At 33.6% G+C, this 273123-nt stretch overlaps 46 protein-coding genes, 1 long non-coding RNA gene and 3 other non-coding genes across 96 annotated transcripts; 30 read left to right on the forward strand and 20 right to left on the reverse strand.

Moving 5' to 3' along the window:
• The first annotated feature begins 295 nt into the window (after nucleotides 1-295).
• LOC127258087 (ubiquitin carboxyl-terminal hydrolase 26) lies at nucleotides 296-11040 on the forward strand. 3 transcript variants are annotated; one of them, XM_051284728.1, is made up of 14 exons: nucleotides 296-600; nucleotides 1091-1687; nucleotides 2732-2987; nucleotides 3362-4062; nucleotides 4421-4529; nucleotides 5532-5713; nucleotides 6443-6727; nucleotides 6806-7010; nucleotides 7291-7362; nucleotides 7564-7776; nucleotides 8260-8523; nucleotides 9410-9551; nucleotides 10070-10245; nucleotides 10775-11040. In XM_051284728.1, the coding sequence occupies exons 1-13, from the start codon at nucleotides 515-517 to the stop codon at nucleotides 10180-10182; spliced, it is 3225 nt and encodes a 1074-aa protein (XP_051140685.1). In that variant the 5' UTR covers nucleotides 296-514; the 3' UTR covers nucleotides 10183-10245; nucleotides 10775-11040. The 3 variants fall into 3 exon arrangements, with proteins under 3 accessions (XP_051140685.1, XP_051140687.1, XP_051140688.1); XM_051284730.1 differs by having other exon boundaries at nucleotides 1095-1687; XM_051284731.1 differs by lacking the exons at nucleotides 9410-9551; nucleotides 10070-10245; nucleotides 10775-11040 and having other exon boundaries at nucleotides 7568-7776; nucleotides 8260-8441.
• A 1428-nt stretch (nucleotides 11041-12468) lies between these two features.
• Nucleotides 12469-15824, reverse strand: LOC127257945 (eukaryotic translation initiation factor 6-2). The gene is made up of 8 exons (XM_051284537.1): nucleotides 15612-15824; nucleotides 14884-14945; nucleotides 14688-14784; nucleotides 14507-14592; nucleotides 14366-14410; nucleotides 13581-13711; nucleotides 13048-13158; nucleotides 12469-12933 (listed from the first exon to the last, which is right to left on the reverse strand). The coding sequence occupies exons 2-8, from the start codon at nucleotides 14891-14893 to the stop codon at nucleotides 12676-12678; spliced, it is 738 nt and encodes a 245-aa protein (XP_051140494.1). The 5' UTR covers nucleotides 14894-14945; nucleotides 15612-15824; the 3' UTR covers nucleotides 12469-12675.
• Nucleotides 15825-16435: 611 nt separating this feature from the next.
• LOC127257944 (fibrillin-5, chloroplastic) lies at nucleotides 16436-18811 on the reverse strand. Its single transcript, XM_051284535.1, has 7 exons — nucleotides 18303-18811; nucleotides 18095-18210; nucleotides 17897-18019; nucleotides 17014-17112; nucleotides 16872-16916; nucleotides 16715-16788; nucleotides 16436-16642 (listed from the first exon to the last, which is right to left on the reverse strand). Exons 1-7 carry the CDS (start codon nucleotides 18592-18594, stop codon nucleotides 16546-16548), a joined length of 846 nt encoding a protein of 281 aa, XP_051140492.1. The 5' UTR covers nucleotides 18595-18811; the 3' UTR covers nucleotides 16436-16545.
• A 163-nt stretch (nucleotides 18812-18974) lies between these two features.
• On the reverse strand, nucleotides 18975-21004 carry LOC127257946 (protein BOLA2). The gene is made up of 3 exons (XM_051284538.1): nucleotides 20844-21004; nucleotides 19449-19471; nucleotides 18975-19351 (listed from the first exon to the last, which is right to left on the reverse strand). Exons 1-3 carry the CDS (start codon nucleotides 20910-20912, stop codon nucleotides 19156-19158), a joined length of 288 nt encoding a protein of 95 aa, XP_051140495.1. The 5' UTR covers nucleotides 20913-21004; the 3' UTR covers nucleotides 18975-19155.
• Nucleotides 21005-22228: 1224 nt separating this feature from the next.
• On the forward strand, nucleotides 22229-23009 carry LOC127258298 (uncharacterized). The gene has a single exon (XM_051285096.1). The coding sequence runs from the start codon at nucleotides 22401-22403 to the stop codon at nucleotides 22971-22973; it is 573 nt and encodes a 190-aa protein (XP_051141053.1). The 5' UTR covers nucleotides 22229-22400; the 3' UTR covers nucleotides 22974-23009.
• A 921-nt stretch (nucleotides 23010-23930) lies between these two features.
• On the forward strand, nucleotides 23931-28076 carry LOC127258367 (protein BASIC PENTACYSTEINE6-like). 6 transcript variants are annotated; one of them, XM_051285176.1, is made up of 4 exons: nucleotides 23931-24124; nucleotides 24225-24323; nucleotides 25568-25620; nucleotides 26816-28076. In XM_051285176.1, exons 3-4 carry the CDS (start codon nucleotides 25618-25620, stop codon nucleotides 27707-27709), a joined length of 897 nt encoding a protein of 298 aa, XP_051141133.1. In that variant the 5' UTR covers nucleotides 23931-24124; nucleotides 24225-24323; nucleotides 25568-25617; the 3' UTR covers nucleotides 27710-28076. The 6 variants fall into 6 exon arrangements, with proteins under 6 accessions (XP_051141133.1, XP_051141134.1, XP_051141135.1 ...); XM_051285177.1 differs by having other exon boundaries at nucleotides 24225-24319; XM_051285178.1 differs by lacking the exon at nucleotides 23931-24124 and adding an exon at nucleotides 24397-24463.
• A 500-nt stretch (nucleotides 28077-28576) lies between these two features.
• On the forward strand, nucleotides 28577-31823 carry LOC127257786 (uncharacterized). Its single transcript, XM_051284251.1, has 6 exons — nucleotides 28577-28742; nucleotides 28844-28927; nucleotides 29037-29121; nucleotides 29363-29451; nucleotides 30593-30704; nucleotides 31358-31823. Exons 1-6 carry the CDS (start codon nucleotides 28707-28709, stop codon nucleotides 31594-31596), a joined length of 645 nt encoding a protein of 214 aa, XP_051140208.1. The 5' UTR covers nucleotides 28577-28706; the 3' UTR covers nucleotides 31597-31823.
• Nucleotides 31824-37031: 5208 nt separating this feature from the next.
• Nucleotides 37032-39442, forward strand: LOC127258571 (uncharacterized). Its single transcript, XM_051285464.1, has 2 exons — nucleotides 37032-37146; nucleotides 39080-39442. Exons 1-2 carry the CDS (start codon nucleotides 37072-37074, stop codon nucleotides 39404-39406), a joined length of 402 nt encoding a protein of 133 aa, XP_051141421.1. The 5' UTR covers nucleotides 37032-37071; the 3' UTR covers nucleotides 39407-39442.
• Nucleotides 39443-46908: 7466 nt separating this feature from the next.
• LOC127257876 (peptidyl-prolyl cis-trans isomerase Pin1-like) lies at nucleotides 46909-49474 on the reverse strand. Its single transcript, XM_051284376.1, has 2 exons — nucleotides 49033-49474; nucleotides 46909-47289 (listed from the first exon to the last, which is right to left on the reverse strand). Exons 1-2 carry the CDS (start codon nucleotides 49412-49414, stop codon nucleotides 47165-47167), a joined length of 507 nt encoding a protein of 168 aa, XP_051140333.1. The 5' UTR covers nucleotides 49415-49474; the 3' UTR covers nucleotides 46909-47164.
• Nucleotides 49475-50945: 1471 nt separating this feature from the next.
• On the forward strand, nucleotides 50946-53254 carry LOC127257875 (ferredoxin--NADP reductase, leaf isozyme, chloroplastic). The gene is made up of 9 exons (XM_051284375.1): nucleotides 50946-51206; nucleotides 51321-51555; nucleotides 51843-51976; nucleotides 52061-52139; nucleotides 52260-52351; nucleotides 52450-52527; nucleotides 52606-52668; nucleotides 52754-52988; nucleotides 53115-53254. The coding sequence occupies exons 1-9, from the start codon at nucleotides 51087-51089 to the stop codon at nucleotides 53180-53182; spliced, it is 1104 nt and encodes a 367-aa protein (XP_051140332.1). The 5' UTR covers nucleotides 50946-51086; the 3' UTR covers nucleotides 53183-53254.
• Nucleotides 53255-53589: 335 nt separating this feature from the next.
• Nucleotides 53590-55363, reverse strand: LOC127257877 (thiosulfate sulfurtransferase 18). Of its 2 annotated transcripts, none has more exons than XM_051284377.1 (6): nucleotides 55205-55363; nucleotides 55003-55089; nucleotides 54856-54929; nucleotides 54657-54727; nucleotides 54526-54579; nucleotides 53590-53931 (listed from the first exon to the last, which is right to left on the reverse strand). In XM_051284377.1, the coding sequence occupies exons 1-6, from the start codon at nucleotides 55228-55230 to the stop codon at nucleotides 53806-53808; spliced, it is 438 nt and encodes a 145-aa protein (XP_051140334.1). In that variant the 5' UTR covers nucleotides 55231-55363; the 3' UTR covers nucleotides 53590-53805. The 2 variants fall into 2 exon arrangements, with proteins under 2 accessions (XP_051140334.1, XP_051140335.1); XM_051284378.1 differs by having other exon boundaries at nucleotides 55003-55086; nucleotides 55205-55357.
• Nucleotides 55364-59202: 3839 nt separating this feature from the next.
• On the reverse strand, nucleotides 59203-63411 carry LOC127257874 (MLO-like protein 4). Of its 2 annotated transcripts, XM_051284373.1 has the most exons (15): nucleotides 63017-63409; nucleotides 62891-62948; nucleotides 62610-62812; nucleotides 61473-61589; nucleotides 61310-61388; nucleotides 61134-61228; nucleotides 60981-61055; nucleotides 60771-60856; nucleotides 60440-60489; nucleotides 60309-60349; nucleotides 60019-60189; nucleotides 59898-59933; nucleotides 59758-59825; nucleotides 59626-59686; nucleotides 59203-59533 (listed from the first exon to the last, which is right to left on the reverse strand). In XM_051284373.1, exons 1-15 carry the CDS (start codon nucleotides 63134-63136, stop codon nucleotides 59318-59320), a joined length of 1476 nt encoding a protein of 491 aa, XP_051140330.1. In that variant the 5' UTR covers nucleotides 63137-63409; the 3' UTR covers nucleotides 59203-59317. The 2 variants fall into 2 exon arrangements, with proteins under 2 accessions (XP_051140330.1, XP_051140331.1); XM_051284374.1 differs by lacking the exon at nucleotides 59898-59933 and having other exon boundaries at nucleotides 63017-63411.
• A 645-nt stretch (nucleotides 63412-64056) lies between these two features.
• LOC127258151 (calcium-dependent protein kinase 28-like) lies at nucleotides 64057-69592 on the reverse strand. Of its 4 annotated transcripts, none has more exons than XM_051284859.1 (12): nucleotides 68841-69592; nucleotides 67845-67975; nucleotides 67714-67755; nucleotides 67504-67615; nucleotides 67355-67433; nucleotides 66776-66945; nucleotides 66410-66536; nucleotides 65365-65480; nucleotides 65165-65272; nucleotides 65023-65085; nucleotides 64639-64812; nucleotides 64057-64494 (listed from the first exon to the last, which is right to left on the reverse strand). In XM_051284859.1, exons 1-12 carry the CDS (start codon nucleotides 69216-69218, stop codon nucleotides 64342-64344), a joined length of 1653 nt encoding a protein of 550 aa, XP_051140816.1. In that variant the 5' UTR covers nucleotides 69219-69592; the 3' UTR covers nucleotides 64057-64341. The 4 variants fall into 4 exon arrangements, with proteins under 4 accessions (XP_051140816.1, XP_051140817.1, XP_051140818.1 ...); XM_051284860.1 differs by having other exon boundaries at nucleotides 67845-68074; nucleotides 68841-68989; XM_051284861.1 differs by having other exon boundaries at nucleotides 67845-68027; nucleotides 68841-68969.
• Nucleotides 69593-72275: 2683 nt separating this feature from the next.
• On the reverse strand, nucleotides 72276-74641 carry LOC127258356 (40S ribosomal protein SA-like). The gene is made up of 5 exons (XM_051285161.1): nucleotides 74416-74641; nucleotides 73386-73648; nucleotides 73103-73300; nucleotides 72785-72992; nucleotides 72276-72638 (listed from the first exon to the last, which is right to left on the reverse strand). Exons 1-5 carry the CDS (start codon nucleotides 74546-74548, stop codon nucleotides 72532-72534), a joined length of 909 nt encoding a protein of 302 aa, XP_051141118.1. The 5' UTR covers nucleotides 74549-74641; the 3' UTR covers nucleotides 72276-72531.
• Nucleotides 74642-75382: 741 nt separating this feature from the next.
• Nucleotides 75383-80490, forward strand: LOC127258439 (protein ANTHESIS POMOTING FACTOR 1). 3 transcript variants are annotated; one of them, XM_051285279.1, is made up of 12 exons: nucleotides 75383-75467; nucleotides 75651-75742; nucleotides 76275-76375; nucleotides 76858-76958; nucleotides 77031-77097; nucleotides 77180-77279; nucleotides 77357-77470; nucleotides 77552-77689; nucleotides 77788-77872; nucleotides 78365-78414; nucleotides 78636-79081; nucleotides 80072-80490. In XM_051285279.1, the coding sequence occupies exons 1-11, from the start codon at nucleotides 75461-75463 to the stop codon at nucleotides 78777-78779; spliced, it is 999 nt and encodes a 332-aa protein (XP_051141236.1). In that variant the 5' UTR covers nucleotides 75383-75460; the 3' UTR covers nucleotides 78780-79081; nucleotides 80072-80490. The 3 variants fall into 3 exon arrangements, with proteins under 3 accessions (XP_051141236.1, XP_051141234.1, XP_051141235.1); XM_051285277.1 differs by having other exon boundaries at nucleotides 80118-80490; XM_051285278.1 differs by having other exon boundaries at nucleotides 80185-80490.
• A 1939-nt stretch (nucleotides 80491-82429) lies between these two features.
• On the forward strand, nucleotides 82430-87421 carry LOC127258396 (RNA-binding protein involved in heterochromatin assembly dri1). 2 transcript variants are annotated; one of them, XM_051285221.1, is made up of 8 exons: nucleotides 82430-82692; nucleotides 83898-84313; nucleotides 84813-84879; nucleotides 85744-85817; nucleotides 85937-86112; nucleotides 86417-86497; nucleotides 86862-86895; nucleotides 87058-87421. In XM_051285221.1, the coding sequence occupies exons 1-8, from the start codon at nucleotides 82515-82517 to the stop codon at nucleotides 87070-87072; spliced, it is 1041 nt and encodes a 346-aa protein (XP_051141178.1). In that variant the 5' UTR covers nucleotides 82430-82514; the 3' UTR covers nucleotides 87073-87421. The 2 variants fall into 2 exon arrangements, with proteins under 2 accessions (XP_051141178.1, XP_051141177.1); XM_051285220.1 differs by lacking the exon at nucleotides 87058-87421 and having other exon boundaries at nucleotides 86862-87051.
• A 4473-nt stretch (nucleotides 87422-91894) lies between these two features.
• LOC127258397 (RNA demethylase ALKBH9B) lies at nucleotides 91895-95072 on the forward strand. Of its 2 annotated transcripts, XM_051285224.1 has the most exons (7): nucleotides 91895-92213; nucleotides 92750-92893; nucleotides 93050-93301; nucleotides 93673-93758; nucleotides 93873-94183; nucleotides 94267-94338; nucleotides 94411-95072. In XM_051285224.1, exons 1-7 carry the CDS (start codon nucleotides 92042-92044, stop codon nucleotides 94754-94756), a joined length of 1383 nt encoding a protein of 460 aa, XP_051141181.1. In that variant the 5' UTR covers nucleotides 91895-92041; the 3' UTR covers nucleotides 94757-95072. The 2 variants fall into 2 exon arrangements, with proteins under 2 accessions (XP_051141181.1, XP_051141180.1); XM_051285223.1 differs by having other exon boundaries at nucleotides 92750-93301.
• A 2986-nt stretch (nucleotides 95073-98058) lies between these two features.
• On the forward strand, nucleotides 98059-101159 carry LOC127258398 (endoglucanase 2-like). 2 transcript variants are annotated; one of them, XM_051285225.1, is made up of 7 exons: nucleotides 98060-98410; nucleotides 98481-98785; nucleotides 98871-99154; nucleotides 99395-99829; nucleotides 99899-100046; nucleotides 100131-100297; nucleotides 100651-101159. In XM_051285225.1, exons 2-7 carry the CDS (start codon nucleotides 98563-98565, stop codon nucleotides 100981-100983), a joined length of 1590 nt encoding a protein of 529 aa, XP_051141182.1. In that variant the 5' UTR covers nucleotides 98060-98410; nucleotides 98481-98562; the 3' UTR covers nucleotides 100984-101159. The 2 variants fall into 2 exon arrangements, with proteins under 2 accessions (XP_051141183.1, XP_051141182.1); XM_051285226.1 differs by having other exon boundaries at nucleotides 98059-98785; nucleotides 100667-100811.
• A 463-nt stretch (nucleotides 101160-101622) lies between these two features.
• On the reverse strand, nucleotides 101623-104673 carry LOC127258399 (uncharacterized). Its single transcript, XM_051285227.1, has 3 exons — nucleotides 104520-104673; nucleotides 102454-103320; nucleotides 101623-102029 (listed from the first exon to the last, which is right to left on the reverse strand). The coding sequence occupies exons 2-3, from the start codon at nucleotides 103314-103316 to the stop codon at nucleotides 101855-101857; spliced, it is 1038 nt and encodes a 345-aa protein (XP_051141184.1). The 5' UTR covers nucleotides 103317-103320; nucleotides 104520-104673; the 3' UTR covers nucleotides 101623-101854.
• Nucleotides 104674-105786: 1113 nt separating this feature from the next.
• Nucleotides 105787-111443, forward strand: LOC127258400 (transcription initiation factor TFIID subunit 14b-like). 2 transcript variants are annotated; one of them, XM_051285229.1, is made up of 7 exons: nucleotides 105787-105902; nucleotides 106617-106924; nucleotides 109273-109361; nucleotides 109494-109715; nucleotides 109801-109991; nucleotides 110069-110178; nucleotides 111093-111443. In XM_051285229.1, exons 2-7 carry the CDS (start codon nucleotides 106814-106816, stop codon nucleotides 111159-111161), a joined length of 792 nt encoding a protein of 263 aa, XP_051141186.1. In that variant the 5' UTR covers nucleotides 105787-105902; nucleotides 106617-106813; the 3' UTR covers nucleotides 111162-111443. The 2 variants fall into 2 exon arrangements, with proteins under 2 accessions (XP_051141186.1, XP_051141185.1); XM_051285228.1 differs by lacking the exon at nucleotides 105787-105902 and adding an exon at nucleotides 106027-106046.
• A 1546-nt stretch (nucleotides 111444-112989) lies between these two features.
• LOC127258407 (auxin-responsive protein SAUR50-like) lies at nucleotides 112990-113725 on the forward strand. Its single transcript, XM_051285237.1, has one exon. It carries the CDS (start codon nucleotides 113256-113258, stop codon nucleotides 113556-113558), a length of 303 nt encoding a protein of 100 aa, XP_051141194.1. The 5' UTR covers nucleotides 112990-113255; the 3' UTR covers nucleotides 113559-113725.
• Nucleotides 113726-116246: 2521 nt separating this feature from the next.
• On the forward strand, nucleotides 116247-118945 carry LOC127258373 (uncharacterized). Its single transcript, XM_051285187.1, has 3 exons — nucleotides 116247-116550; nucleotides 117226-117390; nucleotides 118688-118945. The coding sequence occupies exons 1-3, from the start codon at nucleotides 116316-116318 to the stop codon at nucleotides 118726-118728; spliced, it is 441 nt and encodes a 146-aa protein (XP_051141144.1). The 5' UTR covers nucleotides 116247-116315; the 3' UTR covers nucleotides 118729-118945.
• Nucleotides 118946-119503: 558 nt separating this feature from the next.
• On the reverse strand, nucleotides 119504-119576 carry TRNAE-CUC (transfer RNA glutamic acid (anticodon CUC)). Its single transcript has one exon. It is a non-coding gene; the product is annotated as a tRNA-Glu (tRNA).
• A 440-nt stretch (nucleotides 119577-120016) lies between these two features.
• Nucleotides 120017-125193, forward strand: LOC127258260 (26S proteasome non-ATPase regulatory subunit 4 homolog). Of its 2 annotated transcripts, none has more exons than XM_051285047.1 (10): nucleotides 120017-120161; nucleotides 120263-120376; nucleotides 120560-120665; nucleotides 120982-121096; nucleotides 121211-121420; nucleotides 121510-121816; nucleotides 122681-122804; nucleotides 123931-124043; nucleotides 124209-124277; nucleotides 124917-125193. In XM_051285047.1, exons 1-10 carry the CDS (start codon nucleotides 120150-120152, stop codon nucleotides 124959-124961), a joined length of 1215 nt encoding a protein of 404 aa, XP_051141004.1. In that variant the 5' UTR covers nucleotides 120017-120149; the 3' UTR covers nucleotides 124962-125193. The 2 variants fall into 2 exon arrangements, with proteins under 2 accessions (XP_051141004.1, XP_051141005.1); XM_051285048.1 differs by having other exon boundaries at nucleotides 120026-120152.
• Nucleotides 125194-125340: 147 nt separating this feature from the next.
• On the forward strand, nucleotides 125341-129101 carry LOC127258259 (protein EARLY-RESPONSIVE TO DEHYDRATION 7, chloroplastic-like). Its single transcript, XM_051285045.1, has 5 exons — nucleotides 125341-125476; nucleotides 126967-127911; nucleotides 127984-128150; nucleotides 128622-128706; nucleotides 128792-129101. The coding sequence occupies exons 2-5, from the start codon at nucleotides 126995-126997 to the stop codon at nucleotides 128979-128981; spliced, it is 1359 nt and encodes a 452-aa protein (XP_051141002.1). The 5' UTR covers nucleotides 125341-125476; nucleotides 126967-126994; the 3' UTR covers nucleotides 128982-129101.
• Nucleotides 129102-129792: 691 nt separating this feature from the next.
• On the reverse strand, nucleotides 129793-129866 carry TRNAI-AAU (transfer RNA isoleucine (anticodon AAU)). Its single transcript has one exon. It is a non-coding gene; the product is annotated as a tRNA-Ile (tRNA).
• Nucleotide 129867: 1 nt separating this feature from the next.
• On the forward strand, nucleotides 129868-132393 carry LOC127257986 (uncharacterized). Its single transcript, XM_051284601.1, has 3 exons — nucleotides 129868-129997; nucleotides 131275-131388; nucleotides 131956-132393. The coding sequence occupies exons 1-3, from the start codon at nucleotides 129983-129985 to the stop codon at nucleotides 132088-132090; spliced, it is 264 nt and encodes an 87-aa protein (XP_051140558.1). The 5' UTR covers nucleotides 129868-129982; the 3' UTR covers nucleotides 132091-132393.
• Nucleotides 132394-132538: 145 nt separating this feature from the next.
• On the forward strand, nucleotides 132539-134558 carry LOC127257980 (protein POLLENLESS 3-LIKE 2). The gene has a single exon (XM_051284592.1). The coding sequence runs from the start codon at nucleotides 132995-132997 to the stop codon at nucleotides 134375-134377; it is 1383 nt and encodes a 460-aa protein (XP_051140549.1). The 5' UTR covers nucleotides 132539-132994; the 3' UTR covers nucleotides 134378-134558.
• A 685-nt stretch (nucleotides 134559-135243) lies between these two features.
• Nucleotides 135244-138863, forward strand: LOC127257981 (3-dehydroquinate synthase, chloroplastic). Its single transcript, XM_051284593.1, has 8 exons — nucleotides 135244-135696; nucleotides 137004-137154; nucleotides 137245-137412; nucleotides 137505-137731; nucleotides 137991-138114; nucleotides 138219-138281; nucleotides 138355-138498; nucleotides 138577-138863. Exons 1-8 carry the CDS (start codon nucleotides 135371-135373, stop codon nucleotides 138706-138708), a joined length of 1335 nt encoding a protein of 444 aa, XP_051140550.1. The 5' UTR covers nucleotides 135244-135370; the 3' UTR covers nucleotides 138709-138863.
• A 704-nt stretch (nucleotides 138864-139567) lies between these two features.
• Nucleotides 139568-144364, forward strand: LOC127257984 (rac-like GTP-binding protein RHO1). Of its 2 annotated transcripts, none has more exons than XM_051284599.1 (8): nucleotides 139568-139704; nucleotides 139833-140072; nucleotides 140889-140976; nucleotides 141074-141183; nucleotides 141285-141348; nucleotides 143511-143575; nucleotides 143702-143767; nucleotides 143884-144364. In XM_051284599.1, the coding sequence occupies exons 2-8, from the start codon at nucleotides 139974-139976 to the stop codon at nucleotides 143983-143985; spliced, it is 594 nt and encodes a 197-aa protein (XP_051140556.1). In that variant the 5' UTR covers nucleotides 139568-139704; nucleotides 139833-139973; the 3' UTR covers nucleotides 143986-144364. The 2 variants fall into 2 exon arrangements, with proteins under 2 accessions (XP_051140556.1, XP_051140555.1); XM_051284598.1 differs by having other exon boundaries at nucleotides 139574-139704; nucleotides 139894-140072.
• Nucleotides 144365-144501: 137 nt separating this feature from the next.
• LOC127257985 (ubiquitin-conjugating enzyme E2 29-like) lies at nucleotides 144502-146094 on the forward strand. Its single transcript, XM_051284600.1, has 4 exons — nucleotides 144502-145316; nucleotides 145385-145515; nucleotides 145597-145701; nucleotides 145793-146094. The coding sequence occupies exons 1-4, from the start codon at nucleotides 145247-145249 to the stop codon at nucleotides 145934-145936; spliced, it is 450 nt and encodes a 149-aa protein (XP_051140557.1). The 5' UTR covers nucleotides 144502-145246; the 3' UTR covers nucleotides 145937-146094.
• A 65-nt stretch (nucleotides 146095-146159) lies between these two features.
• On the reverse strand, nucleotides 146160-156846 carry LOC127257978 (vacuolar protein sorting-associated protein 35A-like). Of its 4 annotated transcripts, none has more exons than XM_051284590.1 (22): nucleotides 156647-156844; nucleotides 156456-156552; nucleotides 156219-156342; nucleotides 155504-155689; nucleotides 154338-154425; nucleotides 154164-154220; nucleotides 153987-154076; nucleotides 153783-153905; nucleotides 153630-153704; nucleotides 153501-153560; nucleotides 152702-152818; nucleotides 151827-152066; nucleotides 151685-151750; nucleotides 151448-151534; nucleotides 151140-151229; nucleotides 150057-150146; nucleotides 147713-147781; nucleotides 147567-147647; nucleotides 147323-147430; nucleotides 147032-147159; nucleotides 146775-146888; nucleotides 146160-146669 (listed from the first exon to the last, which is right to left on the reverse strand). In XM_051284590.1, exons 1-22 carry the CDS (start codon nucleotides 156737-156739, stop codon nucleotides 146459-146461), a joined length of 2394 nt encoding a protein of 797 aa, XP_051140547.1. In that variant the 5' UTR covers nucleotides 156740-156844; the 3' UTR covers nucleotides 146160-146458. The 4 variants fall into 4 exon arrangements, 2 of the variants coding, with proteins under 2 accessions (XP_051140547.1, XP_051140548.1); XM_051284591.1 differs by having other exon boundaries at nucleotides 147056-147159; nucleotides 156647-156840; XR_007840202.1 differs by lacking the exon at nucleotides 146160-146669 and having other exon boundaries at nucleotides 147313-147430; nucleotides 156647-156846.
• Nucleotides 156847-157507: 661 nt separating this feature from the next.
• On the reverse strand, nucleotides 157508-162999 carry LOC127257983 (protein S-acyltransferase 10). The gene is made up of 11 exons (XM_051284597.1): nucleotides 162724-162999; nucleotides 162515-162629; nucleotides 161564-161638; nucleotides 161382-161453; nucleotides 161089-161214; nucleotides 160366-160399; nucleotides 159635-159744; nucleotides 158698-158784; nucleotides 158403-158486; nucleotides 158213-158278; nucleotides 157508-157859 (listed from the first exon to the last, which is right to left on the reverse strand). The coding sequence occupies exons 1-11, from the start codon at nucleotides 162803-162805 to the stop codon at nucleotides 157682-157684; spliced, it is 1029 nt and encodes a 342-aa protein (XP_051140554.1). The 5' UTR covers nucleotides 162806-162999; the 3' UTR covers nucleotides 157508-157681.
• A 19-nt stretch (nucleotides 163000-163018) lies between these two features.
• LOC127257982 (thiol-disulfide oxidoreductase LTO1-like) lies at nucleotides 163019-167832 on the forward strand. 2 transcript variants are annotated; one of them, XM_051284596.1, is made up of 8 exons: nucleotides 163019-164801; nucleotides 164915-165269; nucleotides 166014-166121; nucleotides 166230-166273; nucleotides 166369-166481; nucleotides 167073-167220; nucleotides 167377-167514; nucleotides 167653-167832. In XM_051284596.1, exons 1-8 carry the CDS (start codon nucleotides 164697-164699, stop codon nucleotides 167710-167712), a joined length of 1071 nt encoding a protein of 356 aa, XP_051140553.1. In that variant the 5' UTR covers nucleotides 163019-164696; the 3' UTR covers nucleotides 167713-167832. The 2 variants fall into 2 exon arrangements, with proteins under 2 accessions (XP_051140553.1, XP_051140551.1); XM_051284594.1 differs by having other exon boundaries at nucleotides 166014-166273.
• Nucleotides 167833-167862: 30 nt separating this feature from the next.
• Nucleotides 167863-169295, reverse strand: LOC127258037 (aspartic proteinase CDR1-like). The gene is made up of 2 exons (XM_051284676.1): nucleotides 168467-169295; nucleotides 167863-168368 (listed from the first exon to the last, which is right to left on the reverse strand). The coding sequence occupies exons 1-2, from the start codon at nucleotides 169293-169295 to the stop codon at nucleotides 167863-167865; spliced, it is 1335 nt and encodes a 444-aa protein (XP_051140633.1).
• Nucleotides 169296-186897: 17602 nt separating this feature from the next.
• On the forward strand, nucleotides 186898-197562 carry LOC127258116 (putative pentatricopeptide repeat-containing protein At3g01580). Of its 14 annotated transcripts, XM_051284788.1 has the most exons (9): nucleotides 186898-189463; nucleotides 189577-189999; nucleotides 190382-190440; nucleotides 191252-191353; nucleotides 191795-191885; nucleotides 192007-192130; nucleotides 192416-192583; nucleotides 192782-192939; nucleotides 197367-197562. In XM_051284788.1, the coding sequence occupies exons 1-2, from the start codon at nucleotides 186898-186900 to the stop codon at nucleotides 189912-189914; spliced, it is 2904 nt and encodes a 967-aa protein (XP_051140745.1). In that variant the 3' UTR covers nucleotides 189915-189999; nucleotides 190382-190440; nucleotides 191252-191353; nucleotides 191795-191885; nucleotides 192007-192130; nucleotides 192416-192583; nucleotides 192782-192939; nucleotides 197367-197562. The 14 variants fall into 14 exon arrangements, with proteins under 14 accessions (XP_051140745.1, XP_051140740.1, XP_051140738.1 ...); XM_051284783.1 differs by having other exon boundaries at nucleotides 191233-191353; nucleotides 191795-192130; XM_051284781.1 differs by having other exon boundaries at nucleotides 191795-192130; nucleotides 192771-192939.
• A 105-nt stretch (nucleotides 197563-197667) lies between these two features.
• Nucleotides 197668-198281, forward strand: LOC127258117 (uncharacterized). Of its 2 annotated transcripts, XR_007840212.1 has the most exons (3): nucleotides 197677-197748; nucleotides 197878-197982; nucleotides 198053-198281. It is a non-coding gene; the product is annotated as an uncharacterized LOC127258117 (long non-coding RNA). The 2 variants fall into 2 exon arrangements; XR_007840211.1 differs by lacking the exon at nucleotides 197878-197982 and having other exon boundaries at nucleotides 197668-197748.
• An 11350-nt stretch (nucleotides 198282-209631) lies between these two features.
• LOC127258111 (phospholipase D delta-like) lies at nucleotides 209632-217878 on the forward strand. Its single transcript, XM_051284768.1, has 10 exons — nucleotides 209632-210749; nucleotides 211291-211407; nucleotides 211954-212148; nucleotides 213640-213948; nucleotides 214017-214085; nucleotides 214252-214399; nucleotides 214632-214780; nucleotides 215348-215506; nucleotides 216361-216561; nucleotides 217329-217878. Exons 1-10 carry the CDS (start codon nucleotides 209799-209801, stop codon nucleotides 217623-217625), a joined length of 2595 nt encoding a protein of 864 aa, XP_051140725.1. The 5' UTR covers nucleotides 209632-209798; the 3' UTR covers nucleotides 217626-217878.
• Nucleotides 217879-220836: 2958 nt separating this feature from the next.
• Nucleotides 220837-222297, forward strand: LOC127258044 (bZIP transcription factor 27-like). Its single transcript, XM_051284684.1, has 3 exons — nucleotides 220837-221282; nucleotides 221376-221457; nucleotides 222045-222297. The coding sequence occupies exons 1-3, from the start codon at nucleotides 220837-220839 to the stop codon at nucleotides 222114-222116; spliced, it is 600 nt and encodes a 199-aa protein (XP_051140641.1). The 3' UTR covers nucleotides 222117-222297.
• Nucleotides 222298-226637: 4340 nt separating this feature from the next.
• LOC127258210 (F-box protein At4g35930) lies at nucleotides 226638-228696 on the forward strand. 6 transcript variants are annotated; one of them, XM_051284968.1, is made up of 5 exons: nucleotides 226638-226761; nucleotides 227153-227574; nucleotides 227737-227811; nucleotides 227920-228029; nucleotides 228118-228696. In XM_051284968.1, the coding sequence occupies exons 2-5, from the start codon at nucleotides 227173-227175 to the stop codon at nucleotides 228371-228373; spliced, it is 843 nt and encodes a 280-aa protein (XP_051140925.1). In that variant the 5' UTR covers nucleotides 226638-226761; nucleotides 227153-227172; the 3' UTR covers nucleotides 228374-228696. The 6 variants fall into 6 exon arrangements, with proteins under 6 accessions (XP_051140925.1, XP_051140926.1, XP_051140927.1 ...); XM_051284969.1 differs by having other exon boundaries at nucleotides 226651-226761; nucleotides 227150-227574; XM_051284970.1 differs by having other exon boundaries at nucleotides 226659-226756.
• Nucleotides 228697-228710: 14 nt separating this feature from the next.
• On the reverse strand, nucleotides 228711-234147 carry LOC127258209 (protein FREE1-like). Its single transcript, XM_051284967.1, has 10 exons — nucleotides 233244-234147; nucleotides 232760-232846; nucleotides 232543-232674; nucleotides 231536-231667; nucleotides 231329-231394; nucleotides 230219-230329; nucleotides 229983-230072; nucleotides 229353-229380; nucleotides 229132-229202; nucleotides 228711-229035 (listed from the first exon to the last, which is right to left on the reverse strand). Exons 1-10 carry the CDS (start codon nucleotides 234006-234008, stop codon nucleotides 228958-228960), a joined length of 1560 nt encoding a protein of 519 aa, XP_051140924.1. The 5' UTR covers nucleotides 234009-234147; the 3' UTR covers nucleotides 228711-228957.
• Nucleotides 234148-234894: 747 nt separating this feature from the next.
• LOC127258470 (protein IQ-DOMAIN 20) lies at nucleotides 234895-235691 on the reverse strand. The gene is made up of 2 exons (XM_051285319.1): nucleotides 235377-235691; nucleotides 234895-235196 (listed from the first exon to the last, which is right to left on the reverse strand). Exons 1-2 carry the CDS (start codon nucleotides 235593-235595, stop codon nucleotides 235035-235037), a joined length of 381 nt encoding a protein of 126 aa, XP_051141276.1. The 5' UTR covers nucleotides 235596-235691; the 3' UTR covers nucleotides 234895-235034.
• A 2884-nt stretch (nucleotides 235692-238575) lies between these two features.
• Nucleotides 238576-245998, forward strand: LOC127258338 (uncharacterized). 2 transcript variants are annotated; one of them, XM_051285138.1, is made up of 24 exons: nucleotides 238576-238886; nucleotides 239908-240038; nucleotides 240144-240228; nucleotides 240313-240366; nucleotides 240455-240546; nucleotides 240636-240739; nucleotides 240826-240898; nucleotides 241039-241414; nucleotides 241495-241818; nucleotides 241897-242088; nucleotides 242362-242457; nucleotides 242551-242614; nucleotides 242792-242916; nucleotides 243202-243448; nucleotides 243758-243843; nucleotides 243923-244041; nucleotides 244158-244281; nucleotides 244357-244415; nucleotides 244525-244612; nucleotides 244699-244894; nucleotides 245031-245129; nucleotides 245222-245340; nucleotides 245472-245531; nucleotides 245640-245998. In XM_051285138.1, exons 1-24 carry the CDS (start codon nucleotides 238833-238835, stop codon nucleotides 245745-245747), a joined length of 3075 nt encoding a protein of 1024 aa, XP_051141095.1. In that variant the 5' UTR covers nucleotides 238576-238832; the 3' UTR covers nucleotides 245748-245998. The 2 variants fall into 2 exon arrangements, with proteins under 2 accessions (XP_051141095.1, XP_051141094.1); XM_051285137.1 differs by having other exon boundaries at nucleotides 238577-238886; nucleotides 243755-243843.
• Nucleotides 245999-246017: 19 nt separating this feature from the next.
• On the reverse strand, nucleotides 246018-251612 carry LOC127258339 (phosphoinositide phosphatase SAC6-like). The gene is made up of 20 exons (XM_051285139.1): nucleotides 251165-251612; nucleotides 250951-251034; nucleotides 250284-250411; nucleotides 250114-250205; nucleotides 249944-250001; nucleotides 249757-249813; nucleotides 249633-249666; nucleotides 249440-249520; nucleotides 249273-249379; nucleotides 248716-248802; nucleotides 248541-248618; nucleotides 248302-248372; nucleotides 248029-248127; nucleotides 247669-247768; nucleotides 247403-247511; nucleotides 247228-247300; nucleotides 246888-246981; nucleotides 246629-246721; nucleotides 246469-246535; nucleotides 246018-246324 (listed from the first exon to the last, which is right to left on the reverse strand). The coding sequence occupies exons 1-20, from the start codon at nucleotides 251310-251312 to the stop codon at nucleotides 246194-246196; spliced, it is 1791 nt and encodes a 596-aa protein (XP_051141096.1). The 5' UTR covers nucleotides 251313-251612; the 3' UTR covers nucleotides 246018-246193.
• A 670-nt stretch (nucleotides 251613-252282) lies between these two features.
• On the reverse strand, nucleotides 252283-257632 carry LOC127258214 (ubiquitin domain-containing protein DSK2a-like). The gene is made up of 8 exons (XM_051284978.1): nucleotides 257260-257632; nucleotides 255876-256646; nucleotides 254714-254928; nucleotides 254496-254609; nucleotides 253659-253714; nucleotides 253484-253512; nucleotides 252792-252878; nucleotides 252283-252718 (listed from the first exon to the last, which is right to left on the reverse strand). Exons 1-8 carry the CDS (start codon nucleotides 257495-257497, stop codon nucleotides 252573-252575), a joined length of 1656 nt encoding a protein of 551 aa, XP_051140935.1. The 5' UTR covers nucleotides 257498-257632; the 3' UTR covers nucleotides 252283-252572.
• Nucleotides 257633-258963: 1331 nt separating this feature from the next.
• Nucleotides 258964-261352, forward strand: LOC127257871 (G2/mitotic-specific cyclin-2-like). Of its 3 annotated transcripts, none has more exons than XM_051284370.1 (8): nucleotides 258964-259174; nucleotides 259268-259379; nucleotides 259499-259561; nucleotides 259663-259705; nucleotides 259860-260000; nucleotides 260091-260219; nucleotides 260293-260703; nucleotides 260796-261352. In XM_051284370.1, the coding sequence occupies exons 1-8, from the start codon at nucleotides 259120-259122 to the stop codon at nucleotides 261129-261131; spliced, it is 1290 nt and encodes a 429-aa protein (XP_051140327.1). In that variant the 5' UTR covers nucleotides 258964-259119; the 3' UTR covers nucleotides 261132-261352. The 3 variants fall into 3 exon arrangements, with proteins under 3 accessions (XP_051140327.1, XP_051140326.1, XP_051140325.1); XM_051284369.1 differs by having other exon boundaries at nucleotides 258964-259011; nucleotides 259103-259174; nucleotides 259860-260219; XM_051284368.1 differs by having other exon boundaries at nucleotides 259860-260219.
• A 538-nt stretch (nucleotides 261353-261890) lies between these two features.
• On the reverse strand, nucleotides 261891-263438 carry LOC127258437 (uncharacterized). Its single transcript, XM_051285274.1, has 6 exons — nucleotides 263304-263438; nucleotides 262795-262870; nucleotides 262516-262589; nucleotides 262286-262420; nucleotides 262163-262204; nucleotides 261891-262051 (listed from the first exon to the last, which is right to left on the reverse strand). Exons 1-5 carry the CDS (start codon nucleotides 263379-263381, stop codon nucleotides 262163-262165), a joined length of 405 nt encoding a protein of 134 aa, XP_051141231.1. The 5' UTR covers nucleotides 263382-263438; the 3' UTR covers nucleotides 261891-262051.
• A 2800-nt stretch (nucleotides 263439-266238) lies between these two features.
• On the reverse strand, nucleotides 266239-267911 carry LOC127258438 (uncharacterized). The gene is made up of 6 exons (XM_051285276.1): nucleotides 267750-267911; nucleotides 267234-267309; nucleotides 266953-267026; nucleotides 266723-266857; nucleotides 266599-266640; nucleotides 266239-266487 (listed from the first exon to the last, which is right to left on the reverse strand). Exons 1-5 carry the CDS (start codon nucleotides 267825-267827, stop codon nucleotides 266599-266601), a joined length of 405 nt encoding a protein of 134 aa, XP_051141233.1. The 5' UTR covers nucleotides 267828-267911; the 3' UTR covers nucleotides 266239-266487.
• A 2160-nt stretch (nucleotides 267912-270071) lies between these two features.
• Nucleotides 270072-270144, forward strand: TRNAE-CUC (transfer RNA glutamic acid (anticodon CUC)). Its single transcript has one exon. It is a non-coding gene; the product is annotated as a tRNA-Glu (tRNA).
• Nucleotides 270145-270370: 226 nt separating this feature from the next.
• Nucleotides 270371-272944, forward strand: LOC127258045 (putative late blight resistance protein homolog R1A-10). Its single transcript, XM_051284685.1, has one exon. It carries the CDS (start codon nucleotides 270371-270373, stop codon nucleotides 272942-272944), a length of 2574 nt encoding a protein of 857 aa, XP_051140642.1.
• The last annotated feature ends 179 nt before the right edge of the window (nucleotides 272945-273123 follow it).

The following is a 273123-nucleotide window of genomic DNA, read 5'->3' on the forward strand; positions in this document are numbered from 1 at the left end:
CCTTAAATCCCAGAATCTCGCCAGAATAGGCGGCCAAGATTAAGAGGGAAAATCGAAAGCCTCCCCGCCCGTTCCAAATAATATCTCACCATTTTACTAGGTTTGTTTGTTTGTTTGTTTTTTTTTTTTTTTTTTTTACTAGTTAGCACTATTTTTTAATATTACAAAATTATTACCTGGCAAAATAAAAAACAATGTGATACGAAACTGCGTTTATATATAAAAAATATAAATAAATAAATAAATAAATATATATGTACATATATATGGTATATTGTAATTATAATGCCCTAAAATACAGCAAATAGTTCTTCCCCAAAACCCCTGCCTTTGCCTTTTGATTCTTCGTCTCTCGATTGCACGGATTCCGTTGCAATCTCACGGTGGATCGGCCGGGCGTCGTCTATGATCTGCGGAATTCGGAGGTTTTTGGTTTTCTGAGTATAGCTTCGTCAAGTTTGGGGCCTGCTTTGTGCGTGATTGTTTTTGTGTTACGGTGCTAAGGGGCTGTAAGATGGGGCATCATCGACCCGCGACGAGGAGTAAGAATAAGCGACCTAGGACTGAGGACAATGCGGAGGCTACCTCTGAGATTTTCAGGTATTCGCTGGCTGTTGGTTGGTTTTGTTTTTGTGTTGTATGCATAAATATTGTGCTCAATTGGTTGATATGTTGCTCTCGAGTTAATGTTTAGATTGCGATGGAAATTCACTCGGGTAATTTTGAATATTGCGGTGGAAATTCTTATTTAGGATTTGTTTGGGTGATTTGGTATTGGTGTTTTGAAGGTTCATTGAACTATTAGTTACTTTTAGTGATTATCGGCAGATATTAGGTCTATGTAATACCTTTTCCGTGATTATTTCTTGTATTTTGGATATTTTTTGCCTTGTATTCGAAGCTGCATTTACTTCAGATTCTGTATTGGGTGCGAGTTATGCATATATAAGAGCACGCACTGATTGAGAAAGGAAAGGAGAGTACACAATAATTGCCTTAGTATTAGTATTATTATTACTCTTTATTCTTTAACAGAAAATTTTCAATTGCATTACTTCCCATTTTGTATGAATTTTTATCTGGAATGTAGGAAGATTGTGTCAGAGGGAGATATTACCGAAGAGGATGTTAATCAGCTATACATGATATGGAAGCCTGCTTGTCAAGGTTGTCGTGTAAACACCAAGGACAATCCTAATTGTTTTTGTGGGTTGGTCCCACCTCTCAATGGCAGTCGGAAATCTGGTTTGTGGCAGAAGACTTCTGAGATTGTAAATTCACTAGGGCCTAATCCTTCCAATGATCTTCGTGCATCCTCCAGTACACCAGCAGGGCTCACAAATCTTGGTGCAACTTGCTATGCCAACAGCATACTACAATGTCTCTACATGAATAAATCATTCAGGAAAGGTGTTTTCTCTGTTGAACCTGAAATTCTAGATGCTGAGCCGGTATTGAATAACATTGCAAGACTTTTTGCTCAGCTGCATTCTAGTAAGATCGCCTATGTCGACTCAGCACCATTCATCCAGACCCTGGAACTAGATAATGGTGTTCAGCAGGACAGCCATGAATTTCTTACATTGCTCTTTTCTTTGCTCGAGCGATGCTTGAGCCAGTCCAAAGTTCCCAAGGCCAGAACAATTGTACAAGATCTTTTCCGTGGTGGTGTCTCACATGTCACTAGGTAAGTTGCTATGCTAATTTGCAGTCTCAGGTCTAGTAAAGGGTAAACTGCAAATAAAAACAATATTATTAATGCAAAGTCTTTCTGGAGGTTTTTGAATGTTTTAATATGCACCCATTACTCCCTTAAATTAGCAGTTTGACAGACATAGAATGACTACAACACATGAACTATAATCACATGGAATCAGTACTGAAACTTTAATTATCTCCAATTTTGAAGACTCAAAAGTCATTGTTTACATGGAAGTTTTATTGCTGTAGGTGCTGTCTTGCTGAACTGGGTTTGTCTAAATACTGCTGATATTCTAGACTACATACTCTTGAATGTAGATGATATCTTGTCATGAACAAAGAGAAGTGTTAAATCAATTATTTTCTAAATTAAAGCTCAATTGCAGGTTAACTAATAAACAATTTTATCCTTACTCTATTGGTTATAAAATTGCCAATGTCTAAATCAATATCTTTTTATTTTTTTTATTAACTAATAAACAATTTTATCCTTACTCTATTGGTTATAGAATTGCCAATGTCTAAATCAATATCTTTTTATTTTTTTTATTAACTAATAAACAATTTTATCCTTACTCTATTGGTTATAGAATTGCCAATGTCTAAATCAATATCTTTTTATTTTTTTTATTCTAAACTTGTAAAAAGCTAACTGCTCTATCCATTTAACTTTATTTGATGTGCTAGTGTTCTTGAGTTGTGTGGAGGTACATTCATATCCGCACATCCTTATAATCTTTCACCCTCTGTTTGGATGATTAAAGCAAGGCATCATAAAGTAAAAAAAAGTATTTTCTTTTTGATTGATTCACAGTTAGGAGATGTGTTCTTTCAGATCTACTGTAATGTTAGTCTTAATTATCTGTGGGGATTGCCAAGAGCCATAATGTACATTTGTTAGAATTATGAAGTTGTGAGCTTGAATTTCATATCGATGAGATGGAGTTGTTTAAGGTTCGGTTTTCATTCAGCAAAAGCATAACCGTAATACTGATCTTGTTTGCTTTTAATTTTTTTGTTTGCTATTAAGGTGTGCAAAATGCGGAAATGAGTCTCAAGCTTCCTCAAATATTGAAGATTTCTATGGCCTGGAATTGAATATCCAAGGTCTAAAGAGTCTATATGAGAGTTTGGATGATTACCTTGGCATAGAAGAGCTGCAAGGAGACAACCAATATTATTGTGATGCATGTTCTATGCGCGTTGATGCCACCCGCAGCATTAAGTTGCGCTCACTGCCTGCTGTCCTAAATTTTCAACTCAAGCGATGTGTTTTCCTTCCAAATGTAATTGATTATATCCTCATATTGAAACTCTATACTTTTTCTTATATCTTCCTTTTTATTTTTTAAATCTTTAATATAACTTAAAAGTGTTACATTTTTCTATAATATAATTTAGTATTAGGTAGATCATCCAGGCTTATGATTTTTCTCCTCAAGCTCATCTGGTTTCTCCTTGAATGCGTTCGACTTAAATTGCCTCTACTTAACTTTCATTATTGTTTTAAGCATCCATCCTTATGTCAGTACAGTATTGGGTGTGTATTAAATGTGAAACATTTTCATGGTGAATATAGCTTTGTAAAGTGAAATTGCATTCATATATCATGATATATGTAAGAATCAGTATTTATCTGTTACTTTGTTTCTATTTGCAGACAACCACAAAGAAAAAGATAACTTCTGCATTTTCTTTTCCTGCTGAAATCAACATGGCAAAATGGTTATCTGAGCAGTCCCAATCAAACCTGATATATGATTTAGCTGCCATCCTGATACACAAGGGCCCTGCTGTTAACAATGGCCACTATACAGCCCATATAAAGGATGAGAACACTGGTGAGTGGTGGGAATTTGATGACGAGCAAGTTTCAAACTTGGGCCGACAGCCATTTGGATCTACGAAACAGGTTGATGTTCTTGTGGATGGGAACAATGTTGATGACAACCAATTGCAATCTATGCATTCCAATGGTCTTAAGCGTGTACAGACATTTACATCAAGTGATGCATATATGCTGATGTATGTTCTTAGGAACTCAAAAATTGGTGTTGAAAATACTGATGCAGAGTCGGTCAATCACAAAATGGAAGTAGATGGTCCTGTAAGTTCACAGGATGAGAGTCCTCTGCCTCCACATCTATTGAAGGATGTCACTGTTATGAATTCAGAATATACTGTTTCTTGTGAAGAATATATTTCAAAAAAGGATTTCAAGCTAAGTAAGATTATGGAGAAGCGACAGGAAGTGCGCAGCATTCTTTCTAAAGCACCAGTTCCATCACTTGAGAGTTCGTACTTCTGGATTTCTACTGAGTGGCTTCGCCAATGGGCAGACAGTTTGACTTCGACTTCATTGTAAGTGGTTTCTTCCTTTTTACCTTACTTTAGCATACTGTTGTTAAACTTTCTTTGTTAATGTGTCATCTTTTACCCTCTCAAGAAATGCCCTACATAATTTTCAATTCTTAAATCTTCCACTTGGATACTTTCATAAGCAACACTTCATACAGAATTTTATATCCATGTGATACTAGCCAGAAAAATATGGACTCTAGAGACAGCAGTATATATACTCTTGTGAAGGTCAAGTGTCTCTCATGGTGTTGCATTTGATTTCCTGTCGTTACTACTCTGCATTAAAAATTTGTTGATGTAGTGGCAGAAGCTTTTCCACCTGAGACTTTATGATACCTTTTGTTTTGTCTGAGTGCAGAACTATTGACAACACACCTATAAAGTGCATGCATGGAAAAGTGCCAGTATCAAAGATCAATTACATGAAGCGTCTCACCCCCGAAGCTTGGACAATGCTGTTATCTAAGGTATCCTTCCGAATGGTTTCTCTGAAAACTATGACAAAAATTACAATATATCATATATTATTTTGATGTCCAATACTTCTGACTTCTCATCTCCCTTCATATTTTTCTCTTTCAGGATCTGTTTATGCCTAAACCGTTTATGTTGTTTCTTTTTAATTTACAGCCTTCTATAATATTCTGTTTCGCTGTTCTTTTTACTTTCTGCATCATGTCATCAAAATATAATTTTTGAAAGGTACCCATTGTGTTTACCGGGTGATGCAATTTGCACTGGCACTTTGAAAACCCCCAAATACTTATTGTTTTATTTTTATTTATTTGAATTACAATGAACACCAGTGTCGCTGGCTTGATGTACTTCTTTTTGTTTAAAATGCTTGGCAATCCTGTCAGTAGGGTTTATTGAATCCATTTGAGTCCAGAGCAGCAGTCTTTGTGACGTCTATTAATGATCCAGTTTGTATCATAATCATTTCCAACCAATTTCGGTTGATAGGTTTACATTTTGCTTCGATTTGACTAATTTACAAATGCTGGTGAGAATTGAGCTCCAAATGCTTGAAATTGTTTTGAAACTTTTCTCTGTTGCCTTTTGAGTTATGCGACCGTTTTACCTTATCTTCACATGTTTGGAATATCTTAACATCAGGGCACAGGGGTGATTTTCGTTTGTATGGTTACTTGCTGTCATGTTTGATTCTTCTAAAAGTTGTTCCAATGAGAATGAGTATAAAGCCTTTATTCTATCAAATGACCTCTAGTTATTTTTAGCATATTGCAATACAGAGGTTTGATGTTGCAATGCAAATATCTGGTTGTTGCTTGTGTTTCACGATACTTGTATTATAAGGCTGTTTTACCTATCTTACAAGTTGGGAATTCCATGATTTCTCTCTTTTAAACTATAGTATACCTGACTGACTAATCTGGGTTTTTAAGTATGCTTGACTTGTATCTATTGATGCATTCATTGTTCACTGATAATGTCATTCTCATGAAAAGTATGGAGGTGGCCCAACATTAGCAAAGAGTGAATACTGCGTGGATTGCATCTTTGATATGGGGCGCAACATGATGCGTGCAAATATATATAGAGATCAAAGGTCTGAGATGAGAGGACTTGCAGAAGCAGCACTTGCTGGGGGCCATTCAGACGGGAAGTTATACTATGTATCTAAGCCATGGTACAAATAGTTTAGAAAAGCTGATTGCCTTTCCATCTTAATTTTACTTTTTTGTGTTCTTGATTAATGTGTTCTTTTCAAAAATGCAGAACTGGTAGTTAAGGCATATTTGGTTTGTTCAGTGCTAAAGAAATCTATATGTTCAACCAACTTATGTAGCATACTCTTTTAATGTTAGACTTCAAATTGGCTTTTCAATGTTTATGTTTTCAGAAACGAGAAGCTTAAAACGAAGCATCATGGGGTTAAGAAAAATATTCATCCATTATCAGGCTTCATTGAGTATGGGTGAATAAAGTGGTTGCTGAAATTAGTGTTGCAGGTCAAAAAGAATTTTTTTTTATTAGACTGGTAAAACCTGAATTATTCTGTATGCCTATGTGAAACCCCCCAATGCTACTAAGAAAAAAGAAAGAATATAAATGATAAAAAATGTATTGCTCTTCTCATATAGTAGGCACTCATGTTGTGCTTTAATTTGTTTCTGAATATAAATGATAAAAAATGTATTGCTCTTCTCATATAGTAGGCACTCATGTTGTGCTTTAATTTGTTTCTGGTTCTGGCTTTCTGCGAATCATTTATTTACGCATTCTTACAATTTGGTTTTTCCTCTGGCCTGCATAGTCTTAAAGAAATATTGTTCCACATTTCAATATCAGAAATTATTTCATAATTGGTATGTTCTGATTATTATTTATATGATACTTCTATTGGTGTGCATTATAGGTTGCAGCAGTGGCTTCGCCGAAAAAATATTGATTTGCCATCTGATGCAGACTCTGGGCCGACTGCTTCGATCAGATGTCCTCATGGTGAACTCATGCCTGAATTAGCTCCGGGAGCAAAACGAGTACGGGTGCCTGAGAATCTTTGGGAGTTTATACATCAGACTGCTATGAATGTAAAACCCAATGACTCTGTGGGTTGTTCATCCTTCTCATCAGACTCTGAGCCATGTTCTATATGCAGTGTTGAACTTACAGAAGCTGCTTCCTCGGAAGATAATTTAAGGTTATTTAGAATATTTAACAAATATTGATGTAAAACTAACACTCTTTCATTAGGCTTATGAGAAGCTGTATACTGCAGGGAGTTCAAGTTGAAGCAGAAGCAGAACCATGAAAAGTTAGCCATGAACAAAAATGCTGCTCTTTATCCTGATACCAAATACTATTTATTGCCCACCTCTTGGCTGTCAACGTGGAGAAACTATATTAATGCTAGCGGGAAAAATGCTCCTTCTGTGGAAGTAGATACGATCGATACTGTTATTGATAAGCTTCTGTGTAAAGAGGTTTTCTGCAATCCTTTTTTCTTTCTTTTTTTTTTTTTTTTTTTTTCCCATCTTTATTTTGAAATCTATATTGAAATTTGTTCTTTTCATTTCTTCAATTCGTTGTGTGAACCTATGGGGTAGTAAATTTGCACAATGCTAGTCATGTCCCATGGTGTTAGGTGGTGGATACCTTATATATGGCACTCGTGTAAACTAAGAGTTGGCTATATTTCTTCTATTCTATGTCACTAGCATGTACATGATATATATGCTTCCTGACTTCCATAATTTGAATCAGCATTGTAGACTACTCGAGAGGCCCCCAGAACTTGTTTGGAAGAGGGATCTTATTTTCCAAAAGTCTGCTGCTGTAAGTGTTTTCTGAAATATCGACTTTCTTTTGCCTCAAGCTCCTTCACCCTTTCTCTAATATGTCATGTTGATCTTTTTTAAGAAAAATTTGTTGGTGGGACTTTATTTTCATATTTGATCAAATCCTTCAATACTTGTGAAGCCAAACTATGCTTGAGTAGTCTAATATCATGTTTCCATTTTTCACTTTGTATTCTAGGCAGATCAACTCACATTTGTTACGGAGGATGATTGGAAATTACTCTGTGAAGATTGGGGTGGCACATTGTCCAAATGTATTGCTGCCAGCATTGAGATTGATGATACTGTGCAAGATATCAAAAAGGAGATGCCAACTTCTGAGGAGCGTATTAACATATCTGAAGTCAATTCTAGTCAGTGTGGTAGGCCTATTGTTAAGACTTCTCCACAGGTAATTATGGATCTATCTTCCATAATTCTGCTCATGCATTATGGATTATTTGTTTGAGATTTATGGAATCCTAGTCTTCATAATTTCTTATACCTTCACTTACTCTGATTAAAGTTAAAGTAAATAAGTCAAACTGTGATCGGCTGAATCTAATCCTTGTCATGTTGTGCATGCTGTGTTACACATTCCCATGATAATGTCTTTGTGGGTTATCTATTGTGCTTTTGTTGGTAAGTTAAGCATCCTAAAGTAACTGCCACTGCCAAAATGTATAAGGTATATGAAAGGTGAAGTTAACCAAAAATAGCTGCAATGCAGTATGAGTGTACCTATTATTTAGATAATTTATTGAGTGAGTTTGTGGACAGGTAAAACAGTTGTATTTGTGTCTTGGCTTTGAACTGGTTGCTGAGCCAGTTGAGTTACCTTCTCTGATTTCAGATTTGTGCATGTCATCAAGTTTATTTTCTCCTCTATTTGTAGGTTTGTGAGGAGTGTATTGGTGAAAGGGAAAGCTCTGAATTGGTGATGAAACTTAATTATACCAATGAGGATATTTGTGTTTGTTTAATCCGCGGTAAGGAGCCTCCCAAATCAATCTTGGAAGCTTCAGGGGGCTTTTCTGATAATGGTCGTAGAACTTCCAAGCGCTCAAGGAAGGCAGCATATGGTAACTCTGTAAATTTAAATGTTTCTGGGTCTACATCCATTTACCAGCTGAAGATGATGATATGGGAATCATTTGGGGTATGATGTTCTCTAAATTTAATCTAAATTGCTCTTTATCTCTCTCTCTCTCTCTCTCTCGCCCTCCTAAAAATAAATGCTGCCAGTTTTTATTCATTAATTAGATTTCATATGTTGCCTTAAAAGATCAAAGATGTTGTGTAGGGTACTGAGCCTTCCTATGTAGGACTATCAATTTCATTCTGTGCATTGCATTAGCAAATTCCAACCATTAATTTTGATCAATCACATTTCTAGTTTTCATACACACCAGCAACTCACTTCGCTTCATGCAATTTAGGTGGATGGTGCTTTGTGTTCAAGTAGTTCTTAAGGATGAAAAAAAAAAAAAAAAGAAAATCCAGGTGCAGGTTTTGGTAGTGAAGAAAAGCAAATAAATATTTGATCTTGGCTATCTTGGCTTGCAATGTTGTATTGAAAGATCGAGAAGGGTGATGCATGGTACAAGGAGAACAATAAATCCTGTTGCAAACATAAATGGATTGATGACTCCTAAGGAGGAGTTTCTGGGAGCTTTTTGATACACAACCGGATAGATTGTGGAAATGAATAAATGAAGTTCAGGAGGTTGGAGTCCTTTTCCAATATATATAATTGGAGTTGAAGTTCCAGGAAGAGAAAATGCTGACTTAAGTTGAAATTAGGAATTTTCTTGCTGATCGCAATATACCACGTTATTGTTATTTTTTTTGAATATTTTAGGAGATGGAAATTAGGTTACTTTTTATATTTTAGCTGAGATAACTAAGGTGCATTAGTTTTAAAATACCAAGTTTATCTTATGCATTCAGCATGATTTAATTTTAAAAATTTACAAAATTCAAATATCTAGCAAAGTTTAACAAATGCACCTGAGCATATAAATGATGTTTGATCTATTCTGTAGGTTGTCAAGGAAAACCAGGTGCTCCATAAAGGGTATAATGTCATTGATGGTGAATCCACTTGTCTTGCTGATGTCAATATTTTTCCTGGGGATGTGCTGTGGGTGACTGACTCGAAGATCCATGAGAATCGTGACATTGCTGGTAATGCTTTGTAACACTATATGGCTTAAATACTGTGGCAATTCAATATCTGAATCTTCAAATTCTTTTTGCGCCTTAGTTCTCATTCATTTTATTTGGATGCTTGCTGTTTCCATATCAAGTACGGCTATGTTCATTCTGTTTTCTATATTCATCTCCATGGTGTTAGTCTAACCAAAGAAAGTGAGTTCTGACAATATATATTAAAGAATGTTGTGTCCAAGACAAGTTGTGGCAAAGATACATGAAGTAAATTAGACGATCTTTTACTTGATAAGAAAGCTTATCCAGATAAGTAGAAATGAAATTTAATTTCTTTGACCATGCAGTAGCTACTGTTGTAAGGACTTCTAAAAGGAAGTGATTGTATTAAGTAACATCAGTCTTTCTGATTAGTTTTCATATGTATGATTATTATGGTTTGTTAATTGATTACTAATATCTTCTAATTGGTAAGAGGACCTTATCCATCTAGTTAATTCTTGATTTACCATAGGTGTATTGTTTGAATATTGCAGATGAGCTTTCAGAGCCAAATTTGGATGCAAAAACAACAGAAGAAGGCTTTCGTGGCACACTTCTCACATCAACTGTTCCATCTCATCCTGTATCTGAACCATGTTTAAACTAGTACAGATATTGGCCTGATGTTTCTTTTGGATATAGAGAACTTTCTGCCGTCATCTTATTGAAGGTGAGTCTTCAGTTTACATAAGCCAATCTTTCATCTCTGGTATTTTTCCCTTTCTTGTCGATTGTTGGAATTACAGATGTATCCCAACACAGTTTATTTGTTATTTGCTAAGAGTGTAGTTCCCCAGGACTTTTAAAAGTCGAAGCTATCATTTGCCAGTGCTGACTGAAACTTATCAATCCTTTATTCATCATCATTTTTTTTCCCCCTAATTTCTGGCACCCGAAGAAACATGAGCATCATATTTAGGTTTCAATTCATTATTTTTATCACAATAATTTGTTTCATTCCTCATGATTTTCTGTATTTGAAGTTCCTAAATTGTTCAAAATGCTATCATAACACGTGCTGTTTGTTCCCACTAATATCCCCCTTTATGTATTACCTGCATTCATGTTTGCATTAACATCACTCATTATGCTATCATTGTTACTCACTCTAAGCAGCAGTTATCAATTTCTTTTAATTAATTGTATCATCATTAAGCAGATTATACCGTTCTTTAATTTGACATTGATGTTTCCTTCAGCTGCCTTTTTGAATTCAAGGAGATGGTCGAGCAGCTTTTGTGTAATGAAGAAGTGAGGTGTAGAGGTTATGGTTGCATGTACAAAGTTTGTACATGGAAGAACAAGACTGACTGACAATGTATCGTTCCTTCCTTCCTTCCCTCTTTGCCTTTTGCCTGGCTTGTAGATTTTATTGTGGATTTGGTGACACACACTATGTATTACTACCATACATAAACACCTGCCCCTCCTTTGTGATATAATCCAATGTTTTGTCACTTGTTTATGTTTGTTTTGATTGCCATGACATGCGGTATGGTATATTGGGGGTAGACATTTCATTTTTAACATAAGTCGATGACAAGTTTGGATTTTGTTGTGGAGATGAATTTGTTTTCTTCTGTTATGTGGGGTTGGTTTTTAGTGATTCTTTATGTGGAAGTGTAAGTAGATTATTATATGTGATTTAATTATCGTGCATTAGATGACAAGATTTGATTAATTCTATAGCACATGATAGTGTAGGTTGGAGATATATTACTGATTTGTAGGCGAGTGAGTGAATGCACCGCACCCACAACACATGTTTTGAAAGTATTTTGTAGTTTGTGTTTATTTTAAGAAGAGAATAGGCTGACAATTCTATTATCGGGACGACGTTTTCTTGCACCGTTTGTGTAGGTTTCCTGTGGGGATAAAGGAAGGCTAGAAAGAAAGTAGATTGGTTGGGATGTGAGATTATTTGATGTATGATTTTTATATTTGACAGTGATTTATTATTGTGGATGGAAGTCTCTATTGATTTTATTCGATTGTGATCAAACTGGTAATCATATCGTATGATTCGATTCTTGATATTCTAACGGTCACAATTTGTGTACCGGTAGCTTCTTCAATGTTCTGACTACTGAATCCAAATAAGTTTTTAAGTTTTAATTTTGAATATCATCTCTATTTATATTTTAAGATTTCTGAAAAAAATCACTTCACCGACCTTTTTTGCTCTCTGCACAACATTAAACGTAAAAAAATGACCTAATAATAATAAAATCGAAACTCCAATAGTAATAATAATATGAAAATTAAATAAAGAAGCAAATTTTTAAGATTTGAATTCTTATTAGTATTTTATTGTAATATTTTATTCAAAAATACTTGAATATTTTTTTTTTCTTTCAAAAACACACTTTCTTTGTTTAAGGGAAGATTTCCCCATGTATAATATTTCTGTCAATCCATACATACGAAAATGTCCGAGAGGCGGACAGTATATAAATACCTACTATGGTGCAATACAATAATCTTATTTATTATTATTATTATTTTTTAAAATTATTTTATTTTTTTATTTTTATTATACAATTACCACAAGGGCAAATAAGTATTTTATCTACTCATTTCATCCCATAACTAAATGGATAAATTGTCAAGGGACAGAGGGAGTATTATTTTATTATAGTATGTAGGATAATTTTGGTATTTTTGTTATTTGTATTTTATGTATAAAATTATAAATTAATATACTAATGACATATTTATAATTTATCAACTACCAATATAATAGTAATATTCTTTAAATTTCTAATCCGGTGCCTATTCGTATTATATATAAATTTTTATTTCCTATTTAAAAATCAAATATAATAATTACATTAATTAAAATTTTCTGTTTTCAAAAACACAAATTCACAATTTACTAATAGCACTCGAAAAGTAAATGGCAAAAACAAACTAAAAGAAGTCCCATACGTGGGTAACAAAGTGAAAACAATCTTGCCAAAGGATCAAACAAAATGTGTACAAAATTAAAGATCCAAAATTAACAGTAGATGAAGGGCAGAACTGTAGTTTCATTTCTCCACATTCATAAAGACGTATATCTGTAAATAATAAGAATATGAGCAACAGCCGAAGGTCGGGTTCAGACATACGTATCGATCAATGACTTCCTCATCTCATCGACCAGTGCGCTGGGTCGAGCTTCTCTTAACTTGAAAACACTCTCGATAACAGACAATTCAGTTGCAGTTGTGTCCGATCCGCAGAATGCTGTCCAGTCATTGACTGTCAAGCCGGCAGCTATAACTTCGCTACCTCGATTTACAGTCCCCGCCACCAGTGGAACCTGGAGAAGGGTCGACAGTTCATCTAGATCCTCAATGGAAGTATGCGGGTGGACCTGCTCAGAAAATTCCAACAATAAGGGGGTTTAAAATTTTTTGAAACTTCATCCCTTCTTACACTGAAATTTGGTTGAGGAATCAATTGCTTCGAGAAAGAATTAAACTCGTACCAAACCGCCTTGGTTGGAAAATGCGCAGAAACTTCCCACGAGTATATTACCAGCAATTGTCTGCCGGAAAACTTCAACCCCGAGAACGTCAGCAATCATTTCCTCAGTTTCCTGACAAATATTTTGTCCATTAGTAACATCAATACTTCTAGCTAAATGCATTTGTTGACCAAAACTATTCAATAAGTGTTCCTAAACTCACAACACGTCCAAAAATTAGACGCCCTTTTGCATATCCATAAAGTAAACAAGTGCATCTAAGGTGGGTAAGCGGAAGATGAGAAGAACTTCAGGAGGTGATGCTGTGGTGACATAAGTAGTTCGGTGTTGAATTTATTTCATGCTTTTTTTAAAAGTAGTTCATCATGAAATAGATCTTATTTGATTTATCTTCAAGCTTAAGGGTTTTAAGCAAAGGTAGATTGGGCTCAAATAAGTAGAGTATCGGTCGGAAATGATATATATAAGTGAACTAAATATAGATTGATATTATGTAGATACGGCTAGCAATTTGAACATATCCAAATGTTTACCCTGTCGAGATCAGGATGAGTAAGAGCAACATGATCATTGCATGCAATGCAGTTTCCTAAAGCAGACAATCTCTCCTCTATGCGCTGAACAACAACCGAGTCTGGTAGAGCATTCCTCAAATGCTGTAGTTCTATGACACAAGAATACATCAGGTCTAGAAATAGAATAAGAGTAAAGATACAAGAAAACCAACATTATATAGCAGCTTATGGCATATCAGGGACATTTTGGATTCAAAATTCTCATATCAAATTAAACACACTCAAAGGTGGAGATGAGTAAAAATCAAAAACTACAAAAATAATTTGAAAGAATGTACAAATAAGAGTTATGGCTAGAGCCACCACACCAAGAAGCATTACTAGTCCTGATACAGTTCAGCAATGCAAAATATGCAACGATGATGAGTTGACAATAACACCTTTATTTATTCACACTACAACGAACTAGTTGCTTATATGCCATCATAAATAACTCCTATTGCAAAAGTCAGCAATATTGGAAATCTGTGTTAGTAGTGATCTCAAAAGTTGCAAGAGATACTGTTTATTAGCAAGTAAAACTTCTAATTATTTAAATTGAGGTAAAGAAACAAAAGAGAATTAATAATCATAGCACGTAACTAGTCGAGAAAATTCTTGTTACTTAAACAACCCTAATAACACCAACAGCTTCAGATTGTGTTTTAAGTACACATTACATTACACTCAACAATTTAATAATTGGAAGTACACATATGGATGACTCTATGAAATAAGATACTACATATGATGCACAGAATCACCTTGATCAGTAGTAGTGTGAGGCAAAAGCAAACCATTTTTATTTCCTGCAACATAAGCATTTTGGGGTGTGTAGGGAAGGTCATTAGTCTTCAATACTTAGATGATGAATATTAAGACAATAGGATAATATTTAATTTTACCAGCACAGAGACGTCCAATGATTCTAGTGCCAGCAATAGAAGTTTTAACCACTGGAATTACATCAGCCAACTCGGCCTCAAATGTACTGCACAGAGTAGTAAACATATATAAATAGTGCATCTTTCATCTAGAGAAGAAGATTAACAACAAAGTGAAACTGCATAGCTATAATAATCATACCTATAAAAGTTCTCAGAACCCCCAATTGCAACTAAGCAATAAGCATTGGTTAGCTTCGAGAAAACCCCAATTTCGCAATTGTTCTCGTATTGCAATCCTGTCAAGCCAATAAAGATAAATTGTTGGTATCTTACATTTAAAACCAATACAGTGACCATACAACAATGGTGTGACCAAGTGTTGTAAAGATACTTACTTGTTGCCATGCTGGAAGGAAATTTCACTTGGTAACGAATAAGTTTGATGAGAGAGGCGAATCTACAGTAACAACAAGTAGATTCATAATATCAAATCGAATCACAACAGGAAAATAACTAGATTGATAATATAAAGCCAAATCACTATAAGCCCCTACCACCTATAGGGAGTTTTAGACAAGTTTCTTATAAAAGGAAGGTGAATATAAAAGGGAAATATGCTCATCTCCAGCTTTAATGAATTAATCATGACAAACAGAGAAGGCACCAAATGAACATATGAATTCCCGGAGAAGGAAAACAATTTCCGAGCATCGAACATTGGATGCAACATATTAAATTGCCCAACTATTGGACAAGAGTGAAGAAACAAATAAAAACAAACAACAAAATTAAGCGGAGAAACAGAAGATGCTACTGAACACACAACACTAAAGAAGAAAAACCCAAGAAGCAAAAAACAATAAGTGTCAAAGGGTTTCCTCCATGAAAAAACAAATCCTTACAGTATGATATTCAAATAACAATATATATATATATAGTGTTCAATACTATTCCCACAGCAGAACCAAACTACTGTGGAAGAAAACGTTCATAAATTCAACAGAGAAGATTGAACAGCTTGTAAGATATCAATCCGCAACAATAAAAAAAAAAAATATATATATATATATATAATCGACGCCATCTAGAGCAAAATAAAATGAAATTGAAGGCAGATAATAACCTTCAGGCGGTGCCTGGCCGGAGACGGCGGTTGCTACGACGCAGCTAGGGTTTGTAAGATTCTCCGCGAGTTTTTTTCTTTTTCTACCTCACGTTATGTTTTGTAGTATCCGTACAACGCTACTATATAGATTAAAATAATTATATATTTAGAAATTCAAACTTTTGGAATAAAAAATAAATAATAAAATTTAATTTAATTACTTAATTTATTTCTAAATAAATACTGTTGAATTATTCTATATAAAAAAAAACGTTTTGTACCACTAAAATTGATATCTTACAAGACTAACATACTCGAATTATATATTTAGCTCAATATTTTATTTATTTTTAAATAAAATTTATGACCCCTGCAATATAATGTATTATATATATATATTATGTAATAATATATTTTTATTTTTTAGCAATAGATATCAATTATCACAATTAAATTTATATAATAATTATTTCATTATTCATTTTATTATTAAAAAAATATGTAAGACTAATGAAGCTTTACTATGCATAGAAAATTCTAGTGATCCATGGGAAGAGAAAGAAAGAAAGAAAACAATAAAATTATTTGAATCAAAATAAACAAATAATAATAATAATAATAAAAAAAAAAAGATAGTAAATTTACATTGAGTGTTCAATTCGTGTTTTTGTATATTTTAATTTTTATTATTTTTTAGATGAAATTGTTAGACATAGCTCATAATGTAAAATTGATATATTTGACTCATTTAATTTGAATTCGGCAAAATGTGAACTGTTAGTCGAATCTAACTATTGCTCGAGCCCGAAGCTTGGTTTGTTTCTTTTTGAGTTTTATCCGAGTTTGATAGTTTAGTAATAATTTGACATAATATTTTTATGACATAAAGTAGCAAATTAGAACAATGAATAGTGAAAAAAAAAAACATAAAAAAAAAAGAAAAGAAAGAAAATTAGAAATTAATAATTGTGTTGTCGTCGACGACTCTCTCTAATATGAACAAGTTTCCTTGATCATCTCTGCCTATTCTCAAAGAATCATCAACATACCTGTCAAGATCATCCAAAAAATAAATACACAGCAAACATATAATGTAATGTAATCGGGATCGATGTTCTTACGTGATATCAAGCCATCCTTCCGGGTTGAAGATGCCGAGAAGAAGATCATAGTTCTTTCGGAAAACATTCATCAGCTGTATGTCGCCGTTCATCGAACAAAACCAACCCAAATCACGAACTTCATCATCAACAAAAACTGAAAAAACAAACAATTCACCTGACTGGGAGTGATCTCCGACTTGCTGTAGCTGATATCAACGCGCTGCGACAATTTCAAAGATAAATATCATCAGCCCTCTTGTCGTAGGAAGCTGCATTAGTATTATTAGTTCATTGATGAAAAATAAAATTGTACAGACCGTCTTTGATGCAACCTTGAATGTGGCTTCGATGATCAGCTGACCATTCAGCAGATTCAGACCCTTGGAGCTGAACTTGATTATGTTCACGGCTTTCCCCTCCATTTACCCGAAATATATTGAAGTTTCAAACAGTCAATAGATCCATCAGCAACACACAGTGAGTAGTTCTAATCATTGATAGACAATGCACAAAAACAGCTCCATGATAATTCAAATTACCATCATAGTCTATGCTATGATTTTCTTTTCTTTTTAATTGTAATCCAAACTTTTTGGAAAATGTATGTTTTAAATTGGTAAGAAGTAAAACTATGTTCTAAGATGAGAACTGTTTGAGGCAGAACTATTGTAGAATAAGATTGATTTCGATTTACAAGATGTAGGATGGATAAAGTTCTTAGATGGATTCATAGACAAGAATTGTGTGGTAGATATTGTGACCTTTCAAGTGAGGATGCACCTAGTGTTTACTCTATACAAGTTATAACTCTCTACCATCTATTCTATTGTGATCGGAAGGCTTTTCTAAACTTAATTCTTCCGTATCCAATTCCATTTCCCGCCACTAAGATCACAACATTTTCACATGGGCAATTTACTCATCAAATCGAAGAATCGCTCAATCAAGTAATTTGTGATATCAAGCCAGCAAGTGGAACATCCACACGAGTATATATAGAGCTTATGAGTATCTTTTCCTTTCTATTAATCAGAATGAAATATCCCAACTATTGAATTCAATTTCAAATATATTTCCTAACAACCAGTATACAATATTGGCAGAAATTCAATCGACGAATATTCCTAATAATTTCACCAAGTAAACTTTGCAGGCTGTCCTCCCATAATCAAGATAAAGGAAATACTCAAGAATGGGTACCTCAGCAACATTGATGGCCTGGATAAAGTCTCCCAGGGAAATGAAATCTCTCAATCCTAGCTTAGTTCTTTTTGGGCCCAGAATGGTAATGGTGCTGTAGACCAACCTCCAGGCTCCACCTACCTGAAGCAAACAAAAAAATTCAGTACAGAAATTAAGCACCAAATCCATAACATATAAAATTAGATTAAATGGCACCTTCTCTAAGCAGAGGGTTGGGTGAGGAGTGGGGTTCAGACCCTCCAATAGCTCCACCAGTTTTTCAATTTCAGCCTTCTTTGCTGATGGGGTCCCAAATATGCCTCTATTTGTTCCTGTGACAATATGCAAATGCAACCATCAATTTTCCTCTATTTGTACAGAAATCAACCAACAGATAAGAGAGAGAAAGACAGCTGCTGTGTACCTTGAAGTTTAGCAAAAAGATCCTCTTTAATCTGGGATAGAGAAGCATAGTCTGTTGGGAATATTACATCATCATCAGCAACATCAGCTGATTCAGACTCTACACTATCTGTTTCTGCAGCTTTGATAGAGAAAGAAGATGACAATGAAGAAGAAGAAGAAGAAGAAGAAGAAGAAAAGGAGCTAATGGGGTGAAATTTTGTCAGTCTAACAGAGGTGGGCTTTGGAGGAGACACGTGGCAAGATATTGGGATTGGGATTGGTGGTTGGATAAGCTGCTTTGTGGCCATCATTGCTTCTCTGATCCACCCTTACTGAAACCCCACTCTTATCTACTTAAGAACATCAATGGAAGCAGTCTATCTGCTCAGTTCTGATCAATCTTGGAATGCCCACAAGGTTACAAATGAATAAATAATGACAATGAGATTGGTTCTTGGAGTCTGTTCTCCTCTGACTTTGTAGAGAGAGAAGTATACAGGAGCACATGGGATGTGCCCAGAGTTCCAAGATATATAGCAGACAGGCAGATAATAGATATACACACATATACATATGTATGTATCTTTTCCACATTATTTACCTCTTCCTTTTATTGTTGGTGTGTGTGTTTACACGTAGATAATTAGTCAGCTATATCAACACCGTTTGGAAGGATCATTTAGACAACATATAAATAAAAAAGACTAGCATTATTCAGGATCAGGGAATTGTTCTCATGTTGGTAATTGATTGCTAGACAGTGTTGGCAAGGTTTAAGAGCATTATTACATGCATTACAGAGCCATGGAAGAAGATAAGCTAGAGGGATCAAGTTTATGAATATCAGACCTTAAGATATGCAGGTTTACATTTCAAGTAGATTTGGCATCAGATTTTTGAGCCTCTTGTTGTTTCCACTGCTCAGGTGTCAGGGCTTTTGTTATTGAGAGGGCGTGAATCTGCTTCATCTCTTCAGCTAATGCAGTATTCACCATGCGATGCCTGTCAAGCAACCGTTTCCCTTCAAATTTCTCGGACACGATCTCTATTGCAAAGCTTGCACCGCATCTGATCATAGGAGGAAGAATTTTTCGGTGAAATTATGAACTTGTGGCAGAGTTTGTTGGATATGCTCAAAGGGGAAGTGTTAGGGCTATGAGCTTACCCTCCAGAAGTGTCGACAACATCCTGTCGTTGACGTATGAAGCAATGAGACACATAAAAGACAATTAGTATCCGAACATAGCTGTGACATACGTTTTGCACGATACAAAAAACAAAGAGGAAAAGAACACACAAGAAGTTCACACCAAGGAGTATGATATATTGCTATATGCAAGACACATAATCCCTCTTACAAATTTTTCACTCTATAGATCTAAGGAGAAGATTCCTTCAATTCTTAAGCATGCATAAAGTTGATGAGATCCAATACTTGGTTATCCCTACATACACATTCAAACTAATTCAAACATAATGGGCAACAAATTAGCTTACAGAAAATCCCATTGCAATCCGCAGAAGAATCCAATTACGAATAGTGATTTCATGTTCACAGAATCAAGGATTGTAAAACTTTGGTAAACCCCTTTTTAGATCCAAATAGTCCCACCAGATCAATTTCTCTCTCTTGATCAGGACCACAAAGCTATTATGCACTCTGTTACGTTATATAAACACAAAAGGAAGAACAACCGATGATTCAAGTAAACTCCTGTTGCTAAGTGTAACTATTAGCAATTTTGTTGCATAACCATGGCTATTTTGACTTCGACTTTGGTTGTGCATGCAGAGTCTAAACACTACCCAGAGCCTTAATCGCGGCAGCAAAAGACTAAAGTGTAACCTCTCCTTAACATTAGAAGTTTGCAAAAAACCTAATCCATGCTTCAACAATTTTCTTGTGCATGTAAATGCTCTGCACAGACATGAATAGAAGAAAACGACTTGCAGATTCAGTCTATGCCTAAATAGATTACAAGAGCAAGAATCAAGCCTGATGCAGGAGGATTCTTCAAAAAGTCACACTGAATAAATAAAACCAAAAATGCAACTCCCTATCCAGACAAAGTGATCATATAGTCTACACTGCACACTACAAATCATCATGTAGAACATCTTTTACCATTTCCAAAGGCCGAAATTCACATTCCAGCAGGTAAAAAACTGTTGTTCAATCTCCTCAATCTATTTAGTTAAATTTGGATTATACAAACACGCATTCCTTTCCGATTAATTGACGATAGCATAAGAACACATCCCTAACTGAAGCTAACCACATCAGCCAGACAGACGAATACAGCGAAACGAACAGCTGTTTTTCCACTAAAGTTCAGCAAAAAACAAACAAAGCTTAAGCATATACAGAGCATAAGACTTGAGAATTACAAACATTACTCCAAAACAACTGCATCAATCCAACTCCCGCCCAAATCCCAATTAGAAATAAAAGCCAGAACAAATTTCACAAAGAGTGTCAAAGAACACGAAGACCCAATTCCGCTGGAACATCGTAACAATCATTAGGTAAAAAGAAGTTGGAAAGGGGAGATCAAATTACGAGATGAGAAGGGTCGAGCTGAAGCTTGAGAGTTGATTCAACCCGTTCCTTGGTCACTGCTGCTGCCATGTCTCTGCCCCAGTCCAACCCTACCCAGCGTGCTATTTAAGCTCTTTTTTATGCAGACCGAAAAAAGAGGAGAATCTTTTCATCTCATTTTCTGCCATAAGCATAAAAATATGTTCATAAAATATATATATATATATATATATATGTTACCTAAATGACATAAAAATATAAAAATTATTCTATCAAAAATATTTTTATAGTTTCTACTAATAAACAATAAAAAGTACATAAACTTTACATAAAAAAATATATAAATTACATAACTTTAAAATACTAAACTGGCCTGGTCTTAATATGAGCCCTATCCGTTACTCATTCATTAAAAATCAACTAAAAAATTAAAAAGAAATGAACATATCATCGATCTTATTGAACATATTATACGGTAAACTTATGCTTGCTTAGAGTTTGTCTCTTATGTCGAAAAATTTTCTTACATATTTTTTTAAAAAACTTAATATATTATATATATTTATTATTTTTATATTATTTACATAATTATCTCTGGTTTATATAAAATTTTCTTCTTTTAATTTAAAACACAAAACAAATGCACCTTGTAGCTTCATTTATGATTACAAAGGAAATGAACTTATTAATTGTTTTATTGTGCAAGAGAAATGATGAAAATTGATGAATCAATTCAAAGAATAGTAAGTAATAATATATTTTGGAATTATATATTTGTAATTTAAGTAAAAGTTAAATGATATTTTGATAGTAGTGTATGATTAGAAAAAATACTTGTTAAACAAAAAAAATATCCCTCTGTCCCGGTGCAAAGTTATCGTTTACTTTTTGCACATAAATTTTTGTAATATTAGTATTATAATGAGTTGTAGTGAAAAAGACGAAAATACTCCTATTAGTATTGTAGAATATAAACGTAACGACGATATTTATATAATATAGTGTAAGTTATAAGGTATTTATCATGTTAGGTAGGTAGTATGGTAATATTTTGGGACAAACGAAAATGAAAAATGATAACCTTTCAATGAAGTTGAGGGAGTAAGTTACTTTGAATTAAGACCGAGAAAGTAACGTATAAAAATAAATTTTCACTTATAAATTACACTAAACACCATATTTATTTATTAAAAATAAATTAAAATATAATATTTTATACAAATAAGAATAATTAGTTAGTAGTTATATTCTTATAAAAAAAAGTAAATAATTAAAAAAATAATAAAAATAGAACAAAAAAATTCTGACAATACAATCAACAGGGTGCAAATGCTATATATTAAATAGTGGCAGCAGGACCACGCCCACCTACTCCCCCACCCGTTGGAAACAAATAATGATGCAATTGCAATTGCAATTTACCCCTCCTAACATTTAAAAAAATCATTTCAAACCCACATATTTATTCAAATTCATCTTCCGCATTATATAATTATTAAAATAATAAAAATATCTCCTCATCTTCCCCATCCTCCTCTGTGACTGCAGCTTCCATCTCGAATCTCAGCACACTCTCCAATGGCGGACTACGAAGGCACCACCGTCCACCAGCAGCAGCAGCAGCGGAGCACGGTGTCGAAGGAGACGGCGCTGCAAGCTCTAAACACGATAATCCAGCTCCACTTCGAGAAAACCCTAGAGAAGAAGCGCGCAGTCGATCTCCAGAAGAAGCAGCTATACAAGCTCTTCCACGTGTTCTTCATCTTCCTGGCGCTGATCTTCGCCGGCGAGGCTCAGTCGTCGGCGCGGCTGCAGTGCCGCCACTGCTGGGTCCCCATCGGGCTGCTCTCCATGGGCCACCTCATCTTCTATGTCTCGGTGGCGCAGACCCTCCGGTGCATCAATGGGTTCAAGTACCAGCGGCGGTGCCATAAGCTGACCCTGGGGCTCGCGACGGAGCGGCTCCGCCACCTGAAGATGCGCGGCGGCGGCGGGGCGGAGGAGATGGGGGAGGAGCTGGAGATCCATTACCAGGAGCCGCCGGAGAGCTATTTGGGGAAGTTTAAGAGGAATTGGGCTCTGCATTTTGGGTTCCTCATTTTTGTCTACGCCTTCATGGTTTCGTCCTCTGTGGTGCTTCTCTGTTTTTAATTAATTAATTAATTAATTAATTACCTTTTAACATTCCTTCCATCGTCGCAATATTATTCATTCATTGATCCATCTATCTTATATGTCTATCTCATTTTCTTGCAAGGTCAAAAGGTAATGATTTTTTTTTTTTTTTTAATTAGACTAATTTTGATTAGTATATTTGAATTAATTAAAAGAAAAGGAATTGATTGGATCAATATTGATTTTTGTTCGTTAGACTAATTTTTGTTGACGTGAGATTTATCTGCATCATTTTTTTTTTTGTAATTTTTTTTAATAATAGATGAAAAAGAAAAAAAAAAAAAAAGAGTAAGAAATATAGAATTTTAATATTTTGTGAGTTAAATTAGTATAAATATAAATAATTTTACACTAAAAAAAATAATTAAAATTTGAGGGTTGAAAAATGCTATCATCAGTCCATCTGCAATCTTGTATAAATATAATTATAACGTTACAATTAATAATATATTGTATTATATCAAATTATATTATAGGTTATCATAACATGTCTTGCGATCAAATATGCATTATTGATACTAATTTGATTCAGTTAACATTGTTCTAAAATTATTTGACAAACGATCTGTTTGAATTGATAAAGTTCTATTATTATATAAATAAAAATATTTGATAGAAATAAGTGTATCATAAAAAAATAATTCTGTTTATATAAAATATTATTTAAATAAAAAATTAAATTAATATTTTATTCTAAATAAATTTTTAAGTACAATCAAACAATCGAAATCATTATCATTATAATAATAATAAATATCTTTAAACAAAAACAAAAACAAACAAAATCAAGTAGAGCGGAGCCCATCTGAAGGTCCAGCAAGGCAGTAACTGTGTCAGGTCCACAAATGACCCGAAACCGAGATGACCATTGAGAAACGATGTCGTTTTGTCTGTACGAAAACGACGCCGCTTAATGGGGATATTAGATAGAATTCCCAATTCAACCAGCAAGTCATCGACCTGACTCTCGCCTGCCTACAATTCAATACAAACTCTCTCCTTCTCCGCCGAGGAGCAGAAGGGGAGATTCCGGCGGCGTTCATTGCAGAATTTGTTGTCTCCGGCTCTCTGGTTTGCTCTGATTTGCTTTTATTTGAGCTTGATTCTGTCGATCTGCTTCCGCCACGGTAATTGCCTTATTTTTGAGCCGGCATTTCGAATCAGTTGAAGTATATCTCGATCTTTAGTTGGGAATGTTCGATTTGAAGTATGATCTCTATAATCCAGATTTCGGTGTGGTTGTGGATTATTTATGCCGAATGTGCTATGCTGACGGGGAGTAATGCAGATAGATATTGGACTCCTCGGCGTTAAAGATTGTTGTACGTGAGTCTTTCTTTTCTTTAACTTGTTCAACTGTTCAGTGTGTTAGTTCTGCGTGCTAATTGTTTCACTTCAGCTGAATGTGCTTCTAGGAATTTGGTTGACAAAGCCCTACGCTCAAACGTAGCTTCATTGGTTCGTAGGTGGCTTTTCCTCTTTGTGGACTTGCATTTTTGTTTTAGTTTCTGTATATTATGTGGGATAACCAGTTGGTATCTTCAATACAAGCAATGTGTTGTAGCTCCTTGTTATAACTTAGTTCCTTGTGCATCAATAAGATGCCGCAGGGAGACATTTCGTCACCGCATGAACGACTTAAACTGGCATATTAAATGATCTATAGTCACAGTTATCATGTTATAAGACTATGTTTGTCTAATGTTGATTAGAGTAGCAGGATTAATTTTTGGGTATGTATGCTTGACTGTATTTTTGGAGGTGTTCTGATGTTTTGGAAATAGTACAAATTTGAATTGGAAATGGGTGTAAGAGTGATTTTAAAAATGAAAAATAGTTGCTGGAGGTGATGTTTTGAGTGGAAAATGGGTTTCTTGATGGTATAATTATGACGGGAAAGTTTATTTTACTTTAGAATAAATGGTGAAAAAATGAATTTGAAAAGAAAAGTAAATGATATGCTATAGGTTGTCGCATGATTACACACTTCAAATGATTGGTTAATTGGGAAGCATTATTGGTCTTGTATTCTTCTGCAAAAGTTCTTGTGCTAATAAGTTTGAGTGAACTCTGAGTAATCAGAAATAAACAAGTTCTATAATGGACGTTCCTCTTAAGATTTCAGCTGCGCTTTAAGTATGCCATTACAGTACAATTCTTATCATAGTTTTTAGTTAATTATTATACTTAAGGGTTTTCTTGTTATTCATTTAAGCTTCAAGTGTTTTTTGTTAGTATTGTTTAGTTGAAGATCTTGTCTCGACTAAAAGGAGTTTCACTAATTCCACCACTTAATTGCTTTGATACATTTTTGACTGATTGTTTAGATTGGTAGGAATTACTTTGGCGTTTTCAAGTGAAACCTTATTTCAGTACACCAAATTGACAATTTTTGTGTTGTAAGAATTATCCACTATATATTATGACTCAACTTTATCCCACATCAAGGTCATCATTTAGAATGATTAGTGTTGATGTGATGCTCATCTCTGTTTAGTATCTGTACAGTTTGCTAGGTCTCTTTCATCACTATGATCTCATTTTTGCAGTATTTGGCTTTGTTTGTACAGGAAAGCATTCAAGGGAATGGATTTCTAGGCTAAATATTAATTTACTTTTAATGGTAAGATATTCTCCTTAGTTTGCATTTTGGGACTTAATTTTCTCTGTATTGCCATGTTCTTTAACTGAGCCTTTTATCATTATACTGCCTGAAAAAATTGCGTGGAACAAGTGTGCATGCCTTCAACATTGGAACAGAAACTGGATTACTCAATTTTGATCTTGAGTTGTGAAGAATCTAAAATCTGAAACTATAGCAGAGAAGAGCAATATGACAGGCTTAGATTGAATCGTGAAACTTAGTGTCATTTCTTCTTTTCAAGAATTGTGATGCACTAGAAAATATTGCAAGTTATGGAGTAGGTTTCAGACTTTATCTTCACATCAGACTTCGAATCGGAAAAATAAAGTTTTGGAATTGGATATTGAGATTATTTACCTTGAGCCAGTGCTTTTGCAGCTGGTGTGTGACTTGGTCTCTGGTTAGATCGGTTAAGTGCTATTCATATAATGATACATACGTATATATGTATATTATAATACATATATGTGCTTGACCATTAGAATAGTAAAATATCTTCCAGGAAATAAATTCAATCCTTGTTTTACAATCATTCATTAACTTTAGATTTTTGTAGTGTGGTATGGAATATTGTACCACTTTTTAAAAGAGAATTTTATACAGGTATAATAAACAAAAATAACCATCAATAGACACTATTATACAAGCTGTGCAATGAAAATAACTTATTAGTAAGTTTGAAATGTAATAGCTGAATTTGTAACAATTTAATTAGTTATTATATAACTAAGTAATGTAGGCTTTACATAATACTTCCTATGCAAGAGGTCTTTACTCTTTCACCAGTTTGACTGATTCTGAATTTTGAAAAAATCAAAATATGTATAGATTTTAAATACACATATTTCAATCTCTGATTCTAACAGTGGTAGTCTAACTCCCAACAATATTTTGAAATTCGTTCTAACCTCCCATTCCGATAGCTCATATCCAAAGCCATCTAAAACATGTTATACTGAATAAATTGATAGTATCCTCTGCATCCTGTATACATGAGAAATAGTGAAAAATGATAGTAACCAAATTCGATGATGTAGAAAAGTGCAGCTAAAACCAGTTATGAAGAACTATTATTTGAAGAATTATCTTCACTTCCATTTTATGAACTCATATCATCCTCTATTACAAATTGATATGTGATCACCATGTTGCTGATTTTGTGCTCTAATGAAAGGATAACAATCATTTGACAATCAAGACCTTTATGGCCATCACGGCTGAGAGGGATGCCGCCATCCGAGAAAGGAATATGGCACTTGAAGAGAGAAAGAGGGCTTTTGCCGAGCGAGATATGGCAATGTTGCAGAGAGACGCTGCGATTGCCGAGCGTAATGCTGCGATAAAAGACCGAGATGAGGCAATTGCTTCCCTCAGATACAGAGAGAGCTCGATGAATGACAACAGCACCACCCCCGACTCACTCGGAAATGAACTCTTAAGCGGAGATCGACACTTCCAGTACCAGCAGCAAATCCATATGTCGGAACCAGCATGTAGTCCAAGGGAAAGTTTCAGAGACACCAGCGGCGTCCGTATAGCCGAGCAATCCGAAACTCCCAAGCCCAGGAAAGAACGACAACTGAAAGACGGAAAGGTCACAAAGTCAGCCAGGTCTCAGAGCGCCGGGAAAAGAACATCCGAAGGACTCAACAAGGCGAATCCTGCAGCGCCGACTGGTTTTAATCCAGAGCAGAATGTGGATAGTGACGAAGACGACATAGCCAAAAAGGTATCATGGAAGGATAATCTGGGGTTGAACCAAATTAACTTCGACGAGTCGTCGATGCCGGTACCGATCTGCACGTGCACGGGCTCACCCCAGCCGTGCTACCGATGGGGAAACGGTGGGTGGCAGTCGGCGTGCTGTACAACGACGATATCGATGTACCCGCTGCCTCAGATGGCGAACAAACGCTACACTAGAGTTGGTGGCCGGAAAATGAGCGGCGGCGCTTTCAGCAAGCTGCTTAATCGACTTGCTGCCGAGGGGTATGATTTCTCGACCCCGCTTGATCTCAAGAACCATTGGGCTAAGCACGGGACGAACCGATACAGCACGCTGAAATAGCTGGGAAGAGTTATAAGTTATATTGTGGTTTGGATATTTCTGGGCCATTAGGTGTCTTGTTCTTAATTCGCCCTGGTTGGGTGGTTGTTGTTGTCGCCGCCGCCGTCGTCTGTCGTCGTCGCTTTCCGAACGTTGTTATGTGTGTATGTATGTATGTATGTGTTGCTGTATTTCTGGGGAACGGCTGTGTTTTGGGAGTCTTGGACATCTCTAATTTCTAGTGATTTTAGAACAGGAAAGAAATTGATGTTTATATAAGATTTAACGTTGATATTGCTAGGGGTGTGCAAAATGACGGATTTTCGATTTATCCATGGAAAAAATTCCGAAAAAATCGAATTCAAATATTAGTTACCAATTTCGTTTACGATGCACACTTGTGTTTGTTTAAAAGATTTTGGTGGATTTTTACTGTTTACAAAAAATTTCCTTTAAAAATATCAAATCGAACACTTATTTTTTATATTATATTAAAATTTAATTTTATATTTAAAACATCACATCAATCCATATTTATATTACGTACTGATCAAATCTCAATCCAAAATCTAAAGTCTCGAACAAACACATAAGTAAATGTTGGTGTTAGTTAAAGTCTTGGGGGCTGAATTTAATATAAAAATAATACTCAGTAATAAAATATTTACAGCTACCCTTATAATTTAAAATATATTATACAAATATTATTACATTTATATCATATGTACTAATAAAATTATTTTAGTTATTTCTACTTCCGAGACGGAGGGAGCAAATAATATATTTTAGTATATATATTTTATACTAATATTTGTGGAAATCGATAATAGAATAAGCTTTAAGTGAAGATAAAACCTTCCTTTAATATAAAGAATTTAATAAAAGCAGTGATAAAAAACATTGGCAACGAAGACCTGAACGAATTCATATGAACCCAATTCATCTGTGTATTTGTTCATTCTGCACTTCATAAATCAGCGATGAAATAAATAAGCTCATCAAGTGAATCCCTGTACACATGGGCGCCTCCGAATCAACACTAACGACTTCCCGAGTTAGCCCTCCCTACCTTCTATTTCATCACTTTCGAATTGAATTGAAAGCTAGTTTTCGATTCCTGTATATGATTAATGTATTTTGAATGTGCGCTTGAAGAATTCGGAGGATGGGATCACCACCGTTTCTGAGCCGACCAAGGGCGTCGACCCCATTTTGCAGAGGCTTCAGTCCCTCAAAATTGTGAGATTTCATTGCCCTGTCCTTTTTTTTTTTACATCATAGGTTTGCGTTAGTTATAAAATTTTCTTCAATTTTGTGATGTATGTGTTTGTGTGTGTGTTTAATGAAGACGAAGCCTATACTTACATCGGTACCTGAAGAGAGTAGCTTGACGGATATCCTTGTCCGGAAACCTCTTTCTTCCACTAATACTGGTAACTTTTTGTTTATTAGTTTCATTCTTTTCAAATCTGTGAAAACATACCTATTCAAGAACTTCTGTACTTGTTCTTGTGTTCAAGATGAGTTAATGTGTTTTCCTGGCCAAGGTAATGGGGATTGTAGATGCTGCAAGAATCTCAATTAGCTCATTGTCTTTTAAAATTTTGTTGTGAATGAAGGAAGTTTCTTGTTGCTATGATTCAAATTATTTATGTCTTGCAATGTTTTGAGTAGGTACTGTAAATCCTAATGTACTGCTGGAGCTCTTCTCCATATTTCGTGATTGGCAAGATGAGAAAGCACAAAACATAAGTAAAAGACAGGTCTGTTTTTGTGATATCATGCTTTTGAGTTCTTTATATTCAGTCAATTAGTTCAAGATTATTTATAGAGGAGAATTTATCATAGATTCTTATAAATGTGTCTGATGGTAGATTTACGTAACATCGTAATATGTCATATATGTGTAAAGTTTAATATTCCCGAATCCTTAAATCGTTCTCATTAATATAACATGAGATAGGGTTGAGACTAACGGATTGATCTAGACTGCCCTTATTTACTCTTTCTTGTATAGGTTGTTGCTACTAACTCAATAAGGGAAGAGAATAGATTGGTACACTTAGATCATAATATAATGTTTGAACTCTATTAGGAATGCTATCCATGGTTTGTTTTTGTTTTTGGAACCAAACCTTGTAAAATAATATTTTGGAACCTCCTAAAACGACGTGAGTTTCAAGATAAAACCTTAATACAGTTGATAAAACTCTCTACTTACGGGTTGATTCAACATATTTAATGTAACCTAACCACCTAAGCGACACAACCTTAAAGAGTTCTACCTGTAAAATATTTAATTTAATGAGGACGCTGTGTAACAACTCCTCTCTACTTTGGAAGCATCTTGTCCTCAAGGTGGAAGTATCAAAACTAACTCTTGGCATCCTCTATGTCCATCCATGTTGCATTGTCTGTGCTAAATTCCCACCATGGATGTTGGGTTGTACCCTAGCTGCTTCTTGATGCTTATTGTCTCTCATTTTCATCACACCTTGATTCCAGTAACCAAATCCTTGATCTCCACCTATGCCATCAGATCTCTTGGAATGCCATCCTGATGTTTACAATCTTTTCTTTGACTTCCAACATTTACCTCACATTGTTGGCTCCAAGATATCTTACGATGTAACTTGTTCTATTAAGATATATCTTACAGTGTAACTTGTATTGAAAAAAAAAAAAAATTCAGTCGAAAACTTTTACTAGGAAATGCCTCTTCCAAAATGAAACCAGCTCCTAGACCTACATAATGAAACCTATAAGACTATTCTAAAAATATCCTACTTATACTCAATGTTTGTCGGAATTTCAAGTTATTTGTCAGGTGTTTGTGTAAGCTTCCCCTGAACTTTTGGCCATGAGATAAATGGCCTCAATGCTTTCATATAATTTAATATGCAGGAAGAGATTGAAAACAAAATAGAAGTTGCTGATGCATTAGGCGTAAAGCTTCTCCAACGCTTCAATTACTCGGTGTCAGCAATGAAGACCACATCCAATCATCTATCAGAAGGTATCTGATGCATCTTTAAAGTTAACAATCGAGGCATCTGTGAGTGTTAGAGCTTGTTATCTATTTATGTGTATCAGAAAGTTGTTCAATGGGGTTTATAGTAGTGTCTTTTTGCTCTCATTAGACTGTTGGCTTAGTTAAATTTGGCTTATAATTGCGTTTATTGGTTGATGTCTAAATGTTGCAATGGGAAAATGTATGATTACATATAAAAATGTATGTATTGACCACCTGGGAAAAAAAGAAGGCTTTGTTTGTCGGTAAGTTCAGATTATTCTGAGTGTGTGAAAATGTGTTCTAATTGATTGGAATAGTAAAGGATAGTAATTTTTTCTATATATGTAGACACAGACAATTGGATCTCTTTCAATTCATATAATTTTATATAAATTTTTGTCAATATGATTGGGTAGTTCCTAGGATGGTGGATTTAGGCAGATGCAACTATGAATAATTTGAATATGGGTGAAGGAAAGGTTGCAATTGAGTAAAAGTCATTTTGAAAGTCATTATGAACAACTGCATATTTTGTTGGTGAGAGGTGTTTCAAATATACTTACACACGAAAAATGTATATGGATTTGCAATGGACTCTCCAAGTGTGTTACTCTGACGTGCGCTATATATATATATATATATTCACATTGCTGCAGTGCATTCATTGCAAGTCGAACTGGGAGAGCTGAAAGGAAGATTAACTGAGACCATTAGCAACTGTGATGCATTATGCAAGAGAATCGCCAGCGAGGGACCAGAATCGCTGAAATCTTCTGTAAAGCCTCTGACAGCCGTCTCCTATAATCAACAGACAATCAGCATCGAACAACACTTGCCTTCATCATCAGTGGATGAGAAAGATGAAGATACATCTTCGGTGCAAGAAACTAGTTAGGACTTCCGGCCCTTTTATACGCCTTGTTAAATCTTTTTACATATTCTAACAGTTGCAGTCTGAGTTGTCGTCTAGCCGTGCCGAACATCACCAACATACACCCTGCTTGGAAATGCCGATTTGTTATTCCCAACCCTTTGGAGCAACAACTCTAGTCTGTGCTCTCAAGGCATGATGGGATTTTATTTTATTTTATTTTTAATTTTAATGAATATTTGATTCTCTTGTGCTGAATGTGCAATTTGTTGCTGCATGTTTAGCAAATGTTACATTTGATGCGGTGGGTTGTAGGAAATATAGATCGATTTAGTACTGTAACTTCGATAATTGTTTGGCAGTTGCTCATGTTGAAATTATTGTGTATATAGATAGTGAGGTATTGTCCAAATATGTACTCCCTCCGTCCCACCACGATAGCAATTGAAATATTTCTAATTTTTGGTAAAAATTATTAAATCAAAACATATTCAACAAATATAAATCAACTTAATTAATTACGTAACATACACAATAGGACTCGTTAAAATTTCTTTATTTCTATCTTTCTCCTAAAAAAAATATTTTTATTTATATTTAAAACTACACATTTTTTATAAAATTAATTTATGTTAATTATAAATTAAAAAAAAAATATTTTTTATTTACTTGTATTATTAAAATTTTTTTTTTACAAAATAATATCCATATTGCATATATTTTTTCATTGTTATATAATTTTTAAATATTTAAATATATATTTAAATTTTTTTAATTATATATATTAAATTTACTTTAGAAAAATAAATATTATTAATTATAAAAAAAATATAATAATATTATAATTAATTATTATTAACTAATTAAATATCTTCGTTATTCAATTCTGGTGGAACGGAGGAAATATATATATATGTATATGTATGTGTATATATTGTTAGACGTAATCTATTGATGCAAGTTGTCCAACTTAGGGATGATAAGTAGACAGATTTGGGATGGGCTTTGGTAACCCAAAATCCGGCTTTAGAACCCAATACCCGTTTTGCCTTGAACCGGCTGGGTTTAGGGCAACTTGAAAAATTCTTTTTATTTTGTAATATATATATATATATACACATATAAAAGGGTTTTTTTTCTTTCTTTTTTTTATATATTTTTGTTTTAATTTTTTAAAAGAAAAATGCTTTCAATTGTGACCACATGGATGTAGCGATGACTGATGACTAATCATATATGAAGATTGTAAAAAGTTAAAAGAATTATAAATACTCCATGTAGAAATATAAAAATATAAATAAAGTAAAAATAGATTTTTTTTTTTTTTTTTTTTTGTCTCCTCCAAAATTTTTGATCAATTTTGATTTCGTTCAAATTAGAATCAATCAATTCTAACTTTATAATAGCTAATACGGATAGCACAAAATATGATTATTTAAAAAATTGATTAAGTTTTACAGAGCGTCAATACGATATTGTGGGATTAATAACTACTGTGTTCCTTGCTATATTCATACCTCATGTTCATAGATTAAATTCTACAAAATTCATCCGTTGATTTCACAAAATTGCGCGAAATCTCTTGTATTTTCAAAACTATGTTCAAACTCCTTCTTAGTTTTATAAATTTGCGTCTAACCCTTTTCGGCCGGCTTTATTTAATAGTTTTGAAATTCATTCGCAGTCTAAGTGCGTGTAGGTTAAACATAGTTAAATAAGGTTATAAAATCACGAGGGAGTTTGACACTTTTTTGAAAGTACGAATAATTTTGCATTATTTTGTGAAATTACAGGTAAATTTTATGCAATTTAGCAAAAATTTTAGTTTGGCCAATTAGTGTTCTTCATTAATTACAAATTAAGAGCAAAGAATGCACACAATATAGATATATATGCACAAAAGACGCACTGCCCTATATATACATACGATGCCATCACCTGCAGATACATATGTTCCATTTTGCTTCTCCGATCCTCCCTTTCCTTCTACAATGGCAGCAGTACTCCCCAGGCCAGGCCCAGTGCTTCCAATGCCTCTAATGCCAATGGCATGGCCGAACGATTACGGCTACAGTAGGCCCCCACAACCACAAGGGGGCCGGGGTATTGAAGCAAGAGACCTGGCCGGGGGCAAGGGCCAGAACAGGCACATGAAAGAACATCAATTGAAATGAATAATGCAACTAAGCATCGATCAGGGTTCTTGCATGTTCCTTAATGCCCCAAGGGATTGCTGGAATGGTTCCCTGTCTGGGCCCCCATCAGGTGAAGCAAAGAAGATGAAGTTCAGTGGGCAGATGGGGTGAGGTGATCATACTGGTGTTACACCAGCTAGTTCCAATGGGTTCCGAATAGATTCACAACTCATAATCATTTAAAAAAATATATATATTTTTAATGAAAAACTGAATGAAAATAGTATTGATTTCAGTTAAGAACAAACCCTAGTTTGTGGGCACACATGTTTCAACTTGTACATTCTTGTTGAAGCATTGTGCAGTTTTGGTGCAGTCTTTGGCAATATGGAAACTAATCCAGACTTCAGATGCAGATGTGTTTGTTTGTGGGTTTTAGTTTTTGAGTTTGGATTTTTAAATAGTAAATAATTGGATTTGAATAGTTGTTTGATGCTATAAATAGAGGTTAATAATAGTAAAAATTTATGGTAAAACCCATTAAAAAACGTAACCTTAAAGTCTTTCTTAATTTTTTCAACCTAGTTATTCCAACTGCCCCAAATTCAAAAATCTCATACGCTTTTCAAAACCCTAAAAGTTAAGCTTTTAAAACCCTCATTTCTCCGATAGATATAGTCTTTTTTCTTTTACGTTCTTTTCCATTATAGTATTATCATTTTCTATTGCTTAGCTTCTTCTATCTCTTTTAATCCCCTAATTAGTTAACCCTTTTTTTATTTATTTTTTTTTTGAATTTGAATAGTTGTTTGATGCGATATGAATAGATATTGATAATAGCAAAAACTTGTGGTAAAACCCAAAAAAGAACGCAACTTTAAAGTCTTTCTTAATTTTTTCAACCTAACTATTCCAGCTGCTCCCAAATTCAAAAATTTCATACGTTTTTCAAAATCCTAAAAGTTGAGCTTTCAAAATCCTCATTTCTCTGATAGATTAGTGCATATAGTTTTCTTTTACCTTCTTTTCCATTATAGTATTATCATGTTCTATTGCTTAGCTTCTTCTATCTCTTTTAATCCCATAATTTAGTTAACCCTTTTTTTTTTTTGTTTCCTTCTTATTCTTGCTTTCACTGTGTGCTCAATAGGATGGATTTTGTGCATTGTTTTCATGCACTGATAAATTACATAAATCATCATTAGAGAAGTCTTCAAAAGTATTGTTACAAATATTAAGTATTATGAAATATTTAGATAAATTTCTTTGTAGACTCATAGTGGGTTGATAATTATATTAGAATATTAATTAAACCTAACAATATAGTATATACCACCTGCTGTTGTTCTTGTCGATGCCATAATATGTTTCTTAAATCAATTTATATTATGTTTTTCAAATATTCCTATATAAACATTTCTAGACAAGTCATTTCCAACCAAATTTAAACACCCAATTCAAGAATAACCCATCCAATAACATAATTTTGTTAATAGTTTGTCTTAAAGTACTGAAATAAGAAAATGAAAGAGTCCCTATTTTTTCTTGTTGATGTGTAATAAGGATACTAATGTTTTAATAAACCTAATATTGTAAGAAGGATGAGATTATATATATATATATATATATATATGAATATTTAGGGTAATATAAAAGGTTAAAGAGTGAGTTGGATGTTTATGTTTTTATGGAAATGACTTATTTGGACAGAAATATAATTAGTCAAAGTTGGGTAGGAACAAGATAGATAGAAATATTATAAACTAATTTAAAAATAAAATGAGAATTACATATTTGGATAAAAATCGTAATAAATATATATTTATTATTTTTCTAAAAAAATATTCCTAGTCATTCAAATTTATGTTTATTTTTTCAAATTGTCATAAAAAAATGGGTTTGTTCACTTATAGTTTCTTTTGAGTGAAACGATTTTTATAAATATTATTAAAAAATACAATATATACATATATTAATACAATATATATTATTTACTAAAAAAATATCAATAATTTAATACAAAATATTATTTTTTATATTACAAATATAATTATCATACTTAATATAAAAACATATTCATCTAAAAACATAAGTCATTATATTTTTATTTTTTAGTAAAAAATTATACCAATTCTTTGTACTTTTTTACTAAAAACGCAAAACAAATAATTATTATTTACTTTAATTAAAGCACCTGTTTAGGCATTTGAGCACAAATTTGAATGATAAATAGAGCAACGGTTAGAGACTAAAATTATACTAATAGATAAATAATCAAATTTGTCATTTTTAAAAATAGAAAAACTAAAATCTGACAGAAAATGAAATAAAAACAACAAAAAAAAAAATGTATTTTCCCCAAATTCATCTCTCAAGGTAGTTTATAGATTCTATTTTATTTTTTGATTTTTAATTATGAAGTTACTATTTATCATTTTGGTAATTGAGTGAAATTATTTTATTTCTTGTTTAATTAGATAATGAGGATCCATATATAATAAATTAAATTCAGTATAGTAATAAAATTAAAGACAATTTAATTATTACTTATAATGGTCAAACATTCATATTATTTCCATTAGTAGCATGTTTAACGATAATTACCTAATAAATTATTATACTTTAAATGAAAACACAGGGGTGTGTTTGTTTGGAGGACTGGATTCGATTTACACTATTCATCCAATTTTTTTCCCAAAAAATATCAAATTAAACACCTATTTTTTATTTTTTTATATTATACTAAAAATCAATTTTATATTAAAAAATCACATCAATACTTATTTATATCACATCATATAACTATTCAAATTCAAAATTTTTACTATTCAAATTCCAACTCAAAATCCAAACCCCAAACAAACATAGGAAACAAAATATAGACATATAGGACTAAAAAAAAAAAAGAAATAATACATAACATAATTTGATTGCCTTGGCGCTAAGGGATGAAAAGCAAAGCTTTTTAAAACAAATAACGGGGCCAAGATGAAAAGTCCAGATAGAGAGGGACCTGAATTGAAAATATTTTGAATGGTAGAATCTATAATAATAATAATAATAATAATAATAATAATAATAATAATAATAATAATACCGTTGTTCGTCCAATGCAGAGCCAGCGAGAGAGCAATGAGAAATGCAAAACGACGAACAGTTTGGTGGGTGAAGGAGCTGTTGAATTTTCAATATGAGGTGACACGTGCACTGCACACCTCCACCTGCTCTATAAATTAGATTCAAGCACCTTACAGCCTGCTCTAGCTGGCTAGCTAGGGTTTGCCATTTGCGTTGTTTTTGCGCCGTTCCGCGAGGGGAGATCGATCGAGGTTATTCAAGTGCGAAGAAGAGCTCAATTGCAGGTATGGCGTCCAGAGCGGAGGGTTCAGACTCATCGACGAAGCATTCGAGGCTTCCTCTTCATCACAGAAGCCGCACGGTATGTATATATATATATATATATTATTAGCTTAGATCGTAGTGTTTGTTTGTTAATTAGGGTTTTCGTTTCTGAGAAGCTCACTGGTTTAATTTTGATTTAGTTATTTTTGCTTAATTTTGTGTGCTCGGCGCCTTAATTTGGAGTTGGAGCTAGTTTGATTAGTTGTTATGGAATCTACTACTTGGTTTCAAACTTATAAAATCTAAGTTAAAGGAAGCCAATGAAACTCAAATAGAAGGTGGTCGTGGATCGATGTTTCAATGCTAACGAGGGTGGGGTGGGGTGAGGTGGGGTGGGGTTGGGGGCCAAAGAACATTTACATGGCACTAAAAAATCTAGTGTGGAACTATTTCCGTAAAAATTTATCAATTTGTGACGAAAATAGCTATATACCACGAGAATATGACATTTTTGTGGTAGTGTTGTTCGACTTTATTGTGATGGTAGAGTGACGCAAGCCGGACAATTAAATAACTTTAGCTTGCACTAGCTTAGGGAAAGGTTTAAGTTGCCAAGTGTTAAAGAATTAGCGATTTATTGCAACTACCGAGTATGAAATATATACTTGGTGGGGCCCCGCATGCTTGCCACGGGGGATTGCACGTGTTCCTCGTCAAGCAATAGATCGCATTCATTCATCTTTTCGGCATATGTTATTTTAGATTGACTTTCGGTTGAGCCATGTTGTAGAATTAGTAGCGAATTCAACCCGCGAATCCTGGTGGCTCACTGTCGGCATTTTTTTTTTACTGATTTGATATTTTTTTCGATTCTTATTATCGCATTAATAATAGATTAAAAAAACATAAAAAAAATGATAATCTTATTATTTTAAAGGACAAATGAACATAATTATATTATAAAAAACATTTTTACACTAGAAAAATTAAATAAAATGATAGCATCTTTCATAATATATAAATGTATCATGAATGTTATAATAGTTAAATGAGAATGAAGTACTTAGTCTTCCTTTCAAGTTATATAGCTATTGTTACCAAATTTCACAAATGTATAAAAATAATAATATAAAAAGAAATCTATAAATAAATATTATACATATTCAGGATCAAATAATAACAATATAATTTCGATAATAAAAATCTTCCATGAGGCCCTAGCATTTCGTTTATATATATAATATAGTAAGATTCTTCTATAAGTCTATCTTATAGTAGTAAATTGAATAAAAAACCTTAGGGATGCAATCTATGTTCTAAAATTTACATTTGTAGTAATTACGCAAAATCTAGACGCGAGTTTACTTTTACACCATTACGTCATTTTTTACGAGACAATTATATTTTTTATATTATTTTTGATATGCTTGTCAAATGTATATTAATTGTTTACTTCTCACTTAATGTAATCCCCAATAGTCACTTTGAATTTTTCTCTTTTTACTATATTCAAAATTTCTCTACTTTTGTCAATAAGAAAAATGGCATATGTATGTTTTTGTACTTTGGATTGTAATAGGAATTTCTTTTAGTCATTCCCATTTCAAATTAGGTCTATTTTATCATTTCATTTCCTTTGCTTGCATTTCTATTTTTTATTTGAAATCTTTATTATTGTAGGTATTTTCTCTTGAGATATTTCTTTACACGTAGATAAAGATGTCCAAATTATAATATTTGTTAGTCATTATAGTATTATTTGCAATGCTGATTATTCCGGGTATATTTCTTTAGATCAATTTTTCAAATTTTATTATTTGGACTCTGAGTTTTTGAAAAAAATATTTTTTTTTCTCACAAAATATCCTATCAAATATTATTTTAATATCAAACTCAAACTAAAATATTCCAAACTCAACCAAAAGAAACACACCACACCTTATGCGTCATGATGCATGCATCTACATATATATATATATATATATATCAGTTTGGATTTATCTGTTGTCTATTTTAATTATTCCAAACAGATCGAATCGGAACGTTCATCAGCTGTTGAAGTTTACGCAGAAGCGCGATCTGGATCGTCAAGCCGAGTCAATTCACAAGCTACAGCCGGATTAATGGAACCTCGACTCAATATGCTGGATCATGTCAAAGACAGAACCCTCCTGAGCATACTAAAGACATTGAAACCAAAGTACCGGGACTTTGCTGTTGAAGCTGCTTCCACTGCCATAGCAGCCATTGTGCAGGAAAACACACAGATCGATCCAGCGACGATGGTGAAGATTCTTGCCAACCCAGAAATGGCCAAGGCTCTGATTGACAACAGTATCGCCAGTTTCAAGCCTTGAAATTAATGCAACAGTAGTTGTATAATCAGTGCTTTCTTTGTGTTGCTCTATTTAATCAAGTACTCTCAAGTGGAATATCTATGGTGATCTGATCAAGAATCTCAATTAGCTCATTGCATTTCTAATTTTTGTTGTGAATCAAGGAAGCCTCATGTTGCTGTGATTCTAATTATTTATCTCTTGCAATGTTTTGAGTAGGTTCTGTATATCAAGATTGTTGGAATTTTAGGAATGTTTCATGTATGTTTAAATATAATTTATTATATAGATTCAATATGAAATGGTAATGAGATAAAATATATTAATCGGGTCCAGCTCCCGTCTATCTTTTGACCTAAATCTAACCCGATTAGCATATATGATCTGACATATACCGGAATAATTGGATTCGATTTCAAATTAATAAATGTAAAGCCTTTTAAACCAAAAAAGGGGTCAATATGGAAATCTCAGACAGATAAAGACATGAATTGAAAATATTTTGAATGGAAAGAAAGCCCACAATCTGTAATAATATATATAGGTCTGTCAAGAAGCTCCAAACCCATTATTATTTTTTAAAATCCAATCCCCTTGTACATATTAGGTTTGAATCAAAATTGAGTTAATACATAAAATTCTATCCATATTTAAAAAGACCCAGCAATTAAATTTAATTAATAGGTATTTTCATTTTAAATAGAAAAAAATCATCATATTAATAAATAATATTATATACGACTACTATATAAAAATCCAGATCCAAATCAATTCCGGATCCAAGTTATAAATATCATCATATCTGAGGATCCGATCCAGATCCGATATCCATACGAGCTTTCGAACCCGGGTAAAATATACTGAATCTGGATCGGATCGGATCCGAAACAGGTCCAACTTAGCCCTAATTCCTATGGGCTGTACTGAAAACAACGTGGTAGTCGAATTGTTGATTTGAGGTGACACGTGGAGGCACACCTTTGCAGCAGCCAGCTCAGCTCTATAAATTAAGTATCGCTCTAGGGTTTGCTATTCGCATTGTTTCCATGCCCTAGAGTAGTCCGCCGTTCCGTTCCGCTGCTCCCTACTCTTCTCTTCTCAGGGTCTGAAACGCCTCCTCCAGGCTTTGCTGATCCTCCGATTGCAATGTTTTGCTTGATTTCAAACAGAAGAAATTGGAATCTTCATCGTCTGAGAAGCGAAGCTTGGATGCGGCGTTTCAGACTATGAGAAGAGTAGTACCTCTGCTGCTGTTTCGTGTACCTACGAAGTTTGTGCAAAAGCTCGTCGAGGAGTGCCGATTCACAGTCTACAGCCTTGTTCAGGTGGATTTATGGTAGATCTGATGATGCCTGCTTGTTTTGCTAGCTTGTTTAACAATCTCAATTAGCTCATTGCATTTTTAACTTTTGTTGTGAATGAAGGAAGCCTCCTGTTGCTATGATTCAATTTATTTATCTCTTGCAATGTTTTGAGTAGGTGCTGTAAATCCTAATGTGCTGCTGGAGACGCTCTTCTCCATATATCGCGATTGGCAAGATCAGGAGAAAGCACAAAAAAAGCTTAAGTAAAAGGCAGATCTGACTTCTGGCATCCTCCACATCCATCCATGTTGAATTGTTTGTGCTAAATTCTCACCATGGCATCCTCTGTTTTTCACCATACCTTGGTTCGAGTAGCCAAATCGTAGATCTCCACTTGTGCCATCAGAATTCAAGTTATTTGTGTAAGCTTCCCCTGATATTTTGGCCATGAGATAAATGGCCTCGATGTTTACAAATAATTTAATATTCAGGTAGAGATTTTAAACAAAACAGAAGTTGCTGATGCATTAGCAATAAAGCTTCTGCAACGGTTCAATTACTCGGTGTCAGCAATGAATACAACGTCCAACCATCTATCACAAGGCATCTGATGCAGATCTTTAATGCTAACAATTGAGGCATCTGTCAGACTGTAACTGTTAGAGTTTGTTATCTATTTATGTGTGTCAGGGTATTATTATTTATTAATTTATTGATTTTTCTGACATGGAAAACTGATTCTGTTCAAGTGTCACACCAGACAATCATCACCCTAGCAATCATGCGGGGAAGACTTTCATCCTTCAACATCATATTAAATCCCATCAATAATTATACATACACACAACATCATATATATATATATATATTTAGAGAGAATAAAAACAGTTTACCTCGAGAGAAAAACCCATCTACTACTCATATATACAAAGAAATTTGTGACCGTGAGATCATGTTCAAACATTCAAATAGGGGCAATTTGAATTAACTGAATTTTGAAAAAAAATAATTGCAATGAAAATTTGGTGAAGAAGAAGAGGTTGTTCCTTCTTTTCCGATTTCTATAATATATAATTTTTTTAAAAGGGAGGTGTGAAAGCCACTTTACCGGTAATAATATAGAGGTATTTTTCACTTAAAGAATTTCAATCATAATATAAAAATATTTTTAATATTAAATATAATGAGATAATTGATCAAAATTATCATTTTAATAATATAAATACTAAACTTGACAAATTTTACCTCAATTTTTTTCTCAAAGTACTTTACATATCTACCTTCTTATTATTATTATTATTATTATTAAGTTACTATTGATTATTTTGGTAATTAGTTAAGCTAAATTTATTTAAATAATGAAAATCCATAAAATTAAATTCAATATAGTAATGAAATTAAAGACGAGTACTTAATACTAATCAAACATTCATTTTATTTCCATTAATACATGTCTAAAACGATAACACATTATAAATAATGATATTTTAAATAACAAATTCTAATAATATATGTAATAATCATTAAATTTCACTACTATTTTATTATTTAAAATAAACTACAAATATATATATATATTTAAATATGACAGAAAAAAATATACATGGTGTGGTTATACGTAAGATTATGGCTTTTGTTTTAGTTTTGAATAGTAAAATTTTGAATTGAAATAATTGTTTGATATAATATAAATATGTACTGATATAATATTTTTAATGTAAAATTAAATTTTAGTCTAATAAAATAAATAACTGATTTGATGTTTTTTTTTTAAAAAAAAAGAAAAATTAAAATAATCGTGGATAAAATCTTACTAAGTAAAGATTTAAAAGACCATGCCCAAATTGCCCAATCACCCGAGCTAGGCCGGCCATGTAGAATGTCCGTTTGAAGAGCATATACAATTTAATACCATGCACAACGATATATATTTAGAGATCTCTTTTTTTCTTTTTTTTTCAAATAGAGACCTTTTTTAAAAATTCTTTTTTTTCAAAATAAAAAAAAAAAAACATAAAATCAATCAATTTACGAAGTCATTTCAATTAACAAGTTTTGCTTAAGCTTACTCCTATTTTTCAATTTTTTATATTATACTAAAAATCAATTTTACAGTCAAAATATTACATTAATAACTATTTATATCACTTCATACCAACTATTTCAATTCAAAATTTTTACTATTCAAATCCCAACTCAAAATTTAATGCTAAAAAATAAACGCACCTAAGTTTCTAAGTCAAGTACACTAAAATTAAAAAATAAATAATAAAAGAAATACATATCGTTTGAAGGCGTTGGCGCCAAGGGCTGAAGTGCAAAGCTTTTCAAAAGAAATAAGGGGCCAAGATGGGAAGTCCAGATAGATAAGGGTCCGAATAGAATATTTTAAATTGTATAAAACCCCAAATTTTGCAATAATAATAATATAGCGTCGTTCGTCGGACCTTTGAAGCGCAATGCAACGAACACTTTGGTGGGTGAAGGATTTGTCGAAAGCAACGTGGTAATCGAATTCTCCATTTGAGGTGACACGTGCACACCTCCGCAGCAGCCAAGCCTGCTATATAAAGCATCGCTCTAGGGTTTTCCATTCGCGTTGTCTCCATTCCCTGCTGCGCCGTTCCGCAGAGAAGCTTCTCGAATCTGAAATTGCCAAGGAGTGCTCGATTGGACGTATGGCGACCGGAGCGGACGGTTCCGACTCATCGAGGAAGCATTCACGGCCGCCTTCTCATCACAGAAGCCGCAAAGTATATTGATTGATTAATTAATATGCGGGCACTTGCTTTCTTAGCTCGATCGTGTTTGTTTCTTTGTTAGGGTTTTCGTTTCTGAGAAGATCTGTGGTTTAATTTTGATTTAGGTTTTTTTTGCTTGAATTTGTGTGCTCTGCGCCTTTGAAGCTTGTCTGATTTGTTGTTATGGAAAATCTACTACTTGGTTTCAAATTTAAATCTAAAGTAAAAAGAAGCTACTAAGAAAGATCTTTTTTTTTTTTTTTTTTTTTTGAAAAAAAGTGATGAAACCATGAGCAATAGAATGGAAATATCTAACTGTTCGGATTAAAATCTCTACCATAGATCTGTTAAATCTCTCTAAATAGTAAAGTTCTAAGTTAATACTAAGACACTTATAAAACCATTGAGAATTCTCTAGATCTAGTGTCCTACATTTTGGGGTGAATTTCACCAGCAACAATTCACTCACTTGATAAACTGAAACTTATAGATGGATGCATGTTTCAATGCCAATGGGGGGGGGGGGGGGGGGGGCAAAGAGTACTTACGTGGCGCGCTTTTTGGAATGTTCGAATTCCAAATATGGGCACTAATAATATGTTTCTCGACATGGTGAGATTTGCTTAAGTCGCGAAGTTATGGTGATTTGGTGCAATCATCTTGGAGTTTTGTGATTATAGAGTTGCCAAGTGTTGAAGAATTAGTCGATTTATTGCAACTTCCGAGTATGAAATATTCGGTGGGGCCCTTGTATTCTTGATTGCACGTGTTACTCGTGAAGCAACATATCGCATTCATTCATCTTTTTGGCGTATCTTAGATTGACTTTCGGTTGAGCCACGTGGTAGGGTGATAGTATCTTCTATAATACAAGTAGATGTTATAGAATCTTTTTTATCGCTAAAATAGTTAAATGAGAATAGCTCATTTATTATGATCGGCGAATCTTGTCTTCCTTTGAGATTATAACACTATATGATAGAACAATAGTCTAAAAAGAAACAAAATAAAATAGTATGACAATAGAGTCCAAGAAAAATCACATTCTAATTGTTGGCATATCTTGGCATGCCTCCCGATTATTGAGCCAAGTGGTAGAATGGCGAGTGCAACTTTTCTTACTAACGTAGTTTGCAGACAATTAGAATTCGACATTACTAAAAAAAATAGTATGAGTTAGTAATCTGAAAATTGATATCTTCTTCATTTCTGATATGTTTTGCCCAAAGTACACTAATTTTATTTGCAATATTCTACTTTGAATTTTTCTCTACTTATGTGGAAAATGGCATTTGCTTTTGTACTTTGGATTGTAAGAGGAATTTCTTTTTGTCAATCCCATTTCAAATGAGGTCTACTTTATAAATCATTGTCTTTGCTTGCATATACCTTTTTCCTACAAAAATAGTTTTTCTCCTTGTAAGACAATGCGGGTGTTACTTGATGTTCAGATTATTGAAATATTTCTCCACATGTAGATGAAGTTAGTCAAATTATAATTTTGTAGCAATTTTTGGTGTTGGATGTGTATTTTTGTTGCTTACCAGAGCTATAGGTATAGGCTGATATTGTTTGTTTACATCTTATGTTTATTACCAGGACACTTATTCATCGAGTTCCATTGCCCGCGCCGGAGCGAGTTCTTCCCAACCACATCTGCCGCGCACAGAGAAGCAGTTCGGTTGGTGGTGTCCGTATAATCCTCCAAAGCCAAATGTAACTCGAGAGGTAATCCCATCCTATCGCTATAGATTCTGAACGGCTATCCGATACCACAACTAAGCTGATCATCGTAAATTTTATTTATTTCAAACAGGTCGAGCAGGATCGCTCCTCCAGAGGTAAACAGACTCTGGAGGAAGCATTTCAGACGCTGAAAAGAGTCGTACCTCAGCTGTTTCATGTACCGATCCCAGATGACGTTTGCGCAGGAGCGGTACCCGAATCGTCAAGCAGGGTCGATCCACAACCTACAGCCTCGACCAGCTTCCCGCCAGGATTTGAACCTCAGGTCAATACTGTCGATCATTCTAGAGACGGATTCCTCCTGAAAAACCTAAAGACGCTGGAACTAATGTACCGGGACTTTGCTGTTGTCGCTGCCTCCTCTGCAATAGCAGCCATAGTGCAACAAAATCCGCAGGTTGATCCCACCAGAATGCTGGACATTCTTGCAACGCCAGATATTGTCAAGGGACTGATTGATGACAGTGTTGCGAGTTTCAACCCTGGAAATGAAACAACAATGCCAGCCGCACCAGAGCCTGCTAGGGCTGATATGCCGGGAAATCAGCGCAGTGAACCGATGAACACAACAATGCCATCGAGCACAAGGTCACCGACAACAAATCAATCTCCTTTCCTGATAGCATATGATGCAGGAAGCAAATCAGGTGGGAGGGATGATGCAAATCCACCATTAAGGCTCGAGTACTCTCCGATCCATCCAGCTTCTGGTGTGGAGCGGGTACCCAACGAGTATATGATGAAAACAGGATCAATCAGTAAGCATGGAAAACCCGATAACATTTCTGTCAATCCTTCCTTCTCAACACCAATCGTGCCAGTAAGATCCCTACCGCTTAACACCTTAAGATCCAATGAGGCAGAGGAAACCTTGAAGATAGGACCAGTTAGCCAGATTGGGAAGCAGAATCCTCTGAGCCAGTCCACCTCCAGAACAAGCATAGAAAGAGCTCTTTCACTGCCGCGCAACCAAGTTTCTAGTCCTCACCCATGGCTCCCGCTGGAGGCTTTCAGAACTGCTGAAGAAATGGCTCCTCCTCCATCTCAGCCCCCGCCACCTCCTCCATCTCAGCCCCCGGCACCTCCTCTTCCCGTGGACTGCCCGCCTACCTTTCTCCGTGGATTGGAGATTGCGCCACCTGTGCCATCACCAGGTATGTTTCATTTTGCTCCTCCTTCCTTTCCTTCTACAATGCCAGTACCCCCCAGGCCAGGCCCAGTGCCTCCATTGCCTCTAATGCCAATGGCATGGCCGAATGATTACGGCTACAGTAGGCCCCCACAACCACAAGGGGGGTATTGGAAGCAAGAAACCTGGGGGCAAGGGGCAGAACAGGGAAATAAAAGAAAACCCACTGAAGTGAATAATGCAACGAAGCATTGCGTGTTCTATAATACCCCAAAGGGTTGCCGGTATGGTTACATATGCCCATACCAACATGGTGCAGGGGAGGCCACTGGCTCTGGGGTCCCATCAGATGAAGCAAAGAAGATGAAGTACAGTGGGTAGATGGGGTGAGGTGTACTGGTGTTATCTTGCTCATAAATTCTAATTTAAGCTTGGAAGAGACTGTAACTTACCTGAATCATTTCCTTTTCGAGTTGGACAGATGTTTTCCCCTAAAGTCTGCATGGAACTGCCTTTATCTTGCTGTTAGCTTATCTGTGAACTAAAACATTACATGTACACAATGAATGTGATGCTGATATCCATAGAATGAAAGCTTTGACAGACATAAGCTACCTTATGTGTATACCCGCATTTGAAACTCTAACAACTTCCTTGAAAAGTAGCATAATGCATGTTAAATTGCAATGCATGAGTCATATAGTGCAACTAGACATTCTCTACTTTTTCACCATAGGAATTTATAGGAAGGTAATAAGATAGGATGGTAATACGATCCATTATGTTACCCTGTCTGGTAATGAAAATACATCAGCATATTCAATATTTTCTGTAATAGGTCCAAGCTTCCAGCAGGCAATTAGGCAGTTCTCAGAATGATATGAACTCCGCTGTCGGTGTCCACTATGTCGCTTATGTCCCCAACTTGTAGTGCAAATGTTGTCTCTTCAAAAGGCTTCTGCATCTGACCTTTCCCAAATGGACCTGCACCATTAGAGATACACATTCAGTTCCCTAAATTCATAGCTGCATCATCCTAATTTAATTCAGTTTTGTCTCCTCCATGAAATACTTGTAGGAGATCCCTTCAACTTTGATGCACTTAATTCATGCTATTTCGAACTATCAGTCACTATAAGAGTTTTTATTCCATTAATGCATTGAAATTCACTTATATTTCCGGCAAATTGTTTCTCACTCAAATAGTAGGGAAGTAAACCAAGAGAAAAGATCAACCCAAGAGAGCAATAAAATTAGTAATGGCCCATCAGTTCCAGATTAAAGCAACCAAAACAAATAAACATAACTGTCAGCTTGATTTTGGGCCCTTTTGAAATACAATGATGATGGGAAGTTAACAATGTTGAAACTAGAGTTTAGAGAGGCATGAAAAAAATAGAGTCTGCACAGCATGCATACTTTTGTAGACCAAGAAATTCTAGTAGAGAAAAGGGTTACCAAACCATAACTTAAATCACTCCATATAGCACTGAAATCATGCCATATATAATTAAATTTACCATAGAACTAACTTCCATTGTAAAAGGCCTGGATTTAGGATATGAAAGCATATTGAGCGGTAGGATAGTACTTTTGCTGGTGTGAAGTGGCCGACCTTCCTTTGACTCCAAATATCAAATAACTATGTGGTTATTAATACACTAATCATATATAATGGGGTTGGTAAATAATACTGAGGAAATTGTTTATCTACCACACACTTAGTATTGCAGTTTCCAATGGCCTACCAATCAAGATCCATCCACTTACTGGCTCAATTAACATTGCGAAGTCTACTCATTGTACATATATTTGAACAATCACCATAAATTTGCACAGGTGGTAGCTACATAATATCCCAACTGAATGACCACCAAGAATTTATCGAGGGCATGGGCATACATAACCATAAACATTGATGGAACACAAAGGCACACGTTGTTGTCCATATACATGTGCTAATAGTTCATTAAGAACAAGCATGAGAGATTTCAAGATTTTATTTTATTTTTTTTGGAGCGACCAAAAAAATCTAATCAAGACACATAAGTAACTATGTGAGTCTCAACTATAGATGCAGCATTTTTATTTTTTTCAATGGGCCTAAATAGTTAATCTAGGAATTATTACAACAATTAAAAAGAAATGCTTACAGGCTATTCAGCTTCATAGCTGTGGATAATTGATTTACTAAGCCCAGTTCCTTATAAAAAAGAAATGCAAATAAGTCTGCCTTGTTTACTTGCACACTTGTGATTTAGCAGCATAGGCAGGCAGGACTAATAAGTAGTAACTCTTATCCATATGGGAATTCCATTACACAATTTTGAGAGCTAAAACGCTCTACTCGCCACATTTTCTTGGATAACCTTTTTTGATTTATTGACAATAGTATAAAATCAAGAAACTAGAAAGTGCAAATCATTATTCTTGACCTAATTAGCTTCACTCTTTTATATACCACAAACCTAACAAAATAGCATTAGGTCAGTCGACTAATTCTTGAGGCAGGAATAATTGAAGATACAAGATAAATTTGAGAAGCACTGTATTCATATTGGTTTTTACCAACTATAATATCAATCACAACGAGGCTATTTCATCAGCCATCGAAAATCATTCAAACAGCACCATCACCACAAAGAATCTCACGCAATAGTGAAGGAAATCCGCGGGATTAGGTCATGTGAAGCGAGATGCTAATTAATCTAGGATACCAAAACTGACCAAGATCTCCGCCACGCTTGGCGGAGCTGCAGTGAGAGTGCTGCCTGGCGAGTTCCTGGAAGGTGGCGTCGCCGGAGACGATTTGCGCGCGGAGCCCCTCTAGCTGAGCGACGGCTTCCTCGCGGGTGGTGGCGGAGATGAGGTGGCCCTCGGGATCCTTCCAGGACGACTTACGGCGAGAGCCTTGGTGCTTAATCAAAATGTGCGAAGCCCTAACCTTCTCGGACGAGGGCGTCTTGGTCCTCTTACTACTTCCATGCTTGTGCTTGTCGTGGTGGTTGTGGTGATGGTGGTGGTCGGCTGACGTCTTCCGCTTCCGATCGGAGTCAATTTTCTCCGATCGGGGGGTTTCCACTGGTTCGTCGGAGCAACGGCGGTTCATATAGACGCGCAAAGCAGAATCTGAGTTGTGATGGGTCGAGAGGCAGACTTCGCTACTCAGTTTTACTACTGGGTATTTATCTTGATCTTGAACCCTTACTATTTGGTGTAAAAGTTCATATTTACCCTTCTACCATAAAATGGGTCGGGTCTAACGGACCGAAATACAATCCGAATCCATATTATTAAACCCGACATTTGAATCAGACCCGAATTCGACTCAGTGGACCCAACAAACTTTAAATATTTTTATAATTTTTAAAAAATTATTTTAAAATTTAACTTATTTAAAATTTAACTTACTTGACGTATAAAATTTTATGTATTTACTAGAATAAATAAATAAATAAAACTAAAATATATTTTGAATATAATTATATTATTAAAATTTACTCTTTTTTTTTTTTAATATTATTGATATATTATTAAGATATAAAGAAAATCCAATTTAGATTTGAGTTTGGACAAAGTCCACCCTTAAACTCTAAATTCGATCCGAATCCAATTAGGTTATATAATACCTTATATCCGAATAATTAGACCTAAGTCAAGTCTACAAGGTTCCATTGTCATACGTAAATATTTTCTCGTTGTGGACATTTATTCCATATTTTAAGATAGAAATTAATAAAATATTAATATTTTAATATAAACAGAAAATAGATAAAAAATAATAATAATAAAAAAAATTGAAGTATTATTAAAACTTTATCAATCAATTAATAAAAAAAACCAATAAGACAAATAAAAATAATTATTATTTTTTATTAAAATAGTAATAATAAAATTAAAAGTAAAGAATTATTTTTACTATTAAATGAATTATTTGAGGTAACTATCTTGAATCGAAAAAGTAATTTGTTTGTATTCCTTTCAGTTTTGTGAAAAATAAAGTTTCCTTTTCAGATTATACAAAAATATCTTATTTTGGGAATAATATCTCACTTACAAATTACTATTTAACTAAAAAAAAATTAGTATTTAAATAAATAAAAAATCAAAATAAAAGAGCACAGCCTGACCAATTTTGTTATGGTCGGAAAAAAACAAAAAGATTTATGGCACACGACCTGTTGTATTTTATTTATTTCTAAAATAAAAATAGATAAAATATCTTATATTTTATTTATTGGATCAAACATGTTTATGTTGAATTACATTATACACAAAATATAAATATTTGATTGTAATGTATATTAATTATGCACATTTTATATAAATAAAAAGAATATTTTAAATATTGTAAAAAATAACCTGACCATATGGAGACAGTAATAGTCATGCTTTAAACCTGTGTATGCATTTAAACTATATATATATATAAAAATTTCATAAAAATTGTTCGAGATTATTTTAAATTTTAAAAACATAATTCGCCTAATCTAACTTATGAGTAATTTATCTATATATATATATATATATATTGGAATGGTACAGTAGAGGCCAATCATAAAAATATCCCAATAACAACAGTCTCTTTCCCACAAATATGTAATAAAATACAAAGTGTGCTGTGTTCAGAGATTGGGCAATTGAAATTTGTTATCCTCACAAGTGCCACTCACTCACTGCATTGGTCTTCCCTTCCCTTTCCATCTCCTCCACCCAATCCTCAATCTCCAATCCTCATATTTACTTCCATCACTCTCCCTCCCTCCCTATTCACACCAACAATGGCTGCTGCTGCCGCTGCTGTAACCGCTGCTGCTGTCTCTCTCCCTGCCACCAACTCCTCTTCCCTTCCGGCCAGAACCTCCATTGTTTCTCCACACACAAGAATCCAATTCACCAAGGTATGATATCAATGATGCTATATATTAAATCACTCTCTGTTTCAAATTAGGGTTTGGAACGATGAGAATTTGAAGAATTTGGGCAATAATTCGTCATGTACTCTCTGGCTGCAGGTGCCGCTGTTCCGCCGATGCGCCGCCGCGAAAGTAGCGCCAATCAGGGCGCAGGTAACCACAGAGGCGGAGGCGCCGGCCAAAGTTGAAAAGGTTTCGAAGAAGCAAGAAGAAGGATTAATTGTGAACAAATTTAAGCCTAAGGAGCCGTACATCGGTAGGTGCCTTCTCAACACCAAGATCACCGGCGACGACGCTCCCGGCGAAACATGGCACATGGTCTTCACAACTGAGGGTATGTCTCTCTATCTCTCTGTATGTATGTATTTCTCTGCCATTAAACCACACCTTGCCTCAATCCAGCCATTATCTACTTTCTTCATTCACTCCATTTTCAATTTTGTAACTAAACTAAACTAGTCTAGATTAGATTAGATTAGATTGTTCACTTATATCATCAGATCTTAGCTACAGCTTCAATATAAAACTGATTATTGTGATGAGCAGAGGAAGTGACGTATGAAGTAGCTTTGTTACTTTCTGTGCTAAGAATTAATCGATCTGTTGATTATGTTGGTGTAGGGGAGATTCCCTACAGAGAAGGCCAATCCATTGGAGTGATTGCCGATGGCGTCGACAAGAGTGGGAAGCCTCACAAGCTCAGGCTCTATTCGATTGCCAGCAGTGCCATTGGCGATTTTGGAGACTCCAAGACTGTAGGCCTTTTGAATACAAACAATGTTATGTTTGATCTTCTTAAGCTAAGCTATAGTTTTGAGATATCCTCCATTTTTGTTTAGGTATCGTTGTGTGTGAAAAGGCTCATCTACACAAACGATCAAGGGGAGGTAGTTAAGGGAGTTTGCTCAAACTTCCTTTGTAAGTATAAAATCGATGTTTTCGTATTGCAACCATTGAAATGGTTTACGGGGGATTTTCCTATGAGGAGATGATGATTTAGTCGACGTGGTGAATAAATTTGACATTGTATGAATACAGGCGACTTGAAACCAGGCGCAGAAGTGAAAATAACCGGACCGATAGGGAAAGAGATGCTCATGCCGAAAGATGAGAAGGCTACGGTTGTAATGGTATGTTGTGCCCAAATCGGGCTATTCAATGTCGAACAAATTTTTTGTTTTTTTTATTTGAACACAAAATTGAAATGAAAGGTGTTTGTGATGCTCAGCTTGCCACCGGAACTGGGATTGCACCTTTCCGCGGATTCTTGTGGAAAATGTTCTTCGAAAAACATGAGGATTACAAGGTACCAAACATAGGTAGATCGAATTTCATTGATTCTTGGTCGCTAATTTCAATCAGTTGTTGTTTTGTATGGCGACAGTTCAATGGTTTAGCGTGGCTGTTCTTGGGTGTCCCGACGAGCAGCTCGTTGCTCTACAAAGAGGTGACGAAATATATATATCTATATATATAAGTTGGATACATTCGAATGAATAATAACACAAACAAGAATAATCTTCTGTTGGCAGGAGTTTGAGAAAATGAAGGAGAAAAACCCGGACAATTTCCGGCTAGACTTTGCGGTGAGCAGAGAACAGACGAATGCCAAAGGGGAGAAGATGTACATCCAAACTCGGATGGCGGAATACGCAGAGGAGTTGTGGGAGCTGCTGAAGAAGGACAACACGTTCGTGTACATGTGCGGGCTGAAGGGGATGGAGCAGGGTATCGACGACATTATGGTCTCCCTCGCCGCCAAAGATGGTAAGTCACGACATCAAATTATGTTATATTCGACGAGTAGCGGCCGCGGATTTCTTAAATTATTAAATATTGTTGAATTTTGATTGTTGGTTATAGTTAGTTAGTTTGTGTTTGTTTGGATTTCAGGGATCGACTGGCTGGAATACAAGAGGCAGTTGAAAAAGGCAGAGCAATGGAATGTGGAAGTGTACTGAGGCGAGCTAATCTGTTGCTTTTTGTACAAAATATTATTATTATTATTATTATTATTATTATTATTATTATTAGCTGCTTCCATTTTCTGATATATATAATATATATATATATATATTTGTTTGATTCTCTGGATGATAAAAGATCTGAGGGGATTGTGGTATAAAAAAACAAAAAAAGGTTATTTTGAAACCAAATATTGAGAGTTTTTCTTACCTGATCTGACTTCTGAATATTTTTTTGTTGAATATGATATTATTGTTACCAATATTTTGTTTAGGGTTTTGGATTTTGAGTTGAGATTTGAATAATAAAAATTTTGAATTTGAATAGTTGTACGATGTGATATAAATAAGTGTTGATGTGATGTTTTGGATGTAACATTGATTTTTAATATAATATAAAAAAATAAAAAATAAGTATTTGATTTGATATTTTTGTGAAAAAAATGGGATAAATAATGTAAATATAATTCAATCCCCAAACAAACACGCCCTAAGGAAACAAAACATTCCTTATTACATTATAAAATATCCGCGCGGAGCACGGGTCATAGTGTGTATATATATATATATATATAATATAATTGAAGACAAATTAATTGAGTAATTGAAGAGGGAGGGAGTTAAAGTGAACCCATTGGATTTGGATGGTGTGAATTTGGTGGTGGCTTATCAATAATCTTTATAGGCAATCCATTGGCAACCCACTCAATGTATCCTCCTCCCATGTTACACACGTGCTTGAATTCCTGTAATAATAATAATGATAATAATAATTTTATATCAAATATAAAATATTATATCGATAATAATTTAATAATGAAATAGCACTAATTCATTCATGTATAATCATTGAATCAAGCTACATTTTTTATACACAACTTATAATTATAAAATATTGGATGTCTGTTTGCTTTCAAAATTTATCATTCTCGGTACATACAATTTTCAACAAAGATATATCATTTATTCTTATTATATATTTTAAAACAAAAGAAAAAGAAATATTATAATAACATTTTATAGTTAAATTCTAAATATTAAAGGAACCCAATCTTTATTATTATTTTTTTATTTTAATTTTCTAAATGATTGTTGTTGATGTGATTTTTCTTAAATAAAAAATATGTTTTGATTATTATGTTATTAATAATATTTTTTAATTGAAGAGAGTTTGTTTGGTTATAATTCTAAATTGATTTGAAATAAAATATGAATTTAAAATTTTGTTTAAATAATATTTTAATATAATATGTTGTAAGAAAATATAATATATTTTTATTGAATTTAAATTAAAATCACAATCAAATAGATAGAAAAAATATTTAAAGCGACGAACTCACCGCTTGAAGAAGATCAGTAGTTGCATAGACGGATCTGACACCACTTTGGCATCCCTAAATAAGATTTCATATACGTAAAATAAATAAATAAAAATTTAAATTAAATATTTTAACAATATACTATTAATTACCACAACAAGTTTATCCTCTCTTCCACATACTGCCAACACTTGATCCATGAATTTGGGGTTCTTCACCCTGCCTGAAATCAACAATCAATAATTACAAAAACATAATTAATAAAACAGATCGAAATGAATATTTTTTATTAATAATAATAATAATAATAATATCATCTGAATATATATATATATATAACCAATCAATTACCTTGTGGAGTTTTAAACATATAAGGGATGTTAATGGCACTCTCGAAGTGACCATTCTCGAATTCTTCCTCAGTCCTAATAATTCACAAATAATAATAATAATAATAATAATAATAAAAGTATTAATTAATTAATCAATTTTACAGACCTAACGTCAAGACATCTGTGGCCCTGATTGATCAGATTCCGAGCCTCCTTCACATCAACGGTGGCGATCACTGCTGCTCCTGAACTACTGCAGAGACACACACATATATATATATAGCAAATTAAAACAAACAAACAGCAGCTGGAATTAAACCCTAGTTAATTAAAATTGGATATGTACCAAATTAAGATGTAATTAGTACCTTTTCTTGTCTGAATCCGAATCCATACGATATGAAATGAAATAGGGTTTTCGATCTTCTTGGCAGTGGTATTTAAAGAACGAATATATATCATATGGAGTTTGGTTTTGGGGGTGGAGACAAAGTGGGAATGGCTTATTTATTAAATTAGTAAGTAGTGCACATATATATATATATATAATGGAAAATTAAATAATGTTGTGAGTGATGGGTTTATATATATATATATACATATATATTATGTTACGTGAATAATTGCAAGACGACAGTACATCAATTTGGCTGTTAATGGCTTCCGTGTTGGACTTATATATATATATATAAATATCTTCGGTTAGATAGATGCTAATTTAAGATTTATCACTATACTTATATAATTATGAACATATGAAAAATACATCTACCTATACATATGAATCAAATAATTCTTTCACCAAAAACAATTTTGCAACAACTTTAATTATCTTATCTCTGAACTAAATATTTCAAATTTAGAAGGAAAAAAAAAAAAAAAAATCCTCTATAAGTTAATTCTTCCAACACAATGAAGAACAATTTCTTGAAATTCAATCTATTGGGGATGAAAAATACACATATAAATTTCAATCAGATTGTTTATATTTTTGTATTCTTCATATTGAAAAAATTGTGTAACTTTTTGTTCATGAATTTGTTTATATATATTTGAATATATATATATACATATATGAACATTTCAATCAGTTTCTAGTTGAATTTTAATTGTTCATGCCAATAAACTTCACTTATGGAAGATGACGACGACGACGATAACATTGAGTTATTTACTCAAAATCAAGAATATATATTCTCTAAAGATCAAATTTATTTTCTTTGTTCTTTTTAACATTTATCTATTATCATCTGTTCAACGTTTATTTACAAAAAATATCATTATATTTATTACATTTTCTCTTCAATTTATTCAATTTCTTACTAAAATTTCAAAATTAGTTAGTCGCATTAAATATTCTATAATTTTAGCGACGAAGGGACATATATCATGTTATCAATAATATTTTGTAGGGTATTTCGTAGCCGTTGCGAGTTCCCACGTCATAAAAAAAAATAAAACTTTCTTTCTCCCTTAACAAACTATCTATTTTTTTTTATTTTGATTCGTATTATAACGAAGTATTCATTTTCTTTTTTTTTTTTTTTAGCAAATATACTATTTACTAAATGTCATTATTTTTATATTAAGTTATTTTAGTTATTTTTACTTTATTTTATTCCTAATGCATTCCAATATAATATTAATATTTCTAAAGCTCGTGCAATTGAGTAATAATAATACTCCCTCCGTCCCATGTAATATGGGTGTATTACCGTAGATACGGGAATTTAGGTAAAGTATAATTAGTAAGTAATTAAGAAGTGTATTAGTAAAAATAATTATTATTTAATAAAAATAATTATAAATTAAGATTAAGATAGGTAAATAGTTTAATTAAAATTAAGAAAATTATAAAATTTAAAATTTAAAATGCCATTAAAGTACATAATTATATTTCCAAAAATAGAAAGGACAAGTTACGTAATGAAAATAGAAAATATGAATAAATTATGTAGGACGGAAGGAGTAATATTTTAAATCTCCGATAAAAAAAATAATAATAAAATTTCTAATCCATTAATATTCTTTATCGATTGATTTTGAAAACCCTTGTTCAAGAACAAGAACGTCATCAACCTACAGAAAAAATGAAACCAAGAAGAACAGAAACCATCCAAGAGAGATTTATTCAGCCAATTATTACATTCTCGATCGGCCGTTACGTTACGCCGTATTTTTCCAACCGGCCGGCCGTCCATTACCGGCTTGCCTTCCAACCGAACTGATGTAAGTACAGATCATCCCACGTCGGAAAATTTTTGCCACAATGATTACATCTCCCACCACCGGAAGGGACTCCAACCCGCCCATTTCGGAACTCGCCGGCGTTACTCGCCGGTAGGTTTCCGGCGCTCGATGCCAGAGTATTAATCCCCAAATTAATTAGCCCTAATCCCGACGGTTGCAAGATTTGCTCCGGCGACGAATATGGATCATTAAAGGCGGCAACTGTCACGTAAGACGACTCGTCAATCCGACGTCGTTTCTCCAATGGTCCGGCGGGGTTCATATTGGAAGCGGACCTTTTAAGCGATCCTTCTCCGGCTGACTTGTGGAAGCATCGGAGAGGCTGATCGGAGAGTTCCTTCTGTACAGGGTTTAGGTTTTGGATCGTCGATATTTGGTTGGGATTAATCTGCAAATTTGCGACGTCCGGCGAGTATTGCTGGGTGAGGCAGAAATGGAAGTTTGTCGAAAATGGCGGACGAGGCGGGAAGAAGATAAGAGGGGAATGGGGCGGGTAGGGGAGAAAGTTGAATTTGGGGACAGGGAGAGGGTTTGGAAGATGGTATTGGTTGAGGGGGTGGATAGGTATGGGCAGGAGAAAGGGTGGATTGGATTCTCCATTGTTGGATCTTGAACCAGCTGCAGAAGGTTGTTGATGATCTCCATTGTTGGAATTGGAAGCTGCAGAAGGTAGTTCTTGATCTCTCATTTTTGGAACGACGATGATGAAGAGAGTTGAAAAATCAAGAACTGATGGAGAAATGGGATTGATTTGGGTCGATGCTGTGGATTGAGAGCTTAATATATCACGATTCCAAATATATACTCTCCCTCCCACACTAAATCTCCAATTTTATTATTATTATTTTTTTATCTGTGTGGTTTCAGAAATATAATTATAAGTGTAATTTCCAATAATATACTTTATTACATGTTAAATTTTATAATTTATAATTTTTTTAATTTTAATTAAATTATTTATTTATTTTAATTTATAATTATTTTTATTATATAATTATTCTAGAATAACGTAGACATTTTTTTTTGAAACTCATAGATATTTCTACCCACGTTTTCGGCTATAGTGCGCGAGCCCCTTGTTCTGTACGGCTGATTGATGACATATGTTTTGGTGCATGTATGCATAATTCTTCCATTCCATGCTGTATGGTATATCCGTATGGTATATCCTGGACAGTTAGTTAGGTGTCTGGTTACATTCTTGGAATTTATCCGGAATTAAACCCTAAGTCCAATATCTTTTGTGTTGAAATAATTAAGATAAGAAAATAAAGAAAAATAAATCTTATTCAAATCTACAAATTAACAGAGGTTTGTGTTCTTCAAGTAAGTGACGCAACATCTCTTGAGAAAGCCGTTAGAGTTTCTGTAGTTATTCTCATAATAAGATATGAAAAGTAACGAATCGTCTAAACTAGTTTAAATCACCAGTTCACCACCCTAATTTACATCATTTATTATTAATTGGTCTCACTATCCAGTTAATAAGTTACTGAGTTTTTACACCTAAGAGATCCGCAATTACTAGATGCATTTAAACATGAATCATTCAATATAAATTTAATCGAAAATTAAATTTTTAATCCAATATACATTATAGTATCATAGTAAACCTTGAGAGTGGTAATGAATGAAGTAGACAAATGGGGCACTGCTAGGTGAAGAATATGTCTTTGACACTTCACAGAAGAGTTAGTCTTATAAAAGAATTTTGAGAAAATAAAATATATATATATATATATCTTCTGAAAAAATTATATATTTGACGTAAAATTTTATTTTTTATATTAATAATACGACTTTTTCTCCTCTCTGTGACTCTTTCTCCTCACACAGAGAGAATATATATTATTTATTTAATATTTTAAATTAAAAAGATAAAATTTTAATACTCTCTTCTTTCCGGTGCAAGATTATCATTTACTTTTTATACGTAGATTTTTTAATATTAGTATTATAATGAGTTATAGTAAAAAAGATGAAAATATTCCTCCAGTATTGTGTAATATAAAAGTAATGACATTTGTGTAATATATATTGTAAGTTGGAAGGGTATTTATAATATTAGTAGACAGTTGAATTACTAAATTAGAAAATGTTTTGGGACAAACGAAAATGAAAAATAATAAGCTTTGAATAAGACGAAAAGAGCATAATATCTACTAGCTAGAGAAAAAAAATTGTGTTATGAGTGGTGTGGAAGCAATTTTGGAAAGACAAGAAAAGAAAGATTATTTCTCATGATCCTCTTCCCCCTCATTTGAGATGATGATGGGCTCTAACTCTAACCCTAAGTCTCTAAGTTGGATATTGTTGCCGGTGCTGTTTCCGTTAGCAGCAGCAGGAATGGCGTGATGTGTTGTAGTGTTATTGACCTTCCTCCGCCACCCATGGAGTGATCTCCTCACGTTTTCTGATACTATCGTTTTCTTGAACTTGGAACCCATCTGCAAATATATATATATCATCATCGACCATTCATCATCCCATCCTGATCTTTAATTAATTAATTAATTAATTGGTTTTGGAGTTTGCTTACTTGTGCGATTATGACATAGAGCGGGAAGGTGACGAAGCTGCACCAGAATTGGGACACAACCCTACACAACGCTAATTAATTAATTAATGAAACAAAAGATGTAATGAATCGAGTGTTTTGTTTGTTACTGACCCGAACATGAGGCGAATTATGAGGAACGTACGGTCTCCATTGTAGCACGAAACTCCCCTGATTTCCCACTGCAAATCCATTTCTTCATTCAAATATTTAATCGTATATATAACAATCCATCAAGAAATTGAATTTCTTACCAGCGACCACAAATATATCGACATCTCAAACGCATTCTACAACACATAAATATCAATTAGAATTTATGTATGTATGTATGTATCTATATCTATATCTATATACATATATATATATATATACCTGGAAAGATACAAACTGTATGAGTCGGAGAATGAGGGTGGGATTCCCAAACCAGAAGAGCTCATCCCTTAGATTGAACTGCTGAAATCCTGTCCATCCACTCGAATCTACGATTTCAACGGCCAGCTTCACAACGATCCGATGCAGTTTCGTTCCCACCAGGAGAATCAACTTAATTTATACATATACATACATACATATACAACAATTAATTACTTCAAATTAATATCCATCTCAACGCTAGCTAGCTGCAGGCTAATAATATTAAATGTAATCGAATGAATACTAACGATGACCGGCAGGAACGATATCCACAAGTATATGTTTGTTCCTGAATCCCAAAAACATTACATCTTAGGACAAGAACACACATATAATTATATATATATATACACGTTGTAATAGAATCGCTGTTTCTTACCATGGAAGCCGAGAACAATGCAGACAATCGCAAAAATCCAAAGAGGTATGCTGCAAAATAAGGGACAACTCACATGTGATTTGAAAAATCAGCTACATTTTCAGCAGATTTAAAAAAATATTGCACAAAAATCCCTTTTTAGAGACTATTTCAAAACACTAGGAAGTGTCGTGTAATTTCTAAATCACGAGGGAGGGAGTATAGTGCTAATTTTTCAAATTACAAGTGAATTAATTATATGTAACTGTAATTTAGTGTAATGCACCTAACATCCACAATAGCATCGAATTCGCATTAAATTTTTTAGTAAGAAACGATTGTTTTAAATTACCTAATGCCAACAATGTCGCAAAACTCTTCCTCCATGCTCCGAAGCATGTAGTTATGAAAGTCGTAGGTAAAAGGAAGTTGATGAGTCTGCGATTTCGTCGCAAGTTTTGCCATCATTAAAACACGACATGGTTTACCGTCTAACAATGTAATAAAGCATTGGTGCACTGTCATGTAATGGCTTAGGACATTGTAAGAAAGGGAAAGTTACAGTAATAAAGCCGAGTCGAAGAGCCATGTAGTCTGCTTGGTTAATCGAACTCCAAAACTGGCGGCTGAAACAGAGCTGCATATGACTATGAAAGTAGTGTAAGAAGCAAAAACATATCAAACCAAAATTAAAAAATTGAAATTTGTCGCGAACCAGCCAAACAAGAACTCTGTGTCGACTCCACGGGTGAGAAGTCTGATGCGAGATGAAAGTCGACAGGCGCCTCATTCTTACGCCATCTCTGCAATCTGCATCCATTAATCCGAGGAGACTAACTTCAGACATGTTACAGAAAGAAATGTAGGATTATGATTTACGCGATTGATCACCCGAGGAAGTGTCCATTGTTAGAAGGCCGCGAAAGGCCATTGTCTTGGCATGATTCTCCCATGTTCGCCAGCTGTATATCTGCATTTTAGGACAGCAGCAAATTTGAAGTAAGTCGAGGCGAGGCGGAGTGTAAGGACGAGCCCTCGAAGGTAAAATGCTGACCTTGATCATAGCTAGCGCGACGGCTAAAAAGCTGTAGGAGACATGGGTAACACCTAGAACGAACAAAAAACGGTGTAGTTGCTCGAGGCTCTCGTACGAGACAAACGGTTGGCGATCCTGTAAGAAGATATGTAGATTGATGCTGCTAATGAAATCCATTCGTGTCAAACTAAATTTTGAATTTTCGAACTTGATCAAGTTTATGCATATATGTCACACTAAATGTTTTCAAACTTGACGAAGGATGTCTTCCTAAAGCTTATTTATGTTAAATGATCATCTCAGCTTAAGTATAAAGGAATACATATAATTAATTATGGGTGCGAAGTGCTGATCCAATCAAATTATGATAGTGCTGATTTGATGAAGTCAATATATAAGTAAAGGCTTACATCATATATATTTGCATAATAATATACTTCATCTGTCTCATAATAAATTATCCATTTTTCCATTTTAATCCATCTCGTAACAAAGTATTCATTTCCTATTTTAGTAACTGTATTATCTATCTAACATTACAAATACCCTTACAATTTACAATATATTACACAGTCATTACTGTTATTTTAGTCATTTCTACTTTATTCCTATTATATCTCAGTATAATACTAATATTTCTAAAACAACGTGTAAAAAAACAAATGAATATTGTGTCATAAAATATCTGAATTATGACATGTCATAAATATATTATGATAGTATATAATATATGCTGATTGTTTTATATAATATGTTGATTTGATTGAGTCAGCATCAGATTTGCAACCATTAATTATTATATAGTTAATCTATACGGCTTTTACAATGATTAATGGACAGTGGCTTCTAACTTTGATATCATGTTAAATGAGTTATGACTCTCGCCTAAAAGTTATGACAATTAATATCAAATGAGATGAGAAGAATTAATAGCAAATAAGCAACCCCCTTTTATCGAAGAATTTCAAGACTCGGCTCGAGTAGCTAGCAAATACTTGTTAAGAAACTCATCTAACACGATCATCGAACAAAGTTGGAGCTCAAAATTGGGGTAATAGAAACATTAAAGAAAGACAAAGTTGAGAACTTAAAATCAACATCAAAATACAATCGAGGAAGATCAATTGACTAATTAATTAGGAGAGACTACCTCACCTCAGGGCAAAAATCCTTGTGCAAATTGTCCAACAAAACTCGACCAATGGAATGATTCAATAGATGCAGCTGATGATGATGATTGTTCATAGCAGCACAAGGGTAGAACCGACTGCTCATTGCCGACGACTTGACGCAGATTTTGGCCACAAAGATGATCCAATGCCCCATCAGCAATGACAAAACTCCGAACACCATCACCTCTGCACATTTATTCGATTTAATTTAATTTAATCATAAATAAGACTAAGACTGCAAATTAAAGTTATTGGTATGACGACCTTCCTTGATCTTGACGAGTGCAGCCAGCAGGTGCTTCCTCTTGGTCCTATCCAGCCACTGATAAAACACAACACCATTAATTCAATTCATTAAATATACGATGAATGATGAAAAGGTTGGCTTGCCTTGCCAAATTTGGTGAGAGCTGAATGGATGCAGAAGCCGAGGGAAACCATTACAGTGACGACGGTAGCAACTGCCCATGTTGGGGTTTCTGCCAAAGATCGACGTCCCACCTCCATCATCAAACTTGCTTACTTTGCTAGATAGCTTCAGTACTTGTGTAGAAGAAAGATACAGACAGACAGACAGACAGACAGGTTAATAATATTGAAGAAATTTAAACGGGGGGCGGCTGCTTGCTACTCAGTCAGTCATTAATGGCGGGACGAATCGATCCATCCATCCATCCATAATTGAATTGCTAAGAGGGTTTTGTCTAGTCTAGTCTAGTAGCTTTATTAATTAAGTATTGTTGAAAACTGGATGGAAGAGGAGGAGATGATCTAGTGGAGGGCATGGCCATGGGGGGTGGGTGATACATATACATATACAGATATATGCATGTGTGTGCAGCAGCAACGAGCAGGCATGAGGTCCCATTGCATTTATGTATTTTCTGTTGGTGTAGTAATTGGGTCTCATTCAGTGATAGTAAGAGCAGCCCTGCAGCCTGTTTAATTTAGTGTTTCTTGCACACCATTCATTCATTGTTTAATTATGATCCATATCTACCTACTAGTTTCGTTTGGTGATAAAATACTAATCGGGTCCAACTCAGTTTAAGTGAGGTTTGTTTGAATAATAAAAATTTCAAAATAAAATAGTTATATAATATAATATAAGTTAGTATTAAATGTAATATTTTGAATATAAAATTAAATTTTTTTTAGTATAATATAAAAAATAAAAATAAATATTTAATTTGATAAATAATGAATTGATTGAAATACTTAAATCGAACGCACCCTTAAAAATAATACTCCTTCCAATCATTCAAATCTAAACTTATTTTCCTTTTGGATTTTCATCAAAAAAAAATATATATATATATATTATCGTTTTCTTTTTAAATAAAAAATTATTATATTTTTGTACTATATTTTTTTACCGATAAGAATATTTTTTATTAAAATTTGTGTATGACCAAATGAGCAGAGGGAGGAGCAAGTAATAACAATTCGTTCATTCACAAATTTAAATTATACAACCATCATTCATTCTCATTTCTTCCCATTTACAACTCATTGCTATCTCTATCGATCAATCGTACCCATCATACACACCAAGCAACAAAAACCACACAACTTCATCTTCTTCATCACCTAACAACAACACTCCAAAAATATTTTACAGCTTAAAAATTACATTTTACATTTCAACAAGGGTCGTGGCATCGACAACTTCCGTCTCATTTACAAAAGCAACTTTGATCAACCTTCCTCTTAAGCTACAACATTGCGCCTCGATTCACAGTCGAGTTATTCCCGCCCATGCTCGCAGTTCTCAGGAGTCGCCGGAATTCTGATAAACTGATCCGACCATCTTTATTGATGTCCGCTTCTTCCAGAAGTGGGTCGATCGAACCCTTTAATCCTGTGTGCTGTGTTACCAAGTATTGAGCTAAATAAGAAAGGAGATATGGACATGGTGATAGAGAACAAGATCGATAACATTGATCAAGAGAAGTAGAGCAATCACTGTGAAAATAATACGACCATAATCAAAGTAATAGATGATACTTAACCATTTTAAGTTCTTCAGGAGTTATAAATCCATCTCTATCCACATCGAATTTTTCGAAAGCAGCCTTTGATCTCTGCAGCCATTTCGCTGAATTATGCTCCTCCAGCTGATGGACGTGTAGCGTAGCTGCAATGAACTCCGAGAAATCTACAAGTCCATCCGTGTTGCTATCAATCTGCTCACAAAAAAAAAAAATAATAATAATAATAGTGTTCATTTCTAATATGGACCACCTTATTAGGAAATCTTATATCTTAGATTGGAACTTTCCTGAATGAAATTTGAGTGACCAAATTTTCGAGAAGGCGTAAAAGTTAAACGATGTTTAGAAATGATTCATTTTAAATGAAGAGTATGGGTTATCATTGATAGATGATGAACTTACTGCTTGAAGGATTTCAAGAACACGTGAATCCTTTAATTTCCAAGGAATATCCTTCTCCAAGGCCTAAACGAGAAATAAAACTTCACGATAAATATTACAAATTAAAATCCAAATAGATTCTCAAGGAAGGTAGATTAATAACCTGTCTCATTTCTTCAAGACTGATAACACCATTTTTATCCACATCAATGGCATCAAACTGATCTCGGAGAACAGTCAGCTCCTCCTCATCTAGTGTGCTGGCCAACGCCTGAAAATTCATGTGATGCCATAAAGGTGTATCCCCAAATTATAACAAAGTAGAGCTACTAAAGTTCTACAAAATATAACACAATGGCCTACCCGAAGAGCAAACTGCTTGAATCGACTGTATTTGACAAATTGCCTCATGTTAGACAAAACTGAAATGTCTAGAGGAATCTCTGAGGCTTCACCTCCTTCTCGAACCCATGGATGTGCTGGACAAGCTAAAAATGTAATTATGCAGCTCCAAACAGAGGAAAAGGAGTACAATTGTGACAAATGAAGCACATGAACGCGAGCCATAGAATGTTTAAAATATAATTTGATATGTAAAAAATGTGGGTATAGAGCAAGAGTAAACATGTGTTTAAACTTAAATGTTAGTAAATTTGAACAGAACCACTAAGAGATGGTTTACTTTAGAGAGGAGGCATTTGATCAAAATTACCAAAGGCCCCCCCACCCTTCAGAAATAATGCCCAAAAGTTTCTCACCCTAAGGAAATTTTCTAGACACCATTCCTCAACTAGTCATGGTTTTGCACTTACAGACTACTTATAAAGACCATAATGCTATTTTGAGCTCAAGTGCAAATTCATTTCAGTAGTATAGAAGGATAATAGCATTTCATGTCCAAAATTTTGTTAACCCAAAGCATGTCCAAAACCCTCCTGAAGACTTTCTTTAAGAGGAACCTCAAGTGGTTTCGAGGTATTTTGTATCATGATATGATGCGAAGGACTTGAAATGTAAGAATGATCACGTGTACCACGAAATAAAAAGGTTGTGATCTAGAACGACAAATAATTAATGATGCCTCAAGTAAGAATATAGTTGTTTATGTTTCATCGAGCTTGGAACGTAACACTACTCTAGAGCTGTAGCTAAATTATATCATTTCAGCTTTCACTAAGATACTATTACCTTTCATAGAAAACATTAAGTTGAAAATTATTTAGAATTTGTAAGTTATGGTATGAAATTTGTCTTTGCATTGCTTTGGCAAATAATTGACGGTATATTATAATTTATTTACCATCATAGGTCATAGACAACTATGAATAAGAAATAAGTTGCTACCTCTAATTATTAATGACACTGCAAATGCGCAACTATAAGTAGATCAAGAGTCAGCAAGACATACATAAGGCCTGGGCGGCGGTAAGTCTTGCAGCAGGATTTTTCACTAACAATTTCTTCACAAAATCTTTAGCTGCGTCACTTATGTTTGGCCAGGGCTTGCGCTTGAAATCGGGCTTGTTTCTGAGAACCTGTAGACATCAAAAATACAGGTACAACCTAATTAAAGTATGCATCCAAGCTATGTAAAAAGCCATGACTGCATGATATAATCATTTGTCCAACAACAGACTCCCAGCGACTAGATGAATTAAATACCTTCAGTTGACATATCAAGACATAAAATTTTACAGTATAGAATAGAAAATGTGTGAGGTTAAACTACACCTCAAGCTCCGCACAAAACACATTTATAGTCTTAATATATCACCTCTTTAAATATGCCATCCTCAGTTTTGTCCCAGAAGGGTCGCCGACCACAAAGCAAAATGTAGGTAATCACACCAATACTCCATGCATCTGATTCTGGGCCAGACCGACGCTTTAATACCTCGGGAGCAACATAATAAGCACTTCCAACAATGTCGTGGAATCTCTTCCCTAATAAAAGGTTTAAGAGTTTGTATGAAGAATAAGAGAACGTGAACATATTTGTAGCATGTCATAAAAGTAAGGTTTGGATGCAGTCAGGAACCAACCAACAGGCCATAAGAGCATGGGGAAATTCAGAAACTTGAAAGGGTGTGTTTCTTTGTGTTTTGGGACGTTTTGGATTTTTTAATTTTGTTAATAGAAAGTAAGTTTTGGATGTGATGTTTCAAAAGGAAAAAAATAAAAGGACCATGTTGTTTTAAAAGGAAAATAAGAATTGGATGTGATACGTTTTGTACGAAAGAAATATAAATTGCATAGAACAAAAACAGTTACGAAAACACAAACAAATGCACCCTTGGTTTCTTCATTAACATTAACTCAGAAATATACGTACAACTGGCTCAGATCAGGTTACCTGGTCTTATGAAGTCCGAAAGACCGAAATCTGTAGCCTTCAGTGGTGAATCCACTTTAGTGGACTTGAATAGGAAATTCTGTGCAAAAACTACTTTAGAACATCTAACAATAGCATCCCATTATGTAATAGGAAAATTTTTCACATACCTCTGGCTTCATATCACGGTGTACAAAACCGTGTAAATGGCACTCTGCTGCAACCTTTAGCATCTGCCTCACGACAATTGCAGCATCTTTCTCTGTGTAACGGCTATCCTTTCTGTTGGAAAATATCTTATTTATCTCAAAAAAGAACAAAAAGAATAATACTATGGTTCTACGGAGTAAGAAAATACATTATAGATGGTTCATGCTTACTTGGACAAGATACGGTCGAGTAATTCTCCACCCTCACATAACCTAACGATTATAAGATTATATGTAAATCCAAAATGCTGGATGCAGGAATATAATTTGGGCAGATTTCAAAGTTTGAATTCGAAGCTTACTCCATCACTATATATACATAAGAATCGTCCTCAAAAGCATTATAGAATTGAACTATATTTACATGTCCTGCTAATGCTTTCAATATCTTGACTTCTCGCTTTACATCCTCAACAGCAATAGGAAGAGCCATCTGTCATGCATTCAGGAGCTTGTTCACTGCCCAGCTTTTGTAGTAAGTGAAACTAACCCCGGCCAAGAACTTAAAAAGCAAATTAATGCCTGCCAACAACTTAAAAAACCAATACATCTTCATCTAAATGTCCACTAATTCATGCATCAATGCATTAGTTTTAAAGGGCAATTCTTCAAATACATAATATCTCCACACAATGCCTGTAAAAAACCTCAATGACTAATGGTGGAAAACATCACCACTGTAATTACCCTTTTTCTCTAACAAAACATCACGTCGCATACTAATTTTTTAATATTCTCAATTTTTTTTCAGAACTCCAAAAGACTCATATCAAAACAACAAGATAGTGTTTTACTATATGCAAATTATACCAAGATAGTGTTTTACATCACAAATTTTTTACATGAAAATTATACCATATAAAAAAGCCGAAAACAAGATAGTGTTTTTTACCATATAAAACAACAAAGAAGCACAATTGTACTTGGAACTTGGAAGTCCTATATTGAGCTCTATGATCCATTTTTTCACTTATATACAAACTAAATCCACATCCACATGGTAAATGCCTATTTAATCAAAAGCTAAGTATAAATTAATGAAAAAATGAATACAAACCCCAACTAGATAACCATGGAAGCACAGGGTAGGTTCTGTTGATAAGATTCTTGCTGAATCACATATCTGAACAACCTTCCTTTATTACAGATTACTTAAATTTATGAAAGGAAATATAACTGATCTATCATAATATCTCAGCTTCCAATTAATCAATCAAGAATCAAAATATGTGAAGTAAATGGGGAAGAGCAATGGAGGAATGGATGAAAAGGAGAGTAAAGGAAAGTAGGAGAAATACCTTATTCTTGTCTATTCTCTTGACGGCAACACGATCACCATTAGATTTATCGATTGCAACATATGTATACCCAAATTGGCCATGCCCTAGCAACTTCCCTATCGTATATCTCTTATCGAAGTCCCTATCATATCCAAAATCCGTCCGCTTTCCGCACGGAATGACTCCTGCCCCCCTCTTCGAACTGTTCTTGATGACCAGGTGGGAACGCTTCTCTTCTGGCCGATTCCTATTGTTTCCTGTCGTCTTATGACGGTGAATATTCGATGGAGCTGCCGTGGAAGTCGAGGCTGTAGGCTGCTCGGATTGCCGGCGGACGTTCCCGGCGGCGTTGCTATTGGAACCACTCACTTTGCTGGTGGAAAAACAGCTCCCCATTCCTGAGGAAGGGATTCCCAAGGTGTGCTTCGAGCCAAATCTGGGGTTGTGGGAGTCCTACAGAGGATTCGAGGGGTGGTGATGATTGTGAGACAATTGCAGAGATGGATGGATAAATAGAGGAAAACATGCAGCTGCAGCAGTAGAAGAAGAAGAAGAAGAAGAAGAAATTGCAATTAAAAATGCAGGAATGGTGGAGGTGGGACGATTGATTTTGATTGCAGGAGGAAGGAGGAAGGCAGCAAGGAAGGCGAAGAAAAAGGATGGAAGAAGATGCACAGGTCAAAGGGAGGAAGGAAGGAGGCAGCTCATCAGCTGCAGACTAGAGAGAGAGAGAGAGAGAGAGAGAGAGAGAGAGAGAGAGAGATCCAATCAAACTCAGGTTGTGTGTGTGCTGTTCTTTCAAGAACTCAAGGTTCACACTTCACTTTACCTGTAATTCTAGTGTAATTTATAAAAATAATTTTTTTTTTTTTTCGTAAAGTTAATTTAATTATTAGCTTATTTATAACAAATAGCATTTAATTTTATATATTCTCTTTTTATTTATTTTATTTATAATTTAATTTTTAAAAATAATCTAATTATTTATATTTTTTAATAAAAAAAAATTCTTCTGTGTCAGACTCAAAGGAATTATTTTTAATAGTGACCTTTTTTACGTATAGAATATATATTAGATCGACAAGATAAATATACGACAGAACTTGTAAACGTTTTAGAATTTAAACATATTACCTTATGGTCAAAAGTTCATCCAGAAGGCCGTTATTCTTTACAAGACTACCTTTTTATCTTTCATTGACTATGGTATATTTTAAGATGATGGCAATATTTCATGTTAAGTAAACAGCCCACTGTTGAATATTTTTTTGAAAATTTTTAAATTTCTTATTCTTATTTTATCGATTGAATCTATTATAAATTTAATAGAATTGTTTTGATTTAATTAAGATCTATAAAATAATAATTATGTATATAATCTATCTCTTTAATTACAAAATAATATCGGCAAGGCTAAGAATACTAGTATAAAATGGTGTTGAATATATTCCAACTGTCTCCCGCAGCCTACACTTTGACCGGTTTATGGCGGTATTCATGAATTAGTCAGTCATTCACATAATAATCCAATCTAATAAATCATTCATTATTTATTAAATACTATTTGGTAGCTTCTTGGATGCCGCTTGAACACGTATTTAAAGATTTTGAACAAAAAAATTTATAATATTTTATTAAGTCAACATTTAATTTAATTCAAATTTACGGTCAACATAGAATTGAATAAATATTTTCAAGATCAAAATTTGATGGATGAAAAAATTTCAAGAAACTCGTTATCAAAATTTTCTCAAACTTTAATATTTAGATTTTGCATTTTCTAAGAAAAAAAAAATTTGCACAAAAAACCTTGTTAAATATTATTTAAACAAAAAAGTTAAATCAAATTTTTTTCCAATCAAACTTAAAAAAGTATATAAGTCATTTTATCTTTGAAAATGATATATATATATATACACCTTACTATCACTACTTGTATTTTTTGGTTTCCATAAGAAGTTTTCCACGACTCAGTCTGTTTCTACAACTTATTATCAATTTTCTTTTTCGTTTACTAACATTTGCAATATAAAATATTTTACCAATGTATTCCACAATTTATATTTTTATTGTCTTAAAGTATATTTGCACGATTTTTTTAGGTGATTGTCTTTTTTTTGTTATGATTTGACAAATTTGCAGATTAAAAGTAATAAATGAATAAATAGTAAAAATATAAAATTTATATTTAAAAAAAAAAATAGAACAATTCGAAAGATAAGACATTAGTTTATGGATAGAGAGACTATTAATGTTTTTTTTGGACAAACTTATGGCTGGAGTCTATGAGGCTTTGCCAAGCACCTATACCTATGCTATTGTTGCTGCCGCCTCCTTTACTACTACTACTACAAGCAATTCTCGTCGGTTCCTCTTCAGTTGCAAGATGTAGTTTTCTTTCAAAATGTTTATTATTTATAAATTTTTATTTGAAAAATATTAGATATCAATATTTATTTTTTACATTATATTAAAAAATATTTTATATTTCGAATATAATAAGGTGTGTTTGTTTAGGGATTTTGTTTAGAATAGAATTTTTTCTTAATTGAAACAATTATTTTTATTGTGATATAAAAATGAAAAGAAAAAGAAAAGAAAAAAATTATATAATAAATGAAATACTTGATGTTATATATGTTTCATAAAAAACAAGTATTTATTATGTAATTTACACTAAAATTATTAAAGATTTTTTTATTTAGATTTGTTTAATAAAAATCGTACATTTATATTTTTTCAAATTTTTTTTGCACTACTCAATTGACACAAAAAAAAAAAAACTCCAAAAATTACATTTAAAAAATTTTACATTTAAAATATTATATAAAAATATATATTTAAAAAAATTACATCTAATATCTATTAATTACATGACATCATATATCTATTTTCTAGTCAATTTTGTTATTATTCTCAAATCAACTCGGGTTTGTTTGTTTTTGATTTCAAAACTAAAGTTTCATAGTCTACAATTTTTTGATAAAAATATATTATATATTTTTTACAAAATATTATATTAAAGTAAATTTAAATTTTTTTTTTTTAAAAAAAAAAACTGAAATCAATAATTCAATTTCAAACTTAAACCAAAAGTACCCTAATTTCTTAGGCATATATTAACACAATCTAGGTTGGATGGAATTTTGGAATAAAATTACATGCTATGAATTAAATTGTACAAAAACAAAGAAGACAGGTACGGTCCAGCCCACTAAATGCATAAACACAGTGCTAAATTATTGCTAACCGTTACAGCCTACATGGGACATATCAAATTAATTACATGCATTGGACATATCAACACCCATGCAACTTCGGCCAGATGTGCTTGTCATGTAATAGTGTCCTAAAATATTTGCAACTTCTTTTTTTTTTATTATTTCACAAAAACATAAAAAGATACAATAAAATTTTTAACATATAAATGAGAAATCAAGAACCAAGCAGAAAAAATTAAAGCCGACCAGGATTAAAACATTTTGAATGAAAAACGTTACATGTAACTTATAAAAGAGAATCTGCTCTGATCTGATAATAGCTACAAAAATTCAAGCGAAATAAAATAAAAAAGGCACAAAAAGCATCAGTTTTTTCAACTTCCAAACGAGGTCTCTCTCCCTCCCAAGATAACAAAACATAGAAATTAATAAGGATGGGTTCATGGCAAGGACAAACTTATCTTGTGTACCTTAATTCTTCTATTCACTCAGTCCCATCCCATCGGGGCGGCGTCGCTGGGTGGCACAACATCGGCCGGAGCTGCCATTGCCGGTGGTGCAGGAGCCATGTCCCATCCATCAACAGCGCCAGCACCTGCATTACCGACAAAATTATATGTAACAAACATTTAGAGAATCAAGAGATCGATGTAAAAGAAAAGTGTGTATATGTATGTATGCACGCAGGCACACTGCATTCTTTGTTTCGGAATTTCTGACTATATTGTTGAAAACACCAACCTGCATCGGCAGTCCAGCTACTAGCAACAGGTGGGACTACACCAGGAGTCATGTCGGGAGCCCATTGGGCATCGGGGATCTGGCTGCTAGACCAATCACCGCCAATTGCGGCAGCAGAGTAATCAGCGCCGTAATCTGCAATGGCAGTAGCTTCCTCCTCTTCTTGCTCCTTAGCCTCCTCGGGCTCCCTGTAGAAGAACAAATCGACCTACACAAAAAAAGGTAAAACAAAGAACTCAACAGAATAGCTAAGAGACTTAAATTGGACAAGAAAAAGGAAAGCAATTACAAGGAGGGCAAATCAATATATTTTATTACCATGATGTCCCATTTGTGTCCGGGTGCAATGACACCACGCATCTGCAGAACCATCCTAGCAAGGAGCCAGAAGAGGCAACCGATGCTGTGTTTCCCCTTGTTATTGGCAGGAATACCAATGTCAACGTAGCGCATGGGAGAATCGGTGTCACAGAAAGCAATTGTGGGAATGTTGGAGAGAGCAGCTTCTTTAATTGGCTGCAAACAGACCATAATGAAAATAAGAAGAGTGAGGAAATGCAATATTGCAAGTAACCACAAACAAACCCCATAGTTCAATGACCTGGTGATCTGTTCTGGGGTCAGTGAGGATGAGAAGCCTTGGCTCACTGAATGAAGTTTGAAGTTGGTTAGTGAATGTTCCTGGTGTGTGACGTCCTGCAATTGCATGGGCACCAGTGTATTGGGCAAACTTCAACACAGCCCTCTGACCATATGGTCTGGCAGATTGAACAATGATGTCTTGAGGGTTTTCGATGGCAACTATAACTCTGGCAGCCATCTGGAGCTTTTCCCAGGTCTTTCCAAGATTGATGATGTAAATCCCTAAAAGATTATACAGAAACACAAGCAATTATAGAGCAACCACATTAAAAATCTACCATAAACCCCCCACAAATAGTGGCCATCATAAAGCCTTTACAACAACAATGTTTTAAACAAAAGACACAAGTTTCCGCACTTGCAACAATATTGTAGAAAATAAATGAAAGATATAATGTTTACATAGCAAATTCATTTTCCTCAAGTGTATTGGGCAGGGAACACTCAAAAGATATCTTGAGGTGTCAAACCATTTTAGCAGATTTTCCATTGTTCCATCTTTCTATAATAACGTAAAAGCAATTATTCATCTACGCATACAAATATCAAGGTGGTTCACCCGTTGTCACAACCACGCGCCGGAGATCAGGCGATACGGGCACGATTTAGTACATTATTCAACCAAACTAAACTTGTTACATTTTGAAGATAAATCAATCAGTGAAGGAGAAATTGAACATTGTTCCTAGGATCAAGAATGAAGTAGAAATCACCAATACCGGTAATAAACCTTAGAATTTCCCGACCTAATAATATATCAGGTAATTTCGCAAAAAGAATATGATGGTGCTAATACTACAAGCCACGACACAAATGACATAGAACAAAACCTAATAGATAATTTGACATCTCCTAATTCCACACACATCAACAACAAACGATCATTTCAAAAAAAAAAAACATCTCACCATCAGAACAGAAAGAACATCATCGAAAAAATCAAGATAAACCCCAAAATTACGACATCAACGGGACAGACGCATACATACCATCATTTCTGCGCTTAAAAACGTAACGCTCCATTTGAAAATTGCAGTTTTTGGTGCCGAGGTGAACTTCGGCCGCGAGCATCATTTGTATATCGGCCTCCTTCGTCGAAAGCGATCTCTGAGCGGTCGCCATCTTGGGTTTCTGTCACTGATTTGCAGCAATCGCCGGAATTGCTAGTGGATCTTGCCCTGACTGCAGAGTACGCGCGACGAAGGGTTAGCAGGCAGAGCGCAGCCGTGTACTTATAGCGTCTCTTGCTACACAGAAAAACCCTAAGATAAAAAGATGGGCCGTATTTTAGGCCCAGAAATGGATCTTGCCCTGACTGCAGAGTACGCGCGAGGAAGTGTATTACATTTAAAAAATTATTGTATACATAATGGGCTATTGGGAACAAATATGCATTTTTAGAATTAATATACATAATGGGCCATTAGGAAATTACCTATTATTAAAAAAAAAAAAAAAAAAAAAAAAAAAAAAAAAACTCCTTCAATCCCATCATAATTTACATTTATTTTTATTTTTGTTTGTCCGGTAATAATCGATAATTTTACAAATACTAAGACTCACTCAAAATCTTTTATTTCTATTTCTCTCCTTAAAAATGAATATTTTTATATATATTTAACACTATACATCTTTTATAAAATTGAATTATGTTAATCGTGAATAAATAAAAATATTTTTTTTATTTACTTATATTATAGAAAATTTTATTGTCTATATTCATATTACATAAATTTTTTAATTGTTATATAATTTTTAAATATTTAAACATATTTTTAAATTTTTTAATTATATATATTAAATTTACTTTAAATACGGTGTTTCTAAAGGTCAATTTCGGTGGGACAGAGTAAAATATAAAAATTATATATATTAAAAAATATAGAAAATTAGTTGGGTAAATACTTCCTAAATTAAAAATATATGGGCCGGTGACCCAGCAAACATTGGGCTTCGTCTGGGACAAATCTACGTTTATATACCGTATGGAGATCGCGGCAGCCATCGTCGTTGAAAATCAACGGGGGAGCTCCAATGGCAGGTAATGCTTACTGACGGACGACTTATTGGGGTCGTATTCCATTCGCTTTGCTCTTTAATTTCTCTGTTGGAGTGTTTTGTTTCGTTCGGTCGCTGTGGTTTTAATGATGTGACTCGAGGCTTGAGATGCAGCGCTGATTTGGGTAATTCCGTTTTCTGTTATTGTTTGCTGGTCGGGATGTAGGTGGTCAGCCGGAGAGAGAGGACAAAGTATCGTTGGAACTTACTGAAGAAATTCTTCAAAGCATGGAAGTTGGAATGGCCTTTCGCGATTATGTATGTATTTTTCTTTTATCTCTTTAAATTTAAATCTTTGTGATCTTATTGCTATTTGCTGGAAAACCGTGACGAAATTGTGAATTTCTTTATTAATTTCTATATATTTTCTTACTTGTATACGTGCTTATTATTCAAGATGCATTCATGTGACTGATTTAGTCGGGGCTTGTGTAGTGGTAGATAATTTTCTCCTGAAACGGAAGGAGAATCATCCACACCAAATTTCAGTAACTAGTGTTTTGATAGTGTCGTTTATTTTCGAAGTATTGGTGGTTGCTTGGCCCCTATAGGAACTAAATGTTTGGTTTATTGGAGAAGCTTTGAAAGAATCCAAATTTGAGTGCTATTTTTCTCAGTTGAATTTTATGAATGTGACTAATCTGCATTTTTCTATTGGGGTTTCATGCATATAAGCCGACTTCTGTGAAATCTTCTTTTAGTGCTTCGCAATTTAAATTAATTAATTACAGGTTTCAGAGAAGATGATAGGGAAGAGAATATTATTTCATTCTAAATTATTTCTTTGCAGAATGGTAGAATCAGCTCAATGGATTTCCATAAGACATCAAGTTATCTGGTTACTGCTAGTGATGATGAATCCATTCGCCTGTATGATGTTGCTAGTGCAACGTAATACTCTTTTTCTCTTCTTGAATCTCTAGATGCGTTGCTATCACACTGCATCACAATCACATGACAGATATTCTTCGATTAAATATCATGAAGCAATCTAATAACTATTTTCAAAATTTCTAATGCTTTTTTTGAAAGTAATATGGAAGAAATCACAACATGCATCCCTGAGATTGTGATCTTTAGGCATATTCTGATCTTTTCATTTTACATTTCCATTTGTCCCCCCCCCCCTCCTCCCTTTTTTTTTTGAGTTTCGAATGGAATCTTCATCTTTAATTGCATGGAGTAATTTTTTTGTTTAAGAATTTGATCTTCTAGAAACTGATAATCAAGTTTATTCACCTAACGAAAAGTTTACACACTTCCAGTTTTGTAATGGTTTATTACAAAATTTAGACAACTTCATTCATCCTTTTTCTGTTTATTTTTTTTAATGATATCGTCCAGCATATCTAACTTTCATTTCTCTACCTCAGATGCCTTAAAACAATCAACAGTAAGAAGTATGGGGTGGACCTAGTTTGCTTTACCTCTCATCCTACAACTGTTATATATTCCTCGAAGAATGGCTGGGATGGTACTTAAATTAGCCATCTTTCTAACCTTTGTAATATTTTGCAATCATTGATTTAACTTTTGGTGAAAACAGAATCCCTGCGGCTTCTGTCGTTGCATGATAACAAATATTTGAGATATTTCAAGGGCCATCATGACAGGCATGAATTTTGAATATTTGGATATTTTGAATTTGAGGTAACTGTTGTGGCAACAAATGATACATTATTAATGTATGAACAGGGTTGTTTCTCTTAGCCTCTGCTCTAGAAAAGATTGCTTTATTTCTGGTTCTCTGGACCGTACAGTTCTGCTTTGGGACCAAAGAGCAGAGAAATGTCAGGTAGAGGCTATACACCATCGTTAATGTTTTTTCAGTTACTTTAGTATACTCTGTGTTCACTGTGATCTTGAATTTAGGGTCTTCTACGTGTTCAAGGGAGACCAGCTGCAGCTTATGATGATCAAGGACTTGTTTTTTCCATCGCCTTTGGAGGATACATAAGAATGTTTGATGCTCGCAAATATGAAAAGGTCAGATTATGTGTTACATAATGCATAGAATAAGTGTTGTCCGATTAAATTTTGTAGCTACTGACCTATTTATTCTTAAAGGGACCTTTTGACATATTTTCCCTTGGAGGAGATACGTCAGAAGCTAATGTACTGAAGTTTAGCAATGACGGAAGACTTATGCTTCTGACAACAACAAATGGGCATATTCATGTTCTTGACTCATTCCGTGGCACCCTTGTGAGTTCTCAATACTGTGATTCGCAATCTCTGATGTCAATTGTTAATTGCATTGAATGGGTGTAGCTATTTTTCACTATACTATTTATTTCTTTTAGTTATCAACATATAATGTCAAGCCAGTCTCAAGCAACTCTACACTGGAGGCATCTTTCAGTCCAGAGGGGATGTTTGTCATATCAGGTCCATTAATCTTACAACGTTCAAAATATTATGTCTAATTTAGTTAATCATATTTGCTTTCTAGAATAGCTAACTGGTGCTGCATCCATGGCATTAGAAGCTTTAAAAATGTTAGGCTGCATGTGTGTTGGAATCTCCTTAAAACTTCCGATGACTGTTCCATGTGTACTTTGAAGATATAATTGAATATGGTATTCGCGTAGATCAAAGAAGAGATTTTAAGGTTTTGAGTTCACTAAACCATTAAGAAGAAATTTTATGAGTTAAGCTTCAGACAATTTGGTGGTGCGTGAGGGTACGTTGTATAGTTTTTAATACTAAATTTAAGTAGAATAAGTTTATATTAATTGTTACACCACATCTCTTTCGGTTCTCCATCCATTGAGTTGAGCATCTAACCTTTAGTGGATATTCTCAGAACTCCTTTTCTAAGTTCTTATTATATTTTTGCCAGAGGTAGCTCTCACATTTGTGGTTTCTGCAACTTGGCAGGTTCTGGGGATGGCAGTGTTTATGCTTGGAGCGTACGTAGCGGCAATAAAGTATGATGAGCTGATTTTTCGTGCATTTATCATTTGGATATTATTTCCGGTTGTTGCTTTTGAACTAATTAATTGTGTTTATGAATAATCTGTCACAATGCCTATGCATTACAAGTTATCTTTCATATTGGTTATTGGAAGTGTTTTTTGTTGGAAAAACTACTTTGTACTTGCATTGCTCTATCATGTAGAATGTTACCATAATTTTTGTTGTTTGTCAGGTTGCCAGTTGGATGAGTACTGAGTCTGAACCACCTGTAATAAAATGGGCTCCTGGAAGCTTAATGTTTGTCACTGGTTCTTCTGCGTTGTCCTTTTGGATTCCGGACTTATCTAAATTAGCTGCATATGTTGGAAGAAAGTAGGAAGATTTGATGGTGCCCCTCTAAAGCATTTTTTCCTGCGGCTGCATGGGTGTAGACTGTTTCTTTCGGGTGTAGAGATACTAGAGATTATCATGGAATGCCTCAACTTTTGCTCGAGTCACGGGAACAGCTGAGTAGATCTGACCTTCTGGCAATTGCTCTGTCTCTCATGTGAGAAAGCGCTGGGAATTTGGCATGCTCTAGATGAAAATCCTTCTCGTATGCTGCTTCCTCGTGTTGGACATATAGCACAATGTATGTCAGCATTGTCACAGCATCCTATTGGAGTATCAAAATATCAGGTATGGAAACACTATTTTCTCAAAGCGCCATGATAACAGCCTAGGTTATGTTATTCTGTGGTGTTTGCAGCTTTCTGTTTCAACATATACTCATTATGTTCAGGGCTTAGATATTGTAGTTATGGTGATTTGTAGGTTCATAGCTAATTGTTTGTTTCTTCGACTTTAAACTAACATGTATAAATTTAGAATGTTTCTCCTACGCCTGAAATTTTTACTAAGAGAAGTATGGGTGCTATCTGTTCAAGATAATATTTTGGCTTGGTTTCGAAAAATTTAATTGAAACAACCTCTACTCTGAACTGCCACAAAAGTATATATATATATATAAATCATGAAAAATGTGATGGAGCAGTTGTTTAGTGATTATATGCTAGAACAATTTGTATCTGCTATGTAGATGGGTTTTAGATTCTGGCAGCTTGCTGACCAGCAATGTGTTTCGGACTTTATTTTCTGGTGGTCATAAGGAATCTGAAACTTGGGATATCTGGACATAGAGCACTACTGTTGGAGTTTGCATTCTCTTCATTATTCTAATGACTTTCTGGACATAGTAATTTTGTGAACGAAATAAAACTTATATGCTTGCAATTAAGGGATCCAAAATACCGAGATTTTTTCATAAACATTTTAGAGTTTGAATGGTCAAACTGCCACGATAACTCTGATCATAAATTTCATGGTTCTAAGCACCCAAATATTCCATTTTTATCATATCCATGGTAATTTCTTGTAAAGATAGAAGAGTAAACTAATATAGGCAAGCAAGTCCAGTGGAGGTACCAAGCAAGTGGAATCATGTTTAACCCAAAATTTTAAATCAATGCTATTTCCATACTTTAGCCAGCTACTGATCAAGTGCTTTCTATGCATGTACCCTCCCCAACCCCATGAAAGTTATTTATGAACTTGCATACAGACTGGATTTAATATTTCTCATCTTTTCGGTATTGGCTTGAATATTACAATGGCTTCATGGCTGAGTAGGATCAATCCACAAGCCATTAACTGGCCTATGGTGGTTTCTTGCAAGGTGGTGATGCACATTATTAAATATCGTCCTTGAGTAGTGTTGACGGCACTATGGTATCATTTCGCAGCTCTGCCTGGGGACACCATTAGACGACCAGACCAGTAGCCTGAACATAAGATGGAGGAAAGCCGGAAACCCATTCCTTGGTAACAAAAGCTACTTAAAGAATATTTTGCAACAAAAGTTACTAGTTTTGGAATTTTAATTTCTTTCTCATATAATGTTCCATTATTTTGTCAATATTTCAAGATATCATATTTGTGGGACTCATTTTCCATCGAAAGGATAGCACCGTGTGTGTGTGTGTGTGTAATACTTCTTAAGCTATAATATGTGCCATCTATGAATGTGTTTATAAGCTTATTTTTGTTTAGATGTTTGCGAACATTCGAGGATCTATGTGTAATAACATTGTAGTGCTATTATGTCTTTGATTCCAATCACTAGAAGTTACATTTTGCTGTTGACACAGTTCCAATTCATGGTACTGAACAAATGCCACTTCATTGTGCTCATTAGTCCTAACAATTATTTCATCATTCACATGCAGATTCGGAATTATTTTAGGATATTTTAGTGTGTATGTTTTCATATTTCTCTTAGAGAAAATCCTGGAGACAATTAATTTAACAGTAGTGGAAATTTGTATTCAAGTTTGCAAAACTACATAATTATTTCTTAGTGAAATTTGTTAATAATGTAACAGGGAATATCTATATAGTGTGTGTCTTGATTCACATAGTAAGCTATGATGATGGAAGATAAAGCTTGGCCAAGTGGTCACTACTATCTAGTTTTGAGTATAAACTGATTAGTTGTGTTTATACTCAAATTTACTTTAGAAAGTTTTAAATATAAAGTGGCAAAATTTTCAATTGATTATCAAACACAATATTTTAAATAAATTACAATCATGCCAATAAATTACTAAGATCTTATTAAATAAAGATATGAAGTTGAATATTAATTAATAGTATAATTTAATTATAAGTAAAATTTTAAAAAATAAAAATATATTCTTTCTTTTCCTTCTAAAGTTTCCAAATTTAAAAGGGAATATAATTATAAGTAAAATTTTAAAAAATAAAAATATATACTAAACGACACTCTAATCTTTATTTTATTTATTTTTTCTCTCTTATATTCACTTCCAACACTCAAATTAGATAGTTTAATACTATTATATCACCTTCAATTCATTATTTTTGTAATTGTTTAAAATTCATAATAATTATTTATTTTATATATTTTTTTGTCTAATAATATATAAATAATATTTATCATATAATAGTATTATATTAAATTCTAGGATATTAATCTATATAAATTGTGATAATATTCTATTTCTAGTTCTTTGAAATAATATGAAAATAATATTATTGAAATTATATATATTTTTTCTTTAAAAAAATAATGATTGAAACAATTGTAGGTAAATATTGGATTTCAAATTATATGTATTATATTTGTACAGATAAATTATTCTAAATCTAATTTTTTAAAAGTTTTAAATTTCAAATTTTGGATAATAATTTATTAAATAATTAATTTTTATTATTTTTATGAAAGGTAAAATATTTTTAAAATATATAATATGCTCATGATAAATATTTTTATTAATAAAGGTAATAAATTTCATTATAACGAGAACGTAATTATAAAAATAACAAAAGTTACTTTAACATATCTCTATATAAAATTAAATAATATGAAATGTCATTACACACTTTTTCATAAATACCTTAATTATCTTTTGTAACTTTCTTACTTTTTAAATAGAATATACATTTTCATCCATTAATCCGGAAAGACGTAATGAATTACTCTCTCCGTTTCACATAATTTGTTCCTATTTTTTATTTTGGTTCGTCCCATGTAATTTTTCAATTCCTTTTTTTGAAATATAATTATACACTTTAATCTCATTTTAAATTTTATAATTTTTTTAATTTTAATTAAACTATTTAGTTATCTTAATCTTAATCCGCAATTATTTTTATTATACGATAATTATTTTTACTAATACACTTAATTACTTACTAATTATATTTTACATGAATTCTCGTATGTACAGCAATAAGCCCATAATACATGGGACAGAGAAAGTATTATTATTATTATTATGATTATTGTATTTTAGAATGATTGGGCTTATTAGAAATGATTGGGCCTTTTCGCCGGGCCGGGCTGGGACTACAAGGTGACGATTGAAAAAGCAACTGGAGGGATACTTTTGTGGGCCAAATTATAATTTCATGAAATAAGAAAAATATTGGATCAAATTGCAAATAATTTTAAATAGTCAGCTACCGAAGAGGGGTTTTTGGCTGCGCTTCAGTATCCCCAAACGCTGAAAAGTAAAACTGATATTCCCAAATTGGTTGGAAATCGGAGAAAATGGTCGGCGGCGGCGCCGGAGGAAAAGAAGGTGACTGGGAGTGCGGGGGATGTCGCAACAGGAACTACGCATTCAGATCCTTTTGCAACCGCTGTAAGCAGCCTCGCCTTCTTGTTGACATCAAAACCCCTGCCGATTCCAAGTGGCTTCCCCGGATAGGCGACTGGATCTGCACCGGTACTTTGCTGTTTTGTTCAATCACTCGTTTTCTTGCTTTCTGTACTGTGCTGAGGTTTCTTTGATTATTGTATCAATTGATTGAGGAGCTCTGTTCTTTGTACGGTTTTTGGTTGATAAAGGTCGTGGCTGAAATTTCGATGACTATTTCTCTTCCTTTTTTTATAAATTTAAATTCTTGCTTCGACATGAGTTAGCGTGTTCTTTAAATTCTGAATATCTTCGGTTATGTGTTTTTGCATCTAGAAATGGATTACGGAGAAGTACTTATTAGTGTTTCTTTTTCGAGAAGTTTATAGAATACTTGCAGCTTGTGATTATTCTCAAGTTTGAGAAAGTTTTCTTGCTTGGTAATAAGTTGGGTTATTTAAAGAATTATGCTGTTTATAACCAGGCTCAATATGCTATAGTGTGGTTAACAGCTCAAATTAAAATATGAAAATTTGGAATAGTTCTATAGTTATGCTATTGATTAGATTTCATTATATTTAAAGATTTTGTTTATAGTGTAAATAGTGTTAAAATTTGACAAAAGTTTCTTCAATCTATCTATTTGTAGTAACTTTGATAAGTATAATATAATACGAGGCCAATCTTTTGTGGAAAAATTTATTCAATTTTTTTTTACCTAATATACCAGTACAGATGCTTCCCCTCCCCTCCTCTCCGCCCCACCACTCAGTCTTAGATGCTTAGAACAACCTGACTGTAAAAGTTCTGGTAAGTAGTGTTTAAGATTGAAGAATTGGAAGTAATATTTGACATCATGTAATTTCATACTTGAAAACGGAGTTGAGTTCTGCAGTTTCACCAATAACTCTACAATTGAAATTTTAGAGTAATCATGGGATGTGGAATTGGCTTTTCCTATCTTCAGAAGATGGGTACACACAATCATCTAGTTTTCATAAGTCTTGGATTAATTCTTTTTTGCCCCTTATGTTTGCAGTTTTATAAAGAGAAGTAGTTTGTGATAATTAGATAATTGTTCCCCTTTTCTTGATGTCTTTAAACATGATTTATGTCCTTATTGATGTGTTTTTAAATTTGTCATAATTAAGCAACTTGGTTTCAATTAGGTTGAGTTGTTTTATATTTTCTGTATATGTTTTTGGTATTGGATGGCGGGTCGGCGTGCGTATTCTTCGCATATATCTTCTTCGTGGCTGGATTGTGGGTTGGTGCGTGTGTCAATGGATCAATAGGTTGCACTAACAACAATTATGCATCAAGAGAAAAGTGCAAAAAGTGTGGGCAACCTAAGGAGATAGCAGCAATGCCAGCTGTTGCAATCCCTGGAGCATCTCTCCCTACTCATCCTACTTATTTTCCCAGGGCTCAAGGAGGCATGGAACAGATGTTGAATGTTGAATCTCTACAACCATCAATGCCTTTGAGCTCTGGTTGGCCCCTTGGAGGGACTGGTCAATATGGAAATCGCTCTAGTGATCCCCAGGGTTTTCAGCCAGCATCTACTTGGCCCCTGGGAGGTAATAACATAACTGGAATCCCATATGCTGGCCAAACAAGTCAACTTCCTACAGTTACTAATGGTAATGGCTGGCGAGCTGGTGATTGGATGTGTAATTGTGGATTCCACAATTATTCTTCACGTGCACAGGTATACTTAGTCTTCTCTCTAATTAATTCAGAGTATGTTGTTTGCTTGCAATTGATGGTTTGTCCATTTTAGAGTGAAGAATTAAGAGATGATAAAAATAACTGGCCCTAACTCCTAAGATTGATGACTGTCCAGCAATTTTTTTTCTTATAACAATTGTCTGAGTCGGGATTATGGAATGTTTGCATTCAACTTTATCATTTAGAGTTTGCGACATGAAGAATATTGTTATAGTTAAACTTGTCAGTTTCTGCATCAACAATTCTCAGGCTCTGGCATTCAGGAAATAACCATATTAATGAGAGTTTAATTACTCCAGCTCTGCTGCCTTCTTCAATTTTGTGTACAAATTATGGCATTTCACTTCATCAATTTTCCAATACTTCTAATTGGTTGCACTAGTTCAAGTAAATAAGAAATTTGCTGATGAACCTATATAACTATATGCTAGTCACATGATGCTATGAAATTATTTCTCTTTCTTCTCGTGATTTTGTAGTGCAAGAAGTGCAATGCTCCTAAACCGTTATCGACACTCTCATCTCTCATTGCCCCAGCAGTTACAGGTATGTGTATTTTGTTGTATCTGTTCATAAACATAATTGTTTGTGGAAGTTGATGTCTGAAGCCTGGCTTAATATTTTGTTGAATGCTTATTAAATGTGGCAATAACCTGGCTGGCTTAGAGGGTGGTTAAAACAGGAATTTTCTGGCATCTTTATTATCATATCTCTGTATTACCAATTATCTTCGGGATATGCTATAGATGAAAGAGTGTCATGTTGGGCTTTGTGCTTGGTGGCTATGATGGGCATGGAGAAGGAGGGGTACACCCTCGCTATTAGTGAACTTTGTTTTTTATAAAAACTTAATCGTTGCAGTGTTCTACTGCGATAGACTTGAAAGTTTTGAGGTGTCCTCGGAACATCTTTGCCTATGACATGGTAATAGACTTGCCCGAATAACTACAAAATGCCTATTCGAATCGTTCGTTTTTCGGTTTTGGGTTGGCTTTTCAGTTTGAACCAGAACCATGAAGAATCTGTAATTGAAACTTGATTTATTAAGGTTTTTTTATTGGTTCTCTATTTTGTAAAATGGATAAGACTTAGTGACAGTGGAATGGGCAATTTAAATTAATCCAGTGTTCCGGTTTCTTCTTCTTTCTTTCTTTTTTTTTTTTTTTTTCACATGGATAACAACTTTTTTATATTTTAAAAGTTGTGAAATTTGTGAACTGAAGTTGCAAGAGAGTAATAAACTATAGTTTAAATACCATTAATTGAATTTGAACCACCTAACTGCATTCAACAGTGTTTTTATCATTCCACCATTTATATGTTCTCAACCTTCTGTTATATATATAAAAATCTTTTTGAAGTATGTCCTGATAAAAAAACAATGACACTTCCATCATCCTTTTATTGAAGCTCTTGGAACAAAACGCCTCGCCTCGGAAGAATTGGTCCATAACTGGAATAATAAGAGATTAAATGCAGGACAAGTAAGGGATATTTCAGAGTAAACATCTGATTAGATAATATGGGATCTCCATTCTCTGTTTTCTCCTATAATATTTGTTATTTTATGCTTTTGTTAAACTTACATCTGATTAAATCTCAGGCGTATGGTCTGCAGCAATTATTTACTGGGCTTGGGTCACTCCCAAGCCCCAGCGGTAATCAATTAAATGGTATGTACTCTACCCTTCCGAGCGGAAACCCAGCTGGCCATCCAAATATGCAAGTTAACCTTCATGTGCCGCATATTCCTGCAACTCCTGCACTCGTTGGGAAAGGGTAAAAGTGTTTTCCACCAAGCACATTACTCATATTTTAGAAGTAGTTGATGTAGCCTAACTTCATAATATTCAGTAGAAACAAATAAATTTATAATTTTTAAGTCTAGTATATAGTGACACATCAAAGTTTTGATCTCTTAAAAGCTTGCTTCTAAATATTATGTAAACACGCATGTGGATCCAATACAGGCATCTTAAAGATAATTTGTTTGAAGATTTACCGTGGAAGATGTATGCCTGTGTTTGTCTTGTTGTGTTACAGTTTATTTGCATTAAGATTCACCACAAATGGTGTCTTGCAGAGCAAAGCAATGGCGCAGTGGGGACTGGATGTGCTCGAACTGCAACAATCACAATTATGCCTCTCGAGAGCAGTGTAACAGGTGAGTATGTGATGATTAAGTTGATTGCAGTGATTTTTTAGTTGTCACAAGGCTATGCTTTTCAAAATAAAAAAAGATTTCAAAAAACTTTTATTTCGGCTTAGAATAAGTCGAACCAAGTATGAAAATAAACTTTAAATATTAGACTAATATCTCAAATATACATAGTAATTTTTGGAGAGAGTTTATTTAAGAGATTTTTCAAGATGTGTCTGTATTTGAATCTCACAATCGGTTTTTTCAATTGAATAACTGGGACTCTACCAGCTTTACCAGAGTAGAATGACGTCGGATTTTTTCAGTTTGATATGAATTAAGATATATAAGTAATCTGTTTGATAAGTTTCAGTTTTTGTTCTTGCAGGTGCAAAAGCCAGAGAGAGGTGCCTTCTCAAACTGTAAGTAGTGATGATGCCTTAGTCGTGACGTGAATCTAGTGATTGTTGTGCCATCTCTGCATCAATGATATATATATGGTTGATGATCGAGAAGACTCTGCTTTTCTGTCTTCTTTCTGCTACTGCTTTGGTTGTATTGTAACATCTGGATTTGATTTATAGGCCGATTCGGATTGAACCTATGCGGGGTTCTTAAAAGAATTAATCACCAAACGTGAGTGACGATGTTTTCTATTGGATTTGTCCGAACCGAGGAGATAGAGTTGAAGTGATTCAGATTTATTATATGGTATCTTCTTATCTTGTGTCTGGGCTTGTATGCATGCATACATGTTTATGAACTTCTTTTTTTCTTTTTCTTTTTTTTTCTCTCTCTGATGGAGTTGAAGCTATTATGTGGAGTATTTAACTTGTTCTTGCTTTGTTGGTTTCCCTAAGTGTGAGAAATATGCATTGGACATAATGTAACTACAAAAAATAGAAAAACAAAATGTGAGTTAATATGTATGGCTGGCAATTGGGACGAGTTTCGGCCTAAATCTGTTTAAATTAATATTATACTCCTTCGATCCGTCTCAAATACTATGCAAATTTTTTTTTTTATTTGTTCCACAATACTTTTAAATTTAGAAATAATTAATTATATTTTTATATATATATAAATGTATACTTCATTTTATTCTATCGTATCACTCAAATAAAAATAAATAAATATATATTTTTCTTTTCAAATTATTTCAAAATTGTTCTATTTAATATTCCTTATGTTCGCTTACAAAGTTTATATGTTTTTAGTTTGGGACTCCAATTATAAAGTTTATATTTCATTAAATATCTTACTAACTGCTCATTATTGTAATTAAAATACTATTATTTTTTAAACGTAAATGTAACCCTTGTAAATAGACGGAGGGAGTACTATTCATCTAAATTTTTGTGCTAAACTTATATGTTGCACACTGTGTTTAGGACAGATGAAGTATTTTCACTGTTTGAATGGAACATCAAATTTTAGTATAATATAACAAATAAATAATAGTGGTTTAATTTGATGTTCTTTAGAGTGAAAAAATGTTTGAAATAGTAAAATAAGGATAAAAAACTCACAAAATTTATTGTTTTTATTATTGAAAATTTTAAATTTAATATATGAATTCTTAATTATATCTTATTATATAATTTATAAAAGTAAAAAATTATTACTACCTTCGCCTCACGTAGATTTTTTAATATTAGTATTATATTAGTTCATAATAAAAAAGACAAAAATGCGCTTATTAAATTATGTGATATAAAAGTAAGAATATTTGTATAATATATTGAAAGTTGTAAATATATTAAATGGGTTCATAATAAAAAAGACAAAAATGCGCTTATTAGTTCATGTTTCACATATGCACCAATTTGAAATGGGTTTGTATTTTTTATTTTCGTCGTCCACTTATTATATATTGTATATATATATATATTTTGGCTGTTTTAATTATAAAATAATTATTGTAGAAGTATTTTACTTTTTATGTAAGTAAATTAATTTTATCATCGAATAATTATTTTTATACCAAAATACAAAGGCAAATTTGTGTTTACATTATTATTAATCATTTATTACAATTAAACTATTATCTCTTAAATTTTGTGATAAAATAAATATTTGTTTTTAATTGGACAGATAGTGTTTTTTTAGGTGACAATCATTATTCAGTTAAAATTATAGCAATTTGGAAACTCCCAGCCAATATAATATGTTGGAGTTTGAATCCATGATCTTAGAGTCACAAGTTTATTGTCACACATTTGTTTGATTATGTTTTGAGTTTGTTTACTTGAATTTTGAATTCTTTTTAGTTTAACTAGTAGTTTGTATGTGTTGTTTTATAACCAAAAAATTGTATATTTAAAAATAAAAATAAAAAATCATATGTTGAAGTCAAACTTCAACCGATTAAAAAATATACTTCTTTCTTTTCACTTACCGTGTTCATTTTTTCATTTCTACATGTTCTAGTTATTCCTTCATTTTTCTTTTTTGGAAAAGTATTACTCCCTCCGTCTCATTAAAAGATTATTATTTTCTATTTTCATCCGTTCCAAAAAAAGTTGTCATTTTCAAATTTAGTAATTGTATTACCTAGCTAATATAATAAATACCCTTCTAACTTATACTATATTACGTAAATATCATTACTTTTCTATTACACAATAGTAATAGGGATATTTTCGTCTTTTTCACTACAGCTCATTATAATACTAATATTAAAAAATCTACGTGCAAAAAGTAAACGACAATTTTACACCGAGACGGAGGGAGTATACACTTTAATCTCATTTATAATTTTTTTTAAATTTTAATTATACTAATTAATTATTTTAATTTTAATTTAAAATCACTTTTTATTAAATTATAATTATTTTCACCAATATATTTTTAATTATTTACTTAATTATACCCCTCTTAAATTTTAGTGTCTACAGTAAATGAGACATCATATCCGAGAGGGTGGGAGTAATATAAACTCACATTAATACAATATATATATATATATTATTATAGCTTTTTCTAGTTATTTTTATATATATATTTTTTAAAAAATAATATTTATACTTTTTATTTTTTAGAATTATAAATTTTGACTTAAAATTATCTTTAAAAATATGAAAAAATATATAATTACGATTATTAAATACTACTACATATTAAAGTTGTGCGAGGAATTGCCCTATTGAGTCATTTCCAACGAGCTAGTCCCCAAAAATGTCCGTTTGCTTGGCGAAAAAGTTGGGGCAACCAATTCACCTTGTGACTCATTCCTTCGGTCGAGTCTTCTTCTTCGTCATCTGCATCTGAAAAATATGGATAGGGAAAGATCACTAAGTCGAAATTTCGGGTATTATTATGATTATTATTATTTTACAATTATTTTTAAAAGCTATTGAAGCTTTAAGATTTCTTTTTTTAAAATAATGTATTATATATATTAAATAATTTGAATATAGAAATATATTTTAATTTGGTAAATTTTACCAAAAATAAAAAATATCAATAAGTAGATTTGATTGCCCTTAAATATTAAAAAATAATTAATAAGGTAAATTCAGAAAATAATGTCAAAATAATTGTTATTTGTTAAAATAAAAATAATTAAATTATGGAAGAAGAATAAGTTAGTAATGGAGTAATATTTTAATGTTAAAGTAAAATAGATAAAATAAAAATATTATGAGAAATTTATTTAAAAAATTGACAAAAAATTAAAGAAAATAATAATAATAAATTGATTATTAATGGGTAAAAAACAATAAAATTTTGAATGAAATAAGAAAATTGTTTATAAATAAATTAGATATAAATTTAAATAACAGTAGAAAAAATTAATACAACTTTTTAGAAAAAAAGCGAGTATATATATATATATATATTTATCGGTTCATTCGGTTGTTATTTTTATTTTTAACCATAAATTCAACTTTTTAATTATCAGATTTAAAAAATATAAATATTCATTTTTGGTGCAAATGTTAAAAAATAATACTCCATTCGTCCCACGTATTATGTCCATATTGCTATTTTTTTCTTCCCATATTTAATATCACTTTTCTTTTTTGGAAAATGATTACACTAATTAGTTATCTTAATTTTAATTTATAATTATTAATATTATAGGATAATTTTTTTTCAATAATACATTCTTAATTATTTACTAATTATACTTATCATAGATTCACATGTCTACGGTGACCTAAACTTCCAATGCGGGACGGAGGGAGTAATATTTTAATTAGCGAATAATTAAAAGTAATACTCTCTCTCTCGGATCTATTTATTCATTTACTTTTTGCGAATGTTTAGAAATATTAGTATTATATTAAGATGTAGAAATAAAAGTAAAAAACTAAACTACTTATTAGTATTCTATGTCATTAAGGCAATCACATTTATGTACTCACTCAGTCCCGTATACCATGTTCACGTTGCCGTTTCTGTCCGTCCCACATACCATGTTCACGTTACTGTTTCTGTTCGTCCCATATACCATGTCACTTTCCTTTTTTTGAAAATGATTATACACTTTAATCTTATTTTAAACATTTTAATTTTATTTTTTTAAAAATTTTAATTAAACTAATTAGTTATCTTAATATTAATTTATAATTATTTATATTATCGGATAATTATTTTCACTAATATATTCTTAATTATCTACTAATTACACACAAAATACAGTGTCTACAGTGTAGCAGACACGTTATGTTGGACGAAAGGAGTAATTTATTATAAATTGAAAGAGTATTTGTAATGTTAAATAGATAATACAATTACTAAAAAAAAATATACTTTGTTATGAAACGAACTAAAATGAAAAAATTGGTAAATTGTTAAGGAACGAATGAGAGTATAAAAATAATTTTGGTTTTATTGTATTGAGTAATAATGTAATAATAAAATAAAAATATTTGTAAAAAAAAAATCATAGTTACTAAAACTAATTATTTTGTAATAGATAATATAAAATAAAAATACTCGTTCCGTCTCATAAGAAAATGCATTTTTTATTTTTGTCTGTGTTATTTTCTTATGCAGTAATTGTACTAACTACTTAACATAGTTACAATTTTTAATATATTACACAAATATTATTATTTTTATATAAAACAATCTAATAGAGACATTTTTTTTTATCATTTTTCACTATAAATTAATATAACACTGATATTAAAAAATTTATGTATAAAAAATAAATATCGCTCTTCTTTCTGAACGGACATAGTATATATTTTGTGATTGGATAAAAAAAATATCATATCATATCAAATCTCAATTAAACGTATCTAAATGTTTGACTTCATAATTTAAAAAAAAAAACGGCGGTAAAATAAAAAAGGATGCGGTAAAAAGATGCGATATCAAATCAAAGCAGCAAACCGACCTCCGTCCTTTCTGAAATTACAATTATAACCTCGAGGAGTCCTACATCTATATATATCTGTCATCGGATCTTACACTTGTTGTGCGTTAAAAATTTTAGTTTGTTATTTTCCTGCTTCGTTCTTTCCTCTCTTCTTTCTTTCCTGCTCGTATTTAGTTTCTCTCTGCTTCTTCCTGTTCCTGCATTCAATTCTCTTTCCTCGTGAAAGATCGTCTGATATGGCCGATAGGTCTGAATGCAGGACCATGGAAGACTTCCTGCGTAATTTCACCGCCGAAGAAATCAAGGTTGCCGGCGAATTTCTGTACAATTGGTTGCCGTTTGTCACTGAAGGCCTCTGCGGACGTTGCACTCGGATAATCGGCGATCGCATCTCCTCACTCTCCACAGGTTTCTTTATTTCTTAATCTTTTGGCTTATCGATGGGGTTTTTGTGTGTTTGGGTTTATCCTCTTTCAGTTTTTTGATTGCACTGAATTTCTGTGAATATTTCTTTAACTATTCGGTGATTTCTATGGTTCTGTCTGAAATCTATGGTTTTTTTTTTTTGAATTGCTTTCTTTCTTTTTCTTTTTTGGATTGCTGGGAATTCGACAGTACTGCGTCAATTTTGGGTAAAATTGTAAAGATGCTGGCGAATGGATTTAGTTCGTTCTTCGAAAGATTTACTAATCGCCGATTTTAGGGTTTTTGTTGAAAATTCATTTCTTGAATTGAAATTGAACATCAATTAGCTGTACTTTCTCCTTTGCACAAGATCTTTTTAATTTTGTTTGTGGATTCTATTGCGAAACTTTCCATAACGGTGTTCTTACTCAAGTTGATGGAGAGTAAACTATGAAATTAGGGGATTTGATTATGTTCTTCGTACCACTAAGATTTTGTAATAATTATTGTGTCTAAATTCATGAATGTTGCCATTTCAGGCATGGATGTCGATCAACACCAAGACGAGCACGAGAAGTGCAGTGCCCATTCTGGTCACAGTGCTGAAAATAATCACGACGATCAGGATAGTGATCCACTGGGCAGTTGGAAAGATGAAGCTGAGTATCTATCAGAACAAATGGGTGAGTTGCAAATGCCGATTGTTTCGATCAGCTCTTCGCCATCTCCTGCTATATCTACAGTGAAGAAGTCCTGGGCAGATATGGCTACAGAGGATGATCTTGCCCTAGAAGAAACTGATAAAGGTGGATCTAACTATGTGAATTATTCTTCATCAGAGCCAGAAGCTTTGGAGGTTGAAGGTATCAAGCCAAAGGTCCAACTGTCAAGAGACCAACGGGAGTACATCAGATTCAATAATGTCCAGAGGAAGAAGGATTTCATATCCTTGGAGAGAATTAATGGAAAGCTGGTGAACATACTGGAAGGACTGGAGTTACATAAAGGTATCTTCAGCGCAGCCGAGCAGAAGAGAATTGTTAATTTCGTTGAAGAGTTACAGGAGAAAGGAAGGAATGGGCAATTGAAAGGTTAGTTTACAGAGTGTTTTTATATCTTTGATCTTATGACTGATTATGTTTGTCGTTAACCGATTCTTTTTTGCATAGTTAATTTAAATGATTTGTGTTATACACAGGGGATGAGTAGAGTTATTGATCTTTACTTGTTTTAGCATGTGTAGAAGATTGTTGTATGCTGTTTATCTTGACTTGCTCGAACACAATTAGTGCGCCGTATGTGCGTATGTATAAGATTGCTGTATTCAATTGTACCTGTTGCATCTTGCGCTCCTTGACAACGTTTGAATGGGAAACTAATTGTCCTTTTTGTCGATGTAAAAGTTTTAAGTTACCAATTCTTGCACGATGTGCGCTTACCTGTTGAGACTTTGTATTCTCAGAGCGCACGTACTCGGCACCAGTGAAGTGGATGAGGGGAAAGGGACGCCAAACTCTTCAATTTGGTTGCTGCTACAATTATGCTACTGTAAGTTGCTCGAAAAGTTTCATTTCACTGTGTTTTATACATACAATTATATAAAAAAATCAGCTGTTCGATTACTGAAATTAAGTATAACCAACCCTTGTTTTGTTTTAACAGGATAAAAATGGTAATCCACCAGGCATCATGAAGAGAGAATATGTCGACCCTCTGCCAGATCTATTTAAAACTATGATCAAAAGGCTTGTCAGGTGGCGCGTGCTGCCACCATCCTGTGTACCCGACAGCTGCATTGTGAACATCTATGAAGAGGGGGACTGCATACCGCCTCACATTGATAATCACGACTTTGTTAGGCCATTCTGCACCGTCTCCTTCCTCAGCGAGTGCGAAATCCTTTTTGGCTCAAACTTGAGAATACTTGGCCCTGGCGAGTTTGATGGCAAATTCTCAATCCCCCTGCCAGTCGGGTAAGTATCTGTTTGTTGAAAACTGTTACATATTCGGTATGATTAAATAAATTGACTCATTGTTTTTCTAAAATTTCGATCAGATCTGTTCTTGTACTGAATGGAAATGGAGCAGACGTTGCCAAACACTGCGTCCCTGCAGTTCCCCACAGAAGGTAAGCTCGGAAGAGACCTTCAATACGTACACATATATATATATGACATTGAGTGTTGTTTTGAATTGGCAGGGTGTCGATTACGTTCCGAAGAATGGATGTTTCTAAACGGCCGTACGGTTATGCACCAGAGCCGGATTTGGTAGGGATCGAGCCGCTGTGGGATGAACCGCACAACAACGACGAATCAAACAAGCTGTCGAACGAAGCTGACAACAGATCTTCTATGGTGGAAGTGGAAAGCAGAAGTAAGAATTCAGACGAAGGAGATGGATGGAAGCCGTACAGTTCGTCGAGAACGCGACGGGGTTACCGGAAGCCAATTGCTGGAAGCAGCTCGGGCCCCCGTTACTCTGGCCGGAGCCGTGATAATTGGCGCAGGCCTCGCCGCGGCGGCGGTGTTGGTGGTGCCAACTGATGGAAGTAAATTAAATGGTGCATTATCACCATTGTTGTTGCAAGGCAGAGGGGCAGGCAGGGAAGAAAAGGTTTTTCTGGGACTGCTTTATTGTTCGTCTTTCTGAGTGACTTTGTCAAACTTAATGTCGATTTTGTGTTTGTGTCGTCGTCGTGTCTGCATTTTTATTCGAGAGTATATATTGGTTATTTTAAATATATATATATATATATATATCTATACATTGGAGAGTGGTTATGCAATTGATTTTTCGGATTCAAGCTTTTGTATATATATTTATATTTTTATATATATATATGTAAATTTTATTTATTTATTTATTTTTTTCTGCTATTTTCATAATTTCTTATGTATTGTGTTTCTAGTTTTATTGTCACTCTTTTTATGAAAAAGTAAAATATAAGTTTTTTTTTACTAAAATATTTTTAAAATTTAATTAGTAAGAAGTGTAGTAAATATGTGTTGAAAGGTAGGTAATAATTATATATTAAAATTTTTACTTTCTCACAATTAGTAATGAATTAATTTTTGAATTATTTGAATTTGTATAGATAATATTATATTTATTAATTATATTTTAAATTAAAAAAATAATGACATAGAATAAAACTAATCCACAAGAGGTGTGTGTGTGTTTTTTTTATTTTTTTTATTTGAATACATCACCTTTAAATTATCATTTAAATTTAGAAATAAAAAATCGGGACACAAAGAATGTTCCGTACAAGACCGAACTAATTTGGAAGGTAAGTGGTAACTTTAACTTCAGACTGACTTGCCATTTGACCATTTACCATAATGTGTGGAAAGTCAGTGGTAACTTTAACCTCTGTTGACTTGCCATTTGACCTTGACCATAGTGTCGAGTAGGAAGAAGTCAACGCAGTCTTGACTTTTAAACAAAAATAAGAATCACTGCCACGGCGGATTAGCGACAATCCGACACGAATACAGCAGTGAAGACTGACGAAGAAAAGACACAATGTATTATCAATATTTATAAAATTTAAGAAAATATATATATATTTATAATATGAGAAATTAAATTATAAATAAAAAAAAAGATCCATCATTTACTTTTCGTTCGTCATAATTAATCTTAACAAATTGATAATTTTAATAGTTTAGTATTGAAAATTATATTTCAAAAATGCTAATGATTTAATCACTACATAAATGATAACATGAACTTTTTTTTATATATATATAAATTTAAAAGAAATTATGGGTGTGTTTGTTTTGTATTTTGGTTTAAAATAATTTTTTTAATATAAAGTATAAGAAATTGTGTAGATAATATAAAAATATATATAATATATTATTTTTTTTGAAAAAATAAATTTAAAATTTTTAAATAAAAAAACAAAATATATTACTATAAAGATACATATATATATATATAAAAAGTAAGCCTTATTATAATGGGCCTTGGGCGGGCGCTCCGCTCGCTGGCCCTGCGTCAATGCGAAGTTCTACGTACCAAAAATTTTTCGTAGTAGGCCGAGTGATTTTCCACCCGAAGAGTGCTCTACTGGGCCGACTGGAAGGGCTGGAAAGTCTAAGTATATATGGCACGAAAGGGAAATCCGATTTCGGTATTGTTACATAAAATTAGAAAACACAAACAGCAACTAGAATATGTATTAATCGAACAGTTAAACTTTTCTTTGACATGTTTAAGGAAATGTTTAGATGGGCAGTTGGAAATTAGATTTGTAATTGAAAATAGTAAAATTTTAAATTAAATATATTTTGTATTTGTTACAAATGACCGGTCTCAATTGTCAGCCATATATGTTTAATTTGGGTATGTTTCTTTAGACGAGTTTGATATTAAAATAATATATGATGAATGTTTTGTCAGATAAAAAATTGTATTTTTTTCGGAAAACGCAGAATCCAAATAATAAAAACTTGAAATTTTGGACAAAAGTAACATACTTTGATTTCTAACCTAAAACTCCTTTGTCACGAAGGATCGATGGGCTAACACATAACTCAATGTGAAGTCAACGATGGTATATGATAAATTTAAATATATATATATATATTTTTTGATCAAACAAATTTCAATTGGTTGGAAATTCAATTACATTATTTCTACAAACAAAAATAAGAAAATGCAAGAAAAAAGAATAAATAAAGTAAAATGCACACATTCAATTTGGCATTTATTCATCAATAAAATTTTATAAATTTTCCAAAAGAAATAAAGAATATAGTACATGATGCTTATATATGAAGTACTTAATTCTGTTATACAGTTACATTACATATATACAAAATGTGGCAATCATGTGGATATTGTATTTATTACTACTATGTACGTGTTGTATGTATACATTTATGGCTATTACAAGCCACATATTCAATGCTGTACCCCTATTTACATGCGTGTGTCTCTCATAATTAATTGCACTGTCACATATCTATATTTACATAAATATATTACATATCTATATACATACATACATACATACATATATATATCATTATATATATATACACTACACATATCAATACATATATATCTACTGGACAAATCTTTTCTATTATCGGTGTGTTTATTTCGGGGATTGGATTTCCAATCCACTATTTATTCCATTTTTTTTTCAAAAAATCAAATCAAACACTTATTTTTTTTATTTTTTATATTATACTAAAAATCAATTTTACATTCAAAACATCACATCAACACCTATTTATATCACATCATACAGCTACTCAAATTTAAAATTTTTTTAATTTTATAGTGATACGATTATTTATGAAAATGAAACTATTGTAGTGAGACGGACTGAGTATAAAATTTTTATGCTTTATAAAAAAAATATTTCAAATTAAAATGTTAAACATCAAACCATATGCGTTATATTGTATATTTATATTATATACTTCACAAAACATAGTTTTGGGTTCAATTGTACGTTTCTTTTGTCCAAAATTCCAGATTTTACTATTTGAACTCTGCATTTTAAAAAAAAAATACATTTTTTTTTCTCACAAAATATCCCATCATATATTATTTTAATAATAAATTCAAACTAAATTTTTTTTCAAACCCAGAGAACATATATATTGCTTTTCCTATACTGATCAATCACGCCATGTCTATTTAATTTTTTTATTTTATTAATATTTTTGTTTTAAAAATACATATGTACGATTGGTCGGTAGCGCAATACGGGTAGGGTAACTGAACCCGTCCCCGTCATTAACTTAGAGTGCTAAATAAATAATTTGATTTAATATTTTAAAAATAATAATAACAGAGTAGATTTTGTTTGCACTTGAATTTAAAGATAGGGAAAGGATAGAATGAACACTAACGCCAAATTCACGAATGACTGACTGCCCTCACGTGGCGGGATCTGATCGATTAAATTGTTTGTTTGTTTGTATTGATGATTAGGCATTGGCATCAGCCGTTGGACGATCAAAGCAAAGAGAGGGGAATCTCTGTGTGTTCCTGTCGTCTCCGTTCTCCCCATTCTGATACCAAGTCACTACCCGACAATCCCACTCCATTAAACGACAAGCCTGGAGAATTCTCCACAAATCGCATAGATTCTCTGCAACGTCAACCCTTGTCCTTTTCAAATAATGGCATCAAACAATCGGCTGCCAAGTCCGCGCTTTTCGTTATAAAATCCAGTCAGTGTCTGTGTCTCATGATGCAAGGAATTTGCAAGAGTGTGGATTAATATAATTTTATGGTGCACAGGCACTGCACACAAGGTGTTTGTTTATATGCCTGAATGAGCGAGTGGCGTTAGATGGACAGCAGCGAGGCGAGCTGAGCTTCAATGGCGACTGAGACGGGAGAGTGTGGAGAAGAAGGAAAACGAGGTGGATGTCTGATGGTGTTGGTTATTGGTGTTCTAGTCATGGCGGCTTCTTTCATCACTTTGAGTAAAAGTTTCAAACATGCCGATTTCTTTCCTTATCCTTTGCGGCGACATTCGATGATTGTCCAAAAGTATGGCGATGCTCTCGCCATTGCTCTGCAGTTTTTCGATGTCCAGAAATGTAAGGAAATCCGATTTTGATTTTGAATTTTTTCTTTGTCCTTTTAACATTAAGTTTAATCTAAAGATGAAATGTTTTTCTGCAGCTGGGAAGCTGGTGAACAATAGGATTAGTTGGAGAGGCGATTCGGCGTTGAACGATGGAAGAGAAGCGAATTTGGATTTGTCGAAAGGATTATTCGATGCCGGGGATTTGATCAAGTTTGGATTCCCTATGGCATTCACTGCCACAATTTTGGCATGGTCTATTCTTGAATATGGACACCATATGAAGGAGATGAAGGAGCTAGAAAATGCTCGGGATTCGCTGAAATGGGTCACCGATTATCTCATCAATGCGCATCCGTCGCCCAATGTTCTCTATGTTCAGGTTTTCGACATTTTCCATGCCTTTATCAATTCGATTCTTTGGCATATATGCTTATTTACAATCTTGATGTAGCATTCAAACCGAATGACTTTCTAATCATGACATTCTTGAAGATAAAAAGATTTAGGATATGGCCCGAGTTCTGATTTATTCTTTTCGCGTTCGATTAATCTTCGAACCTGACTTGTCTTTCGTGAAAAGCACGTTCAAATTACGAGCACTTGAATTTTTCCATGAAAGGTCGGCGAGCCCGAGCTAGACCACAAATGCTGGGAAAGACCCGAGAATATGACTGAGAGAAGACCCTTATCGCAAGTGAATACATCATATCCCGGATCAGATGTCGCTGCAGAAACTGCAGCAGCAATGGCGGCCGCCTCTCTAGTTTTCCGGCCTATAAACTCTTTGTATTCGAAGCTGCTTCTCCGGCACGCTCGAGAACTGTTTAGTTTTGCAGATACTTATCGAGGATCTTACAGCATCAGTGTTCCACAAGTTCAGGGCTTCTACAACTCGAGCGGATACTTTGACGAACTCCTGTGGGCGGCTGCTTGGCTTTATCATGCTACTCGAGACGAGTCATATCTCAGATACGCGACTGTGGAAGGAGATTTTTTCGCGAATTGGGGAACGCCGACATGGCTTAGTTGGGATAACAAACTTGCCGGAACTCAGGTACCGCGCTTTATCTCTTTTCGACGCTTGGAAAATGTTTTAACTGTACCATGAAATGAATTCCATCAGGTTCTACTGTCTAGAGTGAACTTTTTCGGGTCGAAAGATATTAAAGGAGATGAGAATATAGCTCTCCAGCTTTATCGAAGAACTGCTGAAGCTGTTATCTGTGGACTCATGCCGAATTCTTCATCAGGAACGGCTAAAAGAACGAAAGGTTATTAAATCCGATGAATTTTGCAGGTTTCGATTCCTTTTTACCTGACCGTTGCTCGTTCATCGTTTTGCTTGGATGCTGCAGGTGGCCTAGTGTGGGTCGACGAATGGGATGCTTTACAATACTCGGTCGCCTCAGCGTTTCTCACGCTTGTTTACAGCGACTATATGCTAACTTCGTCGACGAAATATTTGTATTGCAATGATGATCTTTACGAGCCTAGGGACCTTCGTAGTTTTTCTATAGCGCAGGTATGCGTCGACTAGTAGGAATATGCATTATTATATTACTTATTATAGTCTTCCAAAAGGCCCTTTTACGTTTAAGGTGAATTTATGTCACATACGAATTTTGCACGTAAAGAATTTTTTTTTAAAGAGTGGTGGGATTCGAATATGATGTAACAAAACTCGAGCACAGGTCTGAAAACTTTAAGGTCATATGATCATTTTAACATATATCTAATAGCGTAAATTTATCTTGCATGTAAGAGAAGTTTTGCTTTAACCCATGTACGCGGACTGAGTTATACAGTTCGTCTTGTTGCGAAATCTTGATATTTCATTTTTGTTTTTGGTTTGATCGTATTCTTACACTGGGTCAGGTGGATTACGTTTTAGGCGACAATCCGATGGAGATGAGCTATCTTGTAGGCTACGGGAGCAAGTACCCGGCATACGTGCACCATAGGGGTGCATCGATCCCGGCAGATGCCAATACAGGGTGCGGTGATGGATTCAAGTGGCTGAACTCGACGGATCCCAATCCAAATGTAGCCGTCGGGGCGCTTGTCGGAGGACCCTTTTTCAACGATAGTTATATAGACTCGAGGAACAATACTTTACAAGCTGAACCGACAACGTACAATAGCGCTCTTTTGGTTGGTCTCCTTTCCGGGCTCGTCGCTTCTTCTTCGATAGCTCGGTCGCTGTTATGACTTATGAGTGTTGTTTTTGCTCTTACCAGCAAACTTCCTGTGTAGATAAATCATTGATCTAATCTTATAGGATTGCAAAATTCAACCACTTGATCTCGAATTAGATCTTCTATAAATTATGAGATCAATGTAAATACATTTAAGCATGGAACTAAATGAAATATACTTGCATCTAATATTTTATTTTTCCATATATAACATCACATTAGACATTTTTCATTCAAGTTTTTGTTAACCCCCAAATAATACAAAACACTAAAATCACCTAAACATCTAGATGCATGCATAGATTCTTGTGAAATTTTCGATACTATTCCTCTCATCAAATACTAATTCCGTAAGAAATAGTCTGATGGTTTAGTATTAAAAGTTTTACCAATCCTCAAATAACTCAAAACCTCAAAATATTTTTAAAACACAACTAAGCAAATCATAGTTTTCAACCATGCCCTATCAAAACATCGCTCGTTCCGACCCAAGTTAAACCTAAAAGTAGCATAAGTCATTTCGACACAAGTTAGATCCGGCAATCCATCTTTAACACTTAAAACCTAACTATACATCATCATATTCATTGTGCACATACCATTGGCACAAAACAGCGCACTTGATGTTTCAAAGGCAGCAATGCAAGCAGTATAACGGCACAACAACACAATCACTGCAAGAGAAGTTGATGGAGAAAGTTCTCAAGAGTACAAATCTCAACAAGTATCCAATCAACATCATCAACTCATGATTTCCCATTTAATGAAACAACAGAATAGCCCGCTCTCATGATATGGTAACATAAGCCAGCAAATTGAGAGTGGAGTCGCGGAAGAGAGAGAGAGGTTCCGGCTACCTGTTATAGGATTTCAAGTACGCCAAACTAAATGTTGGAAGCGTTCAATGCCATAAGCTTGCACTGCTCGTTCATGGCCACAAGCTGTGCCTCTTTCTTGTCCAAGAGAGCACTCAGTCTAACATTCTCATCCATGAGTTTCTGGACCTCAACTTCCTTCTGCAGCTTTTCGACTTCCAACTGGGATGTTTTCGCAACAAGCCTAATCGGATTGAACTAACAAAAGTTAAATATCCAGAAGATACAAATGACATCCAAATCAACAAAGTCCAGCATAATCATATATATAAAACTGGCCAACATTTCTAAGAAATTGGATGGGCCCTCATTGGAAATTAATGAGGGTAATGAGAGTATGTGAGGACTTTATAGACACATTGACATTCAAATATTCATAGACTTATCTTTCACCATTTGCTAGAACTAAGAATGTGCATCCCATTCTATTAAGGAGAATGGGACTTGAAGGTCAAATTAAACCAAACTAATAGAATCACCACCACATGCTAACTAAAGTAGAATAAAATGAAATGCAAAACAATAAAATTCTGACGTGCCAACTTTAGGTAATTGTATGAAAAATTAATGAACTAACGCCATTATCTAGAGGATCGTCAAGTACTAACCGTTCAAAGTGCTTTTCAATTGTCTGAAACTGCTTCTCTGATGAAAGAAGTGTTTCCCTCACACTAATCAGAGTACTGACATATGATTTCAGGGATTCAAAGTCTCGCTTAACACGAGAAAGCTCCTGCTCATTTTCAGAAGCTCTCTGTCTTTGTCTAGTAGTTTCTTCAACCAAATCTTCAACCCTCTGTTTCATTTCATTCAAAACATTGTTTGTGCCCATTGCAAACTGTTCCATCTCCTCTAGTTTTACAGACATGTTCTCGATTTGAACTGCCTTCCGTTTTATTTCTTCCCGGCCAACAGTTACTTTTTCCTTCTCAACAGCTGTCTCAGTTTCGGCCAAAAGAACTCTCTTGACAAGACCTTCCATAACATCTGTGACCAATTGTACGCTTTGGAGTAACTCATTTATATAGGCCCCATCTTGTTCATCAAGAGAACCCTCTGCACTGCTAAGTGCAGTCCACGTGTCTTCATCTGCGCTATCCAAGGAAGATATATCTACATTCCTTGACCATCCAGACAGCGGTACACCATTTTTATCAACAAGGCCAACGCCATCGATTTGTTTGATACCACAGGATGTATGAGCCAAATTAGGAATAGCCATGATTCTGGCTTTAGATTTCAAGTATGTCAATAATGTTGCAGATGTTTTAACTCTCCGCCATAGAACACCTAGTTCTTTCTTTGCCTCTGCCTCTGACCCTTTTACGCATGCCTTAACTTCCATGAGCTTCTCTTGCAAGTCATCAACTTGCGAACGATTTCTATTTATTTCCTGCTTCCAGTTTGTTTGAGTTTGGTTTAGCTGTGATTTCAATGCTGACATATCAACATCTTCATCTGTGCCGGCCATTTATCTAACAGAAACAGAGTAAGAAGTCAAGAACCCCTTAGTTTGATGAATCTACAATCAGCAAATTATAACATTCCGTGAAGGTTTCAAGAATTTAACTCATTCCTTTTATGCACAAACATTTATCACTGAGAGAAAAAATGATTGCGTTTTACTTTCTGTGGCCATAAAATTTTTTTATGCAGAAACAACTCGTTGTACTTTGACGAATGCACATAGAAAGATCATAACATGTTAACACTTAACAAGATTACCACGTTTATAAGTTATTATGCAACATATGAAGATTAAAGAAAATACAACGCCGATATCATAGTAAGGTGCAGTTCATGTTTTCAAGTGACAAAAGAGATTAAAGCAGAATTACGACACAGACCATGATAACATCTCATAAAATTTCGATTGACATAAAGAGAATTCCTATTATGGCAAAACTAAAACCTATTCCTCTTTCCTGCGTCGTACTGAATTGATAACAAATGTAAAACTTACTTCATATTGTACTGCCAGATATTACAACTTTAAAAAAAGTATAAAAGTTTAATGGACCATAATGATATGCCAAGATAACACCAGAGAGCATATGCTGAGAATGCACCAATTCAATTCTAAATTTTAATTCAATCCACAGTCATGTTGAAAACCAAATTTTTATCCTAAATGTATATAAAAAATGGTTCTCGATCCAAGAAAATTGCAGTAAAGATACATATGATGTTAATTAAGTTGTCCCTTAACTATCCAAACTACCAAAAAAACAAAACACTAACAACATTCCCAGAGCAGAATAATAGCAGAGATAACAATCTCCTCAGGTTATAATACACAAACGAAATAACGGTCATAAAGTCCTATATTATGATGTTAATCCCCGTTTCTATATCTCAATTCTCAAAAGATACGAACATAAAATTTTATGGAAAATAAAAAAAGAACAAAGAGAAAAACCCCACGAAAAATCTTAACGTTTAAATTCTCATTCGCCAAATAACCAAGTCCCCAACAGCATAGAACTTCACAAACAGTAAGATCCACCCAAACCTAGACACCGATCATTCCTCGCGGATTTAACCAACTCCAACAACAAAATATTAGTTTTACCATATGTTTCCCGAAAAAGTCCGCGAATGTTACAAGATCCATTCAATTACGTCGAAATTTAATCAAACTCAGAAAATCCACGAACAGATGCTAGCAAGATACCTTTTCAAATAGTAAAACAGGGAATTTGGGAGCATCCGCCGGTAGAAAACTGCGACAAGGACTTCGGTCAACCGGGATTGCCAGATGACAACCCTCCCAAACCAAGAAAAGAAAAAAAAATTAGCAAAAAGTAAAGGTTATTATTTTATTTTCGGATTTGCAGGCTGATCCTCCATCTTCGCTAAATCACACTTTCACACAAAATAGTACAAAAAAAAAATTAAGGTCTATTCGGTTCCATTTGTCCATTTCAATTATAGTTTACATTATGCTTTTTTTTTTTTTTTTCTTTTTTCTTTTTTTTTTTTATTTTTAAGAGATTATCTATAATGGGACCGGATCCATTCCTGAAGAATTAGAGTTTATTTGGATTTGAATAAAAAAATTCAATTCGAATTTATAAATAAATTAATATTTCGTAGGACATTTTTAATTTAAAAATATATATATTTTTTAAAAATATCAAAATAATAGTATTTGAAAAACTTAAGAAACACTCTCACTTCTCTCTTTTTTATATTTAAAATTTTTTATTTTTTATAAAATTACATAATTGTATTATATAAATTGTTATTCATTTCAAAATAATATTTATATTATATATTTCCTTTAAAATAATCATTTCAAAAATATATATATGTTTTTTACAAATACTCTTAATTTATATTGTATCATTACTTTTATATAAAATAAATAAATAAATATATTTTTAAATTGGACGAATTTAATATGTTTTTTTCTTGTAAAATAATTAAATATCTCAATAGATATACAATTAATTTAAGCAAAAATGATATTGTATTAAAAGAGTTTGAGTTTCAACTGTAAAGTGATTAAAGCATTTTCATAAAATATTTTTTTGATTTTATTTAATATTTTGATTTAAAAAATAATTAGAATTAATATTTATATAAAAAAAATCATATAATATATTATTTATATAAAAAAAGTGTTAATTATAATATTTATAAATTTAAATATATTCTTTTTGGCTCCTTATATCATATTATCAATTAAAAAATAATAATATTTTATATATAAAAATATAAAATGAAATATTATAAAAAAATTATTTAAGAATTAATAAATTTAATATGATAATGAAAATATTATTTTTAATATTTCTAAACTAATAGTCATGAAAATTTACAATAATGAAAATAAAGGCGAAAAAACGAATAAGCGATTCAGTTATGGTCCAAAGTTAGAGGATGTTAGTGTGAATTTATAAAGTTGAAGGAGCGGAAAGCAACCTGAAGATAAAAATCTTCCCTCTTTCATTTTTACGCAAATTTTGTCATCCCTCACAATCCCTGCTCCTCAATTTCATTCGTATTTTTCCCCGGGCGGTAGCTCCCGAATTCCAAATTCAACTGTTGAAAGGTAAATTTTCTGGCCATTGTCTAGGGGTTCGGTGGATTTTATTAATTTCCGACACATTGAGTCTATCTTGGAATACTGAGGAACTTTCTCTGGAAACACATACTGATTTCGTAATTATATTGTCGGAATTGTTTAACTACACGAGTAATGATGTACTTCTGTATTAACTGTAGTTGTTGGTTCATACTGTGTTGTGAGGTTTTATGTTTCTGAAATGAGAATTTGGATGTGGAAGTATTAATTGCTGCTGTTTGAAAGCCTAGTGGAGATTTTTGTCTCCGCGATGTTCTGAATGTTTTTCTAACGTATTGTTCTGATTTGGTGAATAAGTTTATATTTTAGGGGCTGCTACGATCCTTGGTTAGTTTTTGATTTTATCTTTCTATCTTGAGATGTCTGTTGCATTAGCTGAACATGAGATCTTTTTTCTTTGTTTAATCGGAAGCTGAAGATGAGATCTTGATAACCCAATTGAGGGTTTGTGTGAAGCTTTACCTTCTTCTGTATTTTGACAATTGATTTGGCAGATTAACTTGTCATGGACATACATGATTGACTAACCACTGACTATAATTTTCATCTATTCAGCCAAATAGATATATTTTAAACATGTATATGATTGCATATAAATAATATTTTGGAAGTATGAGACTATATTGGTATTTTTGTGATTTATGAAGCTTACTTGCACAAACCTACCCAATTATGCATCAGGTTCTCATTGATTCCCCAGAGCCTGCCAAGCGAAGCAAAGTACGGGTGAAATTAAAAGGCCTTGAGCAGTAGAAACAAGAAGTGGCATTGATAAACATACACCCAAGTGCAATCAGGTTAAAATCCCTGGTCACATACAGTTGCATTGCTGAAAATTCACATATTCCTCTCAAATTTAAACCACGAGATGCATTGTGATGGCTGAAACTGAGGAAACCGGAGTTGAGTTGGAGCTAGATCCCAATGAGGCCACTCCAAAGCTACAACGCATCAAAATCACCAGGGTTTCTGAGGATAACAATAAGAAGGTATGCTCTGTCCAATAAACATGTTTTGTCTAATAATGATTAAAACATGCGGTAATGATGCTGTTTGTAGCTTTGTTGTGGAATAACACACTGCTGTTGGTATTGATTGGAGGTTTTCGTTTGAATAAAGGGAAATCAGTTGGATTCTTCTCCGATTTTATTTGAACTGTCTGACCAATGAGTAGTTAATGATGAGGTTATCCCGTGTTATGGAGCATGCAAACATGATTTATTAAGTGAAGCTGATTCAATGCTAAGCAGTTATATCATGGTTACATGAAACTCTCTATCTTGAAGAAGGTTTATACAGGTATTGTGTTACCTGTCTCAGTGCCATAAAATAATCCAAGTGTTTACATAACAAAGTAACATATTAGTTTAGAGGAATTGATATATAATTTACTATATTGTCATAGAAGTGTTGTATACTGGGATATAAAAAAAGATAAATAGACTGGAATCAAGCTTTGATTAAAGAATACAAGGGTTCTGTTAGAAAATAATATGGATTATATAATTTTTTGCTCTTTTTTGATAACAATATCTACAAAATGGTGATGGGGTCAGTTAAACATTTGGTTTTAAATCTGTCCTGAATCTCCTGATGTCAGGTCTTCATTCTCTTACTATTCCAGAACATTAAGGACCTTGCTTCTTATGGCACCTTTTAAATAATTATCTGGAAGTACTATGCCTTTAGTTTACTATTTTTGAGAAATAGAAATTTGTTAAAATCTAGTTGTATGCTTGGTTGTGGTAACTTAGTTGTTACACAATTATGGTAAGGCAATGAAAAACAAAAGGTTGAGTCATGAAAATGTACAATCTTTTTATTTCTTTTCATTTCAAGTTAATTTCACTTAATATCATTAGGTCTTGTTTACTTTGTTGTGTTAATTAATATCTATGTTATAATGTATAACATAAATATTAGCTTCGCAATGTAAAACAATCCCTTACAGTAGAGTTAAAAATATATAATGGAACAAAGATAGACAGCAAATAGATGCAAGAATAAAAAAAAAGCATGATTTGAGAAATTTAATAGGGTCCTCTCTGTTGCATAGCAAACAAACATGATTTAATGGTGTTTTATGATGGGAATGAAATTTTACTGAAAGAATAACAAACATAACAGTACTACGGGAAACCTCGTCCAAGGCATAGCCCTCTAGATACTGAATGACTGACGTAATGATTCATTTATTTAGATATGAGATTCAATATTATCATATTTTGGGTCCAACACAAAATGTGTGAAGTAGTCAATATTATGGGGAAGTTGAATAAGTTAAGCCAAGTCCACCACAAGAAAGTTGGAATTGGATGAGCCTTGCTTGGCTCACTAGTTATATACTTGGATTGGTGGATGGCCAACACCTCCGACAACGGCACAGCCTGCTCCGGGAGTCTCACTTATTTCTTCAAATCAGTTCCCCTTCACTGAGAGAGCCCTTGCCCTCAACGCTGAAGCCTTGACATTGTATGTCCACATTCTAGATCAAGTTGTGATTCGTGTTCAATGAGAATCCTTCTCATTTACCCACATTGTGTCTGCAAAAATCTGTCATTGAACAAGCTGTAAAAGTGACCCCATATTTTGAGAGCCTATCCACCACCCACCATGATGCATGTGTAGACCGGAACTTTAATGCCCATGATGAAATCAAAATGGGCTAATTTTTCCTCATTACCTCAGGAATCTTTCTGCTTGGCATTTATGCATATTAGGTAGCTTGTGTCTTCTGATATAGTCATGGACGAAGTCCTGTTTTGTTTATTAGCTTTAGGAGGGCAGAACCTTGGGGCTATATGGGTGTTGAACCTACTGTTAGTTTCAATGAGAGGTTTGTAAAACAGAGGCCTGCTTGACCTCCTTCGAGAGCATCATGGAACCCTGCTGTAGAGTCCAAATCCAACCCAAACCCATTTCAAATGAGGTGCTCTAATTTAACTCATCCTGAATATGTTGTGCAACTGCTCCCCTAAGTTGTTGATGAAATGAGTTACTCTGCCATAGCATGTGTTAGATTGGAAATACACCAATTCAAATAAACTAAAGTAAATCTCTATTAGAGAACACTAAAACTGTACTGCTATAGAGGGAGGAGTGGGCTTACCTATGGATGTTTTTGACTATTCAGCCCCCCCCCCCCCCATATTATCTTCAGGATGTATCTGTTTTGCGGTTAAAATTTGTTTTTTTAGCATGACAACTGTTGTATAAACTATTAGAAGTCATATGTCTTAATGTAAGTTATCTTGATTTGTCAAGAGATATATTTGGTTGTATCATTTTATAATTACCATAACGCTTGTGTCATGCATCTATTTGATAACTTTAACAGATACCGCACAAGAGACTCAAAGATGTGGAAATATGTGTTCCAATAGTCTATGGAACAATTGCATTTTGGCTGGGTAAAAAGGCCACTGAGTAAGTTGATATTATGAGATATCCTATTGAAAATAATTTTTTATTTTTTATTTTTGAGAATTGTAACTCCTTTGACCCAAATAATAAAATAATAATATTAGCATGACTTTCAATGGTTTTCATACTTTGCAGAGCTCAATCACATAAGTGGACTGTCTATGTGCGTGGAGCTACAAATGAGGATTTGGGTGCAGTGATTAAGCGAGCTGTATTTCAGCTGCATCCCAGTTTCAGTAATCCTGTTCGAGTTGTTGAATCACCACCTTTTGAGTTGTCAGAATGTGGTTGGGGAGAATTTGAAATTGCGATTTCCCTGTTTTTTCACAATGATGTCTGTGAAAAGCAGCTGGATTTGTAAGTATTCTTTTAGGTTTGCTTTAAATATTTTCCTGAATATTACTTGTAATCTCTTTTGATGATGTTTATTATTTATTGCAAGGTATCACCATCTTAAGTTGTATTTGGAAGATGAGAGTGGTCCTCAGTCAACCAAAAAACCTGTTGTTGTGGAAACTTACAATGAAATTGTATTTCCAGATCCTTATGAAGATTTTTATTTACGTGCACAAAAGAACCCTGCTGTAATTCTTCCTTGTCTTCCAATCACCTCAAACCTACCTTCTGGTGATGGTATGCGATATTTTGTGGTGTTTACTTTATCTGGAAAGAATTCATATAATTTACACAAATCTATTACCCCAATATAGCGGATCTGAATGAAAAGAAAGGTGATGCTAAAGATCACCCATTGAGCCAATGGTTTATCAATTTCTCAGAGGCAGATGAGTTATTAAAACTTGCGGCTGCACGTCAGAAGGTACAGGGTTTTTGTCTTTTTTGCAGCATTTAGATGGTTAATGCAAATGGCTTTCAGTTTATTTTAATTTTTTCCTATTTATCATCAACTTAGGGTCTGTTTGGTTAAGATTGTGGTTGGAAGTTCGATTTTACTATTTGAAATGAGATGTTTGGTTAATGGTTGGATTACGATATAATATATATTTGATTAAAAATAAATTTAAAATATATATTGAACTGTTTTAAAAATATACCTCAGGAAATATATATACCTCAATATAACTTTAATGTGGCATGTGGCATACATTGTTCCCCAGGCTGTGAAGAGCCTGTGTCCCACGCCATGCCATTTGCCATTAACAACTAGGATAGAAGGTCTCTATGATATTGTTCATGTATATAAAATACATTCAAACACACCTTAATTTATGTGCTTCATACATAAGACATTACCATTTAGTATATTTTTTATCTTCACATTTCTTAGGGCACATTGAATTTGGGAAAAATAGTTTCAATAAACGTATGGTTGCAATTTATGGTTTTAAATTCAATGCGCATTTCTCTTTCATCATTTAAATGTCATGTGATCATTTATATGCTTTGCTTGATTATTTCTTTGAATAGCCATTCTATTTTCCACGCTAGAAGTTTCAAAGTTGAAATTGATTTCAGTATGTGCCAATTCTGCATGTGTCCTTTTACTCTCCCTCACACTTTTTCTGTCTTTGGTTTATTAATTCTTTGTAGTGTCGTCATAAATTATAGTATTTTTCTGCCTACAGAGCTCCCTTAACCTTACATGATTTTTCTTTTTTGGGAAAAATTAAAACCTGCCTTGCATTTATGTTATTTGTCTGATTCTGTATTGTCCGGCATGTCATAGATTATTGGACTTTTATGGACTGTTCTTACTTCATCTCAATTTTGTAGGTCCAAGCACATATCGTCAAGCTAAGAAGGCAATTAAATACCTTAGAAGGGCCACCGTTGCAGTCATAGAAACCTTCTTCTGGTCAGTGGCATGCTTGATTTCACAAAGGTAGATGGGCACATTTTCGGTGATTGATGTACAAATATAGTATATGCTAGGCAAGGTTAGTTATTTATCATTTTGTTGATCTTTCATTGATGGTCTCCATTAGCATTTCACCATCAACACAATATTTAGGGCAATTTATGGTTTTCAATGCTATTTAGCTGATATCATGGTATCTGATCCTACATTTATAAAAATTTATTGCATTGCTTATATTTCATGGAGATCCCATTTTTGAGGCAACAGTTATCCTCAGCACATATCCTTAATCCTTCGATCCATCCCGACTGCTTTTACATGAATTAGTTGTAATAGGAGGGGAATGTTTTTTTGAGGATATACTTCACAGCCTTGAATTGTCTGGCCCCTGCATAACTTAACATTCTAGGATTAGGATTTGCTGTCATTTTCATCATTATGATATGCATTTTGACACATTATCTATGGCTCCACCTGCCCCCTGTAAATGAATACATTTTTCCTCCATATATAGATATATATATATATATATATTTTCCGGTGACTGTGTAATGAATAAGTTGTTTCCTGTTGTTTTTTGGTAATTTTTATTGAAAATTGTATCACAAAAAAATATTTGGTGACACACCATCATCTTCACGTTGTTAGAGAATTATTTGGGAATTTTCATATAAATGTGAGTCATAAAGCTGACAGTAACAATCTTCGTCAAATGCATATTAAAATTTTCATGTAATGTTAGGCTTACAGGATTGGATCATTTAAGAACATGTTTCATTCTAATTTATTGAATTTTTGTGAGAATATTTGGACTGCAAGTATTTTATTTTCTTTATGTTATCTTCTGACTAATACCCATGTTATTCCACCGGACTTAACACTTTATGGTGTGCCAATTATAGTCCAAAGATCTTTCTTCGAATCAATTAGTCTAGTTCAAATTGGACAGTAAATTTTTATTTGGTCAGTTAGTTATTTCTTCTTCAATATGTATAAATTAAGGATGGTTCCAACTTTTCTTTTATTGAATTTTTAGTAGTCTTATTTTCTTCAAATAAAAGGGATTTTTTTTCTTATTATTAGTATTACAAGTTATTTATTTAAGATAATTGATAGTATTAAAATGATATTTTTTTACGAGCTAATTGGATAATTTTTCTTCTTTTAGTATGTACAAGTGAAAAGAAGTTGCTGAGGTTAGAATGTTCATTATGGCTAATTAATACGGTGCTTATTGCCCTAACCATCACATAGGAATAATATACAAAATATATGTCATAATTGATCTCGTTATAAGATTTCGTATTAACATAATACAAATATTGACGACACATGATAATATTTGACATAATATGTCATAATTGATTTTAAAATATCCTAATGTTAACACATCACAAATACATATACGAATTTACAATTCATAGTAATAAAATATACAATATATACGGTTTTAATTACAATATATGCTAGACATATTATAACGGTGATTACGGTGTTGATCTGTGTTGATAACAGAATAATGCATTAAATATAAATTTACAATATATATATTCCTTCTGTCCCACATAATTTGTCTCTATTTTTTATTTTGGTTCGTCTCACATAATTTATTTTTTTCTTTTTTTGGAAAATTGATTATACACTATAATCATATTTTAAAATTTCAAATTTATAGTTTTTTTAATTTTAATTAAACTATTTAGTTATTTTAATCTTAATCTATAATTATTTTTACTAATAAATTTTCTAATTACTTACTAATTATATTTTATCTAAATTCTCGTATCTACGGTAATACTGTATGTAGCGTGTATTTGTCAGCTATATTTTTAATGCTAAAAGTGGTATATTTGAAAAGATAAGGACAACAAAACTAGTAATGTAGGACACATACGTATGTATTTGCTACTAAAGAATGAACCTTGTTTGCTTTCCTTTCTTACATGATCTTTCCAAAAGCAACAATTTCATGTCTTGTTCCTTATCCAATTATGTATAAATATGCCTCTTCTTCTTCCCTTCTTCTCCATCATTCTCCACCACAAAACCCCAAACTTTATAAAATTGTGCATCGATAGATGGCCATTTGGAAGGCAAACAAGAGCAATGCCATGGCGAGCTCTCCCGTGAAGCAAATCATTCTCAACAAGTGTTCAAGCCTCGGGAAGAAGCCATCCGTCGACATACCTAAAGGGCACTTTCCAGTGTACGTTGGGGAGAATCGTAATCGCTATATAGTCCCTTTAAGGTTCTTGTCCTGTCCTAATTTTCGGTGCTTTCTTCAACAAGCGGAAGAAGAGTTCGGGTTTCACCACGAGAACGGGATTACTCTGCCGTGCGATGAACAATCTTTTTGCTCAGTGTTTTCCATGCCGAGGTGATCGAAATGAAACAGATTGATGAATTGTGTCAAAATTCATTGATTTTTTTTCGGTTGAATTTCTTCACGGGACATGATATACTCCCTTTCGTCCCAAATGAAATGAGTTATTTGGGATTTTGTAATAGATTAAAAATTAATAATATTTTATTAATTAGTGGAAGTGTTTAGGAGTTTTTGATATTTTTTATTTTTGATTTTATGTGTAAAATAATTGTATGTATAATGATACGTTTGTAATTTAAGTAAAAGTTAATAGTATTTTGGTATTATTAGTATAAAATTATTTTTTTAAAAAAAAAAAAATACTTTGAGATCAATCTTTAGTACATGTGGATTTTGAAATATATATAAATAGATTTTGAAATATATATAAATTTCCTAATCGTTTGTGTCTAAAGCTATTATATGTAGTTATTCAATATTGAGATCATTATTATTTTCTTAAGTATCTTTGAAAAAGTTCCAAACTTTTTTATATTCTATATTTGGTTAGAGATTTGCACCAAATGGTTGCTTCTTTTATTGGACATACACAATAAATATTAATTAATAAATTCAATAAAGTAGATGAAACTAGGATTTATTGTTGTCTTGCAAATTTGGTTGATGAGATATTTTTAGTTGATAGTTGAATTTCAATGTAATATATATTTAATTGAAAATTTAAAATTTAGATTGAAATGTTTTAAATAAACTTATTATATTTTCAATTTATTTGATAAAAATAATATATAAATAGATTAATAATATAAATGTTATTTTATTTTATTTTTATTTTTAAAAATTGAAAATATTTTACAAATAAAATAAATTAAATGTAAAAAATTAATTATTTTCCACTTTTGTCCTAAGCGACAAGTAGCTATATACGGGCACTGGTAAACACACAATGCAGTTCATACACTCATGTCTGAGGTCAAGGCTGGCAATTTTTCATTCGATTTTTTTCCCGAATTGTGGATTTTTTCAAGAAATAAGATTTTGTCATATCCCTCTAATGACACGTAGCCCTACTCAAGCTGCATTATATACTCATCACCAATATATTGCAGGATTCATCATGACAGGAGCTTTTGCTCAAATTTATAAAAGTAAATTCATAAATTATTAAAAATATTAAAATAATTAATAAATAATGTAGTTAAAATACATACATATATATATATATATATAAGAGAGGGTTAGTGTTCAAGGATAGTTATAGAAAAAAAAAGTATCAAACGCTAATGCAAACGTACAGGTCATAGAATAATTTACTAAACACTTAAAAATTTTGAGCAACACCTAAAAATTATTCAATAAATTCAAAGATGATAAATAAGTTAATTATCAAATATCCTTTAAGTTATTTATATAAAAATAAATAACTATTCAAATTTAAATTTTTAATATTCAAAATTTAAACCTTCATACGAAAACATTTTATTTGATACTATTATTCATAGAACAAAATTATTGAACCATATATATATTTTATTTACCTAACTACAATATCCAATATGATGGTGGTAATAACAAAAGATTTTTGAACATTTTTGAACATTCACCCCACTACAAATTGAATATATATATATATATAAAATAACAAAAGATTTAGTATTTTTAAATAGAATGATTCTCTGTAAATATTATTTGAAAAAATACAATATATATATTTTATTCATTTACAAAAATTTAATAATTTAATATAAAATATTATTTTTTATATTACTAACCTAATTCCTTATATAAAACAAACAAAAAAAAAAAAAAAGAAAAAAAGAAGAACATATTTATTAAAAAACATAAGGTAAACAAACCCAAAGTCTCCATTAATGTTATGTTGTTTTTAAAATATCTCATCAACTTTGCTTATTACAAATTTGGCTAAAAGCCTAAATTATTTAGTAAGGGATAAAAATTGTATCTAATTCAAGTAAGTATATATATATATATATATATATATGAATCATTGAATCTGATATATGACGGCGTTAATGCTGATGATTCTTCGCTAATTTTAGAAAAAAATCGATGAATTTCCTTTCAATCTTTCCAAAAGTATCCGAGAAGTGTTCAAGTTATAAATATATATGTAAAAAAATTGTGTATTTTATGTATGGAAGTAAATATTCTATCCATACATCCATGAAAAGTATATTCAAATTTTTTTAATACTAAGATTAAAAAAAAAATTTTAATTCTCTGTATTTGACAATAAAAATATTTAAAATGATATTAAATAAATACTTCCAAATTTCTTTGCTAATATAAATTTAATTAATGCAAAGTCAATTTTACTTTAACATTATTTCTTTATCAAATAAATTGAATAAATGTTTAATTTGATATAAAAAAATTTTGATATAATATTTTAAATAATATTAAAATTTAAATATATAATTATATATATTTTTAAGAAAGACCATTTCAGTTCAAAGACTTTGTTTCTTTAACCAAATTTTTTTAAATATTATTATTTATAATTTGCATTAGAAAAATATATTTTTTTTATTTTTTTTTAAAACTCAACAAAAAAAAAAAAACACACAAAAACATACTACTATGTTTCTATAGTAACTTTATGTATGAATCAGAAATTGAGGGGCTATTATGCGGGAATAATCATAGATCGAGGGACTAAAGTGAAAATAATTAATCGATGTTTATTGTTAGGGGCAAAGGCAAACGAACAAATTCCAGCGCAAGTCGAAAGCGAGCGAGCGTGGAGTGAGAAAAGAGCAGAGTCCGTTGGATTCGATTGGCAGTTTCAGTCATGGCGGATGGAAATCCAACTGATGCTCATCAGCGACTTTCCTTACCTGCAGACTCCGCCGGTAATGGCGTCGATAACGTCGACGATGGTGACAATGCAACTAGTTCGAGTTCAGCGGTGGCCGAGGGTTTGTACTCTCTGATTTCCTCCGTAATGAATGATTTCGATTCGAGAGCTGAAGCTGCAGAGCGCAGCCAAGACCAACTTGAGTTTACTCTGGATCGTCTAACTGGAGGTATTTTCTTACTTTTCCTGTATTAATGTGCGTCCGTGCGTGTTTTTGCTGTTTATACTTACAATATTGTGCGCGGAATAGTGGAAAAAATGCTCTTTAACTGCTCTCAAATGGATTCCATCACTGTAAAATTGCACATGCAAATGTAAGGCTAGAGCATATATTGGAAATTCATATTTCACCAATCTGATGCTTTCAATTCTGACGAATCTCTAAGGACCCAACTTTTATCATGTGTTTCAGTGGGATAGAATTTATAACTTTGTTTTAATCCTATATATTTTATAATATTTATTATTACGAATTTTATTTGTTCCTAGTAATGTTTTGAAATGTTAATTTTCCAGATTATGGCATGATTGACATTTTCTGAGTAAAGTGCATTTTCCAGTGTTCATGAAAGAGGCTTTTAGATATGGTTGAGTTAACTTTCCGTATGATGCACTATGTTTATGTTATCCTTTTTCAAACTGTAAATTCAATTTTTTCAAAAAAAAGGTTTTTGCTATTTGGAAATGCTGTTTATAGTGCTTTTGCAGAGTGATGCTTTACACTTTATGAGATGGCTATAATTTGAGGTGTAGCATCAGCAATTGTGTTCTTATAAATCTTTGAATCGTTTTTGATATAAGTGAAGTTATAAATTTATTAATCTAAAGTTCTATTTATTTCTAGAGCTTGACAAATTGTTAGAGGATGCACCAACACCCTTTATTATACAGCATGCTGCAAAGATCTCTAGTGTTAGGAAAAGGGTAAAAGTGTTGAATACAGTTTTGAAGTCCGTACAGCATCGAATAGACAATCTGGACCAAATGCTGTCAACTGGATCAGTGCATGGTATACTTCTCTTTACCCTGATCCCCTCCCCACCCACCCCTCTAATTTTTTTGGTGGTTTTTTCGACTATTTTTGTTCATTTATGACTATCTTGCTTAGTTATAGAAGCGTTAAGGTTGCCTTTATCTGGAAATAACTATATTGATGTCATAGATTGCAGTTATTGCTTAAGATAATCTTGTGTTACGTTAATTAGTTCCATGATCCATTGTTTTAAATGGTGCGCTTGGTGCATGACACGGCCTGAAATGCAGATGGAGCAGCCTTGTTGCCATTTACAGTGGTGAGGCGCACTCCGCCTCTATGATTTTGATAGTTATTAGTTGAGCATTTATTAACCAATATGGAATAATAAACAACTACTGGGCCCTATCCTAAGTTGAGGCGTCCAAAGCTGCAAGACAAAAGCTAAATAGTTATGAATAATCGTAGTGGCACCTCTTAAGCCCGATGGCTTTTATATGTTAGCAAGTAACTGGACGAAAGACAAAAATATCAAAACAATAAAAATGACACTAAGTTAGGCTAAATTGGCTACGAGCTTGTGATACACTGTCTTTTCACCTCTCCAAAGGCATGATTTCATTTTTACCCTTTATTTATTTATAATTTATTGGAAAAAAAATATAAAAGCCTCAAGACATATTCTTATGCTTTTGACTTTTGCTATTTTATTCTCCAGATTCAATAATTTTTTAAAGGACCAAAAGTTATCCTAAGAAATCTATTACGCGGCGTTTACCCTGCACCGCACTTTGTACTGGCCTTTCATTGCAGTTGTCAAAGAATATATGCCAGCTAATGATAATGATCATTACAAGTGTATTCATTTTATTTATATGAGCACTTGTTTATAATTAATTGAATTGCACTCTCGGTACCATTGTTCAAATTTTTTTTTTGTTCCGCTGCAGCCATTACTTGTTTTTATAATTATTACAGAAATTCTCTGTTGTAACTGCTTATTCCTTGTTTATATTATGATTTGTGACAGACATTACCAATTCTTTATGGTGTTCCTCGTATATTCTTTCAATTTAGATTCTTATTATAATTTTTAGTATCACTTAAAATCAAATGAGGGTGACAAGGTCTGTTCTCATGAGAAGTCATCTTACCTCATTACAAATGGTAAGATGACTTCACAGGTGCAAAGTTCCTTTTTAATGTTTTTGGAATTTTAGTTGCGGAGGAAAAATTTATATTATGGATGTAAAATTGCAAAATTTCTTCCTATCATTGTTTAGTCCTTAATTTTTGTCTGTTTTGAAATATGTTGCTCTTTGTGCATGTATAGAAAACATCGCTGCGGAAAATAGCGGGCAACAGCAAGCTTGACAACTACGGTACTGCCCGACTTTCCCTATATATAATACTTGAACTTTATTCAGGATTTGATGTGGTAATAGCTTTAACATATAAGTCTGAGATGGAAAAAAAAGATATTATGTTTGTTTTAGGATATTTTTTAATTTTAGGTTGATTTGGATTTGAAATAATGATTGGATGTGATGTTGGTGCAAGAGTTTAGGACTTTAGGTGTTTGATAATATTTTTAATGGTATGTTGTTTTGGGTTTGTTTGTTTTGTTAAAAAAGCCCTAACACATTTTCTTAAAAAAATAAAAATTAATATATTACACATTTTTATATTACATCTTCAAATCAAAACACAAAACAAACAAACTTGTGTTTGAAATATTTTGATTTTTGTTGTTTTTTTAGGTAATAGTTGTTTGATTTAATGTTTTATATAGAAAATAAATATGTTTTAAAGGAAAAAACGATATTGCATAGTATAAGAAAACTTTGAGAAAAACTTAAAGAGAATAATTGTGTTTTGGAAGTGTTTGAGGTTGTTTCGAAAATAGTAAAAATTTGAATGAAAAATAAATATTAAATATAACGTTTAAGATGGAAGATAGGTGTTGATATATTTTACTTAATATTTTAAATAAAAATTAGATATTAGATGCAATTTTATTTTATTTTTTCAAAGAAAAATTTAAGGAATGATGTACTTTTACTGAAGAAATTTGATAATTATAGCCGACAAAAATTAACTCAAACAGACAATTCGTCGACCTGGCTTGTTTGGAGTAAGACTAAAAAAATTCCGTTGCCGGGACTTGAACCCGGGTCTCTCGGGTGAGAGCCGAGTATCCTAACCAACTAGACTACAACGGAAGGATGTTGAACTGCTATTTTATAAAATATTTCAAAACTTTAATAGAACATAAAATATTTCAAAACCTTAATAGAGCATATCAAACCCAAACTCGCATATATATTTTATTAAATTTGAAATACTATTATTTTCATTTCAACTCAAAATATCAAAATTATATTAAATATTTTTATTAATTAATAACATGTTAATATTATATTTTATTATAAAAAAAAATTGTAAAAAAACACATTATAAAAGAAAGTAAAATTCAAACTTAAAAAGTATTTATGTAAATAGATTTTTTTAAATCGTTGTATTATTTTACTATTATTTACCTCATAAATTTAGTGCAAATACATACATTAAAATAAAAATAAATATTTACAAGAATGATAAGTGTCATGGACTTAGTTGCCGAAAACTTCGCAGATAAGGCAATCCACGCAATTTTCCAAAATTTCAAGGGTCAAACGGTAAATCAAGTTCACCCCTCTCCAAGAAACCCCACATTCTATATACCAAATCATAAGAGTCGCCATTCTTGTCCTCCTTTTCTCCCTTACTGGTTATTCCGCATACTTTTAACAATCATGGTGCTCGAGGTTTTCCTTCGGTTTCATTTTGTGTTTTTCGGAGAGTTACTGTTTAAGTTGATTTCCGATTGCTGCTGAACGATAATGTTTTTTATCTTTGTGAAAATCAGGCGACGATGATCTGCATCGACAATTCTGAGTGGATGCGGAACGGCGACTACGCTCCCAGTCGATTCCAAGCTCAAGCCGATGCAGTTAACCTAATTTGCGGCGCTAAAACTCAAGTATTTGCTTTTGATTTGTTTTTTCTTTATATAAATCTTTTGTGTTAGTGTTGTATCGTCTTCGTTTGGATGGTTCTAGGGTTCATAATTCCTGTTTCGAATTTTCTCTTTTTTCGTTGAAGTGGTGTTGATTTATTGTGATGCACATTTCCTTGATGAGTTTAATTACTGTTTCTTCTGTAGTCGAATCCGGAGAATACAGTGGGAGTGCTGACAATGGCTGGAAAAGGGGTCCGTGTATTGGTTACCCCGACTACTGATCTCGGAAAAATTCTGGCTTGCATGCACGGTTAGTGTTTTCTTGTACCTTGTGTTTCTTGTTTAATTTAAGATCAGACAATGAGATTTAGTTTGATTAAGAGGAAGGGTAGTCGTCAGATGTCTAGATTATTTTGTATGTACATGTTATATGGATTTTATAATGAAAAAGGAATTTAAAAATTCAGAACTGAGGGTTTTGAATCTCAAAATTGTTGATGGTTTATCTTCCTAGAAGTAATAGTTCAGCATTTGCTTGTTGCAGTGTCTTATTCGGTCATTCATCTATTACTTTAAATATTTAATCTTGTGTAAACCTGCCAATCAAGTGCTTTATTGGTACACAGGTTTAGATATAGGTGGTGAAATGAATTTAGCTGCCGGGATACAAGTTGCCCAGCTGGCCCTCAAGCATCGCCAAAACAAGAAGCAACAACAAAGAATAATTGTCTTTGTAGGGAGGTAAAAATCATATTCACACTGCAGAGTTCAACTTTTGGTTTTCTTATATGGATTAATGTTTGCGTTAATTGTCTAATAATTAGCTTTTGTGTTGTTTATTTTATGATTTTTAAGTCCTGTCAAATATGACAAGAAGGTGTTAGAATTGATTGGAAGAAAGTTAAAGAAGAACAGTGTGGCACTTGACATTGTAAACTTTGGGGAAGAAGATGAGGAGAAGACCGAGAAACTCGAAGCATTGCTGTCTTCTGTAAATAATAATGATAGCAGCCATATTGTTCATGTTCCTTCTGGTCCTAGCGCCCTTTCAGACGTGCTTATAAGGTCTTCAGAATTCTTCGAAGTTGCAGGCATTTTTAACCATTTTGAACATACTCATCTATAATTCTCAAGTACTCTTATCTCTTCTGCAGCACCCCAATATTTACTGGTGATGGAGAAGGAGGGAGTGGTTTTGCTGCAGCAGCAGCTGCTGCTGCTGCTGGTGGAGTTTCTGGATTTGAATTTGGAGTAGATCCTAATTTGGATCCTGAACTTGCTCTTGCACTTCGTGTATCAATGGAAGAGGAAAGAGCAAGGCAAGAAGCAGCTGCAAAGAAAGCTGCAGAAGAAGCTACTAAACAGGAAAAAGGAGAACAGTCCACATCTCAAGATACAACTATGACTGAGAATGTGAACCCTGGAAGTTCTGAACCTGAAAAGAAGACTGCTGATCTTACGGTTGGTGTATATTTTTTGTTTAATTCCTTCTTTTCGCATAGTCCTATCTGTGTAACTTGTAATTATGAGATGGGATTAAACATGGCTTACTGCTAACTATAGTCTGTGGTGTTATATAATGACATCTAGAACATGATTCTATTGTTTAGTAATTTTTCACGTTAGCAATCATGGGATATATAAGCATGCCAGGAGTATTTGCACTAAATGTAAGTCAGTGCTTTCTTGATATAAGAAGGTTCTTGTATGATAGCTTAAATAAGGCAAGGGTCTATGATGTTTAGGTGGAACCTGCAGGAATGCTCTACATTTTTTAATTTTTTTTTCTGGGGTGGGGTGGGGTGTTGGTGGGTGGGGCTTGATTATTCTAGATATACTACTGGCTTGTGATATCATGTTTTTGAAGTACTTTATCTCACATTTACTTTGTTACATGACACTTCTACCTTTTGGAATTTGGAAGATGCCTTTTTGGGAGTTAAATAGATGCGAATAAGGTGGAATATCTTCCGAGTTAGATTGATAAAAGGATATTTGAATGAAAATCTTATGTGGTGTATCAAGAAAGTTAGAATGTTTATAGAAAATTATCTTGCCATTACCTCTAGCAAGTGTGGAAAGAGAAGCAACAGATAGGTTGTTGGTCTAAAGCCACATGATTGATTGTCAGTTACATTTGTAATTCTTTTTTGTATCTCTTTTCCTTGATGCAATTGGTTTGTGTGCCTGTCTTCCTTTTCTTTTTCTTTTCCACACCCTGTTGTGTACTTGTGTTAAATGTGTAGTTTCTGAGAATTGAGAATTTACTTGAGAAATTGTATTCAGATTCCATGTGTTGTGATAACTCATGCTATCTTTCTACAGGATGACGAGAATGCATTGTTACAGCAAGCACTCATGATGTCTATGGATGACAATTCTTCCACTGCTGCTGTTCGCGATACTGACATGTCAGATGCATCTGCTGATGATCATGACTTGCAACTTGGTGAGAACTTGTGCATGATCTGATGTATTATAGTAACTATATATTTGCTATATTGTGTGATTTCATTATCACAGTATCAAACAGTATTCATCGAATATTGCCTTTTGACTTTGACTTCAAGTTCTTTTTTAACTTGGCTTCAACAGTTGGAAGTCTTGGATTTCTTTGTGCTTCTTTGCGTTTTAAGTAGCGGTGGAGTTTTTTGTGTATTTGTGCCAAGTCTGAAGAGAATTTGACAAACCTTTCCTAGAAAATGAACAAGCAATGATGAATATGGAGGGAAAGTTCTCATTTAATGGATAAAATCCCAAAAGCAATGTATTTGATTTAATCTGAGTAGTGCTACCATATACATATTATATATGTGATTCAAAAGGATATTTCTACTTATATTTACTGAGTTCGAAATTTATTTATTGAACTTCCATAATGAAGTATTATTACTATAATATTAGCGGTAGAGCTTATTATTGTGACGAATTGGAATGCTAAGAAATCCCTGGTGTAACTTGAGGCAAGCCGAGTGGTAGGGTTTGTTTTCTTTTCTTTGTTCTTCCTTTGTTTTTAATCTATATGTAAATAAGGATATCAGTTGCTGTATTCTCATTTACCTGAAGAAATGCAACTGAAGTGCTCTAATACCCTCTGGATATACTCTTGGTATCAACTAATAGAATGAAAACTGATTGTTATGGGTCTGTTGAACTTTCAAACTATCTACGGTGCCTCTGTCCATTACATTAAATCCTTTGTAGGATTAGCTTTATGCTGTCATTTGGATTGTTTAACTTCTAAGCATGAGATGTCCTAATCATTTGTTACTTCCAAATAATTTGAGAGCTCTAAACTGGATTGAAAATTTTAAAATGAAAATAAAAATTAAGCATCCCAGGGTAATCATGGTCAATTTTCTAATAGACATCTATTAACTTCTTAGCTATGAATTTTGTGCCAGCAGTATATCACATTTTGATATTCCAGTGCTATTTAGATGATGATAGCGATGTTGTTTAAATTCAACTATTACTCTAGCTTCTAACTCAACTATCTTCTAAATTTATCATCCTTCATAAAGGTTTACTTGCACTCCATATCACTGCCTGACTTCCTTCTTCGATTCTTCCAGCCATTCAACTGTCTGTTCAAGAAGGTGCAGCAGGTGGGTCAGATCAAACAAACCAGGCTGACATGAGTAAGCTGTTGGCAGATCAAAACTTTGTTTCTTCCATCCTCGCATCTGTAAGTTCACTGCTATTATACATTGACACCGTCGTACCAAGTTTGATTGTGCATCCATGTAGTATAAATAAAATAAAAGGAATCATTGTTATCAGCTTATGTTTGACTTAAAGTTTGATTGTGATTCCTTCCTCAACTCATGTTTCTTGAACTTTTTTTTAACAGCTTCCAGGAGTTGATCCAAATGATCCACATGTCAAGGATTTGCTTGCATCCATGCAGAATCAGTCAGAGGTGAGTTCTATGATTGACCTCGAGTTAAATAAGGAACTGTTTGTCAAGATTTTGTTTTATGTCATATGCTATCTTCATCGCTATACCTCTTGCTTGAACACATTAATGCAATGTGTGAGGTAAAATCTGTAAATGCTTGTAAATGTGATTTTGATAGTTTATCTTACCCCACGGAAGTTGTAGCTTTTTTTTTAATAGACCACTCTGTTACACAGTTGTAGAACAAATTCCTCTACTTGATCGTTGTTTCTACATCATTATTTTATTTTCTATGGTTTAATTATGTCTGATAAAATATCTTTTAGATGCAGGTTTTTTTTCCTGCATATTTATCATGTCTAGTAGAATGAAGTAACTTAAGAGGCTCCTTAGAGACACAGAGATAAAGTAGGTGATTCTTTTCTAGTGCCCTGAGATAAATTAATTGTGGCAACTAGCAAGAGACCCAAGTTGTTTGATCATCTGATGGTAATAGCATGTCATTTGGGTGGTCGATTTTGCAGAGAAAAACAAGGAGTGGTTTAGTTGCAGCTAAATGTTATGATTATTTGTTTTGGTTACCTTGATTTGTCCAGTAAGTATATATATGTGTGTGTGTGTGTGTGTATACTTGTGTTAATGGGTGCTGCAATGCAACAGAAGAAAGAGGAAGATAAGGCGCCGGAAGATGAGGAAAAGAAGTGAAGAAGCAGAATAAGATGCATGAATGATGAGTGAGGTTCATCCTCAATTCCTACCTAATTTGTTTCGTATCGGTGATGACAGTGATTTGATGCAATGAAAGTTGGGATTTATTATTTTTATATTTAGCATTAGTATGTGTTTTTGTCTGTCTTCTCTTTTTCAGCTGATTTAGCACTCTCATTGACTGTGAATCTATCAATCAATTTGCTTTATGATTTACTTGGCTGCTAAAGGTGTGTGCTGTGCTGTGCTGTGCTCTATTGCTGCTAATAACAAATCTAAAATGCTCGGTGTAGAGGTTGGATTCAAAGCTGGCTTGTTGTCTGGTTTCCTTATGTGCTATTTTAACTTTGGGGCATGTTATTTTGTGATTTTGTTTTTGTTAGGGCTATATATATTTTGCTTTTGTTTCATATGGTATGGTGTAAATTTTAATCTGCTTTGTTCAGAGTAGGGTTGATTTAATTGAGTGCCAATGAGATCATTATACAATTGGAACAGACCTCTAAGCTTAGGTACATCTAAATTTTATTATTTTGGGATAAATGTATTTTAAGTCATGGTGAGCTTTTCTTCATCTTTTTATTGGCATGACATTGTTGGAGCTCTTCCTTAAAAATACTAACTTGAATAAATTTAGTACATATATATTTTTTAACAAATATGTTAATTAAATTCACATTGATGTTTGGAATTTATGTCAGCAAATGAGATATAGAATTATTTCTGTACATGTAGTTTAGGGGTCTAAGGTTTTGACTACAGAACCAAAAATGATATAAGTGATTAAAGTGGTGGTAATATAGAAAACTATTTATCCTTATTATTAAGTTTTATTAAAAGATGGGTCTTTTGCAATTAAATCTTTTTGAAATATTTATAAATGAAAAGCCCATGAGAATTTCTTGCATTGGATTATTGTTATTATTATTTACCAGCATATATGTTTTTTTTTTTACTTAGTAATGATATTTTGTACTCCCTCTGTAAAATTAATCTATTTATGTCCGGCATGAATATAGGTACTTTTGAAATTTTAATTAGTTATCAAAGATAATGTGATAAATGTAATAATTTTTATTGTAAATAAATAGTGAATAAAAGATTATAATTAAATGTTTTTTTTTTAATTTTGTCAAAAATAATAATAAAACAAATTTAATGGACAAAAAAGAAAGAATAAATTTATGGGATGGAGTAATATTTTTTTTACAAAAGTTGTTATATGATATGAAAAACACAAATTTTATTTAATCATAAACATTGATTTTACATGATACGAAAAACACAAATTTAATTTAACCATATATAATATAAGATATGACTATAGAAAAAGCTATGTTAGGTATGACTATACATTAATATCAAAATATTTTTTGTATTTTATATATAATGTACGAAAAAGTAAAATATGAAAATAACAGAGATCACTTGTGTTGATTAACTATAATATTAACAATCATAATTATATCTAAAACATAGTTAAATAATATATCCATTGGCTTAAAATTATCTTATATATTTTACTAATCAATAACATACAAATGAGATCAAATTATATTAATGGCGTTTTTTTTTTTTTTTTTCTTTTCTTATTCAAATCAATCTTCATTATTCATAAAATCAATTGTATTCACTTTAAACATAATTGAAATTCTAATCATTACCACATTTATCATTAGAAATCATATTTGTCCAACATTTATGATCCATAAAAATGTATAGTATATTAATTTTATTTTCATTACAAAATAATCACTAAGTGTATTTTTATTTTTCTTTTTCATCCGTAAATTAAATTTTTTAATAAAACTAACAAATTAACAAATAATTATTATTTTCTAGTTAATATTTATTTCCAATAAATATAAGTATTAACTTTCATAAATACCCTCAATTAGCTGAGGGAGGGACAATATAAATAGTCTGATGTGGACCAACGTACAATATCACTACTCTCCAAATGCATCTGCATGCGATTGAAGTACTATTTCGCAATTTGCAGCAATTGAAAACCTCCACACCGTACATCAATGGCGTCCCAATCCCCTCCGGCCGCCGATTCGATTCATGACAATGACAATGAGCCCCCTTCTTCCTCCGCTCAGTCTCAGTGTACCACCATGAAGGACCTGCTCGCAGACTTTTTCTCCGACTCGGATGATGAAACAAGCGCTAGATCCCCAACATCCTCCCCTCCGGCGTCGCTCGGTCACGGTGAAACGCTCGTCACAATCTCCGGCGCAATCCTTCACCTGATTGACAAAAGCTGCTCCGTCGAGCTCGCAACCGGAGATCTCCGGGTCGTCCGCCTCCGACAGGGCGGCAACACCGTCGCGACACTCGCGTCGGTCGCCGACGATGTTCACTGGCCGTTAGGCAAAGACATCACAGCCGTTAAACTCGATTCTTCGCATTACTTCTTCTCCTTCCAGGCGCCTCGAGATCCGGAGGACGACGACGAAGAGAACGACTCGAAAAAAAACAAGGAAAAGGAAAAGGGGAAAAACAGCAAACACGACAAAATCGAAACCGAAGTGTTGAGCTACGGATTAACGATCGCATCCAAAGGTCAGGAGAAGTTAATCAAGGAGTTGGATCACATACTGGAAGAGTGCAGCCATTTCTCGGTGCAGAAGGTAGACGAAAAGGCCGCCGTTGCAATGGGCGGCGCCGCTGGAATCAGCGCCGGCGAATTGGACGAGAATAAGGAGGAAGTCGAAGGACAGTGCGCGGCGTACTGGACGACGCTAGCGCCAAACGTAGAGGACTACAGCAGTATAGCAGCAAAGCTAATCGCCGTCGGCTCAGGGCAATTGGTTAGGGGAATATTGTGGTGTGGAGACGTCACAATCGAACGCCTGAATTGGGGAAACGAGGTTTTGAAGCAGAGAATGGGTCCAGGAACCAACAGAGAGCTCGATCCAAAAACCTTGAAGAGGATCAAGAGGTTTTTGAATTGAATACATACCTGATTTTGATTTCGATCTTTTTCATTCAAGATGAAATTGATTTTTTGCAGGGTTAAGAAGGTGACAAAGATAACCGAAAAAGTGGCGACCGGGGTGCTGTCGGGCGTGGTGAAGGTGTCCGGATTCTTCACCAGTTCAGTTTCGAATTCGACAATGGGGAAGAAGTTCTTCAATCTCTTGCCAGGGGAAGTTGTTCTTGCTTCATTGGATGGATTCAGTATGTCTCTTTTCCTTATACATATTTATCATACTCTGGTTTTTGATCATGTGTTTGCATCCATTGAATTGAAAATCAGGAAGATATCTTTTCATACAGCCATATATAGAAAGACATGAAATTTTTGCTTAAATAGAGCTTTTAGCACAAATATTGTTGAAATCTTGAAAGGATATTTCAACCATGTGTAATGGGACTGGTTTTGGTGTCGATCGAGACAAATTAGTACCATGCTTACGTGCAATATACTACTATTTATGTTATATTAATATAAGTTGTGTGCCGTCTATTATCATGTTATGTATTGTCTATCATAATGTCATGTGTTGTTATCTTCCGAATTGCAATATTCTGTAAGAGGATTGTTGACATTAGGAAATTAAATTATCTTTTGTACATCAATTGTGTGTCGTTTGTATGCTGTGCTTCTTCATTTCTTGATCCCATTTCAATGTGTATATTCATACATAGGCAAACTTTGCGATGCTGTTGAAGTAGCCGGAAAGAAAGTGATGACAACGTCTTCAACCGTGACAACAGACCTGGTGACCCACAGGTGCGACTAACTAACTAACTAGCGATCGATCAAGAAGTCTTGATTTTTGAATTAGCCTTAGATTTAAGTTGTGTTTGAATTTAAGGTATGGGGAAGACACAGCAAAGGCGGCTTCGGAAGGATTGGAAGCTGCCGGGCATGCTGTAGGGACTGCGTGGGCAGTGTTTCAAATTCGGAGGGGATTTAATCCTCGGAATGCGATCACTCCGGCGAACTTGTCGAGAAATGCTGCTGAGGCTGCAGCTGAAATCAGGAAAAAAAAAGCCCACAAGTAAGAAACTAACTCATTCCATACTACATTCATCTTCTTTTTTTTTGATTAGTTTTTGGATTCCATTCCAGGCTTGAATTTGTTCTCAATGTGTTTGTGTGTGTATATATAATGTTGATGTTGTCCTCCATTGTATTTTCTGTATGAGAATTCTAACATATCAGAACTCAGAGAAGATTCATATTCATATTCACTTTTGTTGAAATGAATGCTTTTTAAAAATATTTAGATTTTGTTTTAACAATTATTTGAATTTTGTAAAAAAAATATACTATATATTTATAGAGAATTATAAGAGTTTTTAAGTACATATATTGCAACAATTGGTGTATGCTTATTAGCTTTGATCAATGAAAAAGAAGTAAAGGAAGAATGATTGATTATATTTACCTGCAGCAGATTCTCAAGAATATTAAAAAATATATATATTTTTTATAAATTCTCAATATTAGTAAATTTATACTAAAATAAAATTATAATAATGTAAGCCGTAAAATTTAGGTTAAATTAAATAAAGTAATTATGTACTTCTTAATTTTTTCTCAATTAAACTAAATAAATATTCTATAATAAAAATATAAATATAATCAACATTAATACAGTAGGCAAATAATTTAAATATTGCAATTATAGTAATATAAAATTAAGCAACACTTTTACCCGTTGAATACATATCAATACATATAATATTACAATTTATATACCGATATAATTTGGGCCGACCCAGCCCAATAATGATATAATAAATGATGAAAGAGAAAAAAGTTTGGCCCAGCCCAATAATGATATAACGAAATATGAAAACCTAAAAACTTTGGCCCATGCAGGTCTCGAACCTGCGACCTTCGCGTTATTAGCACGACGCTCTAACCAGCTGAGCTAATAGGCCAATTTGTTTTATTGTTTTATAATAACTATATTAATATGGGTAAACCTAAAAAGTTTTTGTTGGTAGATTGAAGAGAACTCTGCAGGAGGATCTTCGGAGTCGACCTACCTCTACCCATGAAGGACTACGAGGTTATTTTCATGATTGCTCTCAATTTTTGAAGAATTTGTGGATGGGAAATGTTTTTTAATTTTGAATTTGTTGCGTTCATCTTTGATTTGTCTTGGAGATTCCGTTGCTCAATTGTTCTAGGATAGGTTTGGTTCAATGAATTTTTGAGTAGTTTCAAGTTTCCGTTATGATTTTTCTGCGGTGAATTTGCGTTCTTAGGTTAAGATCGACGTAGGTGTAGGATCATTTGTTTGCGATTTGAGAAATCAATTGTAAGTTTCCTATTTTCTGCGGATACCTTATATGCATTTCATTTCTATGGCAAAGGTAAGGTTTAGGGTTTAGGAACAATTTGTCTAACGTAGATGTTTCAGACAAGGTTTAGATTTATTTACCAAAATGGAGTGATCATAAACAAAGCCTATGAATGATTGTAACAGCAATGAAGTTGGTAATCTCATCACCATATGGGAATGATAGAACCGTTTTTTTACCCTCTTTCTTCTGTAATTTATTCTGACATGTTATATTGCATCAATTGTTGATTTACATCTTCAGAATACGACTAATTAATCTGAACTTTTTTGCCTAATTTTATGTTACTCTCGAACCAATCACATTCAGTTTCATATGGTGTTGCATACTTTTCTCTCTTCAAAACGGCATCTACAGATCCGAGAAATATAGTTTTCACAACCAAGAGTAATTTGGTGTAAATAATGAGCAAGATTTAACTCATCAAATAGGTTAATGTATACTAGAAAGAAAAGTCAAGCACATGTTAAAATATGATGATGCTTTTGTTGTAATTGTGGGCATAGAAAACCACGAGCTTTGACTTTGATGGAGCCGAATCCTGGTACTGATGCTGCCGATATGAATTAAGACCTAGACAGAGAAAAATATAAAAAAAATCTAATGGCTACGAAATTCCCTGTTTGTATATGAGCTGAAGATTAAGAACAGCTGTTTTGGAGATTGAATGTTTGTTCATATTTTTAATGCTTGCCTTCCTACAATGGCTCGTTAACAAGAGAATACAGTTGTAGCTTGTGTGACCATTATATTTTTCCTGTTTAATGTTCAAAATTGGATGCAGTGTGTGCAAGAGTTTTCATCTCACAAATCTGAAAATACGTATATATTGTAATATGCTAATAGTCCATTGATAACTCGGATCTATATACGGATAGAGAAAGCATTCCATATACTCAGAATGGTTACTTTTCGAATTTTCATTGCATTTTTTTTTTGCCTTATCTCATCTCATCTCATCTTAGCAACAAAAGTGTCACAGATTGAAGAAAAGAAGCAGGCTGCTGCTGATGTTCTATTTCAATATTCAAAATTTGCTCTGGCATGTCTTGGAAATCAAGTTCGACCCTGCGACTTAAGGTTGCATTTGATGAAGGTATCCTCCATCAATTGTTGTTATTCATGTGCTTTAGAAATAAATAAAAAACCCGAGTTCAAAAGAGAAGAGTAAAGTAGCAGAAGTAATGTTCTTATTTTGGAATTTAAATTTGGCTCTATTTTCTTTTTGTGATTTTTCGCAGTTTCTTTAATATACAATCCTCATGATTTTGTATAAAAGTTTACTATTTTTCTTTTTTTCCATAAAACATCGCATCCAACCTACTATTTAAACCGAAAAAATAAATATAAATATAAAAATCACAACATAAGGAAAGCCTAGACATTTTTATATCAACACTGACCCTTGTCCTTCAGAACTAATGTCAGTTTCATTTCCATGGGTACATATGTATGGAGTAAACAACCTGCTTTCACAAACCATGTTAGACGCATTTTCTCAATCGAAACTTTTGAGTATTACTCTTCACAGTCTGTGTCTCGCCTTCTGATTACCCATTGTTTTAAATAATTACCCGAAGAGATGGAGTTGAGTGTAAACGAGAAAAAAACCAAGAATAATTTTTATTTGACATTCTGAAAACTCTCTTGATGCTATGCTCAGGAAATTTCAGGTTTGCCTACTTCACTGAAAAAGGCACCATCCCATACGGCGGCACCTTCTCCTGAGGTGATGGGTGAATCTTCGAGCTCCGGAACTGCAAGGCTTGACAAGACAGATAGCTTTAGAACACTCTAAGACTGCCGGGTTGGGGTGACTCATGTCATCGTGCATCGTACTTTGCCTACTACTTCTATAGTTGTCGTTCTTGGTATATATGCACATTGGTGCATTGCAGTAAAGGCTATGGAATATCCAGATCCAGGCTACCATGTCCAGGTTTGCTTATAGATGCTATGATGATTATGATGTTGATAAGAACAATGAATTTCGGTTTTTCAAATATCTGTAGGAACTGCTACTGAGCTCTACTACTGTTAATTTTGTATTTGTGTCATTGTGTGTGGTTCTTTGGTATAATATTGTGTCGATTTTTATTTAGAGCTGGTATGATTTTAAAACCAGTAGATCATCCCAGCATGGTTGCAAACTTGGCCCGAAAATCTAGGTCTGGGTCCACCCCGGTTTGAAATCGGGTCGGGTTGGGCTCCTCGATCATTTTTCTGATTTTTTATAAAAATTTTAATTTCGTGGGAAGGCAATCGCTTCATAATGATGATGGGCATTTTGGGTGTTACCAAATACGAATCACTGGTATAAAAAATAAAAAATAAAAAAATAACCATCTAATTATTCAATAGTAATAAAAAATTTTAATTTTTCTCATTTCACACCCCATGCAACACATTTTCAGATTTTCTGTCCCAAAAATTAACAAATAAATAAATAATATAGATTTTTACAATTGTATCCAGCTTCTACCCCTAATAAATAAAATAGAAATACACTCCTGCCCTAAAAAATAAAATAAAATAAAAAATTGTCTAAAAAAACTCCCCCAACGGCTACTTTCTACCAACGGTCATAAAATTTTAAATTTCTCCACATCTAATACACCCTCCCTTCCCCAACCTTTCGTCCTCTCCCTCTCCCTCTCCCTCTCCCTCTCTCTCCACCGTACTGAACTCTCTCTCTCCTCAAAATGATGCAAGAAATCTGGAACGCTCCGCCACCGCCGCCGCCGGGCTTCCGGCCGACAAAATCCGCCCCATCATCTCCGGCAAAGCCGCTAGGCGGCGGCGTGTCCCGGACCCGGTCAGAGCTATTCCACGTCGCCCACAAAGTCCCCGTCGGCGACACCCCATACGTCCGAGCCAAAAACGTTCAATTAGTCGAGAAGGATCCCGACCGGGCGATCCCGCTCTTCTGGGCGGCGATCAACTCCGGCGACAGAGTCGACAGCGCGTTAAAAGACATGGCCATCGTAATGAAGCAGCAGAACCGCGCCGAAGAGGCCATCGAAGCCATTAAATCCCTCCGCGGCCGCTGCTCCGACCAGGCGCAGGAGTCGCTCGACAACATTCTCCTCGATCTCTACAAAAGGTGCGGCAGAGTCGATGATCAAATCGCCCTGCTCCGCCACAAGCTCCTGTTAATCAAACAGGGGATGGCCTTTAACGGCAAACGGACAAAAACGGCACGGTCACAGGGGAAGAAGTTTCAAGTCTCTGTCGAGCAGGAGGCCACGCGCCTCCTCGGAAACCTCGGCTGGGCTTTGATGCAGCAGGGGAATTACGTCGAGGCCGAGGAGGCCTACCGGCGCGCGCTTTTGCTCGCGCCGGATAACAACAAAATGTGCAATTTAGGGATTTGTTTGATGAAACAGGGGAGAGTTTCCGAGGCGAAAGAGACGCTCCGACGCGTCAAGCCGGCGGTTTCTGACGGGCCACGAGGCATCGATTCGCACCTCAAGGCCTACGAGAGAGCCCAGCAAATGCTCGTCGATCTACATTCGGATAAGATGATGAAATCCGGCGACCAGAGGTTGCTTTTCGACGCGTTCTTGGGGAACTCCGCCGTCTGGCAGCCGCAGCCGTGCAAAGACCACCACCACCACCACGGCGATCGCCGGAAATTGCATGACGACGATGAGGATAACGCTGGTTTCGGCAACGAGAATGCTAATATTAATGTTTTGACGAGCAACTACAACGGTCATAATTCGCTGAACATCGACGCGGCGCCGTTTTATTCGTCCAAGTTTATGCCGGAGAGTCTTAAGCGGACGAGGCCGGGGAATGAGGCCAACATTTTCAATCGGAGGATTCCAATGGAGCCGGGGAATAAGGTGCGGAAACAGCTGCCGGCGCCGGAGGAGCCGCCGGAGAGAGTCGAAGACTGGGACGACTTGCTGCCGGACAGCAAGGAATTCGAGGAGGCGATAATTGCCGCCGTTTTGGGCGAGGATGAGACGGCGGCGAGGAAGAAGAAGATGGAGGAGGACCGCCGTGGCAAGGCGGATAAGAGGCTGAGAGTTTTTCAGGACATTACTACGTCGTCGTCGTCATGCTTGAGCAGAGTTTGAGATCAGTCTGCAATAACTTTAGGGATTAGGAGATGAACTTGTTCTCCATAAAAATTCAGTCTTTTTTTTCATGTCTCGTTTTTTATTTGATTTATTTTGGAAAATTCCTCTTTGTAGTTTTCCCTTCAACAACATAAAGGACCGTTGGTCGTCTAATTTATTTATTTATCACTTCTTTTATAAATAATTGCCTTCTTAAGTTTGCTTTTGTATTTATTTGTTGATATTTATATTTTTTACTTGAAAAAGGAGAAAAATATTGTTCAAAATATATTGCAACGTAGGCCTATACCTATAAGTTATAGTTCAATCCAAACTGGATTACGTGTCAATTTGGATTGTAGTTATAAACTTTAGGACCAAACTAGCCCAAATAATTGCAGACCATCTGAAACAGAATTAAAAAATATTTTATTATAATCAATCATTTATAATACATAGTATCATAAAATCACAGTAAGAAAGCATGATCATAAAATTATGAATTGAATTTTTTAATGGTCTGGTTTTTGAGAAGCTGCGGGTTGAAAAAAAAAGGAATATTATACACAAACTACAAACTGATATATTTAATGCAAATTTTATACTCTCTCATTTTCACGTAGATTTTTTAATATTAGTATTATAATAAATTATAATAAAAAAAATGAAAATATTTCTAAGTATTGTATTATATAATATAAAAATAATAATATTTATATAATATTTATTATATAATCTAAGTTAAAAGTATATTTATTATATTAGGTATTAGAATTAGAAATGATTTTTAGTCTAAATTATTTTATTAAAAGATTACTTTTAATATTCAACTTAAATTTGTAGTTAATTGTGAATTAAGACTGAGAAAATAAATACACCTACCGATTCACCTAACTCGAAACCCACCAAACCTCCCAAGTGACGGATTTCATCGTCGATTGCAGATAAAGGTGTGCCCCGGCGGATATTCAATTACGCCGCCGCCGCAGGTCCTCTCATCTTTCGCCGGAAATGGCCGCTTCTTCTTCTTCTTCTTTCTGCCCAAACCGTGCTCCGTCACTGCCCGCTCCTTCGCGCAGCCGTAATCAACCCACTTTGTTTCATTCCCGCCGCCGCTGTCCCGTCTCCCCCGTTTCCCTGCCTTCCCGGTTACATCTCTCGGTTAATTTTAGTAATCGCACCTTGAAGCGCAGTTTAAAGGCGTCGGCGGCTCCGGTGATGGATCAAACTGCTTCCTCAGCTGCTGTTCCTACGACTGTAGAGGTGGATTTAGGGAATCGGAGCTACCCGATCTATATTGGCTCCGGACTTTTAACCCAACCGGAGCTGCTCCAAAGGTGAGTTGTTATTATCATTATATATAATCAAGTCAAGTAAAATCAAATGGTACTTCTGTGACGTTCTTGATGTTTTTAACTTTTTATATGTTGGATTGATTATTTGTTAAGCTTGTTTAATTCCAGTATTATCTTTATTAACCTGGTATTAATCTAAGTTTTGGTATCTGACTAGAATTATGTTGCCATGGCTATGATCCTGGTTAGAGTTTGGTGACACTAATGCAAAGTCAAGATTTATGTGGCAGTGGTGTGTTACCTGTAATGATGAATTTGGAGGGTTGATGTCTTTGCTAAGTTTAAGTCATTTTACATCTTTGTAGGCCTTAGGTCAAAATATAAAGCTTTCTTCAATTACTAATGACCAGACATCTTAAATTCTATTACATCATGTGAATATGTTATCTCCAAACAATAGACCTTATAATTGAATTGGGCCTTTCTGTAAACCATTCCATGATGATGATGTGGGATTGGTGAAATGGACAATTATGATGTTGTGTGATTGGCAAATAACTCCTGTTCCTAGACACCCTTACCTGGTTTTAGATACTATCTCAAAAAAGAGAGAAAAATTAGGGGTAGTGTTTCTAATGGTAAGATTTGATGTCATTAGTGAAATGAAAATATTGATGTGATTGTAGCAAAGGGCATGAGAATGCTCTGAAAGAAAATCGCTGGGATATGCGGGTTAAGATTTAATGGGTGAAAGGTTAGTAATGCTATCTTACATAATCAAAGTATGCCTTGTAAGTTGTGGAATTCAATCTCGAAGATAATTATATTTGATACCCATAGCTGTATCTTCTCTTCCCCTTCGGTCTTCATGTTACCTTCTCTGCCATGTAACTTGAATATACGATGAATTTTTCTCTTGCCTGCTTTTTAAAAATGTACAAAAAGACATCTATTTGTTAAGTGGCATAGTTGTCCGAGTTTTTTTTCGTCAATATTTGGCATAACGGGGAGAATTAAAATTAATTGGTTATGTTATGTTAGTGAAATCAAATACATTAGTCACATGTTAACTAGGTTGGTGTTTCTTTGGATTTAGATTGGGAGGATTTGGTTTAGGATTTGTATTTAAATAATGTTTGATGTGATGTACCGTAAGAAGTAACTTCATAATTCAAATATTATGTTCGTCTTCTATCCCCCAAAGTTGTTCCCTATTTATCTCCAATTTTTAATTCAAAATTTCATTTTTCTTTCAAACTTCCATTGAATGTGAAGTTATTTCGGGATTCAGGTTAGATCTATTGTTTTTACATCTGCTTTCCTAATTGTAAGTTGCCATTGTATCACAGGCATGTTCATGGAAAACAAGTTCTCGTGGTCACTAACACCACCGTTGCACCATTATATCTTGAAAAAACTATCCGGGCTTTAACAGATGGAAACGCTAATGTAAAAGTTGAGTATGTAGTTTTACCTGATGGAGAACAATACAAGAATATGGTGGGTATTCTAAGCATTATTGTAACTTATTACCTGACAAGAGTTTAATAACTCTGATCTGCTCACCATGTGTGGCTTTGTTTTTTTCAGGAAACTCTTATGAAAGTCTTCGATAAAGCAATTGAAACACGTATGGACAGGCGCTGTACATTTGTTGCTCTTGGTGGTGGTGTCATTGGTGACATGTGTGGATATGCCGCTGCTTCATATCTTCGTGGAGTGAATTTCATTCAAATTCCCACGACTGTTATGGCACAGGTCTGGATCAGTAGGCTCAAGCCTCTAAATCCATGCCTCCTAATTCTTTCACACTTGTTTTTCGCTGAATTTCCCACTATTTTATTATTTAGGTGGATTCTTCAGTTGGTGGTAAAACTGGAATAAACCATCCACTTGGAAAAAATTTAATTGGTGCATTCTATCAACCACAATGTGTGCTTGTGGACACTGACACATTGAACACATTGCCGGATCGAGAATTAGCATCGGGCCTGGCTGAAGTCATCAAGTATGGACTTATCAGAGATGCTCAATTTTTTGAGTGGCAGGAAAAGAATATGCACGCACTTCTTTCAAGGTAAGTATGCTTAATCAAACTAGCTCCTCCAGGTTCCTCGAAAAATTATGGCTTTACCATGAGCAATGTTCTGTAATTTCTTGAACTATTAAGTGATCTAATATTAATCAGAAATCGCTATTAGATGTAGGAAAATTATCCTGAAAATTACTTTTTGTCAATGAGGGGTATCCTTGTGCTGTTATTTTATTTTATTTTATAATTCTAATCCTTCTATATGTTTCCTGCATTACAATTTAAATGGTTTACTCTATGGCAGGGACCCAACTGCATTTGCCTATGCTATCAAGCGTTCCTGCGAAAATAAAGCTGAGGTTGTGTCGTTAGATGAGAAAGAGAGTGGCTTGAGGGCAACTCTGAACTTGGGTCACACTTTTGGACACGTAAGTATTCCTATCTCTTCATATCCAAATGCTTCCCGAAATGCATGTAATAATTTCTATGCTTCGGAAATACGAGCCAATGTGCTTTCAATTGTAATTCACAGGCAATCGAGACTGGTTTAGGCTATGGCCAGTGGCTTCATGGCGAGGCTGTTGCTGCTGGCACGGTATGGTTATAGTAAGGCACTTTTCATTTCTCACCCAAGCGCGCTTTTGTACTAAATGATATTACATGTTTAGGTAATGGCGGTGGACATGTCTTTCCGGCTTGGCTGGATTGACGACTCGTTAGTAAAGCGCGTGTACTCAATCCTGAAACAGGCGAAGTTACCTACAGCACCTCCTGAAACAATGACTGTAGACACATTCAAGTCCATCATGGCGGTGAGAGATTTGTGCGCAAATCCGACATCAATAGCCTGTTGTATCTTGCTCTAAAAAAGGTCGTTTCGTTGAATGCAGGTAGATAAGAAGGTAGCCGATGGGCTGCTGAGGCTCATCCTCTTGAAAGGCCCTCTAGGCAACTGCGTTTTCACCGGTGCGTACGATAGGTCGGCCCTCGATGACACTCTTCATGCATTTTGTAAGTCTTGATGATGCTAGTTTTGAATCTTTGGAAAGTTTGATCCACCTTGTATAATTATAATGTGTTTTGATCTTATTTATTGTGTTTGTTATGCCATGACAGAGTTTTTAAGGTTTTCAGTGACATGTTGTAAGAGCTTTGCTAATAATAATTTGTTCAGTCATATGTGATTGTAAGATATACTTGTAAGTTTTGTGTGACAGATAAGATTTTGAGGGTAAGGAGAGCTAAACAAAAATAAATCAAGCTTAGTTTAGTGCCAAACACTCAAAATTATGATCTAAACAAAGCTGTATTCTTTGAATATATATATATATATATCCATCACTTAAAGAAGATGAAATTAAAAATAAGTACAAACACACATAGGATAAGTATTACATTACTTAAAAAGTCCAGAATGATAAGTTTAGTTTATTTTCCAAAACCAGTGGATGTGTTTGTTATGATTTTAAATTAATTTTATCATTATTTAGTTTAATTTTCAATAATATATACTATTATTTATATAACATTAAATTACTGTTTAAACAAAAATTCAAATAAAAATCAAACAAATCCAATCCCAAAATGATCACAAGAATGGGAGACATTATTAAGATAAATAATTTAACTTAGGGTGTGTTTAAAAAATAATGAATAGTGAAAAAAAAGAAATTCAAACCAGCGGAGACATTTTAAATTTTAATTTAATCATATGACATAAATAACTTATTTTTATAATGAATAGTAAAAAAAAATAAAAAAATTAAATTTACCTGTTAGGTGATGATAATGGGTGGGCTGGTCTGGGCTGGGCTATCTAGGGCCCATTAAAAATGCTTGCCTATTTAAATTTAACAATCGAAGTAAAGTAAAGAAACTTCCATTTGGGCCCATCCCGACCCGAACAGCGAGCGGAGAGCGCGTGCGAGGCGGAGGCGGAGACGGAGACGGGGCCGGAGAAGAGACCGCTTCAAACTTCAATGGCAACGCCACCATTTTTTCCGACCGACTAAATAAAGGTGTGTATCCACGCTCGCTCGCCCGCCCACTCCCCGCCCCATTCCACTCTTTGCTTCTCCCATTCATTACTCCTCTTCTAACCTTCACCTTTACCCCGCCCATGCATTTTTCCCATTTTTGTGTCTAGGGTTTGCTTTTGATGTTTCGTGTCAGATTGTGATTGGCGGATTGCTCGTTGGATGCTTCAGGTCTTCAGTGGAAGATCTGAGTAGCGTACAGAGGAAGTTAGGAGAGGTGGAGGGAGGGGGGAATTGTAGGGCGCCTGAAAATGAGTGCTTCAAGGTTTGTAAAGTGCGTGACGGTGGGCGATGGTGCCGTTGGCAAGACCTGTCTCTTGATATCCTACACCAGCAACACTTTCCCCACGGTCAGTCAGTCACTCTCTTCGCTTCAGTTAATCTGAAATCAGCTGCAACTTTTCTGTCGTTTCTTTTCTTCTATCATTTTTGTTTTCCTTTGTTTGTTTACATATGGATGTTTTGGATCCGACTAGACACTTCAGCGAAGAAACGAACCAGCACATTTTATATGAGTTAATTCTGTTTATGGTTTCAAATACAAATTATACACTATTCAGCACACCATTTCCTCTCACAATACATCACAACAAAAATCAAATCAATTTTAAACAACAACAATAAGTTAGAAATTTAGATTCGTTGACGTCAGTACGTTTGCTGCTCAGCAGCTAATGTTATTACATGCTTCTTTTTTTTTTTTTTTGATATATTTAATTTCATATTATACACATTTCTCTATGTTGGCTTTCCAAGTAGTTGCAGCTATTGGGATGGTTTTCAACTTTCAGTTTTCATCCTATCCATTTCATGTGGACTGCATTTATGTTCGAAATATGATCTAATTAATTAAATGATTTTCTTACGTGTGCATTTCTTCATTTGGTGTACGTTATTAGGTAGACTACCACAGATAAGTAAATTATTGGACATGTTGCGAAATGCTGGCTTCTATCAGTTTAAAGTTTATAATCGCCTGGTTGGGTGTTTCTTGTAGACTGAAATTAGTTGTGGATCTCCAACAATTGCTTGCTATATATGGTTCATTTTTGTGTGGTCATTACTGTACTTGTTTTCTAGAGATGGTTTTATGGTTTTTTTGTTTACATTTTGAAGCATGATATTCTTACACTTTGACATTTCTGTCAAATATGTAATTGAAACAGGATTATGTGCCTACTGTATTTGATAATTTCAGTGCAAATGTGGATGTTAATGGAGCCACTGTTAACCTTGGCTTGTGGGATACTGCTGGTGAGTGCTACATTCCAAGCTGCTTATGGCATTGTAATATATGTGTGTCTTTTCAGTTAATTATTATAAAACCTTCAATTTCCCTTCATACAAACAGGCCAGGAGGACTACAACAGATTAAGACCTCTGAGCTATCGCGGTGCTGATGTTTTCATTTTGGCATTTTCTCTTATTAGCAAGGCCAGTTATGAAAATGTTTCAAAGAAGGTAAAGGCCCAAAAAAGTTTTATTTTTAACCTTGATATTTTTTTTTATCCAGTTGATCAAGTTCCTTTTTATTTATTTGTTTATTTATTTTTCTATTTTAGTGGATTCCTGAACTGAAGCATTACGCCCCAGGTGTTCCAATTGTTCTTGTTGGCACAAAAATTGGTAAGGTTTTCTGTTGATGAAATTTACGTTGTATGAACTGGCTGATCTAGTATCACAACCATTCTATGTCTGGTTTCATTATATAGAAATATATTAGAACAAACTAATTTCATGATATATGATTTATAGAGGTCACCATTTAGTTTTATCTTCCTTAAATGGAAAAGTTGGATAAATGCTTCCTGATTGCTGTGCCTTAAATGTTATGTGGTACTTCTCTCTGTCACAATAATATATTAAAAGTACCTTCTTATTGGAAATTGTGAAAGTTTGTTCAATGTAGTTGTCCACTTCTGTTATTTGGATAGAAAATTTGGTTTTATTAATGGAGAGAAATAATGAAGGGAAAAAGCCAAAGGAAAGGTGAAAGCAAATGAGTATCTCTTGATTTTTGAAGGACTATGGTTAGATTGATAACTCTACATTTCCTTTGGCGGCATGCTTGGTGATATAATCTGCCCCTTTGTGTGCACTTTGTGGGATATGCAGAAAATTGATGTAGGGAACTTTTGAGTAGGAGACATAGCTTGTTAATGTTGGAAGTTCAATTTCCTCTGTGTCATAGTACCAAGGATCCGACCAAGAGTGTTTATTTAGTTGCATTCTAGTACAAATTTGGAGAGGGGGCCAAGTTGATGATGGACCAAGAATGTGTGTGATGGCTAGAATCTTATGCCACTTTAGAATATATATAGAAGGAATGAAAAGGAAGCTGTGTGGTTGTGTTTGGTTTTTAGGTTTGGTTTAAATAGTGATTGGATGTGATGTTTTGATGAGCGTAAATAGTACATTTTATAGGAAATCCTGGGATGACATAGTAAAGAAAAAAATAAAACTAAAAAAGAATAGAACCAAAGTGGGAAAAGTAGGAATGATAAAAAAAAATCTCATCATTGAAGTTTTTATTTCCCTTTCCCAAACTCTGCAACCTGATGATCAAAGTCCTCAACAGACCTTATCATTGAACATGTAAAGTGAAGGTACGGATGAACACCGTCTTTAGGGCAAGATGTTGACATTCAAGGGTCACCCCAGAAACAAATCTTACTACCATTTTCTATTGAAACTTTGAAATAATTTACTATTTTCCCAAGACATATGTATGTTGGTAGGTTCCCAATTATGCACATTCAATACTTTGGAATGGTCAAATAAATTTTGGAATAATGTGAAATTTCCCACGGATAACATTCCAAAGGGATGAGTTCTGTTGGAATTGCTAATCCCATTTAACGAAGAGCGTTATTATAAAGTACAATGGGAAATCAGACAAGACCACCAAACTTTTTCCTCAAACAAATTGAATTTTAGTTAGTGAGGCACATTTTTACTCTGGTATGTATCTCTACATTAAATTATGGGATATAGATGCATGGGGTTGAAAATTATGCCAAGAGATCTTCAATAGAGGTTGGAAATGGAGAGGTAGGTTTAGTAGAACTGGTTGAACCAGGATGGCACAACCATTGAATGACTAGTTTCTATATTTCGAACCATAATCTAGACAACTACATCCAAATTCGAGGACTAGAGCGAAAGTTGATTATCTTAGCACGAATTGGTATGCCTAAATAAATTGTTGAATATCTTAGCACCAATTGGTGCACCTAAATAAGGGAGAAGCTCCCAACCATGCAACAGATTGAATTGGCCACTCCCAAGACAAGGGAAGGGGTGTAAACTTAACTCCGTACAGTGCACTCTTTTGAAAATTCACTTTAAGACGAGTTGAAAGCTGAGAATAGTTTAGGATGTGCTAAACAGTCAAGGGGTTCGACAGTTGAGTTATCGAAACAATGTGTTGTTTGCATACTAGAGATTTGCCTGTTCTGTCCAAGAAGTGCCTTTCAACATGCCCAATGAAACAACCATTTGTAAGAGTTTTCTGAGTTCTCAATACTAATGAACAAGCCAATAGAAGGTCTTCTGGCGGAACCCTTCGAAATGTTGAACTCAAGGAGTGGGAGATCCATTGAGCGAAACGAGACCATATGCCAAGGAAAAATGCAAGTTTAGATCCAAGAATTAACCACAGTATACTTGTTTTGCTTGAAAACTTCACGTTCATTATTACAATAGCCTACTATTTAGCTTTTCTTTAGGTGTGTTGAGAGTATGTATGCCTTTATTAAATATACTAATTTTGAATTTGATTGTTTTAGACCTTCGAGATGACAGTGAGTTCCTTAGTGAGCATCCAAGTGCTGTACCAATCACTAATGCACAGGTGATGGAGACTCGAAAACTTGATACAAGGCAGCATCTTTTGTTTTGATTTTACACTTACATCATTGGGAAACTTAACCAATATGAATTTTTCCTCCTGTTTCCTTTACTCTATAATAACTTTCAGGGCGAGGAGCTGAGAAAGATGATTGATTCACCTTATTACATTGAATGCAGTGCAAAAACACAGCAGGTTTACGCAAATCAATATTCATTCTTATTCAAATTCCCATATGATCAATTTCACGATACATTTGCTTCAGTTTCTAAACTAAACCACTCTCACCACATATTTCTTCCTCACCTCAGAATGTTAAGCAAGTTTTTGATGCTGCCATAAAAGTCGTGCTCCAGCCTCCCAAACAAAAGAAAAAGAAGAACAAGTCTCAGAAGGCCTGCTCCATTCTATGATATGATCACAACAGTAAGCATAAAAATGAAATCTATCCACCCGTCATTATGCTGTTTCTCTCCGTTTCTTCTCCCTCGATTCTTTCACACATGATGTAGGAGCATCCCTGACATGCTTTTATTAAGGGTAGCCACTGATCTATATTTCTGGGACTATTAGCGACTAGAATTGTGTTGTTGAAGTCGTGATCTAGGTTAATACTTTCTTTGTGCTCTCTGCTTAGAGTCTACTTTATGTATTCATTGATTAATCCAACACGTGATGTTTTTATTTTTTCCTTTTTTTTTTTTTTTGGCTGCGGTCAATGGTTCTCCTAAGAACACTTCTACACTTTGATATGATGCTGTTTTTAATTCCACAAACGATTTTCGTTTACCATATACGAGTATGGGATGCAGTTTGTGCGGTGATGGTGGCTAATCTGATTGATACTTTATTGCATATGTTATTTAAATTGTGGTGTTGCCTAAGTATCACGCGACGCGACAGGGTTCCCATTTCATGCTGACAGGCAATAGGAGGAATAAAGTTCTTTAGATATGCTACATACAGGCAAAAAGGGATAAGGTTCCCTTGAATATAGTGTGGGTTGTATGTTTTAATATGTGGCATAAATGAATGAATGATAGGGACACAGCCAGCCATGGCCCTGTTAAGTAGAAAGAAAGAATCTGTTTGATACATGAATTGAATTGAGTTGAAAACCATGTTTCCTTTAGTGTACCCTTCACCACAATTCTTGTCTTAAATTGAGCTATTTTCTTGTTTTATAATTTATAGGACTTGTCAAGATGACGTCATGGGTTTAAACTTTCGACGCCTTCAGGTCACCTGTCAGCCATGTTTCGCTTAATATGATTTATCTGTCTGACCTAGTTTGTTGGATATTAGGTCTATCCAATAAGTGTTTCGGGTAATGATGACGAGTTCTCACCTCATTAAAAATAAATAAATAAAATTGAGATGGGTAGGACTTTTTAATTTTGTTTGCCAGTGGAATCGAATGGGGATTTATTCTGTTCTAGAAGGAGAGAGAGTATTGACGTTTCCCATAGTCAAATTGCCCAATATTACAAATAAATTAATACTTAGGAATTTGTATCATCATTCCCTCCCTCTCTTTCATCTTCATCTTCATCTTCATTTCTTCTCTATATAAAGCTTGGTCTTGATCTTAGGTTTTAGTCCCTTTCTTACATGCGCTTTAATCAGTATACCAGTTCTTGTATGCACACATATACATAGTTATCTACTTAATCGATGGCTTCAAGGAGAATCCTAAAGGAACTAAGAGAATTGCAAAGAGACCCTCCAACATCATGCAGTGCAGGTACACACTTAATGTGCCAATTATTTGATTTGATTTGATTCGATTTGATCATCGACTGGTTCGTTCAGGCCCGGTGGGTTCAGCCGACATGTTCCATTGGCAGGCAACCATAATCGGGCCAAACGAAAGCCCCTACGCCGGCGGAGTCTTTCAAGTCACCATCCATTTCCCCACCGACTACCCTTTTAAGCCTCCCAAGGTTACCTACCTACCTACCTACCAACTTCGATCATTCTTTCATCTCCAAAATATAACAATCGATGATTTGTAAGTGTCGCAGGCAGCCTTTCGGACCAAAGTGTTCCATCCTAACATTAACAACAACGGCAACATCTGCTTGGACATCCTCAAGGACCAGTGGAGCCCTGCCCTCACCATCTCCAAAGTACTACTACTTCCCAACTCCATCGACATCCCTATACCCATTCATTTATTCAACCAGAGCTAATGCTTTGCTTCTTCAATTTTGTGCGCAGGTTCTACTGTCGATATGTTCTCTGCTGACAGACCCCAACCCAGACGACCCTCTTGTTCCGGACATTGCTCACCTGTACAAAGCCGATAGATCTAAATACGAGTCCATGGCGCGCACCTGGACTCATAAGTATGCCATGTGCTGACTGTGCCAATTATTTGTTTCGCAATAGCCAGCCCCCAATTTGTTGCCTGTAATAATGTGCTGGAACCACCATGGATCCTAGTTTCTTTTTCAGAAAATTTCGATCACAAATGTCCTGTACTTCTTTCTCTGGATGAATCAATCAGTGTTTCTTCTTTCTCTGATCCTGTTTTAGCAGCAACAACTGCAGATCTTTTATTGTATCTTCTTCAACACCAAAAAAAGAACAAGAAAAAGTGTAGTTTTCCTTTTGGTTACTACAGAAAGCTCAAATTGCAGTTGAAATATATATATGTACCACAAACATGCTTATGATAAACAAGATTTTCAACTCGTGTCGTAAATTCAAGAGTTATACCAGCTCTGCAGATATTTTCAGAGGTCGATGAGCTCCAGATAGAAACCACTTTGTTAGCTCGATGGGCAAAGGCTGGCAAGTTTTCTTTATGTGAAGGATCAAATCAAAACCGACTACTAATACACTTCTGATGTAAACGCAATCAATATTGATGTGATGTGTAAATTATACGGTGATGAGTTGGTACTTGTCGCCCAGAGAACCACCTTTGTCATTCTGGAATTGCATATACCGCTGCGTACTTGCAAAGAAAGCATCTGCCGCTGGGTCTGAATGCGTGTCATCACCATGCATCTCGTTTTTGATCAATTCGATCAGATCCTTGATGGATTCAACTGTAATCTGCGGAACTCCTTTTTCGTAGAAGTACAGATACCTAGCAATGAAAAAAAAACAGTAAATAATATGTAATAACCAGATATATATATATATATATATACATAGAGATGCAAAACCAAGGTCTGGTGAGTCGACTCCTCACTTGTTAAGTATCTCTATAAAAAGGATAACTGATCCACTGCTACCCCTTGTTGCATTGGCCATTTGTTGAACAGCGTTTGCAATTCTCAATGCTCGTTTTAAGCAGAGCAAGACCCTAAAGACAATAATGAGAATTAATATTAATGGAGAAATAAAAAAGCATTCATAAATTCAGAGAATATTTTGTTTTTCCTAAAGATTGCAGCTAAGTCTTCGACAAGCAGGGAAGAAATTAAAGAAGATCAGCAGGAGTTTTACAGTGGACAGAATTCGATGGCACACCTTTCTCCGTCTCTGATGCTATCATGATCATCATGCCAGAAGAGATGTGAGCATGCATAGACTGCCCGACACTGGTCAGGTTTCTTCAACAGCTTTGCAGAATACTGAAGGAATTATTACAAAATAAGTCATATCAAACATGGATTAAATTTGTCCATTCGACTATTTTTGGGAGTGAGGGAAAGGAAATGAAATTAGCATCTATAAGGGAACTAAAGGCACTATATGAAAATCATACTATGACAACAAAAGCTTACTATAATTTACCCCTGTGGCTTTATGTGTCAAGGCGTCTCTATTCTCAACACCAAAGACGCGCATTCTTTGAAGTGTCCCAATTATTAGATACGTGGAAGTCACTTGAGCTTTTGAATCCTGTTTATTATAATTGAGTATGTGGTAAAACTGTAAAAATCCTTTGCTCCTTTCCAGATAGCAAGAAACTATCAATTTATTATGAGCAGAAAAACTTTTAAATAAAAAATCAGAAATTGGAAAACTTATAGTTTACCGTGATTTCTTCTTCATACAATATATAAGCTTGGGTAAAAAATTCATAGGCCACAGGTTCCAGATCACAGTCATTTGCAGCCTGAGAACCAGAAAATTAATAGTTGTGAAACAAAGATAGATACTCCATCTGAGATGTCAGATTACCTCGGCACACTGCAGATACAATCCAAGAGCCAGTTCAGGTACTGGTATGCTTGACAAAGCCTCGATTATCTGCTATGCATATGAAATAGTTAGAATATCATAGGATAAAGGAGAGGCTTTTCTGATTGACAAGAGAGATGAACAGGATCACTGTCCTATATCCGCATATGAAGTACCGGAAACAGAAGATCTATCTGAAACCGCAAACTAGAGGAAATATTCGTAAGTTGGACATCGATTGACATTATGTTCCCAACATTTTTTACTTCAAATATTTTCCAAAATTTTCCAGGTGGAACTCACTAATAACTTTTTTCATTGTGAATCTAAATAAACAAATATTATATATATATATATTCAAAACTCCTTATTCTTTATAAATTTAAGTCATATTAATTATGTGTTTTTATAATTTTTTTTATGTATTTGTATTATATAAAAAAAATTATTTTTCATAATATGACATTCATATTTAATATACTTATTGAAGCATTTTTACATACATTTAAAATCATAACCCAATTATTAACCAAATATAATTTCATTTCAAATAGTAAAATCAAACTTCTAATCACAATCTGAAAAGTTAACGGACCCACTAACTTGAAGGGCTTTGGAGCTGTAAATTCATTCACTAACTTGGGTAAACAATTTTGGAAGAGGAGTGAAAACTTCACAAGCCAGTTGGTAGAAACCAAGAAACTGTCCATTCTACTGAAGAACTGGAGCCGATTTCCTATCCAAGTAAAATTACTACCATGTAGTTGAGGAAGATCTATAAGGCGTACATCATTAACCAAGTCCCTAAAATTAGAAGTTGATGGAGAGTGACTTGACACGCAAAAGGCAAACAAAGCAGAGTCTGGAAGGAAGCTTCTTAGCTAGTAGGCTTGCTCCTAGAGATCATGCCAGGATGTCAGATCACATGGGGCACAGACTTTGAGGATGAAATGTGATACTTAGTTTAGAAGACCCTGGATCGAGTCATCCAGGCAGATGGAATGTCCATCAGTTTCAGCTCCCATAAGCAAAAAAAGGCCCCCAGATCTCCCAAGAGCTGAGGTGGGCAGGATGAATAGAAGCTGATGGCAAAATTGATGCAATCAAAGACTTGTTCCATACTTTCAACTTAGTTTCTCAGAGGAAAAAACCAAAGGGATTATCAGACACCTTAATCTTTGATCTTTTAATATTACCCCCCAAACCTTTTAAGTTGAAATTCATCATCTTAAAGGATAGGAACTCGAAGAGGAAAGTATTATGACCTAGAAGTTTGGTCTGTATTTAAATGAAGGTTGTTCTTTGCAAGGAGAGAAGGATATGGATGAGGTTGATAATGCATAAGTATTCACCTATCACACATCTTTGAAGCCAGATTGTTCGTTCTTGTTCTTAATCTAAAGCAGGAGACACTTCCATTTCATGCTCGGATGGGAAGCAGTCAGCAAAGGAAGAAAAATTCAAAGACAGATTCGGAGGAATAGCAACCAGAGAGGGAGACAGAATGAAGACGCCCTTGACACAGTTTCAGAAAAAGTTATGTTTTCCAAGAAGAACCTGATAGAGTTCATACAACTTTTAGAGCTTCTCCAGCATCCATAAATCTGAAGAAGGCTGATTCCCAGCTGAGGATGCTGTTTTGGACAGTAGGGAAAACTATCAAAGACACACCAAAATGTTAATAATGGCAACCTGCAGTTCTTTTTCATTGCTGGGAATGTTTACATTTCCTACAAACACAGGAATAAGTTTCTCTGCACATTTGAAGTCATCTCTGGATCCGCTTACAGGAAGATTCATTTGCTAGGTTTCTTATCAGGATGGGGTGGCTGATTGATGGATGGAGTTGGGTGGGGTTAAATGAGAAAATTTGTGATTTTGGGAAGAATGAAAGCCTGAATACCAGAGAGAAGGTTTGAATTATATAGATTGTAGGCCTGCCCAGGTTTTGAGCACCACTGGAGGCGGGTTGAGGGGGCCTGAGAGGGAGGGGAGAGCTAATAGGGGAACATCCATCCTACAGAGATTCTATAAGGAGAAATTTTTTCTAATGATTTATTTTCGATTTAATCAGATAGTTAATTTAATCATCTAATAGTTAATTTTGATGTTAAGTATTAACTAATCTAATATGAGTAAGTAGTGTATGGAAAACATAGATAAAAACATTGTAAACACTAAACAAGCTAAATAAGAATCATTGAGCTATTAACCAAAATATTAAGAATTAAATAATCTATCTGAAATGTTCAAAAAATGAAATAAGCAAAACAGCAGAGGTCCATAGTTATAGAAGCAATAATGGATTAAGCATCACGTTAGACAAATCAAGAAAACATCTGACCTGTGTTACTATCTGAAAAATCTTTTTTGGTGTAGCTGATGCCTCTTTGTCAGATAAACTTTCATCCAGACCTTCCAGTCGTCGTACAAGCTGTCACAGTAGGGAGACATTAAAATAAAAATATCCGGGTGTAGGTTAAGAATGTTGTAAGGAATGTTAGTGGCAAGGACAAGTGAGGTTGGGTCAAGGCAGGTAGCAGAAATTAAAGATAAGAAACATATATGTATATGTATTTTAATTCCTTCAACACGTCCCCTGACTTTAACACAGTTTCCATGAGAAGCATTTTCCGACAAAAAGGAGTGTATTAAGGCAGCTAAAGAAGGAATTTGTTCTCTTCTGCAATGGTGGTCAATCAAGAAGGAAATTCAAAGAGAACATGAAAGAATTTTCAATAAAATTAATCTTCACCAAAATGAAAGAACCTGGTTCTTTCCAGTTTCCCAAATAGCACAAACACCATGTATAATGACCTTCCCAACCAAAAGCACGGATATTTCTACTTTTTTATGTTTTATATATAAATGACTTTATCTGATTCTCATAAAGCAACATATTTCACATTTTTTAACGGAAAAAAAAAAAGAAAAAAGAAAAGAAACAATTTTTATTTAGGCATGAAAAGGATAAAAATCTAAAATAGATAGGCAGGAGTAGTTTGCCCCCCTGCTGCATTCCAGTACACACAACTCAAGTTTAGTTGAATTCATGATCTTCTTGAGCATGATAATAGACTAATAGTTCTCAAAGAACACTCAAACATTTTAGATTTACGTTTTTGCATGGTTGATTTTGACTGAAACACAGGCACTCACATTTCAACAAAATATTTACTTATCCATCTGTAGATAATATAATTATAACTTGATTGCACATTTTAAAATTTTCTATACTAGGAATAGAGACAAGAACAAGAGATTGCATGCTTCTATCCCTCAAAATGCACCATTTCCAAATAACAACCATGAGGGAACAGCTGTTCTAGGACATAAGATCCATGATAACTTCCAGATTTCTAATTGTGGTGCTCAGAAAGAACATGCATAAAGGGAAGAAACCAACTTAATTGAAAAGCTAACATACCTTCAGAGAACTGAATATAAGTGGGGGGACTGTATGAGGGAGCCTCCTTGGCCCTCCGGTCAAAATATGTTTCCTCACAGTTTGTATTATCTGAAATAGCATGAAGCATCTAAACACCATGATATGGAACCAACAAACAAAAGAAGAGTGCTGCACATATACAAATATATGGCAGGTTGATTAAACATTTAAAGAGCACAAGAAAAATATCAATCTCCCACAGAGATACAAGAAAGAATAATGATAGTGTGCTAAACCAACAAGAATAGACAATACATAAAATCAAAGCAAACATTATGTATGACTACCTTCAACATCTCTTCTGGATCATCACTATGGAGCATCTGGATAAGACGAGCAACATTATATTGTTCCTCTTTGAAGTCCTCCTCATCCTGACAATACATAGAAAGTGTAAGTATCTCAAGGAAAATTACAATGGAGATCCTTAAGAGTAATTTCTATGTATCCTAAGTTGTGATCGAAAGAATACGAATTCCGAGCAAAGACCACATCTTTCGATCAGAAAAAAACCTCCACGCTACCTCATCTTGATTATCTCCATCTAAATCTTTAATGAGTCCCTTCATCAATTCAAATAATGCCTCCACCTATAAGAACAAGGTCTTTCAGGTCATGAAAGCAATCCAAATTCAAACAAGTATAGCAAATTTATGAAACACATACCTTCTCAGCAGTTGCTATGTAAGTCCTGTTTTTCATTATATTATGTACGATAATATTTGCCACCTCTTTATTAGTTCGATCATTTAAATGATCCAAGACACGAGGATAATTTGACAGTTTCAATACAATGTCTATATCCTTGAATTTCTCAAGTGGAGCACTTAGAAGTTCAACAATCTGTTGTGTTGCTTTGCTATCGTCAAGCTTTTGAATTCCTGAAATTTTTTTTACACATGATCCCTGCAGGACAGGAACTAGCTGGTTACATTCACATTAAGAAAATCTAATTAGTGATTAATCCTACAAAGCAGAAGTGTCATTTATTAAATCAAGATAGAACCATTACAGAGCAAAGTAGTCCAGTGAAAGCAGAAGTCAAAAAGGGGTTCAATGATACATCCAGGTCGAAGTTAAAAACAAGATCATAATTTGTGGGGCAGAACTCTATAATAAAAGTAAACTATGTGATGATGTTTTCCATAATCAGTTTGCACAGACATAACAGATCTTGAATGGCATGGACTGGGTGCCATTTGAAATTTGAACAGAAATCCTGGCTTCAGGTCATTCTTTACTTCCTTGCACGCCAGAAGAGAGGCAGTGTGAACAATTACTCACTGTTTCTAAGATTAAAAGAGACAAATGCAACTATGCAATGATATACTAGGTTCCAGCAAATATATATCCACTTGATGAAAATCCAATTTATGCAGGAGATAGCAAATACGAATATATGATCATAACCTAGAAACATTCTTCCCAAATAATTGAGTACATGAAGGGAAAATAAACAAGAATAAAAAGGAATTGTGAAGGTGAGAAACAGATATTTGCATATCCCGCAGAGATATTGCAACAAGCCATATAACACTGACCAGAATTTGGTCAACATAATCAAGTCGGTCCGGATGTACGTGTAAGGCGAATTTCAGCAGAGATGCATATAAAGTAACTATTCCACCAATGGGCATATTATCCTGTGCTTCTATAACCTGCATTAAAACAACTATTATAACTTTAAGTGGGATAAAACTATAAAATCTAAAACTTTGTCCACAGAAAATCATAGAAAAGCAATTTTTAAATGCCTTAATGCTAGGTGGCAACAGAAACTACATAGGAATGCATATCAACTCATTCAGACATGAAAGGTAAAAGCAGAAGATACATGATTGTTCATCACAAACCATTAGTAGATATAAATAAAACATATATAAAATAATAAAAAAGAACTATAAATACACCTCTATGCATAACAAAGTAAAATATATGTGGCCTCATTTTGAAGACTAGACTTGATACAGAAAAGGCCAAGAATATTCAATGAATCGCACAATGATTCATTTGGCTAATCCGTCACCAAAATTAACCAAAGCAACCTTTGGTTCCATTCAATAGCAAGGCAAGATTACTCCTAAAAATGGCTGAGATAATATGGAAGCAATCTATACTCCACAAAAGAACGGTCATCATCATTACTACAATAATATTAACATTCATAAAAATTTATCAAATGCTAATAATATTTGTCATGGTTACACTAATTGATCATTTACACTTAGTGTGCAAAAAAAAAATAATCAAAGAATGAATTATTTATAACTTAAAACACTCTGCATCATCTAGAACATCACAAACATCTCTCAATTTATGAAGTAAAAAAAGTAGATTTACCTTTCCTATGGCATTGTTAAGTTTTGCAAAGGCTTCTACTTGAAAAAACTCAGGCAACACCTGCAGCATGAAGTTTGTAAGGAACAATACTTCCAAACACCATTTTATTAAGCTCAAGATAAGACTTACTTCCGGACCAGATGCAGCATAATTTGAAAGCCTTTCCATAAGACGAGAAAGCACTGTTTTAACATCGACAGAAGCCTGTTTAAGGAAAATTGATAAACATTCAGCAAGAACAGAATTACAACCAAAACCTTCAAGTAGGGAAATTGTTCCAACCTGAAGTTGAGGACATGCATTCAATAAGGTTTCAAGAGTCTGCAAGTGGTATTCATCAGGGAAGACTTGAATTATGCAATCCATCAAGTAGTATTGAGCAAGTTCATCCTTGCAGTTAACAACCTGAAGTCAAATCACATAAGTATGGCATCAACCTACATGCAAAGGAAAGTAACAACAAATGATCTCTGAGTAAAAATTTACCTGCTCCAGCACTCTGGGAAGAACAGTTTCTTTGTACATCTCAAGGTCAACACCCTCAATCTGGCTGAGAACGTGAAGATTCTTGCCGACCTAATAAAAAAATGATGAATATACCTTATGTGATGATATTCCATAGTTAAATCAAGATGTAAAAAACAATGAACAAAGAAATTTTACAAGATCTCGCAGCTCACTCCTTTCCTTTTCCCTTTTATCTTTTTCCCTACTTGGCCCCTGCAAGCCATAGGAAAAAAATCATGCCCTCGCATTATTATTTTCCCATGGTCTTCATGGGAGTGAAATACATCAATTAATGAAAGCAAATACTAGATATAGCTACTTCTCATTTACCAGATGTTGCATTCTGACCCAGAGTTTATTCATTTCAGTGAAATTTTGGAGCACAAAATCAACAGCATCCATGACAGTATCAGCATCCCTGGCAGAGTCAAGAAACCATATAGGCTAAATATAGTAAACAAATATAAGATGACAGATAACATGTAGAGAGTAGAAACTAGAAAATTTCCCAAAAGCAAGATCCACCTCTAGGAGGAGATAATGATATAAATTAGGTGTGAAAGTCAAAATATAAGCAGACAGACACCTAGAGGATAATCAGGAACGCACACATATGAATCTAATTTTCGAAATGCATATAGATACTAATCATATGTTTGGAAACTACAAGCCAAATTATAGATTCAGACAAAATTTCAGCTTGAATTCAGTAGCTATTTATTAAATACAATTACGGTTCAGATTTAAAATTAAGTCTGTTATCCAGTTCCATTTTAACCACCAGAAAAATTTAGAAAGTGTTGTTCACCATGCATGCACTGTGATTAATTAATATTTGACTCAATGTTTAGAGATCTTCATTGTATCTAAAACTGAAAAATAAGCAGTTAACAACTCAAACCTGCACAGCCAACTCGTAAGGCTGAATCAACATAACTACAAAGAGAACCATTTTTATAACAATTTGATCAGAAATCATATTGAATATATAAGTAGCATAAAAATCTATGGTTGCAATCTGTCTGAAAGCAGACTGTGGGGCAAGTATGCTAGTTGATGAATTTCCCATAACCCAAATTCAAAAGTAAGGTTGTCAGCTTAAGAAACAGTTATTCCTTGTAATAAAAAAGTCATAATAGTACACTTCCTAATTTGTTGTAAAATTATATTTGATATAAATTTATGAAATATATTTTTGTATCCCATTCACCTATCTATAGTAGGTCTTTGTGCGATTATATAGGAGATATAAACAGCCATTTATTGTGATGTTTGTCTAAGGACTGAACAACATATTTGTGATCACTGTCCCTCTTCTCCCTCCTACTAATTCCAGCAGACATCAATCCCAAATTATACAGCATGGATGGACTTTGAACAGGAAGAAAAGAAAAATATCCAACATTTTCCATATATACGTTTTTTGCTCCTAATACCAATAATTGTTTAAAGTTAAGTTCACAAAGTGGGACACAACACACAGATCATATCATTACCCTTCATATTCAGAGCCAATGTCAGGCAATTTATCTCTACTAACTTGAGACAGGTAACTCCTTAGAAATAGCCCTCTTAGAGGATGCTGGATTCCACGACACATTTCTACAAGATCTTTGAGTATGTCCTTCGCTGGAGCTTCCTTGGATTTTATGTAGACAGAACCCGCAGTACAGAGCAAATATCTAACAAAATGACAACCAATATAAGAACAACACTGATCATTAATATAGGTAGGTCTTGAAGAGATTGAGGCTTCTTGAGAACCTCAATGACACTAGTTCAGAGTAGCAGAAACAATAGGCCCCTACATTCAAGACTGCAGATTCAATCTACACAAACAAATGGGATACTGTAATCTCATGCATAATAGGTCATCATCTACACTTTCCAAAATCAAATTATCATTCAAGTAGGTGGCGTTCATTAGCAAAACCCTCAAAACGAACATAAATTTGATAATATCATTGAATCTTAACCATACTTATCTGTCTTCAATTAGGATCTTAAAAAAAAAAAAAGAAAAAATGATTATGCAATGCATGACACTCCTGCAAAAAATATATTGATGTCAGCTCCTTTACTGAATGCAAATGCAAATGCAAATGCAAACTTTGACAGAAGAAAAATCAAAAAAACCAAAAGGGGGTACAAGAAGATAAATTTTAATAAATAAAATACAATTACGGAATAGAAGGAGACAAAAATCCTCACAATCTTGGTAAAATATTTCCAGCATGCTGTACAAGCTCATAAAGCTCGACGATGGAGCAACCTCGACTAGTTTCCTCCTTAAAAAACATTTCCAATTTCCTCAGTTCATCAAATGCCCTCATATCTACACAGAAAACCCAAATCAGCATACTGGGGATATATATACATACATATATATATATAAGTTCAGAAAGCACACAAAATAACGGAAAAGTGGAGACACTTTGAATCACACACAAAGTTCGTAGTATTTGTGAGGGGAAAGCCTCGAAGTGCGGAGCTCCGAAAGCATCTGAGCAGAGTACTTGAGAGCGTCCTTCAAATTGTTTGAATCCTAAAATCGAGAACCCAAATCGTAGTTCAGAAACTAGGGTTCAACTGAATCGACGGAAATTGGCAGAGAATCAGTAATAATGAAAGCAAAATACGAGAGCTCGATGCATGTAGAAGGCATTCTGCTGAAGGGCGGCGATCCCAGCGGAGAGCCATTTCTCCTCATCGTCTACCCCGTTGGCGATCATCGTCTCGTCTCTCCCAGTTAGTCTTCTTCGTCGGACGGTAACACCTATTGCTAGTTCAGTTGAAATAATGGAATTACAAAAACAAAAGTATTTAGCTGAGAGTAAAATAATAAAGGAAATTAATGAAACTCTTGTTCTAAATTTCTTCTTCTTCTTCCTTTTTTTTTTTTTTTTTTTTTTTTTTTTTTTTTTTTTCGCGTGAAACTGTTCTCTCTCGTTCTAATATTTGTTTCACTTTTTAATTTAAATAATTTTGAAATTTTTTATTATTTAAAATTATTTTATAAATTTGTAACTATGTATAAAGTAAAATGAATAAATAAATAGACTATGTAAAAATATAAAAAAAATAAATCATAAAAAAATTTTATCCAATATTATTCTCAATATACTTAATGTTCTTTTTATATATTTTTAGCATGCTATCTAATTAATATTATAAAAAAATTAATTTATACATATATATTCATAATATATAAGTATATATTTTATTTATTCAATGTGTTTGTTCACTTTTTTTTTTGTAAATAGATTTTTTTTTTTATGTTAAATACCAAAAATTTATTGAAAATAATATTTATATATTAAATTGGTGCTTTTTTATAAATAAATAAAATATGTAGTATATTACTTCTTTTGTTTCATATTAAATATTTATTTTCACCTAGAGAAAATATATATATTACTATAGTATATATATATAAGTATATATATTTAATAGTAATATTTATGAGAATTATTTCATCCAGGTTAGACGCACGTCATTCATAATTCTAGAAAAAGAAGCATATACTTCAGGAAATTTTCTGCAACAGTTGGAAACCTGATCTTACTTACAGCAACATTGCCCATAAAACACAGTCTTCTTCATCCATAGAAATGGCTTTGAACAGTAGAAAAAGAACAAAAAAACATATACTGTTAGTCTTACAAACATGACGATCAGCAGCAACGACAAGATAGGACATCAATGCACGTGTAAGGTTGGGACTTGGCCTCAATTTCTTCAGCCGTAGGCATCGGGTCCAATCTGTAAGGGCTGCAGCTTCCGGTGCAGCAGAACTGTTTCAAATTTCTGCAGATTCCTTTGTTGAAAGGATACACCCTCTCTGGAATTGCCCTGTAATAATCACCAGTAACAACGTAACATATTTGCTCGTTTAACTCATAACTTATCGATTCAATTTTGGCACCACAAATATGTGCTCAGTTTCAGGGACACGATTGCTATAATTCCTTTTTGCTTAAACTTATAAAGTCCACACACACATGCATCGTTTAACAATTTGCAACCTTTATGATTGCAAGCTTAAAAACACTGCCACGCATGCATCAAAGATGAAAACCATGGTGTGTGTGTGTACGCTTGAAAGTAAAATGTTTATGTTTCGACATCATAAGCCAGTAAGTGAAGTTCCAAGGAAATAAGGGAGTTATAAAATGGAAGAATAGGATGTAGAGGAAGAAACAAACCTTAAGTATGCGATTCTCTTTCGCCTCACAAGTTCATAAGTGGTTTGGTTGGTGAGAACAAGGTAGCTGTATATAAGAAACCCAAATTTCACGAGAACAGAGAAGATAAAAAACACAGCAAATCAGTAGATGCTTTTAAGTAGTGTATTTGGGAGTAAATACACAAGCTTATGTAATGTGCAGATACTACCTGTGAAAAAGGAACAGCAGCAGCAGAAAGACCAACGATATTAAGAGAGCCACCAAGAGCAGGATAATTATTATATAAGCCCACCTGAAGGACATTGAGTTAGCAGTTACACAACAAATCATGCCCCAATGTCATCTAGAAAGATCAAACAACATATAAAAACGAGTTACTAGTTATAGACATTCATTATATGGGCATATTTTATGGAATGTATATTATTTGCATTTTGACATCTTTAATTAAGAGGAGAAACAAAATGCTTTCTCAGACAAAAATAATCATCTTAGGAACATACCATGTCTTTGACATATTATACTTGAGGTAATCAATGTACATTATGCTCGTCCAAAGGCATAGTGTTGTTTCAACAAATATGTACCACCTGTTGTACCAAAAACATATCTTCAACCAAAGCATAAAGATCACTCATATAACATCAACATTTAAAGGTGTACAAGGCATATGATGCACAACGTTAATATAAAATGATGCTGCGTAAATTGATGTATTCAAAGATGATGAGCAAAGTCATATCACTTGAGTGAACAATTGAAGTATCATATTAGAACTGATTGAGGGAGGATACGATCAACGAAGTCAAATCTAACCTCTTTTTTTTTTTTTTTTTTTTTTCTGGCCATAAGACTAACAAAGTTATGACCTAGAAATGAGTTGCATTGGTAATTTTAAATTAAGGGTGTCAATTTATATCAACACTTTACATATGATTCAATACATTTTTGAAGTTTTTGAAGGAAGAACAAGTTAAAATCTGGTGGCCTGATCAAATAAAGCTTAGGCCATACTAATGAGAATTGAGACATTGATTATTAACTCATTTTAGCGAAGTTGTGAAACTGTTGGTGAAAAATGGGAATTATTTAGATAGTATCTGTACAAAAGAATTTGTTATATGGGACACACTAAACTTCAAGGAGGCAACAATATGAACTGGATGTAAGGAAGATTTATAAACTGAACTTACACCCAAATCCCAATTATTAAATAAGTTATCATTTATAATTCTTGATCTTTAGCAAACCTATTCAATAAAATCAAGGCCCAATTAAAGCAGTAAGAAAACTATTAGGACGAGAAAGCAGCCTCAACGGTTGAACAACAGACAAATCAATAACCAAGAAAAAGAAACTGATGATGACACTTCTCAGAAGCAATGGGCTAAAAAACAACAATCACAGGCTAAAAAAACACTTGACATAATGGGCACTCACCAAAAGAAACAATGGTTTCCCTGGCCTATGCAATTTCCAAGCCAAACGCAATGGTGATCAAATTGAAGAACACACTTGTCACAATCATGACAATGTTTTGCTCGTGGAGGCTGAAAACAAAATGCAAACACAAATGGTTTATATAACATAGCGCTTTACCACCTGTCAACCACAAAAGCCACAAAAAAAAAAAAAAAAAAAAAAAAAAAAAAACACTGAAAAGTAATGAAGAAAAACATAAGAATATAATTCCACCCACAAATGATGATGATTAACCATTTTTCAACGATACAATCTGACATTTTAATAAAGCTTATAGTGATGAGTATGTCACTTCAAAATGACAGTTGCTTTCAATCCCAAACAACTACTTCCATCTTTAAACACATCAAAAACATTTACCATACTTATTCAGCTTATGGTATTAGTTTTCTTCCTTCCAATTTGATAATTTGAGCAAAGTGTTTCTATAGCCATATTAATTGGAATTCCAACTTTCAGTTCTATACAAATATTCATCATTATATATGAAAAGTACTTTTCAGCCAATTTCTAATTCTATCAAATGAGATAAATGTTAAAATAAAGCATAATTATTCAACGCATATAGAGAAAAGTGAAGAATTAGAGATACACAATGAATAGCTATCCGTAACATACAAATTAGAAATGCACGAATTGTTATCCATAACATATAATCAACATGGAGAAAAGGCACGAGCAAGGCTTACCTGCACAATATTGCAGTAAGAGCAGGTTAAACATCTGGAAACAGATAACATATAAGAAATTGTCAGCAAAGGTAACTAATAAACAGATTAAGGATTTGGCGAGCATACTTTACATGATGGCTTGCAGATAGCATGCTTCACATTCAGTTGAACAGACGTAATAAGGACAATGTTAATAAGAAGTGGGGAATTTATATAGTCAACTTTGTGGGATGGGTAATTTCTATAACACAAAAATAGATGAGATCTGTTTTCCCAAGACTTATGATAGCTAAGGCAAGGCTACGAAATAGCCCCCCACTTACATACACGGTAAGCGAGCTTATGAATGAAACAAATTTCTATTTACATAATACCACAGTCAATAAATACATTACATTATGTACTACTTGTGACTTGAACAAAATTGCTGAAAAATTAAATGATATATGCACAGAACAGGAAGGAAAATCTGTTCGTTCAAAACATTAATTCCTTCAAAAATGAAAATAAATCAAATCATAATACTTTTGAAAACAGTTGCCTCTAAAGATTCAACTATAAAGACAATATAGTATTGCGACAAGAGGCAAGTCCTCAAAAAATCATTACAAATTCCAAGCAAGTGATTTGGTTTAGAGTAACATGCTTTCCAGAGGCCAGACCGCCAGGGGAATGATCAATGGATTTCCATATCAATGAGATGAAGGTTGCATATTGAAAAAACTCATAATGTATTCTTACCTAAAAGATGTCCCTTGTGGGTACATATCCATTACTAGTTTCGTCCAAGCAGATGCAATGCCTCTAGGCGAGTTCCTTCCATCCACAGTTATAACAACGCTACCATTTTTGCTTGAAGCTGGTTGTCTTTGCTTGAACATTATAACAAGACATATCCGAAAATTGGGGCAATTAGTCAATTTGTAATAAATCTTATACAACTTGCATGCTGTCTTGTAATCAGAAGCACACAGATGAATTCTGTGTTCCTGTAATATAATTTTAGAAAAGATATCAGAAAGTAACCTGCTTACTTTGAGACTGGGAATATCCTCCTAGCTAGAGCATCATTTTCATCAATAGCCTTTTGCGCATCAAGCACATAGCTACATTGTTACAAAGCAGAATAGATACTTAACCAAGACAATTCTGGGGAAAACACACACACAAAAAAAAAAAAAAAAAAAAAAAATTATCCACAAGTGTTAACATATACCCAGGAGGTGTTGCTGAGGTAACAAAATATAGAACCAGTGTTGCAACAAACAGTATTACATAGGCAGCCGTATACCTGAGTTAAAAAAGAAAATCAAGGATGTCATGTCTTACAAGAACAGGAAAAAACATACTCCATAAACACAAAATTGTATTGAATGAAGGTGCTGTGATTTAGATAGCATGCAAACTTTATTTATTCCCATTCTTCTGTGGACCCAGCCATACCAGAGAGCATTTCCCAGATTTCCACATACTTCTTTCAATGTTACAGGTGTAATTTCACTCATTCAGGGAGCAATCCATCACTGCCATTTTCTGACTCTAGTATTATAGTGAATATGCTTAACAGTTTCCAGTCGTTGACCTAATTTGTAACTTCCGGAACAATCAAAGAAAATGTCTGAATTTCACACAAGTTTTAACTCATAAAAATCCCAACTCATATTTTGTTGGTCTAGCCTTGGGTAATCCAAGGCTTCTGCAACCGACACTAATCAAGACTCAGAATCAGCGCTGAAAGCTTGGCGTAGGGCATAGACTGTCTCCAAACATCTAAGAGTCAAACTTGCAAATTCTTCTTAGGATTAATTGTTTCGTTACCGATGGGTCAAACTTGGGAATTTTCCAGCCAATCTAAAGATGAATAAGCTATGAACCGGTAAAGGTGATCTATGCAACAAAATTACAAAAATCCCTTTGGGCAGAAGGCCAATTAGAAAATCAGTCCTTGTCCTTGTCATAGTAATTGCTCAAACTAGTAATTGCAATTTATATTCAATCCCAAACAGAACCCTAGAATTTCATTCAATCAATGTCATAACAAGAAAGTGTAAATATAAAACCATCAACCACATTCCCAAGTATCAAGCTAAGTTCCTAAAATGAATTTAACATTAAGTAAACTTCAAAGGAACCATACAATCCAAAAGAGCACGTATATTAACTTTACCATGGTTCTTGTTTGCTCTTCTCAATCAAATCACCGTCGAGCAAAAACAAAACCCCAGCAAAAACTAAATGCAGCACCACTAACGTCACTTTCAGAGACAAAGCGGATCTTCGAGCTAAACAGAAATATCCAACCCAGACAATAAATTAACCTCAATTGTAACAGGGATAAGATAGCTCGAGAAGGAAGAAATTGTAAATGAAGATTACCCGGATCGGAGAGGCAGGGGAAGTAACGGGAGCAGCGATCAGAGGTTCGATTCCATAGGTCGCCACCGCACAAAACACCCATAATGTTTCTCACGCGCTCATCGCCGGAAGAGGATTGTGGTGTGTGCAGGGTTAAGTGTTCATTAATGGCCGGTGGGCGGGAGATCGAGTAAATGGATAATAGAGAGCGCGACGACGACGGGGGCGGCGTACGGAAATCTTGTCCGTAGGGAAATTTAGAGCTGAGAAGACTCTCTCATGACGGTCTTCGTTGATTAGGTTTGTTCCGCTTCTAACTCGATAATTTTACCATTTGAATCAATATATTGCTATATTCTATTTTTAAGTTTAATGTTTGACATGTATTTGAAAGTATTTTATTATTAATAAAATTAAAAAATTATATTTTCTCAGTCATTTGAAAGAGTAATTTTGAATTTTTGTACTATTTTCGTTCGGTAAAATTTGTTCACCAAAAAATTCTTAAAAAAAATATAATTATAAGTAATTATATTATAATAATTATAATTTAAAGTTAAATAATTAAATAATTTAATTAAAATTAAAATTAATTATAAATTTAAAATATAATTAAAACCCAACTCAACCACAAGCACCCATTTTAGATATAATTCAGGACCTAATCCTCCAGCACAGGATTTAAATTTGAAGATGGTCTGAAATTTTGTGTTCTTAGATTTATAAGATTGATTTGAGCTCGAAGAGTTTGATAGTATTGATTTGATAGGTAATTATTATATTGGTAGAATATAATAGTGAATTATTTATTTTTATTTAATTGGTAAATATGAAAGTTTATACAAATATATATATATATGTTTTTACACAATTTTTTTTTCTTTATAGGTCAAAATAAATTAATTATTTAAAAATAAATTGCATGTAAATTGGCGGTGATTTTTCCGGATATGATTAACAGAATTTTCGGAGTGAAAAAACATGTTATATATAAAATGCATGTAGTGAAAGTATTATGAGACGAAAGTGACCCTCCGCCTCTTTGGCCACCCACGACCTCGCCGCCGATAGATTGCCGGAAACGATTTCTCTGTTGCTTTTGGCAAGTTTTGTAATGTAAGGGACATGCATTAGGATTAGGTGTGAGTAAAATAAATAGAAGAAGAAATAAATTTTAAAAATAATAAATTTAAAAATCAATTCAAAGCGGAAAACACAAGTAAAAAAAAGTGAGTCGACCACAGGTATGCACTCGCACATAGGCCTAAAAGGTATTTGCACAATATCGTCAAAACGGCTTAAAGAAACAAGTCTAAAAAATATAAAGTTAATTGAAAAGAAAAAAAATAAAAATTGTCATAGTATTATTTTTTAGAAAATTGAGTCGATCAAAATTTATAATATGAGAATCACCATGGCTCTCCTGATATGTTCTTTCACAATTAAGAATTCATCTTTGCGCCACTAAATCTTTTACCAGATAAACTAAGGGTGAGTTTGTTTGGAATAAAAAATTTAAATTTGAATGAGTATTTGATTTGATGTTTTTGAGAAAAAAAAATTGAATGTAGTGTATATTTAAAATTCAATCCCAGACAAAAACACCCCCTAATCTTTTACCACAGAAACTTAGTTTGCTGCTGGCTATTATGATTTTCATTGTTATTAGATAACAATAAGATTAAAATTCTTGATGTTTTTGCATTTGTTTTGACACACGTAATTTGATTAATGTAACTCATTGAACCTAATTTACATCCTACTAACTTAGATTGAATTTAACATCTGCTAATTACGTGTAAAAAAAAATAAAAATAAAAGTAGACCAGAGGTAAAAAAAAAAAAAAAAAAAAAGTCAAAATCAAGAGTTAAGTTACATCAGCAGCTACTGAACGGCGAACTGAGATCGTCTGGCCGTCCTCCTCCACCGATCGGCTCGATCCGGCCACGACAAAGATCACTCCACACTTCATTCCTATCCTCCTTACCTGGCTATGACGATGGCGACGCCGGCCAATTTCTTCGTCCTAACATCTTCTTCTCTCCCCTGCGATCGTTCCCCCTCACCCTCTCTGACTCCCGTCTATTCACGGAACAAGGTTCGTAAATTTCTTCTTCTTTACGTCTGCAGTGGTGTGGCTTTTGTGAAACTTGATTGATCAGTACTAGTTTTCTAAAATGAAAAGACATTATTATTCTGTCGTAATTGTAGAGAGGAGCTTTGGGTTGCAGATTTCGGCTGCTTAAAGTGCATTGTGCATCGGAGTGTGGCAAAGACGACGCTGCTCCTGAATCTGAATCTGAATTTAAATATAAATCCGAACCCGACGCCCGTTTATCGTTTCTGTCTCGATTATTGCTTGAAGCTTCGTCCATTCCCTGCACCCTTATCGGTGAAGATAATGGATGCAGTTCAGCGTACAAATGGTATACTGTTCTTGGAGGAATTGGGTTTTTAGAAACAGCTTACTTGACTTATTTAAAGATTACTGATTCGGTCGACTTTTGCCTGACGGGAGGGGACGCTTTCTCTGCCATCTTGACCAGTGATCACTCCTCTGTTTTCGGTATGATTCTTGTATCGACTCTATAGAGGAAGGGGAAAACGCCAAGTAGCTGTTTTCCTTCACTGTTCTGTAGTTTGCAGATTCTTTTTCTTTCATGGTACTCATCTGTGTGGATGAATATATTTGACTCGTTTAGTTTAATCATACTTGATTTCCCTGGAAACTCTGGTTGACAGGGCAGATCAATAGATGAAATTAATAGTGAAAACAGGAATCCAAACGCAAGTTTGATGTTTTGTGGGATTCTAGATAACAGACGATTTTACTGGTTAGTTCAAAAGACTTCAGCTGGGTGTAACAAAATAATTCTACTGTGCTTGTGTGCATTATCATTTTTTCGAACCCTGATTTTACTGGAATGGAAGAGTCATATGCATATTGAGTAATATTCTTGTGAACATTGAGAGCATTGGAAAGTCAGATTTCCACCTTCAAATCATGTGGTGATGCAACTAAAATCACTAACATCTCTGGTGCTTGAGTGGTGATGGCAAATTGGTGATGTGTAAGGAGCCGACAAGGTTAATGTAAACAAGGCGCCAACCATTGATTAAAATTGGTAGCATGTTAATTATTTAAAGTAAATGATACAATTTTACCATTATTGTCTGACGACACTGATATTGGTGCTTTAATTGAGGTCGATTCTTTTGCTTTCCATATCTCCATTATGTGAGGTCAATGTTGTTTTCGCCAAGGCCCTTTGATGGAGTAAAACTATAGAATTACTGTGTTGTCTTGAAGGTGCTCCTCTTCCATTATTTGGTATGCTTGGATATGGATTGGTGGCAATCCTTGGACTGCAACGACAACTAGGTCCAAGAAAAGCATTTGGCATTGAGAAAATTGACGGTGAACTGATTTTAACTGGAACAACTACTTCCATGGCTGTTGCTAGTGCATACTTTTTGTATGTCCTCAGTACTGAATTTGTTGGACAATCATGTGTATTTTTTTTAGCATCAGCTGCGTTGTCCTTCAGCTTGTTCTTCATCACCTTGAAGGTTTTTTTCTGTTACAACATTTTGTCTTTTTGCCCTTTGTTGCACTTAATTCTATAGCAGTGTTGTTACACCATAACAATGGATTTATTTTGCAGGACTTTGGATTCAAGAAAATGCAAAAGATTTTGGGTTCCAAGTTGTGCGTAGCTGCATTGCTTTCTATTGCCTTGACTGCATCATGCTATGTTGTCCAACCTGTGCCATCCAGGTATATTGTTGGTTTTGTAATCATTAGTGTCTTAGTAAATTGTGTTACTTGATAGATCGAATGAATTGTATGCGTCGGTCAAGGTAGTGATATATGCTTTCAAGGTTGCCGGTGTCTTCGAGTAATTAACTTGAGGGTTGATAAAGGTAGTGTTTTATTGAACTGAATTTGTTTCCTAAATTACGATGACAGGTAAATTCTGTGCAAAAGTAAACACTTTGTTTCTTTACTTGATTCAATATGTCCAGATGTCTATGATGTTATGTCTATTTGGATTAAAAACAAGCTATGGGACTCTAGGATTGTGATATGAATATTATTTTACACGACACAAAGTAAACAACCCCTTATGTTTAGCTTATCTAATCAACATCAAATTTTCAACATCAAATTTTTAAATGCTTGGGCTTTTGCATTTGCATCTTTATTTGGCTCAATATATCTAAATATTGTATATTACTTGGATTTTAATGATATAATGTAAACTAATTCCATGAAATATTATCTGTATCTATGTTGTAAGAAAATGTTGTGCATCAGTTTAACCCTCAAAGATTGACACAAACCCAACTATATGTAATTACCCGACAGCTTGGCAGAGACCGAAATGGCGTATACTGAAGCAGAGATCACTAAAGAGTCCAGTCCTTTGGCTCTTTCTCTTGCGAGACATCTACATTCAATTGGAGCTAAATTATACGGGGCTTTTTGGTGTTCCCACTGCGTTGATCAAAAACAGGTATATATATATATACATTTCTACCTTGCTTATTTTGTTTGCTAGGAGGAAAATGAGGAATATGGGATCTGAACTATTTTCCAAGATATAGTAAAAGGAAAGAAAATTTAGACACCTTCCAATCTAATTTCCTTGTGTTCGTCACATTTGGAACAGATGTTTGGGCATGAAGCTGCAAAACTGTTGGACTATGTAGAGTGTTACCCGGACGGAGTAAGGGAAGGAACCAAAATGGCTAAGGTTTGTTCTAATGTGGAGCTGAAAGGGTTCCCAAGCTGGGAAATAAACGGCCAGGTGTGCGCGCTTTTGTCGACTAGTTCTTAGTATACTACTAGTTCTTAATATTTTGGAATCTTGTTACTTCATTCTGATTGCTGCTTCCCTTCAATCTCTATTTGAATTTAGTTGAGTGTTGTTGTCTTGATAATGCAGGTATATAGCGGCCGGAAACAGCTAGCAGAACTTGCTCGGTTGTCCGGATTCGACTATTAAACCCGAAACTGATTCATTCGACTGTTGGAAGCAGCAAACCACTCCGTTTTCTAATTCAATTATTGTGTCAGATTCATGTCAACCAATAACGTTACACACGTATGAGAGATCGATTATTAAGCCTCGCCAAAACAATAATAATAATAATAATCAGAAAAGAGTTTGACAGTCCTCCGGCTTGATTCTGAGCGTATGAGCATTGAGATCCAACGCAATGATATGATCGAAATGCGACAAGTAGCCGAAAATGTTGTCAGTATTTCCGGCGTTGGGAAGTATAGACATGCAGAGCACGCCGGGCTGGGGCGACACGAAGATCCCCGCCCGCGGCAGCAACACGTCCATGCCTCCTTTGAAGCTCGCCTTTATCTCCGGGAACTGCCACTTCACCCCGCCTTCCGGTATCTTGTAGCACAGCTTATCAGTGGTCTGCAACGGCGTATCGGGAATCCCTGCCTTCACCGCCGCCGCCACCGCATTGTAAAGATCCCGCGGGAGGTATGTCATCGTCGTCCCCGAGTCGATTATTATGTTCCCCTCTTTCCCGCTGTCCGCAAAACCCAGCCGTTGACCGCCCACCGTTATCGCGTCCAACGTTATATAGTAGAAGTGGTGGCCTTCTTTCTTGACCACCGGAGTTGTCACCACGTCTGGCCCTAAAGTTCATATTAGTAACGGAAAAAATGAATTTAGTGATAAAAAAGTTTTATTACAAAAATACTATTTTCAGCACTGTGTGAGATCTCTTACGTACCTGTGGCCTCGGCGCGTTCGCCAAATATTATGATGCCGTCGAACGGCGAATTGAGATTCTCAAGGCAATAAAGGAATTTGTTCTCGCCAAATTGCCGGATGAGCGATAGCGGGTGGTCGCCGAGGCTAGCTATCCCGCTAGACCGGCCCCTGAAGATCCCGGAATTTTTGTGCCCGCACCCGAACACAAAGTTCGGAAAAGCTTCGAGATACTGCGCCTTATTGTCGAGATAAGCCGTGTCGACCGACAACGTGCCTTGGCTACGGCTCCCGTCGGCGTAAGCCACCTCGTAAACGCAGGCGTCGTGGTGGCCGCAAGAGTAATGCACCAAGGATTTACACTCCGGCGCCGTGCATGGGATGGTTTTGAAAGTCTTCGATCGTGAGGGATCGAAGATCGGGTCGTACTGATGGAAGCACTCATGGCACGGCTTGCATTGCGTCCACGTAACAAAGTTCCCGGTGTCGGGAATTAAGAAGACTACCTGGCGGTCGTTGTCGTCGCCGATGAACATCCGCATTATGTACTCGGTGTTGTCTACGGTGATGCTCGATTGCGCGTCCTTCGCCGGAGATATCATCGACTCTTTCATTAGTCGAATTCCGGCCTGCCGGAGATTCGACCGCCGGAATGCATCTTGTATACGGTCGTAGGGCGTCTCCGACGCATTGTAGAACGGCGAGTTCGGGGAGCTGCGGGACATCAACGCAAACTTTGCGCTGCGGCCGCCGCCGGCGGGAGTGCTGCGGCGGCTGGTGGCGGAAAGTTCACTCACATGATGGATGAACAGAATGAGAAATATCCATAGGGATTTGTGTAAGTAGCCCATCGAATGTATGGATTTTGTTGTTTACAGCTAAATACACTGAAGTTCATATCTATATATATATATATATATATGTATAAATGGAGGAACGTCGTTATGGAAAGTAATAAATAATTTTGAAACAATAAATATTGCTCATTACACTCGAATTATCCATAACTTTAATGAAATTATATGCAATAATTTGGCCCAGAGGATGATAAAATTATCATTTGTCAAAAATTGCAATGTTCATTGTCATGATTTTTTGCTTAGTGGTTTTGAATCGCTTAATTGATAAAATTAATATTTTAGAATACTTATTATGGTTACTATAATGTCATTCATAAAATTATATTATAGAAAAACGATAATGTTATAATTTGCAATAATTATTATGGTTACTATATATGTTATACTATAATCATAACAATTAGATTAATATAAAATGTACCCACTGATGTGCTATACATATAGATTAAAAAAAAAAAAAAAAAAAAAAGGTAAAATTACTACTAACATCAATTGATTTTGGTTTATTTATAAGAAAAACTATCAATTTTATTTTCAATATAAATAATTTTAATTATTTTATGTCATATTTTTACAATACTAATAGTAATTACTGATGTAAACATAACGAATTGTAACGTAGCATTTGATTTTGTACTAATACGACGGTATTCAACAAAAATATAACCGTGCATACATAATTGACACTGGAAATATCATTAAAAATACGACCTTATTCAACTACCATGCATCTATGTTCAAAAAATCTAACTACCAATTGTAAATATGTTGGAGAAAGACTCCAAAGTGTGCAGTTATTATTTGAGTTTTAATTTTGAAATAAAATTAAGATAATATAATTGCAAAATGATAAAAAAAAAATAAAAAAATAAAAAATTACAGAATGAGAATTCAAAAATGAAGAAAAAAAAAACAAGGAAAAAATAAATAAATAAATAAAATGAAAAATAAAAAATAGTGTGTTTATTTCTTTTTGAAATATTTTAGATTATATTGTGTCTATTAACACATAGAGATGAGAGACTCAACAATTGTACAAGCTAGACTTACTTTGAACATTATACAATGTACAACAAACAATACATAATGTACAATAATCTCGAAAATTTCATGTTGTTCGCAAAAATTCTACCATGTTCCAAAAAGATTCCGTATATTCAAGAATTGAGAACCTTCTCCAATATTTGAGTAATTAAATTCTTTTCATATCCGAGCATTCTTATTAACAAAGAATTTGAGATTCTAATTTTAAAATCAACTGGTAATAAGTGAAATAATACTCTTCACTTTATATTAATAGAAGGTCCACAATTTTTTCAATACGAAACAACATTCAACAACTCTAGATATCATCGGAAAAATACCGTCTCAAGACAACCCATTTTATTGCATCCCAATGCAACGGAAACATCATATTTTCATATATATAGTAAACAAAGACAGTAGCCTTTTACTTATTTATTATCATTATAGACATAAATACCATAGAAGCATATTTTTTAGAACAACACAATTCTTTTAATTCATTTCATTTACTATCTTTATTTTTGTCGCCGTCGTCGACGGCACCTTTGTCGCCCTCCGGTGCATTTGATCGTCTCTCTTCTGCACGTCTCGCTTCTTCAACAGTTTTGTTAATCCAAGCTTGGCGCCGATGCGAGTTTTCGAAGGCTTTTCTTACACGATCATAGTCTGTCTCCGTCGGGTCGTAGAATGGAGATCTCGGGGAATTGCATTGGATCAAAGGGATCTTTATGTAGGTTCCGCTGCCATTGCCGTTGCCGCCGTTGTCGTTATTTTTGGCCTCTTCACTCATCGGAAGGATTGGGGGAGAAATATGAGAAAGATTAAATTAGGGTTTCTTCTAGAAATGCATCAAACACATAGACATGTATTAGGGATTTTGTGATGTACAAGAAAGTAGTGTATAAAATGTTGAAATTTATAGAGGTTGGAAAGTCATTTAAATCGATGAATGGATATTTACCATTTAATTTCGAGTAATGAATGCAAAGATTTCGATATTTACAATTTTTCATTTCTTAATGTGCAAGAGATATGTGTAGTAGTAATAATTTCATATCTATCCGTTACGTGTGTATTAGAAATGTGTTGTTTTGGCGTGTTTGGATGAAGTTTTATTTAGGTTCAATATTATTTATCATTTTTTCCTTAAAATAATTAATATATGTTATTTAAACGTTACATTAAAAATTGTTTTTGGTTTAAAGGATTATCTCAAAAATTTCACTCTAAGCTTCATGCAATATTTTTGAAAAATGGGGAAACATGTACTTATAGATATATATATTTATTTACAATGCAGATCTGAAAATGAATTCAATTTTTAATTTTAAGATTATATTTAAATTGATTTAATTATCTTTTATTAATTAATGGCTGAGATTTAAGTATGCATATGCTGAATTAGAAATACACTTCAATATATGATCCAAATGCATTTACTTGATACGGTAATATGTACTTTCTTCTTTCACTAGTAAAATTTTTATATGACTTTTGTAAATGAATTAAAGTAAATTAATAGTAGTTTATAAATATGTAATGTAATAAAGTAATATAATATTCATTTTACCTAGTTTATAAAAAAAAATACTATTTAAAAAATAAAAATCAATTACAAAATGAGTAGTTATTTAAATCATCAAAAACTATAAAGCACAAAAGAAATAGACAAAAAAAAAATAAAAACAATTGCAATTTTTTTTTAAAAGAACTTCCGGAAGGTAGAATCATACCAAGATCCTAAGTTTGATTTGTTGGGCCGTTTCGAATAAATTGTAAGTATTTCATCTAATTCGGAGTATGAGCACAAAAAGATAAAAAAATCTCAAAATAGAGATTAACAAGATTGCATTACAGCTACTCCAAGCATTCATATAGTAAAAGATCAATTGAAATAAAGAGAGTTAAAAAACCAAAAGGTTTGTTTAATTATGGTTTGAATAAAAGTTAGATTTGAATTTTTTTTAAAATATTTTATTTTGACAGCGTAGTAATCCATAATCTTTGAGTTTTTGTTTAAATATTTTATTTTAATAACATAAAAATCCGCTGTCGTTATCTTATCTTAATAACATATATGATAAGATCTGACAAGATAAGTCAAATCATACTAGGCTAATTATGTGTGTCCTCCATCACTCATCCCTTACTAGGCTTTATTTAAATATTATTTTAACATAATATTTGATAGATGAAATAGTGTATAACTTATACAATTATGGCTTCTGCTGGAGATTGTGAAATTAAATCAAAATGAACATGAAATATTATGTCTCCATTTGAAGTCTGCATGTCATCCAACTACTCTGCAAATTCATAGATGCATATCAAGCACAGCCTAGCTATCCTAAGTCTAAGTGGGTATAAAAGTTTGCTGTTCATTACAACCCACGTAAATAAACATGATTAATTACAACCATCCACTTCAGATAACCTACGAATCTCAAATTAAACTGAATTATATATATATACAGATATATGAGCTAGCTGCTAGTTATAGTAATACCTATATATATATATATATTTCCATTTTCCACTACATCTGTGATAAATTGTCTTGCCATCACAATTAATATATACAGTACTCATCTTCATCTTGCAACTTACAACTGTCCATAATAGCTAGACTTGCCTAACACCTACTTATATATATATATATATTAATTAGTCAAAGATTAGCCGGCCATAGTTAATTAAATTAATTGATCATATTCAATCCATAGTATATATTCATGCATATATGTATCGATCTCACTCTATAAATTAAACCCCTTTAGCTCGTTTGTTCACTCGCAGTTATTGTATCGATTGATCCATCGGCTCATATTCTATTGCATAAAGAAGCCTTCCTCGCCAAATTAAGTCGCATAATTCGCCAAAAATCCGATATATAATGGGGAGTAGAACATGCACTTGCATCCTGATTATTGCTGCCGTTGTTATTACCTTCGCCGGAAATATAAAAAACTCCGATGCTGCGCGTAATTTGCTGTATGTAGTGCCGGGGCTGGAACAACCATATTATAATACTCAACCGACCGTTACAAGTACTACTACCACTGTCGAAACAATTCCCACGGGTACTATCCCCACAACAACGACAACCGTTCCACAGGTCACATATCCTACCGTTGGCCTTGGGTATCCTACCGGTGGCATTGGGGGTACCATCCCCTAGTTATATATATATATATATATATATAGTAAGAGCCTCGTCTGTAGTAATTAATATATGATGCATTTGGTTAGGGTGTTGATTGAGAATTTATTAGCAGCATGATAATTGCTTCAATCAGCAAATAAAAATATTATAGATAATATATATGAAAACATAACATATAGTCAATGTTATATAAAGTATTAGTATCTACTCTCAATTTTATTTTATATGTGTATTGTGAATTTATATTTAATATTCTTTTTTATACATGTTACTATGTTATCAGCATGATCACGACTGTGATGCAGATATATGCAGGCCTAATGAAATTAATGGACACCTGTGTTGTGTTACTTCTTAATTATATAAAATTGTAATGACTTTGTTGTATGTTTTGTAAAGAGAACTCATTGTCCTAATGTATTTTGTTCCTATTAATGTATATATATTGTATTACTACTACTACATTAAATGAAATGGATTACTGTAACTCAGCTTTAATTTGTTTACTTCATACAGATTTCAATTACCCATATTACATATATTGGTTTGAACTTATAATTTCATAATCATAAATTCAGTCCACGTTGTCAAATTATATTATTTTAATATTTCATAAATAATCAAATATATAATATGTCCCTTATTTATATTGGGTCTGGGCGGACACACATTTGGCCCGAACCCAAAGCCGGCCCTGTGTAGTAACTTAGACTTTTTGACGTATCATTAATTTCACATGATCAATTTATTCTAATTTGAAGGGATTGTTGCTGTTGCACTTGCAAGCATCCAACAACTTCAATTCTTCATGATATTATTGTATATCTCCAAAATTATGTGAATTTTTCTTTGCCTCAGAAGAAAGTTTACATTTCTAGCTCTCTTATTAATTTGCAAAAAGAACCATTTAAACATGCTTTATATTAGATTGGGAGCATTTTATCTTAGAAATGACATTTAAAATGAATTACATAATATATGAGTAGAAGATAATTATACAAGTTCTATTGCTAGGATTTTTCAAAGATAATGCAGTAGGCAAAATAATAATAGTCTATAATGTTTTACTCTATACAAATTGTATGATATCGATTGCCAAATTAATACAGTCAAACAAAGAAAATTGTCGATCAAAGAAAAAATATAAACTGAATATGAAGAGAAACAACTAACTATTTATAAGTTCAAAAACCATAAAATCCAAAAGAAATAAAGCTAAAAAAAATTGAAAAATTGAAAAGAAAAAAAAAAAAAAAGCTATGAAAAATAGAAAAAAAACACCAATTTAAGGTCCTAAAACTACATGGATTGGCCAAAGAATATTGTTCTTTTGGATGAACGATATGAATTTCGTCCAAATAAATACGTTCAATTTACTACATTATGAGCAAGTTAAGAAAAACATACTTGCATAGTCCTATTTTTATGGTCTATTAGAACATCAATATTATTATTGATACTAATGAAGATTGTTGGAAATTAAGCTTGTAATAATCGACAAAAAGAGGTCAGCCCCTCCTAGTTTACTTGACAGCGGAACTATAAGTCCGTACGAGGTTAACACAACTTTAACACATAGTTATCTCGTGGTTACTGCATCAATGTGTTTAAAATGCTCAAACCTATGGTTGAATGAGTGCAAGAAAATAATAAACAACATAGGAGTTTGTTAACCCAATTCAGAATAAAAACGTACATTTGGAATCAATTCTGTGCTAAATTTTTTAATTCAACATAGTGCTGACAACACATCAACAGACAATTCGTCATAACAACGGACAACGTATTATTTATATTGAACATAATACAAATACAACACATATTATCATTAATTTCAACATATAAAATATATTCATACAATACACACCATATAAATATAACTATCTGCACCGTACTGAAATTGTCTCCAAATCAGCACAGTAACCTTTCCCTATTACAAATAATATGATAGGAGCAACTATGAAGACAAACACACCACAATAGTTATTCATATAGATATATTAGTAAAATAGGAGATTCACTATATTTTGTCGAAAGCTAAGGTTCGACGCTACTCTCCATACATAGTCGAATGGCTGTAAGAATAAGCTGCAGGGGACCTAAGGAGTAGAAGCAGATTCAGACACAGCTGTGGCGCCTTCACCTTCGCCTTCGGGAATCACAGGCACAGTTGGAATGATAGTTGGGTAAGTGTATGTGCCTCCCAACCCGAACCCTGACCCGGGATATATCTGAAGCAGATTACGCGCAGCCGCGCATTCTCTGCCATTGATAACAATGGCAGCCATTAAAGCCAACATAAAAATGCAGCTGAACATCATCTTCTTGGCCATGATTGATTATTGATTGATATATATATATATATATGATCAAGTTAAAAAAAAGGGCTTAAGTAGAGGGAATTAGTTCACACTTGGAGTACTGTAATAGTTGTACAAGTGAGTGAGTGAGGGGTGGATAGATGATAGTGTATTGCATTCTATTTATAGAGTGGTTTCATGAATATGATTGTATTGATACATACCACATTTACTAAATAATGATTTAATTTGATTGTTATTTTTTGCAAGATTGCAGATTGGAGGTTGCTTATTCAAACATTGACTAAATAAATTAATTAATTAGCTTTATCTTTTAGGGCAGCTGAATCATCGAAGCTAATGTATATACACATTCTGAATCATCCTATCTAAATATCCATTACATTATTAGTGTATGCACTTCTCATACAATTATAGCTCTTGTGCCAATATGAAATATTACTGTATTAATTAATATATATGTTTTAATGTTAGGAGAAATCAAAACATAAAAATGAGATGAGAGAAATAAAACAAAACACTAACAAAGTTGGAGATGTGAATTTGGCCCATCACCGATTGCTTCCCATAAAACAAATGATCAGAATCACGTGTTCCGAATCGAACCAAACTAGAAATTCTGAAGAATTTTTGTAAAGGGTTTGCAGAAATAGAGGGAATTTTTGCAAAGAAATTTTCAACATGGAAGAACAAAGAGATTTTCATCATAGCAATTAGCAACAACCTTCCTTTATCAGTGTCAAATTCATTTAAAATCAAATAAAATACAAAATTGAATTGATTGGATTTTAGTGATTGGTGTCGATGATATGCATTTTGAAGAGAAATTAAAAGAGTAGTATTTTTGAAGAAGTTCATATAATATAATGGATATAGATAGAATGATACACGATACATGTTTTAGATTCGATGATTCAGCTACCCTAAGAAAAGCTAAGTGCCACCTCAATTTCCTTCCCTTGAATTAACTAAGTCAATGTTTGAATTAATTTTACACCCACCAATAATTCACAGGCCAACTCCTAATTAACTAACCTCCACGTGTCAACAATCTTGCAAAATCATAATTTAATTAATTGGTTTTAGAGTAGAAGCCCGGATCCCTTCTGCCACGAATTATTGATTACAAACTTAAAAAAAACACAGATTTACAGCATGTTAGATATGTTTACGGGCAAAAACGGAAAACATTAGACAGACTCAACCCACTACCAATTCCAAAGCTCGATAATACATAACGTCGGGTCCGGGCCTATTCCAGGCCCCTGGACCCAGGCAAGGGGATTCTGTCCCATTAACTCCTCTGAAAATTCAAAGAAGTGACAAACTAGATTCAAAGACATATCAATACCTTTTTAATATGGTATCATTATTGAGTATTGATTCTGTATGATTTTCTAAATTATCATATGGAAAAAGGCTGAATATTGTCTCACATTAATAAACATATGGGAACTCCTTGGCTTACAAGAGTGAAGGGTCGCTCCATTTTTCATCAATTAATTTTGGATTAAAAATCTGGATCCCTTCTTATCGCCAGTAGAAACCCTTAAAAAAGAAATTTTGTGTTATGGGTTTTTAGGTGGCTTTTAGATCATAAGAAATAATTGTACAAAATCTTGAGATTAGAGGTGGGGTTAGGAGTAATTTTACAAATTCAAATCACTCTATAAATGCAAATGCAATGCATTATCATCCATCCCTCATTCTTCTATCACACAAGCATTACACCCTCCAATATTCGAATTTCTGAATTAATAACTCCCTCTAAGCCTTCTTGAACTGAATAATCATCAATCATCATGGCCAAGAAGATGATGTTCAGCTGCATTTTTATTCTGGCTATTATGGCTGCCATTGTGAGCAATGGCAGAGAATGTGATGCAGCTGCTCGTAATCTGCTTCCATTTTTTCCGAGGTTCGGAGGCCCATACACTTACCCGACTGTCGTTCCAACCATACCTCTGATTCCCGAAGGCGAAGGTGCCACTGGTGTCTCTGAATCTGCTTCCATCCCTTAATTGGAACCTTTCGAAAAATATCTATATATGTCCTACAGCTACATATACTACATATATATATATATACCGATATGAATAAGTATTGTGGTGTGTTTGGCTTCATAGTTGCTCTATCTTATCTTCTGTAATATATATATTTGCTTAAACATACATACATATATCATATATGTGACTTATGAAAATCCGCGGTTATAAAGCATAAGGCTTTGATGTCAATGCATGAATAGGGGTGGCCGAAAAAAAAAAAAAAAAGAAAAAAAAAAGAGTAATTGTAGCTCAAAGATCAAATTTTTATTACCAATTAAGGAAAAGTGATTACATAAAATAAAATAAAAAAAGAAAAAAAGAAATTTATAGAGTTGGAAATCATAAAGTCTTAATAAATAAGCCAAAATAAAACACTATTAGAAAATTAGTCTTTTTTTTTTTTTGGCAATTGGTTCGTATATTATATTGAATTGGAGATAATATTTAAAAAAAAAAATCTTCGAAATTAGCAATGGAAAGATACCTGAAAATAAAGTTCGTTATCATTCAATTAGCTCGAATTATCTAAGCTTATTTTTGATGTCTTGGATTTTCGGAGGCCAACATAAAAAAAAAAAAAAAGAAAAAACTTCGAATTACCTATGCCCTACCCGTTTAGATAAAAAAAGAAGGTACTATAAAATCCAAATAATATCAAAAATTTCGAGACCAAATCAATTCCCAGTTTTCCAGATTATTTTCACATGTTTTCTAATATTATTTAATTAAATATGATACTTCCTCATCAGCCAATTTTATATTACAAAGAAAATAGGTATAAAATTGGCTAGGGAGTAATAGATTACTTCAATTTCGCCTGTACTTTTCTTCTTCTTTATGCATGTTATCTTTGTTCCTTACTTTCTAGTCTAAATTTGAGCCAATAGGTGTGCTTTTCCTTCAGGGGATTTTCGTTTCTTTCCATTTTACTTACAGAAATATTTTATCTTAAGAACTTTCTGAAGTACTTTAGGGAATCAATTCACCAATTTTTCCACTGATTTTCTTAGGCCGTTTAAAAAATTAAATATTCAAATTTCTGGATACAACAATTACATTATATCTTTTGCTGGAGGTTGTGACATGTAATCTGGTTGGAACTTATATCGAGTAAACAACGTCCATTCATTTACTGTATTGCATTAACACACACACTATATATATATATATATATATATATAATGACACGGGGGTTATTTTACAAAACATCGTATATTACGGATATACATAAAGACCCAATCCTTAACACAAACAACAAACTGATCATACACACACGTACAGAAATTAAAGGGACTTGACATATGATTGTAACAACTAACACAAGTCTAAAACAGGTGTTCATTCCATTAGGCTTCGATCAGCATTACATGTGTATTATAAATGGTGTAAGTACATCATTAGTTAAGTTATTCAAAAGAAACCAACTACATATATATACAACTAGGGGATGGTAGGATACTCGAGGCCACCGGTAGGATATGTCACCTGTGGAGTGGTTGTTGTTGGGATGGTATTAGTACCCGGAATTGTTTCGACAGTGGTAGTAGTACTTGTAACGGTCGGTTGAGTATTATAATATGGTTGTTCCAGCCCCGGCACTACATACAGCAAATTACGCGCAGCATCGGAGTTTTTTATATTTCCGGCGAAGGTAATAACAACGGCAGCAATAATCAGGATGCAAGTGCATGTTCTACTCCCCATTATATATCGGATTTTTGGCGAATTATGCGACTTAATTTGGCGAGGAAGGCTTCTTTATGCAATAGAATATGAGTCGATGGATCAATCGATACAATAACTGCGAGTGAACAAACGAGCTAAAGGGGTTTAATTTATAGAGTGAGATCGATACATGTATGCATGAATATATACTATGGATTGAGTATGATCAATTAATTTAATTAACTATGGCCGGCTAATCTTTGACTAATTAATATATATATAAGTAGGTGTTAGGCAAGTCTAGCTATTATGGACAGTTGTAGGTTGCAAGATGAAGATGAGTACTGTATATATTAATTGTGATGGCAAGACAATTTATCATAGATGTAGTGGAAAATGGAAATATATATATAGGTATTACTATAACTAGCAGCTAGCTCATATATATATATATATATATATAATTCAGTTTAATTTGAGATTCGTAGGTTATCTGAAGTGGATGGTTGTAATTAATCATGTTTATTTACGTGGTTGTAATGAACAGCAAACTTTTATACCCACTTAGACTTAGGATATCTAGGTTGTGCTTGATATGTATCTATGAATTTGCAGTCTTCAAAATGGAGACATGACTTTTCATATTGTTCATTTTAAGATTAGAGGAAAAAAAATTTGTTTAAACTATATATATATATAATTGTGAGATATTTTAGATAGTTAATTTTAAATTTGGTAAATTCAGATTTAGATTTAGTTATTTAAATTTGAGTTTATCAAGTTGTTTTATGGTGCCTATATATAAGCTTCTATTATGATTATGAATAATTATACAATTTTTGAGTTTCTACAAATGAAAAATATTCGCGCTGGACCGAGGAAATTAGATACCTTCGGGAAAACATTACATCCACAAGCAACACAACAACAGACATAAATACCTTTATTCATGCGATGAATTTTATTAAAACTTGTCACGAAAAATCGAAAATGCATGATACAACATTCTTAAGGAAAAACCTTTCCCATTATATATACCTCTCAATAACTTAGGATATTTTCTAGCAATTATCCCATCAAGGATAACAAGGGAGTGTTATTCAATCTGCATTAGTATTAATTAATTAAAGCGATTCGTAGATAATTATTTCGGTGGTGGCGGTGGTGGTGGTGGTGAGCGTGGGCTCATGAAAGGCAATGGCGGGACAAACGGGATACCCACGCCAGGCGGCAGAGGTAACTGTGGGATTGTAGGTAATTGTGGAAGCCTCGGAATTGCCGGCAACCCGGGCATTTGGTGCAGACGCCGTGCACCATCGCATTCTATGACATGAACTGATACCACAATAGCTAACAATGCTACAATCAGAAATATGGAAGTGCTAATGCTTCGAGCCATGGCTCTTGATGATGAATTAGATGATATGTAATAAGTTGATCAGGTTGAAGGTATATTTATTTATAGGGTTTGTAGGAAGTGTTTTGGCAAGAATGAGTTTGGAAGTTAGTTGGAATTTACATGTTTTTTGCAGTTGTGTTTTGAACTTGGCTTCTTCGTTATAGTTCTAAAAATATTAAGATTTAGTGAAATAATGTTGAATTTTTTAGTTTGTAGTTATTGGCATTTCTTTCGACTTTATGTATATCTCTCATGGTTCATTTCAGGTTTTTGGGAGGTTAGGTTTGTTGATAATTTGATGGTTACAAGCAATGATAGTTTAACAATTTTGGGATGATAAAATTTGGTTAATGATTTGTCATTTCCAAGTTTGGTATGTTGTATCCAATTTCAATGTTTAAATACTTCAAACCAGTTATGGTGTTGAATGTAGCTTTCAACGATATGAAGAAGAAAAAAATATAAAATAAAATATATCGGTTGATAATCACACAATTAATACAATAGTAAGTTTTATTAAAAATAAAAATAAAAATTAGTAATTTTTTTTTATGACCTGAAAACTTGCATAAAGCTATCCGAAAGCTACCCGAAAATGTACATTGGATAAAATTAGTCACCTTTAATTACTTGATTTAAGGATATGGAGTGCGAGACCACTGGATAAAAAACTCAAAGGAAGTGATATTATGGCTGTTTTTGAGTTTTGATGGGTAACGGTCAAAAATATAAGAATTTTAGGCTATTATTTAATTCTTTTATATACAATCAATATTTTTTAATTATTTACTTTATTATTTACTCCATTCGTCTCAAATACCGTCTTTGTCTCTCCTACACTCTAAACACGGTATTTTATAAGAGGAGTATAATCAGTAGATAATTAGGAATATATCAGTCAAAATAATTATCTTATAATATAAATAATTATAAATTAAAATTAAGATAACTAATTAATTTAATTAAAATTAAAAAAAATAAAATTTAAAAATTTAAAAGAGATTAAAGTGTGTAATCATTTTTAAAAAAAAAGAAAGTGATATGGTACGTGGGACAGACAGAAACGACAACGTGGACATTGTATCTGGGACGGAGGGAGTAATATTTTTTGGGTGTGTATCTTTTGAGGAGTTTGGAGAAAGTTGGGTTTGAATTTGGTTTTTATTTGAATTTTTGGATGAATTTGGATTTTATTGTTTCTTTTGTGTTTGTGTTTGTGTTTGATTGAGGTTTGAAGAGTTTTGATATGTATTAATTTGATGGAAAATTAATAAAATAATATAAATATGTATTATATTTAATTGATAAAATTTATTTGGTATGATTTGATTATAAATTTATATTATACCCAATATATATATTTAAAATTTTATTTATTTGTATTATAGAAAATTTTAATTTCTACAAAATAACATATATTGTATATATTTTTTTCTCTTATAATTATAATAAATATTTCTTTACCTCAATTTTTCCAAATTTTACTATTTGGACTATGCATTTTCAGAAAAAATATATATTTTTCCTTTATAAAATATCCCATCAAACATTATTTTAATATCAAACCTAAACTAAAATTTCTCAAACTCAACCAAAACAAACGCACATTATATTTTAATTTAAAAAAAAAAAATTGTAAAAAGCTACGAGCGTTGCAGCAGTGCCGGCCAAGAGGGGACAAGGGTGGTTTGGGGGATTTGTATTATGCACACTAACTGCACAGTCAAAATCCCCAAACCTGCTTGGTTGATATCATTATCAATAAAAATGTGTTATTGTCGTCTGTCTTTAAGGTCCGATTTACTTTTTTTCGTATTCATTTTTTAATATTAATTATTATATTAAAATACAGTACAAATTTAAAAAAAATTGAAAAAATTATTCTATTAGTGTCTTGTAATACTAATAGAATAACATTCGCAAAAAAAAATTATACAAATATATAAGAATATTTTTAATATTAAGCGAATGACGCTAACATAAATGTGATTCATAAAGGCCAACGAAGGGAGTATTATTTTTCATAAAATACATTATTAAAATATATTTGAATAACAAAATTAAATTTAAATATATTCAAACAAACTTTAATACTCCTTCAATCTCAGCTAATTTTTCTATTTTAGCGGAGGCACGGAGTTTTAGGTATTATGCAATTAGTAATAATTAAAAAGTGTATTAGTAAAAATAATTATAATATAATAAAAATAATTATAAATTAAGATTAAAATAACTAAATAGTTTAATTAAAAATAAAAAAAATTTAAATTTATAAATTTTAAAATAAGTATAAGACGACGGATATGAAAAGAGTCAACAAATTAAGGTGTGTTTGTTTGGGGTTTGGATTTTTAGTTGAGATTTGAATAGTAAAAATTTTGAATTTAAATAGTTGTATGATGTGATATAAATAGGTGTTGATGTGAGGTTTTGAATTGAATATTGATTTTTAGTATAATATAAAAAATAAAAAATAAGTATTTGATTTGATGTTTTTAAAGAAAAAAAATAAGATGAATAGTGGAAATTAAACGAGGCCTTAGGGGTGGGCCCAGATGACACTGCAAGATTTCAAATTGAAATCTATAGGCCATGGCCCATGGGTTGAGGGGCCGGGCCGGGCCGTCAGTTGCAATCTGAAGGCTATTAGGCTTTGAAGAAAATCCAAAGGCTGTGTTTGGGGTTCTTTTGGTTTGAAACCGAAAGTTTCTGCATTTGGGGCTGGGCTTCTCGATTCGAGATTTTTTTGAATTGAGGGTAATATAGTCAATATCATATGCTAATTAGAGCTAGCAATGAGTCGATTCGTGTCGGGTTGAATACTTTAAACGGGTTAAATTACTCAATTCTAACTCAACTCGTTTATGATCGTGTCGGGTTCATGTTGACCCGTTTATGATCGTGTCGGGTTCATGTTGACCCGTTTATTATCGTGTCGGGTTCGGATTGACTCGTGTTGACCCGTATACATAATTAAGTCGAATTTTTTTATTCAAATTAAATAATTTTTTGTTTGTTGTCGTATTATGTTAGTTTTTATTGGTTTGAGTAAGTTGAATTATTTAAAATTAAACTTAGTTTAAATTAATTTACGAAAAAATTATTAAATTATGATTATTTTACATATATAATAAATATATTAATCAGTATTAATATATTAAGTTCGAATTGAAAACATAACCCTAACCTGACCTGTTTACCATAATTGAGTTGAAATATTTGGCTCAAACCCAATTATTTCGTATCGGATCAATTTTTGCCAGTACCTCAACGTTGGATCCTAATTAGCCCACGACAATTGACAATAAATTTAAGTTTAATTTGTAGCACTATATGTATTGATTGACCCCTTTTAATGATTTCAATATTTAATATTTAAAAAATTAATCTAAAGTGTACCAAATGTCCTTTTGCCAAATGCGACACTAATGGTTGTCATAAATTAATGACCTAAACACCTTCTCCCATCACATACCTTTTAAATATTCTCTGCTATAGCTCATTATTACATCATTAATATGGTAAACATCTTTAAATTAAGATTGTACTCATTTTATATATTCTGAAAAAATAATTATTGAATACAATATTTTATATAAAAAAAATAAAATAAAATATTAAATGCAATATTTTAGGGTGATTGCCCACAAGCAATATTGACATATAAGTTTATTAGTATTTGATGTAATATTTAATAAAATAAAATCGATACTCAATTTAATATTTTATTAAGATTGTTGTAATGTTATACTCATGTTGTCTCAATTCCTCTACTCTCATGAAAAATTAAATGATGTAATTAGTATGTACGTAGCTGAATTATTTGTTTAGATAGTATTATTAAGTGAAACAATTTTTATATAAATATTATTAAAAAATACATAAACACATATTAATATAATATATATATATACTTGATCCACTTAAAAATAGTTAATCATTTTAAAATAAATTATTATTTTTTTTATATTAACAATACAATTTCTTATATCTTATATAAAAAATATACCAATAAAAAACCCAAAGTGAACAGAGAAAATAAAAACGAAGTATTGTTGATTTGTACCTGTTTAAAGAATAGTTTGATACAATAATAATTATAATAATAATTCTTGTTTCTCCAAAAATATTTTTATTTTTTTTATTTGTGAAATAAAAAAAATAGAAATAATTTTGATGGACGAATAGAGTAATATATTTTTATATGAAATCATAAAAATTATATAAAAATTTCGGAAAAAAAAAATTAAGTTACATTCTTTTTTTCCCCTATTTTAAAGTATTAAAAAGTATTCAACTTTTGTCATGAACAAAACCAAGCTGTGAAGGCAAAAGATTCATAAAGACAAAATATTAATAATGTACAATTACATAGCGGGGACACTAGGGGTGTGTTTGTTTGGGGATTTGGATTTTAAGGTAGATTTGAAGGTAAAAGTTTTGAATTTGAATAATTGTATGATGTGATATAAATAGATATTGATAATGATATTTTGAATGTAAAATTGATTTTTAATATAATATAAAAAATGAAAAATAACTGTTTAATTCGATATTTTTTGGAAAAAAAATATGATGAATAGTATATTTAAAATTCAATCCCTCAGACAAACACACCCTAGCATTGCCGATTTAATGCCAAATTTTCCTCTTTCGCCAAATTTCCCCGAATTTTGCTATTTGAACTCTGCCGTTAAATATATTTTTTTTTTCTCACAAAATATTCTATCATATATTATTTTTATATCAAATCTAAACCAATTTTTTTCCAAACATATCTAAATAAACACAGCCTCAGTACTATATGGTTTTAGTAGCTAGTACTTGTGCCAAACCAGCAATAAATGACATTCATAAATTCCAATCAACTATAAATTCCATCTTCCATTCCCATTTGACATCCACAGCCAAGAATTCATCAATCTCTTCTTCCTTTCCAGCACTATCACTAATACCACAAACACTTATAACCATTGCAATAATGGGTAGAAGAAGCACTTACACTTCCATTGCCATGGCTTTGATGGCAGCCATTACAATGATGATGAGCTTCTCTGAAGCTCGTCATCATCCCGACTTCCCGGTCTTGCAAGAGCACCTCCATATCCCACACATTCCGGGATTCCCTCCACGCCCGTCGTCTGAGGAATCTGATGTCCAAAAGATTCTGGACGAGGAGATGGATTTAGAGCTAGAGAAGATTCCCAAGATTCCGGGACTGCCGCTACTTTCTTCCAAGGAGATCCCCGAGATTCCAGGATTGCCTGCATTTCCAGAACCCGAGCACTAATTGGTTGCATTGTTTGCTCACTTGCAACCTGATTTAATTAGCTTTCATTAGCCGTAGATGCACTTCTCTGAGAATAAGAAGGATATGTGATCATCGTCTAGTAATCATAGTATATAATAAAGAAGCCATGTAAAATATATATGCAATAAGTTGTACCAGTACTGATGTTGTAATAAATTTCTATGCGTGGCACCGTTTAGACAAGGATCTTGGGAGACTTTTTAAAATTTTAGTATTTGAAAAAAATAAAAAATTAATATTTGATTTACGAAAAATGATTTTATGTTGAACATACTCTGCACTGTTGAAGTTTAATCAACACCCTTAATAATTTAAATTAATTAATGGTCGGGACTGAACCCTTCACACAACCTTGTCATCTTTTATGGAACTGGTTTGATTTAATGTTTTATTTAAGAAAATATTTGATGCAATAAATAGTGTCGAATCTTCAATTAATGTTGAGTATGAATTGGTCTTCAAGAATCTTGAATACTGTAATTTTGGTAATCAAGATAAAAATGCATACAAGAAAACATTTTTTTACTATTTTTAAATTAGAAAAAAAAAAAAAAAAAAAAATCTTTTTCAAATGTACGGTATTACAGGATTTCCTGTTGACATAGAACTCTGTTCAGCCGCTGCAATGAGTGTAGGATGTAACGGTGCAATGATGGTCAGATGATGGCGTGTTTGCTGTCTCGTCTTCCTCTCCAATATTTTAGGCGTCATTCATTTCTCCCTTGTTTCTTCCATTCCTCTTATCATTCCACTGCTCAATTGACCTCTCTCTTACCACTCTGCCGAAACCTTCAAGACGTTAAAGCATTCACCTCGATTCTGATCGTTCACGGATTGATTAAGCATCAGCCCTTCACGCAAGAGCTCATTCGCCATTGCTGTCTTCAAGGATGCGCCGAACTCTGCCTTTCTGCCTTTAAAACAATCCACAGGCCGAGCCTTTCCTTGCAGAATTCTCTTCTCAGAAATTTGTCCAGTAATGGACTCTTTAAAGACGCAGCAGTGGTTTATCATACCTGTCGAAATTCTGGAATATTATCGGATAGCTACACTTATCCTTTTATGATCAAGGCGTGCGCAGGTTTGCGCGATAGTAGGCTCGGAAGAACAGTTCACGGTGTCGTGATTAGATTCGGGTTCGGTGTAAATCTGGTTGTACAAACTGCGTTGCTGGACTTTTACAGCAAAGTAGGAGAAATTTGGGATGCGCGTCAAGTGTTTGATGAAATTCCTCAACCAGATGTGGTTGCTTGGAATGCACTTATTTCTGGGTATTCTTTCAATGGACTTGATTATAAGGTTCTGCAAGTTTTCAAGGTTATGTGTAATGATGTGAAGCCTAACGCCATCACCGTAGCAAGTGTGCTCCCTGTGTGCTCCCAAGTTAACAGTTTCGGTATTTCTCTCCATGGATTGGCTTATAAACTTGGATACAATGAGGAGGAATCGCTGATACCTGCTATGATTTCAATGTATGCTAACCGTGGGGATATCTTGGCAGCTGGTGATCTTTTCGCTACTTCGGCCAGGAAAGATGTTGCAGTTTGGAATTCAGTAATATCTGCGTACACGAGGAATGATAAACTGGAGAATGCTGTGGCAGTGTTTCGAACGATGCTAATCGATGGCGTGAAGCCTAATATGGTTACATTTGTGTCTCTTGTTCCATCTTCTGAGAATCTTGGCAGTGTTTGTCCTGTCGTGATGTTCCATGGTTATTTGGTTAAATTTGGATATGCTGAGGAGCCGTTGGTCGTCACAGCTCTTATTTCATCTTATGCCAAACTTGGAGATTTAGGTTCCGCAGAGTTCCTTTTTCGTAGTTTAGAATTAAGGACTCTTTTAGCATGGAATTCGATGGTTTCAGCGTACACCGGACATGGCCTTTGGGAGCAGAGTTTGGATGCTTTCCGCCTCATGCAGGTGGATGGCTATACTCCTGATGCAATTTCGATTATTAGCCTCGTTTCTTCTTGCTCTAAATTGAATGCTTCTCTCCCTGCAAAGTCTGCTCATGGTTTTATTATTCGGAAGGGGATGGATTCCAATCTTGTTGCTTCGAACGCATTGTTGGCATTTTATTGCAGTGTCAATGACTTGGTCTCCGCTTTCAGGATGTTAGACAGAATGGCTATGAAAAACATTGTTTCCTGGAACACAATCATTTCGGGATGTGTAGCCAACGGAGAATCCGAGAAAGCGACTCTCATGTTCCATCAGATGAGGGAAGAGGGAATAGCTTTTGATGAAATTACCCTGATAAGCATCCTTCCTTCTTGCCTTAAAATGCTTGGCTCTGCAATTCATAGTTATGCGATCAGAACTTCTCTGACAACCGATGTTTCCTTGGCTAATTCTCTAATTAGTATGTATGTCAACCAAGAAGATCTCGTTGCAGCAAGGTCGCTGTTCGATGAAATGTATTATAAGAGCGTTGTTTCTTGGAATGCTGTTCTAACTGGCTACCGGTTACATAACTTTTCGAAGGATGTTGTCGAACTGTTTCATCAAATGATATTGGAGGATCAAAAGCTGAATTACGTAACTTTGCTGAACTTGTTGCCTGCGTGCTATACTCTTCTTCAGGGGAAATCAATCCATGCCTACATTGTTAGGCGAATGATTCCTCTCGAAACTCCTCTTCTTACGTCTCTGATGATCATGTATGCTGCGTTTAACAACTCGATAGCATGTTTGTTGTTGTTTGATGTTGGAGACAAGTCCAATATCTCTCTCTGGAACACTTCTCTGTCCGCATGTCTTCTTTTGAAAACGACTGCTATGGCATTCTCCTTCTTCTCCGAGATGGTTTGCAACAAAATCGAGCCCGATGATGTTACGATTCTGAATATAATTTCAGCTTGTGTTGATTTGAATAACCTACATACCTCAAACTCTGTCTTCTCATATCTTGTGAGGAAAGGGTTTGACAAATATGTGACAGTTTGTAACGCATTGATTGACTTGTATGCAAAATGTGGAAGCATCTCGTGTTCAGCGAAGCTATTTGATGCAATGCCGGTAAAGGATGCAGTCTCTTGGAGTACGATGATAAATTGTTACGGAATGCACGGTCATATCATAGCTGTCATAAATCTTTATTCACAGATGAGGGCACTAGGTATCAAACCGGACGAAGTTACCTACATGAGTGTATTGTCTGCTTGCAGCCACACGGGTGCGGTGGAGCAAGGCATGATGGTCTTTAATTCGATGATAGTTGAAGGTATGCGAATTTGCACTTGCAGCTCCGCAAGAAGTATCCGTTTCTATTTTAGTTCGATAATATGTCAATTTATTCTCACTAAGATAGAAATAAATTATTGTTTACCTGTGAAGGCATTCGACCACGGGTTGAGCATTACGCCTGTATGGTTGATCTTCTGGGAAGAAGTGGCCACTTAAATGAGGCATACGAAATCGCCAAGAATTTTCAAGGCAAGTCGGGTGCCAACTTGCTGGAGTCATTGCTGGGTGCTTGCCTGAGTCATGGAAATTATACGGTCGGAGAAGAGATAGGCAAATTGCTTGTGGAAATGAATCCCTGGGAATCTGGAGCATATGTGATTCTTCATAATATATATGCAGCAGCCGGGAAGTGGGGTGAAGCAGGAAACTTGAGACAGGCAATGATTCTCCCGGATAAGCCTCCTGGAATTAGTAGGTGTGCTGAGTGAACTCTTCTAACTCACTTCGACCGTGCATCAGCATGATCATGGAGAATCATTTGCAAGAAGATGAAATGCAAGGTCGGTCCATCAGGTTTGTAGCTCAGGCCTTTAATCGAGTTGGTTGAGTTATATTTAATTGGAATTTCTAGCATTCTATCTTACAGCTTCATGCCTTATAATTTATGAAGTTTTCTGGCATAATTATCCAAAGTAGCATGTTTATTTCTTTTTTAGCTTTTGTAGGGAACCTTGTTGTATATGTATTACTTGATACTAATATGTTAAATATGTGATTACATGCTGTTTTGGACGATCTGTCTCTCTAAAATTGAAATGTCCGTTTGTGTAATTTTCTTGTGTTGTTATCCTGGTCTTCTTTTCAGAAATCAGATAATTGCACATTTATTGAATGTTGGTATTATTTGGTAGTTGTTGCTTTGTGTTCTTGATGAATTAACTTGGCAAACCTACAGGGGCAGCTTACGGGCAAGCAAGAAAAAGCACGCGAAAAGTGTGTAAAAGGCTTGGAAAGGTATGTACTCTATGGTAGCAATATTTACCACTCTGTATGGATTGAAATTTGTAGAGACATTTAGGAGGCAGCCTGGATGTATTATAAACACATTGGTTAATGGAAGTGCATAGAATTTTGATATTTTTTTCCCACGTATAAATTAATTATATGTTTAATGATATTTTTATAATTTAAATAAAAAAGTAAAAGGTATTTTGAGTTGAAAGGGAGAGACTATAATATTATAACTAATTATTGTTTGATTACAATTTCAAACATAAATGACTATTATTTTTATCTTAATTTTTAGTAAAAGTATATTACTATTTTTTTATAAAATATCCAATCAAAATACTATTTAAATAAAAATTCAAATTTAGTATTTTATTTCAAATTAATTTTAAATTACAATCAAATAAAAATTAATAAAAAAGTATAAAAAAATAAAAATAAATATATAATTAGTGAAATTAATTAGAAAAATAAATTAATATCAAAATAATTTATTTTAAAAGTAAATACAAAATTTTAAATTTATTTAAACTTAAATACTCCTATATTTTATAATTTTTTAAAAAATAATATTTTTACATATACATATGTATAAATATGGGTGTGCATTGCCCCATTTTCAGAATGGACTGCACAACGTATCAACCTTCTATTTAATTAACGATTTTACAAAAAATTAGCCAAATGCGACCTTAATAACTGGATTATGTCTAGAATCTTCCTATTAAATCAAAAATCTTATGACCGTTGCGTTCTATATTTTCCATATATAATACGAAATCATTATCATTCTCGTAGTTCCAATCCATCTTTGCAGTAGGAATGTAGAAGGGGAGCGCATCTTGTGGCCGACGAGAATGAGGCTCGGGGTTCATTAATCATTTCCCGTGTTTAGGGTTCAACGTACTGTGGTTTTCAGGTAATGTTGGAATTTTCTGTTTGATTGGAGCATTGTTAAAGATGGTGTGGTATAGATTCACGGATAGAATTCGAAGATTTGGGTTTTTTTTTTTTTTTTTTTTTTTTTTGAACATTTGATTTTTTTCGGTGTTGTGAAGACTGAAGAAACATCTACTATTTTATTACGTGTTATGTTTCATCCCCCATTCTAGTTTTAATTTTTGGGTGATCTTGTTTATTTAGCGGTGAATCATTTAGTTGGTTCTAAAAAATCCATTTGCAGCTTACAGCAACGGTAGATCGCACTCAATCTGTTGTCCTGTATCTCTTTTCTATCTGAGTTGATTCAGTGTTGTTTTTTATATAGAAGTTCGTAAAAAAATTGGAAATGCATCTCTTATGTGTTGCTTCTTATATACTTCTTGATATATAATTTTTTGTTTTGTTTTTCTTTTCATAGGTAATATACTATGAGGAGGACAGGAAAATTCAATAAAGATATTACAATTGACCCTATTTGCAGTGAACTTTTGAAGCTTGCTGAGTACAATGTTCGTATGGCTACGCTTCTTGATGCGGGAAGATATCCTTTTTCTTTTATCCGTGTTCATTTTACATAGAATCTTTTCTAAATTTGCACCAATTAAATTTCCGGAACTCTCTGAGGTGAAGAATTCTGGCTCATCCCAGCCGCATCAAGGACAGCCATTGTCATTCCTTGCTATTGTTATTTTTTCCCTTTAAACTTTCCAGTTCTGCCCTGTTTGATTAGGGGTCAAGCTCTCTTCTGCCCAAGGTACAATTTCTTGGGATGGTCTGGGAGTGGGCTGGGGTTGGGTCTTGGTCTTGTCTGGGTCTGGGTTTGGACCTTGCCTGGGCCTGGGTTTGTTTGGGTCTGGTTCTGGTCTAGATTTGGGTCTGAGTTGGTCCGGGTCTAAGCTGGTTTGGATCTGAGGTGTGGGTCTGGTGTATGTTAGGCTTGGTGGTTCTTTAGTGTATTATTGTTATATATTAATATTTCTTTTATATCTTTTGATTTTCGTTGTTTTATATAATTGTAGTTTTTCTTATTTGATTGCAGAAATTTACTGCCTACATAAAACTTTGTTCGTTGCTACGCTTCTAAACACAAGCGTGACTGTATAATGTTCTAAACTCAAGCGTGACTGAATAAGATAAGGTGGAGAAAGAGGGGATGAAAGTTTGATGCAGCTTCTTGTTGTTGAAATGAAGCCTCAGGATGTTCATGGTATTTAATTTTGCTTTTCACATGTTCATGATAATGTTTCAAATTCTTTATATCATCCTTTGTAAAAAAATTTAAATTATTCATCCTCTGATTTTTTTTTATACTATTATATCATTTATGTTTTATTTAGAGGTAAAAAGAACTCATTTTTTCTTTGATTTATATTATTCTTCTTTGCTTTGTCGAGATTGTTTGCAGCAAGTCCCGCACTTCGTTTGGTGAAAAGTTTCCGGCAAATCCGACCTATGCTGATAGAAGTCCTTGCACTAGACCAGATATTTGATTTTCGGTACACAGCTGTCGAAGCAACGTATAATAAGCGTCGAACTTATTAGAAGAAATTCCCCGCCGAGAAAGTGGGTTTCTGAAAGCTTAGAACCAATTCTATCTCAATACTTCTCTTTAAAAAACAATAATTTAATTGTTCATTTGTTGTATTTTTTAAATGAAACAATAAACTCATTTTCACTCGAATCAAGTTCTTTCAAATCCTATTTTCAGTCTTCGAATTTTATTACTATCTCATCTTCTCCCATTTTTTCGAATCATTGTCCTAGAATTTCAAAATATCATATCCTTTGTTTAATCCAAGCTTCATTTCAATTTGCATAGTTCATTATTTGCCTCCCCGACTTCTTTCTAACTTTCAATTCTCGTTTCCAAGTCTTCTAATAATTCTTCTATTGATCTTTTTTTAAAAAATGATATATTTTGTACATAAAGATGATAATAATTTTGGTGTAAAATCTAAATTATTTAAGACTTCTTTTTACAAAAATTTGAAGTAATCTATTAGCTTTATTTATCTTTAGAAGTATTATATATTTTGTTCTCTTTTTTTAAACAAAACAAATAACTAATTGCCCTTTTGTGGATGGATTGCACTTCCAAAAAAATGGCTTCTAAATTGTTTTACTTGTTTATATTGTGATTTATGCAATTTTTCCATGTGAGTTTGCATTTGTTTTATTGGGTTGCCATTTTATTTTTTTACTCTTCAGTAATCTACTTAAAGGTGCTGAAAGATTGCTAATGCTATTTAAGAATTTAATTAAGTCTTCCAAAACAATTTTAGAACCCTCAAAACGGGATGGTGAATTGGTGATTCAACAAATCATTCTTAAAGTGGAAGGGAAATCTAAACTTAGATGCACTTTTTTTTAAAAAAAAATAAAGAACAAAAGAAATTGTCCACTTTTTCCTCTTCCATGTTTTAGATTCAAAAAGTCATTCCTTAGATTCAAGTCATTACCATTATTGAGGTTTTAGATTCTCCGTCATTTCACAGGTCATTTCTTAAAGTGGAGGGAACTCTATACTTTTAATGTGCTTTTTTGAATCTCTTTTGGCCATTTTTTCCTCCCCCTGTTACTCTCACATGTCATAGTTGAATAATTGAGGTTTTGGGTTCTACTTTAAACTTGATGATGATGGTACTTAGATGTGCATTTTCTAATTTTTGACTATTTTTTCCTCTACGTTCCCGTTCTTCCTCTAGCTGAACCATTGAGGTTCTATGTTCCTTTTTTCGTAACCTATATAACCTTACTTTATTTTTTAATTCAAACTAAGGATATTGTGGTGAGTAACTAAGAAAATGTTTTTTTTTATGTTTCACCTTATTCCAAGTGTGATTTACTCATTTTCAACATCTGTAGCTCTTGATTTTTTTTATTTGGTTGCTATTTTTTTTTAATTATTTTGTCTAAATCTATGCTTAAAGTGTCAAACCCTTGCTAATGTCTGTTATTTAAATGTGTTAACTCTTCCTAAAATATTTTTGAAACACCTAAAACTAAGGAGATGGTTAATTGGGTGATTCCACAAACCATTCCTATAAGTATTTAGGTAAAATTTTAGAGCTAAATTGTGTTTTTTTTTTTTTCAAATATTTTGGCCATTTTTTCCATTTTCATTGTTGCCTACCATAGTTAAAACGGTTGATATTTTGAGTTTTCCCTTAAAATTGGCAAGGATGATGAATTGGGTGATTCCAGAAATCGTTCCTTAAAGTGAAAGGAAAAATCTAAACATATGGTTTTTCAAAAATACAAAAAAGGCTAATTTTCCTTTTCTTGTTTCTAAGGAGATGGTTAATTGGGTGATTCCACAAACCTTCCCCGTGAGTAGGAGGGGAAGATTTTAGAACTAAAATGTGTTATTTCAAAAATTTTGGCCATTTTTTCCTACCTAGTTAAAAATAGCTAATTTTTCCTTTCTTGTTTCTAAGGAGATGGTTAATTGGGTGATTCCAAAAACCTTTCGTGTGAGTAGGAAAGGAAATTTTAAAACTAAAATATGTTATTTCAAAAAATTTGGCCATTTTTCCTACAGTAGTTAAACATATGAGATTTGGGGTTCTCCCTTAAAATTGGCAAGGATGATGAATTGGAAGTTAAATTTTGATTATTTGCAAAACCAATCCGAGTAGTAAAAGAAGTGTTAAACTAAAGTAGAAAAAACATGCAAATTGAAAATCTCTTTAGTATGAAAATTACCTTTGTGCAATATAGTTATTCTTTTCATGAGATTCCATTCATTAATTAACATTGAGAAAAAATCCAAAAATGAAACATGGAGTCTACACTGACTGCAAACTTTCACAACCATTGTAATTGATCTAATTTTTTGACTATTTTTTCCTCTCCATTCTTCCTCTAGCTGAACCATTGAGGTTCTATGTTCCTTTTTTCGTAACCAATATAATCTTACTTTATTTTTTAATTCAAACTAAGGATATTGTGGTGAGTAACTAAGAAAATGTTTTTTTTTTTTATGTTTCACCTTATTCCAAGTGTGATTTACTCATTTTCATCATCTGTAGCTCTTGATTTTTTTTTTTATTTGGTTGCTATTTTCTTTTTATTCTTTTGTCTAAATCTATGCTTAAAGTGTCGAACTCTTGCTAATGTCTGTTATTTAAATGTGTTAACTCTTCCTAAAATATTTTTTAAACACTTCAGACTAAGGAGATGGTTAATTGGGTGATTCCACAAACCACTCCTATGAGTATTTAGGGAAAATTTTAGCGCTAAATTGTGTTTTTTTTTTCAAATATTTTGGCAATTTTTCCATTTTCATTGTTGCCTATCATAGTTAAAACAGTTGATAATTTGAGTTTTCCCTTAAAACTGGCAAGGATGATGAATTGGGTGATTTCAGAAATCATTCTTTAAAGTGAAAGGGAAAGTCTAAACATAAAATAAAGGCAAATTTTCCGTTTCTTGTTTCCAGGGAGATGGTTAATTGGGTGATTCCACAAACCTTTCCTGTGAGTAGAAGGGGAAATTTTTAGAACTAAAATGTGTTATTTCAAAAAATTTGGCCATTTTTTCCTACCGTAGTTAAAAATAGCTAATTTTCCCTTTCTTGTTTCAAAGGAGATGGCTAACTGGTTAATTCCAAAAACCTTTCCTGTGAGTAGGAAAGGAAATTGTAGAACTAAAATATGTTATTTCAAAAAATTTGTCCATTTTTTCCTACCGTAGTTAAACATATGAGATTTGGGGTTCTCCTTTAAATTGGCAAGGATGATGAATTGGAGGAGGATTTAAAAAATCATTCCTTAAAGTGAAAAGGGAAATCTAAATATATGTATTTTCAACAAAAAAATAAAAATGGCTAATTTTCCCTATCTTGTTACTCTAGTCTGTCATGGTTGAATATTTGAGGTTCTTCCTTTGTAGCCAATCTAATCCTATTGGCACTAAATCATGGATTAGTGTGTGAGTGTGTATGTGTGTACATTAATTGATAGCTTGTGGATACTATGGTAAGTCTTATAACTCAATAAGACAAAGGACGAAATAAGGTCTGTATTTCTTACAAGCTTTAGTATGGGCATAAATGGACAACTATCTAGGACAAACAAAGCAATATAGTTTGTTGTAGACATCAAAAATTCAAAACCTTATAGACTTTGTTCCAAACACTATAGTATGTTTGGTGACTTAGATTTTGTTTCAAGATTGGTGAAAGAGTACATGTTATGGACTCTTCTATGTTGTTTTCTACATCTTGTTCTTAAATGATATAATTATTTTGGTTGTACTTTCTTTATATTCTAGTTTCTTGAAAGTCATTGTCATCCGCTTGATTTCTAATATCTTGAGATCAATTACAATGGTTTTGAAAGTTTGCAGGCAAGTTCTTTTCTTCTTTCCAACTCTCTCTCCTACTCACTTTATCTATTATTCACATTATTTTCTTGATGTTGGTTTTTGCCCTTAGCTTGCATGTTTTAATACTCCTCTCTTTCCATCCAGCATTTGTATACATGGGGTGTATGTAGTGTAGACTCCATGATTCATTTTTGGATTTTTTCTCAATGTTAATTAATGAACGGAATCTCATGAAAAGATTATCTATATTGCACAAAGGTAATTTCCATACTAAAGAGATTTTCAATTTGCATGTTTTTTCTACTTTAGTTTTAACACATTTTTTAGTACCCGGATCAGTTTTGCAAGTAATCAAAATTTAACTTCCAACATAACTCTAGTTTCGGATATTTTAACTCTCACACCCTAATGTGATGAAGCTGAAAATTGATATATGTTTTCTAACCAAACATGCTTCTGTATCTAATTATTACTCTAGTCGTGGGTCATGATAGTAAGTTGTCCTTGAAGGGTTCTTCACATTGAATGACTCCAGAGGTATTAAAAATTTTATATCAATTTCTAACTAGTTACTTAACAAATATATGATTGTCAGTTCTACACTTTTCTTTAGGTATTGCTGGCATTTAGAAATATAATTTATATCTAATTTCTTGCTTCAGGTATTGCTGGTTGCAATGAAGAAGGATAATCGATAGTTAGTGTATGGTGTCAACAGTGTAGGCTCTTCAATCATTGGTTACTCTTTGACTTGGCAAACAAAAATGCCTCTCAGGATTTAGAGCCACTAGACTCTGGCATAAGATAGTTGTGATGCCACATTCATACAATGACTCACCAAGGAAAACTATGGCAACCCAATGGGCAAGTTTTTTTTTTTAATCGTTTAGTTTCAAATGTCCCAAGATGTTTCTTTATGGACTTTGGTAATGTTACACATTTATTTTTCTGCTTTATTGGAGCACAGATTGGAGAAGGTTAAGGATGTTGTCGTGCTGCTAGTACTCCTCTGTTGGGTGGTATAGATGTACAGATTGATTTCAGGTATTTAGGCTTTTATTTGATCATTTGATTTTTTGGAGAATCATCAGTTTTATTGCATGTTATACTTTACTCTTCATTATCAATGTGTCTTTTTTTTTGTTTTACTTTTGGGCGCTGGTGAACATATAGCACTGGCATTGGAAAATCCAATTGCACCTCACAGCAATCGGAGACCGCACTCAATTTGTTCTAAATCATGAAAGCCTTCAGGAGTTGAATGACCAAAACTATTATGTTGTCCTCTATCTCTCTTTATATGTCTACCCACTTCCGATGATAATTTAGTTATTTTATTAACTGACAGGTGAATAATTGCGAGTAGAAAATAAATCAGTCATGCAAATTAAGTGCTACTCTCAACTTAAAGAAGTATGAGAATGAAATTGAAGAGCCAGTCGTTCCTTGAGGCAAAGCATGGGTAATCAGGTAAGAAGATATCTGTAAACTGCACTACACCTTCTCTAATGTTTATTTCTCTTTGTGATTTTCCCTTCCTCATTTATTCTTTTATTGTTACGCCTTTCAATGTGATCTATATTTTTTATCTCTAGCTTAACAATTTGTCTAATGTTTCTTGAATATTATATTTCAGCTGCATTAGAAAATACATCTCATTTACAAACCTAATCCTTCAAGCCATCTTAATGCTGATAAGTTTATAATTATGTTCATAACTTAACTCCTCTATTATATTAATATTTTGTTATCTTGCTATATATATATATATATATATGTGTGTGTGTGTGTGTAGTTGATATGGGCATTTCTTTTGCTGAGAGATGGCGTATTTGAAAATTTATGTGTTTGTTTAAACGGTTTGTTATTTGTATGGGCAATGTACTTGTATCTATTGAGGCAAGCATACCTAAGCATGTGTATTTGTAGGACTATGTTCTTATTATTTATTGGGGCAGGTGTTCCAACAAACTTTGCACATCTACCTGAATTCTGTATTTCTAATATGTTGGGGGCAGACATGCTTGAAAGTCAGCATTTCCTTGATGATATGTTTATTTTCTATTGACTGTAGTTGTGCCCAGGAGCTTAAATATTTGGTTTGCTAGAAACCTTAGTATCTGACTGAGTGCATATTCTGTTAGGGGGAGGGATGTAGTAAAACTTGCAAATGTTGTTTAATTGCTTGGTAATTATCTATTGGTAGCAGGCATGCCTGAAAGCTTGCATATATGTTTTGACTATGTTCCCAAAGCTTGTTAATTTGTTTTGATTGTCCGTTTATTTTTTGTTGAGGACCAACGTGTTTGAAAGCTTGCATTTATGTTTGATTGTGTGCTTGAAAGCTTGCAAGCTGATTTAAGTCTTTAGTTGAAGGCTGTAGCCATGTCCAGTATGCGGATTGTCGTTACTTTTTTTTGTGTGGTGAAGTTAAATATCTATTTGGAATCTGCTTACTTTTTGTAGGACTTGGGTTTGCTCTACAACTTACATTTGTTTGGAATGTGTGTTTCTTTTTGCTAGGGTTCATTGTATATGAGTATGTGTTTTTATTGTTGGTGACGGGCCCTTTTTTTCAATAGGTGAATATTATCTATCAATGTGATGTGTGCATGAAACTGATGAAAGCTTGTATGTTCGTTTTAACTATGTGTTTAATATATGTTCTGTACAAGGGTCTTTGATAGCCATTGTTTCGATTATATGCATATTTTTGTTTGGGGTTTGTATGGAAGCCTGCATATCTACTGGACTGTATAATACTTATTTTTTGTTGAGGGCAAAAAACTTGCGCATTTATTTTGATTGTCTATTAATTGTTAAGGATAGACATGCCCAAACCCTGTGTATCTATTTCTATTGTTGTTTGTGGTTAGTGGAAAGAATCCATAAGTTTGTACATTTGTTTCAGGTTTTTGCTTTTTGTGTTATGGGGAAGCATTTTGAAAGCCTTTATATCTATTTCAACTGTTCATTTGAGGGGAAGTATGCCCCGAACCCTAAACCCTAAACATGTGTATTTTTCTTATTTTATTAATTGCAAATGTGTCCATAAGTATACATATTTGTTTGGAATGTGTGCTTAATTTATGTTAGGAGAAGACTTCCCCAAAAAGCCTGCGTATCTGTTTTGACTATTTTTATTTTATGTCTGTGGCAAACATGTCTGAAAGATTGCACATCTACTTAAGTGGTATGATTGTTTTGTATTTGGGGCAAACATGTTTGAAATCTTGGTTATCTATTTTGACTGTTGACTTCTTGTTGACATTTGGGAGGTGTGTTAGAAAAGTTGCATGTATGTTTGGATTATGTGTTTGCCCTAAAGCATGCACATATATTGCATTGTGTGCTTTCTTTTTATTGGGGCAGGTGTTCCCATGAGTCTGAATATTGTTTTTTATGGTTTGTATTTTCCATTATTGGGTAACATGTCTAAGAGTTTGCATATCTATTTAGATGGTGTGCTTATCCTGTGTTTGGGGCAAACATCAAAAGCCGGTATATCTATTTTGACTATTGCTTGCTTGTCTACATTTGGGTGGTATGCTAGAAAAGCTGCATATATGTTTGGATTATGTTGTGTGCACATATATTGCGTTGTGTGCTTGATTTTCATTGGGTTAGCCATTCTCATGAGTCTATTTTGAGAGCTTGTTGTTTATTGATGTGTTTATATTAGTTGCTATTTTGTTTATGGTTTCTTTGCTTGAAGGCTAGCACATCTTTAGTTGTGTGCTTATTTAATATTGATGGTAGGCATGCCCAAAAGCTTGAAGATCTAGTGTGCCCCAAACCTAAATAATTGTTTTGACTACATGCATTATTTTTTAGGGGCATGCCATAAAAACCTTCACATATGTTTAGATTGTGTAATTATTATACATTAGAAGCAAGCTTGCATATATATGTTTTTCCTATGTGCTTATTGGGTTACGGCTTGCTTGAATGACTGTTATTTGTTGTATATGTTTACTGTTACAAATGCTTGAAAGTTCACATACATGTTTTGACTCTATGCTTAACGTGTTGGGGTTTCCGTGCTTAATATGCGTGCTTTGATGTTTGTTGTTTGTTTTATGCGCTTATCATTGTCTTGAGGTAGACAGCTGACAGCCCTTTTTTGTGATTAATTTGTTGAGAATCAACGTGCTTGAAAGGCTGTATTTTGATTGAACTATGTGGTTGAGATCTTGGGAAAAACATGTTCAGCAGCCAGTATGCCGATTTTGATTGTGTACTTACTTTTTTATAGAAATGGGTGTACCCGATATCCCATATAGTTGTTGAGTTTTGAATGTATGTTTATTATTTGCTAGGAGGAAAGCTTCTTGAATGCCTACATAACCATTTGAACATGTCTACCTGTTACCTGTGAGGTTGCTGTTAGTATGGATTGTGAGCTTATTTTATGTTACGGCTAGCTATCTTTGAAGCTTGAGTAGGAAGTGAAAACATATTCCATAAACTTGGTCAAACTTGAGAGTTGAGACTGAACTAGCAAGGATTAATCCAACAACTCTCGATATGATTCATGATTAGTTTTATTCTGATAGTCATGTATGGCGTGTATAGACAAAGATCACAATTAGTAGTCATATTATATGGATTGAGACCAAAGTCTTTAGTATTTCAAACCTGAAAAATTCAATAATTTGACATGGAATAGCTTCCTGTTTAGAACCCAAAATGAAATACAGAGAGATCGAATGCGTGGGTTGCATTAATCAATGTGCATTTCTTTTTGGTGAGGGCTCGCGTACTTGAAAATTTACATGTTTATTTAAACTGCGTGCTATTTGTATGTTCAGTGCAGGTAAGCCTGAGAGCCTACATATTTGTATGGGCAATGTACTCTTTATCTATTGTAGGACTATGTGATTATTATTTATTGGGTATTTATAATATGGTTGGGGCAGACATGCTTGAAAGTCAGTGTTTCTTTGATGATATGTTTATTTTCTATTGTGTGTAAATGTGCTCGGGAGCTTAAACATTTGGTATACTAGAAACCTACATATCTGACTAATGCATATTCTGTTAGGGATAGGAATGCAGTAAAACTTGTCTGTGCAAATTATCTATTGGGAGCAAGCATGCCTGAAAGCTTGCATATATGTTTTGACTATGTGTCCAAAGCTTGTTATTTGTTTAGATTGTATGTTGATTTTTTTGTTGAGGATCAACGTGATTGAAAGCTTGCCTTTATGTCTGATTGTGTGCATGTTATCTTCCTTTTTAGTTGGAGGTTGTAGGCATGTCTCTTCAGCTTAAATCTCTCTTTGGATTGTGCTTACATTTTGGAGGGTTTGTAGTTTGCCATACAACTTGCATGTGTGTGGGATGTGTCTTTCTTTTTGTTAGGGTTCATTGCATAGGCTATGTGTTTGTTTTCTATTGGTGAGGGACTTTTTTTTTTTTTTTTTTTTTTTTTTTTTTGTCGGTAGGTGGATATGATGTATCAATATGGTGATGTGTGCATGAGGGCTCGTATATTCATTTCAATGTGTTTATTATATGTTTCCAACTCATTTCGTTCAGACAATTTTGTTTATACTATATTTCTTAAGTTTGAGAAATGTTAGATATTTTAAATTTGGATATAGTTTAATATTTTGAAGCCATTGGAAGTGATTATTTACTGTCTTTCTTCCTGATTAAATTAGTTTTTAAATGATTTATATTATATTTTGTTATATCCATTAGATTAAATTATTTTGTATTAGAGTTTGTTGTTTTTTATTCAATTTATCAATTGAGCCTATTTATAGGTATTTATTTCGTCATTAAACTTCATTCAATGGTCAGTACATATTTTCTTATCAACGTTTGAGATTGTTTTTCAACAAATAAATTGTCCACCTTAAAAGTGGAAGACACCTTATTCTTCTTCAAATAAAATAAATTAAACTATTTTCATGAGTAGTCACTAGAGACTCATGGGGCTTCTTTTTTCTTTTTTTTTAAAAAAAAAAGAAAAAAAAAAAAGAAGAAGATTTGGTTTAGAGTTTTTGTTTGAGTTTGGCATAAAATATAATGATTTAAATCGAAGTAATTTTTTGTAAGTTTTTAAGTTTGAAATAGTAGTATAATAATTTAGAAATAACCGATGCGACTGGTTTAAATACAATACATTTATAAAATTTAAGTTTAGATGAAATGTAACTAATAAAATTTTGTATTCCTTAAAATTGAAAAATGAGAAGCCATGTTTGCATAGTAATGGTGTTGAATAAATCAAGCTTTGAGTATTTGTTATTTGAGTTAGGTTTAAAAATGCTAATGATATATGTTCGACTTCAAGTTCAAGCTCTGCTAGTAAGAATTTGAGTCAAATTTTATGCATAAATATTTTTTAAAAGTATATAATTTTATCTACAGCTTATTATAATAAAGTATACAAATTTTGTTAATAGATTCATATTTTTATATTAAAAAAATGTTATTTTAATATATACAATAATACAAATATAAATAGCCAACAAGTTCAATCAAATCTCTCTGGGAGCTTAACTTAGTTCGGTCAAACTGTTGACAAACCAAATTGATATTGACTTGTAACTTATAAATTATCGAGTCTTTTTAATAATTCTATTTGAAAATTTTGATTTTTTTTAATTTAAAATAACGTTTACTTTATTATTTTTGTGACTAAAAAAAAAATTAAAAAAAAAAAGTGAAATCCAAATATTAAAAAAATAAATAAATAAAAAGAAACCTAAAGAAACTCATCCTTGCTTTGCATGTCTAGACACATAAAGAAACTCATCTTTGCTTTGCATGTCTAGACACGTAAAGAGGTAAGAGCAATGCGAGTGTGTTTTTCTATAATTCTTTAAAAATATTTTTTTAATAAAAAAAAAATTAAAATATTATACATGCTCATTGTTTTTATATATTACTTATATAATTTTTTATATCTAATATAAAGAAATATATATCTTTTAAAACAATTTCACTAAATAAACAATAGTATCTAATTGATTGAAATTTTAAAGAAATTAAAATATATGAACAAATTCTAATATATTATTTAAATTTTATTTCAAATCAACTTCCAATCAAGACTAAACAAATTATTATATGAAGTCTGAAATAGAATAGAATATGCAAAAAGATATAAATAATAATAAAACTGTAAATTTTATTTTTCTTTCACTCTTGATCTTCATTTCCTTTGCCTTCTCTGTTTTTGAGGACGTCTCCTTTGGCCAAAGCTCTGGATTTTTCGGACATGGTAGCCTTCGACAGCGTAATATAATTTACAACGCCAAAATTAAAGAATGGATACGAACCAGAAGCTTTTTCACCACTCATCTTCGCCAACGCCCCGTGGTTTTCTGGAAGCTTCTCTTGTCCAAACCTTGGGATGTTTTTAACATCGTTGTAGCCTTCGACGCCGTACTCAAATTTAGGCAGAACATAGTCGTTGGAGACATCATCGACGTAATGAAATTTAGGCAGCAGCAGCAGATAACCTTCGACGCCATAATTGAAGAATTGATACGAACCAGAAGCTTTTTTATTGCTCATCTTCGGATTAGTTGAAGGTGGATGCTGCAGAGCAGGTTAGTTGAGGGATTTAATTTTATTCTAATATGGAGATAAGTATATATATAATTATTGTATATTTGTATTTTAAGAAAAAAAAATTTAATAATTGTGGAAGATATATATATTTCTATATATAATTATGGTAATTGAGATTTTTTTATTTTATTAATTTTTATAGTTTTATTTGAAAGATATATATTAGTTTTAATTTAAGAAATATATATTTGTATATATATTTATGGTATTTTTAAGATTTTATGTATTTATAGTTTATTTGAATTAAAACATAACATGACATATGATCCTTGGACTAATTATAATATTTTGAGATTTTTTTATAATATAATTTCACTTACAAGATATATATATACGTATATGTATATATAATAATGGTACTTTTAAATTTTTTGGTTTCCTTAATTTTTCATAATTTTATTTAGAAAATATATATATTTGCTTGTGTGTATATATATAACTATGGTATTTTAAAAATTTTAAGTATTGTGTCCATATGCTACCAACATTTTATATTATTTTTTATTTTTTATAAAAAAATTACATATTTCAATTTCATTTTAACTTTTTAAGTTTATACTTCGTCTGTCCATTTTCTATTGTCCTAAAGTATATTTACACGATTTTTTTAGATGATTGTCTTTTGTTATGAATTGACAAATTTGCCTTTAAGTGTATGGTAGAGATTAAAAATAATAAATGAATGAAGCGTAGAAATGTTAAATTTGTGTTTAAAAAAAAAAATAGGACAATAGTTGTTGGAGGTCCAAATAGGAAAGTAGGACATTGGGCGGAGGGAGTATTTAAATTTTAATTAAATTAATTAGTTATTTTTATTTTAATTTATAATTATATAATAATTATTTTTATTAATATAATTTTAATTATTTACTAATTATATTCTTAAAAAATTTCTCACGGTTGCTAAAACATTGGGAGTATATTATAATATATATATATATATAGATGTTAGTCTTCAATAAATCAAAACTAGTTCATTTGATAAAATAAACAAGCCCAAATGTTGCCTGCAACTTGAGCCCAGCGAAACAAAAAGGCAAGGCCCAAACCTCTTGGCCCAATTCAGCCCGACCACATTGCTATGAGGAGAGTTGCGAGTTCTCAGTGCAGGTGCTCTGCCTCTGCTAGATTGCTCATTACCGATTGGCCTTGCCGTCTTAGGACAAAGGAAACTGCGAGGATACGGGGGTAGAATGTTCACGTGTCTGAACGAACATATTCCTTTGCAATTATGAAATCTTCTTCTTTGTTCTCCACCTTCACCTAGATATTGATTGATGATGAGAATTAATGAGGTTGATTTTAATCTGTGTGTGTTTGTGAAGGAGAAGGAAATATCTACTGCCTCCTAAGTATCAGTGAAAAGCTTCGCATCTCTATCCTCCTCCATTCAGCTCGCCTAGGTAGAGATTGGTGTAAGAGTATGAATGTTGCCAACTTGCGATGCTCGTTGTAAGAATGAGAAATGAGAGGGAAATTGAAATATACTTGTTGTTATATATATACATGTGATATTACTCTTTTGCCCTTAAGCCTTTTCTCTCACAGCCACAGTGAACTTCAAGCCAGACTCACCTTGTTTTAGCTTGCCTTTCTAGTTTCTCTTTCAAAATCGTGTGCAGTTCTCCGATTATTATTATTATTATTATTTCGTGAGAACACCTATCCAAAAGTGGGTATAGGCGAAATTTTCGGCCGAATCTAATACCCTACAAATTAGGTTCGATAGACAAGTCACATTAGATGAACTATAGAACCATATGTGACAGGTGATTTAAGATGTCAGAGGCTTGAACCACCTACGGTTATACGTCCAACCCCCACACTTCATTCCTTACAAGACTTGTTATTATTATTATTATTATGATGTAATACTCTCTCCATCCTAATACAATAGTCTTGTTTACCATTTTTGTTTGTCCCAAAACAATAGTTTCATTTCCATAAATAATCATATCACTATAAAACTATCCTTACTTTTTCATTATTATTACACAATTGTCACTACTTTTTACATTAATACACTCACAAAGGCAAAAAAAATCTTTTACTCGTATTTTTTATCCACTACCAATATAATATCAATATTTCTAAAAATTATGTATCAAACATAATCGAAACTATAGTTCTGAAACGTAGGAAATAGTAAAATTGTTGTGATGGTCTCGTATGCTTAAATTTATCCAATCTTCTCAATTCATCAAGAATGACTTAGTTGTCCATGTACCATGGAAGAACTTGCATTGTTCGAATATTTGCAAGTATTTAATATTCGAATCAAATCGAATAAATACTCAAACTCATAAATTGTATTCGGATTGAAAATTTTAGTTAATTAAAAATATATATTCCAATATTTGAAAATAATTCAAATTGCATCCAAAGTAAAAATTACTAAAATTCCAATTAAAAAAAATATTCATAAACATTTCAAACCAAACTAAGACAGAATATAATATATGAAATATTATTATTATTATTATTATTATTATTATTATATTTGTCGAGATAAATAATAATAAAACAGTAAACTTCAATTTTGATCTGCATTAATTTCCTCTTCCTTCATTGTGCTTTTTAGGTCGTCTCTTCTGGCCAAAGCTCTGAATGTTTTCAAAAATGGTAGCCTTGGACGCCGTAAGAATGGATACGAACCAGAAGCTTTTTCATCACTCATCTTCTCCAACGGCGCGTGGTTTTCTGGAAGCTTCCCCTGTCCAAACCTTCGAATGCTTTTAACATCGTTGTAGCATTCGACGCCGTAATCAAATTCAGGCAGCGGCGGTCGAGCATCGTTGTAGCCTTTGACGCCGTACTCAAATCCAGGCTGCGGCGGTCCAGCATCGTTGTAGCCTTCGACGCCGTGCTCGTAGTTAGACGGCGGCCGTGGACCATCGTCGATGAAGACACCGCCGCGGTAATAAAATTTAGGCGGCGGCCGTGGAACATTGTCGAAGGAGCCATAATTAAACAAGTGCTGCGAACCCGAAGCTTTTTTATCGCTCGTCTTCGGACTCGTTCAAGTTGGATGCTGCAGAGCTATTGATTCGGTCATTCGGATATATGAACTAAAGGTATATATATATATATATTTGTATGTATAGATATAATTATTGGGTATTTGTATTTTAAGATTATGTTTTTTTGTATAATTTTTGGAAAGTATATATTTCTGTGTATATAATTATGGTACTTGAGAATTTTTTTTTTAATTATTATATTTTTTGTTTGGAAGATATATATATATATATGTTAAGAGTTTTATTTCGGAAATGTATATATTTGTATATATATATATATATATGTGTGTGTAATTATGGTAGTCTAGCATTATTTATAGTTTATTTCAAATATATGTAGATGTAATTATGATATTATGTAGATATATAATTATGGTATTTTAAGATTTTTTTATAATTCTATTTGGAATATAATATATTATATATACTCCCTCCGTCCCAGAAACAAGTACTCATTTGCTTTTTGCACGTAATTTTAGAAATATTAGTATTATATTGAGATATAGTATGAATAAAGTAGAAATGACCAAAGGTAATGACATTTATGTAATATATTGTAAGTTGTAAGAGTATTTGTAATGTTAGGTAGATAGTACAATTATTAGAAGAGGAAATGGATACTTTGTTATGGGACGGATTAAAATGAATACTTTGTTATGGGATGGAGGGAATATGTAAATTTGGAGTTGATTTGGTGCTGATTTAAAGATGTAAAATTTATTATATTTAATTATATAATTTATAAAATAAGTTGTCATAATTATTTTTCATACTTAATCAGTATTGGGTGCTGATTTAAAAAATCAACACCTAATCCTCTCCCTATAAATTTTCAATAAATCAAATTAATTTATTTGATAAAAAAAATAAAAAAAAGTATTTAATATGTTATAAATAGGTATTAAATTTATAATTTTAAATAAATATTAAAAATGATATTTTTTTAAGAAAATTTATTCTTTATGTCAAAATTATGTAAATATTTTTACAATTTTCAAGATAAATTTATGTTCTATATATTTATATTAAATAAAATATTTAATTTTTATTCTTTGTTTTTAAAAAATAGAATTTGTTTATTTAGTATTTTGATCTAAAGAAATTTTTTTATATAAAATATAAAAATTCTATCGATATTACTCCCTTCGTCCCGGAATTAAGTATTCATTTGTTTTTTGCACGTAGTTTTAGAAATATTAGTATTATATTGGGATATCGTAGGAATAAAGTAGAAATAACTAAAATAACCTTATCAGTATGCGTGATATAAAAATAATGATATTTATGTAATATATTGTAAGTTGTAAGGGTATTTGTAATGTTACCGTTACTAAAAAAATGAAATGGATACTTTGTTATGTGACGGACTAAAATGAAAAAATCGATAATTTGTTATGGGATGGAGGGAGTATTATATTATTATTATTATGGCAAAAAAACCTTTGTCACTTTCAAATTTTGTTTCTCAATGGAGCCTAGCCTTGCATTGGAGAACTAATTATTAGAATTTGAATCATAACCAAAAAAAAATGGTTTGAAGGTTAATTCTGTTTAGACAGAAATTTTTTGAAGGTTTTAGAATTTTATAAATTTGAAAGAAATGAAAGATTAATATTTAATTTAATGTTTTATAAAATATAAAATATATTATTTTTTTAAAAAAATAAATAGTGTCTGAGCAGAAAAATGTGTAATGTAACAAAAAGCCTAAATTTGACTCATGGTCAAACTCCGTGGGACAAACAATTCAATGCAAATAGGGGTGGACATAGTTCCGATATTTGTAAATATACAGGTGTTTAATATTCGAATCGAACCAACAAAATACTCAAAATCGTGAACCATATTTGAATCGGAAATATTTGTAATATTTGCAAATAATTCAAATCGAACCAAAATTAAAAAATAATAAAAATTCTAATTAAATCAAAATATTTGCAAATATTTTAAATATTCAGAACCAAAACTGAATTAAATATAATTATGAATATAAATTTTAAAACATAATAGCATAAATATATTCGGTTCGATTAACCGAATCGAAAAAAATTTCAAAAATCGAAATCAAACCGAAAAAATATCAAATATGTATTAATTGTATTTGAACCGAATTTGTTGAATTAACCAAAAATTCGATTTGAGTAAGTTCGGTTCAACGTTCAATTCGATATTTTTCCCACCCATGGCAAGTTGATATGAGAATTAAATTCAATTGGTTGACGTAAACAGTGGGACCCGCAGTAATGTGTGATTCACGTGAAATGCACGTGACTTCAATCCAATAAGTTTCCTGCTTTTCAAAGCATTTTCCACGGTTCAATTATTTCCCTCTCTCTCTCTCTCTCTCCTTCTGTTACTTTCATGGCTAATGCCGTTTCCTGCTGCTATGTCTGCCGTTGCGATCCCCTCTGACCTCTGCTTCTCCAGCCCACCACCCACCACTGCACTATCAGAGGGAAGTTGAGGAGAAATTTACCGGCGGCCATGGCGGAGGAGCAAGTTCTGTACCTGCACGGGGATCTGGAGCTGCATATCTTCGAGGCTCGCAGTCTTCCCAACATGGACCTCTTCTCAGAGCACCTCCGCCGCTGCTTCACCGCCTGCGACGTCTGCCGCTCCCCCTCCGACCACGGCGACGGAGACGGAACCGACGGCGGCGGAATTAGTCGCCGCGAGATGAAAATTGACCGTCACCGGAAAATCATCACCAGCGACGCTTACGTCACCATATCCGTTCCCCAGGCCACGCTCGCCCGCACGCGCGTGCTCTCCAACTCCCTGAACCCGAAGTGGAACGAGCGTTTCAATATCCCCTTGGCGCACCCCTTCGAGTCGCTGGACATCCGCATTAAGGATAACGACGTTTTCGGCGCCGACAACATAGGGAAGGTCTTGATTCCGGCCGAGAAGATCGCTTCCGGCGAGGAAATCTCCGGCTGGTTCCCTGTGCTTAATTCCGTCGGTAAGCAGCCGAAACCAGACACGGCGCTGCGGCTTCAGATGAAATTCACCCCTTGTGAGGAAAATTCGGCGTACAAAATTGGCATTGCTGGCGATCCGTTGCACGGAGGGGTTAGGGGGACTTACTTCCCGCTTCGGAAAGGGAATTCTGTTACTCTGTACCAGGATGCGCATGTAAAGAGCGACGAGCACAAATTGCCTGAAATTGAGCTGGAGGGTGGATTTGTTCGGGAACACGGCAGGTGTTGGGAGGACATCTGCCATGCGATTTCTGAGGCGCATCATTTGATATACATTGTAGGGTGGTCTGTCTTCCACAAAGTTAAGCTGATTAGGGAGCCGACGAAGCCCTTGCCTCGAGGAGGACACATGACGCTTGGGGAATTGTTGAAGTATAAGTCCCAGGAAGGGGTTAGAGTTCTGCTGTTGGTTTGGGACGACAAGACTTCGCACGATAAGCTCTTGCTGAAAACGGTACTGCCTACGAGTATTTGCAGTTTCTTTTAATTATTATTGATGCTGATGATAATCTTGTTCGTCGTACCTTCTGTTACTGGATTTTGCTCTGTGGTAGGAAGGATTTAGGGATGGAAACGAAAGTTCTTGTAGGTGTGTTCTTGAATTTTGTTGTTGCGAAGGAAATAATAGTGCAAGTATTTGACTTAGATGAACCATCATCATATATGTGGGCCCATTTACCTTAGTGAATAAACTAAGATAAAATCAAACAAGAAGCCATTCTAGAGTCATCAATATTTTGCCACGATCGAACTTAATGAATTCGGTCCTTATTTTCCTTGTCTAACATAAACCTTAAGATCGCCCAACCTCATACCGTGCTACATCAGAATTTCCTTCATATCATGAAATTTTTAATGAATTTCTGTGATGATCTTGCATTTACCATTGTAATTTAACTTATATAGAGGTTCTGGGTGTTCTAGCTTTGTTGTAGCTGCAACTGAGTTTTAGGCATTCACATTGTGATGAATGGTTTTGTTTGCCATGGATGCAGGCTGGAATGATGAAAACTCATGATGAAGAGACCAAGAAGTTTTTTAAGCATTCATCTGTTATCTGCGTTTTATCACCACGTTATGCAAGCAGTACCCTTGGCTACATTAAACAACAGGTAGATTTTTGTAATTGCTTCTTTTTTTATCTTTCTTTTTTAAGGTACATTACTGTCTCCTCGTAACCATGTTCGTTAAGTTCTTCAATAGCATAGATATTGTAATAACATGATAATCAGGTTGAGTTCATTGAAAAGAAGGCTAATTTTATGCTACACATTGTATAGTGATTCACAACATTACATTAGAAAATACTCCTGCCGTTCATCTACCATTGAAAGGGTATTTCGGTTCTTTTTATGTCAAATGATATGATATTTTATTAATACTGTGAATTCTACAATTGACGAATAAGAAAATGGACGCTCTAAATGGCAACATGTGTCTATTGTTAGTAGACGGAGGAAGTATTTCAGTAGGCAATATATCTGAGGCTGGGAAAAACCTACTATGAGAAGTAACCAAATATTTCTCTTGCACATTAGTAGCTATGTTACTCCTGACTATTTTCTTATCATGTTATTTTGGTAGTTGCACCAACCGAGTTGGGCCTTCTTTCCGCATTTTAAATCTTTGTTGACTTACCTCTGTAATCTTACTACCAGGTTGTTGGAACTGTCTTTACACATCATCAGAAATGTGTTCTTGTTGATACACAAGCTCGTGGAAATAATAGGAAAATTACTGCCTTTATTGGTGGCATTGATCTCTGTGATGGTCGTTATGATACACCTGAGCATAGATTGTTCCGTGATCTGGAGACCACTTTTAAGGATGATATTCATCAGCCTACTTTTCCTGTAAGTAATATATTTACTGCAGTCAATATATGCTTACTAGAGCTTGCAAAGTTCAGAAATTACTGCATGATTCTGACTTCTGATGGTTATAGCCCGTTTGCAAAAAATTGACGCAGTGATTACTAACTAAATATAGCAAGATGGGTTGCTCGCATTTGTTTTGCTTTGAGTTTTTGGTATTTTGATATCTACTTTTTTACATTTCTAATTATTAAAGTTAATGCCTTTTATTTATTTTTTTAAACGTTGTCCCTAGTAGAAATGGTTGCTTTGCACGTATGGGGTTTGTGATTTTATTATTCATGATATTTTTTCTGTTTTAGGTTGTAATTTTTCTAACGGTGCATTGTTTGTTTAATGATTGTACAATAAAATGATACCACTAGCATTCTCTTGTGGCAATGATCTCAATCCACTTCTAGGCTTAATTTCCGACTTTTGAAACAAGTATTTGTTTATTCAAATTCGACCCTTCTTTGACATAGAACGAAAAATACATAAATAAATTATAATAATTACCTAGTTTTAATAACAGTGAATCGAATGCTTTGAAATCAGGGATTATAACTTAAACATAGATTTGATTTGATTATTCTTACGATGTAAATATTAGGAAAGAAAAAAATGTTGGCAACTCAGGTCTAGTTTTCTATGAATAATCAACTAAACATAAACACAACATAACCAGAAGAAGAAGAGAAAGTAATCGGGATAGGAAATCAAGAACTTACACCACTTTTTAGGATTAGAAAAAGGTCCTCATGATCATTTACTATGAGGTTTCTTGAATTCCTATCTAAGATCCACAACAGATCTTGACAAACGAACGGATACAAAGAAGCTTGCTGTTAACCATCTTAAAAAACAAGAATTTACGTGGCAACAGGGTCTTAAGAACTCTATTATCAATTAGAGTACAAACAAACGAACATCAGATATTTGAGATCTCTCACACAAAATATATTCTCTTTTACGACATTATGTTTCAGTTTGAGCAGTATTGACATGACAAACCTCCGTTCACACCCACTTTTCATCTCAAAGGGCTTTTGGTATAGGCATTCATGTGGTTGTCCTGCCTGCAGCTTTTCTGAATGGGTCTTCACTCACCTGAACGTCCCGGATTTTATGATCTGTGTCACAAGATCTAATGAAATGAAAATGCAGTTGCATTTATAAACACAAATAATCTAAAGGATTGATTATTCAGTCACTATTCAAATCCATCCATCAATCCTTCCTACCAATTGCTGATCAAAATTGATATCACAGGGACTTGATCATGACATGATCTAGGTCTAAATCTCAAAAGCAGGAAAGAGAACACGATGAGAACAAGTTTATGTTTGTTTTGGTTGATTTAAAGGTTTCAAGTCTAGCATGCAATATATTTATTTTACCACATATTGGTAAGTTCTTACCTCATAATGTATCACTCTCTTTAAAATTATTATTCTCATGCTATTTTCATTTATAAACTTTCTATTGTAGGAAGGAACAAAGGCTCCAAGGCAGCCTTGGCATGATTTGCACTGCAGAATTGATGGGCCTGCTGCTTATGATGTTCTTGTAAACTTTGCTCAACGTTGGCAAAAGGCAACAACGTGGAAAGAATTTAATAAACTTAAGAACAAGATGTCCCAGTGGAAGGACGATTCAATGATAAAAATTGAGCGAATATCCTGGATTTTAAGTCCTGCATTTTCTGTTTCTGAGGATGGATCTTACAAATCTAATTTGGATGATGATCCTAAGCTATATGTCTCTAGGGAGGAAGATCCAGAGAATTGGCACGTGCAGGTTAAAATCATCTACTTTTGTTTACCCGATGCTCCTATGTAATACTAAATCTTTATTTGCTTGCACAGATATTCCGGTCAATTGATTCTGGGTCAGTCAGAGGCTTTCCAAAATACTATGATGAAGCTCGGGCACAGGTTAAGATTTAAAATCTTGCTGCTTTTTCTACAATGATCTATTAATTCTGTGAATCAGAAAACAAAATTGGAATGCTATGTTCCAAGAACTTAACATAGAATATACATCACAAAATGGTTTCTACTTTGCCATTTCTTTAACACCTTTCCTGATATGTTGTTGTAGAATCTTGATTTCTACAAAAAACTGGTGATAGACAAAAGCATTCAAACGGCATATATCCAGGCGATAAGATCTGCTCAGAAATTTATCTACATCGAAAATCAATACTTTCTTGGTTCATCATATGCTTGGCCTTCATATAAAGATGCAGGTAAAGATTCACATTTTTCTTGTTGGTCTTTACATAAATTTAGCCTCGTACTTCAAATTTACTCTGTGTTCTTATGGAACTAGCACTTCAGTTTTTTATTTGAAATTCTTTAAACATTTTGTAAAACTGAATCCATACAACTGAATTGGTGATATCATAATAGGAGGTTTCTTGGGTTAGTATTTAGGGTATAACTTCATGACCATTAAAACCAATGTCAACAAAATGGCAGGGGCTGATCATCTAATACCTATGGAGTTAGCAATGAAAATTGCTAGTAAAATACGAGCTAATGAGAGATTCGCGGTGTATGTTGTTCTACCTATGTGGCCTGAGGGAAATCCCAAAGATACTGCTATGCAAGAGATTCTATTTTGGCAGGTAACATGCCTTTAATCTTCTCAATATGGTTTGCAGGTAGTTATGGCCATGATAGCATGCGCTCTGTATGTATGAAATAATATTATGAAAAAATTGTTTGGAAATTATATCTATATAAGAACTTGGTTTTTACATGTATTGATTCTATTGACATTTTGTTTCTACATTCAATGAAAGATGATTCTTCTGCTGCTTTGCATTCAGAAACTGTAGGGGTTTGAAAAGGTACTTTTTAAATTGTGAGAACTTGATGCATGTAGTCCCATCTTTATTTAGAGGACATGGTTATCGAAAATGTTATAAGCAAAACTTCAGTCTCTCTCCTAAAAAATTATTGAGATTTTTTAGAACTTGATGTTACTTATACACCATAGTCCTGTTATGTGGCTGCTTTTCTGCTTGGGTGATACAAATTAGCAAAGAGTTGGTTTTTCCTCTCTGAATATTATAGGATTCCTTTAACTCATTAACTTTTTGTAGTATAATATTTCGTAAACATATGATGGGACATCTAAAAAGAATTTATGTGATTCTAAAGATTTTGCTCACACTCTTTCCGCTTGATAGGGCCAAACAATGCAGATGATGTACCAATACATTGCAAAGGAGATCAAATCAATGAAACTCCTGGATTCGCATCCTCTAGATTACTTGAATTTCTACTGCCTTGGCAACCGGGAAGCAATAAAAAATGCTGAAGCTGAAATCTCTGGAGCTGCAGATAAGGTAGTTGCCTAAAACAATCGTTATCCTTATTTGGTGTTTGATAGTGTGATATGCACTGTAACTATGAATAGACCAACAATATTCAAATTCCATGGCGCAGACAATCAATAAACATCTTTATGGTCCTGATTGATAAGTAATTATTGTAATGGAGAGCTTTGCACAATGAAATATTATCTGTTATGGACATGCATAATTCATTATCTGCTAAAAACATCAAAAGGCTTTCTGAAGTGAGAACATAGTGAGAAGAAGACATTATGGTGTATTTCATTTTGAAGATAGGTTGATTTATGTGTTTTGATGGATGTTTTAAATGCAAATAACCATTTCACGGTCATCCATTAAGTGTTCCCCTGTTACCTTCTTGCTGTGACTTCTTACTACAATTGAAATATACTTGTGTTCCATTCTAAAAGGTCACATTTCTTGTATATTGTATGTGATGCATCATCTCAGTCAATAATGTGGATGTGATTTGAATTACAAATCTGCATGCCTTTTCTATTCTTGTCTAGGACTTCCAGTACTAATTAAATAGTGAGAGATTTACAATGAGATGCTATATAATGCCTAATCACATAGTATTTTGGTGTAGGAGACAGCAATTTTCCACATTTACTTCCATGCAATTGAACAAAACTTTCGTTGGTATTGCTAGGAAATTGGCTGAATGAATAATTTTCTTTTTAAAACAACAAATCTATATTTTATAAAGTTATTCTAGTATCATCAATTGTATTGTTCTTCTAGAATTTAGATTTGCCAACACATCTTTTGTTTGTGCTGTGCCTTACTATAACGTGTGTGCTTTTATCTGACAAATATTCTGTATTCATGTGAGCTCCAATCAGATTTCAGATTCACAAAAGTTTCAGCGCTTCATGATATATGTTCATTCCAAAGGAATGGTTGTGGATGATGAGTATGTGATAATAGGATCTGCTAACATAAATCAAAGATCAATGGCTGGCTCCAAAGACACAGAGATTGCAATGGGTGCATATCAGCCTCATTATACCAGGGATAAGAAACAGGATCGACCTCGTGGCCAGGTTTGTTTTCTTTGAGAACTTTTCAGTTCCTGTTATTTACTTCAGCACCTTGCAGATCTGAAAGTGTCCTTTTGGTATATATTGTGATCTGGCACCATCTTTGAAATGATTCATCTTAAGTGCTCATAGATGAAGATAGCAGTGTTGATCTGCTTGTATGTTTCCAAATTGGACGGGGGAAATGTTTCTTTGTTTTCATTCAAAATTATCATATTATTCATCAGAGCGATAAATGTGATTCTCTGAAAAAGTTGTAACTTGCAATAAACATGAGTGTGGAGAAACATATGTTGAGGGCAAGATGGAAAATAATTAGAGGTTAGGAAAATCTCGAATATGATCTCATAACCATAAGGCATTCAAAACTTGCTATCTTTGACATATCTCTGTACATAACACTACAAACAAGATCTAGTAGCGATCATATAAAGTATCGAATGGAATATGTACCTCAAGTGTAGCTTATACGGCACAACTAAAGACTTAGAATGGGATTGAATGGCATCCCTTTCCTGAGATTTTGGTTCTTCTGTACAAGATATGATGAGAATTTCTATGCGAAGTGTAGTTCTTTTATATAATCATAATGGATGTTTTATAACAATCTACCGAAGATGTTTGGTAAGATACAAATACATATTGGAGTTAGTATTTTAAACAAGAAGAAATCTTGGAAAAAGTTATCAACACACTGAAATGACCATAGGCACATGCTCAAATATTATGCTGTTGGGCTTGTCTTCTAAATATTGCTGTTGCATCTGCAGGTGCATGGATATCGAATGTCGCTCTGGGCGGAACACCTTGGAATGACGGACGAGTGTTTGAAGAAGCCTGAGTCATTGGAGTGTGTGGAAAAACTAAACGAGATTGGTGAAGAGAACTGGAAGAGGTATACGAAAGATGAGTTTACAGCATTGCAAGGGCATCTGCTCAAGTACCCAATCGAAGTTGATATTGAAGGCAACGTTAAGCCGTTGCCGGGTTATGAAAACTTCCCGGATGTTGGGGGTAGAGTTCTGGGGACTGCTGCTCAGGCTATACCGGATATTATTACCACATGAGGCTGAGACACCCTTATCATCCATGTAAGTAAGTATGTGTAATGTTGTATTATGAGAATGTGCATAGTTTGGTTTTAAGGTCTCTCTCTCTCTCTCTCTCTCTCTCTCTCTCTCTCTAACACACGCTCACATGAAGATTGATTCTTCTTATTGTTTGTTTGTTTGTTTCATTTGCATGTGGATTGAATTGAATTGTATTGATTCATTGTAATTTGTGTGTGTTAAAGTAATGCATAGTGATTCAACCATTCAACATTTGTTTCATATTTATTCCAAAACAAGATGCGGTGTGGTGTACATGCCGAATCTAGTCACACTATGGGAACTATGTGGCAGGTGATCTGAGTCATCGGGGATTTGAATATGTTACCTCACGATCACAAATCCAATTTCGTACCACCAGGCTATTCGTCTTGATAGTCGATCTGAATTTATATGATGATAATAATAATAATAAGAAAGTATCGCTGTTCGTACAAGGAAGGACACTGATGCCTCATCTCTTTGAATGCCTACAGCGTGTGATTGGATGTTGGGTCGTAATATCGGCATTGAAAGTTTATTTATTTATTATGTGCTATTCAAAAATATTTATTTTTTTAGTATTATGTAATAATTTGAAATTTCTAATAAGATTCCATGCATTAAATTGCCATAGTTTTTATTTGAATTTAATGTTTTGTAGAAAAATAATTTTTATTATAAATTGAATAACAATTTTGATTTGAAAAATACTAACAAAGATACCTTTTGTTGGTATGCGTATGCGTCCCTTTCCTCGGTTTTTGTCCTTTTTGTTGCTTTTGTTGGAATCTATGCAACGCATATATACGAATGAAGGAAGGTAGAAGCTGAATATTATTCAGACAATCGAGATATATAAGAGTCAATAACCACTCCTGCTGAAATGTACAATTATTGAATAATATACTATTATTATTGAAAAAAAAAAGAGAGAGAGAAAAAAAAAAAATTATCGAATAATAGTAGTATATTGATTTATTCTTTTAATTATTTTTCTATATGTTATATATAATATATATTGGCAAATGTATATATATAAATACATAAAATAGTTAATCTTTGTTATGTTATTACAAAATAGTAGTAAATATAATAATATGGAAATCAGTAACATAAATTAATAAAATATTTTTAATTATTTATTAATTTTTATCACTTCTATATTTTTTTTTTATCTACGGTGATTATAATACTTCATCTGTCTCAAATACCTGCAATATTTTTTTTTGATATGTGATAATTAATTATACTTAATTTCTGTCTCACATCTATCCCCTCACATTGTTCAAATAAAAAAAATACTCCCTCCGTCCACACACAAAGTAAACGTTTACTTTTTGCGCGGTGTTAAAAAAATAATAGTATTTTAATTATAGTGAGTTAGTTAAAAGTAGTGTAATAACATTTTTGCCGTGTAAAAGTAATGATGTGATATAAAACAAGGGTATTTGTGAAAAAAAAAAAAGGTAAGCTATTTAATGAAATATTTACTTTGTAATTAAACGTTCCAAAAATAGAAATATGTATACTTTTTAGCTGAACGGAGGGAATAAAATATATATTTTTCTCTCCATCACATCACCTGATTTATAAATTATTATAATTAATAATACCCACCTAAAAATTATTGCTAAAAACAAATATTGCACCTTATTTAAAATAGAGAGAGTCCTGTATTAGGAACTAAAGGAGTATCAATCAGTTTTTAATATTATACTATTTTTAATTGTAGATTTACTCAATTGAATACGATGTCACTGAAATTATGAAATGTGTGATCATAATTTTAGATTCAAATAAAATATATGTTGACCTTGACCTACAAACAAGCACCCACCGTGCCTCCTATGTTAGATTCTACACGGACTAATATATACTCCCTCCGTCCCAAGTAATTTGTTCTTATTTTTTATTTTTATTCGTCTTATATAATTTGTCCATATTTTATATTTTCGTCCGTTCCACATAACTTATCATTTTTATTTTTGGAAATATAATTATGCACTTTAATCGCATTTTAAATTTTAAATTTTATAATTTTCTTAATTTTAATTAAACTATTTATTTATTTTAATCTTAATCTATAATTATTTTTACTAATATATTTTTTAATTAATTAATTAATTATATTTTATCTAAATTCCTATGTCTACGGTAATACACTTATATTACATTGGACGGTGGGAGTATTTGAATGCAGACGTATTAAATTCAAAACGTCCGGATTACTGTAAGGGTACACCTTATCCAATAAATGATTTAGTGTAGCAGGGTGAACTCAAATTATGAGTTTAAATATTCTATGACTTTAAGGGTATGGCTTTTTTTTAAAAAAAAAAAATTTTTTTATACATTTATGAAAATTTTGATTTGAATTTAATAATAAATAATATATCATGAAATATTTTGTGAAAATAAATATAAAGATTAAATAAAAGTAGAAATATGAGATTTGAAAGTAAAAAGAAAAAGAATCAAATCCTTAATTTCACTTGTTTTTTTGGTGTAGTGATGAAAATAATTATATTTAAAGACAAATAAAATATTTATCCGTCTCACTTTAAGATTTCATTTATTTATTTTTTGTCATTATAATTAACATTAAAAATATTTGTATAATTTCTTTTATAAATATCATTATAATAGTATTATAAGTAAAATTCATTTGTGCTACATTTTTATATAATAATTAATATTTAAATATAACGTGTATAAATAAAATTCATTTATGCTACATTTTTATATAATAATTAATATTTAAATATAACGTGTATAAAAGACCTTGTAACCGAAAGAAGATAGTAAAATTTCATTTAAATAAGTTATTTCCTAAACAAATCACCCAAATCGTAATAAAAACTGATAAAAAATAAAATAAAATAAAATAAAACCTCAGGCTAAACTAGACCGGTTAGGAATCGGTTGTGGTGACTGGAGCATGGTTGGTGTGTGCCATTCTTTCTCAATCAGCTGTATCACTTGGACAAGACAAATGCAGAGACTAGACTAGTGTAGAGTTGTAGAGTAGGAGTAGGTGTGTGTGTATTCCTTTATGCAACCAAGGCAAGGCGAAATATGCATCCATACTACCACTGCCACTACCAGTCTACCACTCAATATTCAGGACCCGACCCGACCCGACCAGATCAGCATTCATTCATTCATTCATTACATTATATTACATTACATGTGGGCGGCGGCATCTGCTTCTGCTTCAGCTTTCTCTACTACCATGTCCATGTCCATGTCCATGTCGAAGACAATGGAGGATGTCTGGAACGACATCACCCTCGCCGCCGATCTCACCTCCGCCTCAACCTCCGCCCGCGGCGGTGGCGCCATTCTGCAGGACTTCTTCTCTCATCCCCATTCCCACTCCAAGGACATGATGAGTACCGCGTCTCCCTCTGATCGCCCCCCGACCCCCTCACCTCCGCCCACTCTCCTCACCCTCAACTCCACCCACCTCCTCCTCCCCCTCCCCCTCCCCCTCCCCGACCACGCTAATAATAATAATAATAATAAACGCAGCAGCAGCAGCAGCAGCACCACCCACAACCACAACTCCGGCGATCGCCGCCACAAGCGCATGATTAAGAACCGCGAGTCCGCCGCCCGCTCCCGTGCCCGAAAGCAGGAAATTAAATTAAATTAAATTAAATTAATCTATTAAACCCTTTGTCTGTGTCTCTCTCTGTGGATGAATGAATGATGATGAGTGGTGGTGCAGGCGTACACTAATGAGTTGGAGTTGGAAGTGGCAAATTTACTCCAAGAGAATGCCAAGCTCAAGGACCAGCAACGCCAGGTCTGTCTGTCTGTCTGTATGTATATCCATTATACATATATAGGCTTTGCTTTAATTGGCATGGCAATGCAAGACTTGTACAACCATATATATATATAGGCGATGATGTTGAATAGAATCCGCAATTGTTTCCCTTTTTTGACACACGCACACGCTCAGACACATGTGGTTGTTTCTCTACCCAAATCCAATATCCCAACCAGGTAGAGAATGGGAATGACTACTGCTGCTGCTGTCCTTCCTTCCATTTATAACACAACACCATTTCCCTTTTTACCCAAATTTCTATCCTCTCTTGTGTTAGTTCCAAATCTGGGTATTTGATTTCATTTCATGCTATATATGTAGTGTGCATCAATCAGCATGTTTTGGGAAGAATTGCTAGTGTTGTGTCTTCCAGTCTTGACTCACCCCACCTATCCACCCCTTTCCTCATTTTTGAGCTACCTAGCTAGCTCTTCTCCATCCATCATTTTCCAAAACACACACACACACACACACATGTAGTATATCAATTAGTGTTCCTGCCTAATTAATATATATATATATATGTTGTTAATCACCATTTATGTGTGTGTATGTCTCAGTTGTATAGAGCTGCAGCTGCTCAAAACGAGAAAAAGAAGACTCTCCACAGAACCTCAACTGCTCCATTTTGACATGAAGCCAAGAATTAATTAATTAATTAGTTTGTACTAGTATTAATTAATTAAATTAGAGAAGAAGGATAATTATTACATAGTACTATGACATTTTGTGTAGTCGTCAAGTCCTAGTCCTAGTCCGGACCAGATCAGGTCAGTAACAACTTCCAAAAGGCAGGCAAAGCATGCCATGCCAATGCCAGAGAAGTATTCTAATTTTAATTTTAATACTATTATGGTTGCCAACGCAAGTGCATACTTTGATTAGAGTATGTTTCTTTCAACTGGATTTCATTGTTTGAATTCTATGTTAAAAATATAATTTCTTTTTTATCAAATATTATTTTAATAATAAATTCAAATTATTTTCTTTTTTCAAATTCAACCAAAACAAACACAATCAAGTTGCGGGGTGGGGTGAGGTGGAGTGTGTGTTTTGCCACTTTTGCAGAAGCAGCAGGTGTTAGCATAGTACGTATAATAGGGTTCTAGCGTCATTAAAGGCCAGGCACGCAGGCTGACTGACTTACACCAAACACAGAGATACAGATACACAGGACTATATATATATATATACATAATATACCCTTCATTCCCACTTTAATAATTAAATAAATTAGTAAAAAATAATATTTCCTCCTTCACGTAGTATTTTTTTTATATGTTTCAAGGTTTGATTATTTCGATGCGTTTGGAAAAAATTTAGTTTGGATTTAATATAAAAATAATATTTTATATGATATTTTGTGAGAGAAATAAATGTATTTTTTTTTCAAAAAAAACAGAATTCAAATAATAAAACATTGAAAAAAAATTTGCTAAAAAAAATATACTCTTAATGATCTATAAATTTTTATATCTTGGTCCCTTATAAAACAAAATACTCATTCCCTTTTTTTATACCTTTAATATTTACCTATTATTAAAATTACTCTTAAATTTATATTATATTACAAATATACAATTAAAATAAATTTTTATATTGAATATATTTTAGTTTTTTTTTTTATTCCTATTACACTCTAATCTAATATAATGTTAATATTTTAAAAATTTTGTGCAAAAAAATAAATTAATAAAAGATATGGACAGAGAGAGTGCTCCCTCAGTCCCACGTAATTTGTCCCTATTTTCTATTTTCGTTCATCCCACACTTTAATCGTATTTTAAATTTAAGTTTTATAATTTTCTTAATTTTAATTAAACTATTTACTTATCTAAATCTTAATCTATAATTATTTTTACTAATATACTTCTTAATTACTTACTACCTATACTTTACCTAAATTCTCGTATCTACACTAATAGTCTCATATTTTCTGGGATAGATGGAATATTATATTAGGCTCTAATAAAAAAAAGATAAAACTATTCTATTAGTATTGTGAATATAAAAGTAATAGCCTAATAAAAAAAAAAAGACAAAAATATTATATTAGTATTGTGAATATAAAAGTAATAAATAAATAGTATAATTACTAATTTAAAAAACAATAATTTTATTTGGTACGAACGAAAATAGAAAATGACAATATTTTAATGAAATAGAAAAAATACTCCCTCCGTCCCATTGAAAAGTTGTCATTTTCCATTTCATTCCGTTCCAAAACAAGGTTATCATTTCATAATTTATTAATTGTACTACTTACTTAATATAATAAATACATTTCAAACTTACACTATATTACACAAATGCTATTATTTTTAATATTACACAAACTAATATGAGCATTTTCGTCTTTTTCCCTACAACCCATTATAATACTAATATTAAAAAATCTACCTGCAAAAAGTAAACGACAACCTTGCACCGGGACGGAAGAAGTATTTTTTATAAAATATATATTCCCTCCGTCCTGAAACTAAGTATCCATTTGCTTTTTGCACGTAGTTTTAGAAATATTAGTATTATATTGGGATATAGTATGAATAAAGTAGAAATTACTAAAATAACCTTATTAGTATATGTGATATAAAGGTAATGACATTTGTATAATATATTACAAGTTGTAAGGGTATTTGTACTACTAGATATATAGTACAGTTACTAAAAAATGAAATGAATACTTTATTATGGAACGGACTAAAATGAAAAAAAATGAATACTTTATTATGAGACGGAGAAAATATATATATATATATATATACATAATTTAAAATTAAATAGAAGAAATATAAAATTTTGGATAGTTACTTGACCACATGTGATTATTGTCTCGACCAATGTATAATGCTCCTTTTTGGACTGAAAATGGGTGCCATTTATTTACTTGTATATATTTGACGTTGATTTGATCTCAATCTCGTCTTTACAACTGTACTCATTTTTCCTTTACATATTTTCACTCTTTTTTTTTTTTTTTTTTAATCTCCCTAATTGATAGGTGGATTCCTACTCCTACCTTGCTTGTCGCACCAATAATTGTAGTTTCAAAATATTCGCATTCAAATTTTAGTGAATATATTTTTAATAAATTTATTAATATTAAATATAATTAATAAATATAAATTAACTTAATTAAATCTCTAACTATTTTATATAAATTATGCATATACAATTAACAGAAGGGATTGTAGCTGACATAATTATTTCAGCATTGCTGATTAGTTAATAAATTAATTATATTAATAATATAATAATGAAATAAATCAATATAAATATTGTTTAAAGCATTCAGCTTGGATGCTGAATTAAATGTATCAGTAATTGATCCATATCCTACAATTGATTTATATAACCAATTTCCTTCGTTTTATATCTATATATTCATTTATTTTTTCTACAGGATTTTAGAAATATTAGTATTATATTGGAATACAGTAGAATCAAAGGTAAGAAAAAGACTAAATTGCCCTTATTAGTATTGTATGATATAAAAGTAATGACATTTGTGTAATATATTGTAAATTGAAAGGATATTTGTAATATTAGGTAGATAGTAAGTTACTGAAAAAAAAAATGGATACTTTGTTATGGGACGAACAAAAATACAAAAAATGAACAGATTGTCAAGGAACGGAAGAAATATAAAATACAAATATTAAAAACTGTTAAAATTATCTTACACAATTACATTAATTAATAAATTATTTTATTTCTTAATCTATTATAAAATTTCAAAAGATCACCTTCGATCGAAACTAATAGAGTATATTATTTTAATAAGCATAGGGTATTTTTTTTAAGTGTGTGAAATATTCTTTTGAATGAATTTGGAAAAAAATAGTTCTAAGTTTGTTATTAAAAGAATCTTTAATAAAAAAAAATTGTAAAAAAAGAAGAATTATTTTCTTAAAAAAAATGTGAAATTCAAATGAAAAAAAAATTATTAAAAGAACATTTTAAATGAACAAACCACTAATTTAAAAATCAATTTTAAATCGCAATAAAACAAATTTTAAAATTTTGTAGACCAATAGGCTATGCCCACATATTACTTTTTTTTTTTTTTCGTGAGTTTTAGTTAAGCAAGAAATTTATTAAAAATATAAGTAAATATTTAAAATTAATTAAATGTATAGTTCCCATTATTTTAGTTGAAATTAATTTATTTTTGACTTTCAATTTTCAATTCAACATTAATAAATGTGTTATCCTAACCTAAGCCCAAAAGGTGTGAAAAGGACAAGAGAAGAAAGAAGCCCAAACCAAGGAATCAGAGGCCCGAAATGAGCCCAAGATTATTTGGGCTTCGTAAATGGCCCAAGAAAAAACAGAGACCCATAGGCTTGAATTATATGTTCTATTTATTAATTTCACTTAATTATTATTTTTTAATTTTTTTTTTTCATTCACGTCATATTCATATTAATATTTAAATTATTTTGATAACATTCATATAAATCAATACTTCCAATACGGTTTACTATTTTATAAAACTCATAATAATTTATTTATTTATATATTTTTATTGTCTAACAATGTATAAATAATATTTATTATATAGTATTATATTTTAACTTCTAAATATTAATTTGTATATATTATAATAAAATATTATATAGTTTTATTATTATTTTGAAATATTAAAATCATTAGGATTAATTCAACAAAAATATTAAACGAGAATAACATTGAAAGAAATATAATTATAGTTAAATCAGAATGATTAATTATTCTAAGTTTTAATTAAAATAATTATAAATTAAAGAATTTAAATATGGTTAAATAATTTATTTTCTTACAAAAATATTATGAAATACAATACCGACGACAAAAAATATTTACGAAAAAAATAATAAATAAAATAATAGTAATAAGATATTTATACAAATAATAGGAATCGATATAATTAGTAAAAAGCCAGTGGAGCCCATGCGCCATATTACTCCCCGGAATGTACGCCAGCGACAGGATACATAGGATTCTCTGCACGAGACCCACGCAGCCATGGACCAATAGGAGCGTGACAGCTGTCACGACGCCAATGCCGCATTAATTTTTGGTAACTGCTGCTGAAAAATTGGCGCGCAAATTGATAAATTCAAAATTGGGGATTTCTCCCATAAGGCAAAACCCTAGGCCAGTCTGCCTTTTATTCACTCCTATTTTCCCTCCTCTTTTCCCCTTGCCCGCCCACCCTACCCCTCATTCCCAAGTGCTGCTACCCTTTTAGCCGTCGGCTCAATGATTGCGAGGCCGTTTCTGAGGTGAGGTGAGGTGAGTCTTCTTTCTGGATTTGTTTTTGTTCTGTTGATTTTTGGAAATTTATGGATATGATGATGATGATGATGATGATATATTTTTTGGTCTATCTAGCAAGTGATTCATTCGTTAGTGTTGTTCCCGATTTGATAGATGCCACAGTTATGAGGTGAATGTTCCCCTTCCCCTATGGCGTGCGTATCTTCGTGTATTAAGTTTTGAATCGAGCTTTGTTTGGCTGATAGGTTTTGATCATTTCGAATTTGAAATTTTTTATTTGTTACAAGTTTTTTGCGTTCTCGTTTGTGACTTTGTGCTTTATATATTGCTACGGAGGCCGACGCTGGAATAATAAGTGATTTCAGGCGACATATTATGCTTTTTTGTTTATGTTGTTTTTCAGCAGAAAAGAGAATCTGCTGCACCATGGGGAAAGTGTTTACAAGTGAGAGACAATCGAAGAACGAGAGACAGAAAAGGCGGTGGAGAAATGGAAAGAACAAGTATTTGAAGCCAGGTGCACTTGCGCAGATTCGAAATAGCAAAGCATCATCGGCTTCTAAAGCACCGCCATGTACAGATCTTGGAAAGAAACGAGTTGCAGTTTTACACGCCTCACATACAGGCGACGGTGACAGTAATCGGAGCAAAGGAACTACTGATACAGCAGCAGCTCCTCCTATCCTGGTTTCTCCTGGAAAGTTTCAGTTTTCTCCTGTAAATGGACTAGCTGCGGCTGAATCCATTCACCAGAGTACACCTAAGACACCTCGTGCTGAAGATGGCTACTCTGAATCGAGGCTTGAGTCTCTCCCCATTGATATACTGGTAATTAACATCTTATGTTTTTCTTGCTGATATTTATTTAGTTTGTGTCATGTTTGAAGTTTGATGAAGGGCTTTTTATGGCTTTCTTCATATCTCAATCTCTGTCTGTGTGTATATGCTTCCATACATATATATAAATGTGATGATTTTGCATTGTTTAAGGTCAAAATCCTCTGCCATCTTCACCATGATCAACTAAGAGCAGTCTTCCATGTGTCTCAGAAAGTCAGGCGGGCTGTAAGTAGTTCTTCAGTCTAAACAAACAAACTCCTTGGTGACTATTTATTACACAGGAACATTATGTTATGAAAATGGTGATCTGATTTGATGAATTGTTGGGAGCAGGTCATTATAGCGAGGCAATTCCACTTCAATTACACCACTCCAGATCGATCGAGGCAAGAGATGCTGAATACAATGACTCCCATCCCAACTGACCATTGGCCCTTCACCAGGTAAGCCATCCCCTGCCTCAACTATCTATCTATCTTGAAAATATTGAATGAAGGAATGAATGTTTGTTTCAATCAATACACTTGGCAGCAAGGCTAATGGAAAAGGGATATTGATTCCTACGACTCCGCATACGCCAAAGGCACCCAAGCATGGGCCCCGTCTCCCCTCCCGTCTCAAGTTCACTGAGATGCGTCAAATTGCAGCAGTGTTGTTCCAGGACACTTCATTTTCTTTGGTGCCATCGGTCCTGCAGAAGCCAATGTGCAAATCATTGGGTTCCAACAGAGTCCTCTTCTACGAGGATGAACTCTGCCAGGCTGTTGCTCAGAACAAATTGAGGTGAATCAGATGAATCAAATTTTAATGTGGATATCTCATCTGCATGCATCTTATCGATTTGTCTCTAGAAATATAATAGTTGGTAGGACAACCAAGAATCAAATTGGTATGGCCCAGGACACGATTATTATATACTTTTTGGTAGATTATCATCGTGTAGGATTTGGATGCTAATAATGTGTATTATATCGATCACCACACCACCTAGTGGCCCTCTGTACAGTTACCAATCCGAACATGAGTTTTCTTGCTTTCCTATGCCCTTTTTTCTTCTATGATTTTACTAAAACTGTAATGTCAATGGTGCGTTTGAATCCTAAAAGGTCATTTAGCCCACTAACTAAACATAAAGGTAGATAGCAAATTCATAGATATAAAGATCAATAACTTGTACAAAGCATCATCTGTCTATCTGTTCATCATTCCGGAGTTGAATGAAGATGAAAGCTACATGCCAGAAGTCTTATCATCAAGATGTACACGCAACCATGCTGTGCATTTGATAAAGAAAGTTATGCAAGCATCACAGCTATAGATATAGATCAGTAGAAAGTTACAAACCAGATCATACTCTTTAACTATTTGGAATCAATGAGCACTGACAAGGAATGGATGCTGACACACACTGCATTCTATGGTTTCAGAACCTGAAGCCGGAACGGATACCTGCAAACATCATCGGTAGATATGATTGTTCAAGATGCTGTGTACAATACATTCCGGTAAATGATATGATGAAATGAAACTAGAAAATAACTAAACCTGTAAATGGACAGTGCAAGTTGGGCAGGCAACTTCTCTCATTCTAGTGCCGGAGACCTCAGTCTTTGCTCCTGCGAACGTAGAACATTGCTTCCATTTGACGAATGAATATATAAAGTATAAACCAACAAAGGACGGGGAAGAAGTTTCTTATATATATATATATATATACACATATAATGCACAGTAAGGAAGAAATGTTTCAGAATTTGCATAATTACCAGACTTGCGTTGTTTGTTCATCTCCTCCTGTAAAGTGAGGGTAGCAGGAGGGGAAGAATTAGCCACATAACACAGTCAAAATATTTCGAAATCAAGATTATACCACAATAGCCATCAGACAATTATGCTAAGCTGTGAACCTATATGCAATTTATGGAAGACTGCATTAACATGACCTACTGCTAACACCTAAGATGAGATGCACCAACCATAAGATACGAACACATTGATCTTGCACATCCTTAACCACTCAACAGGAGGTACACACTGGCATGTTTCATAAACCAAGTTTACATTGGAGTGGAGATCGAGTTTGAATACAGATTATAGAGGGTACTAGATTAGCTGCTAGAGTAGAATGCCTATTGACTCCACAATCTAACCATATATTTATCCGACTGTAGCATAAACCTGAGACCTGAATTTTACAAAATTTGCAATTCTCAAAGGGGTAAAAGTTCAACTGTACCTAAATACTGCAAATAATAGGGCTAATATGAGCGTTTTATGTTGCATATTTTTTACAAGGTTAACCAAGTGAAATGAACCATTCAATGTAACTTGGCTAATGGAATAGTACCACACTTAGGCATATTTTCATTTGAAAGGTAGCACTTAACATTCATTACCTGAAGTTTCCTCGCAAGATCCTCATGGCTCTGCCATTCAGCTGCTCTACCAGGTGCTACCTTATTGCTAAGCCGTTGAGTTACTTCTGCCTGAAAATGATGATGAGAATAATATTACCGACAAAAATATGAGAATTTTATAAACAGGAAATCGCTTTGTTATGTTTAAGCTATACTCAGCCCCCTTGACAAACAAAAGAAGTATGTGTAGTGCAATGTTTAGTTGTAATGCATACCATGCATCGGTCACAGACTCGAACGAGTTGAGCATGTTCATCAGAAGTGAGTGCAATTCTCCCTTGTGTGCACTTGTCACAGAAAATCTCCCCACAGTTACGACAATGATGCTGTTGATATATACAAAAAAGTAGAGATCATCGAATCAGAATATGGTAAAAAGTTGATAGCAAACAAGAGTAGCAAGTAGCAATATGAAAAGAAAATATTACAGGCAGAATAAAAACTCTAAGCAAATATCAGTTCGAACAATTGTTTCAAGGTCAAGTTGCTCAACAATCAATTGGCATTGAGCCTGCTACATGGTTGTTAGGATATAGGTAACTTTTACTCCTGGAAGTTTGCAGTTAAAGGTACTAGGAACTTAAAGTCCTCCATTAAGACATGTGGCATCCAACTAACACCTACGTTTATGTTTTCTAAGTAAATTTATGAGTACCAAGAAAGAAAATTAGAACATATAAGGAAATTTGAGTCATATTGAGAGCTCAAACTTCATGATATTGGTGGTTGCACACACGCATAAAATAAGGATTTTCAAGTTTCATTCTCTTGAATTTTTTGTGATATTATGGTGACATCATATGTATCTAATTGCAGTTCAGGTTTCCTCTTCTCTTTGCGTTGTTCTTAATTCTTGGCATAACTTTTTAGACAGTTAAAAAACCTAAATGAGCCAAACCATGCGGGCTACGGGTTGAATTGGGCTGACCCGCATTGGAATGGGTTAGACCATGGGCAAACTAATAATTATTATAATAATAATTAATAATGATGACAATAATAATAATTTATATATTATATGATATTAAATATATTTTTAATGTTATTTCAAAATATTTTCAAATTAGTTCCATAAATTTATTTTATATTCAACACTTTATTATTCCTTAACCAACTGAAAATTCTAAAACACTTTTAAAACATATCTAAATACACCCTGGTGTTTAATGAGATTCTCAATGCTGGGTAAAGGATCCTCTCATCAAGTAAATTCTTGTCAGATGTGCTAAATTAGTGTCATACTCAGCTTTTTAAAGATTTACAATAATTTTCTGGCAATATTCTACCAAACCAACAACCAATAAACAGAGAGCAAGGATGCTAACCTTTCGATTGAAGGCACTAAAATCTGTCTGACAAGCTGTGCACTTAGTGACTGCTTCATCTGGAACCTAAAATTGAAATGTAAAACATTTAGACGAAATGCAAAATGACTTTCTTTTTCTTTGAAGTTGCCCAGGAATGCAGACATTAGCATGTAAAAACTAACTACTGAATTAATATATATATTTATTTATATATGTTTGTCCAACCCAGTGATCCTTCTCTTCGTTGACTGGCTTCATCAAGTTCTTCCAATCAATGAAGACTTTCTTCTTCTCGACTGATTGTTCAGATCCCTTAATTTGATCTGCAGGGTTACTGCTTGAACCAATCTCCTTGGACTGCTCAACAGAAACAAAAACATAGTTACAGTGGCATAGACAGAAACAAAACTCAAAACCATGTGGAGAACTTCGTAACACTTATCTACAAGCTCAGTTGGCCAATAGGCTTTGTACAACAGAGAACAAATATAACTCTCATCCTTTTGAAACTATGCCTTCTAAGTGAACAACCACAAAGTTTACACCACAAAAAATTGTACCGAGGTATCTCTTTGGTTTCTATTGATTAATCACTTCCCGAAAGTATGAATCTTTCTCACAAAATGACTTGGAAATAACATTATTCCACATGCAAAGCAAATACAGATCAGTATAACTAATATTGAACCATGCTAACACATCACTAGATACAGTTTAAGCTTCCAAGAATTCACTCTAAACAGCAACTTATGTATTGTATATCAAGGTAACTTAGAATAGAAATCTCTGCAAACACAACAGTAACATGATAAATAGAACATGGGGAGCCTAATCTTATGCATATTGTATATCTTTGAATTCTCTCGGATCAGATACCTGGGGGATATTCAGTCCATCAGTTAAAATAAGCAATCATAAAGCAATGGATCAGCTAGTGAATAATACCAGTTTTTTAACCCTAAAATTTCAGTCTAGTATGAGATCCAGCCAACTATTGCTTGGTTAAACAAAACTGCGACAAAATTCTCCCCACAAATCAGACAACTTAACTAGGCTATAAAAATAGAAACTTGTGTATGCATGCCTATAAAAGCCCATTTTACCAAATCATTACGTCCTATTCTACAGTATCCTAAAGAACACTTGGAAACAAATATCAAGGTGAAATATTATGAATCAGGATATTGAATAGCAACAATAACATAAATTATACAACATAGAAATTTCTGTACCTGTATGCTTGCTGCTGTGACAGTGTCCAGAATATTGTTTGTGGTATAGCTATTTGATTTCAGCCTAATTCGTCTTGGTTCTGGATCAACACTGGTTTTGGCCCAGAATGCAAATATATATGAATCTAACACCTGGATGTAATAGATGCACCCCCTTAGAGTCATAGAAAAACATCCAAAGGTTTTGAAGGATTGCATGCTTTGTTTACAGACTTACCTCCCATCTAGCTATCGTGTCAAGTGGATATATTTTTAAAGTCCGGCTAGTTGCTGGATCCAAAAACCTTATCCCATCTAGGCCAATCTAAAATCCATTTTCAAAACACTATAAATCGGTGAGGTTATCAAAACAGCCACAACAGAAAGGCATTTCAGAAATCATTTATATCAACCACAAATCAACTTGTAATACACAATCACCATGTCAATAATCGTTTGTCGCCATAACAGCTTTGGTTGTATTAATATGTAAAGAAATGAAAACAGAAAATAATAAATAAATAAAAAGCCTCCCGAAACTTGTGGAGTCATTAGCTGCATTCAACAGACATGAAATTAGATAATGCAGAATTTCATTAAGAGTCATCCAATAAAAAAAAAAGAAAAAAAGAAGAAGAAAGAAACAACAACAAAAACCGAATGTCCGTCCAAGTAGCATTGAAATAAAACAAACAAAAAATCAACAACCACGTCTCACAAACCTGGCAAAGAACATCCGTATCAGATTGACCAAAACCTTCAGACAAAAGCTTGACACGATACTTCTGAATACCACTCTTAACATCCTCAGAACCCTCTACTTTTGGAACCGCCTTAACAATCTTAGGCAATGATTCCTCAAATCCACTCTGATCTTTTCCTCCAGGAACACTAATCGGCCTCCCATAATCATCAAACATCAACCCACCACCGCTCGTTCCAGAATCGGAGGACCAGCTCCCCTTCTCACCATAAGAAAACCCCCCTCCTTGACCACCATTGTATTTATAAACCCCACTATCAAAACCCCCCTGCTGTGCCCCTCCATAACTGAAATTGCTTTCAATTGAATTGGCGTGATAGGGCGGGGGCGGCGCAGCTGCTGAGTCATACGGATACGAATTTAAGGGGTACGAGTGATCATATTTCGGCTCGGGATTAGGGTTAGGTTTGGGGGTAGGGTTCGGATTTGGAGGAACATCATCATATCCATAATTAACAGGCGCTGGATTCTGATGATACAAATGATGAAATTGAGAATTGTCCTGCAGGTGAGGAAATGAATATTGAGGCACGCTTGGGGCATGATCTGGATTCGCCAGGAAAGGGGGGTAGCTGGAGTAATCGGACGGCGAGACCGCCACGGGAGGGGCAGAGGCGTACGATGCGGTGGAAACAGGATTAAACGTCGGCGGATCGGCCGGCGTAGGCGTGGGATAGTATTGGTGGTAATAGGATGATCCAGTGGCGTCGGAAGGATGCTGCATCTTCTTCTTCTTCTTCTTCGAAGAGATCGAATTTCGCAATTTTGGGAAATGAATTTGGCAGAGATAGAGAGACAGCTTTGCTTGCGATCACAACAATCGATGACCTGCGAAACTTCTTGTAGGTTCCCCTTCTCCGAATCATATACTCTCAACAAAAAAAGAAAGTCTTTCTTTTATTTCTTTTTTTATTTTTTTATTTTAATAATATAAATTATTTTATCTAAATCATTCTCTTTTTATTTTTTTTTTTGCTGCCCACTTACTTGCAGGAGTTACCTTTCAATTCCATACGGTGTGTTTTACTTACAACAATTTTCCATTTAGATTTTATTTTATTTTATTTTTTTAAAAAATATTAAATTAAATATTTATAATTTATTTATTATATCACATTAATATATATTAACTTCACATTAAACAATTATTTCAATTCAAAATTTTATTATTCAAAATCAAAAATAAATCTCACAAGTAAACACACTTATAAATTTTATGAAATAACGCCTAATCCTTTTCTTTTATATTGTTTTTGTGATTTTAGTTTTATTTATTTATTTATTTTTTATTTGATGTGAAAATTGCATTGTTAATCTTTTAGTGCAATTTGAGCAAATTTTGATCGAATTTAATTGCATGTAAAATAAATTCGATAAGATAAATCAAAAGAATCATACGTAGAAGACAAAATATGAAAGTGTTGGAAGTGCGAACTATAACGGGATTTTGAGCTTCAAAACTATATAGACAAAATATATATTGTATACGTTAATACCATATGCTAATTCAATCAAATCATCTAATATGTGCCTTATATATATATATATATATATATATTTTCAAATACTTTTACAATTTACAATATATTACACAAATGCTATTACTTTTATATCACACAATAATAATAATAAAGTTATTTTAGTCTTTTTACTTTATTCATACCACATCCCAATATAATACTAATATTTCTAAAATTTTGTGAAAAAATAAATAGATACACGGGAAAGAAATATATAATTTAGCGCAGAATCAAAGGAGGAGGTGCAATTGGCGGGCCCGAACGGTGATTTGCAGTCGGGCCAAGGCTTGCATGCATTGCAGCGCAATTCGGGCTTGGCGCCTCACCACCACTCCTCTTACCAGGGCCTGCAATTTTACTAGGCTTCTCAACGCCCTGCGTGCTCTTCTAGCCTACAATTTAATTATTAGTTACATATATATATATAAGTTTAATTCTTTAGCCAACACATATATGTATCTTGAAAAATATTAATGTTTGATTAATAATATATTTCAACAATATAACACACATTCGATGACGATGATGATGAATATATATATATATATATACATATCGACGCAGACACTTACGAGGTGACGGCGGAAGGATGCTTGGATGGTGATGGCCGCAAGGTGAAGGTGTTGTTGTTGGGTAGAGTAGTCGATATTTTGTTTGTGTTTGGCGGCCATCAATATGGGGGCGTGTAGGGCATCGTAGTCTTCTAACTCTCTTTTCGCTAATTTAATTTCTTTGTCTTTGCGGGACAATCGGAAAAGCTTCCTCCCCATCGAAAGTATCTTCCGTGGCATGTCCGGCCGACGACGACGATGATGATAATAATAAGAAGAAGAAAAAGAAAGAATTACTAGAACACCACTGATATGATCAGTGTATGTGTCTCAATATGATTTATTCGGATTCATTAATTCATCCCTATATATATATATATATATACACAACATTTAACATTTAACAAATATAACAATAATAATAATAATAATAATAATAATAATAATAATATAATGAGAAGCGTAATGTGTAGCTTGGGTTACAAACACACACGTCGTCTCGTCTACTTTGATTAATTATATATATATATATATATATATAGCAACGTGCTGAGCTGATCATATGATCCTTTATATGTATGTATATATGGTGGAGTGGTTACAGGCTGTTTTATTGTGTTGAATATATGGTATTTGGAAATATATATATATATATATATAGCTTAATTAAATTAAATTAGAGGTTTTTAATAAATATAAATACATGTAATGGTATATATTAATCGCCTGACTTTCTCGGGTAACAATATTTCATGATCATACGTCCAATCTCGCACCATCAGATCATTTCTTACGGAACGATTTTTTGACATATTTGTTATTTGACAAGTATGTTTGTATTTAAATAAAAAAAAAGTGTATTTTGGTATTAATGTATAATTATTATCCTAAAATAAAAAAATGATACCTTAAATTGGATTAGATGAAAATCATAAAAAAAAAAAAGTGCGGGATTGATATGCTTAAAATTTTTGTTATGTTACAATGAAAATATACGATTGAAAGTCAAAATATACCTTCAACATCGTAACCGTCTAAATTAAAAATGGTGTGTTTGCCTTTTAGTTTATAAAAATTAATTCCATTTCAAATAAAAATACTAACTCTGTTTCGGAAGAAGAGCAACATTTGTTTTTTTCATGTAGATTTTTTAATATTAGTATTATATTACTTTATAGTAACAAAGACAAAAATGTGTTATAAAAGTAATGATATTTGTGTAATATATTAGAAGTTGTAAATATATTAATTATATTAAGTATGTAATACAATTATTAAATTAGAAAATAATATTATTATTTTAGAACGGATAAAAATAAAAAATGATAAATATAATTTTTTCTCACCAAATATCAAAGTAAAATACTACTATTTAACCCAAAAATTAAATTAACAATTAATTTCAAATTAAAAACACACGTTTAATTTCTTTAAACTACAAATAATTCCATCATTTTTCGAAATAGTAAAATATTGTGAATATTTTAACCAAAACGATTTCTGAAAAACACGATACATCACGTCCAGTCATAAATACGGTCATAAATATTGATTGAAAGAAGGTGTACATATTCATAAATTTATTTTAAAATTTTTTAAAAAATTAGGCAAAAATAAGAGATGCAATACATTTTGAAGGAGGTATTACTTGTTATTTATTTATTTATTTTTTATTATTATTATTATTATTATTATTATTATTATTATTATTTTATATTTGAATCTTTGGGTTTGTTCTTCCTATTATTTTTCTCCACATATTTTCTCCATAAAATTAATATATTATACATATTCATTATTATTATATTTTCAACACAATTCCCTATAATTCATATAAAAAAAATTATTTTTCAACAATTATTATTTATAGAATATTTTACTAGAGAAATAATAAATATATTTTGATTAAAATTTGTGAAAATGGAATATTTATACTAAAAAAAGACCAAAGATAATATATAATACATAATTTTTAATTAAATATATTACTTCATTCCTATCAAGAAAAATACTCCCTCCGTCCCATATTTATATATCTATTTGTTTTTTGCACGGAGTTTTAGAAATATTAGTATTATATTGGGATAAAATAGAAATAAAGGTAAAAATATTAAATTAACCCTATTAGTATTGTATAATATAAATGTAATGACATTTGTATAATATATTGTAAATTGGAAGAGTGTTTAGATAGATAAATACAATTACTAAAAGAAAAAAATCGAGTCAGGTATTAGGTATGAAAGTTCATATTCAAAATCCCATCAGATACTCAAATTTTAATTTAAATAAATATAATATTATATTTAATAAAAAATTATATATAATTAAATTGTTAGTAAAACTAGTAATTAGTACAAATAGACTATATATAGTTTAGATTATAAGTTTTTTAGTATATTATAGTTTTACATATTTCACACTCTATTTGTCCATAAATTTTATATAAATATAAAAATAAAAATAAAAATAATATTTTAATATTTAAAATAAAATAGATAAAAGTAAAATCAAAATATTATAAAAAATTTATTTAAAATCAATAAAAATATGATAAAGTAAGCACACAAAATGATAATAAATTATTTATTAAAATAATATAATAAAAATTTGAGTAGATAAATTTATTTACTATCATTACTGTGTAAACTCAATTGTGATTAAGGTTAAAGCCACGTGAATAAATATATTTTATAATTAAAATATAAGTTAAAAATTTTAAAATTATTTATAACAAATAAACAAATAATTATGTAAAGGAAAATTTTATTATAGATTTCTAATCTATAATAGAAATAGGTCATCCATCAATAGATATTCTACTCTACTTTGAAATTGGGATTTTATTTTATTTTATTTTCTCCCACTTTTATAGGCATCCGATGAATTAAAGTCCTACGTGGATTTATTACAATGCAAATACAATAGTTAGTACAAAAAAAGGAAACACCGGCAAATCTGGCAGTTCAGCCACCGACCAAACTGCCTATGAAAAGACATAAAAGCCCCTGGAATATCACCGCATTTACCAACCATACGTGGCGCTTGTGTTTGTCGTTTAGCGCGACGATCGACACTGACAGACGCGGATCCTGGATTTCAACGTCAAGACATCTCCTTCCCTCGCTCACAATCCTCGGATCCTGTCGAGTGCCACGTGTCCCCATCTGGGAACGAACCGGCCGTCGTCAAAAAGACTCGACATATCCAAACATAACAAATATGGAAGAAGAAACTGTCCCCACCCCATTAATCAACCGTTTGCCTTTCTGCTACTGCTGCTTCTGCTTTGCTATTTATTACGCCATTCCCACTCTCACTCCATTTTTGATTTGCTCTCTTTCTTTCTCTCTCTCTGTCTGAAATTAATTTCTTCGATGCCCTTCTTCCCTTGCACTCTTTTGAATTTTTGTCTGGCGGCTTTTGGTTTTGGGTTTTCGTTTTGTCCTAATCTTGGAATTCGCGAAATCTTCCTGGATGGATATGCCTGTCTTCGTGAAGAAACTGGTCGAGAAGGCTTCTTTGAAGAAGGTAAAAATCTTACGCTGAAACGTCGTCGTTTGGGAGTGCAGTTGTTTTGTGTTCGTTTCGTAGTGGTTGGAAAATTGGTTGTTGATTTGTTCGAAAATTTGTCTTTTCTTCTGTTTATTCTTTATTTATATTTTTTTGATTTTTTAAGTCAACTTTAGTTTAGGATTATTAGTTAGTAATTCGATGTGATTTGGTTGATTTTGCAGAATTTGGGAAGTGAAATATTCAATAAAAATGTTTGCTAATCCGAATGATGAGGATATGATATTTCTGGGGACTTCCTAGTTTGTAGGATAGTTTTATTAGTGGTAATAATGAAGGCAAATTTTGATATGTTCGAATCAATATTTTCTAACTATGGATAGTGTATTGGTTGTGTGTGTAATAAGATATTTGGTACTTATTACCTCCCTGTTTTGGATGCAAACTTTTGATCTGGCTAGATGTTACTGTCCAAAGATCGTCCTTGATGAGTGAGTGATAGGAGCCGTCGATTTCGATGGAATGCTCAAAGTGATTAAATGTGAAGCTTTGACATGCTTTTGTAGTGATGGACCACACACATGTCTAAAGACTTGGAGTGCAATAATTTAAGGTTGCAAAAGCAATAGACAACATTTGTCGGGATCTCGCAATTTTTTGTGGGACTGAAAATAAATATCCACTCCATTGTGTTCATGCTAAATCATTTTGGAAAAAAGAATGGTCTACAAAAAATATTTCATAGAGTATGAATTAGTAAAATATTTTATTACATGTTCTTAGATTATATGAACTTCTTGTTTATGTACTAATAATGATAATTGGGTTTGAATTGTCTTAAGTATGTATAAAGATTAAGTTAATGTAATTAGAGGTGATCTTCTTGTTTATGTATTCTTGTCTACAATGTCAAATGTGTATTCCAGAGTGTGAAGTGACCAAACCATCTTCTAGTGTACTTTCGACGTGATGAATTTTTGGTGTCGAAATAAAATGAAGTATACTTAACCGTGTAAGGCTTTCTAAATTGTTATTACAGCCTGCGGGATTATCCGATAACTTGAAGCCAGATGAGGTGAATCCTCATCTGGTTTTCCATTATGGAATTCCATCGGGATCCATAATGCTCGCATACGACTCCATTCAACAAATTCTTGCTATTTCGACCAAGTAAGTTCAATTTGTAAATTCATTGTCGATGTATTCTTTTTTTAAATTTTTTTGTAATCTTATCATGGTTTGATGGGATGATGACACTCTGATCCACCCTCGTAGAGACGGACAAATCAAATTGTTTGGTAAATGTGGCTCTCAAGCCATATTGGAATCTCCCGAGACAGCCCCGAGCAAATTTTTGCTGGCAAGTATCTCATAGTTGTGCCTTTCTATATCATATTGTGCACTCGAACTTACAGATTAATGATCCCTGATTTATTTTCGACAGTTTGTCAAGAACCAGGGTATACTTCTTAATGTAAATGCCAATAACCATATCGAGGCAAGTCATTAAATCGATAGCTCAGCGAGCAAACTCCATTATTTAATTTTCTTTGGATCTGTAATGTCCATTTCTATGGTGTTCGTAGGTCTGGGATATCGACAGGAAGCATTTGTCTGCTGTCCATCACTACGAGAAAGACATCGCCTCATTTGTTGCCATGCACAATGCGCCTTATCTGTATTCTGCCTAGAAAATTTAGGTTTTAATTTTAAGGTGTGTGTGTCGATGAAGGTTTAATTTATACGCGTGTGTATTTTTATTGACAGGTATGTCGGAGATTCTTCTGGTAATGTGTCGATCTTGAGGCTTCACCAAGAGCAACATACCATTGAACAGATGAAGTACCAAATTCCTCTTTCAGCATCTCATGGTAGGACTGAATCCTGTTCCACATAAATTTCGAATTTGCAATTTTATATATTCGTGCATGTCTATTGGTGTTTACGGCGTGTACAGGAAAATCGAGCGAAGCTGAGAATGATGTCATGGTAAAATTCATACTTTGTCACCCCACTGCTGAATCTAAAAGGTATCATCTCTGTGCTACATAATCTTCAGAATTCGAATTTACTAATGGAGGAAGTTTAGGCCTTCGAATTTTCTTTGGCTAGATTTTTCGTAATTTTGAGGTATCTTTCAGTAATTACGAGCACTGTTATTTTTCCGCAGGGCCCTTATTATCTTTTCTGACGGTGGAATTACTTTATGGTCGATTCGAGAAAGCAAAGCTATATTTACCACGTGTGGTTCGACTACGGTACAACTAATCCATCAAGATGCAAAGAAAGTAACAGCAGCATGCTGGGCTTGCCCTGTCGGCACTAAAGTAGCCGTTGGATACAGTAACGGGGATATAACTGTGTGGAGCATTCCTAGTTATCAAAATGAGCTGTCTTCTAGTCAGATCACGCCGGCTTATAAGCTGAATCTTGGATATAAGGCCGAGAAAATCCCAATATCAAAGATGAAGTGGATTGACTCAGATGGAAAATCGAGTCGCCTTTATGTTTTAGGTTGGTCGGACTCTACTACAAACACGGTTCAGGTACTGTAATTGTTATTTTTTCTGCATAAAGATTGAATTCAGGTTTCGAGATTTGCTCACAACAGGTTTGAATGTGGCAGGTAGTTCTGCTGAATGAACAAACTGAAACTCGGACAATTAAATTAGGACTCCAACCTCCCGAGCCGTTGATTGATTTTGAAATTGCTACAAGCTCCATCGAACAAAACAAGAATAGATGTGATCCACTTCTTTTGCTCGGGAGGTCAGGTCATGTCTATGCCTACGATGTGTATTCAATCGAAAGATACCTGACGCAGTCGCAAAATAAATCATCTCCTTCACTTCCGAAAGAGTCGTTGATAAAGCTACCGTACTGTGATTCTAGCATTACAGTCGCTAAATTCATTACAGGTGTTCCTTGTTTGCTCTGTTCTGCAGAAGAGGTAAACATAACTGCTCCAGGGATTAAAGAAATTCTGAAATATGCCTCGACATGGCTGACATCTATTATTATTTTTTAGGACATCAACATGCTGGAGAAGAACAGTCTCCCACTTTTTCCATTCGAAAGAAGTGTCAAAGACGGAAGCAACTCCTTTAGTTCATTTTCCAAGGCACAGAACTTGTTTATTACAGGGCATAGTTCCGGGGCAGTTAACTTCTGGGATGCGTCTCGCCCGCTGTTTCTTCCGTTAGTGTCTGTAACTCAACAGGTAGTCTCTATTCCGACATTTATTCGCATTAAAATCTAAGTAACTTAGTAAAAGAACAATATGACAGTGGATGATAATATATTCGAAAAATACATAATTTTGAAGTATGATTGTGCTAAGAAAAATTATAGTTAACAGAAGTAAGATTAGTTCATTCCTCGCACTCGACTCAAAAGAGCTAACTATTTAATTGTAGCTGTCGCAACAATGTCATTTAAATTATTACCATTGGATAATTACATAAGGCAATCTTATCTTTGGCTTATTGTGCAGAGTGACAATGATTTTTCTCTAAGCGGCATACCAGTAACAGCATTATACTACAGCATCGATTCACATGTTCTTGTGTCTGGAGATCAAAATGGAACGGTAAAGTAGTTTTCTTGATAATCGTTATTATATTCAGTATGAAGATAACAGGGAACTCAATGAGTGAACTTTTATCTATTTTGTTTTATGTAGGTTCGCGTATACACATTTAAACCGGAGCTGTTTGCCCCTCAGAACAATTTTTTGTCCTTCCAAGGTAAGTTAAGTTTTCAATATGAATCAAAGGGATATCTATAAAGGCATTTCAAAATGCTCTTGATAACCTCTTTTCGAAGAATATTGGATTCAATAATTACACCACAATGCTGTCATTTGGATTCTTGCCAAAATTAATAGTTGGTGTTTATATGTGTGTTTTAATTCTGGTTTTCAGGAAGTTCAAAGAAGAGCAGTCAATACGTTCGAAGAGTCAAGGTTATAAAGGTTAATGGAGCAGTTCTTTCAATAAATGCTACTGAAAATATGAAACAACTTGCCATTGGATCTGACCAAGGATATGTAAGATTTCCTTCACTTTGTAGCTTTTCAATTTGTTATTCGGTGAAATTTTGAAAATAGACAGTTCTGTTCCTTTTACAACTATGTAAGAAACTGCTGAGATGCCATCATCTTAGTCTCCTAAACTTTGCAATAATAGTTCATATTAGAGAACCAGATGCACACATTCCCGCGAATATTGCATCTATTTATATTAGTAAAAAAACACATAAAATTAAGATACACTCAACAAGAATGCAATACGGTATATGTGTATGTAACAATGAATTTTACTTTTTTTGGCAGGTAACTTTAATTGATCCAGAAGGTCCAAATGTCTTGTACACAAGACAGATCGCGAGTGAATTCAGCACAGGTATTATCTCCATGAATTTCGGGACTTGCAGCTTCCATGGCTTTGAGAAAAATGTCATGATTGTGGCAACAAAAGATTCATCTGTTTTAACATATGAGAAGGATAGTGGCACTACACTAAGCACCGGCGTAGTTCGTCCGAAAAAACCATCGAGGGCCCTATTTATGCAGATTTTGGGTAAGTATCCTCTAGATTTTTTAAATGCCGTCTTCTTTAAATAAACTGCATTAGAATGTTGAGTGATTTTCTATAACTAAGTCTGTGTCAATACATTAGAAAAATATATATATGTATTTTATTTTTCATATGATCTAATGATGTAAGTTTAAATTTCAAATGAAAATTTGTCACTATATCATTCCTATTTATCCAAGATTCATAATTTTGATGTTTGATCTTGAAGACCTGCATAGTTTTGAAATTTTAATCGTTTGTGGTGAGCTCTTCTGACATCTTAGTATGGATATGGATTGTTACGCGGAGGAGCAAACTCTGCGGATAGTGCAGATTCATATCTACTGCTGTGTTCTGAGAAAGCCATTTATGCATTTTCCTTACCACACTTAGTCCAAGTAAGTGCAGGTCTAATGTAAGGAACTATAACATCTGCAGAAAGGCTGTCTGGTTTTATTGTTTCCATTTTTATTACAGGGTGTTAAGAAAGCACACTACAAAAAGAAGTTCAATTCGCCGTGTTACTGGGCATCAACTTTTGGATCTCCTGACGTTGGACTTATTATTCTTTTTGCCACTGGAAAAATCGAGATTAGGTTATGTTTCTCTACACGAACTTATCTTTTTACCTTCCTAAGTAGTTATCTTTTAGCTCGGGTTTTGCTTCACATGTAATCCACCTCAATCTTAATTACAAAATTAATTACTTCAGGTCCTTACCAGACTTGTCTCTTTTAAAGGAAAGTTCAGTAAGAGCACTAACATTTTCATCTTCGAGACTGTCCTCAATGTCTGACATTATAGTTTCATCGTCCCATGATGGTGAACTTATTATTGTAAGTCCACATTCATTCTTTGACTTAATATAGTTAGAAAATCGCCTTCATATGAGCTCGTTCTTACATTATCAGGTCAAAGGTGATCATGAATTAGTACTCGTGTCAACCTTTCTCCACAAGGAGGCTTACAGGTAACAAACTTGGTTGAAAAAAACCCAAAAGTTCCTACTAGCTTCTGCAAATTTTTTGGTACAAAGAAATCTTAAGTTTTCATTTTTCCTATGTTTTTATGGATTTTAGGTGTCTGGACTCGGGTACCCGAGTTCTGCACAAAGAATTAGTCAATGCTCAAGCACTCGTCTCCTCTCCCGTGAAAGAAAAAAAGAAGGTTCTGCTGCTACTAATAACCTCTTACAAATAACTTGAATGTTTCACATATATCGTAAATTTCAATTTTCCTAATTAACACAACAGGGAATGTTCGGTTCTGTGATCAAAGAAAGCAAATCTACAAAACCAAAAAGTAGGCTTGAGGTAGAAACAGAAGATTCTAGAGAAAGCATTGAGGAGCTGTGGACTGTATTCTCGGCTGCTAATTTCCAAAATCTGAATGATACTGAATCCGAGGAGAATATTGATACCAATAAGGCAGTTGTCGATTTGGATATAGGTATGTTTTTCGAAGGCCTAAATTTCTGTTTACATTTGCAACAGTTTCCACTGCTTGTTCCTTTTGGCTCATTTTTTTTTTTTTCAATGTTTCCCATTCTTGATTGGTTGTGTTTTTTGATTTTCATGGCTCGAAGACGATATTGACATTGATGATCTGAAGGAGAAGCCGAGGGGAAATCCGGTTATTGCAGGATTCAATAAGAATATAACAAATAAATTTCAAGCAATTAAAGGTATGTATGCCCTGTATACTTGTGTCGAATGATTTAAGACTTTAAGTACACGCTTCATCATCATCGAACATTTTTTTTTTCTTACAATTCAGGGAAGTTGATACATGCCAAGGTGAAGAATGATAAAGTTGCTGTAAACAACGAGCCTCATGAAGAGAAGACCGGTGCTGTCGATCAAATAAAGAAAAAGTACGGCTATGCAATGTCCAGTGTAGGTGCCTCTAAACTTGTAATAATATCGACCCAATTTATATTATTTTGTTGAATTCTTATGATCACGGTTATTCAAAATCATTATTAGCCGCAAAATTGGAGAATAAACTGGCTGATGGATAAATGCAGGATACAAGTGCTGCAAATGCCGCAAAGACGAAGCTAAGTGAAAATTTGAACAAGTTGCAGGTAAGTAATAAAATCTTTACATACAGAAAATAGCAGTAGCAATGTAGTAATGTAATGGTTATGTGGAAATGGAAGTTCGTTTATATAGTGAATTTTTGTGGATGGAAGGGAATCAGCATGAAAACGACGGAGATGCAGGATACGGCCCGGTCCTTTTCTTCGATGGCCAAGCAAGTGTTGCGCTTCTCGGAAACTTCGAGTTCCAAAAAAGAGTGATTTTTTTTTTTTTCTTTTTTTGTCTGCACATATTTTGCATTCATTTTGTTTTGTGTATAACGTTGGTTGTTGGCGAGCAGTGTGGTCTTGTCTGGTCATGGATTCCTTAATTGTTTCGTATAAATTGATGAATCTTCAACTGAACTAATTATTTGTATTGCAAAGGCAAGGCAAGGCTGCTGAGTGACTCATTTTGTGATGTATATTTGGTTGTGTAGAATTCAAGTATATTTGTGTATTTCAGTATTCAAGGCTTGTCTTTTTGTAGGGATTTATTCTGAATTTTTACTATTTATAAAAAAAATTCTTTTCAAAAACATCAAATAAAATGCATATATATATATATATATATGGATGGATTGTAGGTGATATTGTTTCAAAAGATACTATAACTTAAATAAAATTATAAATGGATAAAATGATTTACTCGATGGAGAAAATATATCTCATCTGAATTGAGGACTCGGGCGAGGGCGACTACACAAATTGCGACCATTGGACTTGAGGATGGAAAGAATAAGCATACTTATACACGCCCACATCACTGTGAATACTAAACACCATGGATCTTTCCGAGCTGCATCATAAAATAAAATAAAATAATTAAATTAATTATCATACCTACATGCATAAATAAGTAAATAATTAAGACCAATTTATTAATATAAATGATTGATTATATATCAATGCAATGCAATGCAATGCAGTGTAATGTAATAACCTCGTCTCAGAGAGTTCAGTGAAAAGGACCAACTCAGCATAATCAGTGTCAAACCCATCGGGACCGACTGCACAATAATACAAATATTAATTTCCAAAATATGAATCAAATATATATATTTATGTCTATGAAAGGTTAAGTATAGATTGGTTTTACTCACTAGTACAAACTCTGGTTCATCTTTTTTTGTCTTCGGCGCCTCGATCTTCGTCGGTGAAATAGTACATCGGCCTTGCAATAGATCCATTGCATCCTTGAACAATAATAAGATATGCAAGAAAACATTATATGCATACATACATACATCATAAGTATTTAATAACACAGCACAAGATCGAGATTATCAGTTTTTGTCTTGAAATCCATGCATATGAATAAATAAAAGTTGTGATCAACATGTTTACAGCAAGCACACAAACCTGCTTCATGCCGTCTCGAAAGTTGTTGAGGAAGTACCGCATAAGAGCAGACCATCCATCTTGTAATGCTCCTTGGATTGTTCTCTCACCACATCTATTCCAGTGTGAGAAATATTACAGTTTCAAGCCCGAAATCTTACATTCTTATTGTCAACACTAATTAGACAATTAGTTGTCTTTGTTACAAATTGAAGATTCATTGATCACTTAAGATATTGAACATTTCTAACTCTGGCAAATTTTTATTTGAATGAAGAAAATGATATAAAGATATATGTAGCTTCTGAAGTTCATATCAAAGGTTTATATTTTCTGACACTATTCGAAAAATATATGTTACCTTACTATATCTCTTTTCAAAGCTGGAGTCCCAGTGTATTGAGTGCTAACAGCGTCCCCGTGGTTAGCCCACACTGAAATGGAATTCAAGACTTATGTGGTAAGAAATAAGACAAAATTCGGGTAATAACTAATAACATAGTAGCAGTTGCCGTTTTGAGTGGAAGCAGACTAACTAATTTTGAAGCAACTATCCAACTTTGGTTGGCTGCTAATGGTTTCTCCATCGCCAAAAACACCAAGTCTTTTAAGTTGAGCTTCCAACGTTTTACGGGCAATCATGCTCTGCACAATACAGAATGGATCTCATTATCACAGTCACCGGAGTTCTCCGGCTTCAAGAAATGGATAAATAAGTTACTTAAACAGGATGTTCGCGAATCTACCAGATATCTCTAACTCCTTTAACTTATATCTTCAATAATAAAAAGGATAAGAGTACCTGAGTGACATTAGTGCGATCTAAGCAATCGACACAGTTGGTCCTTACAATTCCAAGCTGGCCTTGAACTTTATCCCCTTTCTCATTTAATAAAAAGTACCTGTTATTAATAATGTTTTTTGTTAAGATCAATATTCATTAAATCCATAGAAACAGACTAACAGTACATGTTTGTTTTGAGCTCGTATGCATCTCTGTGGTGTGATTAATCCATACAGTTTAATTGACAAGATGAACTAACCTTGATCAATACTATATATTTATTTATTTAATCACTGAACCAATAGAGGTTGAGCCGTAAACAAATCAAACTCAAATAGTAGCATATTTTATAGCTACACATTTGTGTTGAAAGATTACCTATTCTTGAAGAGAAAAGCTTGAATTTTGTGGTATAAAATGGAAAGCCACCCCATATCAGTATCCCCACATATCCTGTGAAAATCAAAGTGTATGTACCTGCAAAAAAGATGTTCCTTCTTATACCATCACTTGGAAATAAATACTCATTCAAAAGACTATCATACGTTGACATATATTTTGTGATTAAAACAATAAAACAAAATGATGCAATAAGGATATATGGAAACTTCCAAGTTGAGATTTGTATGCAATCAGATCAATATAATGTACCTCACAGAATCATTGGCAAGGTTTTGCATTGCACTGCTGTAGTTCTTACATAGGCATCCCTCCCCACCATGCTGAAAATGATCGCAGGGTTAGTCGAAAAATTCGAAATGTAAACCAACACACACTAAATATATAAAATTTCCAAAAAACATTATGATGGGATCAATGATATTGGCAAATTTCCATTAGCTAAGTATGATGACCTTTTGCATAGTTTGGGAAAAATAAGATTAGTTTACCGTGTTGACGAGATCAATGACGTGAACATCTCCATACTTGCTATTTAGATCTAGGAAGTGTTTCTCGAACACTTTGGGCTAAAATAGAATGTTGTAGAGAAGCAGTCAGATAGAGATGTGCAACGTTTTACTCTCTGCTATAAAGTTCTAATATTAAAAGAAAAACAATACTCACAGTTTCATCTGGCCTAATAAGTTTGATTATTGGCTTGTAAGTCAAATCGACGATCTGTTCCCAAAGTAATGGAATTGAACCCCGAATCTACGCAAGTAAATCAACATCATATAATAGAATTAAGGCTCTTTTTCAATAAGATGATTTGGATTTGGATTTGGATTGAAAATTATGAATAGAACAGATCAAGGTTGAGAAAATTAGAAATGAATTATCTTTCGATGGATTCAAATGCTCTTCCCTGTCCTCCCAATAGAGCACAAATATTTTGTGCATCCTAAATGTACTTATGTCTGTCTTTAACTGACATTCCCGAAAAGGTATGAATTTTCGTGTGCATGATCTTGTCCATCGAACAAACCTTCTATATATAAACACTTTATGAAAGTTACAGATGAAAATTTCATTACTATTATTTAAGTTAAGTTTCTTGATTATACTCCCAAAAGATTATGGCCATAACCATTGTAGACTGATGTATTAATTAAGAGGATTTTATGTGTGTTTGAAATAAATACATTACAACTAAACATTTGATAGAGTGGTGAGAAGTTTACCTGAACAAAGGATGCAGTCCAGCCATGAACTCGTAATATTTGTTCAGTTTCTACAAAATTTGCAACAAATCCGTCGGAGTCTGCACCTCTTCTCCACATACGAGTGCCTTCACAAAGATTATGACCGATTATTCTGAGAAGTAAAATGATGAAAGAATGTTACTTACCAAGTCTTCTAGTGCAGCGCCGCGCGATCAGAGTAACATCAATATTGACTCCTCCAACATCCGTTCGAGTTCTTTGAAAACCTGATGAGTAGTCAAGGCATAACTACAAGATATGTTTCTGAACTTGCATGTACAATGAATCATGAACAGGTGAACTTTAGGAGAAGGGGATTAGATACAGTCAAAAGGATATTCCCTTGCATTACAGGAAGCAAGTATGCATCAAGCTGCAAAACAATGAACACCATATTAGTTAAACACATCGAGTGGAGATTGTGGGAACCTGAAAATCAAATTCGCTATAACCGAAATCTGACCTTGTTGTCCTTCAGCACTTCCAACATGTAGCTATTCCAAAGAAATCGAGGGTCTGCCTGAGAAGACACACAAATCATTGAAAAAATCATAAAATAGATAGTAGCTGAAAACATCTTGTCAATAAATCAGATTTCTATGCTGAAAGTCACAGTGGATTATAAATATCTATAGATCAATTTTAATTACTTGTCTCCAAAGAGGAAGTAGCTTTGTTTCGTCTCCCAAGTCGTGGAGCAGTTGTGTTCTGTGAAAGACAAAATGTAAAGGCTTTTTAAACAACATATTGTAGTGATCTATGAATTAACGTCAATGGAAACACTCTTGAAGAACTTAGCACCATGAATACATTGCTTTACCTCAAAGTTATATTCACATCATAGGAGAAGTAAAGCCCCGGAGTTCGCTCAGCAATACTTATCAGTTGAGAAACCTCTCTCTCCATCTTGTTCTGTCACAAAAATGGCCAATTTCATGTTGTATTAATGTTACACATGCGAAAAGTCGACAAGTTCTATATACAACATACTTGTTCTTCGGTATCTTTCTTGGGAGAATGATCACAAGGAAAGCACTTCATTGAAGTGATTTTGAAGATAGGGAATCCCATATGGTTTCCAACACATTCTCTCTCCGTTATCACGAACAAATACAACCCTAGACTCAAGCAACACCAAATCGAATCATGTGTTGTTAATGAATTAAATGACTTTTACGAAGAGATGTCCGGGCATGTGAGAACCTTAAAGAATCAAAACAATTAAGTTTAATAAAATTGCATTTTCTTCTATCAATTAATGACAAATTACCTTGCTATGATAAACAAGAGCAACACAAAAGATTGGTAACAAGTTGAGTGTTTAAACCAATCAACTAAGAAAAATAAAAAACATATATCTCAACCGTAGAGACTCAAAAGTATTCTGAAATCCATCCATGACGTCATAATCAACAGCAAGATAATACTAAACATTTAATCATCTTCCCAAATTATAACTCCAATTATCTTGATCGACATATTCACACTAAATTTTCCTACATTGTTCATTGGTTTCGATGTTGATGGAAATATCCTACAGTATGAGTGTAAGTGATCAAAGATGAAGTCACTTGCAGTGGATCATATTCTACAAGCACACCTCCAAACCATGGCAGTTATATTCTATGAGCAAATATTCTCTAAAAATTACACATGCCTGCCAATATCTTGAGTACCCCGACAACGCCGAATATGTTCCAAATCTTCGGAGCACCAAGCAAAGTCACTTCCGGCACATCGTCTAGACAACACAACAGGAAGGATTTATATTTCAAAATCTATATATATATGTATTTCAAAAAAACGATCGAAAAAGGCATGCATGAAATTGAAAGGCAAGGAAAGGAAAGGAGAGAGTTGAAATTAAAGACCGGTGAGTTTGAAGGATCCGTCGAGGCGGCTAATGGCGATAAAGGGAGCTGAAGAGCCGTCGGTGGGCTCGACGACGAAATGTTGGGTGAACTCCCATAGCCGCATTCTGTTGAACAGCTTGGGTGCAGGGTCGCCTCTTTCCATCATAATTGATTGATGGATGACTCCACTACGCTTCACTCGGGTTGGGATAATTAATTAATTAATCAGACAATGCAGAAATCATTGTTAATTGGAAGCTCGAGAAATCATTTGGAGGATGAGAGGGAGAGGGAGAGGGAGAGGGATGCGAATGTGATCCCTTCACTTTCATCGATCAACAGATCATATAACTGAAGATGCGATGCTGCTCTCTTTGCGGTCTCCAAAAAGAAAATTGGTTAAAATTGCATGAAGACATTGTGCGATATTGTCTTTTTCTGTTTTGGGGGGCTATTTTTTTTTTTTTTTTTTTTTTTTCCAAGTAAAAATTCAGAATATTTTTGTATATATATTTTTCGCTATTATTGTATTTCTTTTTGAACGTAATGTATGTATTCTTTTATGTTATTTATAAAAAAATTATATTCATAATATAAAAACCAATGTTTATATATATTAAGAGTGACAATGCCTGCCCATTTTGATTTTTGAAAAATATCCCCCATAAACTGAAAATCCATAACCCCAAGTGCTACGGGAACACCGTTTAGTTGCCCTATGCCTGTTTGAACAGCCTCAGTTAATCCAGTCTTTCGTTGATAAGAATTTAATCCTGTCTTTCGTTGATAAGAATCAATACGATCTTTATAAGGCTCCTCCTCTGAATGAAATCCAATCGGATCCAGAGAGACCATATCTTCATCCATAGGATCCCAAGTACCGGGGGTCGTATAATAATTATTATTTTTTCTAATTCTTTTAATTGCAAATTGGTAAGTGTGACTAGTTTGCAAAATCTTTGTTTGGTTTTTAAAATTTTTCTAACACATGTTTTCAAAAAAAATTAATATACTCAAATACTCAGTTATTTTTATATTACCTACACAATTATTTATACTTGACACAAAATTTTTCCTTCAATCCAAAACACAAAACAAACACCCGTTCTCAATTGGCTGAGCTAGAACAACCAAAATTATACAAAATAATCGAATTGAAGATAAAGATATCATTAACAAATTAATACCACAAACTGTATTGAAAATGTGAAGCAGGAATATGTATGTATGAGACACTGGAGGTGTATGGTTCTTTTTTCCTCTGTTCTCCTATTTTTTTTAACCCTAAAAACTAAATAGACAAGTAATTGTGCATCCAGTACCTACATGGTCCAAGTTCAATCCATCCCACAACTCTTGGGGGTACTGTGACTATACAGATGTAATAAAAGTATATTAGCATTGTAGTTGGTTCATTCATACTTGACTAACCGATATTGCCCAAGAGACGCTCGACTGCAGCATGAATGTTCCCTGCAGTGGCTATTAGGGCTCGAAGATTTTCTTGGGTATCATAAAACCCCATTTCCTGTAACTGAGATAGTTGAGTGGCATATAATTCTTCAGGGGGTGCTGCACAGAAAGTATGAAACCATGTTAGAATAGATTGAAATGGATAGGAAGAATTTGTTTGGATGGATTGAACCTTGAGATCTGTTTGGAGTAGGGATTCCGGCGCCACCAGTCCCGAGTGCACCAAACATGTTCATCAATGAATCCAACCCCATGTCAGCTGCTCAAGAAAATGATAATCAGTTCAACATATAAAATAGTATATTTAATTATTTATTTCTGGTTTAATTTATCGTGTAGGAGTTTTTAACATCCCAAAAATGTAGTTAACAGCTACTTTCATCAAACATAAAGTCCTAATTTTTTGAGAGCGATTGTCACAAAAAAAAGAAGCCTTTATTCTAATTTTAAAACAAGGGCTATCATTCATGCATATACATAGATCGTTATTTTGGAGGCTGGGTTTCAGTATATGGATAGGGTATGTTAGAGAATGTTCAACAGCAGCAAAAAGTCTACGTGCACATCTCAAGTATTAATTCCGACATATAAAATGAGAAGAGGGGCAATTTCTCTTACTTACAGGAATCATTTTCTTATGATATCCTCAATTTTATGAATGATTCTCTGAAGCTAAATCCAACAAAATTTCAGGACCAAATAACACAGAAGAACTACATTAAACACACAAGATGATAAAGAATCGTCTATAATGCAAGACAGCAACATAGAGATAATTTAGCAGTAAAATGAGATGGGTGCAGTTGAAATCCCAATACAACATGCTGAAGTGGCCGCTTTAAATTAGACAAAAAGAGTGTGTACCTGTTCCTCCAGCAATCCGGCCTGTTTCTCTGCAATATATCAGCAAAACATGTAAGTAATAGTATCGGAGTTATGAAACATTGTTTCATAAATATTTATATAGGTGACGAAACATCTCAATTAACAAGCTGCACAATACTCACAGGAAAATCAAGAAGAAAGGATCAAAATTTACCGGGTTGTCTGACGTGGAAACTGAGATGACAGGGCTTGAGAAAAACCCAGAAGTTGCTGAGACAATATATAATATATATATATCAGGAAAAATAAACAGGCCATAGCCATACACAACTCTTATACAATGATTTATTTTTTAAGAACACATATATAATAACACTGAATTTCAAAGAATTAGATACTTCCACAGATGTAAATGAATTTGTTTCATTTACACTAATCTGCCACCTAATGCAGCAATAATAATAATAATAATAATAATAATAGTAATAAAATGAGAAATAAAAAGAATGGTGTTCAGCGTTCACAAGACCATGGGCTACTATAAATGGCAAGCCTAATTCTTCTTTGTACTTAATGAACAAAGGAATGGCCAGAAGAGGCACTACAGTTCATGGAGTCATTGCACCACAAGCAGGAAAAAATGATTCCGAATTCATCAACACACTGAGATGCAATGGAAACAAGATTCTTTAACAGGAGAAAGGTATCTGACTTTCATCCTGCCATCATTGTTCAGATCAGCGGACCCCCCAACGAAGATGAGTCATAAGCAAAAATAAGTGCATGCTAGCAGAAAATATGAATCCATAACTACTTTTGTTCACCCAACCAACCCACAACTTTCCTTTGTTACAGCTACTTCACATTGTGCTCCATCAAGAATAGCACTTCGAAATTGTTGTAAGTCTTAAAAGTCTAGCTATCACTCTATGCACATACAATTGCGTTAGCTTTTGTCCATTGATTCACATGCATTACGATGTACCAACCAACATAAAAGATGTTGTCAATCAAGAATCTCAGAAGAGACAAAGGAAGGATTAAAACTTACCTGCATCATCTCAGGGGAAGTTAGTTGACGCATAAACTCAGGATTTTGCATCATGTCTCTAAGCTGAGGATTGGCATCAAGCATGCTTTGTAGCTGGGGATTCAGGCCAAGAACCTAGAATTTCATAGTAAGAGCAACAAGCGTTGGCAATAAATGTTAAATATTGAACATGCAACAGTGTCAGGTAGTATCCATACAATAGCAGAGAGACACAATACCTGATTTACATAATTAGGATTAGATAGGAGATTGCGCATCATCTGGGAAATGGCAGGATTTTGCATTAACTGATTTAGTGAGTTCATATCCGGTGCCCCGCCCAGCATTTGCTCAAAATCAGGGAAGCCAAATCCACCTGTGCTACCAGGTGATATAGGCCTTGCATTTCCAGTAGGATTAGGGTGTGCATCTGAATTAGTTCCCGCCACTCCAGCTACAATTCAGTTTAAGGCATAAAGATGAGTATAAATTTTGATATCTTAAACAAGAAATTCAAGCCACTTGCGAACACAACTAAAACAAATCAAATCTTAGAATTTCAATATATGAGGCAGGAGTGACAATGATGGCTAATATGCATAGGTTGCATACTAACTGAAACATTTTTAATCATTATTGTCAGCTTTATTGCTGGAAATTCTTAGAGATACATGGTCTTACTACAAGGCAATGGCATATAAGATTTTCTAAGATCAATGAGGGTTAATGAACTGCATACTGTATAATAAAAACATGCAAGAAATTGGCGGCAGCAAAATGTGCAGTACCAAAATATGAAATCAAATGCATACACAATATCTTCAAGGAAATTAAGTATAATTTCAAAATTCGCCTTCCTTAGAGTTTTAAAAGTAAAACAGCCAAAGCATGAAAATTTCACATGGGTACCCATTTTGACCTCCATATTCCAAGACAAACCTAGTGACATTCCAACAGAAGTGAGATAACCACCATTTCTGGATCCACAATGGTAGAAAAGCCAATCACGAGCTCCTATCATACCATCACTATAACCTCTGTAGGCTAGAGTTGCTAACAGTGACAAGGCATGATGGAGTACAGACATTTTCACATCACCAAATAGCACTTTATTGACATATAACACAAAAGTACGCGATAAATTAATTAATAAATTTACATAAGCATAAACCCAGACAAGAAAAGTCATCAAAGTCGACATTTTAAATTAGTAAATGCTAATTTCCAACTTATAACTAACTAATAAAAAATCTCAAAAGTGATGCGTTTTAATTATGTGAACAAACAATGCAGCAATCTCATTATATGAAGAAAAATAAAAATAATAAATAAAATTCTTTAAGCCTTTATTTGGTCAACAATTTACAGTTTTTAGATCAGACCATAGTGAGTGTTACTTACTGCCAGCTGAAGCCCATGGATTAGGAAGTGGGTTTGTGTTTGGTGCAGGTGTATTATTAGTAGTTTCTGACCCAGTTGTCCCAGAACCTGCTGAGTTCTCTCTTCTAGGTTGCTGTCCTTGAGTTCCCAAAAGGGCTGCAAACGGGTTTGTTGCTGGGTCAGATCTGTTGTCACCTGTCATCGATGTTGCATTTAGGAAAGGCTCTTGCACATTCTCATACATTCGTCTGAGCATGTTAAAACCCTCAGGAGAGGATTCAATATTGCTCATTGCTCTGTCAGTGTTGCGCATCATCTCGCGCATTATTTCAGGATTCCGAACAGCCTCCATTGTCTGACGAAGAGTTGTGGGATCATTAAGTATATGTGCAAGCTCAGGGTTACGATCCATAACTTCACGCATTTGAGGATTGTTCAGGATCAAGTTACGGATGGTTTCAGGATTATTCATTAAATTCTGAACAAGAGGCATATTTAAAATGTCTCTGATCATGTTGGGGTTTTGGGTTAACTGCTGCTGCATTTGCTCCATTCCCGGAAGTGAAGCTCCAGATGAATTAGTATTATTGCCTAATCCACCAAGGCCGAGTCCAGGAAACAATGTAGATCCAAAACCAGATCCTCCAAGTGGCCTACCGCCAGTAGAACCGGTATCTGTTGTTGAAGTCGGATTAGAGGTTGTAACACCAGCATTACTTGTGGCAGCATTTTCTGTAGGACCAGATGTTGCAAAGCCTCGAACTAAGTGGACAGTGTGATCAGCCTCAAGCCCTGTCAACAAAAATTAGAAAAAGGTTTATTAGTAGCAAATCACACATGATCTGCATTTTTAGTCTTTGGAACAATATTCTTCGTAATATCTCATCAAAGGATGCAAGAAGGTGAAGAAAACAAAATATTGAAGGATGAACTATGAGGAGAGAGCAGAAGAATACTAGTAGAGAAAAAAATAATAAAAATAGAGATACGCGGGGAATCAGCTACTCCATACAATGCGTCTATTACATAATGTGCATGTGAACAGCTATCGTTTCCAAAACTATCTTCCAGAAAAATATTCCCTGTTTAACTCTCCACAACTCTAACTTACAATACTGTTGTGACATACTAACGATGCAGCAAGTTTTGGCATGTTGATTATGCAAACCAGTCACCAATACAAGCATTGGCGAGGACATAAACATCCCCGTAGGCTATAAACATCAAGATATCTATTATACTTCCTTAAAATGACCTCGTTCGAGAATTCTGTTTGAACAGGTAAAAAAAGAGGTTCCGACTACTGATCTACTAACAAGAAACCCATTCTTATAGTTACACGAAAAATCAAGAAACACAATAAATCAAATTTCTAAAATGAGTGAAAGCGATTCAGGAATTATACCGTAGCTCTGAAGGGTTTGATCGTCCTTGAGGATGCGACCTTTGTAGATTAGACGCTGCTGCTGAGGCGGAATCTCACATTTCTGGGCAAGGATTGACTTAAAATTTTCAATAGTTGAGCTCAATTTCACCTCAACTACGAACTTCGATCCATTCGAGCAACGGATGTTAAGAGCCACCTCTTCTCCAACGGCGTTGCTTGAATCACCACTGTCTGCAGCCACGTCGCCGCCGCCCATTTCGATTTACAGTCTAAAAGGCTCCGGACGGACGATCAAATAAGGATTGATAGATAGTGAGAGAGAGAGAGAGAGAGAGAGACGAATTGAACCCTAGCTCGATTTTGCCCTCTTTATTCTTTCCTTTCTATCCAATTTCAGTCTAAGTCTGCTTCGAGAAGCAGAGGGTGTCAAATGAGAATATCACAAAATCCAAGGGGCTATGGGACAATTAACACAACCGCTATTTGAATGTTCATCATATGAGCAATTTACACCTACCTACCTCTAAGGTTCCAATTAACTGTGTCTTTTTTCAGTTGGTCAAAATTACATCAGTACTTTTTTAATTATCTGTCAAAATTATAAATATTTTATTTATAGCAAAATATTTTATTAGGAAGAGACATTTATTACCACCTCAACAAATATTTGATATGGACAAAAAGTGATAGAACAAAATAATTAAGACCCAATTCAACAGTGAGTGACCGGAGGCCCAGTCATAGAGCCCATGATCCAAGGATGAAAGCCCAGTGATGACTTAAAACAACTCTTGCTATTCTTTTTAATTTTATTTTTTCACATGAGTTATCTAAAGTGTGCGGTGGCTAAATCCTAAACCCTAAACCCCTGCCGAAATCTGATACCGCAACTTTGTTCTTCAATTTCAATATAGTACTCCATCCGTCCTCAAATATCTTTAGACACAGTATTTTAGGAAGAGTGTAATCAATAGATAATTAAGAATGTATTAGTGAAAATAATTATAAATTAAGATGAAGATAACTAATTAGTTTAATTAAAATTTTTAAAAATAAAATTAAAAAATTTAAAATAAGATTAAAGTGTAATCATTTTTCAAAAAATGAAAATAACATGGTACGTGGGATGGACAGAATGACAACGTGGACATGGTATCTGGGACGGAGTGAGTAATTTTTTTGTATTTTTTTTCTGCATTTCCAAAGTAATCACTATGACCTGTGTTCATAAAACATCACCTTCGAATAAAACTAATAATAATAATAATAATAATAATTGAATAAAAACCAAAAAATTGCAAATCAATGAGAGCCTTCTGTGCAGACATAATAAATGAATGATTACTATTTTGTGTATATTTATTTAAACTGAGTCAAAAAAGTCAAAAAGTAAGGACAGGCGCGTCTCACTCACAAATAACTACGTTATTAATGTTAACGTACACTCAAATCCACTGTCGTGATACTAATTTTAATAACAATAACAATAACAATACTGGTAATTAATTAATTAAACGAAAAAAAAAATACCTAAATCAGACAAGAAATTTGAAAGGAACGTCTACCGTGCCACGTGGCACGTGCCTCACAGGTAACCGTTGTGCCTCCCTTCCTTTACCCAAATTCCAATTAATCTAACGGCCATCATTCACTAGCCGTTGGATTTGAAAAATAAAAATAAAAATTCACAGCTCATCTCCCTTGTCTCCCCCACTGCACAAATACCCCTCCCTTCTCTCTCTCTCTCTCTACCCCAATTCCGCCATTGTTGTACGCTCCGCTCCTTCTCCCCCTTTCTTCCTCTGCAAAATTTTTATTTTATTTTATTTTTTATGTTTTTTTAATTTTTTTTCTGGGTCAGATTAATATTTCCAGAAAATGTTTGCATCTGACGAGAATAGTTCCGCGCAAATCAGACCCTCAGATTTGCAAGGTGATTTTAGTTAGTTATGTTATGTTAGTGTCGTTTCCTAGCTCAAAAGATTCTGAATTTAATTTTTATTTTTTTGGTTTCGGAATTATTAAGGTGAGGGAAGGAGATTTGGAGCTGAGATGAGACCCAACAGGAGGGCGTTAAGTGTGATTAATCACAGTAATCCATACCCTCCTTGCGTTGTCAACAAAAGGGGCTTTGCAGAGTACGAATCTTGGCTTATGAAAATTCAGATATTATTCAAATTTGGAAAGTTTATTTAGAAAAAAAAAAAAAAAAGAAAAAGAAAAAAAGATTACGATGTTTGTGTATTTAATCTCTCAGGACAAACGTGATTTCTGGAAAGAACATTGGTCCATTGCCAGGACAACATCGGCCCATCACAAGGTAAGATCGTCATCATCGATCGTCGTCCTCAATATTCTTGTATTGATTTGAATTTTGAATTTTGCTGACTTGAATTCAATTATCGATCTGCAATTGCGAAGGAAATGTGCTGCACATAAGGGTGTTTCCAATCCATCTCTGGAGGTAGTTAGCTCACCCGACATGATTCCACACCACTTTTCGATTTCGATTTCGAATAAGATTAGATTAGATTAGATTAGATTCGAAATTTCGAAAAAAATGTAAGAACTTGATGAGAATTCCTAGATTTAAATTAATGTTCTTGGCTTGTCTTCAGGAGGCCAAGAAACCGAGGACATCATCGTTCACAGTGTGGGAAGATGTTCCTTTGGACGATCACGGCGCCGCCAAAGGGCAGCCGGCGCCGATGTCGTTGGAGCAGCAATCCGAGGTCGAAATGGTCGACAAAAATCAAATGGTATGTGCAGACTCGCCTATTGATCTTGCAGTCCTAACAGGGCATCCTCCAAGTGTAAATTTGTCTGAAATCCGACAATGCCGGCCGCAGGAGGTCGAAATGGAGGACATATTTGAAGAAGAAGAGGCTGTCGTGGACATAGACGCCGCCGACAAAAGCGATCCCCTCGCAGTTGTCGACTACATCGAGGAATTGTATTCTTACTACAAAAAGATCGAGGTAATTAATGATCGATGTAGCTTTAATTATTATTATTACAAGAAGATCCTCATCCGAATTGCTCAATTTTTAGATGTCGAGCTGTGTCTCACCGGAATATATGATGCATCAATTCGACATCAACGAGCGAATGAGAGCGATCCTCGTTGACTGGCTGATCGAGGTGCACCACAAATTCGAGCTCCGGGGAGAGACATTATTTCTAACCATTAATCTGATCGATCGATTCTTAGCGAAGCAGAGCGTTGTCCGAAAGAAGCTACAGCTGGTCGGGCTCGTCGCGATGCTTCTCGCGTGCAAGTACGAGGAGGTCTCGGTCCCCGTTGTCGACGACCTTGTCTTCATTTCGGACAAGGCGTATACTCGGAAAGAAGTTCTCGAAATGGAGAAGATGATGCTCAACGCTCTGCAGTTCAACATGTCGGTCCCGACCCCCTACGTCTTCATGCGACGGTTCCTAAAGGCGGCGCAATCCGACAAAAAGGTCGCCTTTTTATTGATAGCAACATAAATTCATTTTTTTCTTTTACAATCAATCGATCGAACTAACTAACGCTCGCGAAATCTGTATAACAGTTGGAGCTTGTGGCGTTCTACCTGATCGAGCTAAGTTTGGTCGAGTATGAGGCCGTTAAGTACCCTCCGTCGTTGCTGGCGGCGGCGGCGGTTTACGCGGCTCAGGCGACAGTGTACGGAGTGGCGCAGTGGAGCAGGACGTGCGAGTGGCACACGGGGTACACAGCGGCCGAGCTGCAGGAGTGCACGAGGCTGATGGTGGCGCTGCACGGGAAGGCGGCGGCGGGGAAGCTGACCGGAGTTCATAGGAAGTACAACACGAACAAGTTCGGATATGCTGCAAGATGCGAGCCTGCAGATCATCTTCTTCTTCTTCATGATGATCTTCAGCAATAACAACGACAAACAATTTTAATGGAGGAATGTACAGACAGACAGATCTAACTCTGTGTTACTTACTGCTGCTGATGCTGCTGATGATGATAAAATATCATAACAATAATGGGGTGGGGTGGGGGGAGGCAGCAACTGTGTGTTGCTCTGCATGAATGGGCAATGGAATTGATTTGGTGAATTAATTGTTGTCGTGATGTTATGATTCTAATTTCGAAACACTATTTTAATAAATTTTGGTTATTCTATCTCACTATTTTGATTGATTGATCCATTAAGTATACAACAACATTATTTTTCAATATTTATTTCCAATGATAATGTACGAAAAAGTCGTTTTTCAGCAAGAATATTAAATCTTTGTCGCCAATCAAAAAAAGATTTTAAATTAATGATTAATATAATTATACATTATTATTATTATTATAGATAAAGAAATATACATTTTTCTAACAAAATATAATCTTGATAATTTAGAATTAGCATTTCTAATGAAATGTGTTGTTTGAGCATATTTCAAACTTGTACAGGTTGAGTCAATGCATATTTATTCTATGAATTTTAAATTGATAATCATTTTAAGGTTTATTATTCTATTTATTTAATGTAACATTTTTTTCTCATAAATAGTGTTACTAGAGCACAAATGTAAGGAGATAGATCGAAATTAAATATATATATTTTATTTTAAATAAAAATATTATTATTCGATAGTACAATTTTCAATAAAAAATTACAATTTTTTCTCATAAAATATCACATCAAAATGTCAGGCGTAGTCGAGTTTGTAGAGTGGGCAATAGGTTGCCCTGCGTATCCATCGAAGAGGATGGTGGCGGTGGCGGTGGCGGTGGCGGTGGAGGTGAGTGAACACTCGACCTCTACGGCGGCAGTGGTGGCGGGTGGTTTCTTGAAAGAGAGACCTGTAAAATTAGTTTAAATGCTTAAATGGTTTTAATGTAAACTATATGTATCATAACATTTCCTTGTAGGAGAAAAGGCATTTAAATAAAGTTTATGCATCAATTTTTTACCTAATTGTCAAATTTGCATTCTCCTCTCTTAGCCTCGTTGCTCTATTTCAAAAAAAATTTATTAGTGTTTCCAAGCCTCTTCTTGACACAAAATGATTGATTCGAGAAAATCGAGGAGAATACCTTGATAGGAACCATTGAGTTTAGATTCTCTGTTCTTGAAGTTTTCTTCTGAGGCGAATCCATTTGTGTTTTTACCGAAGATTTTTTAATAGCAGCGTCGACAGCATTATCGAGTTGAATTGCATATGCAGGCTCCTAGATTGAGATTAATTACATACAACAATGTAATAAAGAGGACAATATATGTTCTTTAGTAAAAAATAAACATATAATTTCGATCTCGGACATACCTTCACTTCCTCATTTGATTTCATTATTTTCTTAACATGGCTTAATGGTAGCATCGATTGGCTGATCTGCAAATCTGCAAAAACAACATCCAGAATAATATAGAAATTAAATCATTCAAAAAATTTAGTTATTTAAATTTGGCTTTTAATATCCATTCTTGAATCTATATATATATATATATATATATTTAGAAAATCTAACTTTAATTGATGACTTTGTGAAAGGAGAAAAGGAAAATATCTGTAATGTGAAAAATATGACATAAAAAAATGATCCACCTGAAGTGCCGCAAATTTCAGTCAATTGATCATTCCAGATAGCTCGAATATTTTGCCCCAACTGATTTCGAAAAATCTGCAAAATGAAGCAAAAAGATGGAATGAGATATATACATATATATATATATAGATTGTATTTCCCACTTTAATTTTCATTTATAAGGACGGTAGGTTTTCCCATACAACTTAAATAAGATCCATATCCAATCATTTAATATTTTTTTGTCGTTGTCCAATAAACTATCTAAAAGCGACAAATGATGTTATGCTATTATCCATTCATATGCAATCATTGAACATTTTTTGTCGCTGTCCAATAAACTATCAAAAAGCGACAAATGATGTTCCGCTATTATCCATTAATATCTATGGATAACAGTGGACTTTGCTGGACAACGATGATTATTTTTTGTCGTTGTCCAAATGAATTTTCAGGTATCATAACATATTTGATCATGGTAAATAACACAGATCTAAATGATTAAAAATGGTTTTACAAACACACAAACCTGTTCTTGGTTGTTGGTAGGTGTCCCAGGGGCATGGCTAAAGCTAAGCAACTGCTGCTGCCAGGAAGATGACGGCATAGGCTATTGTTTTGATTCAAGCAGGCCTTTGTTCTTCGAGACGATCGCAAGTGAAGGGTTTCGGATGCTGAAGAACTTGGCATTAGCTTCTATTTATATTGAGTAAGTAATCCTGTATTCAGGTATGACTAATTATTGCAATTCAATTCACTTTGGGTAGGTAGAATATGTAATTAATACCCTATAACCTCTTCTTAAATGTACCAGCATCACCAGCACAATTATTATCATTATTAGTAGCACCAGCACAATTATTATTATTAGTAGTAGCAGCAGTAGGTGGCGGTTGGGCGATGACGATGTAAAATCAACATTGTAACCAAAAGTATTATTATTATTATTATTATTATTCATTTGATGTCAAAATTCCCCGCATACCATACACATATATTGTTTGATAAGGCAAATCATATTAGGGCGAATCATATGTGACTCTATATACCAAGACAAATCATACTAGGCAAATTATATGTGACGTACAAAACTGAAGGCATTAGGGTTTTAACTCATAATCTCACGATCAAAAGTTTACTCCTACACTACCACCAGAGCATTCTGAAATATTTTTTATGTCTATTTGAAGGGATCACGACGTTAGCAACGAAAATGTTAACTAACATATTGATTGTTATAGATATTATTATAGAATTTTTTTTGTTCCAAAACAATTCAAAGTCATGTGTCATAATCAATCAAATTGTATGTTCTATCTTCTATGACATTACTTCTATTTCATTTAAATACATGTAAATTTAATTTATTGCAAATATTGTAACATGATATCCATGACTTTATAGTCGCAATGCGAAATAAATGCGCACAATGCTTTTGAATTACTATAGATATTATTACACTATATTTATCGTGTGTTAAGTCAAATCATATGAAATTTGTCATAGATATTTTGAAAATCTTAAAAAATGTGAATACTATTAACACTAGAATTTTCAAATAGATTGGAGAAAATGATCAAATTAAAAAAAAAAAAAAAAAGAAAGTTTGGGTACTCAAAAGTTAAAACATCAAAACAAGATCAGGCCGTAAGTTGAAAGCCGAGTTGAATGAAGCCCCATTATGAAAAGAATATTGAAGGAACATTAAATGGATAAGATCAAATTGAGATGTTCGATTATTTTCATCTATAAAAAAATGAAGGGTTTTACCAAACAACTTAAATAAAATCCATATTTAATTATAAATTTTTATTGTTATCCAGTAAACTATTGAAAAATGCCAAATAATGTTATCATATTATTCCATTTATACTAATAGATAATAATGGACTTTGTTATACAATGTAGGATATTTTTTTGTCGTCGCCCTAATAAATTTTCAAGCACATAACATGTTTGACCGTATGATGTTTTTTTTATGTATATACACAATTTTCTTCCGTACTCATATTTTTCTATCACTTAATTAAAATAATAAAATCTAAACTAGCAATGAAAGGCTTTATAAATGGTAAATAACACAAATCCAAATTGATTAAATGAAAATGGTTTCACACACAAATTAGGAATATATATCTTACATATTACCAAATTTTATGATTTTTGTACTTCAGGCACACTTGATACTCACGTGACAAAAGATCTCACTCTCACTAGCGAAATAGTAACGCCTACAGCATGATGAGTGATTATTAGTGATAAAATATGTATTTATATAGTATAATTTATAAATGTCATTTAGTTTCTAGGTATTGCAATTTAACCTAATGTCATTTTTTACTTCTTGAATCCCAAACCCATCATCTTCTTTAACCCATAACAAGGAATCCCCTCATTTTCATCGCGATCTCCAATTTTTCAATCCTTCATTGTCATCATCAGTGTCTTCATGGGATTCAATCATCATGACATTTTTGTTTATGCATGGATTTTGTTTAATACATGTTGTAATTTTATTTTATTTTTTATAATGTGAGAATTCACAACCTTCGGGTGCACTCTGGGTAAACCTCCGACCGAACTTAATAGCCTGCAAATTAAGTTCGACCGACAAACCATATGTTCCAGACAAAAAATATTTTATCTAGTGTTAAATATAAAATTGAAAGAAAAATAAAGTAGAATTAAAAAATAATAATAATAATAATAATAATAATAATAATAATAATAATAATAATAATAATAATAAAAGAGAAAGAGAGAGAGTGTGAGAGACTTCAATAAAAACTAGAAGCCAAAATCTGAATAAAAAATATGATGACTTCAGGTTTGATATGTTCTATTAAGAGTTTAAAATTTAAAATTAATAGCCAATGTATATCCTTCCGTTGTAGTCTAGTTGGTTAGGATACTCGGTTTTCATGTGCACAAAAGTTGAATCATCCAATGATAACGTAGGATCAAATTATTTTTCAATATTTTTTAGATGATCGAGAATCCTTATTACAAGAATAAAATTCTATAAAATACATATAATCGGCGTGGCTTTGATACCAATCCATAAATTATATGATAAAAAGCTTGATTCAAAACATAATTGAGTCTACTTAGAGTTCTTGATACCATTCATAATCACCTTATTGATAAGCTATCTATGTATCTAGATAATTAAACCACGTAATTTAAATCAATTATATAAATTATTGACTTATTTATATAATTCAATCATTAATTTAAATCAAATAAATAAATTAAAATAACTAATACAATTGTACATTATTATTTGTCCATGTAGTATATTTCAAACTTGTACATGTTGAATCAATGCATATTTATTTTATGAATTTTTAATTGATAATCATTTTAATGTTTATTATTCTATTTATTTAATGTAACATTTTATTTTTCAGAAACAGTGTTACTAGAGTACAAATGTATTCTAGCGAGATAGACTGAAATGAGATATTTGTTTTTTATTTCAAATAAAAACACCACTATTCGATAGTACAATTTTCAATAAAAAATTACTATTTTTTCTCACAAAATATCACATCAAAATGTCGGGTGTAGTCGAGTTTGTAGAGTGGGCAATAAGTTGCCCCGCGTATCCATCAAAGAGGATGGTGATGGTGGTGGTGGTGGTGGTGGTGGTGGTGAGGGAACACTCGCCTCTATGGAGGCAGTGGTGGCGGGTGGTTTCTCGAAAGAAAGACCTGTAAAATTAGTTTAAATGCTTAAATGGTTATAATGTCAACTATATGTATCATAACATTTCCTTGTAGGAGAAAATGCATTTATATAAAGTTTATGCATCAATTTTTTACCTAATCGTCAAATTTGCATTCTCCTCTCTTAGCCTCAATGCTCTATTTCAAAAAAATTTTGTTAGTGTTTCCAAGCCTCTTCTTGACACAAAATGATTGATTCGAGAAAATCGAGGAAGAATACCTTGATAGGAACCATTGAGGTTAGATCCTCTGTTCTTGAAGTTTTCTTCTGAGGCGAATCCATTTGTGTTTTTACCGAAGATTTTTTAATAGCAGCGTCGACAGCATTATCGAGTTGAATTGCATATGCAGGCTCCTGGATTGAGATTAATTACATACAACAATGTAATAAAGAGAACAATATATGTTCTTTAGTAAAAAATAAACATATAATTTCGATCTCAGATATACCTTCACTTCCTCATTTGATTTCATTATTTTCTTAACATGGCTTAATGGTAGCATCGATTGGCTGATTTGCAAATCTGCAAAACAACATCCAGAATAATATAGAAATTAAATCATTCAAAAAAAGTAGTTATTCAAATTTGGCTTTTAATATCCATTCTTGAATATATATATATATATATATTTTTAGAAAATCTAACTTTAATTGAATGACTTTGTGAAAGGAGAAAAGGAAAATATCATTTCATGTAATGTGAAAAATATGACATAAAAAAATGATCCACCTGAAGCACCACAAATTTCAGTCAATTGATCATTCAAGATAGCTCGAATATTTTGCCCCAATTGATTTCGAAAAATCTGCAAAATGAAGCAAAAAGATGGAATGAGATATATATACATATATATATAGATAGATTGTATTCCCCACTTTAATTTTTATTTATAAGGAAGGTAGGTTTTCCCATACAACTTAAATAAGATTCATATGCAATCATTTAACATTTTTTTGTCGCTGTCCAATAAACTATCTAATAGCGACAAATGATGTTATGCTATTATCCATTCATATGCAATCATTGAACATTTTTTGTCGTTGTCCAATAAACTATCAAAAAGCGACAAATGATGTTTCGCTATTATCCATTAATATCTATAGATAACAGTGGACTTTGCTGGACAACGATGATTATTTTTTGTCGTTGTCTAAATAAATTTTCAGGTATCATAACATATTTGATCATGGTAAATAACACAGATCTAAATTGATTGATTAAAAATGGTTTTACAAACACACAAACCTGTTCTTGGTTGTTGGTAGGTGTCCCAGAGGCATGGCTAAAGCTAAGCAACTGCTGCTGCCGGGAAGATGACGGCATAGGCTATTGTTTTGATTCAAGCAGGCCTTTGTTCTTCGAGACGATCGCAAGTGAAGGGTTTCGGATACTGAAGAACTTGGCATTAGCTTCTATTTATATTGAGTAAGTAATCCTATATTCAGGTATGACTAATTATTGCAATTCAATTCTCTATGGTTAGATAATGTCTGTAATGAATACCCTATAACCTCTTCTTAAATGTACCAGTATCACCAACACAATTATTATCATTATTAGTAGCACCAGCACAATTATTATTAGTAGCAGTAGCAGCAGTAGGTGGCGGTTGGGCGATGACGGTTTAAAATCAGCACCGTAACCAAAAGTATTATTATTATTATTATTCATTTGATGTCAAAATTCCCTGCATACCATACACGTATATTGTTTGATAAGACAAATCATATTAGGCGAATCATATGTGACTCTATATACCAAGACAAATCATATTAGGCAAATTATATGTGACGGATAAAACTAAAGACATTAGGGTTTTAACTCATAATCTCAAGATCAAAAGTTCACTCCCACACTACCACCAGATCATTCTGAAATAATTTTTTTATGTCTATTTGAAGGGATCACGACGTTAGTAACGAAAATGTTAACTAACACATTGATTGTTATAGATATTATTATAGAATTTTTTTTGTTCCAAAACAATTCAAAGTCATGTGTCATAATCAATCAAATTGTATGTTCTATTTTCTATGACATTACTTTTATTTCATTTAAATACATGTAAATTTCATTTATTGCAAATATTGTAACATGATATCCATGACTTTATAGTCGCAATGCGAAATAAATGCGCACAATGCTTTTTGATTACTATAGATATTATTATAATATATTTATCGTGTGTTAAGTCAAATCATATGAAATTTGTCATAAATGTTTTGGAAATCTTAAAAGATGTGAATATTGTTAACACTGGAATTTTCAAATAAATTGAAGAAAATGATCAAATTTGGATCATTAAAAAAAGAAAAAAAAAGTTTATTGGGATACTCAAAAGTTAAGACATCGAAACAAGGTGAGGTTGTAGGTTTAAAGCTGAGTTGGATGAAGTCTATATGAAAAGAAAATTGAAATTTAGAACATTAAATGGATAAGATCAATTTGAGATGTCCGATTCTTTTCATCTATAACTAAGGAAGGGTTTTACCAAACAACTTAAATAAGATCCATATTCAATTATAAATTTTTATAAAACGACAAATGATGTTATCCTATTATTCCATTTATATAAATAGACAACAATGGACTTTGTTGTAAAATTTAGGATATTTTTTTGTCGTCACCCTAATAAATTTTCAAGTATCATAACATGTATGACAGTATGATTTTGTTTTTTATATATAGAACTTTTTCCCATACTCATATTTTCCTTTATCACTTAATCAAAATAATAAAATCCAAACTAGCAATGAAAGACTTTATAAATGGTAAGTAACACAAATCCAAATTGATTAAATGAAAATGGTTTCACACACAAACTAAAAAAATATATCTTACATATTACGAAATTTTATGATTTTTGTACTCGAGGCACACTTGATACTCACGTGACAGGGAATCTCACTCACTGGCGAGATAGTAACGCGTGCAGTAAAATGAGTGATTATTAGTGATAAAATATGATAAATATGTATTTATACAATATAATTTATGAATGTCATTTAGTCTCTTGGTATTCGCAATTTAACCTAACTTGAATCCCAAATACATCATCTTCTTTAACCCATAACAAGGAATCCCCACGTTTTCGTCGCGATCTCCGTTTCTTCAACCCTTCATTGTCATCATCAGTGTCTTCATCAGATTCAATCATCACCACATTTTTATTTATGCATGGATTTTGTTTAATACATGCGGAACTTTTTAATCTTTTATTTTTATAACGTGGGAATCCACAACTTTCAGGTGCACTCTAGGTAAATATTCGACCGAACTTAATAACAATTAAACTAAGGTCGCCTAGTTTGACAGGCAAACCATATGTGACAGACAAAGAATATTCTAGCCAGTGTTAAATATAAAATTGAAAGAAAAATAAAAGTAAAATTAGAAAAAAAAAAAAAAGAAAAAAAAATAGAGAGAGAGAGAGAGAGAGAGAGAGAGAGAGAGAGAGAGAGAGAGAGAGAGGGGGGGGGGACTTCAATAAAAACTAGAAGTCAAAATCTGAATAAATATGTTTTATTAAGAGTTTAAATTTTAAAATAAATAACCAATAAACATGCTTCCGTTGTAGTCTAGTTGGTTAGGATACTCGGCTCTCACCCGAGAGACCCGGGTTCAAGTCCCGGCAACGGAATTGTTTTTTTTTTTCCCCCCTTACATACGCCATCTTGCATTTGTGAAACGAGAGTGATGACCCACTTGGAATGGTGAGGTGCTAATTAACTACAGAGTCGTTTTCTACTTTATGTATGTATGTATGTACTGTATATATGCAGATGCATGTGTGTCCGTACGCCATCGAAAGAAATTAAAGGAGGATAAGTAGAGATGTGGTTTGTATTTGCTACGCAGAGGTCGCCATGGCTGCTTTCGCTGCTGTCCTTACAGTCTACCACAAACTAGACCTCTTCCTCCCTTCATCTCCATCCAAATCTTGTCCGGAAACACAATCCATCCACGTCGAGCTTCGTTCCATGATCAATGCTTTAAAAAATTACAGTTCAATGCAAGGCAGGAAGCTGAGGTTGGATCCATTGGAACAGCAAATCGAAGACTTAGCAGAAAAGATCACAGATCTGATGGAACACGAAAAGCTTAACGATGAAGAAGATCTCACGACAGTCCCCTCGGAATTGATCGATCTGGTAAGGGAATTCACTTTCTTGTCCGGAAACTTCATCGCTGAGGCATCGAAAATCGAAGAAAATAAAGAAGCTCCGGGACCTCGCGCGACAGTTTCGTCGAAAATGATCTGTAAATCTGAGTGTGAGCTTGTGGGGTTGGAGGAGGAAACGAAACAAGTGATGGATTGGGTTGTGGGAGGGCCTTATACACTTGAAGGTATCTCGATTGTCGGTATGGTGGGTATCGGTAAGACCACTTTAGTCGAACAAGTTTACAATCATCCATCTACAATGTCCCTTTACGACACGCGAATTATGGTTATTGTTGGCCCCGATTTTGAGTTTAATGAGTTCTTACAGCTTCTGGTAGATCATATAGAAGGGGCGAAGCGCAAACGTTTTACGGCTACTTCTGAATTAAGTGCCCATGTTCGGAAGCTTCTAGAGAAACGAAGATATCTACTTGTGTTAGATGATGTTTGGGATTATCGAATTTGGCACTACATGGAGAGATGTTTTCCGAGGAGCTATGATAAATGTCGAATAATTGTGACGACTAGGTTGCTAAGTGTCGCTTGTGGCGCGATTCATGTTCATAAAAAATGCTTCTTGGACGACGACGACAGCTGGAATTTACTCCGTAGGACGGTGTTCACAAGTCTCGAAGAATCTTGCAGCTTCCAGCTCGAGAAAATCGGGAAAAAGATAGCCAACAACTGTGAAGGGCTTCCCTTGGCTATTATTTCCATTGGACGGATTTTGCGCGACGCGGAGAAAACTGTAGAATATTGGGAGAAAATTTCCGAAGATGAAAATCCTCTTGGTATCGATGTCGACGACAACTCAAACATCACAAGATCGCTCCTTTTGAGCTACGACATGTTGCCTAGATATCAAAAAGCTTGCTTTCTCTATGCCGGAGTATTTCCCCGAAGTTATGTGATCTACGTCTCCGAACTGATTCGATTATGGGCGATCGAGGGATTCGTCGTCGGAAAAAATCTTGTAAGTGTCGGAATTACTGGTGAGGCATGGCTGGAAGAACTCATCTCTGCAAGTGTAGTTTTGGTTCATCAAAAGAGCTCAACATTTAGGAAAACTAAAACATGTCGAATCCATTATGTCTTTCGAAACTTATGCATTAGTATAGCCGAGAAGGAGAAGTTCTGCCATGTCCTAAGGAAATATAAGTATAGTTTTCCGAGAGGCACAAACCTGCAGCGACGACTTTGCAGCCACAGCAATAGTATGCTCGGCATTGAGGAAGTGCGCGCCACAATTAAGTCGATATTATCCATAGGGTCGCTTCTTTGTTTAGGTCCGTATCATCCATATCCTCTACGGCTACACTTAAGCTTTACATTATTGAAGATACTAAATGCGCGCGCAATCCGGTTCTTCACATTCCCGTGCGAAATACTAAAGCTAGTTCGATTGAAGTACCTCGCCATCACATACGACGGAGAACTCCCAAACTCCATTTCGCAGCTTCAGAAGCTTCAAGTTTTGATTATCCGTCGACATATATATACTAAATTATCGGAGGTTGCTTATCTACCCGTCGGTATTTGGAATTTGAAGCATTTATGGCATCTTCATTGCTTAGGACTCGACCTGCCCGAGCCTTGTAACGGCGAAATGTTCCTACATAACCTCAAAACATTGTCGGGCGTGAGCGCGCGCAGCTGTAGGAGGAGAATTCTTGCAAGATTGCCTAATCTATTGAAGTTAGGAATCCGCATTGTGTTAGGACAAGATGAAAAACAGAGCTTTGGTTTCTTAAACATTGTTGGCGACGTGCACCCTTATCTCGAGTCATTCAAATGCATCGTCTTCGGCTTCAATGGTTGCGTTGTTTTGGAGCTCCCAAGTTTTCCACGTTACAGTCGAAAGATAACATTGAGTGGATGCAAATTTCCATGGAAGTTCATGGCAGCCATTCACAACTTTTGGGATCTTAGAGTACTAAAGCTTCGATGCAATTCGTTCTGCGGACGCGTTTGGGAACCATTTCAGGGGGAACTTCCTCGGCTCGAATACCTGCTGCTCGAAGATTTGGACATGGAGGTGTGGAAGAGCTGTTCTGGTAATTTTCCGAAACTCAGGCGCATATTCATTAGACACTGCTACAAATTGCGTGAGATTCCTATTGATTTTGGGAACATCGAAAGCCTTGAGTTAATAGAGGTCGAAGATTGCCATCCATTGATCGCTACATCGGCTAAAATGATAAAGGAGAATCACCAAAAGATGTTCCGATATAAGAATCTTCAAGTTCTTATACATTCCTCATGGGAAGACAAGAAGTAGAAAGCTCAGACAGAGCTCTAGTTGGCTTACAAGATAAACAATATTTATTCGTCGTTGTCGTCTTACATATTCTTTATTATGTGAAAGGTACTCTCATGTCTGGTTTATACTTCTCAACTTGTCCTTCATTGATACTTAGTGGTTATTGTTGATTGGCAAGTGACTCTATCAATCGTCAT

Source organism: Andrographis paniculata, unplaced genomic scaffold, assembly GCF_009805555.1.
Source record: "Andrographis paniculata isolate CXL003 unplaced genomic scaffold, ASM980555v1 Contig59END, whole genome shotgun sequence".
NCBI classification, from domain to species: domain Eukaryota; kingdom Viridiplantae; phylum Streptophyta; class Magnoliopsida; order Lamiales; family Acanthaceae; genus Andrographis; species Andrographis paniculata.

Bases quoted from the DNA above. Each gene is read 5' to 3' on its own strand.
- LOC127258087 (XM_051284728.1), top strand. From the start codon at position 515: ATGGGGCATCATCGACCCGCGACGAGGAGTAAGAATAAGCGACCTAGG. The intron at 4,530-5,531 runs GTATCCTTCCGA...TCTCATGAAAAG, and splicing joins GGACAATGCTGTTATCTAAG to TATGGAGGTGGCCCAACATT. The intron at 8,524-9,409 runs GTATGATGTTCT...TCTATTCTGTAG, and splicing joins TGATATGGGAATCATTTGGG to GTTGTCAAGGAAAACCAGGT.
- LOC127257945 (XM_051284537.1), bottom strand. The intron at 14,593-14,687 runs GTATGATTATTA...TACTCTGTGCAG, and splicing joins GGTTCTGAGAACTTTTATAG to TACATTTGAGGCCGAGTTGG. The intron at 13,159-13,580 runs GTAAACATTTGG...AATATTTGTCAG, and splicing joins CTCATCCTGATCTCGACAGG to GAAACTGAGGAAATGATTGC.
- LOC127257944 (XM_051284535.1), bottom strand. From the start codon at position 18,594: ATGATGGCCACAAAGCAGCTTATCCAACCACCAATCCCAATCCCAATA. The intron at 18,020-18,094 runs GTGCCATTTAAT...TGTTTGCTTCAG, and splicing joins CAACCCTCTGCTTAGAGAAG to GTAGGTGGAGCCTGGAGGTT. The intron at 16,789-16,871 runs GTGAATTGTTTG...GGCGACATACAG, and splicing joins CGGAGATCACTCCCAGTCAG to CTGATGAATGTTTTCCGAAA.
- LOC127257946 (XM_051284538.1), bottom strand. From the start codon at position 20,912: ATGGCAGCAGCAGTGACCAAGGAACGGGTTGAATCAACTCTCAAGCTT. The intron at 19,472-20,843 runs GTAATTTGATCT...CGTCAACGACAG, and splicing joins AGCTCGACCCTTCTCATCTC to GATGTTGTCGACACTTCTGG. The intron at 19,352-19,448 runs GTAAGCTCATAG...TCCTATGATCAG, and splicing joins GTTGTCGACACTTCTGGAGG to ATGCGGTGCAAGCTTTGCAA.
- LOC127258298 (XM_051285096.1), top strand. From the start codon at position 22,401: ATGGCGGACTACGAAGGCACCACCGTCCACCAGCAGCAGCAGCAGCGG.
- LOC127257786 (XM_051284251.1), top strand. From the start codon at position 28,707: ATGGGCGCCTCCGAATCAACACTAACGACTTCCCGA. The intron at 29,452-30,592 runs GTCTGTTTTTGT...TTTAATATGCAG, and splicing joins AAAACATAAGTAAAAGACAG to GAAGAGATTGAAAACAAAAT. The intron at 30,705-31,357 runs GTATCTGATGCA...ACATTGCTGCAG, and splicing joins ATCCAATCATCTATCAGAAG to TGCATTCATTGCAAGTCGAA.
- LOC127258571 (XM_051285464.1), top strand. From the start codon at position 37,072: ATGGCGTCCAGAGCGGAGGGTTCAGACTCATCGACGAAGCATTCGAGG. The intron at 37,147-39,079 runs GTATGTATATAT...TATTCCAAACAG, and splicing joins TTCATCACAGAAGCCGCACG to ATCGAATCGGAACGTTCATC.
- LOC127257876 (XM_051284376.1), bottom strand. From the start codon at position 49,414: ATGAACCGCCGTTGCTCCGACGAACCAGTGGAAACCCCCCGATCGGAG. The intron at 47,290-49,032 runs GTCAGTTTTGGT...CTAATGGTGCAG, and splicing joins CAAGCGTGGCGGAGATCTTG to GTCCATTTGGGAAAGGTCAG.
- LOC127257875 (XM_051284375.1), top strand. From the start codon at position 51,087: ATGGCTGCTGCTGCCGCTGCTGTAACCGCTGCTGCTGTCTCTCTCCCT. The intron at 52,352-52,449 runs GTATGTTGTGCC...TGTGATGCTCAG, and splicing joins AGAAGGCTACGGTTGTAATG to CTTGCCACCGGAACTGGGAT. The intron at 52,669-52,753 runs GTGACGAAATAT...TTCTGTTGGCAG, and splicing joins GCTCGTTGCTCTACAAAGAG to GAGTTTGAGAAAATGAAGGA.
- LOC127257877 (XM_051284377.1), bottom strand. From the start codon at position 55,230: ATGGATTCGGATTCAGACAAGAAAAG. The intron at 54,728-54,855 runs GTAATTGATTGG...TGTTGATTTCAG, and splicing joins TATGTTTAAAACTCCACAAG to GCAGGGTGAAGAACCCCAAA. The intron at 53,932-54,525 runs GTGAGTTCGTCG...TTATTATTACAG, and splicing joins CTACTGATCTTCTTCAAGCG to GAATTCAAGCACGTGTGTAA.
- LOC127257874 (XM_051284373.1), bottom strand. From the start codon at position 63,136: ATGATGGAGGTGGGACGTCGATCTTTGGCAGAAACCCCAACATGGGCA. The intron at 61,389-61,472 runs GTCAGCATTTTA...CCTAAAATGCAG, and splicing joins TCGCGCTAGCTATGATCAAG to ATATACAGCTGGCGAACATG. The intron at 60,857-60,980 runs GTAACTTTCCCT...ACGAAATCGCAG, and splicing joins TTCGACTCGGCTTTATTACT to ACTCATCAACTTCCTTTTAC.
- LOC127258151 (XM_051284859.1), bottom strand. From the start codon at position 69,218: ATGGGGAGCTGTTTTTCCACCAGCAAAGTGAGTGGTTCCAATAGCAAC. The intron at 67,616-67,713 runs GTAAGCATGAAC...ATTTTCCAACAG, and splicing joins CTCGACCGTATCTTGTCCAA to AAAGGATAGCCGTTACACAG. The intron at 67,434-67,503 runs GTATGTGAAAAA...GTTTTTGCACAG, and splicing joins ACCGTGATATGAAGCCAGAG to AATTTCCTATTCAAGTCCAC.
- LOC127258356 (XM_051285161.1), bottom strand. From the start codon at position 74,548: ATGGCGACCGCTCAGAGATCGCTTTCGACGAAGGAGGCCGATATACAA. The intron at 73,649-74,415 runs GTATGTATGCGT...ATAATCTTTTAG, and splicing joins TTTTAAGCGCAGAAATGATG to GGATTTACATCATCAATCTT. The intron at 72,993-73,102 runs GTAATAAAATAT...TTTTTTGTGTAG, and splicing joins GACACAAATGGGACATCATG to GTCGATTTGTTCTTCTACAG.
- LOC127258439 (XM_051285279.1), top strand. The intron at 77,471-77,551 runs GTCAGATTATGT...TTATTCTTAAAG, and splicing joins ATGCTCGCAAATATGAAAAG to GGACCTTTTGACATATTTTC. The intron at 77,690-77,787 runs GTGAGTTCTCAA...TATTTCTTTTAG, and splicing joins ACTCATTCCGTGGCACCCTT to TTATCAACATATAATGTCAA.
- LOC127258396 (XM_051285220.1), top strand. From the start codon at position 82,515: ATGGTCGGCGGCGGCGCCGGAGGAAAAGAAGGTGACTGGGAGTGCGGG. The intron at 84,314-84,812 runs GTATACTTAGTC...GTGATTTTGTAG, and splicing joins ATTATTCTTCACGTGCACAG to TGCAAGAAGTGCAATGCTCC. The intron at 86,113-86,416 runs GTAAAAGTGTTT...GGTGTCTTGCAG, and splicing joins CCTGCACTCGTTGGGAAAGG to AGCAAAGCAATGGCGCAGTG.
- LOC127258397 (XM_051285223.1), top strand. From the start codon at position 92,042: ATGGCCGATAGGTCTGAATGCAGGACCATGGAAGACTTCCTGCGTAAT. The intron at 92,214-92,749 runs GTTTCTTTATTT...TTGCCATTTCAG, and splicing joins CATCTCCTCACTCTCCACAG to GCATGGATGTCGATCAACAC. The intron at 94,339-94,410 runs GTAAGCTCGGAA...TTGAATTGGCAG, and splicing joins CCTGCAGTTCCCCACAGAAG to GGTGTCGATTACGTTCCGAA.
- LOC127258398 (XM_051285225.1), top strand. From the start codon at position 98,563: ATGGCGACTGAGACGGGAGAGTGTGGAGAAGAAGGAAAACGAGGTGGA. The intron at 99,155-99,394 runs GTTTTCGACATT...TTTCCATGAAAG, and splicing joins CCAATGTTCTCTATGTTCAG to GTCGGCGAGCCCGAGCTAGA. The intron at 99,830-99,898 runs GTACCGCGCTTT...GAATTCCATCAG, and splicing joins ACAAACTTGCCGGAACTCAG to GTTCTACTGTCTAGAGTGAA.
- LOC127258399 (XM_051285227.1), bottom strand. From the start codon at position 103,316: ATGGCCGGCACAGATGAAGATGTTGATATGTCAGCATTGAAATCACAG. The intron at 102,030-102,453 runs GTTAGTACTTGA...CAATCCGATTAG, and splicing joins ATTGAAAAGCACTTTGAACG to GCTTGTTGCGAAAACATCCC.
- LOC127258400 (XM_051285229.1), top strand. From the start codon at position 106,814: ATGGCTGAAACTGAGGAAACCGGAGTTGAGTTGGAGCTAGATCCCAAT. The intron at 109,362-109,493 runs GTAAGTTGATAT...CATACTTTGCAG, and splicing joins CTGGGTAAAAAGGCCACTGA to AGCTCAATCACATAAGTGGA. The intron at 109,992-110,068 runs GTATGCGATATT...ACCCCAATATAG, and splicing joins AAACCTACCTTCTGGTGATG to CGGATCTGAATGAAAAGAAA.
- LOC127258407 (XM_051285237.1), top strand. From the start codon at position 113,256: ATGGCCATTTGGAAGGCAAACAAGAGCAATGCCATGGCGAGCTCTCCC.
- LOC127258373 (XM_051285187.1), top strand. From the start codon at position 116,316: ATGGCGGATGGAAATCCAACTGATGCTCATCAGCGACTTTCCTTACCT. The intron at 116,551-117,225 runs GTATTTTCTTAC...ATTTATTTCTAG, and splicing joins TCTGGATCGTCTAACTGGAG to AGCTTGACAAATTGTTAGAG. The intron at 117,391-118,687 runs GTATACTTCTCT...GTGCATGTATAG, and splicing joins GTCAACTGGATCAGTGCATG to AAAACATCGCTGCGGAAAAT.
- LOC127258260 (XM_051285047.1), top strand. The intron at 121,097-121,210 runs GTAAAAATCATA...ATGATTTTTAAG, and splicing joins ATAATTGTCTTTGTAGGGAG to TCCTGTCAAATATGACAAGA. The intron at 124,278-124,916 runs GTGAGTTCTATG...GCAATGCAACAG, and splicing joins CCATGCAGAATCAGTCAGAG to AAGAAAGAGGAAGATAAGGC.
- LOC127258259 (XM_051285045.1), top strand. From the start codon at position 126,995: ATGGCGTCCCAATCCCCTCCGGCCGCCGATTCGATTCATGACAATGAC. The intron at 127,912-127,983 runs GTTTTTGAATTG...GATTTTTTGCAG, and splicing joins ACCTTGAAGAGGATCAAGAG to GGTTAAGAAGGTGACAAAGA. The intron at 128,151-128,621 runs GTATGTCTCTTT...ATTCATACATAG, and splicing joins TGCTTCATTGGATGGATTCA to GCAAACTTTGCGATGCTGTT.
- LOC127257986 (XM_051284601.1), top strand. The intron at 131,389-131,955 runs GTATCCTCCATC...TGCTATGCTCAG, and splicing joins TAAGGTTGCATTTGATGAAG to GAAATTTCAGGTTTGCCTAC.
- LOC127257980 (XM_051284592.1), top strand. From the start codon at position 132,995: ATGATGCAAGAAATCTGGAACGCTCCGCCACCGCCGCCGCCGGGCTTC.
- LOC127257981 (XM_051284593.1), top strand. From the start codon at position 135,371: ATGGCCGCTTCTTCTTCTTCTTCTTTCTGCCCAAACCGTGCTCCGTCA. The intron at 137,155-137,244 runs GTGGGTATTCTA...TGTTTTTTTCAG, and splicing joins GAGAACAATACAAGAATATG to GAAACTCTTATGAAAGTCTT. The intron at 138,499-138,576 runs GTGAGAGATTTG...CGTTGAATGCAG, and splicing joins CATTCAAGTCCATCATGGCG to GTAGATAAGAAGGTAGCCGA.
- LOC127257984 (XM_051284599.1), top strand. From the start codon at position 139,974: ATGAGTGCTTCAAGGTTTGTAAAGTGCGTGACGGTGGGCGATGGTGCC. The intron at 140,073-140,888 runs GTCAGTCAGTCA...TAATTGAAACAG, and splicing joins CCAGCAACACTTTCCCCACG to GATTATGTGCCTACTGTATT. The intron at 143,576-143,701 runs GTGATGGAGACT...AATAACTTTCAG, and splicing joins TACCAATCACTAATGCACAG to GGCGAGGAGCTGAGAAAGAT.
- LOC127257985 (XM_051284600.1), top strand. From the start codon at position 145,247: ATGGCTTCAAGGAGAATCCTAAAGGAACTAAGAGAATTGCAAAGAGAC. The intron at 145,317-145,384 runs GTACACACTTAA...TGGTTCGTTCAG, and splicing joins TCCAACATCATGCAGTGCAG to GCCCGGTGGGTTCAGCCGAC. The intron at 145,702-145,792 runs GTACTACTACTT...TTTTGTGCGCAG, and splicing joins CTGCCCTCACCATCTCCAAA to GTTCTACTGTCGATATGTTC.
- LOC127257978 (XM_051284590.1), bottom strand. From the start codon at position 156,739: ATGATCGCCAACGGGGTAGACGATGAGGAGAAATGGCTCTCCGCTGGG. The intron at 153,906-153,986 runs GTAAATTTTTAC...ATTTGACTTCAG, and splicing joins TTCCCAGAGTGCTGGAGCAG to GTTGTTAACTGCAAGGATGA. The intron at 153,561-153,629 runs GTAAGTCTTATC...TTCATGCTGCAG, and splicing joins ATGCTGCATCTGGTCCGGAA to GTGTTGCCTGAGTTTTTTCA.
- LOC127257983 (XM_051284597.1), bottom strand. From the start codon at position 162,805: ATGGGTGTTTTGTGCGGTGGCGACCTATGGAATCGAACCTCTGATCGC. The intron at 160,400-161,088 runs GTAAGAATACAT...ATCTGTTTCCAG, and splicing joins CCACAAGGGACATCTTTTAG to ATGTTTAACCTGCTCTTACT. The intron at 158,279-158,402 runs GTAGTATCTGCA...TCTTATATACAG, and splicing joins CTGCTGTTCCTTTTTCACAG to CTACCTTGTTCTCACCAACC.
- LOC127257982 (XM_051284594.1), top strand. From the start codon at position 164,697: ATGACGATGGCGACGCCGGCCAATTTCTTCGTCCTAACATCTTCTTCT. The intron at 166,274-166,368 runs GTTTTTTTCTGT...TTTATTTTGCAG, and splicing joins TGTTCTTCATCACCTTGAAG to GACTTTGGATTCAAGAAAAT. The intron at 166,482-167,072 runs GTATATTGTTGG...ATTACCCGACAG, and splicing joins GTCCAACCTGTGCCATCCAG to CTTGGCAGAGACCGAAATGG.
- LOC127258037 (XM_051284676.1), bottom strand. From the start codon at position 169,295: ATGGGCTACTTACACAAATCCCTATGGATATTTCTCATTCTGTTCATC. The intron at 168,369-168,466 runs GTACGTAAGAGA...TATGAACTTTAG, and splicing joins CGAACGCGCCGAGGCCACAG to GGCCAGACGTGGTGACAACT.
- LOC127258116 (XM_051284783.1), top strand. From the start codon at position 186,898: ATGATGGCGTGTTTGCTGTCTCGTCTTCCTCTCCAATATTTTAGGCGT. The intron at 189,464-189,576 runs GTATGCGAATTT...TTACCTGTGAAG, and splicing joins TAATTCGATGATAGTTGAAG to GCATTCGACCACGGGTTGAG.
- LOC127258111 (XM_051284768.1), top strand. From the start codon at position 209,799: ATGGCGGAGGAGCAAGTTCTGTACCTGCACGGGGATCTGGAGCTGCAT. The intron at 215,507-216,360 runs GTAGTTGCCTAA...AGCTCCAATCAG, and splicing joins TCTCTGGAGCTGCAGATAAG to ATTTCAGATTCACAAAAGTT. The intron at 216,562-217,328 runs GTTTGTTTTCTT...TTGCATCTGCAG, and splicing joins AGGATCGACCTCGTGGCCAG to GTGCATGGATATCGAATGTC.
- LOC127258044 (XM_051284684.1), top strand. From the start codon at position 220,837: ATGTGGGCGGCGGCATCTGCTTCTGCTTCAGCTTTCTCTACTACCATG. The intron at 221,283-221,375 runs GCAGGAAATTAA...ATGAGTGGTGGT, and splicing joins GCCCGCTCCCGTGCCCGAAA to GCAGGCGTACACTAATGAGT. The intron at 221,458-222,044 runs GTCTGTCTGTCT...TGTATGTCTCAG, and splicing joins TCAAGGACCAGCAACGCCAG to TTGTATAGAGCTGCAGCTGC.
- LOC127258210 (XM_051284968.1), top strand. From the start codon at position 227,173: ATGGGGAAAGTGTTTACAAGTGAGAGACAATCGAAGAACGAGAGACAG. The intron at 227,575-227,736 runs GTAATTAACATC...GCATTGTTTAAG, and splicing joins CTCTCCCCATTGATATACTG to GTCAAAATCCTCTGCCATCT. The intron at 227,812-227,919 runs GTAAGTAGTTCT...TGTTGGGAGCAG, and splicing joins CTCAGAAAGTCAGGCGGGCT to GTCATTATAGCGAGGCAATT.
- LOC127258209 (XM_051284967.1), bottom strand. From the start codon at position 234,008: ATGCAGCATCCTTCCGACGCCACTGGATCATCCTATTACCACCAATAC. The intron at 230,073-230,218 runs GTATGCATTACA...CATCATTTTCAG, and splicing joins GAGTCTGTGACCGATGCATG to GCAGAAGTAACTCAACGGCT. The intron at 229,203-229,352 runs GTAATTATGCAA...CTACGTTCGCAG, and splicing joins GAACAAACAACGCAAGTCTG to GAGCAAAGACTGAGGTCTCC.
- LOC127258470 (XM_051285319.1), bottom strand. From the start codon at position 235,595: ATGCCACGGAAGATACTTTCGATGGGGAGGAAGCTTTTCCGATTGTCC. The intron at 235,197-235,376 runs GTAAGTGTCTGC...ATTAAATTGTAG, and splicing joins CATCCTTCCGCCGTCACCTC to GCTAGAAGAGCACGCAGGGC.
- LOC127258338 (XM_051285137.1), top strand. From the start codon at position 238,833: ATGGATATGCCTGTCTTCGTGAAGAAACTGGTCGAGAAGGCTTCTTTG. The intron at 240,740-240,825 runs GTAGGACTGAAT...CGGCGTGTACAG, and splicing joins TCCTCTTTCAGCATCTCATG to GAAAATCGAGCGAAGCTGAG. The intron at 242,458-242,550 runs GTAAAGTAGTTT...TGTTTTATGTAG, and splicing joins CTGGAGATCAAAATGGAACG to GTTCGCGTATACACATTTAA.
- LOC127258339 (XM_051285139.1), bottom strand. From the start codon at position 251,312: ATGATGGAAAGAGGCGACCCTGCACCCAAGCTGTTCAACAGAATGCGG. The intron at 249,380-249,439 runs GTAAGTAACATT...ATCTTTGTGAAG, and splicing joins GCGCTGCACTAGAAGACTTG to GCACTCGTATGTGGAGAAGA. The intron at 247,769-248,028 runs GTAATCTTTCAA...TATTAATAACAG, and splicing joins GCTTTTCTCTTCAAGAATAG to GTACTTTTTATTAAATGAGA.
- LOC127258214 (XM_051284978.1), bottom strand. From the start codon at position 257,497: ATGGGCGGCGGCGACGTGGCTGCAGACAGTGGTGATTCAAGCAACGCC. The intron at 254,929-255,875 runs GTAAGTAACACT...ACTGAATTGTAG, and splicing joins TCCATGGGCTTCAGCTGGCA to CTGGAGTGGCGGGAACTAAT. The intron at 253,513-253,658 runs GTAAATTTTGAT...GATATATTGCAG, and splicing joins TTTCCACGTCAGACAACCCG to AGAAACAGGCCGGATTGCTG.
- LOC127257871 (XM_051284368.1), top strand. From the start codon at position 259,120: ATGTTTGCATCTGACGAGAATAGTTCCGCGCAAATCAGACCCTCAGAT. The intron at 259,706-259,859 runs GTAGTTAGCTCA...GCTTGTCTTCAG, and splicing joins TTTCCAATCCATCTCTGGAG to GAGGCCAAGAAACCGAGGAC. The intron at 260,704-260,795 runs GTCGCCTTTTTA...TCTGTATAACAG, and splicing joins CGGCGCAATCCGACAAAAAG to TTGGAGCTTGTGGCGTTCTA.
- LOC127258437 (XM_051285274.1), bottom strand. From the start codon at position 263,381: ATGCCGTCATCTTCCTGGCAGCAGCAGTTGCTTAGCTTTAGCCATGCC. The intron at 262,421-262,515 runs GTATGTCCGAGA...ATCTCAATCTAG, and splicing joins AATCAAATGAGGAAGTGAAG to GAGCCTGCATATGCAATTCA. The intron at 262,205-262,285 runs GTATTCTCCTCG...TTTTTGAAATAG, and splicing joins ACTCAATGGTTCCTATCAAG to AGCAACGAGGCTAAGAGAGG.
- LOC127258438 (XM_051285276.1), bottom strand. From the start codon at position 267,827: ATGCCGTCATCTTCCCGGCAGCAGCAGTTGCTTAGCTTTAGCCATGCC. The intron at 267,027-267,233 runs GTGGATCATTTT...GTTGTTTTGCAG, and splicing joins TGAAATTTGTGGTGCTTCAG to ATTTGCAAATCAGCCAATCG. The intron at 266,641-266,722 runs GTATTCTTCCTC...TTTTTGAAATAG, and splicing joins CCTCAATGGTTCCTATCAAG to AGCATTGAGGCTAAGAGAGG.
- LOC127258045 (XM_051284685.1), top strand. From the start codon at position 270,371: ATGGCTGCTTTCGCTGCTGTCCTTACAGTCTACCACAAACTAGACCTC.